The sequence below is a fragment of the Lutra lutra genome, chromosome 7 (assembly GCF_902655055.1).
Source record: "Lutra lutra chromosome 7, mLutLut1.2, whole genome shotgun sequence".
NCBI lineage: Eukaryota > Metazoa > Chordata > Mammalia > Carnivora > Mustelidae > Lutra > Lutra lutra.
The window spans coordinates 60,627,838-60,904,096 of NC_062284.1; the positions used below are offsets into that span (position 1 = coordinate 60,627,838).

A 276,259-nucleotide genomic window follows, 5' to 3' on the forward strand; every position below is an offset into this window, starting at 1 on the left:
TGTAGGGTTAGGCCTACCCCGTGGCATTTGCACAAATGCAGAAAGGGAAGATGCTGGCTAGACAGCCAAAGAATGTCCTCTGCAGTCTGGCTACTCAGATTGGGGGGGTCTATGAACCAGCAGCCTCCACATCGTCTGGAACTAATTGGAAATGTGGAAATCTAGGGACCTTCCCATACTTACTGAATCACAGTCTGCATTTTAATAAGAGCCCCACTCAGGAGATTGTTTGCACATTCAAACTGAGAAGACCTACTCTACAGCAAACTTGATTATCCCCTGAAAATACATCCTTAAAAAGTAGAGTGGTGGGGTCAAAGAGTGTGGCTATTTCTAAAATTCATGACAAATCTGGTCAAATTGTCCTACGTAAATAAGGCTCTATCACTTTACATTCCCTACACTGGGATCTGGGTGTGTAAGGCTTAAAGTTTAACCAATTTGGGAAAACCCTAATCTTTAAGAAAAAAGAATACAGGGGCATCTGGGTGGCTCAGTTGGTTGAGCCCAACTCTTGATTTCTGCTGGGGTATGATCTCAGGGTCGTGGGAATCAGCTTCCTTCCCCCGCCCCAAGAGGCTTGTGTTCAGAAGGTATCTGCTTAAGGATTCTCTCTCCCCCTCTGTCCCTCCTCCAACCCGCTTGCACATGTGTGCGCACTCTCTCTCTCAAATAATTTTTTTAAGACTATTTATTTATTTGATAGATAGAGATCACAAGTAGGCAGAGAGGAAGGTAGAGAGAGAGGAGGAAGCAGGCTCCCCGCTGAGCAGAAAGCCCGATGCGGGGCTGGATCCCAAGACCCTGAGATCATGACCTGAGCTGAAGGCAGAGGCTAAACCCACTGAGCCACCCAGGTGCCCCTTTTTACAAGATTTTATTTATTTATTTGAGAGAAAGCACGAGCTGGGGTGAGAGGCAGAGGGAGAGGGAGAAGCAGGCTCCCCCTTGAGCAAAGAGCCCAATGCAGGGCTCCATCCTAGGACCCTGCAGTTGTGACCTGAGCTGAAGGCAGATGCTTAACCGACTGAGCCACCCAGGCACCCCTGGGTTGTTTCTACTTTTTGACTATTATGAACAATGCTGCAGTGAACCTTTGTGTACAGGTTTTGTGTGAATGTGTTTCATTTCTCTTGGGTTTATATGGAGGAATGGAATTCCCAGGTCACATTATTAGTCACTAGGGCTCTCCAGAGATACAGAACTTATATGTTTATCTACCTACCTATCTAATTAATTAACATACATACAGACAAGCTAGATCTAGCATAATTGGCTCATGTGATTATGAAAGCCGACAAGCCCCAAGATCTGCAGGATGAGCCAGCAAGCTGGGGACCCAGGAGAGCCAATGGTGTCGTTAGGTCCCAGAGCTGGCAGGAGGAGTTAACGTTTCAGTTCCAGTCTGAAGGCAGGAGAAAGCCAACATTCCAGTTCAAAGGCAGTCAGTTAGGACTAATTCTCTCTTACTGGAGAGAGGATGAGATCTGTCGATCTATTCAGGCCCGCAATTGATTGAATGAGGTCCACCTACTGAATGAGGGCAGTCTGCTTTCCTCAGTCTATTGACTTAAATGTTCAACTCATCCAAAAACACCCTCATAGAAACACCCAGAACAATCTTTGACCAAATGTCTGGGTACCCTGTGGGCCAAACTGATACATAAAACTAACCATCACAGTAACTCTGTGATGAACTCTTTTAAGAACTGTGAACTGTTTTGCAAGGCACGTGTGGCATTTTATGTTACCTCTTGCAGTGAATGATTCTGGTTTCTCCACATCCTCATCAATACTTGTTATTGTCAGTCTTTTTAATTATAGTCACTGTAGTGGGTATGGAGGTCTGCATATTCTTTGATGGACTTTTCAAGCAATAATGATATTGCAGTTGCACTTTCTATAGAAAAAAAACAGGAAAAAATGTCTTCTTATAACTTCTCGAATTTCTACAGCAGCATCGGGCTTGAACTCAGGACCCTGAGATCCACTAAAGGCACTGGCCTCCTCTGACTGAGCCAGCCAGGCACCCTGAAAATGTTTAATATTCTTTTTTTATGGATCGTTTTGGAAAGTGTCCTGTTGTTACCTCTGTGACTTCCTCAGAGATGCCTGTTTGGGCGAGGCATTTCTCACTGATCTCAGTAAACATGGCTTCCCAAGGTTCAGCCAGCCAGGGTCTTACTGTTCTGGTGCCACCCACTGTGCCAGTTTTTGGAGGGCTTGTTAGCTGTGAAGCCCAGGTCAAGGTAGAACAGTGTCTTGTTCAGATCATTCTCCTTGCAGTTAACAGTTGGATCTGAACACTGGATGAAGGCCAAGGCAGTTTCACCGGAGGCTGAAGAACAGCCCCATGACTGCCTCTTCCAAGGCCAAGGGGTTCCCCCAGGCTGAAGCAGTGTTCCATGCCATCTACGCAAAGAAGACCCCTCCAAAGTGAGGTGTCCTGAAGCTTAAACTACAATAGCTCATGGCAAATAAGCCTCTGAATCTACGAGGAGTTTGTGGCCCATTTCCTTGTATCTTCCTTCCCCAACTGCTGCTATTGTCATTTAAAAACAAGTCTTGGGCACGTGGGTGGCTCAGTGGGTTAGGGCCTCTGCCTTTGGCTCAGGTCATGATCCCAGGGTCCTGGGATCGAGCCCCACATCGGGCTCTCTGCCAAAAACAAATCTCAGGGGCGCCTGGGTGGCTTAGCCGTTAAGGTTGGATTCTTGGTTTTGGCTCAGGTCATGATCTCAGGGTCAGGAGATAGCACTGAATGGGGCTCCATGCTCATTTGGGAAAACTGCTTCTCTCCCTCTCACTCTCCCTCTGCCCTTCCCCCGCTCTCACATGCGTATTCTCTCTTCAAGTCTTAAAATATATATATATATATATATATATATATATATATATATATACCTACCTACCTAGGGGAACCTTGGTGGCTTAGTTGTTCGTTAAGCGTCTGCCTTCAGCCCAGGTCATGATCCCGGGGTCCTGGGATCGAGCCCCACATCAGGCTCCCTGCTCAGAGGAAAACCTGCTTCTCTCTCTCCCACTCCCCCTGCTTGTGTTAACCTCTCTCACTGTGTCTCTGTCAAGTAAATAAATAAAATCTTAAAAAAAAAAAAAATCTCAGGGGCGCCTGGATGGCTCAGTCCGTTAAACATCTGCCGTCAGTCCAGGTCATAATCTTAGGGTCCTGGGATGGAGCCCTGGGTCGGGCTACCTGCTCAGCAGGGAATCTGCTTCTCCATCTCCCTCTTCCTCTGCCCCCACCCCTGCTTGTGCTCTCTCACGTGCTCTCTTTCTCTCTTAGATAAATTAATAAAATCTTAAAAATAAATCTTTCAAAGAGGGGCGCCTGGGTGGCTCAGTGGGTTAAAGCCTCTGTCTTCTGCTCAGGTCATGATCCCGGGGTCCTAGGATCGAGCCCCACATCGGGCTCTCTGCTCAGCAGGGAGCCTGCTTCCTCCTCTCTCTGTCTCTGCCTGCCTCTCTGCCTACTTGTGATCTCTGTCAAATAAATAAATAAAATCTTTAAAAGAAAATAAATCTTTCAAAGAAAAAACAACAAATCTCAGTCATTCTGATAGGAAAAACATTGACCCTCATTGTTTTATTTTGCATTTCTTTGACTATTGAGGTTGAACATTTCCCTGTATGATTATTAACATTTGCAAGTGTGTGGGCATTTTCCTTTTTTTTTTTTTTTTTTAAGATTTATTTATTTGGCAGAGATCACAAGTAGGCAGAGAGGCAGGCAGAGAGAGAGAGAGGAGGAAGCAGGTTTCCTGCCAAGCAGAGAGCCCGATGCGGGGCTCGATCCCAGGACTCTGGGATCACGCACGACCTGAGCCGAAGGCAGCGGCTTAACCCACTGAGCCACCCAGGTGCCCCCCAAAGGTCTAATTCTTAAGATAGCAGGTGAACCCCCTCCCCAGCCTTTCCCCCTCCTATGTTTTTGCAAACCAGCATTGACCATGCGGATGACACCACCACCACATGGAGGTGGCAAGAAACAGGATGAAAGGAACCTGGGACCTTAAATGACTATGTTGAGCAGATGTGAATTCCAATTCCTATGTGAGAGAAAGATATAGCTTATTTGAACCACTGCATTTTTGGGATCTCAGTTACAGCAGTGTGTGCTATCCTAACCAATGTAAGCAAGAGGATTTATGGGCCAACCAATGGACATCTGCAATTAGTCCTTAGGGATGACCAGCCTGTTTCCATCAAGATGAACAGGGGAGTGGAGGAGATCAGGAGATCAGGTTCAATGACACTGGCCTTTGAGATCACCCATTTCATCTTCTTAGCTCTCCCGAAGCTCGGATGGATGATGGACTACGTTTGCTTATATACTGCCTTCAGACTGCCTTCTGAGAATGAGCATGCACCAATTTACGGCCTAGACCCCTAGGCAGAGCTGTTCCTAGTTATTTAAGTTAATCAATACATTTTCTGTTTTTTAAGAATAATAAAAAAAAGGGGGGGGGGAGAGAGAAAAAGAGAAAAATACAGACAATTAAGTTTTAGTGAACTGGTTAAAAACCAGAACACACTCATCTAGACACTTGGCTTATTCAAAACTAAGGTACTAGAGGCCAGCGGGGGGCCAGAAGGCAGGCCAAACTGGGGGCATGTACTGAAGCTCAATTACTTTATTCCTAGGAGTCCCCATGATTCCTCCCCACAGAGTACTTTTCATTGGTTCAGAAGTTCCAAATTAGGTAAAATGGTTTCCAAGCCTCACCCAAATTTGGAAAAAGTAAGTTAGGAGAGAGGACTACCTCATATCAGCACAAAGACAGTGAGGCTCGCAGGTCCTATTCACAGACTTAAGAACTGTGTAGCTGTTGGCGTCAGTTAGCGTTGGGCACACGGTAGTGACACCGCAGTGAGCCTGAGCACCAGATCCTCACATGACCCAGGTCCTCAGGAAATGTTAAGATATGTTTACTATGGTGTGTCTAAGCAGAGGCATTCCTAAAATCTCATTAGAGTTCCGACCAAGATAAATTCTGGTGCTTCAAAGAGTTAAGTGTCAACTCTCTGAAAGACCTAGCTATTCAGAAAGATTCTGGGTAACAGTTACTGCTGCCCTTTTGAAACCCATTGGGCTGAGGGCAAACTGAGACCACCAAAGCCACACAGCCCCAACAACCCACTGGATTTGAGCCCTCCATCCCCCATCTTCCTCAGACAGTCCCAGGCAAATGGCACCAGGACATCAAGAGGAAGAGGTGTAGAGCCACCCAGGGTCTTCCAGGACCCCTTACGTGGGAATGGAGAAGGGAGCCCTTCTCTCCTCCTCGGGTGGAAGAAACAGCGGCAGGTGTGCCTGATCCAGGGTGGGGTCTGTGGTGGAGGAGGTTAAGAAGTTCAGAATGTTCCTGGGTTTTCTTCCGTAGAGCTGCTCTCTGGGGGTCACCAGCTGGGGATGAGGAATCTGAGGAAACTTCCGTGTCTCCTGTGACTTTGACCATCTGTGCCCCTGCTTCTTTTTGTCCTTGGGAGGCTGCTACAGCCTAATCCCCAGTCCAGGGTGGACCCAGAAAAGCCACTCAGGATACAGGGCCAGGCTTTCATTCTTGCGCTTCGGTTCCCAAGACACAGAAGCCCCACAGGGAGGAGAGCAGAGGTATAGGCCCTTCAGGACTACTCACAGGAGCACAGTCCCCAGCCTTTTGGGAAAGAACTCTTACCTCGCTAAGAGGAAGGAAAGACTGGGGGAGTCTCTCTCCCTGGAATCCTTGCTTCTCTCACCCATGGTGCCAGGAACTAGGAACCAAAGACTCCGTGAGAACTGTGATATACATCTTGAGCTTTGTAACTTCCTATGTCCAGTTCTGCTTTTTCCTGGTGTTTGTATTGATGAGCAAAAAACCCCGTAACATAGAAAAAAGCAAGACGTTCATTTTTGACAGTAGCTAGGAGAAAACCAGGGGTGCACCCTCCAGTAGCTTGCCATAATGGGGTGGGAGGAAGGGGTGGAATGAGAGAGTGGGTGGTGGCAGTTTCAAGTTTTAAATCTTTATTTATTTTTTTTAAAGATTTTATTTATTTATTTGACAGAGAGAGATCACAAGTAGATGGAGAGGCAGGCAGAGAGAGAGAGAAAGGGAAGCAAGCTCCCTGCTGAGCAGAGAGCCCGATGTGGGACTCGATCCCAGGACCCTGAGATCATGACCTGAGCCGAAGGCAGCGGCTTAACCCACTGAGCCACCCAGGCGCCCTTAAATCTTTATTTTTAAAGTGATCTCCACACTCAGCGTGGGTCTTGAACTTACAACCCTGAGATCAAGTCTTATGCTCTACCAACTGAGCCAGCCAGGCGCCCTGTGGTGGCAGTTTCAGAGAGGAAAGGGGAGCCAGCAAGTCTGAGGACCCGAAGCAAGGAAGAAATGCGAACTCTGGAAGAGGCCAGAGGTGTGGGGAGGGAAGGCCTGGTTGAGGAGGGAGATACCCAGCCCTCAGCACTGAGGAAGTGGGCCTCAGGCATGTCCTCCCTCCTCCTCCCCCTTCCACCTTTTAAACCCAGCCCTGGTAACTGTCACCTGGGATTGGTATCTCCACAGCCCAGGCCTGGCACTGTTTGCCCCAGACACTTCCAGGGTGACAAATGGGTGGGTTGTTTCTGTGAGGACTGAAATAGCCCAAAGTCCTGCCCCCAGTCCTCAGGAGCTTCCACACAGGGGCCTTTCCCAGCACCATTTGCTGCCACAGAGCAGCATTCCTCATTATGAAATGTTAGCTGTGTTTCTTCAGGGACTGGATTAAAAATGGGTGAAAAGGGAGTATATACTGTAGCATGTTTGGGGACCGAGGAGAGGAGGTCTCTAATCCAAAACTTAACATGCTTTTCAGGCAGAGGCATTAGCCTATTCACATCTGGACGAAGCTGTGACAGGATCCAAGTTGTCAGGTCCCCAGAGAGGTGGCCACTGTCAACCTTGGCAAGGGTCCAGCAGGAATGTCACTGGGGGCCTTGCTGAGTAATGAGAACTGGAGAGGACCCATCCTAGTGGGCTTGTTGTAACCACAAGCCACAGTGGTGATGACAAGAGAGCATGCATGGTTAGTTGGGAAACGGATAGTGGTCTGTTCTATGTGAGGCCTGGGTCATGTTTACCAGCAGCAGGGAAAACAACATACCCAGCGTGTATGATAGTGGTACTGGAGATCAACAAAATGAAGCAAGGGCTGACCCTGTGACTTCGTGAGCAGCCGCTACTCAGGAGCCAGCTCACTCCGGCCGAAGGTGTGCAGGGTGAGCCAAGGCCCGGGAGGCCACACGGCCAGCATACTTGGGAACAGCATGAGCCCTGCTTGAAGGTGACGCAAGAGCATATCAGTGTTTCGCTCAATCAGAGACACACCAATTGCCAGCCTCGGCTGGGAACTTGCTCTTTTACCAACTGATCGGAAAGCTGTTTTCAAAGTGTGGATGTCTTTGGAATCATTGCAACATATTTCACTATTTTCATTCATGATTCTTACAAGCACTGCTAACTACGAGAACACCGAATTCCATTCACAGTTTGTTAGTATTTCCACTGCTGTAACTGACCCACAGTGCATTGGAATGGCCAAATAATCACACATTTGTGTGCACACACACCATTTTAAGAAATTGGGACCATAAAGGTTTTCCTATTAATTGGGGATATGACACATCACACACTGCCAGGATCACTCTCATGTGTGGTTTTTGGAGAAAGAACCTGTCAGTGTTCCGATTATCACTATGAAGCTACCTGATGGTGGACCAGACCAAGCCATACACACCTGAGTCTTAGAGTCTAGGTCCTAAGTCATAAGGAGCTCACACCCTGTGGGCCTTGGCCTCGGCATGCCAGTGACTGGTCAGACCTCCTTTCTGATGGCTGCAGGCAAATTCCTAAGCCTGATTAAAAATGCCACTGAGGGGGCGCCTGGGTGGCTCAGTGGATTAAAGCCTCTGCCTTCGGCTCAGGTCATATCCCAGGGTCCTGGGATCGAGCCCCACATCGGGCTCTGCTCAGCGGGGAGCCTGCTTCCTCCTCTCTCTCTGCCTGCCTCTCTGCCTCCTTGTGATTTCTGTCTGTCAAATAAATAAATAAATCTTAAAAAAAAAAAAAAAAAAAAAAGCCACTGAGGAAATGCCCACACAGCACTCCTTGTCCCAATGACGACCTGTCCTCTCTGACCACAGCAATAATGTTGGGGCTCTGTTCCCCTTTACCCTGCCACATTCCTCCAAGAACCCTAATGTGCCCCTAAAAGAGGCAGCTACAAAGACCACAGACATCCTGATTTACATAAAATTATCTCACTCCATTTTATTTAAGATTTTTTTTTCTCCAGTTAGTAAAAGAAAGATGTGTCTCTCTTTATACATATGTACAAGTTCAGTTATAAAAATAGACAGCACATTCAAAGAGAAAAAAAGGCTTGGCATTTTTCTGATTCCCTCTAAATAGTATCTGTACACAAGAGTCTGGGTTTGGGCAGGAGAATCTTAATGATTTAAATTAAATGATTCCCCTACCACCCCTACTCCAAAAAAAAGTTTTAAAAATCAATCTGTCTAAACTCAATTCCGCGATTTTCAGGTGTGCAAATTAGAGGCTGGCCCGCCCGGAAGCACCCGCTCCACCAGGGACATCAGGCTGGGGGCAGGCAGAAACACCTCCCATGCAAACACCACCCCTTTGCCCCTCTTGGGGGGAAGCAAGCTCAGGCGGGTGGAGTTGGGGCCAGGAGGGTTGGTGCTCAGCTTTGCCCTTTCTCCATCCTCTCCGCCTCACTCCTGCTGTCCCTTCCTTTCTCAGTGCAATACAGACAGTGCATACAGCCAAGCAGGGGGCTGAAGGGCAGGGGTGGGGAGACTGTGCATTCAGGAAGGGCAAGGGGAGTCTGCAAGAGGGGCAGTGAGGATGTCCTGCTGATTAAGGTGGCTCCTGGTCTCTTTACTGGCTTCTGGGAGTCCTTGGGTGGAACCTGCTGCTACAGTTGCTGGTGGGACCTGAAGGTTCTCTGGTGTGAACCATGCAGGACAAGGGAGGAAATGCTGGGAAAACAGGTGCCTCCGGGCATGCCTCCTCTAGCCTGTGCCACCCTCACGAGCCACTAACCTTCTCACGCACTCGCTGTTCTCTTTGGTGCGGACACTCTGGCAAATGGGATCTGGAGACATGGGAAGTTGCCCAAGGACTGAGGATGCCAGACACATGATTTCCTCCTTTCCTAGCCCTACAGGAAATCACAGCCCTAAGAGATGTCTCCACCATGGAAGGTTCTTCATAGCACTTGCAGAGCCTCTGCAAGGGAGATGGCCAGAGCCCAAGTGGAATGGGGAGGGAGACTGTGTGCCTGAGCATTTAAAAGGGGTTTATGTCAGGCCCTTCCTTAGTGCGAGGTTTAAAATGTGGCTGTCAAGTTCACTTGAGATGCTGCAAGGCCTATCTCTGTCCTTGGGCCTTCTTCCTAACAGGCCCCCCAGAGCACTCCTCTTGAGACGCAGGTGAGAAAAGGGCTCACACCAACCACCTGCCTGTCCTTCCCCTGCTGCAACTGGTCATCTCTGCCCTCTGACCTGGGATGTAAGACGCTGCACCGGGCAAGCCATCCAAAGACCATATTCGGGCCATGACTCTGGCCCCTGGTTTGGTTGAAGGAAGCTAGAGGGTCCAGGTGGTTACCGTCCTCCGGAGGGGTTGGTGCCTTTGCCCTGTTTCCGGACCAGGGAGTCTGGGGCTAGGCTGCTGGTCAAGTGGAGGCTCTTGGGAGTCCCAGGAACATTATTTCCTTTGCTCAAAGGGGAACTCAAGGGAGAAGAGGCGCTTGAAGGTCCAAAGTCAGCAAGGCCAGCAGGCCGAACAAGAGACGTCTGCAGAGGACTGCTGGCAGAGATTCCTGTGGGGATGAAGAAAGAGACAAGTAGAGTATAGACCTGTCCGAGCTGCCCCAGGGATCGACCTTGGTTACTGGCGCTTGCTGGAGGTGAGTTTGTGGGCAGCCCCTCCCATTCCTTACCAACGTCTTCCTAGCACATTTGCTTGCTCTTCTGTCAACTGTCTCTTCTGTAAGAGGGATGTGTTTTTCAGGGAAAAACGACACCTCCTCAGGCTTCTCCATGTCACCTCATCCACAAGGAGTAAGATGTCACCTTGATGCTCACGGGCAGAGCACACGTCACACAATGTGGGGAAGCCAAGGAAGCAGGGTGGTGTGGAACTTCTTAGGCACTAATGTATTTTCTTACATATTCTTTCTTCCTTCTTGGGACACCACTTGTGATTAGCTGCTCCTATTCACTCCTTTACTTCACAAGATGTCCCCCATTCCCCAAGCTCTGCCACTTCAGGGACCCAGTTCAAATTGCTCATCCTCAGTGATGGCTCCCAGGGTGACAACTCTTTCCTCCTTGTAGGAGCCAAATCCACTTACACCTCCTAACATACTGTCTGATCTGCTTTAGTTGTTTCCTGCGGACTGGTCTATCCTGAAAGAGTACTGAGTGCCTGGTGGGCACACAACTGTCTCTTCCCATCCACCGTGGAGCTGCTTGGGGAATCTCTGCACCAGTCCCCTCCCTGGTTTTTCCATTCCCAGTCACCAAGCATTGTCGATTTTCCTCGTGACATTCTGCCTCCTTCACCTCCTGCCCCTTCTTAGACCAGATCTCCAGAAGAAAGCCAGATGAGTGTTGTGCTCTGCCTGTCTGGGTGAGACCCTGCCACGGCAGCCTTGACTGCTGATACAGACTGCTGTTTTCCAAGGATGTGATGAGCTGACAAAAGTTTAAGAAATGCTGGACTAAGCTAGTATATATCATACTCATCGAACGAACAAACCCATAAAAGCCAAGATTCCTGCCGCAGGAGGATGGGGAGGGGGACTCACACTTACTAAGCACCTTCCATCCAGTCATGGGCAACACCTGCTACAACACTCTCAGCTAAACACCAAAACCAGGCTGTGAATGTGAACAAGGCGGTAAATGGCGGTCCCCTTCGCAGCCTTCGCAGCTGTCCTACAGGCTGCGCTTATCAACATCCACATGCCAAGCTCACCACAGCCACGTCCCTTCTCTGGCCTTCCAGAGCTCCTCATCCCACACCTGAGAAGCTCTTGTCCATCAGGTCCTGCCATGTGTTTCCACTCTTGACTCTGACTGCCCCTCTTGAGCACGGCCTGACTGACCTGCTCGGTGGCCCTGAATATGCCCCTTCCTTCGTCATCCTTCTCCTCCTTTCTGAATTACAGCCTGGCAACTCTGTCTTCAGGTCCATGGTTTCCTCCTTCTTCTGAGCTACAGCTACAATTAAGGCCTCCCCCTTTCTGTCGCACACTGTCGTGCACTGCTGTTAAACATGGTCCGCAGATGGCTCCCTCTTCTCACTTCCACTACTCACTCCAGAGTGGGGCCATGTGTTACACTCTCACGCACACGGCGTGGGTGGTGGCGAACGCAGACGATGCTAGCCCAGATTACTGAACTATAATTACTGAAACATGCATCTTGGAAAAAACTTCAGTTCTCAAAGCAGGAAGAACTATGATTATTTAACACAGTATAGTCCAGCAATTCAGCTCTCTTTGTAGTTACTTCCACTTCGAAGGTGAAACTGTACTAAGTCACAAGGGCAAGGGCAGAGTCAGGAGTGCTCAGCACAGAAGCAAAACCCAATGCGGCCTCCGGGAAGGAGCCTCCTGGCCCTGGGGGGTGCCCTACCTGCTCTCTGGGCAGACCACTCCACAGACCCTCTAGATGGTCCCTCTCCAGAATGGAGCCTACAGCTCACCCCTGCCCCAGGGGTCTCCGCACCTTTAGACACATTGTACCCGTATGCAGCATAGGCTGCTGCTGAGGCCGCCGCGGCCCCTGCTTTGGCTCCTGCCATTGCAGCAGCACTGCCCGCGGTGGACTTCCTGCTCCGGCCTTTCCCTGCTCCTTTGGCTGTGCTTCCTGAACCTTTGGGGCGGCCTCGGCTTCGAGCTGAGTGACCACGTCCTGCAGCTGGCATTTCCTGAATGGAAATTCCTGTGGGAACAAATGGGCCAAGAGGGAAAAAGAGTCAATCTCTTCACATGTTAACAGAATCTTCCGAGGACAGGTAGGGCTGGCTCTCGGGGTTTTTAGGATTCCCATGGAGGGATCCGTCCCCATTTAATGGCTGGGCCAAGGAGTCACAGAGTTAGTAAGAATTCTGAACGGCTAACACAGCCGGATTCCTTAAGGTGCTTTTCATTCAAAAAGAGTGGTTGCATTACAACTGAATTTCTTCCTTAAACTACATCATTACTAAAGGAACCCCAGGCGTGTACCGCCTGTGGTTCACCTGTGTGCTTCAATGTGCTCCTGCCTTGTTGAGTCAGCTTTTACTCCCAAGTTTTAAAGCTAGAGCTCCTCAAGAAATAGCACCACTGGGCCCCACAGACCGAAGTGAAGAAAGGCCCAGAGAAGCAAACTTTAATTAAAAACTAGCAAAAATGAAGGTGGAATATGAAAGACAGGGCTGACTAGAAAACAAAGAAGTTTGAAATCTTTATAAAGTTCTTTTTCCTTTCACTTGACAGGGCTAGTGAAAGAATAAGCCTATCAATTCTCCTTTTTCCTTCACTCCACTCTTCAGATAGTAGAAAATGCCATGATCGTAGGAGTTGGGACTTTATCCAGCACAAAACCAACACCTCTCCTGAGGCACTGGACCAGGCCCAAGCTGTACGAGACATTAGTACCACTCACCGTTTACAGTATCTGAAACGGAGCCTGTTACGGAGGCAGGAGAGTTGGTGGCCCGAGACTGGGGCGCTGAGGAGGCTGGGTCATCCACGATGACTAGCATATCACTGCTGCTCTCGTCAGGGGGGATGGAGCCGGTGTGTAGCTCACTGCTGATGGAGATCTGGAGGAGGAAGGGTCGAGATCACCACCATTCTTGGTGCCCACAGCCCATGGCCCTCAGACCCATGTGAGGATGTGTTTCTCAGCCCTTGTCACTATTTCCCTCTCCTGCCTGGCTTCATTCCTGAGGGTGAAATTCCCTGCTCTGGCTCCAGAGAAGCCAGCCTGTCCTCATTTCCTTTTTTCCTTATGGATTCCATGTGCAGCCCCCTTCCCCAATGCAGGAGAACTCCAGGAGAAGCAAAGGCTACCAGGTCAGGACATAGTCCCCACTGCTGGGATGAAGGCATCTAAAAGGAGCCTCACCTCACTGAAAGGGCTGGGCATGGCCGAGTCCACGCTAATGAAGGAGTCGTCCCCGTCAGCAGAGAGGTTGGAGTTATCAGCCGAGGGAACAAATGGGATCACTAGGTTCACACCCTCCTTTCTCCTTTTCCCATCCAATTCATCTTCCTTTTTCTTCTGGGAACACACAAATCAAGAAATTTGGAAAAAGCATGAAGACAGGCACCAAAAGAAAAGGGGTTGGAAAAGAAAGTGATGACAGAAATCTGACTCTCTGTAAACTTGCAGGTTCCCCCCCTCAATTAGCATACTTTTAAGGAAGGAAAAAACTCCTAGGGAAGGAGGAAAGGAAAAGCTTAAGAAGAATTTATGTATATTCTACCCCAGTAATACAGAGCTGCAAGGCGGGCCAGTCATACTGCATCAGGGCTGCACAAAGCCTGACCCTTAAGGGGCATGTCCAAGCCACAGCACTCACAGGGATGGAACTGATTCGGTCCTCCAAGAGGGAGGCCCAGTGCCTTTAGTGTATTTTTTGCACATCTGTTTTCATTCTGCCTTCTTTTTAAGTATGCATAAGGAGGACAAAGGTTCTTATCATACCCAAGAAATAATGGGTTGCTTTTGTCATTACTTTCTCAGTTTACATGTAAATGCTTATGGGTTGAGCTACATTAAGCAGGTCTAGAACTATCTAGGGCTCTGTTACAGATTAGGAACCTGAAATCGCAGAATGTGCTTAGAAAATTCTGGGAATCACATCCACTCACTGCATCTAACGGCATTTGTACTCACCCCTACATCAGGGTTAATGTCTTTGTGTGGTTTATACTACCACTGGATGTTTATCTGAAATTTCTTTACTCAGAGCAGGGATGGCTTCTGATGCAAACTCAGTAAACCCTATAACACTCTGTATTAGAAAACCACCTTCTGTGGTTCAAGGACTTCATTGTTGTAGTCTGGATTAACTCCCCTCCTGCCAACCTCCATTCCAAACTGCATTTATAATTTCGTAACTGAGGGTCATTTGTTAATGTACTGTGCCTTTAACTTTAGACAGCTTTTTATTTTGATGTCCTGTTGGCTCAATAATGCTCATGATATCAACTGTAATGCAAAGTAAATTTACTGAACTTGGGCTAAAAAAACAAATGAACAAATAAAAAACAAACCCCATCTTTTCTTCTTTGATGTTGTTTCTGAATATTAAAGCTATTTTAATTCTAAATAGTAGTAAGTAATGGGTTAGATATTTGAGGGTGGAGTCACAGTTCCTGGATTTTCAACTTTGATAGAGTGAGTACCAGGGCATCCTTCAGGTTAGAGACAGTTCTGCTTAGCAGAAAGTACAGATGACGTTTGGATTTTACAAAAGGAAGAGTTGGTATATCTACTGGAAGATGGTCAAGTCATACAGACAAGCTCCTAGGCTGCTGACCATCAGTCAAGGTCATATGGCCAAAGGGACAAGGGACATGAGGTCCGACACAAGCTGGGATAAGAGGAAGAACTCAACCTCCACTTATTACAGAATCAGTGTTAACATGTGGCCAGACAATAGGCTTCAGACAAATCGAAGTCCATGGAAATGAAGCCTGGACAACTGGTTGGCCTGAGGACCCAGAGGGATCCATATGCCTGAAGCCCATGGTAGCTATCTTTTCCAAGACCAGGGCTGATCGAAGTGGGAAGGGCAGCACGACTCAAAGGTAAACCAAATCCACTAGAAAATATTAGGAAGTACTTTCTGGAAGGTAGTAAAGTGGTTCTGAACTAACAATACTTCAGTGTTAAGTCTGGGAACCTGGTCGGAACCAATGGGCTGACTCCTGAAACAAGAATAAATCCTGAAAGCCTCACTTGGATTCACTTCTCAGTAAAGACCAGGAATAAGGATCACTGAAATAAAACTCTGGCAGAAACAGCAAGACAGGGAGAAATGTAAGGGGAACTACATTCCACTTTGCAGTTGGCCTGGTGGGGTTAAGTGGGAAATGTCAGAAGGGAGACAAAAACCAGCTCTAATCTTTGGTATAAATTAGAGGAAAAAAGATGAACAGACTGGCCAGTGATTTCTTTTGCTGATAGCAGATGACACTGAATGGAACACTAGCAGAATTAAGGTAGGACTGGATATAATGACCTCTTAGGCCCTTTCTAAGATTCTGTGGAATCTGATAATGTAAGTTAAGATCCATCTCATCCACATTTAGCCCGATGCTTTGCAACAGCTCCAACAAATAGTTTCCAGAATTCCATGTGACCAAACAAGGTAGGTCTGTGTGGGGACTACTGGTCTACCAAGGCCACATTTCTCCTGGTCAAATGTCAATCAGCACAGAACTACTACTCACCACATACAGAGCTGAAGCTGGATACCAACCAGTAACCAAGATGATAAGCCAAAGGCTTTTGGACCCAAAGCCTTTTTTAAAGCACTGCCCTGTCCCCTACCAGTCCCTGATGGCCACCCAAACCCTGAGATACCTTCTCTGCATACTTTTCCCGCTTGCGCTTGCGTTCTTTGACTCGGTTGGTTTCCTCCTGCTGCCGTTTCTCTTCTTGCCGCAGTCTCACTAACAAGAAAATTAAAAAGATGTGAAGATCTGATAAAGTGCCTGTGGTAATCAGAATCCTCATTCTCTGAAATTAAGTTGGCCACATCCTCTGGTATTTATGTTCTAGGATAGGATTTCTGTCTAGGGCAGATTAACTGGTTTTTTAACATGGAGAGGGAACAGAGTTCTTGGATTTTTAATAGTTTGGGGGTTCAAACCATCATTCAGTTAAACTGTCATGGTCCATTTCTTGACTTTATTCTTTCTTCTTTTCTTTTCAACCTTTTAATACGGTTGCAGAGTCCTGAAAGGGTTTTAGAAGGTGGTGGCAAATGTGAGCACTGTAAGACATACTTCCTTGATGTGATGCTGACATCCCCAGAGGCTCACAAGGTAATTCTGAAACCAACTGTTCTCAAAGTCAGCCATACATGGGAGAAGTGCTATAGCAGTGTGTTTCTCCCAACTTCTCCATAAAAACATTTCTTTAGACAGAACAGAGTAAATTCATTACTGCTGAGGAGTCTAGGGATATAGCCTCCCTGATGCAAATTTATTCAAAGTCATAGTACTTTTAAAACAAATTGAGTTTTGCCTTCTACTCCATAACACATTCTTGTTTGGGTTTTAATATAACTTATTAACATGAAAAACATGTCTCCCCAAATACAGTCTTTGGCTTTGCTTACCCTTAGCAAACAGCCAAGGAGCCCTATCATTTTTGGATGGGAGGGGACAGAGAAAAATCTTCTGTAGGGAAGAGAGAGCTTTAGTAAGAGGTACAGAGTACGTACATTTCTTCTCCAGCTCTTCATCATCCAGAAGAAGACTAACCACCTCTTTGGGTTTCAAAGTATCTGGTTTGAAGTTCCCACCAGAAATCACCATCCGCTGAATCTATACCAAAGCAGATCAAAACATCACCAGCAGGTACCCATTCCCTTATGGCTAATATCCAGAAAGAAGGCGACATCTTTCTCAATCTGCTCCTCTGGCACTTGGATTCTCATTTATCTCACCAGCTCATCCAGATTATATATCCAACAGAAAGAACAATGAAAACTACTTTTGCTTGGGACTGCTAATTGATAGCTAGAAGATCCAATAATATTGAAATCAATATGAAGGGGCACCTGGGTGGCTCAGTGGGTTAAAGCCTCTGCCTTTGGCTCAGGTCGTGATCCCTGGGTCCTGGGATCGAGCGTCTGCTCAGCAGGGAGCCTGCTTCCCTTCCTCTCTCTCTGCCTACCTGTGATTTCTGTCTGTCAAATAAATAAATAAAATCTTAAAAAAAAAAAAAAGAAATCAAGGAAACTAGCAAATCTGGCATACAACTTAGAGATTGTCAAATTGAGAGTACTAGGAAGAGAGCTCAAATGTCATTTTTTCTTCCCCTGAATGGGAAAGTATGTGAAACAGAAGAGCCATGAATAGTGTCACCCTCCCATGAACCACAGCCCTATCTAGCCTGTAGACACCATTCGGACAGAAAAGGGGTGAGGAATGAACAGCCAGGGCAGTATAGGACTTGATTTTATTTCCTATTCAGAAGAACTTTTCATCCCCTCCTGACCCATGGAAGGCAAGAGTCTTAACCCAGTACACGCGGCTGACTTTCCAGCTTCTCCACCACTGTACTACTTCCTAAGCCTGCTGCTTACCTCACTCTTCTCCTTGGCTCGCTGTAGAATGCGCTCTTCAATGGTGCCTTTACAGATGAGCCGGTACACGGTAACCTGTTTTGTCTGCCCCAAGCGGTGGGCCCTGTCCATGGCCTGTTGGTCCACAGTGGGGTTCCAGTCACTATCATAAAAAATCACCTGCACGGGCAGAACAAGAATACATCAAAGACCGAGGCACTCTTATGGCAAGACCAGGAATTCCGAGGGCAAGCCAGCCACTTGCAGCCCCTGCATTAAGGGCATTAAGATGAATGCACATCTACTCATAAAAACCAAGCCAGTCTTTCACTTGCCTTGGGCAAAAGAGACATACTCTAGCTCCCCGACCTCCCCGTCCCGGATTTTCATTTAAAAAGAGGGAACAGCAATAATATTAATAGTTACCTAATACTTAGTGCTCACTATGTGCCAGTCACTGTTCTAGTTGCTTTATGTGTATTAATTCACTTAAATCCCATAATCACTATGATTTAGGTACTATTAAGACTCCCATTTTATAGATGAGGAAACTGAGACACACGGAAATTACAGAATTTATCTAAGATCACAGATCCTAAGTACCTGGTAGGCCTATGAGGTGGGGGAATATGAAAACCTTCTCTCTCTCTTCCTCTCTTTTTTAAAGTTTTCATGTATTTATTTAAGCAATTTCTACCCTCAATGTAGACTTTGAACTCACGACCCCAAGTTCAAGAGCTGCATGTTCTTCCAACTGAGCCAGCCCGGCATCTCTGAAAGCCTTCTCTTTAACACTTAGTCTACTATGGTAAGGGATAGGCATAGCTTTCCTGGGATTCTCCCGGCTCCTATTTCCTATCCCTTGAATTCAGCAAAGAAACATTTAAAGGTTTCCTAGAAGCTACTTCTGGTTTGCTGAACAACAAACATAAAGAACAGCAGAATGTACTCTCCTCTCCCCCACAAGTGATCCTACAGCCAAAAGACTCCTGGGTCCTCAGCCCTGAGGCTACTATTCAATATAGGAGACTTCCTAAAAGAAAGCCAGTTCCAAATAGTCCTCATGTGTCCTCATCCATATTCAAGCAAGTCACCAAATCCAGCCACTGCTTCTTCAGAACGAACCTCTCATTTTTACAGTCCCACTGTCCCTATCCTGGACTGGGACCTTATCACCTATACCTGGCTCGCTGCCACTGTCAGACCAGCAGGCTTTCAAGAGTTCAGTCTCTCTTTTTTTTAGTCTACTTTGGGTACCACTCTAGCCCACTCTATTTCCCTGCCAGTTACGCGGTAACACATCAAGCCCAAACTCCCCTCAACAATCAGGTCCTGCTATACTAAGCCAACTTCATTTCTATTCTTTTCTAAAATAAACATGTCCCTTCCTTTCTGTTAGAGAGGTCTCTTTAGTGCTCCTCACTTTTGACTGTCTGCCACTTTTTGCTTAAGCTTTTTCTCTGACCTGTAGACCCTCAATTCTTCTCTATTGGTCCTTAAGATCTGAGTCAATCTTCCCACGTTCAAGAAGGCCTCCCTGATTTCTCCTGCCTGTAACAATGTCCCTTTTCCCTATTCCTCATGGATTCCTACTAGAAATAATAATGGTGAAAATCTGTTCAGCACTTACAATGTATCTGGCACTAGTGTGCATACATAGGTCACTAAATTTTCACACAAACCTTGTGTGTTTCCTTTATCAATCAGGAAGAGACTGGCCTGAGTCCTAACAGGCTCCTTCCACAACCTGCACTATTAACAATACCTTGCATTGCCTATCCTGGCCCAAGTTCTCACTTAATCACTATCTTCTATGGGTGTCCAATTATTTCATGTGTATTATTTTAAAAATCTATCTAATCATATTGTAGGACAGAGAGCATCCATCAGTGCAAAGGAGAATGCCACAAATACTAGTCGATTAATACTAGAATCTCTAAGGGGACTGATCAACACTAGACCAAGCCTAAAAATGTAAACTGAGTGGTTCACTCTGAAGTAATTTATTTGTTCTCTCATTTAAAATTGGACACAATTCTGCCATTCTCTGCAGAATTCAGACTTTGAGTGAAGATGGACAAAAGGCATCAGCATTTTCAACACTATTGCCTACAATAGGAAAACCCCCACTGGCTCTTTCTGATGCTGCATCTTTTGTCTTGCTTTTACATGAGGTATAATCCCACAATTTTTAGCATCAATCAGAATCCTCGGGGAGAAAATTACTAACTGCCTGCCAAAGAAAAGAAAATCATTGTGAAAACTTACTGCTAATCCACAGTGTCCATAGACCTAGGATTTTGAAGCACACAATGCTTACATTTGTAAAGGAGCAGAGCAAACCTGATGACAGGATATTTTGGAGATTCAACAGGATATGCAAAATTGTAGAAAATCTACTTTAAACTTTCAGAGAGAACAAGGACGAGAAGACGGAGTTAATGTAACGGAGGCCTCTGATTGGATAGGGGAGAAACACTACTTGCTCAACACATCTAAAATGACTATTATTGGAAAATGACAGTTGATGTCTCATCCAAAAGATAGTACCCTTAGTTAGTTACCTGAGCCTGAGGCAATGGTACAGCAGGAATTTATAATGGGAAGTTCTATATTATGAATCATTTCATAGGTGCTTTCTTAAAATTCACATTTTTTCCTGGAAGTGTCAGTGGAAACCAGATCCAATTCAACTTAGGTTTTCTGAGCTCATAAAAGGTAAAAAAAATTAAAGCTAAGGGGACAGGTTGGCAATTTAACTTCAAAACAACTCCCACATTTAGTGACTAATTATCATTTAAATGGGTTAAAAGAGGTGGGGAATTTGGGAGGACTTGAATAAAATAAGATTTTGTTAAGAAAAATACTTATCAGGAAAAAGTATGAAGTATCCACAAAAAAACGAACGGGAGAACTAAAAACCAAGCCAGATAGAAGGTTATCATCTAACCTGACAACGAAGTAAACACTACTAAATCAATCAGGACTTGAACCGGGGGCGGAGAAGAGGGGGGCTGGGGGAGACAATGCCCACCACAGTGGGAAAGTGAGGATACCTAGATTCGGTATTCAGGTTTATGGAGCTCAGTGAGACATTCTAGAGAAAAACAAGTAACAATTAAAGGATAAGAACAACTACCTTAGCCAGTAAAGATGAAAGCAAATCAAAGGATGGCCACAAAGCATGGCCCAGCAATGACTAAGGGGAAATGTATTAAGAGTCAGCACCTTTGTGAAGCTGTCTATGCCAAGCTGGACGGCATGAGGGGAGAGGGAGGTGACAGCTGAGGAGGGGTGGAGGCACTGGCTTTATAGGTCAATGAGAGGGAGTTGCAGGGAATGAGGGAGTGAAATAGAAAACAGGAATATTTCTAGAGGAACTGGGAAAAGTTGGACCAATGCTTGGAGGGTGAAACTCTCACCCAAGAGAATCGTGGGAGCTCAGCCTTGGGAGGGCTGAAAGCTGTCTGTCCCATGTTCTCTCATGGGACATAGAAGAATTCTCACATTGCCACGAAGAGAGAAAAGCTCCTCCTTCTTTCTCTACATGTGAGCATTTAAAACAGGACTGATACAAGAACAAAACAAACAGCGCAGTTTATAACAACCCCTCACTAAAGACAGACAAATGCAAAGAGATCCCTACTTTAGGAAAAATATACAAAGAACAAAACAATAAGGGGCCATTAATCACATGCTGAAATCTTGTTTTTAACTAACAGAGTGGGCCAGAGTCCCACTGTTTACAAAATACACGTTTATATATGCATTTTCAATCATACGACATTAAGTTTTTCCTGACATCTTAGGCTGACTAACCTCTTCCTTGTCCATAAATGGTTCTGGGGAATCTTCCAAAGCTAAATAAATCTTAGGACAAAGGAAGAATGCCAAGCAAGCAGTTAAGCCTATTGTTTCTCTAATCTCTCTCTCTCTCTCTCTCTCTCTCTCTCTCTCACACACACACACACACACACACACACTGACTTCACACAAAGCATAACCTAGAAATTCATTTCAATCTTGAGGAACATTTTACTGAGAAGTATTCCAGGAGGTTCTGATTTACAAGTAGGTCCCCAAAGCCTTCCCCTCAAAATTAAATGTAAATTACTTTGGAACTAGGAACTCAGAACATTCAGAGTCCTTTCTCTCTAGTTCCTAGGATGAAAAGGGAATTCCTACCTCTACTCCTCCAGGGATGGGTTCAGCCTACTTTGTTTCTCTGTGGCTGGCAGGAGCTCCTAACCTCCACAGGGCAAATTATGTGAATACTGGAAGCATAAAGCAGGATTTCCTTGCTCAAATCTGTTTTTTTTCTTGACTATGCAAATAAATGACTAGAAGAACTATCCCGCCCCTTTTTAAAAATTTATTTATTTGCAAAAGAGAAAGAGCGTGCAAATGAGCTGGGGCGGAGGTGGGGCAGAGGGAGAGGGAGACAAGCAGACCGCACTGTCCACCAGTGAGCAGACCCTGAGATCATGACCTGAGCCAAAATCAAGTTTAACTGACTGAGCCACCCAGACACTCCAATAACTACTTAAGAAACCACAGACTAAACCTGAGACAGGCAGGCTGAGATGCATTTTAATTACATGAACTTATGCTTTCTACTGAACTCCAGACCCTGCTGCCTGGGTGACCTTGCCCTTCAATGTTTGCTAAGAATCTTGAACTGAATACACCCCAAACCAAACTCTCAATTTCTCCTCTCAAACCCGTTCCTCCCAGCATCTTCCCTTTAATTGGTAATTGATGTCTCCATTATTCCAGGTGCCTAAGTCAAACATCTTGGAGTTTTCTTTGACACCTCCTACATATTCCACATCCAACGTAGCAGCAAACTCTACAGCCTGTGCCTCCAAAACACATGGCAATTCCTATTATTTCTGCCCGCCTCCACTGCTTCAACCCCTGTCCAAGTCACCATCACGTAGTATCTAACTCCTACCTGAACTTCCTGCTTCTACCTTTCTCCTTGTAGATCTTCCCACACTACTCCCCCAAAACCAGAGGGATACATTTAAAACTCAAGCCAAATCAAGTTACTGCTCTGTTCAAATGCTTCCAGGGGCCCTCCCATCTCAAAAGTCTTATGGCCCGTGAAGCCTTCCATGATCTGCTTCACAACACTTATCTGGCAGCCTCTCCTGCTCATCCGTTCTGTTTCACCTACAAACGGCTGCTCGCTGTGGTCTGATCACGCCAAGCATGTTCTCGCCGCAGGGCTTTGCACTTATCTCTTCTGCCCGGAATGTTCTTCTTTCTGCCAGATACATGCTTGGCTTGCTTTCTTACTTTCTTTAGATCTTGGCTCAAGTGTCACCTTATCAGAGAAGCTACAACAGCGCACATAAAACAACCACCCCCAATCATGAATGGTGTCTTGAAGAAAAAACAGAAGTTTACCAGGTGGAAAAGGTGCTGAGCAAAGAGTTCGTGCAGCAGTGTAATACAGCATGGTACGTCCAGGCACAAAAAGTCAATCATTACTTCTGGAACATAAATTTTGGGAAGGGGTCTGGCAGTTAGACTGAAAAGGATAAAAGCCACAAAATAAAGGGCACTGTGTGCCATGTAAAGGAGCTTATCCTTTGTCTTGAAAGATGATGAAGACTCCCTGAGAGTTTGAGGCAAACGGAGTGGCATGGTTAACAAAGAAGGGTGTAAGTAAACCAAGAGAATTAATATGGGGCTGGGGGCTGAGACTGGACTCCAAAAGATTCACTAGGAGAAAGTAGTGACTCCTGTACTCACATTGAGAGTATGACTAAGTTAGGACAGAATGGAATGCTTAAAAAATAGAGCTGAGAACCAAGGAGTAAAGAGAAAGCCAAATTTCTGTTCTCTGATGTGACATCAAGTGAGCCACCACGACAGAGAAACCACAACATAGCAACCACCACTGACAGCCTTCCCTTAAGATGACCGAAGCTGATGATGGGTATGTTAGATCTAGCATCTACCCAGCGACGCTTCCAACAGTCCTTAGGCCCTGGAGCCTTGTCCAAACCTGGTTAACTGGCTGATGAGCTTTACATGCCAAGGAAGGTACAGCTGAGTTCTGTATTAATATTCTACTTAGTGATGTTATAGAATCTGCTTCTCTTTCTTGAGGTCGGGTAGCCCTACAGCATAGTAGTTAATAAGGAGAGAGAGTGGACATAGCCTAGGGGTGCAGACTAGGGAACATGGGCTCTAGTTCTAGCTCTGTAGCTTGTGAGTCTATTCACGCCTCTTCTCCCCCTTCTATCATATTTCTCCATGACTCTACAGGGTTTGCATCCTCTTCCCGTTTCTGGGAATTTTCATGCTCTATATTTCACAAAGAAGCACCACAGTAGCCACATAAAATGACATTCTTAGAGCCATTACATGCTACAAAACAATTTCATATGCATTTTTATGTCTCAAGGTTACTGAAATTGTTATTAAATATATTTGAACACTGGGAAAAATTCTGAGATTCAAAAGGAATGTTCTTTTCCACTTCAGTCAACTGAAGTATTCTTCCAAGGAGGCTGGGTATGAAAAGATAAATAATTTTGATACAATGTCTTCATTTTTAAAATTAACAATTTCATTGGTAATCACCTTTCGAAGTTTGAGATAAAAAAACATGAGTTTTTCCCATGGTGGAATAATGCATAAAAGCAATAAAACAATCATTTCTGATTTGTTTAGTTATAGCTCCTAAAAACAAATTGTTAACCCAGCCAGATTATTTAAATCTGTTTATTCACTGAGGTACTCCAAGTGTTTAGAACAATATTGGACACATAATTGGCATTCACTAAATATTTGTTAAATGAATGTGTAAGAAACCTATTCACACAGAATGGACAGCAAAGTCCAGAAGGAAAGCTAAAATGTCCTAGTTCCAGCCTAAATGCAACTATTATCTTTTAAACATAATGAGGCAAAGAAATAAAAAGTGTGACCCAAAGCAAAGGGTAATACCAACTGAACAACATATTTAAAACCTGCATATCTGGTATGTTGTGCTCTCATTACTCACTGTATCTGCAGCAGTGAGATTGATACCAAGTCCTCCAGCTCGTGTGCTTAGCAGGAACACAAAGATGTCATTCCTGTAGAAAAGGGAATAAGATATGTTAAGAGGGACTACTACAAGAGAAAGAAAGCATGTGGCAATAGACACGGATTTCTGAAAACAGAGTGGTGTCCAGAACTAGAAAGGGTTGCCCAGGCCTGATCCACATTTCTTGACATACTGTACCAAGATGCTCTGATGTTAAAATGAAATCATGGTTGTCATCTTCTAATGTGCAGATATACTTCTGCTGCCTACTAACACTAATGGACTGATAGGCAGTATAATTATAAATATGTAGCAAACGTTAACAGAAAAACATGTGATCATGGAAGTAGCTATATAATAGTCATAGTTCAAACAAGTCAAACCATTCGAAGTTCACACAGAGGGTACAAAAACCAGTATTCCTTGGCGCTTCCCCCAGGAATCATGACTACCAATAATGTGGAAACTAACGATTATAATTCCCAAAGCACGCATTTTCAGAAGAATAAAATCAGTCCCAGAAAAATGACCCTGAGGTCAGGACTAAGAACCAGGTCATGAGTTCAACATATTAAGCTGAACTTAGGATCAATCTATGAAGACTTAAAGTACTTTTTAAAAGGGGTGCCTGGGTAGCTCAGTGGGTTAAGCTTCTGCCTTTGGCTCAGGTTATGGTCTCAGGGTCCTGGGACTGAGCCCCGCACTAGGCTCTCTGCTCGACTGGGAGCCTGCTTCCCCCTCTCTCTCTGTCTGCCTCTCTGCCTACTTGTGATCTTTCTCTCTCTCTCTGTCAAATAAACAAATAAAATCTTAAAAAAAAAAAAAAAAAAGAAAGTACTTTTTAATGAATGGCAACATAGGCCCCATGATTGGATACAGATGCCTCAAGTTTCTCTTAACATCCTTTGTCCTTTTAAAGAAACCCAGAATTACAAGGAAACCAGTAGGTGCCACTGTCACTCATTCAGACAACAAATATTTACTGAATACCTTCTAGGAATAGGGCCCAGGCCAGATCACAGTGAGGAGCCTTGGACCACTAGATTTATCTATGTACACACATACAACTAGGGGCTCAGTTTGAACCCAATTCTTGCATATTTTTTTAAGATTCTCTTGCATTTTTATGTTCCTGCCACCCAAGGTTATTTTCCAGAACATTTCAGAGAGAAAGGAACTGCAGTATACCAGTGAGCAAACTTCAGTCCTTTAAATCAAGCTGCTAATCCCTTTTCTCATGATTAAAATGAGGAATACAACAAGAAATTCATTTAGACCAGTGTTATCCAAATTGCAGGTCACACCTATTACTGGCCATGAACTCAGTTCGGTAGATCTGGACAACATTAAAGAAATAAATTAAAGAAAGGAATAGAACAGATTAGAAAATACAGGGGAACCTGGCTGACTCAGTCGGAAGAGCATTATGACTCAAGTTTTAGATATGGCATAGAGGTACTAAGAGGTACTAAATTCCAGTGTAAAATGAATTTTATTTATCCCTTGATGCTGTTCTTCCTTGGTAAAGTCATTTGACTGAAGGTCTGTTTCCTGGACTATAAAATGAGGATGCTCTGAATACAGCTGAAGTGACTAAGCAATGACACATCAACAGTACACAAGAGTATCAGGGAAGGAACTATTTTGAAATTAGCCTCCTGGTTAATCACGAAGCTGTGCTGGTCCTAGAGAAATCAGTCCATTATTTGCATTTAGTTACACACAAGGTTCCTAGAGGCAGAAATGATAAGAAAGTATGTCTGCATGCCTGTTATAAGGCCAGATTCCAAAATTTCTATACTCTACTCTCACTGAAGTTCTACTAGTTTTTTTTTTTAAGATTTAATTTATTTATTTGAGAGAGAGAGAATGAGAGAGAGAGCATGAGAGGGCAGAAGGGTCAGAGGGAGAAGCAGACTCCCCTGCAGAGCAGGGAGCCCGATGCGGAACTTGATCCTGGCACTCCAGGATCATGACCCGAGGTGAAGGCAGCTGCTTAAGCAAACCGGGCCACCCATATGCCACTGAAGTTCTACTAGTTTATCCTTGAATTTTATCAACAAGTTTAATATTTCATAACTTTACTTATTTAGTTTATAAAATGTCCCCGTTTATAGTTAATACATAGAGGCAAAACCAAAAAATTAAAAGGCACATGCTAGTTTGCAAACACATTTTCCTATAGATACAAGATGATGTAAATGGAAGCTTGATACCTTATAGCCCAGAGAAGCATACCTAACCACAGTGAGGCTGCAAATAAAAACTGACTGAGCTTTCCATGGCTACACTAATCTCCACAGAAAAATTCTTCCCTCTTTGACCCTGAGAAGACTGCCCTTCCCCATACTTCTCTCTCCTGCTTTGGTGGATACAGAAGCAGCAGTCAGAGGCTTCTCTCCCATACCTGTGTGAGAGCTGATGGAACCACCCAAAGGCTGGAACTCTTGGGAACTCCTAAAGAAGTCCAGAGCCTGAGCAAGAGGTAGGGGCGGGGTAAAGAGATGAGACAGGGAGGGAGGTAGAAAGCAGTTGGGAACTACAATAATAAGGAAGGGTAAAGGCAGGGGTGTCTGGATGGCTCAGTAGGTTAAGCGTCTGACTGTTGATCTCAGCTCAGGTCTTGATCTCAGGGTCTCGAGTTCAAGCCCCATGTTGGGCTCCACACTGGATGTGGAACCTACTTAAAAAAAGAAGGGTAGGAACACCTGGGTGGCTCAGTCACTTAAGCATCTGCCTTCAGCTCAGGTCATGATCCCAGAGTCCTGGGATTGAGTCCTAAATCAGGCTTCTTGCTCAGTGGGGAACCTGCTTCTCTCTTTCCCTCTGCCTGCTGCTCCCCCTGCTTGTGCTCTCTAGCTCTGTCAAGTAAATAAATAAAATTAAAAAAAAAAAAAAAAGGGTAGAGGCAGAAAGATGGGTCATTTCCATAGTCTGGACAGCCAGAGATAAATCCCCAGATATGGAAAAATAAGGATTATGGAAACCTTACATTGTTAAAATAAATTACTATCCATCCTAAACACACCGCTGGATCATTTATAAACAAAAACATCTAAATCAAACTGCTGAGAAGTTCCTTTCAACTTAATTAATCTAGTACTGATAATGTGAATTACTGTTTGGGGGGCTCTGCCTAAAAGGAAGAAAACAGGGTCCCTGAAGGCAACATGATGGTTTGGGTGCCCTCTAGGGGGCTGAAAACGAATTTCAACTCAGGGTTTCTGTTGAACAGGCCTCCGAGAGCAGGCTTCTGGGTGGTCTGTGAAGGAGCCTATGAAATCATGTAGAAAAGACATGCTTAGGTCTTCTCACTCTTATTCTTGTTTAATGACTCACTGAGGCCACTATGCACCAAAATATCCAAATAGTCCTGGGCATGTAGCCTAACCGACTGCAGTGAAGACTTGCTCAATGACTGAAAGAGAGCCAGAATGAACGAAGAGGCTGGAACTCTACAACACTCTTTAAGAAAAAATCAATGCTACACTCACTTCTTCTTACGTCTTCCAAAGGGTCACCCTGAGGGATCAGATGGTGTGTGTGTGTGTGTGTGTGTGTGTGTGTGTGTGAGTGATCCATTTGGTAAATGTCATTAGAAGGAAAGTGAAGGCTGAGGCACTCCAGAGCAAAGACCTTGTGAATGGCTTCTAGGATCATGCACTGATCACATGTTCTGAATGTTGCCCAGTCAGGACATCCTGGCCAAACAGTCTTTGGTCTCAGTCGGACTTTTTCCTGGAAGGATCCCTCATAAATAAATCTTGTATGAAGGGAATGTAAATTGCTTTTTATAGGAGTTCTTGTTTACTCTGGCTGACCTTTGAGCCACAGGGCTCTCCAGTTGAAACCACCTTTTTTTCCTTTTTGATGTCTTTTCATTATAATAATGAAAATATTTGGCAAGCCATGCTTTTTGTTTTCAAAAACACCTGTCTTTTCTCTATATTGGGCTACATCAGTCATTCAAATTTAGAAGTTGAGAACTTCCCATTTGGAGGGGTCTGCCAGGGAAGCATCTTATCAGCACAGGCACAGTTCAGACCCTATATATGAGAAGAGATTATGTCCTACTCCTAATTCCAACTCTAGTCAACTACCTCATCATGTAGGCAGGGAAGGAGACATTAGTCTCTTTTTCTCATTTTGCCTAATATTATTATTATTATTTTTAAAGATTTTATTTATTTATTTGACAGACAGAAATCACAAGTAGGCAGAGAGGCAGGCAGAGAGAGAGAGGAGGAAGCAGGCTCCCTGCCGAGCAGAGAGCCCGATGCTGCGGGGCTTGATCCCAGGACTCTGGGATCATGACCTGAGCCGAAGGCAGAGGCTTTAACCCACTGAGCCACCCAGGCGCCCTCATTTTGCCTAATATTAGACACATGTGTTAAAATGATGGCTACTCAAATATTGAATCTCAATAAGTATCACTTGCTCCCTCAATAACTCTCAGCTGTAGGGTCTGGAAGCTTAAGTAAGGCTTCCCAAGAAAGCTGTGTAAAAACAAGTATTTATGAAGCAGATCTAGTATAATTTAATGGTGAAAATACCCTTCTTTTAGAGCTAAGCTTTTTTTTTTTATTTTATTTATTTATTTGAAAGACGGAGATCACAGGTAAGCAGAGAGGCAGACAGAGAGAGAGAGAGGAGGAAGCAGGCTCCCCGCTGAGCAGAGAGCCCGACTCGGGGCTCGATTCCAGGACCCTGGGATCACGACCCGAGCCGAAAGCAGAGTCTTAACCCACTGAGCCACCCAGGCGCCCCAGAGCTAAGCTTTTCAAAACTATCGTGCGACATTGGGATTGCCCAAACAAATGTTCCACAAATTACATGGACAGTTTCAGAAGTAATAAATTAGATACATCTACTAGTCGTTTCCACTAAAAGATCACTATAAAATATACTGAGCCTGGGATCTCATGTCCACTGGGTCAGCTAGAAGAAGAGCTGTACCTCTATGATTCAGAAGATCGAATCATAACAAATCAACATACTATAGCTCTGGTCAGACTCTAAATTGGCAGAATTTTCTACAGGGCAATGCGACAATTTGAAAAGTCTTAAATATTCAAATCCCTTCACTCAGTAATTTTCTTTGCCTGAATCTATTAAGGAAACTAAAATGCTGACAAAGCTTTGTAAACAAAGATAGTCACTCAACATTTTAACAACAGAAATATGGTATAAATATCCAGTGTAATGGAATATTAATCATTAAAAATGATTACAAAGACTTTTTAAGTGATATGTGAAGGTGTTTAATATATAATGTTAAGTGGAAGAAATCAGGACAAGCAATCATATCCACAATATGGTATCAACATGTAAATACAATCACATACATATTAAAGACCAGAGGGATATACCTAAGAGTTGAAGCTCTTAGGTTGGAGTAGGCAAGGAAAAAGTAAAATATGTTTCACTTGATTTCAGAATCAAGAAAAGACTAAGATCAGCTGGTTAAAAAATTTTTCTTGGGAGAACATAACAATATGATGGGGTTATAGGAGGCACTACCATTGCAACCTCCTGGCATAGTAAAAAATCTGGACATAACTTCTGACTCTCCAAAAACTTAACTACTAACAGCCTACTGCTGACTAGAAGCCTTACTAATAATACAAGCAGTTGATTAACACATACTTTGTATGTTATGTGTATTTTATATTATAATCTTATAATAAAATGAACTAGAGAAAAGTTATTAAGAAACGCATAAGGAATGGGCGCCTAGGTGGATCAGTGTTAAGCCTCTGCCTTCAGCTCGGGTCATGATCCCAGGGTCCTGGGATTGAGCTCTGCATCGGGCTCTCTGCTCAGCAGGGAGCCTACTTCCTCCTCTCTCTCTGCCTACTTGTGATCTCTGTCTGTCAAATAAAAAATCTTACAAAAAAAGAGAAAAGCATAAGGAAGAGAAAATACATTTATAGTACTGTTTTATATTTATCAGAAAAAAATCCATGTATAAGTGGACGACCTGTGCAGTTCAAAACCATGTTGTTTGAGGGTCAACTGTATTATGCTTATACATGTCTCAATCAATTTAAGAATCTGCCAATAGCTTCTGTTAGGTGAGAAGCTAGGTTAGGCCATCAGCGCAGTTGCTCCTAGGTAACCAAGTGGAATAGGCTCAAAGCAGATCTTCCCTGTCCATTGTCGGTCAAATAACCACTTGAAATCAGATGTATAGCTTCAACTTAGAAGTTATGGGCTATAGGAGTATAAGACTGTAAACCGAAACACGGGTTATCTCCTTACTTGTGCTTCATTATAAAGCATCATGCAATAGCAAAAAATATCAATCAGAGGGCACTCTATGTGGAGCCATGAATTTATTTTAGGCTAAATTGTTTTATATCTGAAGTAAACCCTGCTTTAAAACTGAAATGAAAGAAATGAAAAACTGTGGCCTAAATACAAATGACTAAGTGCTTAATTTTCTTCCCAAGAATTCAAAACTTAAATACTAACCAACTACACAAAGTCCAAAAATCCAGAACTGTTGAGATTTACAGAACATTAAGATCTGATCTATTCTTCAGTTATCCAGGTCTAAGTTCAGGAGCCCTGTTACCAGCTAGTGGAGCTTGGCTTTCCCCTTGGAGGGAGCAGTAACCAGACTCTGCTTATTACAATGAGAACCTGCACTTAGGATAATTATGACTTCATAAGCCACCAGCATCCAGCAGGCGGTACTTGAAATTTCATAGGCTCATTATCAGGTGGGAGAAGTACTGTAACTGAGAGCAGCCAGCTGAACAGATTGGGCATCACGGCAATTTGTCATACTGTACTGTATTACTATTACAATGCTGACGGAAAACAGGAAAAAGGAAGGTATTTTCTTTAAACTTATACAAAAGAGGTAAGGAAAACAAACTAAAAATCAACTATAAGTCAATATCCAGAGACAGCCACTGTTAACATTTAGAAATACAGCCTTGTGGATTTCTTTCTACACATATATTATCCACATAAAGGAGGATCTTGATTCATACAGAGAAATCATTTCTTTTGTTGCCCAAATAAAAGGGTAGCTAATTTGGTAAGAAGACATGTATTTTTTTAAAAAGATTTTATTTATTTATTTGACAGAAAGAGATCACAAGTAGGCAGAGAGGCAGGCAGAGAGGAAGGGGGAGGCTCGATCCCAGGAAGTGGGGCTCGATCCCAGGACCCTGAGATCATGACCTGAGCCAAAGGCAGAGGCTTAACCTACTGAGCCACCCAGGTGCCCCAGAAGTCATATTTTGAATACAAAAATTATTAAGTATTCATTCTCTCTCTCTCTCTCTCTCTCCCCCACACACACATTGACCTGAATCAATACAAGCCGATTTAGCTACCTCTTAAAATGACTATATCGTGACTGCTTAAAAGTATGAGGTATGCTGAGATCTCTTTTTTTTTAAATTTTTTAATTTTTTTAAAAGATTTTATTTATTTATCAGACAGATCACAAATAGTCAGAGAGGCAGGCAGGGGGGGGGGGAAGCAGGCTCCCCGCCAAGCAGAGGGCCCGATGTGGGGCTCGATCCCAGGACTCTGGGATCATGACCTGAGCCGAAGGCAGAGGCTTTAACCCACTGAGCCACCCAGGCACCCCTGAGATCTCTTTTAAACTCATCATCTTAAGCACTAAAGGAAAATTAAATGAGAATTTTTATAATTTCTATTAATGTTACCTGTTCTGAAAATCAGCAACCATGTCCCGCCTCTCTGAGATCTTGGATGAGCCATCGAGCCTCATGTAGGTATGCTTCCTGTAAACCATGTATTCCTGCCAATCAGAGTAAACAAAAATCAGATGTAAACTGCTGTGTTCTAATTCCCACAACATCTGCCCACCTTCGACTTCATCCTTACTGGGGCAAGTCATTATATCCAGAACAAGAAGAAAGTAATCTCAAAAGTACGAGAACTTAACTTGCAAATGAATTCACTGCCAGTATGTGAAAACTGAAGGTATCATGAAGACTACAGCCACCCTCAATTTCAACTTGGAAACTAATCATATTCCTGCAGATTTCAGTAGGTTTCATGAAAATAAACCAACAAAATAAAATGAAATTTTGTAACAAAAATGGCCTTTCAGTCAGTGACCAGATGTTTCTCACAGCTATGGAATATCTAGTTCTCTTTCCATAAGGAACTTGCCCTAGTGTTTTGCTCCCCAACATGTCCTTGCTGACCAATATCCTTGAATTCACAACCCAAGTTTTCTTCTCCCAGCAAAGCATGCATCATTGTTAAGGGAAGCCTAAGCATCAGAGTGAACAGAAGATGAGGTAACTTTCCATGGCAGAGCATGTTCTAGACCTCACCTGTAAGGGGAATTATAACTTTTAATAATGGAGAAGAAACTTCAAGAGATGCAAGGGAGAGAACATAATGCCATCTTTAGAAGCTGCAATTCCTCTTACAAATGATGTCCAAATGAGCACTGATTTCCTCTTTCTTATCCCCGACTATATGGATTACACTTCAAAAAGTCCATTTGTAGAGGAACCATTATCAAAAACTCAACATAGCTGCCTATTTATAAGAAACACCATGAAACAATGATTTCAGTTCTAAAATAACCTTTTCCTATTGAAAAAGACTAGTTATTTCTACATTTGGGAGATGTCTGTGTTAATTCTCTATGGTCAGATGTTCATTTGTTGCAATATTCTCTTATTATACCTGGTTGGGTATTTCAGCACATGAGGCTGCTACAGCTGGGTATGGCTGGCACGGTGCGTGTGGCAACCTACTCTCAGAGCAAGTTAGTACCCAAACTCCTTTAATGGCTTGGCAGAGGTCTCTGGCTAGGGTACCTATGAGGAGAGGCTGGTCGACAAAGTAGACAAGCTCACTGAGGAACACATCTTCATTGTGGTTTGTATGTATTTTTACTATTTCTTTCTTTCTCCAGTGGCTCTTTAAGGGCTTTGATAATCAAAGAGAAGTAGAACATATTCAAAGAAGAGTTTCAAGTTCATATTTAGTGGAACAGCCCTATAATGGCACTGGATTAATGGCAGAAGAGTAGGGGGTATTTTACATAAGGAAGGATTCAGGGAAAAAGGTGAAAAATGAGAGCACGACGATAGTCTTGAAAGGCTCACTATAGGTTGGCAGCTAATCCAATCAGGAGATGCTGCCATCCAGAACAACCAATTAACTAGATTATACACAGAGATAGCTACTGGTTGGACTTCTACCACAAGGTGGGCTTTCTGCAACAAGCACTCTTGCCTTCTGAACCAGAACTTCTAACCGCAGTGAGAGCATTGATGAAGGAATCTTCTTGTAGATCTTTCTGTTGATATCACTTATATGTCAAGGTCAGCATGACACCAGAGGTATTAATCCTAGACCATAGTCAAAGCAATGCTGATTACAGAGAGCCTGTTACTGAGGCAACAGAAGTGAATCTTTTCTGTTTACTGCTTTAAGCCTTTGCTCTCCCACCCAGGGGAGCAGTGGGATTTCAGAAGGCTTAGATGAGTTTAGATCCGATTTCAGTAAATAGCTTCAAAACAACAAGTAAATAGACATGGAAAAAGCAGCTAAAAGCAGAATAGAGGAATGTCTACACCCTCACACCACAGAAAAACAGCTAAAAGATGAAGGCAGAGATTAAAAAAAAAAAAAAAGCAATCCAGTATTCATTCAGAAATTCTGGCTATGGGGCGCGTGCGTGGCTCAGTGGGTTAAGCCTCTGCTTTCGGCTCAGGTCATGGTCTCAGGGTCCTGGAATCGAGCCCCGCTTCAGGCTCTCTGCTCAGTGGGGAGCCTGCTTCCCCTTCTCTCTCTGCCTGCCTCTATCCCTACTTGTGATCTCTGTCAAAAAAATAAATAAAATCTTAAAAAAAAATTCTGGCTATACCAAAGCTATTCTAGATGTGTCTCTAAAATTCTGGGTGGTTTATGGGGCACCTGGGTGCCTCAGTGAGTTAAGCCCTCTGCCTTTGGCTCGGGTAGTGATCTCAGGGTCCTGGGATCAACCTGCATCGGACTCTCTGCTCAGTGGGGAGCCTGCTTCCCCTCTATCTCTGCCTACTGTTCTACCTACTTGTGATCTCTCTCTGTGTCAAATGAATGAATAAAATCTTAAAATAAATAAATAAAAATTCTGGGTGGTTTAGAAAAGATAATTTAATCTGGAAAGAAATGCCTCATTTCTTTCAAATGCTAATTTCAAGATATGTGCCCACTTCTTAGTTCAGCTTCCCTATTTAAAAAAATCTAAAGATTTAGAATAAAGTCAAATTCTATTTTGTTAAAATCAAAACACAAATTCTAACAATAAATGGTTAAGTCATAGAACTGTGAATATTTATTTATTTATTTATATTTAAGTAATCTCTATACCCAACATGAGGCTTGAACTCATGATCCTGAAATAAGAGTCACATGTTCTTCTGACAGCCAGCCAGGTGCCCCTCAAAAATTTATTTTAAAAATCTATCTCATATATACATATATATATATGTATGTACGTATGTATATATGTACATATCTCTCTCCATTTAACAATCTCTACATCATAACTTTTTCTTTTCTTTTTTTTTAAGGATTTTATTTATTTATTTGACAGAGAGAGACACAGAGAGAGAGGGAACACAAGCAGAGAGAGTGGGAGAAGTAGGCTTCCCGCTGAGCAGAGCCTGATGCAGGGCTCTATCAGGATCCTGGGATCATGACCTGAGCCCAAGGCAGAAGGCTTAATGACTGAGCCACCCAGGTGCCCCTACATCGTAACTTTTTCTAAGATCTATTTTAAACATTCCCAGTCATGCCCAACTCCTTGTAGTTCATTTCCACATCTGAGAACCACTATTGGCTGATTACCACTTGCTGGATGACTTTACTATGGTCTGCAGGAACTTTGTCATGCTTAGCACTCCTCATTAAAGAAGGCTTATGGAAGAGAAAGACGAACCATTATCCAGTCCTTCCTTACACAAGGTACTCTCTAGACATCTGGGATATCTCTCACCCAAGTCCCTTCTGGTATTTAGCAAAGACTTAGAAAATGATATGCCAGTATGATTAAATTTCCTGGAGACTTGTAAAGCAATCCTTTTTACTCCACTTAAAGCAGCAAAGAGAGAAGAGAAACCAAAGAGAGACCTTCTTCCTCTTCCAGCTGTCTCATAATTTAGTATCCTCCGTTAATTAAATAAATACAAACATCAGTACTCTCAAGTGAATTCTTGTGGGATCAATAACTACTAACCAAAGTAAATTCTAATACTGCTTGAACTAATAAAATAAAAATTATGGCTTTTAACATTTAGGAAGTCTTGAGAGCTATACAGTCCTACTAGATACTATTATTAAAAATTACTGAAGAAGCCAAAGGGCTTATGGACAAGATGTACTCTTGGTATTTGAGTAGTGATCCTCAACCAGGATAAATAATACATGTGCCTGCACCCACCCCAGGGACTCAGACTCTGTAGGTCTGGGATAGGGCCCGGACTGGTTTATTTTTAAAAAACTCCAAAGATGAGTGCAAGAGATACCCTGTATCTGCAGCTGAGAACCACCACTACAAAGAGAAGGCAGGACGGGGTCCGTCATAATCTTGCTACTGCAGCATGGCCTTCAGATAAGCGGCACTGGCAACACCCGCAATTTGTTAAAAATGCAGAATTGAGGGGCACTTGGGTAGGTCAGTCGGTTAAGCATCCGACTCTTGACCTCAAGGGTTGTTGAGGTTGTGCTGGGTTCCATGCTGGGCGGGAAACCTACTTTAATAAAAAAACAAAAACCAAAAAACAAAAACAAAAACAAATGTAGAACTGAGGGATACACCCCATAACTAATGAATCAGAATTTGTTTTAACATGTATTACTTGTAAGTACATTTAAGTTTGAGAAACATTGTTGGAGAACAACATTATTATACTATTTCAAAAGCACTGGAACTTTTTCTTTTCCCAAGGGAAATCTTATATGAAACCCCTCTAAGGAATCCTGGGTGGCTCAGTCAGTTAAGCATCTGACTTTGGCTTAGGTCGTGATCTGAGAGTCCTGGGATCAAGCCCTGCATCGGACTCCCTGTTCAGTGGAGTCTACTTCTCCCTCTTTCTCTGCCCCTGCTTGCATGCGCTCTCTCAAATGAATAAATAAAATCTTTAAAAAAAAAAAGAAAAGAAAAGAAAAGAAACCCCTCTAATATAAAATAAATAAAAAGCATTACTATTCTGGGGGCTCCTGGGTGGCTCAGTGGGTTAAAGCCTCTGCCTTTGGCTCAGATCATGATCCCAGGGTCCTGGGATTGAGCCCCGCATCAGGTTCTCTGCTTGGCGGGGAGCCTGCTTCCCCCTCTCTCTGCCTACTTGTAATTTCTGTCAAATAAATAAATAAAATCTTACAAAAAAAGGCATTACTATTCTGGTTGATGAAGAAGGGTAGCCCAGGGCCCCACCTGTTTAATCTCTACCTAATTTTCTTGTCCTCTACCCCACACCACTAGTTTGAAAACCACTCTTGAAATACACTTTGAGAAGTGGATCCTACCTGTAAGTTACTTGTAAAGCAGTAGCTGCAGAGGTTATCAGTATAACTCAAAATACTTTCCACAAGTACCTCTCACTCCTATAAAGTACACTAAATAAAAGCAAACATTCACACAACTCAGTGGTGAATTAAAAGGTACTAGGTTCATCTGGCAGTAGTGGTGATGATGGTGGCTAGCATTTACTGGGCATTTACTAAGTGACAAACACTATTCTGTATGTATTTTGCTTATCTAATCCTCACTATAGTCATCTTTAAGACAGGTGTTATCCGCCCTCCCACGGTACAGATGTTAAGTAAGGTCTCTAAGGTCACATAGGTAGTGGGTAATGGAGCTAGGACTGGAACTCAAGTTAATTGGTGCCAAGAGCCCCCAGCTTAACCCCTTTACTGCTTTCCACATGGAAGAGCAGCTCACCACCACTAGGGTTAAAAAAGGTGGTTGTGGTGTGTCAGGGAGAAGCCATATAAGGTTCTTTTTTTTTTTTTTTTTAAGATTTTATTTATTTATTTGACAGAGATCACAAGTAGGCAGAGAGGCAGGCAGAGAGAGAGGAGGAAGCAGGCTCCCCACCGAGCAGAGAGCCCGATGCGGGGCTCGATCCCAGGACCCTGGGATCATGACCTGAGCTGAAGGCAGAGGCTTTAACCCACTGAGCCACTCAGGCGCCCCACCCCACATAAGGTTCTTAATACATGTCCATAATCTCCATCCATTATCAACACAGAAAAAAGGGTAATTGGGCATTTGAAAAAATAAAGGCAAATGTTTGTATATCTCTAACAAGAGCCTTCCGTTCTGAGTCTTCTTTTCTATTTTAAAGCTGCCTCTGCTATTCACTTCAACCCAATTTCACTTTCCCCAAACAATTTGGGGGAAGACTCATTATGATCCACAAACCTCCTCCTGGTGTAACTATTTCCTGGACATGCCATTTGCCATCTTTGGGGTATATCAGTAGCAAAGAATAAGGCTCCCCTCAGTCTCTATTATAACCTCTCCGTTGCCCAAGCAAATTATACCAAATGAGTGAAATATGGCAGCCATCCTTCTCTTATCTAATACAAAGAGTCTTTTGGAGCAAGACCTACTCACAAGGCATATATAGGCCAATCATAATCTGCCCTCACCCTACGTGTGTTATTCCCTTTTCTCCTATACCATATGCTTCAGTCACACTGAGCTAGTCTGCCCCAAATGTCTTGTACCTTCCCATCTCTGTGCCTTTTTACATCTGGCTTCCTTAGTCTGCAATACCTTTCTCCCTGATGGTTAAAATTCTATTTAAGGGGCACCTGGGTGGCTCAGTGGGTTAAGCCTCTGCCTTCGGCTCGGGTCATGATCTCAGGGTCCTGGGATCGAGCCCCGCATCGGGCTCTCTGCTCAGCGGTGAGCCCGCTTCCTCCTCTCTCTGCCTGCCTCTCTGCCTACTTGTGATCTCTCTCTCTCTCTCTGTCAAATAAATAAATAAAATTTAAAAAAAAAATTCTATTTAAGTTCAGGTCAGAAGTCACTATCAATGGGAACCCTTCCTCAAGTGATCCAGTTAGAAATAAATGTATCCATCTTGCTATCTTCAGCTCTGTTTATGGTTCATTTTGGGCTCCAGTATCAGAGTTCACTTGACGGCTGTGTGTGATATAACCTCCATTAGATACATTTCTTGAAATTAATGACCACATTTAACCTATATTCACATCTGCCGAGCACAATGCCCTCCTCATGCTTGGCCTGAAAAGAAACGAATGAAACAGAATAAATGTGGTTGTAATCTGACACATTTCCTTCCATCATTCCTAAAGCCTAATCAAAATGCTAGTTAACAGTGACCCCAATTTGCTTTTCATTCCATGGGGCAGTTTTAGCAAACCCAGCTTCCCAGTAGGTTCAGAATCACAGCTCCTGAAGGTAACTAGGAGTTCTAAGAGAAAGCAGCTTATGAATGACAAAAGGTCTATTCTGGATGAATCCTATCCAAGTGAGGTACTTGCTGAACAGGTAAGTTATACAACCGAGTGTCTCAAATGCCATCATTAGCTATAAATTATCTGTATTTAATTCTGACCCGTACTATTGTCATACACTGTGCAGTACAAAATTTGTCTGGGTTTCAGTACTTAACAATCACACCACATACAGTACCAGCTGGTTGACCCTTTCCAAGTACTTTAGTATTCAGAGAAAATACACTTACTTCAACTAGAGTCTCAGCTGCTTGATCCAACAGGATTGAGCCTCAAATGAGACAACCCAGATGATGTAAGTCATCTGTAGTGAGTTAAAAGCTTTCTGCAACTGTCAAAATATGGTGGTAGGGGGTGAAAAGTTCCAAACTCGGGTAAAAATGGTGATGGTAGGAAAAGCTTTGTCTGACATCCAGCTGGACACCATCATCTCAACTGCAGAGAGGTCCTGTCTGCTTCCAGAGCACCCCCACCAGCAAAGACCCTACAGATGACTCAGTAAATATAAGATAAATCTGTAATTTAACATTTAGGGATCTAGCATATCCTCCTCTATCTATGGCTTTGACTTCTGCCTGTGGCACACTAAAAATTCCTGGCCCCGGAAGTTTAGCAGTCTGCTTTCTTATCTCCTATCTAGAAACAGTACTTGGATACCACGGGAAAGAATAAGACATTTCTGAATACAGAATTCTATTTGGAATAAGATCTGATATATTCACAAGAAACTTAAAGTCAGATTTTTGCCCAAGAGAAAGAGGCTATCAATCACTTCATAAAAAAAATACTGAGCAAATACTAAGTGCCCAGAACTAGTATTTCTCCCCAAATGGAAAACTGGTCATACAGAAGTATGTGGATTTTTACCATATTTTGGTTCTTCTGAGTCCTAGAAATAAACAGAGAGCCAAGGTGAAGGCAGACAATCCCAGGACCCTGAGACTATGACCCGAGCCGAAGGCAGAGGCTTAACCCACTGAGCCACACAGGCATCACCAAAAAAAATTTTTTTTAATCTAAAACTAACCAAACAAAACCCCCAACACATTGAGAATGAAGAGGCAAGGCAAGAGTCAAGGTTTTTTTTTTTTAAAGCAAGGTCAAGCGTACTCAAGGGAAAGCATCTATACAGAAGGGCCTTTCTATAATATGATTCTTATGTTCCCATGCCAGGTCATGTTTTATTATTATTTTTTTTTTTTATTTTTTTTTTAAATGACAAGGCAGGCCTTTTCTTTTCTTTTCTTTTAAAGATTTTATTTCTTTATTTGACAGAGAGAGATCACAAGTAGGCAGAGAGGCAAGCAGAGAGAGAGGAGGAAGCAGGCTTCCTGCCGAGCAGAGAGCCTGATGTGGGACTTGATCCCAGGACCCTGGGATCATGACCTGAGCCGAAGGCTGAGGCTTTAATCCACTGAGCCACCCAGGCGCCCCGCCAGGTCATGTTTTAAAGCTGAAACACGACTCTAATGAATATTTACACTGAAAGCTTCTATTATGACAATGAGTAAAAAACCCAGGGGCACCTGGGTGGCTCAATCGGTTCAGTGTCTCCCTTTGACTCAGGTCATGATCCCAGGGTCCTGGGATGGAGCCCCGTATCAGGCTCCCTGCTCTGCGGGAAGCCTTCTTTCCCTGTCTCGCTCCCTCTGCTTGTGTTCCCTCTCTCGCTATCTCTCTCTCTGTCAAATAAATAAGTAAAATCTGAAAACAAAGCAAACCCCAGAATAACTCTTTGAAAAGGTAAAGAAATATAGACCTAATCCTGCACTGCCATAAGATCCACAATACCTTTACACTTCAATAAATGATTAGACATATATTAAACATTGTGGGCATTTTAACCCCATGCCCACAAAATAAATTTTGAGGACCAGCCTCTTGAAATACAGACTCTGGGTCATTTGAGTAAACAGTATTAAAATAAACAGAACCCCCCCGCCAAAAAAAAGGACAAATGAACTTTTAGGAAATGTAATGTTGAAGGAAAAAGAATAGTATAGTGTTAAAAAGAAACTAGACACAGTTTCACTTAAGTTTTTCAGTAAAACATGTAAACAGTAGCAATGTTTTCTGGCTTCAGCATCCTAGATGCATGTTATTCATATGGCTAAGGAATGTCAGCAGCTGTGAAATTCAGTTTTCCCTAATTTCGAATTCCCCATGGAGAGATGCAACTGTATTTAGAGAAGGCTCTCAGGCTGCCATGTTTGTAAAACCTACCCACATTGTCCACATTCCCACAAACCTCTCCAAAGAACCTGCTGGATTAGAGAGATAGGAAGTGCCCCTGGTGGGAAGGGTTTACAGCACTCATCCTGAACAAAGCTCATTATCATACTCTGAATCACTTATTTTGGTACCATTTAGGAGTACCTAGAAGGGTGTCATACATAGAAAGAGGAACTAAAATGTAGGATTCATCAAATTTAAACCATCTACACTCCCCTTCAGCTCTCAGAGCCAGTTATTTTTTGGTAGCTTACCCCACTTACTTTTGAACTTTCCTTTAATATGAAGCAACTTTAGGACTCCAAAATACACTGACATAGTCTTGGGAAAAAAAAAAAGAGATTTCTCTTACAAAATCTTTAGTATACTGCTTTTTCTATAATTTACAGCAGTGCAAGTTCACTACTTCATCTGTACTTCCCTGACTCTTCAGGACAAGGCAAGTGCACTTTATGTAAGAGAAGCCCCACTGAAGGAAAGTTACTCATATTTTTGAGCTGTTGACATCATTTGGTTTGAACAGAACATTAAAGATGCAGGCAGTCCTTCTATTTTGGATTACTGCTGTTAGGACCTTTAACACAAGGTAAGATCTGCAGCAAACACAGTGGCTTAATTACTTCTCTTACAGTGATTTATAGCCACCAATAAGCATTTTTCCATCATTTAGAAATAGGTGACCTATTCCATAGGACAAAACAGAAAGTTCAGCCTGTTGACAGCATTCGAGGGACTAAACACTATATTAAATGCCAAACTTAGTGATTAAAGTGACCTCAAATATGCTAAAAGAAGTTGCCAGATTATTAAAAAGAGCCTGCTAATGCATTACCAAACTACTGACTGAGAAATTCAGTAAGCCAGGCTTGGCTTCCAGAAACCTAAAACTTCTTCTCTATGCTAGCCTTCATTCCTTCTGTGCTGATATGATCCCTACTCCCTTATTTCTAGATAGGGATAATCATGCTCCAATTTCCACATATTTACTACCAGCTACTCCCTGGAGTAGCAGGGTTAGAATATGAAGCCTTAACTATAAAAAACCCATGGAAAAACATGCAAATATTTATATGCTACTTACATCTAGGTGCTTTAGCCCCCTGACCAGCAGCTTTTCAAGTTTCTAGCTCTAAACGCTAACTCTGGCGGCTTGTGATTATTTGTCCTCAGTTTCACTCTCCTATTTCCATGTCCATGACTTCCTCACCATCAAGTAATTAGCCTCCACTCAGACAACAAGAAAGCAGAGAGAAGGTCAACACAGCTAACTGAAGAAACAGAAGTTGCCCTGCACAGTCAAACAAGTTGTATCTTTCAACATAACCCAGTGGTTCTCAACTCTGACTGCCTGTGAGAATCACCTCAGGAGCTTTTTAAAGTATCCTGATACCTAGGCCTCATTCCAAAGGTATTAAATAACCATCTCTGAGGATGGGACAAGACATTAGTATTTGCTAAAGTTCTTCCAGCAGAACGCAATATGGAGTCAAGCTGAGACCACTACATTAAGTCAGACTGAACAGCTGCTCTCTGGTTTTCTATACAGAGAACTAATCTTAAGTCTTGTTTTCCATACAGAATTTCAGAGGACTTCTTAAGTAATTCCTAACTCTGCTCTCCTTTAAAATTAGGGAATTTCTTCCCTAGTAAAGGAAGGAGTAGGGGACGTTCTATTTCACAGGTGTAGGGAAGGAGGTAACAGTCCTTTGCATTTTCTCAGGTCTGCCAGGAGCTGCTTCTCCTCACTTTATACACTGTAAAATCACAAAGACAAGTTTTGGGTTCCCATTAAGCAGGACGGACATTAGTCATAGACATGTGATTCCTGCAAGTTAAATGTCAAGGTGTCCTAGGTCCCAAGGTTCCTTTTCCTACCTCCAGCAGGTCTATCATCCTGGTCATCTGGGAGTAGATAAGGACCCTATGTCCTTGAGACTTGAGCCGAGTCAGGAGGACATCAAGGGCATACAGCTTTCCACTGTCAGTGATGAGGCTCTCCTTGCCTGGGGAGAAGAAAAGGGGGGGGGAGGAGGGGGAAACTGTATTTAATTGAAGCAGCAAAATCACTCACTGCAAAGCTGTATGCAGCCAAAATTACTATAACCAGGGTGCTTGTCATCACAAGAGCAGGAAAGTAACTCTAGAGAAGAATGCACAGCACTGTTAAATCATGATCCAGTAGTGCTCTGGGAAGAAGAACCCTGAAAGAGGGAGGTGTAGGTTCCCTTCCAAAGGACAGTTCCCAATCAGATATCTGCTGCTAAGAAAACTCAAAGTTTCCCTGCTCCATGTCCTTACTCAGGGGACAGCAGGTACACATGGACATCTAAGAGTGAGGTCCATGTCATATCTGCTCTAGGTGACCTGAGAAACTTGCTTTTCCTTCTTCATCCTATCTTTCGATATTTGTTTCTGCTAGTTCTGTGGCTAAATGGTTTACACCTCCTGAAAGCATGAGAATGTAGAGAAACAAAGGCTATTCTGCCTGTCTTTGGAGACACTTAAATATCGAGAAATCCAAATACACATATCCATTCCTGCCCCTCTGTGTAAATACAAACTCCTTCTCCTGGATGATTTCGAATAGGCTGGCTGGTAAATATCATTATCCTAAACTGTAATTCAATAAAGACACTAAAGTTTGTTCAGCTTCTCAGAAGGACTGACTTTGGGTTCTGTGAAATGGAAGCTGCTTTTACTCACTAACTCGTGCTTTCTCTTTCCTCATCCCATTAAAAGAAAAAAAAAAAAAAAGCATTTTAGCCAGAGATCTTTACAGAGCACTTAGCTCTCAAATTTTCATCTTATCCATTCAGTATCATTCAACTCCCATCACATTTCAGGAAGTAGAGCTTCCTGTTTGCAGACGGGTCCATAAACATGCCCTGAACAATTGCTGCTACTAAGAGAGGGAAGAAACGAGGCTGAAGGGGCCGGGAGATTTAAGTGTATATTTGGAAGTGGCCATGGGATGCAAAAAAGGAGAGACAAAGGATAGAGAGACAACACAGACAACTAACCACTAAAAGTAAAAAAGGGAACTGTTAAAAAATGTACGGTCTATCCCTAGTTTCTGGGTTCAAACCCATGTTTTTTTCCCCCTCAGAACTGCAAAGGCTGACTGTTGAGAGCAATCCAAGAGTTCTCAATGGGTATTTCTCTGTTCTCGCCACCATTTGCCAAGTCGTAATCATTGTATAAACCGAACGAGAACGGATGTGCTGACAGCACCATAACAAATCATCAGCCACTCATGTTTTTGCTACAAAGCCACAGACCCTGGATGTTTACTCCTCTGCACTGCTGCCTGCCTTTTCCCACCTTCGGAACGCTGCCAGGCCACATCTCTCCCTCCACCACCCCCTCCCTGACACTGTGGCACACACACCTTTGTTCAGCCTCTTTGTTTGGTCCTGTTTAGATTACTGAAATGCTCTTCTTTTTGTTGATCTCCTTACCAACACAATCAAACGACTGCAGCTGGGACAGAACCAAATGCTAGGCCCTGTCCCTGGCACCAGACAAGGAGGCCTGTATGAATTCCAAGTCTGATCAGGCGGCAATGCTTTCCTAACAACTTCAACATTTTCTTGTCACAATTACCTTTCTCTCTTAATTGGGTTCCCTGGGATCCCTCAATTTTGATAGCTCCTAAACATTCCCCACAGAGCTACCAATCAGCTTTAGACAGTTTCTTTTTTCATTAAAAGCGCAGGATGGTGGAAAAAAAAAGAGAGAAGCCCATATATAGTTTTCATCACTGAGAAGAGTGGGCAAGCTAGGTTCATCGGATCTCGGCAGCCTGCTTATCTTCCCTCTCCATTCACATCTACTCCCTCCACACAAATATTTTAGCGTATATAAATCAGTCTAGTGTCTGCATTTTGAGAAGCTTCATCTCAAAGTCGTGATTCAATAGTTTTCACACATCCCTGCTTCCCACATCTCCTTTCCTTTGCTAACTAGAACGAACTGATGCTAAGAGGAGGAGGCTCAGAGACGAAGATGCACACAGAACTCCTGAGAGAAGCAAGAGCGGCACTCGTTAGCTATTACTGTGTATGTGGGAAGTGAAAGTGGATGGACTGGATTTCTCTGGACTGCCCTGAAAGAAAAGGACTAAGCAGAAAGAGACTGCAGCCACAGCCTTCGAATACTGAAGCAACGAACAGTGTTTCTGCTTCTCCGTTAAGCATGTTAACTCATCACCCAGTACTTGTCCTTACAAAGACAGGCGGAAAAAAAGTGTTTCTTTCCCTCTACACACTGGGGTCTTTCAGGCCTAGCATCCATTACTCAATTTCTCAGGAGCTACCGAAGTTGCACTGGACAACAGCACCACCTGTTGCTAAGTAGGGCACAGAGCCAAGAAGAGCACAATCCCCTAGAAATTAGGCTGATTGTGCCAAGTCCAACCTCACTTTAAAACAGGATCTCAGGACGCCTGGGTGGCTCAGTGGATTAGGCCTCTGCCTTCGGCTCAGGACATGATCCCAGGGTCCTGGGATCGAGCCCCGCATCGGGCTCTCTGCTCCGCAGGGAGCCTGCTTCCTCCTCCCTCTCTGCCTGCCTCTCTGCCTACCTGTGATCTCTGTCAAATAAATAAATAAAATCTTTTTTTTTTTTAAAGATTTTATTTATTTATCTGACAGAGAGAAATCACAAGTAGGCAGAGAGGCAGGCAGAGAGAGAGGAGGAAGCAGGCTCCCCGCGGAGCAGAGAGCCCGATGCGGGGCTCGAACCCAGGACCTGGGATCATGACCTGAGCCGAAGGCAGCGGCCTAACCCACTGAGCCACCCAGGCGCCCCTAAATAAATAAAATCTTAAAAAAAACAAAACAAAAAAAAAAACAAACAGGATCTCAAAATGCTGTACAGACCTATCCTCTTTCTTGCAACATCTTCCACAATCCTACAGTACAAGCTTAAAGTATCTTAGACACAACTTCTTAACTGGTCACAGTGTAAGAGTCTATTTAGGGACAAAAATGAGTATATTCCATGGCAGTAAAACTAGGCTAATAGATGAAATACCTCCTTTTTCCAAGGAGAGAAGACTTCTGAAAGGAATAAATATCCTTCTCCCGGGGAAACAGGGAGATGCATTCAAGGCGTGAAATCCAGGAGATTTTGGTCTTTCGGGGACTATAATGGAACCAATCCTTCCCAAGGAAACAGAAAATGTAAAAGTATAGAGCAAAAAGAGATAAAATACGGGTTCCAGTGACCCCTCATCCCCCCACCGCTCGCTGCCCTGCCCCAGCTAGTCTACAGAGCACAATGGGGTCAGTGAGGAGCTGGTTGGTTCTCACAGTAAACAGCCAGTGAGGCTGGTGCTTTTTATCGATGTGAAAAGAACTCAGACACTTCCTGCTATTTAAACAAGGTCCATTTTTCTTTCAAAGAACAGGAAAAGCCACAAGAGATTCCCACAGCGCCAGCAATAAGCCCTCTACTCCTGTACTGGGAACTTAGGAGCCCGAGTAAAGAAGGGAGAAAGAAGAAATAAGGTGCTGTCTTTCTTCTTTCAACACCTGTGCTCATCTTCTGGCTGGGATTCAATGGTTTCCAGACCCGCTGGATTTCAGTCCTCTATTCCCACTACTAACCAGGCCTGCTTTACAACTGGGCTTTCCCCCTTGTTTTCCAACAGTACACCTTCACCCACTGCTTTCAGGTGTTCTAGGTCTGCTACGAGGCCACATATTATACTGCTCTCATAAACTCAGGATGGATTCTTCTAGTTCAAAGCACCCTCCAACCCCAGCTACGGATGAGGCTGACCCAAAGTCCCTTGACACTTGGCAGATTCTCTCTTTTGAATGCTCAGCTCTAATTTACTTTCATTATATCCAGTAAAAAGAATACAATCAAAGTATCAGAGAATCTGGACGACCAAAACTAACGTGGTAGGCCTCAACTAGCACTCTAGTCTGCCAGCAGGTGTTTGCAACATAAGCCTAGGAATCTTGTGTTCAGTTTCCTTAAAAGTAGTCTCACTAAAGCAAAGATGAAAACCTAGTTTCCTTTCAGCCCTCGACCTTGACTCTAGGAGGTCTGGGAATCTGCTAGCGTTTTGGCATAAAACACACTGTTTTTCTTCTGGTTATCATTCAGATCTCTAGTGCTCCGTGCAGGACACTGTTTATGCTACTTCAACTAGGCTTTCTGAAGTGACGACATTCTCATTCACCCTACTGGCAATGGCACAAGACAACTGTACTCATTCGACCTGGAGCCTTTCCTACCAACTTTATTCTCCCAACGGCTCCTTTTTTTTTTTTCTTTTTTTAAAGAGTGGCATTCCTTTCTCAGCTGTAGGCTTGTCAAAGGAGAGTACGTAAGCACAAATCTAAAGAACATTTCTCTCTTAAGTCATAAATTACTCAAGTATTTTTACCTATGAAGTTAGTAAGGGGAAAACAGGAAACAAACCCCAAGCACTTCGAATTCTAAGTATCTAAAGCCACCACACGGAGTATCTCCTCGGTTCCTCTTCCCTTGCCAGAGCTGGGAACACATTCCACGAGAACAGAGAACTTACCTGGAATCCTGATGAAAGACCAGCCGTTCTGAGGCCTGATGCTCCACAGTCCTCCAGCTGGCTCTGGGAAGAACTGGGATCGTCGATTTAGCCAGTCTGCCGCCAGTTCAGGGGCCCCATTTAACAAACACTGCTTGGCTGTCAGACTCCCTCCTTCCTTCAGCACTCGCCGCTCATATTCTGCACTGCGGTCATTGCAGTAAGAATCCAATGGCACTGCGGTAACCTGCGGTGAGACAGTCATGTGAGACAGCTCTTGCACATTTCCTACACCCCAACTTTGTAGATAAATGTGGACAATTCTCAGGCTAGTTTGTCCTGACAAATAAGCTGCCCCTAATAACTGACTTAGTGAGCTGGTCCAGGTAAAAGGCCAACCACTTACAACATGAATCTGCAGCAAGCTAAAGATCCAGAGAGTGCTTGAGTTTTCAGAAAAACTGGGATACCAGGTCAGGAATGATTCTATCATGGTTCTATAGATCCCTGACCCAACTCTGCCACTTCCCCTCATTGCTGGGTAGTGTTTTTGGTGAAGTTCTAGTAGCCATACACAGAATGGGAAGATCAGGAAGGGAGCTGGAACTACACAGTCATTACTAAAGAACAAAAAGGGTTATTGGCCTGGTGCATTTAAAGTGATCTTTAATGGTTCTGTGGCAAAGCTCCCAAGTTTATCAAGACTTTTTTCTCCTCTTCCCTGACCAGGTTGCTGACTGAAAAGCCTAATGAAAGATAAGAGAACCTTTCTTTTAGGCCATAAGATGGGATATGCTGGAAGGGGGTGGAGAAAGATACTGCCAGAGAGTGGTGGATTCATTTCTTGGCTAGGACAGAGCCTATGCACAAACTCTCATCTCCCCACAAGGTGCAACAACACTGAAATGCTGCCTGCCCCCCACCCTCGCCCCCATGGAATAGAAGGCTCTCGCCAATTAAGAAACAGGCTTTTTAATCCTTTAAGTGATTTGGGTCTATTCCTACTCTAATAAGCATCTGTGTATTCAGATAGCTGTGATTCAGATTCAGAAATCACCTGATTAGAAGCCTGAGTTACCTTCTGTTGAAATTTGGAGGTTGTGATTATCTGCATGCTCAGGCTGATAAAAATGCGAAAGTCCCATTATATGCATCAAACTGCTCAGAAAAACCGTGGAGCAACCCCAAGAATGCGGAGAAACTGGGTATAAGGAGCAAGTGCAGAGGAACGAGAGAGATCAGAACACAGAAACTGGCCCTACCTAGTTAGCTAGTTTTATTGTTGCTATTATTTCCCAGAAGAGAGACATTTAGGAAAATGTATCTTACTATTAGCTTTTCTATCTTCATGCCCATCAATCATTAGGGCAATAGCATGGTTGTCAAGTTTTGGTATGTAGAAGAACCTTCTTGGGAGCTTATCTAAAGTGTAGATTTTGATCCAGAAGGTCTAAAGGAAAAGCCAATAGCTCTAGGTTTTTAATGTATACCACGGCCCCTCAGGCCAAGCCTTAATGCTGCCCTGGGGTACACTAACAGTCAGCTAGCTGAATACAGGGCTGCAGGTGCCTCTGCTGGAGACTAGAGGATACCAAAACAAGAGAAAGAGCATGATTTACTAATACCATAGCGTCCTCTACTCCGGCTCAGAGATGAAGCTGAACGGAGTTTGCTAGAAAACAGTGCCATCTACAGTCCAGACACAAAGCTACAGGGAGGGGTCACAGCAAGCGGGTGCCCCCTGCAGCTCCAAAACCCAGTCAGCTCACACAACCGTTTCACACACAATACGAGATGCAGTTGTTGGTAATCTCCTATCATCTTTACACATTCCAAAAGGAGTTTGTTCTCTTGCTTCCAGTTTATTCCTTTTTCCCACAGAAAGCTGAACATAGACAAATGAAGACAGAAATAAAAAAATGGTGGATAAAACCTGGATTTTCCTGCTGTAGCCTGTCCTGGCAGTAACTCAGCAGCTATCTACCATCTACGGTATGAGTCCCAGAACCACACGGTCAATAGTGGATAGTGGCTGTACTTTCCTAACACTCATATAAGCAGCAGTGGTTAGACTACAGAAGTACGACTGGTTCTATACAGTATATATACTTTTGGAGGAGTAAATCATATTTACACTTTTCTAACAAGATACTCACACTGATCAATTTTATACTCAGAGATAACAGCTTTGTTTTTGTTGTTTATTTTGTAGAAAAGCAGTATTTGTAATGGAATTATATAGATTTGGGGGGCACCTGTTTGTTCTCATGCATGTGCTCTAAAATAATAATAGTTAAATAAGAACAATAATATGTACATATAGACTTTGGGCCCAGGTTCTCCAGATGAAAAATCAAAAGCTAAAAACTCAGCACAAAGGAAGAGGGGAACAATGACACAGGGAAAATGTTTTTCCTGCCTAAAACTCACTCCTAGGCACTGTTACACAGTTTAAAAACAAAACAACTTTCTCCAGTTATAAACTTTCACCTATTTTCCAAATTCATTTTGCTGACATCCTTACAAGTCTAGGACTGAAGACTAGGAGGTATGTGAGGCCCAGTTCTTAGTGAAATATTTTTTAATGTTTTGATAAGCTTCTTTGGCAAGGGCCCTGGATCAAGATATATGCAAAAATCACAGAATGTCATGTCATAAGTACGCAAGCAGTGAACTCATGAGGTCTAAGAGGAGGCAAACAAGTCCAGTTCTAATTAAACTGTGCTTCCCAAGTCAGCTCTCTCATAAATGGCCTCCACCCATTCTTCTAACCCCACGTGGCCTTCCGATTTCTCAGAAGTAGGGAGAAATGAAGCATGTCACACCATTCTTCCCTCCCCACAAATGGAAATGCATACTCCCTTTAGTCTCACATAAGCTAACCTCTGCTTCTTGCTTCATTAACTTCCTAAACTATAGTATCTTCAAGGGCTGTCTCCTCAAGCATTTAGCGCGTCCTTCCTGAGGACGTGTATGCTTCTGCTCTAGCTCTAGCAAGCGTGACCACTCCAAGCGCTTCAGTTTTTTGGTAAAATGAACTTCCAGGGTCTTAGTTTATTAACCCAGCAGAATTATTTCTTCAGCTAACAAGAAAATAGCTCCTATAATTCCTTCCTTAGTGGCAGGCAAAGTTCTTCTAGAACTGACCCTGAAAGTTTCCACAGCACAAGACAGGGACATTAATTTGTTTCAGCTCAAGGCTAAGGTTCAGACTTCAAAGAAAGTCAGTTTTTCCCCACCACAGATGGGTTAGAAATCAATATAAGACAAGCAAGGATCTCAGGATTATTCACACCCCAGGCCTGATCTGAAAGGTAAAAGCTTATGGATGAGTGTATAAAATATTCAGACATATTTAAAACTCCTCTTCCTGGGGCGCCTGGGTGGCTCAGGTTAAAGCCTCTGCCTTCAGCTCGGGTCATGATCCCAGGGTCCTGGGATGGAGCCCCGCATCGGGCTCTCTGCTCAGCAGGAAGCCTGCTTCCTCCTCTCTCTGACTGCCTCTCTGCCTACTTGTAATCTCTGTCAAATAAATAAATAAAATCTTTAAAAAAAAATAAATAAAACTCCTCTTCCTGTCCATATAACCATGGTGTAACTACTCCTATTTCAGGTTTGACACCCTGCTATGTGAAAACATTCTGTAACAATTATGGAGAGAGGGGCTGAGTAGGAAAGGAAGGTGCTAGGGCAGAGTGCTTCAGCCAAATAATAAAGTTTTCTCCTGTTCCTTGCCTGTCACCCCACCTTTATGCTATTTTATCCTTCTTCAAACTAGTCACTATTTACTATTCTTTAGGGAAATAGCAGCACCAGGCTGACAGTTTCAACTCTGGGCTCCTCAGAAAACAAGCCTTCAGTTGTACAGTTGGAGTATCCCATGTGTGAGTCTGTTGGGAGAGTGGGGTTCTTCTTCAGAGTGGTTGGCCAGAGAGCTCTGAGTAGAATAAATAAAGAAACTTCATGCCTGTCAACGCAATGACAGCCCAAGGCAGCTCACTTTTTAATTGGCTCTATAAATCACTAGGGATATGAGAAGTAAAAATACCTAGACATCCCTCTCTGAAATCTAGACTTCCTCTTATTAGGCCTCGCAGTATACACATCAGATTGGAAGGGTGAGAAGGAAATGAACCACACAACTATGTAGCCTAAAGACCACTTTCTATAGAAGCACCTGACTTTAGATGTGTTCTAGAAAGGGTGTATTTCCCTGCATTGACTAAAGCTTCCAAGACCAAAAATGCTTTGGCAGAACAGGATATATAGAAAATCTAAATACTTTCTATTTAGATAGCTAATATATATCACAGTTGACAGTGGCCTGCAAATCAAGTTAATGTAGTACAGGGTCAGCAGAAAGAAGGGAAGGCAGGCAGGAGTCAATGGGACTCAGTCCCATCATCATCTCATTTCCATTCATCAACTTTCTTGGGACCCCTGCCAGACTCTGACCTTTGATATCTTAATAAAGAATGCAAGCTGATGTCAATAATGACAGCAAAATATCACTAAGGAAGATTCAGAAGGCTCCACCTTCTTTAAACAGAACTGTGAACACAGCAGACCTTCTAGAATGAGTGGAGAAAAGAAGGTAAGAAGAGTAAGTAATGTCGGCCTCTTTAAGAGTTTTCCTGGCTAACTGAAAGATGCTCCTTAGAGAAAAAGGGCAATGAGCCAGGAAGACTAAAACTTGTTCTCTGCTCTAACCACAGAGTCTGATGCATCTCTACTCTGCCCCCTCCCTTCACATACTTGTTCAGAGTTGTAAGAGAGCTTCTGTCTAGCTCTGATCAATGACAGGAAAGAATGGAAGAGGTAAGCAGAGTAAAACACAGCACTGTGCAAAGGGGAGCCTTTGCAGCGATGCTGTTGGCAATCCACAGAGAGCCCTGTTTTGATAAATGGAGGGTTAGGAAGGATCTAACAGGTGCTCAAAGTTGAAACCATAAGAGAAACTGCTCCCAACCTGCAAATAAAACTAAGACTGCTGAATGGTGAATAGAGCACAACAGTCACTTTTCAGAGGGAACATACCTGTGAACCACAGTCCAGGCAGGGCTGCTGAGAAGAGTGAGAGAACACCAGGCTAAGAAGTTTCTTGATGTTGAAGTGTTATGTTTCCTTTTATTATTTGGAGACTGCACTGAGGCGATAAGGCCAGATCAAATCTCCCTCCCAATCTGACCCCCTCCTCTAAAAAACCCTCAAAAACCTCAATGCAGGTAACAAATGGCTCCCTCTCCTTTTCAAATATTCCCTTGTCCCTGACCCTGCTGTTCAGTGATAATCTACCTGACAGATGGCTTGCTCCCATGGTAGTTTAGAGCTCCTGACTAAACGAGAGGAATGACACAGGAGAGACACGGTCAGGGAAAGAAGCCATTCCGATCTACCATACAATTCTCAAACCAATGTAATTTAAAGGGAGGAGCACTGTCTTGGGAAAGCCAGGACCATGTGTGTCTTCTAAATACTGATGATTTACATTTCTCAAGGTCCAAAGAGCTTAAAGTAATTGTTTAAGAAATGGATCTCTTAGAAGTTGGTTTATTTCTTCAAGTATCATCTATTTTGTCTCTTCCCTCCTGTGGCACTTACTCGTGGACTGGCCACACACAAAAAAGATGGCAGTTCAGTGAGCAGGCAGCAACGAAGCGAGGAGGTAGCTGATCTCCGCTGATGGATGACCTGGTCTGAGTAGCCACTCACTGCTTTGCAGTGGCTGCTGAAAACCAGAGACTACAAGACAAGAATGCAAATTAGTGCCATTGGCAAGTATGTTTAATGCAAGCAAAATGGAAAAAATGTCACATATTAAATACCTGACTTAAACATTCTTATTTATGAATATTAATTCTAATAAACAATAAACCAGTATTTAGAACCAAATGTATAATATAGTCAAGGTTCATGCTAATTTTAAAAACATGGGTTTTATTGATATACTGTAAGCAAGTGGCATTTCCAATTCTACCTTTTTCTGGAAGAGATACTGTTAATTATAAATAGTTAGAGCATAACTTTCATTAGATAAAACAGTGTATGTGTGGGGGGGAAGTTTGGTTCATTTGTTATACCATGGATGCAAACTCACATCTTGTATTAAAAACATGATGCCTAACAATATCTCCTTCTAAATTTTTCTTCGATGCATTTTAAAGATTTTTTTTTAAAGATTTTTCTTAAAGATTTTATTTATTTATTAGAAAAAGAGCATAGCAGGGGGAGCAGCAGGCAGAGAGAGAGGGAGAGGAGGCTCACAGAGCAGGGAGCCCGATGTGGGGCTTAATCCCAGGCTTCTGGGATCATGACCTGAGCTGAAGGCAGATGCTTAATGACTGAGCCACCTAGGCATCCCCAAGGCACATTGCTTTTTAACAATTTTAAGTAATTGCTACACCAAACGTGGAGTTCAAACTTAAAACTCCGTGATCAAGAGTCATATACTCTACTTACTGACTGAGCCAGCCAGGCATAAGGCACATCTGTTTAGTACCACATGTGTATATTAACAGTGCAGTGTACAGCTGACCCTTGAAGAACATGGGTTTGAAATGTGTGGATCCAGGGTGCCTGGGTGGCTCAGTGGGTTAAGCCTCTGCCTTCAGCTCAGGTCATGATCCCAGGGTCCTGGGATCAAGCCCTGAATCGGGCTCTCTGCTCAGCAGGGAGCCTGCTCCGCACCCCCCACCCCCCGCCTGTCTCTCGGCCTACTTGTGATCTCTGTTGAATAAATAATAAATAAAATCTTTAAAAAAAAAAGTGTGGATCCACTTATACACTTTTTTTTTTTCAAAAAGAACTCAACAATACTATAAATGTATTTTCCTTATGATTTTAATAACATCTTTTCTCTAGCTTACCTTAAGAATACAGTATGTAACATATAAAATATGTGTTAATTGGCTGTTTATGTCATTGGTAAGGCTTCCTGTTAACAGTATACTGTTAGTGGCTAAGTTTTTGGGGAGTCAAAAGTTATACGTGGATTTCTGACTGCAGAGAGGGTCAGCATCCCTAACCCCTACGTTGTTCAAGAGTCAACTGTAGTTCTAGCAAGGTTAGCTGTTTCATTTATTCAGTGACATCAATACAAATGGTCAGGAAAAGGTAACAATATTGCTTTAGCTCCTTTATCTGACCATTTTTTTAAAAACCAGAAATTCTCCCTTTATATTACCTTATCAATACATTTTAACGGACTAAAAGCTCACAGTAAAGCTTCAGTTTATAAGCTTTCATGTGGAAGATTTTTTAAAAGTGTGGGATGCTGGGGCGCCTGGGTGGCTCAGTCAAGTGCCTGCCTTTGGCTCAGGTCATGATCCCAGGCCCTGGGATCGAGCTCCTCAATAGGCTTCCTGCTCGGAGGGGAGCCTGCTCCTCCCTCTCTTCCCCACTAGTGCCCTCTCTAACTATCTGTCTCTCTCTCTCTCAAAATAAATAAATTTTTTAAAAAAGGATGGATGTTCACATAAAAGAATCTGTCAGTGCGGTTACAGTGTTCTTTATTGCAGATGCAATTCTTTCTTCAGTGCAATGTTAGACATTTTTTTTTTAAAGATTTTGTTTATTTATTTGTCAGAGAGAGAGAGAGAGCAAGCACAGGCAGACAGAGTGGCAGGCAGAGGCAGAGGGAGAAGCAGGCTCCCTGCCGAGCAAGGAGCCCGATGCCGAACTTGATCCCAGGACGCTGGGATCATGACCTGAGCCGAAGGCAGCTGCTTAACCAACTGAGCCACCCAGGCGTCCCAATGTTAGACATTTTATTTTGGATCTTCATTCTTGATTATTTCACTTTTTTTCTTTATTGTTTTCTCAGAAAAGGCAGGTTGGAACCTAAATAATCATACATAAGGTAGGCAAATTTTATATGGTATAAGGTCAAGAAAACAAACTGCAAGATGAACAGTAACCAGGGCTGTACAAAGGAATCATAGTTAGAGTTCCTGTACCAAAAGTTTCCAGGATCAAATCTCTTCAAGGCTTCATTGTTCAGTAGATATCTTTTCCCAAAGTCAATGGGCTCTTCAGGTTCACACTTTGAGAGAAGCCATCTTAAGTTGTCTAGCAGGATATGGGTATCATAATCTGTTTTCCAAAACCAATCAGCATTTTCTGAATAATGGTCATTAACAAACTGAAAGGCCTGAACTGTTTCTAGGAGAGATGGCCATCTCCAGTGGTTTCTAACCACACTGTATGGAAGTCTTTACAATGCTTTATTACAACACTGGGCCCCCGTAGCTTGGTCATGTTTAATACTTTCCTCTAGATGTTGACATCCCTGTCATTACCTAGAAAAGAATTTTATCCTTCTGACAGTTTTTCAACAATATCTGCATTCTCATCTCTATGTTGGCTAGCATCTGCATTGAAGTTCACCAGCCTCCCTACATATTTATCTCCACTACCTTCTCAAAGCCCAGGGTGAGGAGCAGATCGGGTATCATACTGTTCTTCCAATACTAGATATTGGATAGCTAAGAACATACACCTAAAAAAATCCTATTCCTATGCACAGATGAAGGCAGTCTTCTTGTTTTCCATAAGCACATTTCCTATTATTGGTGGTAAGGCCCCCTGCTCCTCCTCGGGGATGGGGAGAAGAGATAAAAGTCGAGGAAATACTGGTCGTGTCATCAAGTTATAGTAGTAGTAGTTCAGGACTGCTAGTTAGGGTGTCTACTGCCACCCAGGGGGCTGAGGCAGCAGCAGTAGCTGACCTAAAGACCTTGAATTGTTTACTGACTTCCAGAGAGCAGTAACTAAACAATGTCTCTGCCAGGGATCTCTTAAAGTCACGCTCATCTGAAGTATTTTCAAATGGCAAAATTCAACAAAGCCTGTTTACTTCATTCCCAGAACATAAAGGCAAAAGATGAAAGAATGAACATTTCTTTCAACTATTTTCTCTTCAACCTTATAGTTATTGGTAAGAAAGAGTTATAACATTCACTGCAGGGAGTTCTTTTAACACAATATGTTATTTGTAACACCCTTCTGGAAAAAGTCTAATGATAATTCTACTTCCAGGGGTGGTCATTCCCAAATTAAAACATGTTCACTTGTCTTACATGAGGTAGGTTAAGATGGTATTCTCACAGGAAGTCACTAACGGCAAGGTGATTTGTAGCTTTCTGATCTTAGATTTAAAAAAAAATTCACACGCTCAAAATGCTCATACACAGCCTTAGCTTAAGAGAAACCCTGACCACCCCCAGCATATTTTACTCAATCTATACTTTCTTGTGTTATTTTCTCTTAACACTGGCTTCATCCATTCTTCCTTTATAGGTAGTCCTTAATACCACATTACCCACATTCCCTTCACATAATGACATTAACTACTAGACATTGCTATACGCAAGAAAACTTAATACTTAACACAGAAGAACACAAAGAACACCTTAACCGCCACTGCATAAGCTGCTTGGATGAATAGGTGAAGGAGGTACAGAAAAGGTTCATTACTGCTTTAGTCTGTTTTGGCCAAGAACAAATTAGAACAAAAGAAACAGAAAGTCACACTACGAGAGACATGATTTGGTTATAACGTGGTGTCCCTTCCTCAGGCACTTGAGTGTCTTCACTACCCTGTATGCACTGGTAGCTGTGTGTGTCTTGCTACCACAATCACAATGTACACAAAGCAGAGAAGTTAGGCTTTGGTAGAGAGTCTTTTGGTACCATGTAAGTCTCAATCGAAAATAAGTAGGGCAGGGACGCCTGGGTGGCTCAGTTGGTTGGACGACTGCCTTCAGCTCAGGTCATGATCCTGGAGTCCCGGGATCGAGTCCCGCATCGGGCTCCCAGCTCCACGGGGAGTCTGCTTCTCTCTCTGACCTTCTCCTAGCTCATGCTCTCTCTCACTGTCTCTCTCTCAAATAAATAAATAAAATCTTTAAAAAAAAAAAAAAAAAGAAAAGAAAATAAGTAGGGCAGGATGATAGACCCCACAGCTGTAAATTTCCTGCCACAGTATAGCACAGAAAACACACAGATGTTTTCCCCTCAGATATAAATTTACCCATTTAACAAGGGGCATACTTTATTTTCCATGTCTTGCAAAAATTAAAAGGAACATTTCTAACCATTAGGTCTTCATTACTCAGAAATTAATTTTCTGCTTTTGTTCTTAAAGAATACATCAAACATAGGTATAGAGAAAAGGTCTCACTTTATTATTATTATTTTGCTTTTTAAGTTTTAATTTAATTTAATTTTATTTTATTTTTTTTTAAAGATTTTATTTATTTATTTGACAGAGAGAGATCACAAGCAGACGGAGAGGCAGGCAGAGAGAGAGACAGAAGCAGGCTCCCTGCTGAGCTGAGAGCCCGATGCGGGACTCGATCCCAGGACCCTGAGATCATGACCTGAGCCGAAGGCAGCGGCTTAACCCACTGAGCCACCCAGGCGCCCCTTAAGTTTTAATTTTAATTCCAGTTAGTTAACATACAGTGTTATATTAGATCCAGGTGTACAATATAGTGATTCAACATTTTCAACCATCAGCCAGTGCTCATCACAACAAGTGTGCTCCTTAATCCTCATCAACCTTCCCCCAACCCCCTTCCCTTCTGCTAACCATCAGTTTGTTCTCCAAAATTAAAAGTCTGTGAGGAAAGGTCTCACCTTAAATGAAAGGGCGTAGTGTTTATAGATCAACTGCTAGACTAAATGGCTTCTATTTTCAGATATTTTAAGTGACCAAACAAAAAGAGAGAAAATAAAGCACAGAAAACCCGAGTACAATGGCTTCTCAGAGCTTTCCACAAGGGGCGTTGGCAGCTTTCATGATCTCAGGAAATAATGTCATATATAGATACTACAGGTGCAAATTAACATCTAGCAGATGAGTTTTTGAAAACTTTCTGGTTGGGATTCTTCATCAATAGCCAGTCAAAGCTCTCTAAGCATTTAACAGAGAACAGTGTTTACAACTTAAACACACACCACTTTTTTCAAAAACAATTCTTCATGTTTAGATCCTTTTATATATTTTAAATTACAAAATCTGAACTGCCCCCAATTTTTATGAGCTAGTTCACAAAAGCTGTGGAGTATGGAAAGCTTTTGACACACATGATGACTAAGTGGCCCATTACCATGGCAACAGTTTCACTGAAACAGATATAGGAGATGGAATCAACACTGGTACAGGTTTCCCTTGTTCCCCCAAAGTAGAGAATTCCTTTGCAAACTTTTGGAAGCTGAAATAGCATAAAGTAAAGAAGCAATTACCATTAATCTATGTGGAAAATATTTTGAGCATTCCCAGACCCCAAAAAATAACCTCTTTCAGGCTTTTCTGATACCTCAGGACACACCTTGGTAACAGATGCACAAAATAAATTGAGATAAAGTACAGATGCTCCCAGACACAGTTCAAAGCCATGACAGGTCGATGCTGAGTATAGTTCCTGGGGAAGGGGCTCAGCGGTGCCATTCCCACTGCTCCAGTGCACATAGCTCTGTAGTGGCTCAGTGCCAAACAAATGCTGAATGCTATTTCCGCTTTTTGCCTTTTTTTTTTTGTAAAATGAAAGTCCTCTTCGGATTTCTTTTGATTAGTGAAACAGTTACGAATGTAGGTCTTTCTTAAAAGCCAAGTGTTATAACCTTGAACTTTTGAAAAGTGGGGGACACCTTGTACTCTGCTTCTCCCAATCATCATTTTTAACCCAATATAGCATAAAATCTGTTTTGCCTCCCCCAAAAGATGACTACATGGAATATATCCTATAGATTCTGGATTTTGTCTTTATTTTTCTAAGCAAAATAAGGATGAAAAAGAAAAAGATTCGTATGTGTGAAACACATTAGCCCCTACAAATCTGTACAAGAAAGGAGCTCTGGCCAGAGCTCACAGTAGCGAAGGAGGTGTGTGTGAATGAATTTATGAAAAATTTGAACTAACTACTATTTCTTTTTTTTTTTTAAGATTTTATTTATTTGACAGAGAGAGAGATCACAAGTAGACAGAGAGGCAGGCAGAGGGGGAAGGGGAAGCAGGCTCCCTGCCAAGCAGAAAGCCTGATGCGGGGCTCCATCCCAGGACCCTGAGACCATGACCTGAACCGAAGGCAGAGGCTTAATCCACTGAGCCACCCAGGCACCCCACTACTACTCCTTCTTAAAATTTTCACCAGTAAAGCAGGGTGGAGCACAATAAAATTAAGAGGAACATAGTGAACCATGCTGGCTTTTATTTCACAAGCATCACAAAAGAAAGAAATATTAGACAAGAATTCACGTCAAGTTAGAGAGTTTAAAAGGCCTTAAACTTTGTTTAAAACACCCCAAAAGTGTCATCTGATCTGTGTCCTTAGCCTAGTTCCTTAGTTCCTTCATGTTTATATATCATCCTAAAGCCAGTATTATGAGAACAGGACTTCCTTGAACTCTCTAACACAAAATTCAAATCTAACATTCACTGCAGAGAGAATACTAAGGTTTTACAGGCACCTCTGGGAAGAGTGCTTCTCACTGTCCAGATTCATTCATACCCACAGTGGGAAAGAATGCGGTGAGGACTGGGTTAGACTACCAAATGACTCAGTAGTATGGGGTCTGAGGTAGCTTACCAGGAACAAGATGACAACATGTAGCTTAGTCAATTCTCATTACCTGTCCTCTCAGAGGAATAAGAACAAAGCTTTTACCTGGATTTGATGATAGGAAGCTGTATTTAGGAGACAACCTACTGGAACAATAACTACTATTCATTATAAAACAAATGAAGGCACAGAAGAGAATGAAGAATTTTTTTCTGCAATAAAAGGACAAAGCTGCATGTGGAGAAATTAATTCAAAGCTAATTTGGTAGCTCCAAAGGAATTTTACTTGAAATTATTACTTGAATAGTACAAGAGAAAGAATTCTACACTTGCTTCCAATTTTAGCATTTCCCCTTGTCTTTGCTCTCAGGTCTATCCACTCAAGAATAATTCCTAGGGTGTCTGGCTGGCTCAGTCAATAGAGCATGCCACTCTTGATCTAAGGATAGTGAGTCTGAGTCCCATGTTGGGCACAGAGATTACTTAAAAAAAGGGTGGGGGGGTGCCTGGGTGGCTCAGTCGGTTGAGCATCTGCCTTCGGCTCGGGTCATGATCCCAGGGTCCTGGGATCAAAACCCACATCAGGCTCCTTGCTCCGTGGGAAGCCTACTTCTCCCTCTCCAGCTCTCCCTGCTTGTTCCCTCTCTCTCTCTGTGCCTCTGTCAAATAAATAAATAAAATCTTTAAAAAGGGTGGGGGATGCCTGGGTGGCTTAGTTGCTTAAGCATCTGCCTTTAGCTGAGGTTGTCCTGGGATCAAGGCCTGAGTTGGGATCCCTGCTCCATGGGGAGCCTGCTTCTCCCTCTCTCTCTGCCTGCTGCACTTGACTGTCACACTTCATTGCACACTTCATGTGCTCTCCATACTTTCTTTCTCTGTGAAATAAATAAATCTTAAAAAAAAAAAAAAAAAGAATACCCCAAATTTCACCTTTAAAAACTGATCTTGAACACGGAATCACTCTTGTGTTCTTCCATCAAAACTTTGTTTTTGTTTTGAAGATATTTTAAAAAATTTATTGGACAGAGAGAGATAGATCACAAGTAGGCAGAGCACCAGGCAGAGAGAAGGGGGAAGCAGGCGCTCCACTGAACAGGGAGCCCGATGTGGGGCTCTATCCCAGGACCCTGAGATCATGACCTGAGTTGAAGGCAGAGGCTCAACCCACTGAGCCACCCAGGTGCTCCGAAGATTTTATTTTTTTAAGTAATCTGTATACTCAGTGCGGACTCAAACTTACACAATCAAGGTCAAGAGTTGCATGCTCCTCTGGCTGTGCCAGCCAGGTGCCCCACTTTCATCAAAACTTTGAAACATAATTTGTATTTACTTTGCATAGTAAAACAAGGCTATTCCACTCTTTAGGACCACAAAAGAAAGCAAGGAGTTGGAGAAATAGCATTTCTTCACTAATAATCAAGGTTACATAGTAAGAATTAAGTTGGCAAATCAAATGAAAATCCAACATACAGAATACAATAGAAATTACAATGAAAAAAATTTTGCTTTACAAGGACCTAGGGCTTATGAGCAATGAATTCCTGCTGAAGATAAAGCCAGATATCATCCTGTATTTAATATCCTCCCCTGCTGACATCTGCTGTGGCTAATAGAACTGTGAACAAGATGAGTGACAAAGAGAGCGGGGAGAGATACCAACATCCTTTAATCAATTTAAGAACTTTCATGATGTCACAGAACCCATCAACAGCCTAGGCTAAACTCTCAGAACTAGGAATACCAAAACAAACTTTATAATGAAATAACTAACATAAAGGCCTCAGCCCAACAGTAAAAGGCTCTGGTCATTTAAGATATATTCACAAATTCTTTGGTAACTTTCTCCTCAAAAGATAGAGCCTAGTTCCTTCCCCTCTCCTAGCATGACTCCCAAAACTAAATCATAAAAGGCACCGTGCCTCTTCCTCTCTCTCTCATCACTTACCCTGTGGGAAGCCAGCTGCCATGTCATCTGGATACTCAAGCAGCCCCAAGGAAAAGTCCAAACAGCAAGGAACTGAGGCCTCCAGCCAATAGCCAGTACCAACTTCCTAGCCACGTGAGTCAGCTACTTTGGAAGTAGATCCTATGGCTCTAGTCAATCTTTCAAAATAACTGTAACCTTAGCTGACATCTTGACTGGAACTCTTTAAGATTTTCTGAGCTAGAACCACCTACCTAAGCTGCTCTTTTCAAAGTTCCTGATCAACAGAAACTGCAGGGCGAAAATAACTGATGTACAATAAAATTAATGAGCGATCGGGACGCCTGGGTGGCTCAGTGGGTTAAGCCTCTGCCTTCGGCTCAGGTCATGATCTTGGGGTCCTGGGATTGAGTCCCGCATCGGGCTCTCTGCTCGGCAGGGAGCCTGCTTCCTCCTCTCTCTCTGCCTGCCTCTCTGCCTACTTGTGATCTCTCTCTGTCAAATAAATAAATAAAAATCTTAAAAAAAAATTAATGAGTGATCAAACAAGTTACCAATCCCACACTTCTTAACCTCCAAGGGAATGTTAGAACTCTTCACAAAATTCTATTTTAAATACTGATGTTATAATTTTAGGCTGGAGGACATTCCCTAGGTGAGACTATACATCAAGTTCCAAAGGGAAAACCAATACAAACACGAAGCACGACTATTAAGTCATTCAGGAAACATTTACTTAACTTTGCTCGTGCAAGACCGCAAAGACGAGAGGGACTATATAAAATGTTCAAACACTTGAACTGCGTTCTCACTTGGGGAAGAAAAACAAAAGATTTAAAAAAAAAAGAAAAAATGAAACGACAGAACTAAGTAACGCTTTCTTTTTTCATGTTAAGCTTAGTTTCAGAGCTTCTACAAATAGTAAAACTTTCTTTGTTATAGAGAGTACCTTTCCGTTAATTATAGAATTCCCACCAGGATTCACTGGAGTTTTCCACCATATAAAAGGGTAGTTAACCACTGTGCAATCCCACCAACCGTCTCTCTTACATTTTCAATATCCTTCTTCTTCTTTTTTTTTAAATAAACTAATAATTCTTTTTTTTTTTTTAAAGATTTTATCTTTATTTATTTGACAAACAGAGATCACAAGTAGGCAGAGAGGCAGGCAGAGAGAGGGGGAGAAGCAGGCTCCCCGCTGAGCAGAGAGCCCAATGTGGGGCTCGATCCCAGGACTCTGGGATCATGACGCGAGGCGGAGGCAGAGGCCTTAACCCACTGAGCCACCCAGGCGCCCCTCAATATTCTTCTTTAAGGGCTTTTTCCTTTTAGCCTTCTAATCGGAGTCTCCCCTCCCCTACAAACTCAACTTTGACTTAAACCCAGTGTCTCTCCTGAAATATCTCCCTATTCTTCTTTCTGACTGTCACACTTCATGTGCTCTCAATACTTTCTAACCAGAATATCTCTCCCTGTAAATCCCTGCACCAGGCTTTCTGTGATCTTTCTACACTCCCAACGACAAAAGGTACTAATCTCATCCCTGTGTATTTGCTTTAAACTTAATATAGAATTTATCATTCTCTTGAACTCTGAGTTTTGGAAGTGATTCCTTCACTGGCAATACTCATCCATATCCAAATCAATCAGAGTCCCCTGACCCTTTAAGATTTATTTATTTTTTGGGGGTGGGCAGGCAGAGGAAAAGGAAGAGAGTCTTAAGTAGACTCTGTACAGGGCTCTATCTCCTGACCCTGATATCATGACCAGAGCAGAAATCAAGAGTCGGGGCTTAACCACCTGTGCCACCCAAGCGCCTCACTGACCCTTTCTCTGTAATCATTCAGTTACTACCGTTTCTGCTGGGTCCTTAGTACTTGATAATTGCAACCTCTGTTTATCATCCTCCTTAACACGTCCCATCTTTTTTGACAGCATACACTGAGATTAATCTTTATCAAATACTAATGACTGAAATCCCACTGCTGTGCTTAGTGATCTGAGTGATTAAGTGGCCTTCCTTAAACTGGCTACCAGATTACTCCTTCCAGTGGCTTGACAGTAGTCACCAGACTGCAACTATAGCATCTATGTAATAACATAAGCTAATAAAAGGCTAAAACTCCTGGTTTAATATCTAAACCTCAACAGACTGGCACTTAAAGACTCCTACAGGGGCGCCTGGGTGGCTCAGTGGGTTAAGCCGCTGCCTTCGGCTCGGGTCATGATCTCGGGGTCCTGGGATCGAGTCCCACATCGGGCTCTCTGCTCAGCAGGAAGCCTGCTTCCCTCTCTCTTTCTCTCTCTGCCTTCCTCTCCGTCTACTTGTGATCTCTCTCTGTCAAATAAATAAATAAAATCTTTAAAAAAATAAATAAATAAAGACTCCTACAACTTACCTTTCTGGCCCTTTCTTTTGTTTAGCTCCCGTCTTAAACTTGGAATATCATTCCTCCTACTCAGATCCCTACCACTCAAAGTCCAACTAAAACACCACCATTTTGGGCACCGGGGTGGCTCAGTCGGTTAAGCATATGCCTTTGCCTCATGATCTCAGGGTCCTGGGATTGAGCCCCATGTTAGGATCCCTGCTCAGTGGAGAGCCTGCTTCTCCCTCTCCCCCACCCCTTTCCCCACTCATACTCACTCTCCCTCTCTCTCAAATAAATAAAATCTTAAAAAAAGAAAAAAACACCATTTCTATAAAGACTTTTGTCCATTTCAATCTAAGATGATTTCCCATTCTGAACTTTACCACTGATCACCCACCATCAATCTGGCAGTTAATTATGTCTACTCTCAACTCTTGAGTTATTTTTGTTTTTAAAGTCTTTCTAAGAGGTGCCTAGGTGGCTCCCCTTAGGGTCGGTTAAGCATCCAACTCTTGGTATTGGCTCAGGTCACGATCTCAGGGTCGTGAGATTGAGCCCTGTGTCCGGCTCCACACAGCTGGGAATCTGCTCAAGATTCTCTTTCTCTGCATACCCCCCCTAATACCCTCTCCCCCTATGTGCTCTTTCTCTCAAATAAATAAATGATCTTTAAAGAAATAAAGTCTTTTTAAATTTGTGTGTTTTTACTACACACATGAATGATTTATCAATCCAGAAAACAGGGACCATGACTATTAACATACCATACCCACAGCAGACACTGCTGACTAACAGGTTGGTAAACACTAACTACATATGCTCCCTGTGCGAGCAGACTGACCTTGAGAAGAGGCAATTCTAAAATTGTCTGACCAGCAGAAAAAAGGAGCATCAGACAACCACAATCACTAAGCCAAAATCACATTCTACCACCAGAGATTCATTCAGTCAATAAGTTCTTCTGACATATAGATTGATGTACCCATTCACTCCAATTGGCCTTGGTACTCAATAATTACAAACAGCAGGAAGAGAGAAGAAGAGAAGGGTGTATCAAGAAAAGGAGTACTTCCCCCAGTAAATATTGGGTCCTCCCCTCTATCATCATTCTTTACTCGCTTAGGCTTCTTTTACTATCCAGACAGTGGTCTACAAAGGAAGCTTCATACGCAAGATTCACAAGGTAAATAATTAATTAACACATTAGTCTATGTGTATCATTTTAAAGAAAATAATACACAGGTATAGTAAAAATGGACTAAATATATTTAATAATAGGGGTACGTAATGAAAAAACACTTGGGGACCAGTGGCCTATATATCTACAATGTGGAAGAGTTTAAAATAAGATTTATAAGTTGATTCTAAAATTTACGTAAGAATGCAAAGAGCTAAGAACAACCAAGGCAATACTGAAGAAAGACGAAGCTTAGAAGATCTGTGCTACCAGTGATCAAAACGTATTATGAAGCTATATTTCAGACAGAGTGGTACTGGTTCAAGGATAGACAAACGGACCACTGGAACAGAAAAGAGCCCAGACACAGACCCATCCATATACAGCCACCTAGCTGTCAAAAGTGATGCTAAGCGCAGTAAGGACGGTCTTTTCAATAAACGGAGCTGCGTCAAATGGATATGGATATCTATATGCAAAAAAAAGGGGGGGCAATCCTTACTACAGACTAAAAAACCATCACAATTCCCTATAGATCAGAATATGAAAGGTAAATAAATAAAACTTATGGAGAAAAACATACAGAATTACCTTCATGACCTTTGTATATAGGCAAATATTTCTTCAAAGGGACACAAAAATGCTAACTGTTTAACAAAAGACACCAGTGAGAGTGCAAAAGTAAGTTGCAGAGTAGGAGATAATCTGCAATATGTAAGGACTACAAATCACTATGAAAACACAGACAGCCTCATAGAAAAATAAGCAAGATCTTGATTAAGAATTCATACAGGAGGTTATCCAAATGGCTAATAAGCATTAGGAGAGGTATTTAATATCATTATTCATAAGGGAAATGTAATTTAAAGCCACGACAAGATACTACCACAGAGAAAGACTGCTAAAATCAACAAATAATATAACATTCTGGTAAGGATGTGTAACAACTAGATCCTCTCATACGTTGCTAATGAGAGAGAAAACACTGATGCAATTGTTTGAGAAAACTGTTTGGTATTATCTATTAAAGATGACCATAAGCATACTCTATGATCCAGCAATTTGACCACTAGATCTACACCCTACACAGTATACAACAGTAATATTTGTAACAACAAAAACTAGAAATCACTCAAATATCTGCCCACAGTAACTACTGGGAAGGTAAGGCGGAGTGGAAAAGTGAATGGAAGTGGGTACAAGGGACTTCTGAAGTAGAGTTCCAATAGAGTTTGTGAAGTAACTCAGCCGTACGTCTACTTATGATTTGTGCACTTTCCCACATGCATGAGTAACTCTAGAAGGACAGCCAAGGCAACAAAAGAGAAGATATAAAAAGTTTAATATGATGGGGCACCTGGGTGGCTCAGTGGGTTAAAGCCTCTGCCTTCAGCTCAGGTCATGATCCCAGGGTCCTGGGATCGAGCCCCACATTGGGCTCTCTGCTCAGTGGGAAGCCTGCTTCCCTTCCACTCTCTCTGCCTGCCTTTCTGCCTACTTGTGATCTCTGTCTGTCAAATAAATAAATAAAACCTTAAAAAAAAGGTTAATATGCTATACTTATTACTTCTGTCTCTCTAATCTACTTGGCTTATTATCTCCTAAAGCAAAGGAAATGCTCAACTTTTCAGAATCAAGTTAGCTGCTTCTTAGAATCAAATAGAGTTCAAACAGCTGCTAATTAATTTTGTTAGAAACAAAAATTTTTGTAACTTCCCTAATAACTTTGTTAGGGTACTGGCTATCATTCCTGAATTTTCTTCCTATCCCCACAAACTTTAAAGATGGACTCCACATTTATGTCAGTGCTCTTCTAATCTTTTAAGACTTTTCTCATCCTTCGTAAGTTTGTAATTCATCATTTGCATTACAGTAAATATCTCAAATTATACTGTCAGGACATTTACTAAAAATAGTTAAGTATAGTTAGTTATAAGTTTATTTCCTGTGAAAATAAAAAAACTGATTCCACAGTAGTAGGATCTATATTTAAACAAAGTGGTCTTCCAAAGGATTAGTAAATTACATCAACAATGCCAGAAGTATATTTTTAGACCTCAAAACAGCAAATAAGTCATATCAGGAATGACAGGCACAGAGCACACATGATGAATTTACCCCACACCTACGAGCCCAAGACCTTATATTTAAAACCAGCTGAAAAACTTAAAACAACAGTACAACAGATAATTATTACATTTAAGTCTTAGCACTGTTAACTAATATTTAATGTTATCTTTTTAAAAAAGACTAATTTTTGTCAACCCCCTTTTTTTTAAATGAAAAACTGGCAGGATCCGAGTAGACCATAAAGTTTCAAAGTGTGGTTTTGATGTGTGTATGTTTGTGAAAGTATCGTTCATCTTAAGTTTTAACTTTTATACTCCTAACTAATGAATTGTGGAAATCTGTTCTAAAGGATTAGGTGTCCAAAATTTCATTCTCTACTCTTCTTTGTATAACAGACAAAACTGATGTTCTCTGGATAAATTAGGTAAATCCTTCTTGAATAGGAAAAACTCAGTTCAGAGAAACCAGTGTGAGAACCAGGACAGTAGTGGTGACAGGCACATTCTAAGAAAGCCATTCTCCGGGGGACAGTTCCCAAAATAAACTACTTTGCTCATGTTTGGATCAGCTGGGTTCTTTCAAAATTAATTATCTTTATTTATACAATCTTTGAAAACCAAGGATATAACAGGTAGATATCAGACTACACTAAGATAGAGATGGACCTTGACTACTAACTGCAAGTCAGGGTAAGTACACAGTGAAACGTGCATTCAGCTCTCTGAACAACTGAAAGTGAGACTCTTCAGTTCCAAACGTTTTGTTCTTTTCTTACTATTAAGAACAATGATCCAGAATCTTCTACATGGTGACTCTCTCTATCTAGTTCTCTAGCTACTCTAATATTATGAGGCCGTATAATGCTGCATTTTTAAAATTGTGATTAGTCAGGGTCATGAAATCATTTTTTTTTTAAAGATTTTATTTATTTATTTGACAGAGAGATCACAAGCAGGCAGAGAGGCAGGCAGAGAGAGAGGAGGAGGCAGGCTCCCCACTGAGCAGAGAGCCCGACGCGGGGCTCGATCCCAGGACTCCGAGATCATGACCTGAGCCGAAGGCAGCGGCTTAACCCACTGAGCCACCCAGGCGCCCCATGAAATCATTTTTTAGTAGGTTCCATCTAACATTAAGAAAAAAAGGAAAAGAAAAAAACCAGAGTGCACTGTACATGAAGCTTAAGTATTGTTTTGTGAGTATTGCTATAAAAAATTATGTATATGTATGTAGTATTCTGTGTATCTACACACATTAGTCGGTGATAGAAATATTCTTAATATTCTTGAGTTATGGTCATACCTCAAAAGCCAGAGCTATAGTGGTCTTTATTATATTTTTATTAAATGTTACACATGGAGTCTCAAAAAATTATTCTTTATTCAGAAGTTAGGTGAATCTTTAAGACTAGATACCATGCAAAGACCACTCCGCTTAGCTGAAAGCAACAATTTCTTGTAACAGATCAACAAACTCTGGCAAAATACACTGCCTGGTTGATATTTTAATATATACATGTTGGAAATAAGGATGATGAGACCAAAAGCAGAGCAGTGTTTCTACACATAGAGAGCTAGCTTTCAGCTGCCTGCGACCTACTGGTTGTATACATGGTAAACCCCTACAACAGCAAATGTCCATTCACAACATGAAATAAAATTAAAGAGGAAATGAAAGTGAATCTAACTTCAATTAGAATAACTTCCCATAAGGCATAAAAGCCCACATCTGAATTTCTCAGGAAATTTGTTAGTCGATATAAGGACCTCACTGAACAGATACAATGAATACATTACTGTATTTTCAGAAAGCAAAAGAATATAAACATGGGAAGGTGGATCTTTGAGAGTTAAGTAAGATGTAGTGTCTACATAAGAAGGCAATAAATGCTTAGAAAATGTTGCTTCCTGTACCAAAAATAAAACTAGCAACAATTTATAACTATAGAAATATAAATTATCAAATGCAGGTGAACCAGTCTGTAGGAATTTAAACAACCCTTGACCAGCTACAGCAATATTTCACCAGTAGGAAGTCACCCTGCCACCACCGACCATATTATTACAACAGACTGAATTCTACTCTCCTTTCTGCATTACCAATCTTCTCTCCAGAGTCCAAAACGCACATGGAGCAATGCTTGAGAAACCAATTGGGAAAACAGAAGGAAGTCATACGGATTCTTCAGCAAACACGGGCAAATACCAGATCCAAACAAAGAACAGCTAGCATTCAACAGAAATTAACTCTAAGACTAATGACCCCATCAAATTTTCTAGAGGACATAAGGAAAATGCCCTGCCTTCTTAACTTTGAATTTAGGACTGTAATATATAAATACACAAATCTCTTTTCAAAACTCTCCAATGTTACCCATTTCATTCAGAATAAAATCCAAATCCTTGCAACTGATGATGTCCCTTATGATCTGGACCTACATCTATAACCTTACCTTCTGTCACTTTCTCACTCACCTACTCTACAATGGCCCGAACAATTACATGAAAAAGTGTTCAGCATCATTGTTTTTCATGGAAATGCAATTTAAAATCACAATGAGATAACATTACAAATGCAACAACATGGACTGACAATATCAGGTACAGGCAAGGATGATGAACAGCAGCAAACTTCTCACATTGCCAGTAGGAGGGTAAATTTCTAAAACCACTTTGGAAAAAGGCGTGGCAGTGGCCACTAAATCTAAACACACACACACCTGATGACACAGCAATCTCATTCCTAGATCTGAATCCCAGAGAAAGTAGTGTACATTTATCAAAAGACATGTACAAGAATATGCACTGTACTTTTATTTACAATAGCCCCCAATTGGAAGGAACCTAAATATCCACCAACAGCAGTATGGGTCACTAAATTGTGGTGTGTTTGGACAATGGACTATTTCATAGTATCACAAAAGAAATGTGCAATGTGGATGAATCTCACAGGCATAATACTGAGGGAAAGGAAGTGGACACAAAAGTGCACGTACGGGATAATTCCATTTACAAGAAGGTCAAAAACCGGCAAAAATAATCTATGGTGATAGAACAGTGGTTTTTGTTAGTTTATTCTGAAATGGAGGTATTAAATTGGAAGATGCATGAGGGAGACTTCTGGGTACTGGAAATGTTCTACACCTTAATCTAGGTATAATCTAGTAGTTAGGTGAGTGTACCTACATGGATAAATTCAAAGAGTTGTACATTTAAATTCTATGTACTTTACAGTAAAGTTATATATAAAACACATATTAAATATACACACATGCACAAACATGTACCACACACACACACACAACATCTATGAAATGACAAGTTATTAACTCAGCACACCACTCCCACTCCTCTAGGAACTTGTGGCTCCATGAATCCATCACTGACTTTATTACCCCTTTTACTGATGCAAAGAGAAGGGAAGTGAGAACTACCACAGAGCGCTGATGGTGAAGTAAGTGCTTACCTTTAACAAAGGGCAGCTGCAAAGGTTGGGAAAGGAGAGTGGAAAATTAACCCCAAGAAGGAAATCCTTGTTTCTCAGATATCTCTGCTGGCTCTCCCCTTCTGGCTCTCCCCAGGAGCGCAGCTGATGGAGCCTGTAGGAGGCTTTCAGAGACAGGAAAAGAGCTAACCATCTGAAACAGACCACAGCAGACATGCTTATTCAGTGCTCCATGGAGGTTTGAGGGTAGTTCAGAGCAGCAAGGAACCTTGTCTTTCATTCATGTGTTTCTTTTGTACATCTTGAGCATTTTAGAAACAGTTCCTCTCTACTTTCAGATGATGCCATTTCACACATTTCTTCTAAAAATTCCATCTTTGGCATGACTTGGTTTGTTACTATGAAAACTAAAATCCTCTGTAAAGCTCCACTCAATATTAAAGAATATTTAACTTTATCACAAAAATTCTATTATAAACATGTCCTCGTATTAGGGAGATAGCCTTTTCTAACAAGGTCACTATTTATTATTACATAAATACAAAATAACAACATAAGTGAAAATCATTATTCCCAGGGGAAAAAGAAAACAGAACTAAGTTTCCCAGAATACTTAAGGCAGGTTATGCTGCAATCGCTATCAAGTAAAGGACTCACTGGCCATTATCTGCCCTGCAGAAGCAACTATAACATAGAAGACTAACTAGAAATTAAGAAGACTTAAAGACCTTCTGGCAGCATTTGGGGGTTGAGTTGAAATAATTTTTATTTCAGGTACATAATGAAGCATCATGCAATTATTAAATGATTGAAAGAAAATTATCATCCCCTTATAAAAATTTTTACTCTTAACAAGAAAAAAATAAGAGGCTTGCTAAGATGATACAATATTAAGTATTTAATTTCACAGCTTAAACTGTTTATTCCCAACTGCTCTCTCATCAAATTAAGGAAACTTCTCACCTGGCCAAAAGTCCCTGAAGCATGAGGTTTGCCATTTCTGCTGGAGATACATCAATAAAGCGAAGGAAGGAGAAACAGCTTTCTTCATTAACACCTGGAATATCAAAGGACAAAGTTAAACCCAATAGCAAGTGAAGAGATAACAGTCAACTAAAGCTACTGAACTGCTGTCTTTTCATTTAAGAGTGAAAAGATATCTAAAGGTTTTGACCCAGCAATTATGGTGGAAGTCAGGGTGTCACATTTTTGTACTACAACCTCAAGTGGGAGAGGCAGACCTATGAGATACGGCATACATGGGCCAGAGTGCAGCTGGCTCATTAACTACCTTTGGGCTTTTTGGATCCTTGGCTAATCGCATTTCTCTTTTTATCATGACAGGAAAAAGAAAAGTGTAGAGTTAAAAGATTCTGAAACTTTGCCTTAATACCATGGACAATGCTCAAAGGTGAGCTGCTTCTTTCCCTTAGACTAAGGAGAAGGAACTAAGTCACATTAATGAAGGTCCTGCATTGTCTCTGTCAAGTTTCAAGGGTATAAGACACTCTTAAGAGGCAGGTATAAAATAAAATGGAAAGTCAATGTAATAATTTTTTATTGCTTCCTGTTATGGCCACAAATCATAGCACCTACAGACAAAGACAACTAATTTACTTAAAGATTATCAAGACTTTATAAATAAAGATCCAGCATGCAGGCAAAATCATTGCGAGTTGAAAATCATTCAGCAAAATGAAGAGCATTCTGATAAATCCCTGGCATACTTTCCTTCTCCAAAATCAAAACACCTACCTTTTCTGTGAAAGAGAGACTGCTGGATATAATCTGGTGCAAATGGAGAAAGAAGAACCCTTAACCACCTGTAAAATCAGTAAATAAAATAAAATAAATGCAAATATAAATATTGGGAAGTTAACTAGATTAGGGGTCCAAAACTAAATAGAATCTTTTAGATTTTAAATACTTTTAAGAGATCTGTTGCCATATTACCAGGCAGAAATCATGGCATAAATGTCAGACAGCACTAAGTAATTAATATAGATGTAAGAAAGTAATACAAGTTCAAAGTGGTCTCATTTCATTTCAGAGAATCACAATTCAAAGCTGTACGTTACCATGTACCATATGAAACAAACAGCACAACAGCTGTGGTCTGTTTCCCTCTGCCCATCTAGTTGAGTAATAGTCTGGAGCTATCACAGACAAAGAATCTTTTAAAAAAAATTTTATTTATTTACTTTATGAGACTGATGCGCTACCTACTGCACTAACAAGGCACCTTTATTTACTTTAGAGAAAGGGTGGGAACAGGGGTAGGGGGAGGGGGGAGGGAGAGAATCTCCAGCAGACTCCTAGCTGAGTGTAGAGCCTGAAGCGAGGTTCAATCCCATAACCCTGAGGATCATGACCTGAGATCACTTAATCGACTGAACCACCCAGGTGCCCCACATACAAATAATTCTCCTCCCTCAAAGACTTTATTTATTTATTTGACAGAGAGAGAGACAGCAAGAGAGGGAACAGAAGCAGGAGGAGTGGGGGAGGGAGAAGCAAGTCTCCCGCTGAGCAGGGAACCGGATGTGGGGCTTGATCCCAGGAATCAGAACCTGAGCCAATGGCAGATGCTCAACTAACTGAGTGACCTAGGCGCCCCCAAGACCAAGAATTCATTCATTCATCCATTCTTTTTCTTTCTTTCTTTCTCTCTTTTTCTTTCTTTCTTTGCCCCTCTCTCTTTCTTTCTCTTTCTCTCTCTCTCTTTCTTTATCCCTTTTCCTTTCTTTCTCTTTCTTTCTCTTTCTCTCTCTCTCTTATTTATTTATTCATTCATTCATTCATTCATTTATTGGACAGACAAGAGATCACAAGCAGGCAGAGAGGCAGGCGGTGGGCCGGGAAGGAGGGTCCCCCAGGAGCAGAGAGCCTGATGCAGGGCTCGATCCCAGAACCACAGAATCATGACCTGAGGTGAAGGCAGATGCTTAACCAACTGAGCCATCCAGATGCCCTTCAACTTCAGTTTCATTAGGCTAAATGTTGTTGATTATTTTGGTAATGCTGCTTATATTGTTTCTCTACAGAAGAACTTTCTAAATCCATGATTCTCAAATCTTGATGCGCACAAGAATTCTTTGGGAGCTCGTTAAAAAATTCAAAAGCCAGGGATATAGTCACTCCCAGGTGTAGAATGGACCTACACACATTTTCTGAATGGAATTGATCTCTAGCATATTACATTACAACCATTTCACCTTTAACCAAATCTGTCACTGCTGATTCCGGGAGGAGGTAAATTTGATTAATCTGAAATCCAATCAGCTCTCCCACAAGCGCTATTCCAAGTATAAAATAAGCTATTGCAAAACAATTTCAGTACTGGAGTAGAGACATATGGTGATCTCTCTTGATACAAGTACATATTTGCACTTATGAGCACATTCCTCAATCAGAAAAGCAACCAGAAGCGGCTAGAGCTATTAAGAGCCAATTAAACCCTTGATACCATACAGATTTCTATCACAACATCCCTCAATAAATAGGTGTCCACCCTATGCTTAAATACCTCATTGTTGGGGAACTCAAAGACTCTCCACTAAAACCCCAAAAGCATTAAGCCACAAAACCCCAAATTAGAAAAACACCCTTAGAGTAAACAGGTTATTAGTATGTGCTCACCTGTCTCGTGAATGGTTGAAGACCCTGATCTGTCCATGACGGTAGATAAACTTTGAAATCTGGTATGGCTTTAGGGAAATATGAAATGGAGACCAAGTTTCTTGTCGTTCAAATAACTCTGGGTGATTACAAACCTAAGAGGAAGGAAAATAAAAAGACACCACTGTCATGAGCAGACATCATTCTCAGAAAAATCACGGGAATCCCAAACCCTGAATGTTTACTTTTGTGAACATATACTTTCTCATTTCATCTTTTATTTTTAACAGCTTTTGTTTATCTGACCAAGGTTAGAGCCTTTTTCTTGAAATGGGTTAATGAGGCAACTCCAAGGCAGCTGACCTAAAATCTTACCTTCCTAAACTGCATGACCAGATTCATGAGGCTGCTGGTGGTGGTCTGTGCTTGCTGGGTAGAGCCCATAGAAGACTGTAATAAATCCTCAATGGAAATTTTGTTCTTTAGTGCCTGATATAGAAGCTTTTGTCGGCTGGTCAGTTGGCAATACATCAGAATCTCAATCTAAAAATCAGTAAGGACATTTATACTTTAAAAACAAGTTTCTAAGAGGATTCGGTATCAGCTTAAGAAACACATGCAAGCCAGATTATAACTGAACAGACAACAGACAGATCTTTAGAAACTCAGTATCTCTATAAACCTGGGATGTGGCTAATTATCCAGAAAAATATTCTTTTCTTGACACTCTTCTCTGTCACTTACTCTACATGCTGTCTCCATGAAATCTCTTCCATTTTCAATAGCACCAACTGCTATCCATTGCAGTGACTTTCAAAAATATTTTCCCTAATATTCCCAGCCCCATATTTTCAACTATCCACTATAATCGTACCACTCAAAGTCAGTGGGGGAAAAAAAATCTTTTCCATAATTTACTCAACTGATTAATAGCATTACCATTCATTCAGTTACCCAAAAAGAAATTTCAACCAGCTCTGATTTTTTTCTTTCTCATGCCCATGTTTTATCATTTCCCAAGTCCCTCAAATCCACCTGGAATTTAACCTCTAATAATCATCCTTTCTGACCACTCCCAGAATCTCACCATTCCTAATCTAGACTGCTATCTTGTGTGTGTGTGTACACAGGAGAGGGGGAGGTCTTCCTGCCTATAGTCTTTATTGGTTCTAAGAAACATTCCATAACAAATCTTATAAGGTGATTCCAACTGCTGAAGAACCTTCAATGTACATCACTGCCTACAGTAACACATTAAAAATTCTCCGGTAGGCAGAGAAGGGTTTCCATATTCTAATCAACCTTACTATCCCAGTCTCATCACCAGGACCTCCTATATACCCTAGCAACAATGCTCTGAGTAATGTTTGCTAATAAACACGTTGCATAGATGCTGCTCTACCTTTTTGTTCATTGCTCTTGTTGCCTAACACCTGCTTTCCTTACCATAGTTTCCTAGTAAATGCCAATTCATTATTCCAGCCCTAGCTCACATGTCATCTCTGCTTTGATGCCTTCTCTAACCTTCCCTAACAGAATTATTCCCTTATCTGTGTTCCCATTATACTTCACACAAACAATGTATCTCTTATGATACAATATTAGTTATATATTCAACTCCCTTTGAAATCAGAACGGAACCTGGACACTACATCTTTATATACCAGTGGCTAACAGGCAAAAAGAGTTTAATAAAGAAATATATTATTTAAAAATAGATTGGATGGGGCTCCTGGGTGGCTCAGTGGGTGAAAGCCTCTGCCTTTGACTCAGGTCATGATCCCAGGGTCCTGGGATCGAGCCCTGCATTGGGCTCTCTGCTCGGCAGGGAGCCTATTTCCTCCTCTCTCTCTCTGCCTGTCTCTCTGCCTACTTGTGATCTCTGTCTGCCAAATAAATAAATAAAATCTTTAAAAAAAATAGATTGGAAACAATACTGATGTTTAAGAAATCGTAAGGAAAATACTATGCACAGTGATTAAGAACCATACTACATCCTCTGATAACCTCCCTACTCATCACCAAATAACAGAAATTTTGACACTGCTATCATTTTTTAAGCCCTTTCTGATATTAAAGGATTCGTTGTTTTATAAAGTATTTTCCTTCTATCAGGTGTATCTGTGCAATACTGCTGTTTAGTTAAAATCAGCCAGTTTCACAAAATAGTAATCACGATTTCTTAAAAATAAATAAAACAAAGGTATAAAGGTACGCTTCACTTTAAAGGTATCTACCTCCACCACAATCTTTCAAAGAGAGTTACTAATTTCAAAATAATCTAACCTTTTGGCAGTGACAGAGGAGAACCACCTAATATTATCAAGAACCTTGGAAGATGCCTTTTAGGTAGAAGGAGAATTGTGAAAAACAGGTAGAATCTATGGAAGATGGGGGAAAAATTCTGAAGGACTTGGAACTGGCAGAGAAAGCAGAAGAAAGGAGAATATGGGGAGGAGTCACAGGAATAAGAAAAAAAAAAACAGAAGTCTGGTAAGGATTCAAAAAAAGATATCTATAAACCAAAAAAAATTGTTTTAATTTAAGATTTTATTTTTTTATTTTTATTTTTTAAAAAGATTTTATTTATTCATTTGACAGACAGAGATCATAAGCAGGCAGAGAGGCAGGCAGAGAGAGGAAGGGAAGCAGGTTCCCTGCTGAGCAGAGAGCCAGATTCGGGGCTCGATCCCAGGACCCTGAATCATGACCTGAGCCGAAGGCAGAGGCTTTAACCCACTGAGCCACCCAGGCACCCCTGGTTACGTATTTTTAAAAAAGACTAAATCCTTTAAAAAAAGACTAAATATTTTAGAGATACAGATGAAAATACTTGTAAATGAAATAAAAGACATCTGAGACTTCCTTCAGAATAATTTAGAGGGATGGGATGGAAATGACTCAACCACTACTGAAGCTGTACGGTGGTTTACAAGAGGGTTCATTATACTTTTTTCCCTACTTTTGTAATGCCTCAAATTAATGAAAAGTATAAGACAAAAAGAAGAAAAAACAGTACCTGCCTTGGTTGTTTGAGTCATTTTAAGTCTTCTTTGATCCATTCAAGTTAAATGGTTTTCTCTCAAACTAATCACCCTTCAAACTAAACCTTTAGCAGGGAATTTTTTTTGTCCTGGAATCCCAAGGTGGTGCCCATGAAGGCTTAAACTAATCAATTACTATTTCCTTACCTTGTCAGACAATTCATTTTCTACATCTTTCTTGATTCTCCTCAGCATAAATGGCTTCAAGATCATATGTAATCGAGAGAGTTGATCTGAAACGCCAGGAGCGCCCCCCCCCACAAATAATACATTATATTGACTTAACACAAACAAAATAAATATCATTATCATCTATCACTAAATTGTTCTTATACCTTTTGGCTTGATGAACCTCTGAAAGAAGACTAAAACTTAATCTTTTCCTCTAGTAGAAAACCAAGGAGTCTGAATTTTCACAGCACCCACCTAGTCTACGGGGCAAAAGCATTTTTCTGTCACTTACTCAGACCAACAAGGACCACTTAATTTTTATTAGAATTTACAAGAGTGTTTTAGGATCATTTTATCAATAACAGAGTTCTCATATAGGTAAATGGACGCTATCTGGGCCTCCCAGTGTTCCTCCAAAATCATTTTTTCTAAGTATGTCACCAAATTAACAAACTGTAGTATAAGAAATTAAGAATTTTCTAACAGTTGGTAGATGTAAGTTTGTATCAATGTAATAAACACCTCATAACACTCTTAAAAGAGATTATTCAACAAGGTCAAAAGTATTGGTAAATAAGGTTTAAAATATTCACAGTGGAACCAAATCCTAATATAGAAAGATAATAACAAAAATGATCCCTCTAATATTTCTGTTTTCATCACAGGATAAGGATAAAATTCTTAACTCATTCCATTAGGAATGAATGAAATAGGAATAAAATCCTCATATGAGTTTTTCAGAATCTACATGGAAAATGAGGATTCTATAAGCCAAAATGTGGTACTTTTTGAACTCTGCCCATTCTGCCTTGGTTAAATAGTAAACAGCAGTATCACCTGTATTAATCCTTTCGGCTTTTAAAAAAACAAAGCAAATAATTACTTTATAAGAGAACCCCTTCCCCCCGACAGCTTCAATCCTTCTATGAACACTGGGAGAAAAATTCTTTATATAGAAAAAAATATTCAATTACGTGTTGCCTACACTGATAGGTAGAAAGAAATAGAGTTCATAAAATCACTCACTCTCATCAATGGCGGATTTGTTTTCAGCGTGGCTCTCAATGTCCTTGGAAAACCATTCATTAAATTCCTCATGTGAATCAAATAATGTTGGCATAATGAAATGGAGCAGAGCCCAGAGCTAGAAATAGAAGATATGTGAAATAACTGTAGGATAACAAAATGACAGTGTGTGAGGATATGGTGAGGGTCTGGAGAGAATGAAAGTTGCAGGTGTGTACGTGTGTGTATCTAGGAACAGGTATAAGTTTTGGCAAATGGGCGAAAAAGAATGAGTGTATAAGCCCATGCCTCATCAACCAACTCTTATTTTCTAAGATGCTATAGCAAAATGAGATTATTTTTCAATTGATTTCCAACTAAAAGTCTAAAAGTACAAGTCTTGCTCATATTTTGCAATGTGATAGTTTTAAAGATCTTACATACTGAAAAAATCCATTTCACAACAGAATACAATCTGAAGTAGCATAACTTGCTAATTAATAATGACTCTTAATCGGAGGTTAATAAATTACGGCGTCTGGTACAAAGGCTGCTTTTGTACAAACTACTTTTATAAAGAAAGTTTTAGTGGGACATAGCTCCATCTGTTCCTTCATGTACTGTCTATGGCTGCTTTCACATTACACTGGCAAGGCTGAGCAGCTGCAATGGCAACTATACGGCCTGTAAAGTCTAAATTATTTACTATCTGGGAAAAAAAATTACTATCTGGCTCTTTACAGAAACTTTTCTGACCCTTGTTCTAGATGATCAATTATCTTTCTAAATAAGGAATTTAGCTCCTCTCAGTGCCAAAGAACATTCATTACCTTTTCGTTTTGTTATAAAAATATCTCTGCATTAGATGGGTAGCATTCCTAATGTGGCCACCAGTTATTCCATAAATACAAAGGAATACATTAATTATTTGCTTATGCCAGAGAATAAGAAAATAGGAATGATGCCCAAAAAACCCACTTAGGTCAATCTATGGTCAAATTCTTCCTTTTATGTGTGGATTATAATTTGTACAGAGAAGTAACGTTCCAGGTGAGCATGGGAAAGAATTCTATTCTGTGCTAGAACCATTCTATTTAATGCAGACATAAAACTGAAGGCTTTACTAATGCCTACCTCTGCCATGGTGTTCTGAATTGGGGTCCCAGTTAGCAAAAGCCGATTCCGACACTGGAACTGCAAGAGAATCTTCCAACGAACACTGTTCAGTAAAATGAATTACAAATTCCAAGTTAGCAGTAAATCTTTCTTCACCCTACTAAGACCCTGTATTTCTAAAAACGCTTTCCAAAAAAATTCCAAACACTCAGAATCAAGTACTCCACCGTGTACACATTGAAAAATATTACTCAACAAAGCCAAGGACAGAAAATGACCCCTGTATACTGAAAACATGGTATTAGGGTTTAGAAAAAATAGCCCTCAAATGGGCAGAGTACGATCTTTTCTGGCTTAACAAAGTGCTCTACTATCTTTGGTCAGTTTTGTTGACACCAGACTTTTAATTATAAGGTATTTATCAGCAGTAGAAAGCTTTACAATTATTAATCTCTGTGCTTCCAGTGTGAGTATAGAGAGATCAACGGAGAAAGAGAAAGGGTGTGAGAAGAAAATGCAAAATGAGTATGTTGCTCCCAGTAATAAATATGTCCTACTTCAAAAGAGTATAATATGAAGTAATATCTGTCGGAGGATAGAAAGTACCAACTTGTCAGTTAAAATGGATCTCTAGGAATGTCACATAGGCTCACCAAGAGTTAATAAAAATGCACCAACTGCGACATTTAATATCACTGAGCAACACTTTAAAGTCAGGAAATGACTTACTATTTCAGTTTGTTACTTTGAAGGTAATAGAGTATTTTAAACATGTAACTTCCAATGAAAAGATCTTGGGGCTCTAATAATCAATCAGGGACTAGCACAACCTGCACAGAACAGACAGAACCTACAATATATATAATCTAATATTCTACTTCCTACTAAGACCTCCTGTTCAAAATAATCCCTGAATCAACAGACAGACAAAATGTCTGTCTTCTCCCACAAAAATGTTCCTGGAAGAACAAAATCTACTAAGATGCAATAAATATTGAGTAGAGAAATAGAAGTTAAGAAGAACCCTTGTATTCTGAACATTAATATTTGTATTCCGTGTAAAATGCAAAAGGGAATTCTTGCCTTCTGGTCACAGACGTGGCCTATGCAAAAACTGTATCATGCCAAGTTCTGATCCTTCACGGACCCTTACTCCCCTCTTTTTCTATCATTAAGTATATCGTAAGTCTGTATCCTCTCTCTGTACATCTATACTGTCTCAGTCTAGTTTGGTTTCTACTAATCATGTTACCTGGAGCTACTCTTGAGCGCCTGGGCCTCGTCCAATACCATGTACTGCCACTTGACACGCTGGAAATACTTCACATCTTGCACCACCAGCTGGTAGCTGGTGATGACCACGTGGAAGGGGGCGTCCTGAGTGTAGAGCGTCTTCTGTAAATATAAGAAGGGAAGAATGAAAATAGATACCTAATTAACTCACAAGATAATGAGGAATGGATTTTATTTTCTAAGGCTAAGTTGTTTAACAAAGTCCTACTAAAGATGTGCTGCTTCTGCATGGTAGATGTGCACTGAATTAAACTGTAACTTTTTAAAGTACTCACCTTAATTACAGATCATGTTAAACACTGGTCTTCAACTTATTTAAGAGTTCTTACTCAATTCTGGACTTAAGTCCAGGTGATTGTCTATAAGTGAAAAGTGTCTATAAGGGAAAAGTGTTATAGAAGAAAAAAGTGCACTTGCCTAGTATCTAGAAACATATATAAGATTTTATGCACAAGAAGTTAGTCAAATGAAATGGAGAAATGATTACATATGTACGTGTATGTACATGGGTGCATGTGTATATGCAGTAAGCTGAAAGTTACCTGACTCCAGAATCTCCTGATAACTTTTCTATCATGAGGATTTCCCCAATATGGTAGCACCTGGAAAAAGGACCATTATGCAGATTATTTCCTACTTATAATCTTAAAAGTATCACCATAAATGTTATTCAGAATGATTTTATAAGAACCTAAAGAATGAATATACTGCCACTAGTACTCTTCTTGAGGACTGAATTAAAACACACATACAAAATATTCGTGAGAGGGCATCGGAAAACTACTGTTGCAGAAGAGAATTACAGAATCAAGATCCAGAAAGGAAAGTCCATCTAGAAAGTAAAGTCTGACACCTGGTACGTATCTTTCCTAATGATGCTGATCTTTTCCAAAAGTTCTAGTTGAGAAACTAAGAAATTTAAGAGGTGTTTTTTTAAAAGAGATGCAGGGCCTAGGAACAAAAACTGGAATTCAAGGAGAAAAGATTATCAGGTCCACCCACCTTCCTGGCCTTAAGATGGGAATCACAGGATACATACCCATGGGCAGTAAAGGTCAATTACACATAGATGTGCCTTAACAAGTACTGAATCCCAGCTTTGAATCATCTCAATTCCTGACAAGATTAAGGTGGGGACTTTGGATTATTAGTGCCCTCACCCCCAACCCGGCCCCACCAAATTACTAGAGGCCAAAACCAAAACAACAAAACAAATACCACCAACCCAGAACACATATAAATCCTCTCTGGAAGAAGAAAACAGACGCCCAAAATTATCTCTAGAATTTTTCCTATATAATGTCTGGTATACAATAAAAACACAAACAAAACCAACAAAAAAGTCCCCAGACATATGGAAAAACTAGACCCCATAACTGAAAACACAAAAAACAGATACAGGAAATAAACCCAGAGGAGACCCAGGCGATGAAAATATCAGAAACAGACTTTTTAAAAAGATGCTAATTGGTTCCTGGAATTAAAAGATAAGCTTGGGAAATTCAGTGGTGTTCTAGAAACTATAGAGTACCAAAGGGAGTTTTTTTAGATCTGAAAAATACAAAAACTAAAACTGAGAATTCAATCATGGGTGTAATGACAGATTAGATGCAGCATAGAGAAAATTAACAAAACAGATGATAGGTCAGAGGGAAATATTTAGGCTAAAGCATGGTGAAACAAAAGAAAGCAAAATTTGAAACTTTTTCTGTGACGTCTCTAGGTGTGGTTTTCTTTCAAGGTGCTTCTTAAGTCTACAGCTTGATGTTTTTTGTTGCTCTGAAAAATCTCAGTCACAGTGAAGTATAAATACACAGGAAGAAATGAAGATCAATGAAAATAGTGAATAGGTAATATGAATAAATTTAAATAAATTTAAAATGTATAGATAATAATAAAATGCTTTGTGGGGTTTAAAAGAGAAAATACATACAAAAACAACAGCATGTCTCTCTCAAATAAATCAAATCTCTAAAACAACAACAACAGCATGTGAGTCTACAGAAGAGGAATGTCGTTAAAATACATACAAAAGCCCCAGGCATGCGGGTAGCTCAGTTGGTTAAGAGTCCAACTCTGATTTCAGCACAAGTCATGATCTCAGGGTTGTGGAGCCTGCTTAGGATTCTCTGTCTCTCCCTCCACCCCATCCCACTCAAGGCTCTCTCACATTCTCTTTAAGAAAAAAAAAAGTATACTAAAGCCCTTGTACTGTCTGGAAAGCAGTAACAGTATTAATTTATGTTACTTTTTAAAAAGTCAAGGATGCATGTTTCCTTGACTCTTGGATATTCTCCTGGGTATCTACTAAAGAATAAAATGAATGTATAAGTAGCAAGCTAAGAAGGAATGAAAGAGTAGTAAAATCTAACCAATTCAAAGGACACCAGAAAGGAGAAAAGGAAAGTTATAGAAGTAGAAGGAAAGAAGTAGAAAGCAAACAGCAAGGCAGATTTAAATTCCATGTATCAACAACTACATTAAAAGTCAGCATAAATATAAACAAAAGGCAAGAAAAAACCTTAACTATAAACAGAATGGTTAAACATAAAAGAAAGAAAAAGATACCACATAAAAACCAAAGAAAGGGGGCGCCTGGGTGGCTCAGTGGGTTGGGCTGCTGCCTTCGGCTCAGGTCATGATCTCGGAGTCCTGGGATAGAGTCCCGCATCGGGCTCTCTGCTCAGCAGGGAGCCTGCTTCCTCCTGTCTCTCTGCCTGCCTCTCTGCCTGCCTCTCTGCCTGCTTGTGATCTCTCTCTGTCAAATAAATAAATAAAATCTTTAAAAAAAAAAAACAAAAAAACAAAAAAACAGAGAAAGCTCATCTATTTAATGCCAGAGATAACAGGCATGAGGCAAAAAGTCTTAACAAGAAGAATTTCATAATAATAAAAGGTTTGATTTATCAGGAAGATAAAAATAATTGTAAATTTGTATACAACTCACAGCCTGAAAATGTAAAGCAAATGGACAGAAGAAAACAGAAATGGGTCAGTCCTTAATTGCAGTAATTAAAAAAAATTTTTTACTTATTTATTTGAAAGAGAGACAAAGAGTACATTAGCAGGGAGAGGGACCAGCAAACTGAGATCATGAACCCAGCTGAAGTCAGATGTGTAACAGACTGAGCCATCCAGACATTCCTGCAGTAAATTTTAAAATACTTCTTTCAATTAGTATTCCGATAGGCAGACAAAAATACCAGTAAAGATACAGAAGAGCTGAAATACACCTGACCTAACCAACACATATACAACGCTACCCTCAACAACTGCATAATACCTACTCTCTGCAGATACAAGACATTTAGAAACACTGACCATATATATGGTGGACCATAAAAGAAAAGTTCAAAAAATTTCAAAGGATTAAAACCATAAAAAGCCTATTTTCCTATCACAGCAGATTTAAGCCATAACTTAGTAACAAGATACCTAGAAAATCTTCCTTTGTTTCAAAATTAAGAACCACATTTACTTACTTACTTATTTTAAATAGGCCCTACACCCAATATGGGGCTTGAACTCACAGCCTTGAGATCAAGAGTCATACAGTCTACTCACTGAGCCAGATAAGTACCTCAAGAACCACTTTTGTGTGTGTGTGAAGATTTTATTTATTTACCTGACAGAGTGTGCACTCACACTAGCAAGGGGAGCGGCAGGCAGAGGGAAAAGCAGGGAGCTGAGCAGGGAGCCTGATGTGGGGCTCGATCCCAGGATCCCAGGACCATGATCTGAGCCAACGGCAGATGTTTAACCGACTGAGCCACCCAGGCACCCCAAGAATCACTCATAAATAAGCCATGAATCAAACAGGAACTTGAAATAGAACCCAGAAATTATTTTGAATTAAAGAATAATGCAGGGCGCCTGGGTGGCTCAGTGGGTTAAAACCTCTGCCTTCAGCTCAGGTCATGATCCCAGGGTCCTGGGATCAAGCCCTGTGTCAGGCTCTCTGCACAGTGGGGAGCCTGCTTCCTCCTCTCTGCCTGCCTCTCTGCCTACTTGTGATCTGTCTGTCAAATAATGCAAGTGTGGCCCATCAAACCTTTGGATGGCTATAGTCATGCATAGAAAGCAATTAATACCCTTAAAAACACTTACTAGAAAAAGCTGAAAATCAATAATCTAAGCTCCATCCTGAGATGTTAGAGAAAGAAAAAGTGCACAAGAAAGTAGACAATAATAATAAAAGAACAGAAATGAATAAAATAGAAAACACACAAAATAGCCAATTTCAGGAATGAAAACGGAACATTAACTACAGAAAAAATAAAAACCAAATATATTACTCTTAGGGAAAAAGAGGAAGTCAGAGACATTGGTCATACTAGAATTATAAAACAAATGTTACTCAGATATCTGCCAAATAAAATGAACTTTCAGATGTTATCACAGACCTAAATATCTTTTGAATGCAAACTAAACTTACTATATAAATCTGAGCAGAGTCTACATTTAACCATGCTCTGCAGAGAAGCAAACACATTTCTGACAATCTAAAGGAGTAATGGCAATAGAAACAATGAATCAATAGAGCAGAAGTCATCAAACCTTTTCAGTAAACAGGCAAATGATAACCATTTTCAGCTTTACAGGCAATATGATCTCTGTCACAACTACTCAACTCTGCTGTTGTAGCAAGAACGCAAGCACAAATAACAAACAGGAGAGCGTGGTTGTGTTTCAATATATAGGTATTTAAATTTCATATACCATTTGTTATGAAATATTATTCTTTTTATTTTTATTTATTTATTTATTTATTTTTTTAAGATTTTATTTATTTATTTGACAGAGATCACAAGTAGGCAGAGAGGCAGGCAGAGAGAGAGGAAGGGAAGCAGGCCCCCTGCTGAGCAGAGAGCCCGATGCAGAACTCGATCCCAGGACCCTGAGATCATGACCTGAGCCGAAGGCAGCGGCTTAACCCACTGAGCCACCCAGGCACCCTATTATTCTTTTTAAATCAACAGTTTAAAAACACGAAAACTATATTTAGCTTGCAAGCTAGACAAAAAAACAGGTGGCAGATTCCTCAATAAGTTAAATACAGAATGACTTAGCAATTCCACTGTAAAGTATACATGAAACATGAAAACAGGACACAGGACAGGTGTTCAAATGATAACCTGTACATGAATGTTCGTAACAGTACTATTAACAAGAGCCAAAAGGTGGAAACAACCCAAATACCCCTGAGAGATAAATGGATAAACAAAATATAGAATGTCTAGTTAATGAAAATATTGTCATAAAAAGAAATAATATGTTGATACACATGCTGCAACATGAAAATATTATACTATATGAAAAGAAGCCAGATTTAAAAGGCAACCTATTATACAATTCCAGTTAGATGAAATACCCAGAATAAGCAAATCCAGAGAAGCAGACTTGTGGTAGCCAGGGGCTAGAGGGAAAGGGGGATGGGGAGTGACTGCTTAATGGGGAAGAGGTTTCTGTTTAGGATGATGAAAAATTCTACAACCAGAAAGTATTGATCATTGCACCACACTGTAAATGTTGTTAATACTAGTAAACTTTAAACATTCCATGTATGTCTATGGGTTGTTTTGTTTCTTTTAGTTTTTTGTTTTCAAGTAATCTCTGCACCCAAAGTGGGACTCAAACTCATGACCCTGAAAACTAGTTGGATGCTCTACTGACTGAGCCGTCCAGGTGCCCTCCCTCTGTATGTGTATTTTATCACAATAAAAAAACAAAACAAAACAACTAGGACAAATGAAAGTGGCAACTGGAATAGGACCACATCCTATTCCATGGCCATATTTTACTGACCCCTAGAATATCCAAAGGAAGATCAACATGCAAATGAGCACTCAGTTCCAGGCACAGGTACAAAATCAAAGGAGAGGTATCAACGACTCAAGCAGTAATGCACTGCCATCTAATGGTCAGTGCAGTTAATACTGAAAACACAACTTGTTTGCGGGAAATTTTTAAGACTTAATTTTTCAACTTCCTGATTGTTTAACATATGCTGGAAAAGAAAACAATGAATGAATGAATGAATGAAATGAATAAATGCAGAAAAAATATGGCAGCTCCATATACCAAATGGCAAACTCTAGAGAAAATACTCAACAAATTGCCTTAGAATCTCATCTTAAAAATTTAAAAATAAGTCAGCACAGTTAAAAGCTATATACCTAATGTGCCTTGTAAACAGTTTTTAAATCTACAATTCAGCCACAAAGATGGGGCCATAGCCACAAAGGTATCCCAAAGTGGAATATCTCAGATGTGTCCTTATTCCTTAAAAAACATAAGTGAGAAAACATCTGACTCCCCACCTCCACCCTATCCTGTGCCCTTTAAACTCCATGGAACCCATATATTAAGGAGACCCCAAATCAGGGAGACCCTAATAGTAACTCTTGATAAAGAATCTCCATAAAATCTTCCTCACCGCGCAGCTTCATCATCACTTTAGGGACAGAACTCATATGTAACTGATTTTACCATTTTTACTTGCAAGCAACATAATAAATCATACCCATTCTTTCTTATATCTCAATAACTTTCCACAATTAAACCCTGTTTAATAAATCTTTTCCACATCTTAACCAACTTAGTGCAACATACTTCCCTTCTGACCTCAATCTCACTTCTTTTCCTCTGAATTAGTTAAAATTAACTTTATTATCTTCCTTAGACATTATAATCTCGACTAGGACTAAAGATCTGACTTTAGAGTATCAAGAAAACGAATTATTTATGAATATATGGGGGGGAAGGCAATGCCGTAATTTACAGGATATGTGCCCTGATGATATGATTTGCCAAAATATCTGTTAAACCAATAAGGTGGATAATATTTTCTACTATGGCAGTTTGACCAAGAGTATCAATCCATGGGGCTAATGCAGCAAATCATTCAAACTGGACTTTGGCTTTCTCACTTATGAAACAAAAGGATGTAATATGCTTATTGTTACTGTCAGTAACTTTTTTTTTTTAAGATTTTATTTATTTATTTGACAGACGAGAGATCACAAGCAGGCAGAGAGGCAGGCAGAGAGAGAGGAGGAAGCAGGCTCCCTGCTGAGCAGACAGCCCAATGTGGGGCTCGGTCCCAGGACCCTGGAATCATGACCTGAGCTGAAGGCAGAGGCTTTAGCCCACTGAGCCACCCAGGCACCCCAACGTGTTTTTGTTTTTTTTTTTTAAGATTTTATTTATTTATTTGACAGAGATCGCAAGTAGGCAGAGAGACAGGTAGAGAGAGAGGGAGGGAAAGCAGACTCCCTGTTAAGCAGAGAGCCTGATGCAGGGCTCGATCCCAGGATCCTGAGATCATGACCTGAGCCAAAGGCAAAGGCTTATTAACCCACTGAGCCACCCAGGTGCCCCAGTAAAGTTTTTTTTTTAAAGATTCTATGTATTTATTTGAGAGAGAGAGAGAGAACACAAACAGGGGGAGCAGCAGAGGGAGACGGAAAAGGCTCCCCATTAAGTGGGGAGCCTGACGCGGGGCTCAATCCCAGGACCCCAGGATCATGACCTGAGGTGAAGGCAGATACTTAGCCAACTAAGCCAGCCAGGCACCCCAGTAACTTTTTTTTTTTAAGGTATTATTTATTTTAGAGAGAGAGCACGCATATGCACGAGAGAGACAGAGAGAGTGTGAGTGTGTGGAGGGGAGAGGTAAAGGGAGAGGGAGAATCTCAAGCACACTTGTTGCTTAGCATGAAGCCCAGGATCCCATGATTATGACCTGAGCCGAAATCAAGAGCTGGACACCTAACTAACTGACCCATCCCACTCATCAGAAAGTTTTAAAGAGAATGTATCTAAAGTATTTTAGAAAAAATGCAACAAATTAAAAACTCTTAGAGTAATTAAATAAGGCAGCAAAAAAAAAAAAGTCAGAAAGTTTATTTTAAAGAGCAATAGAAATTTTTGTTGGATTGATTTTTACCTTAAATTTAGGAACAAATCTAGTAAACTCCTGGTGCCAATTGTTAAGTGTAGAAGCAGGTGAAATTATTAAGAAAGGTCCCCAGATGTTCTCTCTCTGAAAGACAAAAATTGAGTCAGCTAACTGCAGGAAAACTGGAGATATTTAGTTCAAAATTATAATCAGTGACAAGAGCAGTTTAAGAATGATACACTGTAACAAGAGAAATGGTGCCTAGCTCCCACATCTGCATTCTCAGCAATAATATCCTATGTTAATAATAACACAGGCAAGGAACTGGCTCAGAAAAACTTTGAGAAAAAATACCAAGCAATTACTCCCACCCCCACCACTTATAGGTCCTAATTTCTATCATTCACAATGCACTTATCATACCCTGACTTGTTTGTATTGCTTCCCTTATACGAGACACTCCTACCAATTTTACTATTACTGGAACTTTGCTTTTTTCAAAATGCTTCTACATACATTTTCTCATTTAATTCTCAGAGAATTCCTATAAAGTAGGTATTATCCCAACTCTGCAGAAGTAGAAACTAAACTTCAGAGAATTAAAGCGAAGTCAGAGCAAAACAGACCAGATAAAGTGCCCAAGTTTACATTGTTTATAGTCAATACAGAGTTCAAATGTGAACCTGGGTCTTCTGGTCCAAATAACTACAATTGTCTTTGTCACTATATGAATGGCTCCAGGCAGGGGACAGGGGGCAATATGTCAAACCATACATTCTCAGTAACTATTTTAGTCTTGAAAACCAAAATGCTTCATCACACTGTGTCACCCTATAATGACTTTGAAGGCAAGGAGTTAGGTCCTACTGTCCTCATATGCTACAAAGTGTAGCACAGTGCTTGATAATGGCTGATTCTCACCCCAAAATCTAGAGTGGGGAAGAGAGATTGCATCTACCCACCTCAGCTAGATGGGCCAGGAGGGCAATACTCTGCACTGTTTTACCAAGGCCCATTTCATCTGCAAGAATGCCATTAATGCCCTGGGGGGGAAAAAAACCACAGTCAATATCCTCTCATATTCCATCACACAGAATTCAACCTACTGTCCCAGAGAACTAATCAAATTATCAGACTTAACTTAGACAAAAGTGACTAAAAATACCATTTCAGCACTACTACCCACAGCTGTAATGATTCCTTTTGCCAACTCCATAGCTACAACTAAGAATCATGGTATCTGAGGTGAAGATGCCAAAGCCAGTTATTCAGCTAATTTAATCCAGGCCAAAAAACAATCAGGTTTACCAAGACCTAAGACAAACATGATACAAATATCCTCCCAATAAAATTTCAGGTTAAACATTTAAAGACATCTTTCTGACTCTTGTCAGAGGATAAAACTTTTCAAAGGGATGAAATTTAAAACTTTGTCTTGTGCTCATCTCACAATACACAAAACCAATGACTTTAGGAAAACATGTGAAGAAAGAGAGTGGGTATGTCATAGTTCTAAAATTCACCTGTTCATAGAGATTTGCCAACCAATTCATGCCTTTCAGCTGATAGCCTTTTAATTTGCCATTAAAAATTGTAGGCTGTGGAATATCTTCCCCAGCCCGGATAGATGGGTTTGCCAGGCTGTAACTCTCCCCAAACCCAGTACCAGACTTGTTTGCTGCCCGAAGGGCAGCTGCTCGACTTTCTTTCGCATCTTCATCAAATGACCTTGTCTGGAAAGTAAGAACACATTTGAAGAAACATATGAGGGAAAAAATGAAATTCAAATAAAGTTCATAATGATAATATATCTACTTTGTGATATTTCTGATATTATTTAATATATTATGTATAAAGCACAATATGAGAGGGGCACCTAGATTATTAATTCTTTTTTAAAATTCTTTTAATAGTTATTTATTTATTTATTTATTTGAGAGAGCGAGAGAGAGTGAGTGCGCGCGCGAAGGCCCGCATGAGAGGGGAGAAGGTCAGAGGGAGAAGCAGACTCCCTGTGGAGCTGGGAGCCCGACTCGGGATTCGATCCCGGGACTCCAGGATCACGACCTCAGCTGAAGGCAGTGGCTTTACCAACTGAGCCACCCAGGTGCCCTCTTTTTTAATTCTTAAATAATTCTATAAAAAGTGAAGCGGCTGCCTTCAGCTCAGGTCATGATCTTGGAGTCCTGGGATAGAACCCTACCCTGGGCTCCCTGCTCAGCCAGGAGTCGGCTCCTCCCTCTTCCCCTCCCCTGGCCATGTTTTTTCTCGCTCTCTCTCAAAACAACAACAACAAAACAAAGAAAACCCCACAATATATTAAATATTACTAATATTTTTACTAATTTACTAATATAAATTAATTTAACAATTACATTAAGAATATGCTTTGGATGAGCAGACATATTACATGACCATAAACCATATTATAGGACTACTTGCTCCATCAAGGCATGTGTTAAAATTTGTTTAGCTGGGTTTGGTGCAAAGAAAGTCAAGTTTAAAACTGAGGGTTGATGGGGGGAGGGGAGTTGGGAGAGGCGGGGTGGGGTTATGGATATTGGGGAGGGTATGTGCTATGGTGAGTGCTGTGAAGTGTGTAAACCTGGCGATTCGCAGACCTGTACCCCTGGGGATAAAAATATATGTTTATAAAAAATAAAATTTAAAAGAAATTAAAAAAAAAAAAAAAAAAAGAAAGTCAAGTTTATCCTGACTTGGAAGCTGTTACACGGGGATCCTATGCAGTATATTCTTTACTTTCTTTACTTACTTTAATTTAATCTAACTGCAGTTTCCTTCTGATTTCATGAAATATCACTACTTCAAGAATTAGCCACTTATTACTAAGGTGAAAGAAAGTCCTAACTTAGCAGTATTCTTAGATCAATGATATAGCTCTCTTAATAAGCACCAATGTCATTTATACCACTAAATAACCATGATGTGCTTCACACTACATTACCCATGATTACTCAAGATGACAAAAAAAAAATAGGTAAACTGTCCAAGCTTCAATCAACACACTCCTAAAGCTTAGACAAGTGAATGCTCATTCTCCACCCTTCCTCAATTATTCCTACTGCTCTAAATAGAGACACAGCCTCCACCCAACAACACACTCACATATATACACAACTGCCAATGCTTTTAATTGAAACTATGAATAAGTCTAAAGGAAGACCACCCAAGTGAAAGGTTGTAGGTTATTTCCAGAGCCCCTTACAGTTTCTTTTCATTTTTAAGACTTACCCGAGCTTGATGAATATGATAAGCATTTTCAGCATTCTTCAGGGCCTGGGCTTTGAAATGGTTACTATCTGAAAAGGAAAACTTAGAGATTATCACACGTCATTAACTGATCTCCTTCAAAGATGCAACTCATACCAACATTTTCAATCCCTAACTCCCCCAATTTACTCATCCCTAAGAGTGAGAGAGTAGAAAGGTTCAAATTACATGAAAGAGGTAAGGACTTAGGAGTGATTATGAAGGCAGAGGGCTGCCATGGTCTCCAGTTGCCAAAGCCAGCTCACAGAAACCAACAGGAGACTGAGCTCATCTCCCAATCCTGAGTTTCTTGCACAAAACAAAGAAAAGCAAAACAACAGGGACTCAAAATTGTGACAGATTTTTGCTGGGTGAAACTATTCCCAAAGAAGAAATCCAGACATGTATGAACCCCAAGGTCCTTGCAAGCACACTTATTCTTTTTATTCTGAGCTCAATGTCATCTTGATCACTATTCTCTATGAAATTCCCCTCAAATTTCACCCCAATCCATCCCTCCCCTCCTTGTGGTCACCAAAAGACCACAACTGAGGGGTGACTGGGTGGCTCAGGCAGTTAAGCATCTGTCTTTGGCTCAGGTCATGATCTCAGGGTCCTGGGATTGAGGCCCACATTGGGTTCCCTATTCGTAGGAAGCCTGCTTTTCCCTCTCCTCCCCACTTGTGCTTTCTCTCATTCTCTCTCTCAATAAATAAAATCTTAAAAATACCACAACTGCACAGTCTTTTTCTTATGCTGGACTTGTATCACCAAGAATCTTATTATGTGACAGATAATTTGCTCTGCTGAGACATGTTCACTGAATTCTTCTGGTAAAATACCCTCCATTTCTACTAACAAATCAAAACATATAAAATATTCCCAAACTTATAAGATCATATAAACATACACTTTCCTTTTCAAATTCTTTGATAAAAGTTATTTTGTATGTTTGTTTTATTCATACTTTCCCTACTCCACGCAATAAATTCTCCTTTACTAATCATTACCTACCAATCAGTATAAAACGTACAAGAACTAATCATGTGTATAACCTTAGGTATAAAAAAATGGACGGTACCCACTTCCTCTACTTCCTAATTCAGGACTCACCATAATCCTCCTGTGTGATATTAACTACCACCCCTCCACCAATGTCAATTTGTCTTTGGGTAGAACTGTCTTCCAGTTTCCTTAGGATTTCTTCCTGAATTCCATCATGACCCATGTCTCGTTTGCGACTCATGAAATGGGCATACAACTCTGTCTGGGTGATTAGGAAGTTCAGTTTTCGCTGTTGCCTCTTGGCCTAAAGGAGAAGAAAGTTATTTTCACTAAATAGACTAAAATCATCAATCATATACAAAGGTGATCAACAGAATTCACCAAATCTATATATAGTTTACATATAATTCTTTTACAAATTCTTTACCTTTAGAAAGGTAGTTAACTGCTAGTGCACAATTTTATTGAAATCAAATTAATGATACTAAAAGCAAAGGACAACCTTTAGTTATATCTAACAATAACATGGGCTTTGCTCTCATTTACAATATGAAGTCTTTTCTTCATTAGGCTTCTGTCTAAAATGCTTATTTCTTTACTGTATTACTTTCCTAGAGTGGCACTGAGACACCAACTAAACTCAACCAATGCATTTTTACCCCACAACCTGGATGTAGATACATGTGTACAGTTTTAATATCTTAAAAAATGTAAACATGTGAAAAAATCTTCATCACTCAAAGTCAAAATAAGTGACTAGGAGCTATGAATTTTTCGGGAAGTCAATGCAGGAGAAGTCAATCAAAGGAAGAAAACGCTCTGAAAACAGCATACAGTTTTTCTGTGATAATATGAATATAGATCAAACACACACACACACACACACACAGTCACTGCTTTACATTAACTATTTTTAATAAAATTCATACGAGGTATAGCGGATTTATCCTTGATCCAATACCTCCCCCAAAATGAAAAACAAAAACATAACAAGGGAAGTTCACCAAGAAAGGAGACCAGTCCTAAAGTATGCTACATAAAACTATGCTCTCTCTTTAAGATTTTACAGTACTTGAGCCAGATTCAAACGAGTAGGAAATCTGAAAGACAGTTTAACAGAAAACGGAGTTATTTTCATAGTGGATACAGGTGTTTATGTTTAGTGTGTTAGCAAAGCTAACATTCTATCAAGGAAACCTCTCTAAATTAAAACAAGCATTATCTCCTTTAACCTTAAAAAAATCAACTACTACGCATTCAAATCAACACGGTGAACTAAAAGAAAAATTGGGGCGCCTGGGTGGCTCAGTGGGTTAAGCCGCTGCCTTCGGCTCAGGTCATGATCTCGGGGTCCTGGGATCGAGTCCCGCATCGGGCTCTCTGCTCAGCAGGGAGCCTGCTTCCCTCTCTCTCTCTCTCTCTCTCTCTGCCTGCCTTTCTGTCTACTTGTGATCTCTCTCTGTCAAATAAATAAATAAAATCTTAAAAAAATAATAAAAAATAAAAAAAAATAAAAAAAATAAAAGAAAAATAAAGTTTTATCACAAAGAGCTTTATTTCAACACGCTGGAGAAAGACATGAAGGAAACTCATCGGTTAACTATCAACAAAACTGAAAGAATGTCTCACAAACCTAGACTAGAAGTCTGGCTGCTTGTAAAACTTCAGGATCTGTGACTAACTCTCAAATGCCTCTAAATTCAGTAAGTATTCCGGATAGCATCAAATGTTTCCTAACACACTGTTTGTCTTGCATGCGAAGATAAATGTTACCCGGGGGAAATAAGTGAACTGAGCAAAATCCATATTGGTCCTCAAAGGCATGATAAAGGACAGAAGATGAAGAGCTCAGCAATGGCCACACCTCTGCTCTGACAGGAGTACTACGCATACCTGAAAGAAAACATTAACCAATCCCCTGATTCCCTTCCTCTAGACCTCAACTTTCCTTCTACACATCCCAACTGGTTTGCCCACGGAAACACAATGATTTTTGTTTTCCTACTCTCTCCTCTTGCCTCCCTGAACGATCTAACCACCTATATCAGCTGACATCAAGCTTAGAGGAGTACTGGCTGAAAGTTAAACCAGTGAAACAGGTGGGGGATGGGTCTCAAAACTGGACTAGTTGTCTACTGTTCCTATCTGGCCCTAAATTTGGTAGCCAGCCCTGCTCTTCCAACAAGGAAGAAACTGCAGCCAGTACCTGGAATCAAGCCAAGATAAGCTATAAGCGGTTTTCTTTTTCTTTTGTTTGTCCCTTCTTTTCCTTTTTTTGGTCCTCCAGAAATATACAGAGGAATAAGGCTACAAAGAACAGAAAAACATGGCATAGAAAAAGAGAGGTGAAGGCCAGAAAGAGGGCCTTACCGAAAGGATAAAAACAGAATCGGTTTATCAAACTAAAGTTACTATCCTCAAAATTATGTCTTAAAATGTTTTTTTCAATGATCTCATTGATTAACTTTTAATTTATGTGGTACATACCAACCTCTCAATATGGCTGCAGCAATCAGGGTTTCAAAATTTTATACTACTATCATACCTCCCGCATTTCCTCATCCAACTTCCGCTGCTCCAGGGCCTCCTTCTCTGCACGCTTGCGGTGTTCCTTCTCTACCTTCTCATACTTCTTCCAGTACAGAAGCATCTCCTTGGTGAGGCGGCGGGCACGAGGCAAGGTCTCCTTACAGTTCTTCTGGGCCTGCAAGGCAGCTCGACGTACCTCCTTCATACACTGGTGGGCAAGCTGCAGATGACAACAACATTCTCACAAAGGAGAAGACCCAAAACTAGGAGCAGCTCTCCCTGAGCTCTAATTCCTCAGTCTTGTCAGTGCACACAATCTTCCAATGGCCACATCTCTTTCTCCCCCAGAATGATTAATGTTCCCATATGGTACTGTGACCCAAACCCTGGGGTAATACATGGTATGAGAAATCTATACACACAGTGCCTTAGAAGATGGGGAAAAAAACAATGATCTGAGATGTGCTGGGGAAATTATAAAGTATTACCACACATATTAAGAGTAATAGCTACTAACGCCTATTATATGCTAGGCTCCACTCTAAGCCTAACATATATTAAACTAATTTATTCTTCACAAAAACTCTATGAAGTTGGTAGTAACGATATACGCATTTTACAGGTAAGTAAACCGATGATGAGTGACCAGCACAGGAAACAGAATAACATTACCTCATCTGATCTCACAGCTTTCAAAGGAGTTGTGCTACTTCCCTCTAAAGGAAGGTATTGATATTAACATCATCATTTCTTTTTTTTTAAAGTTATTTTATTTTATTTTTTAAAAGATTTTATTTTATTTTATTTTTTATAAACATATATTTTTATCCCCAGGGGTACAGGTCTGTGAATCGCCAGGTTTACACACTTCACAGCACTCACCATAGCACATACCCTCCCCAACATCATCATTTCTTAAAGAGACTGAGCACAGGAAGCTTCCATGATCTCCCTAAGGAATCAGAGCAGGCTATGGTCTCATCCAAAAAGGTTTAAATACCGGAAATGTGAGGAAGAGCAATTGTATTTTTAAAATAAATTAAGAACATTTAGAAATTCTCTTAGGTACTCCCAGATTCATTATCAATAGGTCACAAGACACAAGAGCAGCAAACATAAATATGTTCCAGCATAACATAAAATGGGAAACACAAAACTATAATTTACCTTTCGGCTATTGGTGAGAAACAGGTTACGAGCTGAAGCTTTCTGCTTGTTGGCCTAAAATATTTAAAGACAATTATTTCATTTAGGAGTCCTTTTGAAATAAGATTATGTAGACTGACACTGTCTTTTATTCAACTACTCAAGGGTTAAAAAAAATAAAGTCATCCTAATGCAGTAACTCAGAACCACACACAAAACTACTAATGCAGTATTAAGAATACTGCCTGGGGCTGCCTTAAATAGAGTCTTCTGCATCCTCTGAAAGAATTTAAGTTATACTTAAGGCTTGAAGTGGACTAGGAAAATATAACAACATACCCAACATACACCATCCTGACTAAAACACACTGCTTTCCAGAGCCAATCTGCAAAGAAGCTGAGACAGTAGCCATTCACACACAGAAACTGCTAGGAGAGAGGTAAACTAGCTTCCCAGTTTGTGATTCTATCCTCCAATCAAGACAAACCTACTGCTACCACTAATTTCTCCCAACACTTAAGCTTCATCTTCTCAAAAAAAAAAAAAAATTCCAAGGCAGACCTAACACAAGATGACTCAGAAGCCAATAAGCCAGTCACCAACTGCTTATTTTGTCTTCCAATTCAGTTAAAACAAAAACCTCAGTAAAGAAACCTGATTTCCTAAGATGATCCACTTGACATGGGAGAAGACACAGCATAGGCACAGCTGGGTGACTCTCTGTTAAAGCACTCTGCCCCTAATTCTGAACAAACAGTGGGTTTGAAGTTACAGACAGCCCAAATGCCATTTCTATAAAATTCCCACTTCAGACTGTCTGCTTAGGAGAATTTTTAGTACTTTTATCAAAAACTTTCTTTTACTGATGCTTAAGCAGCTACTGCCATGTTAAAGACAAAAATCTCAAATATTTCTGTTCAATTCCTGATCAGAACTGCATCATTTAAAAAAATATGTTTTTATTTATTTTTTAAAGTAATCTCTATACCCAATGTGAGGCTTAAACTCACGATCCTGAGATTGAGAGTCATGTGCTCTATGCACTGAGCCAGCCAGGAGACCCAGAAAATCATCATTTTGAAGCCTCTTCACCAGATAAAAGAGGGTTTTCCCATAACTCCTCCCATCAAGAATGTTCCTGTCTATAGTTTCTCTCCAAAAATACTAACTGGTTTGGGAAGAAAGGCAGTCATTGTACAGTAGGGAAGCACCAACACTCAAAGGGATCAAAACTAATATCATACTGGAAACGATGTGTCATGTGCCTCCTAGTGCAGCATACCCAAGACACACCACTCCGTTGGTAATCCTGCCCAAAACGCATAACGCAAATCTAATAATGAGGAATCTCATGAACCCAAATCCCAAAACACTATACATAGTAACAGGGGTATGCTACTCAAAAATAAATGTCATGAAAGAACACTGTGTCAGATTTAAAAGAGATTAAAGAGATGTGACAAATAAATGAAACACGGAGTCCTAGATTGGATCCTGGATTGAATCAAGAAAAAAATGTCCTATAAAGGACATTACAGAGACAACTGATGAGATATCTGAATATGGTCTGTGGACCTGATAACAATTTTTGTAACTGCACTGTTGTTCTGTATGAAAGAATGTCCTTTTTCTTAAGAAATACATATTGAACTATTACAAAGAAGTTCAGTACAAAGTGTCAAACTGACCCTCAAAATGGGGGAGAAAAAAAGTATTCATTTATATAACAAAAATTTGAAAAACCAAAGGAGGGGTGCCTGGGTGGCTCAGTGGGTTAAAGCCTCTGCCTTCGGCTCAGGACATGATCTCAGGGTCCTGGGATTGAGCCCCGTGTTGGGCTCTCTGCTCAGCAGGGAGCCTGCTTCCCCCCCCCCTCTGCCTGCCTCTCTGCCTACTTATGATCTCAATCTCTCTGTCAAATAAATAAATAAAATCTTAAAAAAAAAAAAAGGAAACAAAGCAAACAATTGCTAAATATGAGTGAAAGTTAAATGGCAGTTCCTTGCATTATTCTTGCCATATAATCTTAAAACTGTTTTGAACTAATTTTAGACTTACAGAAAAGTTGCAAAAAATAATAGTTTCCTTACATCCCTCCTGCTGCTTTCCCTAGTTTTAGCATCTTATGTAACTAGAAAACAATTACTAAGAAAGGAAAATAAAACTGGTAAAATATTAATTAAATTACACGTCTTATTTGAACGTCAACAATTTTCCACTAAAATCCTCTTCCTGTTTCAGCATCCTGTAACAGGATCCCATGTATTTAGTTGCTTTTCTCCTTAGTCTCTTCCTGTATGTTACATTTCTTAAATCTTTCTCTTACCTCCTCAATACTTTTGAAAGGCACCCATCAGTTACTCTATAGAATGTGCCAAAATTTGTGGTTTTCTCGTATTTTCTCATGATTGGAATGATATTATGCATTCTGGCAAGAATACCACCGAAATGATGTGTCCTCATGCATCACATCAAATTCACAAGGTCAAAATTTATACTACTAGTGACTACTTATTTTTTTTTTTTTTTTTTTTTTTAAAGATTTTATTTATTTATTTGACAGAGAGAGATCACAAGCAGGCAGAGAGGCAGGCAGAGAGAGAGGAAGGGAAGCAGGCTCCCTGCTGAGCAGAGAGCCCGACGCGGGACTCGATCCCAGGACCCTGAGATCATGACCTGAGCCGAAGGCAGCGGCTTAACCCACTGAGCCACCCAGGCGCCCTACTAGTGACTACTTAGATCATTTGGGCAAGGTAGATTCTGCCAATTTTCACAATAGCTACTATCTTTCTTTTTGTGCTTATATGTATGCTGAGTAGATGCTTTTGGTCTGTGCAAATTGTGTCTCCTTTAACCTTCATCCTCTAATTTCAGTCTTCATCAATGGATCCAGTCTGCAACAATTGTCACTGTGGTATTTGTGTAATGAGGGTTCTCTACTTCCTTCTGCGCTCATTAACTGGAATTCTACTGCAAGGAAGAGCTATTCCTTCTACATTACTTATTTGCTTATTTATTTAAAAGAATATGGACTCAAAGGTATTTCTTTTAATCTATATGTTAAAATTCAGTATTATCTTTTCTTTTCCTTTTTTAAAGTAAGCTCCATGCCCAGCATGGAGCCCAATCCAGGACTTGAACTCAAAACCCCAGAATGAGACCTTATCTGAAATCAAGAGTGGATGCTTAACCAACTAAGCCACCCAGGCACCCCGGTATTATTATTACCAAGTTTGGTGTTCAGTTATTCTAACTTTGACCATGAGGAACTCCTTTAGGTTGCTCTTGCGTTCTTTTGACAATCCCCCACACTCATCTTTCTTCAAGCACTTCCTTACTTTCTGACACTCCAAGAAGTTTAAGGCTCATCTTACATTTTCCCTGCAAAGTTCTGGAATAAAATACTTCTCCAAGGAGCTCTGGTTCCTTTTTATTAGAGAATAAAGGTGTTTGGAAATCAAGACCTGGGCACAAGATACCCTTTGTTACCAGGGTGTCACAGTTTCTAGGCACTCCCAGCAAACAGAGAGAAAATAAATACATATGCATACTAACCTATGCATACACATACAACTACATTTCTGTACATATCTATCTGTATACATATCACAACCCATGAATTTCAAAGGCTTCACGTTAGCGTTTCCAACAGTATGACAAACTGGCTGCCAACTACGACATATTTGTTCAATTCTAGTATGCATTTAAAGTAGTTCCAAAATTACTCATCCACTCCTCTCCTAAGAAACACTTACTATATCAATTGTAGTATTCATGTATAGTTCTTTTGGTCTTCAGCCTTACATATCCAACCAAAATACTGACTTCCTCAGTTACTTCTATGAGCCCTTTTCTTTCCCCACTCCCTGAAACTTGATTCTATTATTCATTTCTTTTTTTTTTTTTAAGATTTTATTTATTTATTTGACAGAGAGAGATCACAAGTAGATGGAGAGGCAGGCAGAGAGAGAGAGAGAGGGAAGCAGGATCTCTGCCGAGCAGAGAACCCGATGCGGGACTCGATCCCAGGACCCTGAGATCACGACCCGAGCCGAAGGCAGCGGCCTAACCCACTGAGCCACGCAGGCGCCCCCTATTATTCATTTCTAATGCAGGTAAGCATTTGTTTCTGTCTTTATTATACTTTGTCCACATAGCCCTTCAATCTCATTCTTCACCCACATCCTGGTTGGTTTTAACGATTTTATTATAGGGGCATGTAAGGGACATACGAAACATCCACTAGGATCCTGAAAATCCTACATATAAAAACATGTACTTGAAGACCCCCCCCTTTATCCCTGCTAACCTGTCCATTCCCCTCTTTCGTTCTACATTTTCCCCACCTGCTCCCTATAAGAAATCAACTTTGGTTTCTGGTTTATCCTTCTTGAATTTCTTTTGCATGAATGAGGATTTGTGTATTTTCTTATATTCTTATTTTGCTTATGTGAAAGGTAAATACTATAGATACCTGTTTTTGTTTGCTTTTCTCACTTAACAGCACATCCTAGAAATTACTCCGTATCATCTCAGAAACATCCTCATTATTTCTTTTTTAACTATAATAACCCACTATGTAGATCTATCACTTTTGAGCCTTTTTTCTTTCATGGAGCATGTTTTTGAAATGCATCCATGTCATGTAGATCTTGTACCTGTCTTGTATGGGAACATTGCAAATCATTATAACATGGGACCTTGTGTCTGGCTTATTTCTCTAAGTTCTTTGCGGAGATGAAGAACCAAGAGAATTACCAGTGAAGCTTGTGGAAAGAAGTTAAGGATCCATAATGGGACAAAGGGAGTAGATGTTAGGATCTTGGCAGCAGCCAAAATGGGACTATTTTGTGGCCAACGGAATGGTGTGGGAGAGCCTTAAAACTGAAGCATAGCTGAGTTGGAAGGAATGTATCCGATGACCTGTATGAAGCAGGGAAGCAGGGTAGGCACCATCAAGGGATGCTGGAGGGGTATCCATGTTTCTTAGAAGAGCTGGTCTTGACTTCTACCCCAGCTAATTGCTGTTTTGTTTTCTTGAGTTTTGCTCTATGGTTCTTGAACCAATCCTACAGTCCTGTGGGATGTATCTCCAGTTTTGAGGCCATTTCTTTCTAAAGGCTGGGAGCAGGGTACAGGTTCTTATTGAACAAGAACTCTAAATCTGCCAACTGTTTCTCAGTGAAAATTATTTGTTTCCTTTGTGAATGCTTCTGGTGATTTCCTTTAAACCTGCATTTGCTGCTGTAGGCTCAGAAGTTCCAAGTGCGGCTGGTGATAACTAAAATCCCTCTCTCACAAAGTTACTTTAGGAAGGTCTCCAGCACCTGACATCCTGAGATCTAGCTGGGTTCCCATGCTCTGGTCCTGTGTCAAAAGTGTCCCTTAATTTCTTAAGAGTTTATTAATTAGGGGCGCCTGGGTGGCTCAGTGGGTTAAAGCCTCTGCCTTCGGCTCAGGTCATGATCCCAGGGTCCTGGGATCGAGGAGAAAAAAAAAAAAAAAAAAAAAGAGTTTATTAATTAGAGATAACAGCCCTTTGACTGTGATGTATAATGTAAATAATTTTTCCCACTTTGTCAGTTGTCTTTTGTCATGAAAAAATTTATTTGTATTTAGTCTAATTTACCAATTTTTTTTCATTGCCTCTGAGTTACACATAGAAACTTTTCCTATGCCGAGGTTAAACAGCAATGTAATAGCTTTCTTCTAGTCTTTGTATGGTTTCATTTTTTACATTTAAGCCCAAATACATTTGGAATATATGTGTGAGAAACATCTAATGTTATCTTTTCCCAAATGGCTATCTAGTTGTTCCAACGTGATTTATTAAAAAGTGCATTAGTCTACTCTACTGTTCTATTTGCCTATTCATGTGGCAGTACTATGTTGTTTTAATTATAGAGGTTTATAGTATATATTTGATGGTGCTTTTTCAGTGTTTCTCCAGCAATTCTTTTTTTATGGTTTTTTCTTTCTTCATCTTCTTTTTTTAAAGATTTTATTTATTTATTTATTTGACACAGAGAGATCACAAGTAGACAGAGAGAGAGGAGGAAGCAGGCTCCCTGCTGAGCAGAGAGCCCGATGCAGGGCTGGATCCTAGGACCCTGAGATCATGACCTGAGCCCAAGGCAGAGGCTTAACCCACTGAGCCACCCAGATGCCCCCATCTTTTTATTAACATATAATGTATTATTTGCTTCAGGGGTACAGGTCTGTGAATCATCAGTCTTACACAACTCGCAGTCCTCACCACAGCACATACCCTCCCCAATGTCCATCAAGGCATCCCATCCCACCCAACCTCCTCCACTCCAGCAACCCTCAGTTTGTTTCCTGAGATTAAGAGTCTCTTATTGTCTCCCTCTCTTCTCCAGCAATTCTTACACACAGACTTTTCTGAGGTTAGTATCAACTTTTCTAAATTCAGAAAATATCCTCTTCATTTTTCTATTAGGATTGCACACAATTTATAAGGCAATTAAGTAAAATGCAAACAACTGGTGAGTAACTGAGTAAAGTTACTTGCACATTTCCTGAAACTTTCAAATTTGAAATTGTATCAAAATAAAATGTTATCAAACCCAAACAAATTAAAAGAGCAAAAAGAATGCTTATACATCTTTCTCTTGCATCATTTACATTTTTTTCCAATGCCTGTGGTTATTCAGTAATATCCAAATATTTACAGATTCTCTAAGAAACATAAGTCTACCATTTCATTTTAATTTCCTCTATTACTACCTATCAATTTGCTGTCAAATCTCTACTACTCTAAGTAAAAAAACTGCTTCCCTTTCTCAAAGAGATTTCCCTCCATTTTTTGGTAACGAACATCATACAATAACTGTCTCGTGAATTCTGACCAAAATCTAGAATAATGGTTGATTGCCAAGGGTACTCTTCAACACGATCTTAATTCAAAAGATCAGTTTCTTTTCTGAACACTGTGAAGGTATCTAGCTCTCACAGCTCCTCTTTAGAGGGCAGGGAGACAAAATATTCTTCCATCTCCTATGCTGGAGGCACCCACGTACCTTTGGTAGTTCCTTTTTCACAATGCTGAGCCATACTTTCCTGCGACGAGCATTAAGCTGCTCAATGGATAAGTGCTTCTTCTTGGTGCCAGGAGGTGGTGCATCATGAGAGAACTTGGCAAAGACTTTGGTCTGGTGGTGGTGGCAACGAGGAGATTCTTCAGAGGAAAGTTCTTCATCCCTTCGCCTTTTTTTCTTTACTTTTTTCAACTTAGCTGCAAAGGAAACAGACACCGAGAAACAGGCACTGCATTTCTGCCCTTCCACAGAGGACAGCCACAAACAACCTCATCACTTTAAGACAGTTCAAGGTTCTTTCCTCATTCCACTTGAGGCTGGCAATGTTTATCTATCAATTCAGGCCCATGAATATTCCAAGAGGAAGATCTCGCTACCTTGGGAAAACACTGGATACTCCCTATGTTGACATGAAAGAAAAACACAGAATAAAATCTAAAAACTGAATTTCTGTTGAACGCAACAACAGGAAAGGAGATTTCAAAGTACCATGAGCTCAAGTAATGGCCAAGAGGAAGGAAACATTTCTACTTGGCGGCAATGTAAGGTGATTAAAGAGAAATAACAAAGAAAGAAAACAATGTGCTGATAGGACATTACAACCTGTGAAGAGAAAATCATACACGGAATAAAAAACTAATTTGGGGGTGAGAGTGTGGAGGATAAGAAAATAGAGATAAACTAGCGGATGTGGGAGAAATGGAAGAAGGCTGAAAAGAATTTCTGAGTAGAGTTCATACCTTCAGGGGCAAAAATCTGCCTTATACAGATAGTTTAAAACTTTCCCTTCCTACCTCCTTCCTGATTTACAGATGCTTAAAGCTCAGTAAGGGAGGAAAACACACTTCCTGGCAAAAATGCAAACAAACACTGCACAAGATTATCAAGAGGTGATCTATTTAAAAGTTCCACATATGGTAACAATTATGACTTATTCCTAACACTTCAGGTTGCTCTTCATACTTCCCTGTGTGTAATCAACTTCTTCCCCTCCCAGAACAGTTTCAATGTTTGGAAGAGTATGTAGAAGAAAAAAGGGATAAACTAACTGGCTTAAACCTCTGGCTAGGAATCCACAGTCCTTATATCTTTTTAATTCTAGAAAAGATTATAAACCAAATATGAAATAAGGTTAACAATGCTTATTACTTAGGGGAAGACTAGGGTTTTCCAGATAAAGCAAGTTTCTACTACATGGATCACATTCAAAGTCCAAATGTACTACCAGGCTACACATAACCCTGATACTAAGAATGAGTTAATATGGAAGGCAGGGCAGTATGCTCACCTTTAAGTTTCTTTTCCTCCTTGAATTTCTTTTTTTTGGGTCCAAGTAGGTGCCGTTGTTGCTCATAGAAAGGGTCATATGTGGACAGCAGGCCTGCACTGTAGTATTGGTATTGCTGCAACTGAAGCAAAGACAGGGAGGCTTATGGGGTGGGTCTGAGTTCTAAGCCAGCCTTCACATCATCTTCACTACAAAAACTTGAGCTGGAGAAAAACCAGAGCTCCTAAATATGATGTTCTTCTCACAAAATACCCATAAAGATTTAGTACCTCAAAGTGAACTATTTCCTTACTTCAAAACAAAATGGGTTCATCAGGTACATACATGGCAAGTTGCTGAAAATAACTTAAGAAAGGAAAACACTTTATGCTTCTGAATTTCCACCAGAATATTTGCTTGGAAGTGACACATATTTGAGAGATGCAATTAACTGCAGAAGGGGCTCCGCATGGAATTCATCAACAAGAAATAAACCATATTTCTATTACCAATAAGTCCTCCAATTTAGTAAGGTTTTGATACCTGTTATTTTGGCTTTTGGTCTGTCTGGATCAAAGAGTCACTAGCTACCCCGATTCTCCTATCTTTCAAGCTTTTTCACTCTTTATATATCCCACTAATAGAGGCTGACAATATTATGGATAATGCCTACACTGCCAGAATTCTAACATATGAATAATCGATTGTTTTTTTCTGTCCAGGGAGAGATTCTTTCAAACACTGCTTTTAAGTTGACCCCCCAAGGCGCACATTAATTTTGTCTCACTTATTACCAATGGATAAACATGAATGTAAGTGTAAATAGTCCATTCCTCAATCTCTTTCCTAGATTCCAGCCAGTCTAAGAACTGAAACTAGGACAGAAGAGTGACATGGAGAACTATCACAAGGTCCCCTGTCAACGGTCAAAATTAAATGAGCATTCTTTGAACTACAATAGTTAAAATCTATGAACTTTCCCATATATATGTTTTACTTCTATTTAAAAAAGACCAGGTATTGCAATCCCTACCAAAATACCAATGCATTTTTTCAAAGAACTAAAAGAAATAGTACTAAGATTTGTACACAACCACAAAAGACCCCAAGTAGCCAAAGCAATCTTGAGAAAGAAAAACAAAGTTGGAAGTATCATAATTCCAGATTTCAAGATACACTACAAAGCTGTAGTGATCAAACCAGTAGAGTGCACGCACAGAAAGGGACACAGTGATCAGTGGAACAGAACAGAGAACCCAGAGATAAGAGGCACCTGGCTAGCTCAGTTGGTAGACCATGTGACCTGTGATCTCAGAGTTATGAGTTCAAGCCCCATGTTGGACATAGAGCATACTTAAAAAAAAAAAAATCCCCCCCCCAACAACACAGAATAGAGAACTCAGAAATAAATCCATGCTTATATAGCCAACTAATCTGTATCAGAGGAGGCAAATATAAAATGGGGGAAAGACAGTCTGTTCAATAAATGGTGCTGGGAAAACTGGACAGCCCCATGCACAGGAATGAAACTGGACCACTTCCTACCACTACAAACAAAAATAAACTCAAAATGGATTAAAAACTTAAATTTGAGACCTAAAACCATAAAAATCTTAGAAAAGAACAGAGCCAGTAATATGTCTGACATCAGCCATAGCAACATCTCTAGATATGTCTCATAAGGCAAAGGAAACAAAAGCAAAAATAAACGATCAGACTACTTCAAAATAAAAAGCTTTTGCACGGTGAAAGAAACCATCAACAAAACAAAAAGGCAAGTCACTGAATGGGAGAAGATATTTGCAAATTATATATCCAATAAGGGGTTAATATCTAAAATATGTGAAGAACTTATACAACTCAATACCAAAAAACAAACAATATGATTAAAAAAACAGGCAAAGGACCTAAATAGACATTTTCCTGAAAAAGACATACAGATGGCCAACAGACATATGGAAAGATGCTCAACACGACTAATCAGGAAACTGCAAATCAGCTACAAGATATCATCTTATACCTGTCAGAATGGCTAGTATCAAAAACACAAGAACTGTTTCTTGTTGGTGAGGATGTAGAGAAAAAGGAATCCTCATGCACTGCTGGTGGGAATGCAAATTAGTACAGACAATCTCAAAAATAGTATGGGGGTTCCTCAAAAAACTAAAAGTGGAAATATCATATCCAATAACTCCACTACCGGGTATTTACCCAAAGAAAATAAAAAAACTAATTCAAAGAGATACGTGTGGGGTGCCTGGGTGGCTCAGTCAGTTAGGTGGCTGCCTTCGGCTCAGGTCATGATCCCAGGGTTCTGGGATGGAGCCCCATGGTGGGCTCCTTGCTCAGCGGGGGAGCCTGCTTCTCTCTCTGCCTCCCGTTCCCCTTGCTTGTGCTCTGACAAATAAATAAATAAAATGTTTAAAAAAAAAAAAAGAAGAGAGAGAGAGACATGCACTCATGTTTACTGCAGCAGTATTTACAAGAGCCAAGACACAGAAGCAACCTAAGTGTCCACTGTTTGGTGAATGGATAAAAATGTGGCACGCGTGCATGCACATACACACACACACATATGCACGTATATGAGCTCCTGCTATTTGTGACAACCTGGACAGACCTATAGGGTGATATAAGTCAGAATGAAAAACACAAATATCGCATAATTTCACTCATATGCAGAATCTAAAAAACAAACAGCAGAATCAGACCTGAAGAGAGAACAAACTTGGTTGTCAAGAGGGAAGGAGGGTGACAGGGGTTGGGCAAAACGGGAGAAAAGGAGTGGGAAATACAGACTTCCAGTTATGGAATGAGTAAATTGTGGGAATAAAAGGCCCAGTGCAAGGAATATAGTCAATGATATAATAATAGTGTTGTATGGTGACAAATGGTAGCTATACTTTTGAGTATAATATAATGTATAGAGATGTTAAATCAGTTTTGTTGTATAAGTGAAACTAATATTTTATGTCCACTACGCTAAAAAAAATAAGACCAAATATTTCAAGCACCAAATGCCTAGCACCGTACTTGAAGAAGGAACTCTGTCAAAGCAGTCAGATACCTTACTACTTATTATTTCTGCAGGTTTATAAGCTTTACCACATATACAAATCTATATAACTATATAGATAATATATATACAGATATGTTTTTTCCCCCTAAAGAGAGAGAGCTCCAGGTGTGGAGGCGGGGTGTGAGGGGGAAACAGAGGGAGAGGAAGAGACAGAATCTTAAACAGGCTCCATGCCCAGTGTAGAGCCTGACCCAGGGCTCAATCTCATAACCCTGAGATCATGACCTGAGCCAAAAATCAAGAGTCAGATGCTTAACAGACTGAGCCAGCCAGGTGCCCCTAACCTTTAGCATATTATTCAAAGCTTTCTGCACTAGCTTTGGATGTTAACCAATTGTTACAAAGTTTTTAGGTCTTCAAATATTCTATTGCTCATCATGTTCAAAGCACTACACTTCCAACGAAAATCAGAAGGCTTTGGTAACAGTATTCAAGTAGGTGTCACTAAAAACCATTATCAATCTAATGTTAGTAAGAAGAGTTTTTTTTCAAGATAGGGACACTTCCAAAGAGCAAGTGTATTAAAAAAGGAACCCCTAGAATTTAAAATTGTGCAGCCACTTTGGAAAACAGCATGGCAGTTCCTCAAAAATGATAAGCACAGAGTTATGATATGACCCAGTGATTCCTCTTCTAGGTATACACAAAAGAAAAATGAAAACAAATGTGCACACCAAAAACTTGTACACCAATCAACATGGCAGCATTATCTGTAACAGCCAAAAAATGAAAACAACTCACTGTTCATAGCTATCATTTCTAAAAGCCCAAAAATAGAAACAATCCAATTAATTCATTAAGTGATACATGGATAGTAAAATGCAGTATGCCCGCACAATGGCATATTATTTTGCAATAAGAAGGAATGAAGTACTGATACAAGCTACAATATGAATGAACCTTGAAAACATGTTAAGTGAGAAGATGGACATAAAGTACCACATGTTGTTCCATTTGCATGAAATGTCTAGAACAGTCACATTTATAGCACTGCGTGGCTTCCTAGGGCTGAGAGAAATGGGAGAAAATGAAAGACAAGAGCTAAGGGAAGTGGGGTTTCTTTTTGGAGAAAACATTTCAGAATCATGCAGTGGTGACAGTTATACATCTCTATGACTATACTAAAAACTACCAAAATGTACACTTGATTTCAAAGGCTATTTTGGTATGTGAACTATATTTCAATAAAGCTTGTATCAGAATCACCACCACCACCATCTAAAGGTAAAATGATGTGTCTTCAATGAATGTTAAAAACAGGCTAAATTAAGTACACAGCACGAAGGTCTGAGATTTCCACTGAAACTCTCTCTTACCTCCTTGTCTTTGCTATACTTATTCTGGTGAAGTTTCTTATACTTGTGCAGCCGCAACATGTTATGAAGTTCTTCTCTGCTGAGGTGGAGTTCTTCCTCTTCTTCTTCTTCTTCATTGTCTTCACTCTGAGAATCTGCCTCACTGGACTCATCACTTAGCAGAATGCTCTGCAAATGGAAGGAAATGGGAATGGAATCTGTCACTATGGGGCAAATCCTTCTAAAACCCAAGCATCTTTTCCCAACACAAGAATAAAAACAGCTGGAAGACAGTAACTTCAGTTTCCCAACTGATGCAGAAAAGAAAAGGATACCAACTGAACCTAGTGGGCATGAATTAAAGAGCACTAACATATGGAAATGCTATAAACAGCAACAAAGCTGGATTTCACTAAGTACTTACAACTCTGTAGGATATTTTAGTTGTCAAATACCAAGGAAAAAACTAAGAAGACAAAAAAATAAAAACCCACAAAAAACCCACAACCTTTGAGTTTAAAGCAAGCCAGCCATGATAGCTAATACAGAAACAACCCAAAAAATCATGAACTGACTTTGTTATTATCCAGATAATGAAATATTACTTAGCCATAAAAAGGAATGGAGTACTGATATATGCCACAACATGAATGAACCTTGAAAACTATGTTAAGTGAAAGAAGCCAGGCACAAAAGGTCACATATTATATAATTCCATTTATATGAAATATCCAGAACAGGCAAATCCGTAGGGAAAGAAAACAGATTAGTGGCTGCCAGGGGTGATAGGAAGTAACTGCTAATAACCACAGAGTTTCTTTCTGGAGGGATGAAAATGTTCTGGAATTAGTGGTGGTGGCTGTACAGAACTTTGCTATAATACACACTTTAAAAGGGTTTTATGGCATGTGAATGGTATCTCAATTTTTTTTTTAAAGATTTTATATGGTATCTCAATTTTTAAGAATGTGATGGCTAAACAAAGATTTTTGCATTGCCAACAGCTTAAAGGCTCACTGATATGAACCAAATTAGGCCTTTATCCATAAACCTTTTAAAGGATCTCATGATTATAATGAAAGAGCACCTTTAAATTACTTTGAGCATGGCCTTTTACAATAAGCCTTTTAAAGGACCTCATGATTATAATGAAAAAATGCCTTTAAATTACTTTGAGCTCCTTCACAAGAAAACAATAAAGAAATAATTCATTTCAACAGAAAAAATGCTACCCTTACTTCAGCCAGGCCAATGACAGTAATCTTGAAAGAGTGTAAACAAGAGTCTACCATTTCCTTGCTTATAAACACTCACAGAAAATATAGAAACACTCTATATTGCCTATAAATACACACAGAAATTTACCAGGATAAAATACAAATTCTTTAACATGGTGTACAGGGCCCTACACAATCAGGCTCTCTAACCTCATCTTCTACCATTCCCTCTTTCATTGTGCTCCGGCTATACTAGCCTTCTTTCTCCCCCAAACATACTGAGTTGCTTCCTTTCTCAGAAATTTTACAGTTATGTTCCTTTTGGTTGAAATGCTCTTTTCTTTTCTTTTTTTTTAAAGATTTTATTTATTTATTTGACAGAGATCACAAGTAGGCAAAGAGAAAGAGGGGGAAGCACCTCCCCGTCAAGCAGAGAGCCTGATGGCAGGGCCTGATCCCAACACCCTGAGATCATGACCTGAGCCGAAGGCAGAGGCTTAACCCTCTGAGCCACCCACGTGCCCCGAAATGCTCTTTTCTTAAACATTCACATAGCTTTGACCATTCAGAAATCAGATGAAATGTTACCTCTTTAAAGAAGCCATTTTATTTATTTGTTTACAGACTTACTCACTGTCTCCCCCCATTTCAATGTAAGCTCTACAGTGCAAGAACACTATCTGTGTATAATAGTATCCGGCAGGTAGGATGTACTCAACATCCCAACAACTAATGAAAAAGACATTAATAATCCTGATTACAGTGTGAGCCAGGGAGGGCAAGGATCTCAATTTTTTTTACTCCTTGCTCTGCACAGTGCTTTATAATAAAAAATGTTTGCTAAAATGAACTTCATTGAGGCCTCTAGATTTTCCTCTATAATCTCTTCAAAAAATCACACCCACAGAAGACTCATGTCTAGAGAAATCTCTGCTAATGTGTCAGAATGAGTCAATAACTTTCCCTTCTATTTGTAATTTTAGTAGGTTATCTGAATTATAAACATTTGCCTTATCTCTTACCTTTAGCCACTTTCTGCTTTTCTTCAACTTAGAGAAGTTATATAAATTCCCTTTGTCAGATTTTGATTCTGTGTAAAGAAACATAAAGAACAACAAAAATGAAAGGAAGACTGCCCCAAGAGAACTGATAGTCCAAACAGGGATCTCACACCACACTGACCTGACTGCAGAACTCCATTCAGCGAGTATGTGTTTAACATTCCAGAATTGCCTGCTCCAGAAGTTTCTCCAAGCAATGAATTTGGAGGTTCTTCCTTAACTTGAATTAAGGGATCCCCAGACTGGGGCAATAAAGGATTACTGTCATCCAGTCCATCTTCACTCTCATCACTATAAATTGAAGAATAAATCTACAATCACAGCTGACCCAGCAAAATACTGTAATTTATGGTTAGCAGATAGAAGAACTTGATCCTTTAAAAAAGATGATTGTGTTCTATTTGAAAGAAGGAAGAAAAAATATCAAACATACCAAAAATCATAAAATACTTTAACCCTAAACCAGAAATAATGGGAATCAGAAGGTGGTCAAACATTATATTGGGAATATGTAATTACATACCTAGAAATATTCCTGTTGAAGATGGCTGATGTTTGTCGCAAGAAATGGTCCAACCGGAGGGCCCTCTCCAAGTACTGAAGATAGAGGGGCTTTGCCAGCTCAGTGCAGCCGCCATCGTCCCCGGCACCCAACTCCGAGGCCATAGAACAAATCTGTCTTCATGCACAAGGCTCTCCGACTTCTCGGCTGCAGAATGAGATTAAGCAGTGAAAGACAGAATACTACTTATTCTCCCTTTATTTGGCCTGCTTGCTATCAATGTGAAGAGAAATCAGACTTTCTAGAACACAAGACAAGAAGACAGCAGTCTGTAGAAAGATCATAATAAAGTTCTTATTAGGCACTTTTTCCTAATGCAAGGGCAAAAGTTAGAAGAATGAGGAAAACCAGCAAAATATAGAAATACTGTCATATGTCACAACAAAAAATCATATTATACTTTTTTGAAAGAGTACCTTAAAATTTACACCCACTTACCTTTTGTCCTACAATGAACAATTACTCACAATTACCTAAATCTACACCACGAGCTCTCCTGTACACCTCCTAGAGGAACACTTGTTCTCAGTTCTCAGCATTACCTTCCAAAGAGCGGCTTCCTTTTTCTTTTTGCATTTACAATTTGTATATATGAATGAGATATTCCATTTACAAGGGAACAGAGATATTGTCAGAGTATTTTACACACTTGCAAACATTCTGTAAAGTGTAAAATACAGAAATGATTTTGAAAACTGAAGCAAATAGAGTACAAGTAAGAGTGAGAAACAAAGCTACAGAGCTTCAGTATTTTCTTTGCTACCTTATGGTATTAAAGGAAATCATTAACACCTTTGAGTTGTCTTCTCTTTTTTACCATAGTTTTTAAAAGTTTCCTATATAATATGATCTTTCTTCTGAAGGATATGTTAAAAATTCTCCTCCAGTTATCTACAGAGTGAACATAATCTCCCCAGGAGGCTTCCTTTCCCTTTTCAGAAATTAACAAGCTAATTCTTAAATTTATATGAAAATGCAACGAAATCAAAACAGCCAAAATAATTTTAAAAAAGAAGAGAGTTTAGGATGCCTGGGTGGCTCAGCTGATTAAGTGTCTGCCTTCAGCTCAGGTCATGATCTCAGGGTCTGGGATCAAGCCTGGAGTCAGGCTTCCTGCTCAGCAGGGAGCCTGTTTCTCTCTCTTCCTTTGACCCCCACATGCTCTCTCTCTCTCTCAAATAAATTAATAAAATCTTAAAAAAAAAAAGAGAGAGAGTTGAAAAACTTACACTTTCTGATTTCATTTATTTTTTGAAGATTTAAGAGAGTCAGAGTGAGGGAGGGAGAGAGAGAGAACACAAACAGGGGGAGAGGCAGAGGCAGAGGGAGAAGCAGGCTCCCCGCTGAGCAGGGAGCCTGATGTGGGGCTCCTTCCAAGGACTTCAGAATCATGACCTGAGCTAATAGCAGACATTTAATCAACTGAGCCATCCAGGTGCCCTCACTTTTTTATTTTAAATCATATTATAAAGCCACAGTAATCAGGTCAGTGTGATAGTGCCATAAGGATAACCACAAAGACCAATAAAACAGACTTGAGAATTCAGAAATAAAACCTTACAGGGGCACCTGGCTGGCTCAGGTGGAAGAGCATATGACCCTTGATCTCATAGTCTTGAATTCAAGTCCCACAGTGGACATACAGCTAACTTCAAAAAAAGAAAAAGAAAAAGAATAGCTGGGGTTTAAAAAACAACAACAACAAAAAACAACCATGCCTGGCAGATTAGTTAAACACCTGACATCTGGATTTCAGCTCAGGTCATGATTTCAAGTCATCATATCAAGCACCATGTCAGACTCTGTGTTCAGGGCAGTCTGCTTGAGATTCTCTCTGCCCCCCCAACCCCCACCCCTGCTTGTGCTTGCATGCGCTCACTCAAAAATAAATAAATAAATCTTTAAAAATAAACAAACAAAAAACGCTTACACTTATGGTCAATTTTCAATAAAGGTGCCAAGGCAATTCAAAGGAAGAAAAGACAATCTGTTCAACAAATTGTGTTGGACAACTTGATATCCACATACAAAAAGATTAATTTATACTTAAAGAAAAAACCCTTACCTCACACTATGGATAAAAGTTAACTCAAAATGGACACAGGGACTTAAGTGTAAAACCCCAAACTGTAAAACTTCTATACGAAACCACAGGGGAAAAATCTTCGTGATCTTGGTTAAGCAGAAAGTCTTTGGGTATGTTATTGAAAGCATAATCCATTAAAAAAAAAAAAAAACTGAGAAATTAGGCCATGAAAATTTTAAACTTTTGTACTTTAAGCAATATCATGAAAAAGATGAAAACAAGCCACAGACTAGAAGAAAATATCTGCAAGTTGTATAACTGTATATCTGATTGTATATCTGATAAAGGACTCGTATACAAATATCTAATTATAAAATAAAAAAAGTCATGGAGATGAGAAGTATAACATAGAGAATATAGTCAATAATAACGTAACAGTAACAGAAGGTGACTATGCTGAGTGGGGAGCACTGAGTAATGCACAGAAGTGTCAAATCATTATGTTATATACTGGAAACTAATAAAACATTATATATCAACTATACTTCAATTAATATTAAAAAAAATAACAGGGGCGCCTGGGTGGCTCAGTCAGTTAAGCATCTGCCTTCAGTTCAATCACGATCTCAGGGTCCTGGGATCAAGCCCCATATCGGGCTCCCAGCTCAACAATGAGTCTGCTTCTCCCTCTCTCTCTGTGCCTCCTCCCCACCCCAGCTTGCACTCTCTCTCAAATAAATACATACAATCTTTTAAAAAAAAATATATTCAACTTTTCTATCTATCCTCTAAAAATGACTTGCCTTCTCTACTTCAGAGAATCTTTTAGGGATAAAATTAAGTATATGTGAAAGGGCTTTGTAAGAAATCCCAGTTATTTTCAAACAGTGTATGCTCACATATTCAGAGTTGGGAGGGGTCAAGAGATCATCTAGTCCAACTAGGTCATATTACAGATGAACAAACTAAAAACCAGTGCGCCTGGGTGGTGGGCGGCTCAGTTGGTTAAGCGACTACTTTCAGCTCAGGTCATGATCCTGGAGTCCCAGGACTGAGTGCGGCATAGGGCTCCCTGCTCAGCACGAGTCTGTTTCTCCCTCCTCCCCTCTCTCGTGCTCAGTCTCTCTCATTCCCTCTCAAATAAATAAATAAAATGTTTGGGGCGCCTGGGTGGCTCAGTGGGTTAAAGCCTCTGCCTTCGGCTCAGGTCATGATCTCAGGGTCTTGGGATCGAGCCCCACATCGGGCTCTCTGCTCAGTGGGGAGCCTGCTTTCTCCTCTCTCTCTCTCTGCCTGCCTCTCTGCCTACTTGTGATCTGTCTGTCAAATAAATAAATAAAATCTTTTAAATAAATAAATAAATAAAATGTTTAAACATTTTTTAAAAACCCTAAAAACCAGAAAAATTAGATAACTTGTTCATATTCTCTGAGCTCTTTTACAGAGCCATGTTTCTTAGTTTCTAAACTGGTGCTTTTTCAATCTCAGCAAACTGTCTCCCTAGACAGGTTCTACCTCTTAAGTTGCTTGAGATTATGCTCTGATGTTGTGAAGAACACAATCCCAAGAGCCAAATATTTTTATTTTTATTTTATTTTATTTTTTAAATAAGCAGGCTCCCCACCAAGCAGAGAGCCTGATGTGGGGCTCGATCTCAGGACCCTGAGATCATGACCTGAGCCGAAGGCAGAGGCTTAAACCAGTGAGCCACCCAGGCGCCCCGAGCCATTATTTTTAAAGCACCAATTCTGCAGAGTAAAGATCACTTAGAATTTTATTTGCATTTTTTGAAATATCTGTCTAGAAACCATTTTTGCTCACTGAGGTGAAGGGTTTTATAAAAGCATCAACTAAGATCTATGTTAAACTGAACAGATTAGTCCTTAGTTCAAGGTCAAAAAATGGCTAATATAAGCTGTCAATAATCATTGTTTAACTGATTTCCTTACAAAGACACTAAAACAGAATAACATGTTAATAGTGGAACAGTCCTCCCTAAAGTTCAATTCAATACTGATGTAAAAATTTAGTCCTGGAATTACTGAAGAGGATACTGGCATAATTTTTAGGTTAAATAGGCAACACATTAATTTGTTTATAGTGTTATGTGCTAGAAGAAAACTCTTTTTGTGAAGGTGTCCCAAGGTGGTGGGTGGCTCAGTTGATTAAGTAGCTAATCTGTTTTGTTGTTGCTTTTTTGGCAGAAAGAGACACAGAGAGAGGGAACACAAGCAGGGGGATCAAGAGAGGGAGAAGTAGGGTTCCCACTGAGCAGGGAGCCCAATGTGGGCCTTGATCCCAAGACCCTGGGATGAAGCCCCTCATCGGGTTCCCTGATCAGCAGGGAGCCTGGGTCTCCCTCTTCCATTCTCCCTGCTTGTGTTCCCACTCTTGCTGTCTCTCTCTGTCAAAAAAATAAATAAAATCTTAAAAAAAAAAAAAAAAAAGGCAAAATAATCCAAACATTTATCAACTGGTGAATGGATAAACAAGACATATACCCACAAAAAATATTATCAGCAATAAAAAGTAATAAACAGTTGATACATGCAACAACATGGTTGGGTCTGAAAAACATTATGCTAAGTTAAAAAAGCTAGGTACAAAAGACCACATATTATATGATTCCAATTATATGAAATATCCAGAAAAAGAAAGCTATAGTCAAGAAGTAGATTAGTGGGGCGCCTGGGTGGCTCAGTGGGTTAAGCCTCAGCCTTTGGCTCAGGTCATGATCCTAGGCTCCTGGTATAGACCCATATCAGGCTCTCTGCTCAGCAGGGAGCCTGCTTCTCCCTCTCTCTCTGCCTGCCTCTCTGCCTACTTCTGTCTACTTGTGATTTCTCTCTCTCTCTCTTTCTCTCTGTCAAATAAATAAATAAATAAATAGTCTTTAAAAAAAAAAAAAAAAGAAAGAAAGAAAGAAGTAGATTAGTGGTTGGCTGGATGTATAAAGGGGACCTGACTGTAAAAGGATATGAGACATCTCTTTTAGGAAAGCTGGAAAAGTTCTAAATACACTCTGTATTGATGCTTGTATGATTCTGTAAGTTTGTTTAAAAATCACTGAATTATACATACAAATGAGGTAAATTTCATGAATTTAAAATAGCAGTCTTTAGTAACAGTTAAAGAGAAAAGAATGTAAAAGATTTTTTTAAGCCTTCAACAGGTTCTACTTTCCAGTGTAAGACCTAACATGCACCCATTCCAAAAGATTTCAAAGAAACACAGTTTTGAAAATACAGCAAAATTCTCTGAGAGTACATAGAATTCATCTGGATACACATGCATATAAATTAAAGCATATAAAATTGCTGCTTGGCTCCCTCCTAAATGTTTCACTAAAAAATAACTGATCTTGGGTACCTGGGCAGCTCAGTCAGTTGGGCGTCTGCCTTCAGCTCAGGTCAGGATCCCAAAGGCCTGATCTAGCCCTGCACCAAGACCCTGGGATGGAGCCCCTCATCAGGCTCCCTGCTCAGCAGGAAGCCTACTTCTCCTTTTCCCACTCCCCCTGCTGTGTTCCCTCTCACACTATCTCAGTCAAATAAATAAAATCTTAAAAAAATAAAATAAAATAATTGATCTCATGTACTTATTTTGGCTGATAATGAAAATGGTCCTAATTAAGAAGGTATGAAGACATGACTACAAAGTAATACTGAGTGATTAAATAAAAAACTAGTTTCAAAAAATAATTCCTCAATAACTAAGCTGTATATGAACATGAACCCAGAACCAATTTGTCCAGGAAAGATCACAGTTACTTCTACAGTCTTAACAATGCTTAATAATCACTTTGTAGCATATCACCACTGATGGCTGAAATGGCAAGCATGATGTACTCCCTTATTTCTATAAGGCTAAAGAGAGGAGGTACTTCAAGTATGAAGTTTCTGACATAGCTCCACAAGTAGTCTTATGATGATACCTGAAGAATAAAGGAATATGTATTTTTTTAAGATTTTTTTAAAAAGATTTTATTTATTTATTTGACAGAGATCACAAGTAGGCAGAGAGGCAGGCAGAGAGAGCCGGGGGGAGGGGGGTAGCAGGCTCCCCACTGAGCAGAGAGCCAACACGGGGCTTGATCCCAGGACCCCGAGATCATGACCTGAGATGAAAGCAGAGGCTTAACCCACTGAGCCACCCAGGCGCCCCATAAAGGAATATTTTAATGAAGTGTTCAATTAGATTTCTTTCACTGTGGTAAAATATACATAAAATTTACCATTTCAATCATTTCAAGTGTACAGTTCAGTGGCATTAAGCACATTCACATAGTGGTGCCAACCATCCATCACCACCACCCTCAATTACTTTTTTAATCACCTTTAAAACTGGTGGCTTCTCGGGCGCCTGGGTGGCTCAGTGGGTTAAGCCGCTGCCTTCGGCTCAGGTCATAATCTCAGGGTCCTGGGATCGAGGCCCGCATCGGGCTCTCTGCTCAGCAGGGAGCCTGCTTCCCTCTCTCTCTCTCTCTCTCTGCCTGCCTCTCCGTCTACTTGTGATCTCTCTCTGTCAAATAAATAAATAAAATCTTTAAAACTGGTGGCTTCTCTATCTAACCCAGTTGCCTCGGCCAGTCTGTTAAAAGCTGCTTCTCTGGGGGCGCTAACTGGCTCCATGAGTAGAGCACAAGACTCTTGATCTCAGAGTTGTTGGGTGTAGAGTTTACTTAAAATCTCTACTCGTTAGGTGTAGAAATTACTTAAAACTAAGATCTTAACAACAACAACAACAAAAAGCTGAAAAACTGGTTTCTCTAATAACCTATACTTTCATCTCCTACATTTGTCTTTCTCTCATTCTCCAAAGGAAATGACAGGGCTGTGCTAATCTGACCCACCAGCTGTTATCCAACTTCAACAGAGCACATGACTTTCTCAAAAACTCTTTTACCCACCTCTTATTAATTGTTTCTCATTCTCTACAAAGATTATTTCAAACAATTCTCCCTCATCCTCAAAAACCTGAACTCATTCCCCCCCCCCCATCTTGAAGGGCTTGAGGAGGAGCAAATCTCCCCATTCTTTTCTATTCTACTATAGTTCCCTCTTTTTCCTCTTATTCTTTATGGTATTTGAGTCACAAATACAAGTAGATTTTTATCACTCTACAATTTCAACTCTTCCATCAAGGTGATTCTACATCCTGGTGCAAAGACAGAACTACTTCGTTATGTCATCCACTGTGGATCAGCCCCACATAGTCACATTTTAAAATACATAAGTTATATCTGAATTATTTTATTTTTTCCCCAATATATTACAATTGGGGCACATACTGTTTTTTGTTTTTTTTTTTAAAGATTTTATTTATTTATTTGACAGACAGAGATCACAAGTAGGCAGAGAGGCAGAGAGAGAGGAGGAAGGAGGCTCCCCGCTGAGCAGAGAGCCCGATGCGGGGCTCGATCCCAGGACCCCGGGATCATGACCCGAGTCGAAGGCAGAGACTTTAACCCACTGAGCCACCCAGGCGCCCCACATACTGCTTTTTAAATTTATATATACGTATAAGCGCCCCACATACTGCTTTTTAAATTTATATATACGTATAAGTGTATACATATTTATGTATAAAATATTACCTATAGATTTCATTTCGGGATAGAAAACACTATAAAATATCTTTTTTAAAAAGGGAGAATTGGGGGCACCTGGGTGGCTCAGATGGTTAAGTGTCTTCCTTCAGTGTGGGTTGTGATCTCCAGGTCTTGGGATCAAGGCCCCCATTGGGGCTTCCTGCTCAGGGGAAAGTCTGCTTCTCCCTTTCCTTCTGCTCCTCCCCTGTTCATGCTCTCTTTCTCTCTCTCTCCAATGAATAAACAAAGTCTTAAAAATTAATAATAATAATAATAATAATAATAATAAAGGGAGAGTTGGGTCTGAAAAGGCTGAGAGAACCACTTTGTCTGATAAAGCACTATTTACCAAAATGTACGAACAGAAGTCAAAACTGTTGACTGACACTTGCTTCTGGATACTCTCCATGCCTTTGACAACTTCTTGGACTATTTCTTCTTAACCTCCTTCATGGAACTTTCTTTATTCTAAATGTGGAGTCCACCAAAGTTCTGTTAAAGCAGAGGCTTTAACCCACTGAGCCACCCAGGCGCCCTACAAATGACCATATTAATTTGCTTTTTTATGCATAGTGTCAAAGGTCATGGCTACAGAACTCTAATTCTAATGTTACATCCTACATAAAGACAATCTATGGTCCAGGACCATAAATAGGGCTCTACTTCTATCCTGGATACATGATTTCGGGGTGAAAGAAAAAATGAAAAGATACAAAACTCAGTTAACACAAAGTCAAGCAGAATGGGTTCAATTATTCATTATCCATACTTACTGAACAGGAGAATGCATGTACTGAAAATCTTTTGGGCAATCCTACATAAAAACTGTCTATCAGACAAGCTTTAGATAAATACTGAGAGGTAAGAGGAGATCCGAGTGTTACTTCTAGATAAGAATTTGAAGATACCTGCACCAACTGCCAATTCTTACCCAAGGATAGGATTTTCATCTTACTCCAAATGAAAAGCCTAATAAAAATAATTAAAATTACTTTGAGAGAAAGCCACCCTATCTCTGGATGGAGATAAGCTAAAAAGCACTGTTCAAATGGTAGCCTAATCTAGAAGTTTTTGGCTTGGTTTAAATTTTTTTTTTTTTAATTTTTAAATAGAGAGGAATGACCTTTAATATTTTTTCCTGTAACAGCAATGGTAAGAAGGTATAATGACCACCTCATAATGTACTAGAATTACAATGATGGCCATTAACAAGTATTTGTCCTAAAACCTACACATTTAAACTTTCTATACTTAACTCTATTTTCATCTCTGATTTCTCTTTATAGACACTGCCCAAAACTGTTTTCATACCAATCATTTATAGAAGCATTTCCCAAAGTTTACCTCTCTGAATATTAGATCAAGATATTAGCAAATGTTCATTAATATTAAAAAATATTAAAGGCCATTAACATTAGGCCTAAGAATTTTTAGTCTTCAATATGCTAATGTACTTAGAGTCTCTCTCCAAGAGGAATCCAGACTTATCTGACCATTTTTTGGGCAAAGTACCTATCAAAATAGCTCAGAGAAGACCAGATTATATATGCCCTTAAGAAGTAATTCTTAAACTTACCGAGACTAATACAGAAAACTAATACAGAAAAGGCCGAATGAAGGTATAGCTCTTACAAAACAAACTAAATAGCTTTTTTTTTTAAATGCACTTAAAAAAAAAAAAGATTTTATTTATTTATTTGGGCGGGGAGAGTGAGCATAAACAGGGGGAGGGGACGGGGTAGAGGGAAAAGCAGGCTCCCTGCTGAGCAGGGAGCCAATGCGGGGCTAGATCCCAGCACCCTGAGACCTGAGCCCAAGGCTTAACTGACCGAGCCACCCAGGTGCCCCCCAGCTACATAGCTTGAAAGCATTTGCAGGACTAAAGATAGCCTGCAGGAGGTTATGGGCTGTAGGCTTATACAAAAGGCTATAAACATTAAAGGAACAAAATAACTGAATTTCTCACCTCTGCTCTCCTGTAACTCACTCTGTAGCCCAAACCCGTTATGACTGAATGTGATCTACTGAATCAGATCAACAGGTTACACTGATAATTTGCAGGACTGTAGCACAAATAGCAGGACTAGGTCAAATGAATGCACTTCATATTCTAATACTTGGAAATAAGACCAGAGAAGTGAGCTGTAAATTTTCACATGAATACCAAAGTAACATTTCATTCACTCAGCCCTTCAATTGCTGAACTCTTAAGCACAGTGTAGACAGGTATTTCCTTCAGAGGATTCAGCTTAATAGAGGAGGTAAGACTCACATTAACAATAAAAAGCATACTTGGGAAGTCACTTAAAAGACGGACAGATAAAGTGCCATGGGAATTCAGGAAAAAAATGAATATTTATGAATTTATGTTAAATGTCATATAACAAATCAGTCAATCCTACTATCTACATTAGTTATAAATATCTACATCTTTGATGAGGAAACAGCAGGTGGAAGATCCTTCTATGTATTTATGACCCAAAGAATAGAAAACATATAGTCTGATGACCATATAAAATTTAATGTTTCCAACTTCCCACCAAAAAAAAAAAAAAAAAAGGAAAAGGAAAAAACCCAAGCCAAATGGCTCCACTGGTGAATTTTATCAAACATTTGAAGTAGAATTAATATCAATCCTTCACAAACTTCCTGATCACAGAAGAAAGAACAACTGCCACATCATTCTTTGTGGCTGGCATTACCCTGATTCCAAAGCCACCCAAAGACATCACAAGAAAACTACAGACTAATATCCCTTACGGAAACAAAAATCCTCAATAAAATATTAACAACTAAATCCAGCAACATATAAAAATAATTATACACCATTAACAAGTAAAATTTATCCTAGGAATGGAAGGTTTATAGAACATCTGCAAATCAATCAATGTTCTATAGCACATTAACAGAACAAAGGATGAAAACTACTTGAGCACATTTCAATTAATACAGAAAAAACGACCGGCCAGAAGGCAGTACCATTTCAAAATAAAAGCGCTCAACAAACTAGAAGTAGAAGGGAACTCCCTCAATCTGATAAAGAGTGATTACAAAACACTCAAAACATCCTTCCAATGGTGAAAGATAGAATGCTACCACCCTTAAAATCAGGAATAAAACAAGGTTGTCTATTTTTATAATTCATATTCAAAACTGTACTTAAAGTTCTAGCCACAGCAATTAGGAAAACAAAACAAAACAAATTAAAATAAACATCACCCAAATTGGAAAGAAGTAAAACTATTATTTATAGATTCTTATAGATAGATAATCCTAAAGAATGCACTAAAAAATTATTGTAACTAACAAACAAGCTCAGTAATCTTGCAGACTGTAGGACCAATATTCAAAAATAAATAATATTTCTATATACCACCAATGAACAATCTGAAAATAATTCCATTTACCTCAGCATCAAAAAGAATAAAATATGAAAGAGGAAGGAAGGAAGGAAAAGAAAGGGAGGGAGGAAGGGATACGAACTCTGGAATAAATTTAACCAAAGAACTGCAAGACCTGTATATATATACTGAAAACAAGACATTATCGAAAAAAATTAAAGAACTACACAAATGAGAAAACATTCTATGGTTCTTGGATCAAATGATTTAATATTCTGAAGATGGTAATGATATATAGAATAAATGTAACACCTATCATAACTCAAACTGGCTTTTTTGCAGTAATGGACAAGCTAATCCTAAAAATTCGTATAGAAGGGCAAGGGCCATAAGAGAGCTAAAACAATCCTGACAATGAAGAATAAAGCTGGAGGACTCAAACTCCCACTTTCAAAACTTATTACATAGCTGCAGCAGTTAAGATGTGTGCTAGGACATAAGGCTAGACATATAGATCAATGGAACAGAATTTAGAGTCCAAACAATAAACCCTTACCTTTAGAGTCAACCGATTACCAACAAGCCTGTCAAGATAATTCAATGGCGAATGAACAGCCTTCCCAGTAACTGGTACTGTGACAATTAGATAGTCACATGCAAAAAAATGAACTTGGATCTCTTCTTTATGCACAAAAATTAACCCTAAAGAGATCATAGACATAAATTTAAGAGCTAAAACTATAAAACCTGTATTTGAAAACAGAGGTAAGTCTTCACGACCTCAAATAAGGTAATGGTTTCTCAGATATCATACCAATAACAAAACAACAAAAGGTAAAATAGATATATTGGACTTCATCAAAATTAACTTTAGTGCTATAAGCAAAGCTATCAAGAAACTGAAAATCAACAATTGGGGGAAAGATTTCCAAATCATATATCAGATAAGGGACTGATATCCCAAATGTATTTTTTAAAAACTCTTGAAACTCAATAATAAAATGGGAAATAACCTTATTTTTAAATGGCAAAGAATGTGAATAAACATTTCTCCAGAGGAAATATACCAATGGCTAATAAGCACACGAAAAGAAGTTTTAACATCGTCAGTCACAGGGAAATGTAAATCAAAAACACAGTGAGATAATGCTTAGCACCTACTAGTATAGATTTTAAGAAAGACCAAAACAGCTGACAAGGATGTGGAGAAACTGGAACCCTCCTATACTGCTGGTGGAAATGTAAAATGGTGTAGCTATTTTGGAAAAAAAGTCCAGCAGCTCCTCAAAAGGTTAAACATAAAGTTACCATATGTAACTTCTGGGTATACCCAACACAAATGGAAACATAAGTCCACAATAAAACTTAGACATAAATCTTCATAGCAACATTCACAACAGCCAAAAGGTGGAAACAACCTAAATGTCCATCAAGTGACAAATGGATAAAATGATATATCCACCTAATGAAATATTTCTTGGCAACTGAATGGGAGCGAAATACTGATTGATGCTACAACATGGATGAACCCCGAAAACATTATGCTATGTAAATAAGCTACTCAACCAAGGCCTCATATTGTAAGATACCATTTATAAGAAATAACCAGAAAGGGGCGCCTGGATGGCTCAGCATGTTAAGCCTCTGCCTTCGGCTCAAGTCATTATCCCGGGGTTCTGGAATCGAGCCCCGTATCAGGCTCTGTGCTCTTCCCCCCACCCCACCTGCCTCTCTGCCTACTTGTGATCTCTCTCTCTCTGTCAAATAAATAAATAAAATCTTTTAAAAATAAATAAATAAATTACCAGAAAAAGGCAACTCTGGAGATCAGTGGTTGTATGGGGGAGAGGGGTTGCAGACTGTGGCACTACAGGATGGGAAGTAACCGCTAATGGGTAGGGGTTCCTTTTGGGCTGGTGTAAATGTTTTAAACTTAGACTCTGGTGGTTGGCGTAACTCTGTGACTATAACTAAAGACAATGAATATATTAAAACCATATATACTTTATTTATATTTTATTTTTTTATTTGAGAGAGAGCGAGCGAGCACAAGCGGGGGGTGGGGGGTTGGCGGTGAGGGGGGGTGGCGGTCAGTGGGATAGGGAGGAGCAGGCCTCCGGGGCCCGGGTAGGCGGGCCTAGATCCCTAGACCCTGGGACCATGACCTGAGCCAAGGACAGACACTTAAGGGACTGAGCCACCAGGCGCCCCACCCATATATAATTTATGTGGGTGAATTTTACAGACTGGGAATTATACCTCAATAAACATGTTAAAAATGTATTACTTCTGCACAGGACAAAATAATACAGATAAACACTAAATGATAAATTGTGAAAAAAATTTACAACAGTTTACCAATTTAAATGTCATACAGAGGGTTCTTATAAAATTTGAGTAGTGTAAGACCTCTAAGAACACAGAACCCATCCAAAAATTTTGTTTAAAGAGACCGTTACTATTATGCTAAATAACTGATTTAAATAAAAAAGTGAAAAGTGATGGTTATGCTAATTAACAGAATTAAAAATTTTTTTAATTTAAAAAATTTTGTTACTATTATCCCATTTATGGATGAGGAACCATATTATTTACACATTTTAAGTAACTTTTATTTAACAGGGATTATAGATTTGAATATAGATAATCTGAACCCCAAACCCTCATCATTTTTTTTTTAAGATTTTATTTTAGAGAAAGCAAGAGATCACAAACGGAGAGGCAGAGGGAGAAGCTGACTTGCCACTCAGTGGAGAGCCCGATGCAGGGCTCAATCCCAGGATCATGTACTGCATGTAATTTTTTCAAATGAAAAATTATGAAGGCTGGGGCACCTAGGTGGCTCAGTCATTAAGCATCTGCCCTCAGTTCATGGGGATCAAGCCCAGCATCGGTATCCCTGCTCAGTGGGAAGTCGACTTCTCCTGTTCCCACTCCCTCTGTTTGAGCTCCCTCTCTAGCTGGCTGTCTCTCTGTTAAATAGATAAAAATCTCAAAAAAAAAAAAAAAAAAAAAAAAGAAGAAGAAGAAAGAAAGAAAGAAAGAAAGAAAGAAAAATTATGAAGATTTTTAAATTGAGGGGCGCCTCAGTGGCTCAGTGGGTTATTCCTCTGCCTTTGGCTCAGGTCGTAATCCTAGGGTCCTGCGATCGAGCCCCACATCAGGCTCTCTGTTTGGCAGGGAACCTGCTTCCCCCCCTCTCTCTGCCTACTTGTGACCTCTGTCAAATAAATAAATAAAATATTAAAAAGAAAAAAAGATTTTTAACTTATATGTTGAAACAAATATTAATACATAGTTTGATGAGTTGTTTTTTTTTAAAGATTTTATTTATTTATTTGACAGAGAGAAATCACAAGTAAGCAGAGAGGCAGGCAGAGAGAGAGGAGGAAGCAGGCTCCCTGCTGAGCAGAAAGCCCGATGTGGGGCTCGAACCCAGGACCTGGGATCATGACCTGAGCCGAAGGCAGCGGCTTAACCCACTGAGCCACCCAGGCGCCCCTAGTTTGATGAGTTTTGACATACGCATATATAAACCTAATTAATATCCCTATCAAGATACATAAGAATAGCAAATTACCCCAGAAAGTTCTCTCAGGCTTCCATTTCCACCCAGTCAACTGCTCCAACCCTCGAGGCAATCACTATTCTGATTTCCAGCACCACAAATGAACTAATTTCTAGTACGCTCTAGAAATTTGGAAAAAGGGAATCATATTGCACATATGCTTTTGTGTCTGGATTCTTTTTTTTTTTTAAGATTTTATTTTTTTATTTGACAGAGAGAGAGAGACAGAGACAGTAAGAGAGGAACACAAGCAGGAGTAGGAGGAGGAGAAAACAGGCTTCCCGCAGAGCAGGGAGCCGGATGCGGGGCTCTATCCCAGGACCCTGGAATCACAACCTGAGCCAAAGGCAGGCGCTTAATGACTGAGCCACCCAGACACCCCCTGGATTCTTTTCGGAGATTCATCCATGTTACTGCATACATCAGGAATTCACTACTTTTTGTTGCTGAATCAGATTCCATCATAGGAATGAATATAACCACAGTTTATTTGTTCACCTATTGATGGATATTTGGGTTTTCAATTCACTTTGGGTAAATTCCTGGGAATGGAACTGCCTAGGCCACAGAGAGATATATGTTTAACCTTATAACAAACCACCAAACAATTTTCCAAAAAACGGTTCTAATATTTTACATTCCCACCAACAATGAAAAGCAGTTCTAGTTACTTCTCAACTTTGCCAACACCTGGTGTTATAACGGTGTCTCATTGTGATTTTAATTTGTACAACCCTGACAACTGATGACCTTTTCACATGCTTATTGGCCATTTATATAAATTCCCTTATGATATATCTGTTAAAGTTTTTTTTTTTTTACCACATTTGAAAAAGCTGTAGTCTTGTTACAATTGAGCTACAGAAGTCCTTTTTATATTATAGATATAATTCCTTTGTCAGACATATGTGTTACAATTATTACATGTTTATGGACTGGAATATTATTAAAATGTTAACTCTCTCCTATATATCCTCTCTTATCTATAGATTTCAAATCCAGTCCCAGAAGGGTTCTTTGAAGAAACTGACACGCTCAGCCTAAAATTTATATGGAAGAGCAAAATAGTTCAAACAAGTCTGAAAAGATGAGCAAAACTGGGAGTTCACACTATCTGATTACAAGACGTGATAAAAGGTACAGTAATTAAGATGGTATACTGCACTGGCCTAAGGACAGACATACCAATGGTACAAAACAGAGTCCAGAAAAAAGACCCACACTTAACATGGTCACATTGATTCTTTTTTTTTTTTAAGGTTTTATTTATTTCACAGAGAGAGACACAGCAAGAGAGGGAATATAAGCAGGAGGAGTGGGAGAGGGAAAAGCAGGCTTCCTGCTGAGCAGGGAGCCTGATGTTGGGCTTGATCCCAGGACCCTGGGATCACAACCAGAGCGAAAGGCAGATGCTTAACAACTGAGCCACCAGGCGCCCCCAGTCACACTGATTCTTGAGAAACAATCTAACAGGGAAAGAAAAGTTTTTCCAAGAAATGGTGCTGAAGCAACTGGAAACCCATATTTGGGGAATTGGGGGAGTGAACCTCAAACTCCTACCATATACAAAAATGAATGTATACCATATACAAAAATGAAGTGAAAGATTAACCACAGACTTAAATGTAAAGCTAAAATGATAGTGCTTCTAAAAGAAAACATTTAGAACATATCTTTGTCAGCTGAAGTAGGTAAAAATTTCTTAGGACACAGGGGCTCAGGTGGCTCAGATGGTTTAGCGTCTCACTCTTGGTTTCAGCTCAGGTCACAATCTCAAGTTCATGAGATGAAGCCCTGCACTGGAATCTACCCTCAACCTGAGAGTCTGCTGGGAATTTTCTCTCTGCCTCTCCCTCTGTTCTTGTTCTCTCTCTCCAAAAAAATAAATAACTAAAATCTTTAAAAAGAATTTTCTTAGGGCACAGAAGGGCTAACCATAAGAGAAAATACTGATAAACTGCCTTAATGAAAACTATATGTCTATATAATGTCTATATAAAATGTCTACATAAAAAATTGTTAATCACTCTTTGCTTGGTTTTATTCTTTATCAGTTTGCAAGGATATTAAAAAAAAATCAGTCTGGGGGCGCCTGGGTGGCTCAGTGGGTTAAGCCTCTGCTTTCAGCTCAGGTCATGGTCTCAGGGTCCTGAGATTGAGCCCTGCATCTGGCTCTGCTCAGCAGGGAGCCTGCTTCCCCTTCTCCCTCTCCACCTGCATCTCTGCCTACTTGTGATCTATTACCACATGAATCATTCTAGCTTCTCCCCTTGCTTATCTGTAAATCCAGACCCTAACAGTGAGAAGCCTATCTCTTAACCATTTACTAATTGTTCACTTGCACTACACACACATAACAGTATCAAAATTAACCTGCACCCTCATGGGATACAACTTTATCAATTAGATTACAGTGCTTATATGAAATTCCTTGTCTTAGATTCCACTCATTTCCAAGGTTACTTAGGTCAACACACCCCTTCTTCCCTTTTCAGTAAGGTTATTTCATACATTTCTAATACAATTAGATTCACTTGTCACAGCCTGCATTCTTTCCCGGGACCTCTTTACCTCCTAAATGATGTTTAATTTGCACAAAGTTAAAGTTTACTTTGTGCTGTAAAAACCTATGGGTTTTGAAAAATTCATAATGTTATATCCACCATTAAGGTATCCAGTAGAATAGTTTTATCAAGCAGTATTTTAACTAAATTACATGGTACTAGGAGCACCTAGTAAAAGACCTATGGGTTTTGAAAAATTCATAATGTCATATCCACCATTAAGGTATCCAGTAGAATAGTTTTATCAAGCAGTATTTTAACTAAATTACATGGTACTAGGAGCACCTGGTGGGCTCGGCCTGTAGAAATGCAACTCCTGATCTCAGTGTCGTGGGTTGGAGCGTACTTAAAAAAATAGTAATAAATTACAAGGTACTACAATCCTCTATGGAAGCAACGCGGTTGGGTAGAGAAGCTGAAGTCAAGAGCTGTGACTTTAATGCTATTGACAAGCCACAGATAGACTCTAGGACTATCGGCTATTCTATCACGGTCCCAAGAGCCTCACTGTAAAATGAATGGGTTCAATTAGACAATTATATATATACAGCATTCATTAAACAGTGTCTCAGGGATGGTGCTAACCATTTAACACAGATTATCTTACTCCTAACAACTATATGAAGTAGATATTATTATCTCCATTTAAAAGATGACACTAAGGGGGTGCCTGAGTGGCTCAGTTGGTTAAGTGTCTGCCTTCAACCAGGGTCATGATCTCTGGGTCCTGGGATTGAGCCCTCCATCAGGTTTCCTGATCAATAGGGGTCTGCTTCCTTCTCTCTCTCTCCCCCTCTGCCCTCCCCACCACTTGTTCTCTCTCTCAAATAAATAAATAAAATCTCAAGGGAAAAAAAATGACACTGTCTTCATACTAACTTGCAGAAGATTACCTAGCCAGGGAGTTATAAAGACTCTAGAGCAGGAGTCAAGACAATATGGCCTGCATGTCAAATCCAGCCCACCACCGATTGTTGTATTCTTGATAGGTAAGAATGGTTTTTACTTTTTTTTTTTTTTAAAGATTTTATTTATTTATTTATTTAACAGACAGAGATCACAAGTAGGCAGAGAGGCAGGCAGTTGGGGTTTGCGGGGGGAGGGCAGGGAAGAGCAGGGAGCCTAATGTGGGATTCGATCCCAGGACTCCAGGATCATGACCTGAGCCGAAGGCAGAGGCTCAACCCACTGAGCCACCCAGGTACCCCTGGTTTTTACATTTTTAAATAAAGGGGGGGAATCATATTTCATGACACATGAAAATTACATGAAATTTAAAAAAAAATTATTTTTAGATTTTATTTATTTGACAGACAGAGATCACAAGTAGGCAGAGAAGCAGGCAGAGAGAGAGGAGGCAGGCACCCTGCTGAGCAGAAAGCCCGATGCAGGGCTCGATCCCAAGACCCAGGGATCATGACCCAAGCTGAAGGCAGAGGCTTTAACCCACCAAGCCATCCAGGTGCCTCTGAAATTAAAATTTTAGTGCCCATAAATAAAGTTTTGTTGGAACACAGCCCCACTCATTCACTTATATATTCACCATGGCTGCTTTCCCATGTAGAAGGGCAGAGTTGAGAGGCTGCCACAGGAAAGGTATGACCAGCAAAACATAGATTTATTATTTGACCACTTACAGGAAAACATTTTCTAGCCCTGCTCTAGAGCCTGGGTCTACTACTACATTCTAAGAATGACCCTAAAAAGAGAAAACTATTACTAATATTAGAATAACAGCCAAGACAGAAACATTTTAGACACTGAACTAAAACGCTTAAAGTTGCGATACTACCTCTTTAAGTTATGATCTCAACTAAAAAGATATTTCTATTGACATTTAATAGTATTCATTACATCAACACAAAGGTTAATGCATTGCAACTATTTTCTTTATTGATATATTTTCCCCGCCTTATTTAAGAAAAAGATCTGAGATATGTTCTATTCAAAAAGGTCCTGATTTCGGGACGCCTGGGTGGCTCAGTTGGTTGGGCAGCTGCCTTCGGCTCAGGTCATGATCCCAGCGTCCTGGGATCGAGTCCCACATGGGGCTCCTTGCTCGTCGGGGAGCCTGCTTCTCCCTCTGCCTCTGCCTGCCATTCTGTCTGCCTGTGCTTGCTCTCTCTCCCTCTCTCTCTCTGACAAATAAATAAATAAAATCTTAAAAAAAAAAAGTCCTGATTTCAATACTTTATAAACTAAAACTTTAGATTAAACTAATTAAACTGCCAAAATAAAATGGTACTCTTAATTATAGCTAACACCTGTTGAGAGCACTATGTGCCAGAGACCATTCTAAGCAATTACTCATTTATGCCCTCATTTCTCACAATTATCCTCTATAAAGTAGGCACAATTATTCTCCTAATTTAATAAATGAAGAAACTGGGGCTGCCTGGGTGGCTCAGTGGGTTAAACCTCTGCCTTCAGCTCAGGTCCTGATCTCAGGGTTCTGGGATCGAGTCCCACATCAGGCTCTCTGCTAGGCAGGGAGCCTGCTTCCTCCTCTCTCTCTCTCTCTGCTTGTGATCTCTCTCTCTGTCAAATAAATAAAATCTTTAAAAAAATAAATAAATAAATGAAGAAACTGAAGCTTAAATAGCTTTCCAAAGGTTTGAAAGTTAGTAAGAGGGACAGTTAAAATTTGAACCCAGATAACCTGGCTCTAAGATCTAAAAAAGGCTCAGCTTTAATACACTGCCACTGGATTACAATGCTTCTGTTTAAAAAAGGCAGATTAGGGCCTTTAAACAAATGAAAACAATGTCTTAATAAATTTTTTTAAGAAGACTAGAAGTATGGTCACTAACATTACACACACACACACACACAAGAGACTAAAAACGAAGTGCCTTTGGATGCCCAGTCCAGTAAGTGTCTCAGTCCATTAAGTGTCTGCCTTCGGTTCAGGTCATGATCCCAGAGTCCTTAGATTGAGCTCCACATCCCCACAATGGGCTCCTTGCTCAGTGGGGAGCCTGCTGCTCCCCTGCTTGTGCTCTCTCACACATGTCCTCTGACAAATAAATAAATAACCCCCCCCAAAACAAACAAAAAAAACCAGGGGTGCTTGGGTAGCTCAGTAGGTTAAGCCTCTGCATTCGGCTCAGGTCATGATCTCAGAGTTCTGGGATCAAGCACCACATCGGGCTCTCTGCTTAGCAGGGAGCCTGCTTCCCCCTCTCTCTCTGCCTGCCTATCTGCCTTCTTGTGATCTCTCTCTCTGTCAAATAAATAAATAAAAATTTTAAAAACAAACAAGCAAACAAAAAACAAAAACAAAACTAAGTACCACTAATTTATATCAGCAACTCAAAAGAATCTTTAGGTTCATACTTCTCTATGGCACCTAGAGTTTTCATAACCATGGGTTTATCTTTGCAAGAGCCCCTCTGTACTTTCCATACATACACCTGGATTAATTCACTTGTCTACCCCACAGTCCCCTGAGTGTGGCAGATGCTCAACAAACTGTTGTTGGAAGGGTCAAAAAGGACTCATTAGTTGTTCAATAAGTATTTATTGAATGAACAAAATAAGGAGTTTCATAAACCATTAGGTACAAGCATCATTAAATAGTTTGTTGACCTGAAATGAACTAGAACTGGATCGCAAAAGTTCTGGCTTTGTAACCCTTACATTGTGCGTGGTTTGTTCTTGAGCCTTAACTACCTTCTGTGCTAGTAAGTTTCATAAACAAACCACTCATTATACACCTGTCAAACAATATTCATCTTTCAAGCTAGTTCTAATTTTCCAGGATTATAATTCATGTTTTTCCTAATCCCATTTATCAGTCCATCCCAGTCTTCATCATTCCATCATTGAGCCAAATTTCTTTATCTTCACATTGAAAGCCTTACCACTGCCTTCATCATTTATACTGCCATTTTCTGGAAACTTCCCTCCTGCTTAATTTATTCTTCCTTGAGGTGCAATAATTGGAATCCATTCTATAGTCTAAGAGTGGATGCATTGTGGTTTTGTACCAAGATAATGTAGTCCATTTTTGTATTTTCTTTTTCATACCTCTCCAGGGAATGAATAACATTTTGTGGACTTTCGGGCAACACTTAGGCCTCATTCTCAGGAATAAAGTGACCCGAACATTCTTTTTACCATACTGATGTTCATTAGCCATTTTTCTGTTCATGCACAAAAATATGAAAGAGTCACCCACAGTTTATTCTACTGGGGTACTAACTTCTTACACAGAAGAGCTAGCTGTCACATAAAAACCTGAAGGTATTTTATTTGTTCTTTTACAAGAAGTAAGATAGTTTTAGTACCATTACCAAAAAACAAATTCTATACTTGAATATCCTGAGTAGATCCTATATGCCATATAGGTTGTTCCTTCCTACCACGTAACAAATAGTTTCCCTTCTCCCAAATCAAAACTAAATGTATGTCATGGCCTTGGATGTGTTTATTTCCTCAAAGACAAAAATAAACCAACATTCATTAATATGCTGTTTTATAGTTATACTTAATATGTCATTTTATTTCAGAAGTGAAAATCATTATCTCTATTTTACATGTAAGAGAACTGAAACTCAAAAAAGTTGAATAGCTTGGGGAACCTGGGTGGCTTAGTCAGTTAAACATCCGACTCCACGCTCAGCAAGGAGTCTGCTTGAAGATTCCTTTTCCTTCTACCCTTCCCCTCACTCACATTCCCAAGTGCATGCTCTCTAAAATAAATAAATCTTAAAAAGAAGAAAAAAAAAAAAAAGGTTTAGTTGCTTACCCAGTGGGTAAGTGGGACTCAAACCCAAATCTTTTCTAGCCTAAAAACAATGTCTTTCCATTACACTACCAGGTTTCCCCTTAGCTAAACTACCCCTTGCTCTTTCAGTAAGTCAACTTCATGTTACTGTGAACATGAATTTAAGAGTCAATAATTCTACTTCTTGTTAGAAAAACCACTAGTTCGGGGTGCCTGGGTGGCTCAGTGGATTGAGCCTCTGCCTTCAGCTAAGGTCATGATCTCAGGGTCCTGGGATCAAGCCCCATATCTGGCTCTCTGCTCATCAGGGAGCCTGCTTCCCCCCCTTCTCTGCCTGCTGCTCTGCCTACTTGGGATCTCTCTCTGTCAAATAGATAAATAAAATCTTAAAAAAAAGAAAACAAAACAAAACACTGGTTAGCCCCATATGAAATCACTTAGCTATGTGTCCATAAACTTGGATGGAAAAAAATTTTCATCCTTATTTTCACTAACCCATAACTGAAATTAGCATTTCCTTCAATTCTGAATGTAGGCAGCACAGCACGATATTAGACTTTTACTGGTTATTTAATTCAGTAATAAAAAGGAAATTTCTTACATCATAAATTGTTTTCTAAATATGTGAACTATATTTTATACATTTAAATGTCATATTCTGAAAAGGCATTCATAGGTTTCTTTAGACTGCAAAGGAGTCCAGGGCACATAAAAAACATTAGGAACCCTGCTCTATAGGGTTGCCCAGCTGGCTCAAGTTGGTAGAGCATGTGACCCTTGATCTCAGGGGCTGGGAGTTCAAGCCCCACACTGGGTGTGGAGCCTATTTTTAAAAAAAGAAAAAGAAAAAAGAATCCTGCTTTATAGACCATCGCACAGGCTATCAATCCTTGGTGGTGAAGGTTTATAAAGGCATGTCACAGTTGATTTACTGTCTTAGGCCATTAAAAATATGGATAGCATTTAGCCCCAAATATTTTTTTTTTTTTTAATCTAACTTGTCAACTATTTACTATTACTGATCTCCTGGTGAAATCCTAACTCCAAAGATGATGGTATTAGGTGGGACTAAAGCCCTCATGATTAGGATTAGTGTCCATAATAAGTGTTTAGTAAGTATTAGCAACCATGTTCTTCTCATCCTCTGCATGCTACAGCCTATCATATCAAAATGCTTAGGCTTTTTTTTTTTTTTTTTAGATTTTATTTATTTATTTAATGGGGGGGGGGGAACACAAGCAAAGGGAGTGGGAGAGGGAGAAGCAGGCTCCCTGCTGAGAAGGGAGCTGATGCAGGACTTGATCCCAGGACACTGAGATCAAGACCCAGGCTGAACGCAGATGCTTAATGACTGAGCCACCCAGGTGCCCCCAAAATGCTTATGCTTAAGATTCAACTTTAACATTTGTCATCAACTTCACTTATTTTCCCACACAAATTCAAAGTATCGTAATAACTATCCTGTTCCAACCTCTTGAAAATTCACTGTATCCCAGCATTTATATTTTGTGTGAACTTGTATGTTGACATGTTAAATCCCCAAACCAGTTTTAATCTTCTGGAAGGCAGAGAGGTGTCTATTATTCCCTCCCCAGCGCTACGTCTACACAAGTAATAGCACTCAAAAGCTGTTATGATACCATTCCTTGGTAGTACTATGACAAATTCTTATTAAATAAAGTTATAACACCACAGTTTATGGTCTGTTGTTTATACTTAATCACATTTCCACCCTGATGTACTCAAAACGTTTTTATTAGTCATAAAATTTTCTAATGACATTTGTGCTCTTTACAGTTATTTCCTATTTAAAACACATAGATCTTTAAAAATTAGTTTGGATTCTTCTGAAACAAAATAAAGAGGAAAAGAACACAGTAAACTAAAATAACAGAATTTAACCCTAAAAATACAAATTCATTTTATTATCTAGTAAGCATGTGAATTCTACCGCATATAATAATCTCACATTGCTGACTTAAAGGAAGAGTTTGAGAATTTCAAGCATAAAACGCAAAGGTAATGGAATATTATTTGGCAACAAAAGGGAACGAAGTCCTGACACATACTACTACAAAGATGAACCTTGAGAGCATGTTAAGTGAAAGAAGCCAGTCACAAAAAGACACATTATTTTAGGATTCCCTTTGTACGCAATACCTGGAATAGGTAAATCTACAAAGACAGAAAATAGATTAGTGGTTGCTAGGAGCCAGGAGAAGGGCTGATGGGAGAGTGACTGCTAAGGGTGCTTCTTTTTGGAGTGATGAATTACATAGTGGTGAAAGCTGTACAACTCTGAGTGTATGAAAAATCACAGAACTGTACACTTCAAAAGGGTGAGTCTTTTGGAATGTGAATTATATTGCAATAAAGTTGTTACTTATAAATAAATAAATAAAATGCAGCCACTAGCAAACCACAATCAAAGTCTCCCTGGAAAAGGAAATCATGAAAGTCACTGATTGGAAAAGTAAGCTGGTTACCTGTGATTTCAGAGAACTCAACCTACTAATTTCATCTCCAAATCCTAGCAACAAGTACTCCAACATGAAACTAGACAGTGTATGAATCAAACGATTTGGCCACAGCTGGCTGTAAACTAAAATAGTGAGTGCCTTCTTGGGCTCTATCACTCCTAAACTGTAGGGGGCTTCCACCCTAGCTGATTACGGAAGTAGTAGTTTTCATCAGCAAGCTCAAGAAGGAATGTCAAAATAGGATGACACTTGCCTGGACGTTCTACAAAAGCCTGAAAGACCACAGTGGGTGTCCCCTACACACTCCTAAGTATGTGCACGTGTTAGGCTGTCCCCACATAACACCAACAAGCAGCAAGGACCATTTACCCATATCCCAACTTGCTTCACATAAACTGACATACTATCAAGCTCTTAGATCTCATTTGCTTAAGAGGACAAATAAAGCCCTCAAACGGCTCCCACTCGAGCTCAACCAGCCCCCGCCCTGACCCACCCCACCCCCAAACCCACACACGTGTTAGCCCGACACCGCCCCACCGGGTCCCACGTGCACCTGGTCTAACACACTCCCCACGTGTGGGCGCCCCACGGGCTTCCTCGGCTATCTGAGGTCACCGCGTGACCCCGGGTCTCTAGAGGTATGAGAGGGGAAAGGACGAGGCCCAAGTCCCTTAAGTCCCAACCCTACGGGGAGTGTCCACACCCATCCTCCCCACTAACCCCAACAAATCCAAGGGCCGGGGGCGACGGCCCCTTTAAGACGCGGCCCAGTCGTCGCCTGCAGAGAGGGGCGCAACGGGGCCTACACACCCCCCCCCCTCCGTTCGCCCGCCCACGTCTAGTCGCCTCACCTCGGGCCGCCGGGCCCCGCCGCCGCGGCGGCGGCGGAGGGGGGGCGGGGTGCGGGCGGGGTCCGAAGGGGGGGGTCGCCCCGCCGACGGTGGAGCCGCGGTTCGCTCTCTGAGGCCGGAGGACGGTGACTGCGTTGGGCGTGGACGCTCCTAGCTCGCTCCCTCGGCGGCTCCTGGGACCCCAAGATGGCGGCGGCGCTGAGGCGGCTGCGGGCGCTGGGCCGGCGGCGGCGGCGGCCACTTTCACTCACTGAGAGGAGCGGAGCAGGGACACGGGGAGCCATGGCGGGGGGGAGGAGAGGCGCCATAGCCAGGCCAGAACAATCGAGCCGCTACTCAGCTAGCTTATCCCCGCCCCGCCCACGCTCACAGATTGTCGCCAGCCCGTGGCTTCCCGCAGTGCCGCTGCCGTCGGCCTCGTGCAGCTCGCACCCCGCAGCTGCCGCCTGACGCCCAGTGCGGACTGGGGTTCGGGGGGAGACCCTGATCCATGCCATCTGAGTGCAGATTGGTCGGGGCTGGGACTGGCGAGGATTGCCGAAAGGCGGCGGGGAGGAGGAGGAGGATGTCATCGCTAGAGTGAGCAAGCAGATCTCGCGGGAGCAAATGTCGCGAGACCTCTCCAGTCCTGCAACCGCCAGAGAAAGGTTACTTTCCCCGGAAGTAACGTCAATCGAAACGGCCCGGGATCCTGGGAATGTTCGTTTCCGCAGGCAGGAGATGGGAGGGTGCTAGTCGTTTGTTTATTAGGGGGTCACTGAACACTGAGATCACTTGAGGGAAAGGTTAGGCTCGGGTATATTTTATCCTGTTTGTGGCCACTTTGGGCGGGGTTGTAGATCGTTGGGAAAGTGCCTGCCATGTAGAGCCGCTCATTCAGTACAGTAAGTTTTGGGCTCCCCTTTACAGTTTAGGGGTCAAGACCACGATGCTGTGGCATAGTTAGGCAAATGCCTAAGTGAAAGCTTCAGGATTCAAGGACCTGGGAACACACAGACCTGTCTACGGAAATGTCTTCCTGTTCCCTGTTCTCATACCCATCCATCCCATTCAGCCTGATTTGTCTGTGCCAACTCCACAGTTCAAGCCCCTCCCCCGCCCGCTACCCACATTTACTAAAGTTAGTGAGATTCAGTTACCAGGATTTGTGATTAGAATTACCTAGTGTAAATCCTAACTGAAGATAAGGATTAGAATTTAAGTTAACTATGCTACAGTGTTTCAGTTCCCTCACATTTAATGCTTTAATTCATTTCCATCTGGCCCTTAGCATATAAGCAGAACGGCGTTTCCAATAAGGTCATTCACACTCTTCTTGTGCTAAATTTACTGCACTTCCGAAAGTTAATTTTGCTTAAAGGTGAAAACACAGATAGTACCCTTTGTGGAAAAACGAAGAGGCTATAAGAAAACACACAAGTATTTGTTCGTTCTGGGCGGTAGAGGAGAATAAACTAGAAATTAAAGTTATTGGTGTATTATATGGGAAGGGTGGGAATAAGGGAGGAATGAGAACAAGGTTAATGGGATTGAGGACAGTGTGGCACATATTGTCCTATAGGACTTTTTGAACCATAGTTACGTTTCATATACCCCCAAAAAATAAACACCTAAAACCAACTAGGATAGTATTTGAGTAACAACGAGCTGACTGTAGCATAGACAACAAGGAAAAGAAGAAAGGGAATAAAGTCAGTAAGCCCTTAGAGGGACCAAGATGTAGAATCTTTTAAAGTTCAGGTGTAGGGGCGCCTGGGTGTCTCGCTCGGTTGAGCATCTGCCTTCAGCTCAGGTCATGATGCCAGAGTGTGCTCCGCAGGGAGGCTGCTCTCCCTCTCCCTTTGCTGCTCTCCCAGCTTATTCTCTCTTGCTCTCTCTGTCAAATAAATAAAATCTTTTAAAAAATAAAGTTCATATGTAGGTTGACTCTTGTAATTTCTTTTCTATTGCTGTGCTAACAAATTACCACAAATACAGTGGCTTAAAATTACACAAACTTACTATCTTAAGTTCTATAGATTAGAAGACTGAAATAGGTCCCAAACTGGGCTAAAATCAAGGTGTTGGCAGGGGTGCCTTACTTCCAACACACTGTGGAAGAATTTTTTTCCTTTTCCAGCTTCCAGAGGCTGCTCACATTCTTTGGCTTCCAGTTCCAGACCCTCCCATCTGCAAAGCTAGGAACGAGAGGTTGGATCCTTCTCACATCATATCCAGCCAACTCTAACCTTTTCAGGATACTTGTGATTATATCAGGCACACCCATATAATCCAGAATAATCTCCCTATTTTAAAGTCAACTGATTAGTAATTTACATTCACCTGCAACCTTAATTCCCCTTTGCAATATAACCTAACATTCAAAGGTTCTACTGGACATCCTTGGGAAGAGGACATTATTCTCCCTGCGTATGTCCTAAAACTTCTGAAGTATAACTCCTATGTGTTTATCTGTGATTTTCATACTACAGTCTAGCTTTTTCCAATGTCCAATACAGTCTTACATTTTTTTAATTATTTTTTCCTTAGGAATAACTACACCCAACATGAGGCTCAAACTCATGGCCCCAAGATCAAGAGTCACATGCTCTTCTAACTGAGCCAGTCTGGCACTCCTATAGTCTTAGATTCTTGATTGAAAGTGTGTACATTCTTTGTCTCAGAGATTTAGTATATCATATAAAATTTAATCCATGATTTCTTAGTAATTTGGATTTTTTTAAACTTTCTTATTTAAATTCAGTTAACAATTATTGGTTTCAGAGGTACAAGTCAGTGATTCATCAGTCTTATATAATACCCAGTGCTCATTATTAAATCACATGCCCTCCCTAATGTTCATCACCCAGTTACCCTCATCCCTCTACCCCTCCCCCGTCCAGCAACCCTCAGTTTGTTTCTGATGATCAAGAGGCTCTTATGGTTTGTTTCCCTCTTTGGTTTCCTCTTGTTTTATTTTTCCTCTCTTCCCCTATGTTCCTCTGCTTTGTTTTTTAAATTCCATGTACGGGGGCACCTGGGTGGCTCGGTGGGTTAAAGCCTCTGCCTTCAGCTCTGGTCATGATCCCAGGGTCCTGGGATCGGGCCCCACATTGGGCTCTCTGCTCAGCAGGGAGTCTGCTTCTCCCTCTCTCTCTCTGCCTGCTGCTCTGCCTACTTGTAATCTCGATCAAATAAATAAAATCTTTAAAAAAATTCCACAAATGAGTGAGATCATATGATAATTGTTTTTCTCCATTGACTTATTTCGCTTAGCGGAATACCCTCTAGTTCCATCCATATCTTGCAGATGGCAAGATTTCAATTTTTTGATGGCTTTGTAATATCCATTCATACATATATATATCACATCTTCTTTATCCATTCATTTGTCGATTACATCTGGGCTTTTCCAGAAATATCTTGTTTTATATTACAGTTCATTTTAACATTTTGTTTCTATCCAAATGGAAGAGTCTCTTTGGTTTTTTTTTCTTTCAAGATTTTATTTATTTATTTGACAGAGATCACAAGTAGGCAGAGAGGCAGGCAGAGAGAGGGGAAGCGGGCTCCCTGCTGAGCAGAGAGCCCGACGCGGGACTCAACCCCAGAACCCTGAGATCATGACCCGAGCCAAAGGCAGAGGCTTAACCCACTGAGCACCCAGGCGCCCAGAGTCTCTTTGGTTTTAATGTTGTTCACAATCATTCAATATGCAGTATTTAATTTTATTAGGGTAATGTTTAAAATGCATTAGAAAATAAAACCAACAGAATATTTTTAAAATTTTTAAAAATTTTTTATTTATTTGACAGAGAGAGAGAGAGAGAGATCACAAGTAGGCAGAGAGGGAGGCAGAGAGAGGGGGCAAGAAGCAGGTTCCCTGCCGAGCAGAGAGCCCAATTCGAGGCTCGATCCCAGGCCTCCAGGATCATGACCTGAGCCCAAGGCAGAGGCTTTAACCCACTGAGCAACCTAGGTGCCCTTAAATTTGTTTTTAATTAAGTAGTCTCCATGCCCAATGTGGGGCTTGAACTCAATGACTCTGAGATCAAGAGTTGCCTGCTGCTCTACTGACTTACCCAGCCAGGTACTCCAAAACAGAGAAAATATTTCTTAATGATCGTTTTCAGGAAACTTTGTGCAGTTGACTTAGGATATATATTTTATTTCCAATAATAAAGCAATAAACAGGGGCGCCTGGGTGGCTCAGTGGGTTAAAGCCTCTGCCTTCAGCTCAGGTCATGATTCCAGCGTCCTGGGATCGAGCCCCACATCCGACTCTCTGCTCAGCGGGGAGCCTGCTTCCTCCTCTCTCTCTGCTGACTCTCTGCCTACTTGTGATCTCTATCAATAAATAAAATCCTTTTAAAAAATTAAGCAATAAACAAAAATAAAAACCACAATGTGTGGGTTTGGGGGAGAGACACAAACTGAAAATACTAAGGAATCAGCTGTATTACAAATGAGTAACCTAGCCACTCTGCAGAGGAGAGGGAAGAAAAGAACTCACCTAAATAATCAAGGTAGATAGTATATTGACTGGATACCTACGAATAAGACCAAATGTACTGTACAGAAATGCTGTCGTCGGCCTACTAAGTATTTTTCACAGGGGTGTGGGAGATAGATTAGCAATTTGAAACAAATGTGTATGCTAGAATTAAACAAATATATTGTAGATCATGAGCTGAGTTTGTCAGTGTTGAAGAAAAATGTTATTAACTAAGGAAAAAGGGGGAAGCTAAAACGAAGCCTGTGGTGTTCGATTACAATCTGAGGTACCAGTATAAGCTTATGGTCTTTAATATATGTACAGGTACAGAAGTATAGATTGCTGTGTATGTGTGGATTAATATAAATATATTGCAAACAAATCTATGTATTTCCTAGTTCTGTCTGCTGAGAGTATCTATAAGCAATGAGGATATACGGTACACAGATACTGATTTCTTACCAACATTCTCCAATAAAAAGCATAAGGAAAACCTTGAAGAAATGATTCCTTCAAGCTGAGCCTGGATTATCTTGTGATGTTAGAAAACAATACTCAACAAAGAACACCCCAAAACACAGGAGCCAACCTGAAAGAACTAACAGCCAAAAGAGAAAATACATAATAATTGTGTTGCTTTATGACCCATAGATATTTTTTTTTACTAATCCCATGTCTATCCTGATATAATAATTGGTTATTTAAATGAATGAGGGAGGAGAGACAGCTATTTATTTATTTATTTATTTATTTACTTATTCATTCATTCAGTAATTAATCTCTACCCAAACTGGGGCCAGAGCTCCCGACCCTAAGATCAAGAGTCGCGTGCTCTTCCAATTGAGCTGGCCAGGTGCCCCAAGATAGCTCTTTCTTAGAGTAGAATCCCATTTATTACTGTGGTGTTTACCAATTATTACTGTGGTGTTTGCTTAAACATGATTTTTGTTATGCCTCTTACCTTCTACATTGACTACTTGTGATCTCTGTTGAATAAATAAATAAAATCTCTTAAAAAAAAGTCAATTTCTTTACTATACAAGGAGCACTTATATATCAGATTTTTAAAAGTAACAGCCTAATAGGAAAAGAGGCAAAGAAGAATATACACAATTCATTCATTTGTTCAGTGTTTGCTGAATGCTTAAAGTATGCAAGACCTGCTTCTAGACATTGGAGATGTGGCTTTGCAAAAAAACAGCAAAGAGGGGTACCTGCCTGGTTCAGTCCATAGAGTATGCAACTCTTGATCTCAGAGTCATGAATTCAAGCCCATCTTGGATGTAGAACCTACTTAAAAACCCACACACACAATTTAAAAGGCACTAATTTTAAAAAATAGTAAAGAAAAGGAAAAAACAAATATCAGTTGATAAGTATATGAAAAGATTCTCAATTTCACTTATAATTACTTTTTTAAAAAATGGAAATACTACTTTTTTTTAAAAGATTTTATTTATTTATTTGACAGAGGGAGAGAGGGATCAGAAGTAGGCAGAGAGGCAGACAGAGAGAGAGGGGGAAGCAGGCTTCCTGCTGAGCAGAGAGCCTGATGCGGGGCTCGATCCCAGGACCCTGAGATCATGACCTGAGCTGAAGGCAGAGGCTTAACCCACTGAGCCACCCAGGCGCCCCGGAAATACTACTTTTTAAAGATTTTATTTATTCATCTGAGAGAGAGAGGGAGTGAGAGTGCACAAGCCGGGAGGGACAGAGAGAGAGAATCTGAAGCAGATTCCACACTGAGCACCAAGCCCGACATGGGACTTGATCTCATGACGTAGAGATCCTGACCTGAGCAGAAAACCAAGAGTTGAATGCTTAACTGACTGAGCCACCCAGGCACCCTCTTATGAGCCTTTAAAGCTTTCTGGTTTCTACATGTATGAAGTTACAGGAAGACATTTTGGTTTTTTTATAGAGACACCTTCTTCTTGGCTTAAGTGATCAAAACTAATTCTAGCTTTGTATTTTTATTCTTCACTCAGCAAACATCTACTGAGCTAACTGCTTTATGTCACACAATGTGCTCGATAAGGGGAGCATTAGATTAAATTATCACAGCAGAACATGACCCGTGCAATAGAAGAAGTTTACACAAAGTACTTGGGAAGAAGAGGAGACATGAGTAACTGCCAACAGACTTCTCAGAAGACTTTTCAGAGGAGATAATTGAGCTAGTTCATGACAGGGGAAGAGTATTTTTTTGGGTTTGCCACCTAGTAAACAAAAGGGAAATGAAAAGAACCACATCAACATCAAAGTCATCAGAGAGGTACATTTACATAGGGGCACCACCTCTTGAATTATAAATTACAAATGGAGGAAGGGAACCACTGAAAGTTGGAAAAGAGGCTGCTAATATGAAGCCACTGGGTGTAGAAATTGAAGACTGAGCATGAACATGACACCATCCTCAATATCTCCCTCGTGAAATTTGAGAACTTCTACTCCCGATCACAAGATCCTCACAGAGAACATCATTGCAGCAACATAGCAGGCTGACATTGCTGTTCTGATTATTGTTGCTGGTAAAATACCAAGCTGGGATCTCAAGGGATAGGCAGACTGGTGAGCTTGGAATACTGGTCTGTATTTTTCTCTGCTTTTAATGTCCCTTTCACATTTTCATACCAGGATAATGTTGGCCTCACAAAATGATTTGGAAGTATCTTCTTTATTCTATGAAAAATTTATGTGATTATTTTTAAGGCCTTATTTGTTAGAGATATACTGAAATATTTACAGGAGAAATTATATGATATCTAGGATTTGTGTTTTTTTTTTTAAAGATGTTAGTTATTAGAGAGCACAAGCAGGGGGAGCAGCAGAGGGAGAGGGAGAAGCAGACTCCTTGCTGAGCAGGGAGCCCCATGTGGGGCTTGATCCCAAGACCCTGGGATCATGACCTGAGCCAAAAGCAGATGCTTAACCGATTGAGCCACCCAGGCACCCCTAGGATTTGTTTTAAAATGCTTCAGAAAAAGGGGCTCCTGGGTGGCTCAGTGGGTTAAGCATCTGACTTTTGATTTTGGCTCAAGTCAAGATCTCAGTGTCGAGGTAGGGAGCCCCAAGTTGGACTCCTTTTCCTCAGCATGGAGTCTGCTTGGGATTCTCTTTCTTCCTCTCCCTCTGCTCCTTCATACCGTGCTCACTCTCCCCACCATCTCTAAAATAAATAAGTAAAAAAATATCTTTAAAAAAAATGCTTCAGGGTGCCTGGGTGGCTCAGTGGGTTAAGCCTCTGGCTTCAGCTCTGGTCATGATCTCAGGGTCCTGGGATCAAGTCCCACATCGGCTCTCTGCTCAGCAGGGAGCCTGCTCCCCCACCTGCCTGCGTCTCTGCCTACTTGTGATCTCTATCTGTCAAATAAATAAATAAAATCTTTAAAAAAATAAAAATAAAATAAATTTTAAAATGCTTCAGAAAAAAAAGAATAGATGAAAGAAGAATGTAGAATGTTAATAATTCTGCAAGTATAATTATGGGTACCTGGGGGTTTATTCTACTATTTTACATACCTTTAAATATGTTAGACATTTTCTGTAAGAAAATGTTTTTTAAAAAGGGAAAAAATTCTGTCTAGTATATTGCAGCACACTCTAATTATAATACTAACTGATCTGGGGCACCTGGGTGACTTGGTGGGTTAAGCCTCTGCTTTCGGCTCAGGTCATGATCTCAGGGTCCTGGGATCGAGCCCCATATCGGGCTCTCTGCTCAGCGGGGAGCCTGCTTCCCCCTCTGTCTCTGCCTGCCTCTCTGCCTACTTGTGATCTCTCTCTGTCAAATAAATAAATAAAATCTTAAAAAAAAATAATACTAACTGATCTTAGAAACTCAGTCTCCACTCAACCACAGTGATAAAAATGAATCCACCCATCCCCCAAAGAAAAAGACATAAGGATTGTCAACTTGACTAGCTGGATGTAGAGGCAGTTCGAGGCTTTAAACCGTGTTTGTTTCCGTGGCAAGTCCTTACAGGTGACGTACTATACCTTGATCCAGGGGATGTTAGAGTTTGACTCTGGCACCTTATCCCCATCACAACCAGAACTAGGTTTCTTTAGCCAGTTTTCTTCCTATGGTTATTGGGCTCAATAATTTTATATCTTCTCTTCTGGCTGTAGGGTGGCTCAACAGAATTCATTTTGTTAATACCATCAATCAGGTGTTTCACACCTAATATGTAAGCCAGAAAAAAGTTCGAGCATTAGAGTTTTCCCCAAATATACACACAGAGCCTTTTGGAAAAGTCAGGGAGGATTGGGGTGCATGCGTGGCTCAGTGGGTTAAGCCTCTGCCTTCAGCTCCGCTCATGATCTCAGTGTCCTGGGATTGAGCCCCACTTCAGGCTCTCTGCTCAGCGGGAAGCCTGCTTCCCCTTCTCTCTCTGTGCCTACTTGTGATCTCTCTCTCTCTCTCTCTCTCTGTCAAATAAATTAATAAAATCTTAAAAAAAAAAGTCAGGTAGGATTATAAACTCAAGGGATTTAAGGTTTTCTGCATCTAATCATGATCTGACTACTAAACTAGGAGAGAAAAAATATCAGAGAGATTGTTCCCATATCTTGGCTATGGTGAATAAGCTGCCGTGAGCATGGGACTGCAGGTATCTGTTCAAGATCTATTTCATTTCTTTTGAATATACACCCAGAATTGGGATTGCGGGATCATATGGTAGTTCTGCTTTTAATTTTTTGAAGATCCCCCATAGTGGCTCTGCCACCAGTACACAAGGGTTCACGTTTCTGCACATCCTTGCCAGCACTTGTTATCTTTTTGATAACAGCCATTTTAATATGTGTGCGGTGATATCTCACTGTGGTTTTGAGTTGCGTTTTCCTGATGATTAATGACACTGAGTGCTGTTTCATGTTCCTATTGGCCATTTATATGTCTCCTTTGGAAAGCTGTCTATTCAGCAACTCTGCCCATTTTTTAATGGAATTTTTCGGGGCTTTTTGTTATTGAGCTGTATTTTTGTGTCCTCTTTATGATATCTTTTCTTAACTCAATATCACAAAGATTTTTCTCCTGTACTTTACTCTAGAAGTTCTATTTTAGGTTTTAGGGATTTAGGTCTGTGATCCATTTTAAGTTACTTTTTTTAATCTGTTGCTAGGCAAGTGTCAAGGCTCATTTTTTATATGTCAGTGTCCAGTTGTTCCCACAATCATTTTTTTAAAGATTATCCTATCTCTATTGAGTCATCTTGGAACCTTTGTTGACAATGGATTGACTATCCGTACTCAATTTTTTCTACTTATATATTTGTCTATATTTATACCAATACCAGATAGTCTTGATTACTGTAGAAAGAGTGAGCTAACACAAGCAGGGGGAGCAGTAGGCAGAGGGAGCAGCAGGCTCCCCACTGAGCAGGGAGCCTGATGTGGGACTCAATCCCAGGACCTTGGGATCATGACCTGAGCCTAAGGCAGCCACTTAACCAACTGAGCCACCCAGGCATCCCGATTACTTTAGCTTTAGAATAAGTCTTATAATTAGATAGTATGAGTCCTCCAACTATGTTCTTGTTCAGAATTGTTTTGGCTATTTTAGACCCTTTGTTTTTTCATATAAATGAATTTCATATAAATTCATATAAATGCTTACCAATTTCTACCCCCAAATTTGGGAAGAATTAACAGTTTAATAATTATGACTCTTCAATACATAAACAAGGTAGGTCTCTCCATTATTTAAGTCTTCCTTAGTTTATCTCATCAATTGTAGTTTCAAAATACAAATCTGAAAAAGAAAACAAGATACAAATGTGGTACATATTTTGTTAGATTTATCCCTAAATATTTTATGTTATTTTTGTTCTTATAAATAGAATTTTTAACACTTTAATTTTTGGTTACTTGTTGCAATTATGTAGAATTATGATTGATTTTAGTATATTAATCTGTGTCCTCAAACATTGTTATTCTCACGGTTCTAGTAGCTTTCTTGTAGATTCTCTAGGATTTTCTATGTAGACGGTCATGTTGTCTTTTTTTTTAATTATTTAATTTTTTAAAGTAATCTCTACACCCAACATGGGGCTCAAACTCATGATCCCAAGATCAAGAGTCACATGCTCTACCAACTGAGCCAGGCAGGCACCCCTGATCTTGTTGTCTTCGAATAAAGACATGTCACAGGGACATAAGAGATAACTAATTACAGGGCTAGGGAACCTGGGTGGCTCAGTGGGCTAAAGCCTTTGCCTTCAGCTCAGGTCATGATCTCAGGGTCCTGGGATCGAGTCCTGCATCGGGGGTCTCTGCTCAGCAGGGAGCCTGCTTCCCTCTCTCTCTCTGACTGCCTCTGTGCGTACTTGTGATTTCTGTCTGTCAAAGAAATAAATAAAATCTTAAAAAAAAAAAGATAACTAAAGGGGGATCCACTGGCCAAATATGGGAAAATTTGAGCATCAAAATAAATACTGATAGTACAGAATTTTTATTTATAATGAGACTCCATAAGCTGATATGAATAGATATATGAATAAATGAATGAATGGGTGAATGAATAGTGGAGAAGGGCAAGCTCTTCTTTCAGTTAAATGTAAATTAATAAATGAGGAAGGAATGATAAGACTGGAAAATCATCATTTGAAAACCATAATAATTGCTTCGGGCAAGTATTATCAATGCATGATGCTAAAACTAACAGGTAAAAGTTCGAGGAGTAAAACAGTATTTACACAGTCTCAAAGTTTCTCTGTACAAAATTTATTAACCATAAAAGGTAAAAAAGTAATCTCATAGTGGAGAAGCCTGGAAAACATCACCTTAACCAAGTGAACAAAATCAAGGGAAATTAACACCACTGGCAATGGTATTAATTGATAGCGTGGGCCTTCTGCTACGATGCACTGAAAAGAATTCAGCATCCCTTCTATGGAACTACAGCTGAACGAACAACCTAAATCTAACATCAGAGAGAGCCAGATTGAGAGACATTAGCTTGAAAAATAACTAGGTTTACGGAAAGGTGAGGAAACAAACTTCTCTATTCCTCCTACTAATTACAACTAAAACTCCTAAACACCATATAGAAAACAAAGTTAACACTCTGAATGGTGGAGAGAAGACAAACCAGCAAGGAACCTCAGGACATCAGGAATGACGTGGTGGTGAGATCCCTGGGTTTTCTATTTGTCTTGTGTACCAGGTTTGGATCTGAAGAAGTTGTCAAACTTGAAACCAACGGGTACAGACAAAAAAGCTCCAATGAAAGTCCACTTTTTAAGGCAAAGAACCAGGAAAAGGGTATCCTGGCCAGACAGAAAATTTTTACACAATACCATACTCCAGCCAAATAACATGGGAAAGAAACTATGGCCCAGACCACATCCATGCCAGCAAAGGCTGACTTGGGGAGCCTAGACTTTCACCCTTGCAGTCTATCACAAGGTGTCCTAACACTTCTATGAGATAACATCAAAGAAAGCAAATTAGAGAGCCAGGATATTCATCCAATCTTGGGATAGTGAGGACCCCCTACCCCAAGGCACCAGTGGAGACCATGTGGAGATACAGAACTGAAACCTCCCATCAGCCTAACAGGGAGCCCCCACATTCAGATATCAGTGGAAACCAAGTGAAGAAACTGAATTTCTTTTCTTTCTTTTTTTTTTTTTTTTTAAGATTTTATTTATTTATTTACAGAGACACACAGAGAGAAAGGGAACACAGGCAGGGGGAGTGGGAGAGGGAAAAGCAGGCTTTCCGCTGAGCAGAGAGTCGGATGTGGGTCTCAATCCCATGACCCTGGGATCATGACCTGAGCTGAAGGCAGACGCTTAACAACTGAGCCACCCAGGTGCCCCAGAACCTGAATTTCTACCTCCACCTGACAGCAACATGATGGCACATCCCCCTTCCCTTGCTAGAGTGCTGTCAGAGAAGACAAACTAAAACAGGCTTGGGGTGCCTGGGTGGCTCAGTAGGTTGGGGCCTCTGCCTTCGGCTCAGGTCATGGTTCCGGGGTTCTGGGATCAAGCCCCGCATCGGGCTCTCTGCTCGGCGGGGAGCCTGCTTCCTCCTCTCTCTCTGCTTGCCTTTCTGCCTACTTGTGATCTCTGTCTGTCAAATAAATAAATAAAATCTTTAAAAAAAAAATAAAACAGGCTTAAATAAGACCCCGAATCATATTTGAAGACACAGATGAAGATGTCCAACTTTCAACAAGAATCATAAAGAATCAAAATCTCTAAATGAATTAAAAAAAGGGACAATTAATAGAGCCAACACCAAAATGACAGGGATGGATGACACATTTCCTATTTGGGAAAAATAATTCAGATGACAATGAATTTCTTTTTTAAAAATTTTACTTATTTATTTTAAGTAATCCCTACACCCAACATGGGGCTCAAACTCACAACCCTGAGAGCAAGAGTAACATTCTCTACTGACTGAGCCAGCCAGGTGCCCTTAAATGACAGTAACTTTCTTATCAGAAACCATGGAGATAGGAAGAGAGTGGCACAATATTTTTCCATTGATGAAAGAACTGGCAACTCAGAATCCTATAGTCAGTGAAAATATCTTTCAGGGTTGAGGGGAAATCAAGGTATTATCAGATGAAGAGAAATTAAGAGACCATGTAGTCATAAGACCTATCCTACGGGCACTTGGGTGGCTCAGTCATTAAGCATCTGCCTTAGGCTCAGGTCATGATCTCAGAGTCCTGGGATCAAGCCCCACATCAGGTTCCCTGCTCAGCAGGAAGCCTGCTTCTCCCTCTCCCTCTGCTGCTCCCCCTGCTGGTATTCCCTCTCTCACTGTCTCTGTCAAATAAATAAATAAAATCCTAAAAAAAAAAAAAAAAAAGACCTATCCTAAAAAAGTAACTAAAGAAAGTTCTCTAAACAGAAAAGAAATTATAAAAGAAGGAAACTTCAAACATCAGGAAAGAAAAAAGAACATGATAAGTAAAAATATATGTAAGGTAGGGGCACCTGGGTGGCTCAGGTGGTTAAGTGTCTGCATTCAGCTCATGTCATGATCTCAGGGTCCTGGGATCGAGTCCCACATCAGTCTCCCTACTCAGTGGGGAGCCTGCTTCTCCCTCTGCCCCTCCAGCTCCCCCTGCTTGTGCTCTCTCTGTTTCTGTCAAATAAATAAATAAAATCTTAAACATATATATATGCATGTATGTATGTATGTATATGTATATGCATATATATATATACATACATGTAAAAAAATATATATATATGTATATGGTTTTCTCCTCCTGATTTTGTTTGACTTCGTGTTTGTGGTATGTTTGTCAAACATATTCCTCCTGATTCCTCCTGATTATCTTTGACAGTTGAAACAAAAATTATACCACTACCATGGGCTGAATGTTGTGTCCCTCCAAAATTCATATGGTGAAACCTAATGCACGGGGTAATGGTATTGGGTGATGGGGCCTTCGAAAGGTGATTAGGTCATGAGGCCATAGTTCTTATGAATGGAAGTACTAGCTTCATAAAAAAGACCCTCTAGAGCCACCTAGCCCTACCTAGCCCCTCAACCGTGTGAGGACACAGTGAGAATTAGTAATCTGCAATCTTCACCAGTAATCTTCACCAGAACATGATCATGATGGCACCCTGATCTTGGACTTCCTCCAGAACTATAAGAAATAAATTTCTGTTGTTTAGAAGCCACCCAGTCTGGGGCACCTGGGTGGCTCAGTCAGTTAAGTGACTGCCCTCGGCTCAGGTCATGATCCCAGGGTCCTGGGTTTGAGCCCATATCAGTCTCCCCACTCAGTGGGGAGCCGGATTCTCCCTCTCCCTCTGCTCCTCCCCACCCTGCTTATACTCCCTCTCTGCTTCTCAAAAATAAATAAATAAATAAATAAATAAATAAATAAAATCTTAAAAAAAAAAAAAAAAACACCCAGCCTATGGTACTTTGTTATAGGAGTCCAAACAGACTAAGAAAATCACTGTCCGATGTTCTAAATATAGGTAGAGGAAATATTAAAGACAGCAGAAAAATAAAAGCAGAATCCTGGCAGTTCTAGAAGTACTTTATGGCAAGTAAGGGAAATAAAAGGCATTTTGAATTGGAAAGGAAGAAATAAAACCATCCCGTTTGCAGATGACATGATTGTCTACATAGAAAAAAACAAGGAAAAGAAATCTACCAAAAAAATTTAAGAACCAATATGTGAGATCAGCAAGATCTTAGGATATAAGGTAACCATATAAAAATAAACTGGATTTTCATATACTAGCAATGAACATGTGGAACGGAGATTAAAATATAATACCATCTAGATCACTCAGGAAAAAAGGAAATATTTTTGTATAAATCTAGCTTGTGATCTATGATGCACAAAGTTATAATTTTTTTAAAAGATTTTATTTATTTATTTGGCAGACAGAGATCACAAGTAGGCAGAGAGGCAGGCAGAGGGAGAGAGAGAGAGAGAGAGGAGGAAGCAGGCTCCCCGCTGAGCAGAGAGCCCGATGGGGGGCTTGATCCCAGAACCCTGAGATCATGACCTGAGCCGAAGGCAGAGGCTTTAACCCACTGAGCCACCCAGGCGCCCCCAAAGTTATAATTTTGATAAAGTCCAATTCATACATATTTTTCTTTTTTAAAAAAGATTTTATTTTTAAGTAATCGCTACTCCCAACATGGGACTCGAACTCACAACTCCGAGATCAAGAGCTCCACCAACTGAGCCAGCCAGACAACCCCATATATGTTTTTTCTCTTGTGGCTTGCGCTTTTGATATGATATCTAGGCAACTGTTGCTTAATCCAAGGTCACAAAGACCAGCTGAATTACAAAAGAAAATCATTATAAGAAAGATAACCTTTCCAACAAATGGTTCTGGAGTAACTGCACAGCCATAAGAAGAAAAATGAAACTTGACCTAAGTCTCGCACCACATCATAAATTAACTCAAAGTAGATCATGGACTTACATATAAATTGTAAAACTACAAAACTCTCAGGAAAAAAATATAGCAGAAAATCTTTGGGATATAGGACTAGGCAAAGAGTTTTTAGACTTGAAACCAAAAGTTTTATCTATGAAAATAAACTGATGAGTTTTACTTCATCAAAAACTCTCGGAAAGTCTTTGTTAAGAGGATGAAAAAACAGTCTACAGACTGAAAGAAAGTATTTGCAAACCACAAATCTGTCCAAGGACAAATATTTTCAAATACATTAACAACTCTAAAAACTCAACAGGAGCCTTTCATTATTTGAAAGAGAGAGAGAGAGAATGAGAGGGGAGAGGTCAGAGGGAGAAGCATGCTTCCTGCTGAAGAGGGAACCCGATGTGGGACTCAACCCTGGGACCCCAGTATCATAATCTGAGCAGAAGGCAGTTGCTTAACCAACTGAGTCACCCAGGCACCCCACCAGCAGATCTACTGAAGCACTCCTGGGAATTCAGCCAAGGTGCCATATTCTTTGCCACCTTTACTCAAATCTGCACAATCTGGTCTGGAAATAAGGGCTCAGTTAAGTGACAGCAACGTTTGCATGAGTGCGCAGAGGGATAGGCTGCATTCAGTTGGACTAAGTGATACTCCTTGAATGGTTCATCCAAGACACCTAGAGACAAAACAAACAAATGAAACAATACCAACTCAATGAGAACAACAAACTTAACAGTAAATAGGAAACAATCTAAATAGCAAACAGCCCAAAAGCAAAAAATCCATAGACAAAAGACATGAAAAGATGTTTTAACAAGGAAGATATACAGATGGCAAATAAATCCAGGAAAAGATGCTCAACATTGTTAGCCATTAAGGAAATGCAAAATAAAAGCATGATGAGCTACCATCTCACCCTACTCACACTGCTAAAATAAAAAATACAGACAGGATGCCTGGGTGGCTCATTCAGTTGAGCATCTGCCTTCGGCTCAGGTCATGATCCCAGGGTCCTAGGATCCAGCCCCGCATTGGGCTCCTTGTTCATCAGGGACCCTGCTTCTCCCTCTGCCTGCCTCTCCCCCTGCTTGTGCTCCCTCATTCTCTTTCTCTGACAAGTAAATAAATAAATAAAACAATAAAAGAATTATAACATTTAAAAAAAATACAGACAATACCGAATGTTACTGAAAATTTGAAGAAACTGCATTGCTCATGCATTGCTGCTGGGAATGCAAAATGGTATAGCCACTTTGGAAAATCTGATGGTTTCTTTAAAAACTAAACATGTAACTATCATACAACCCAGCAGTTGCACTCCTGGGCAGTTCTCCCAGAGAAATAAAAGAATAGGATCACAGAAAAACCTATATATAACTGTTAAGAGTATCTTTATGCATCACAGTAAAAAATTGGAAACAACCCAGATGTCTTTCAACATATCCATACCATGAAATACTACTTAGCAAGAAAGAAAGATTGCTGCATGCAACATCCTACATGAAACTCCAGAAAACTAGGCTGGGTGAAAAAGCCAGTCCAAAAGGTTACGTATCATATGGTTCTATCTAGCTAACTTTCTTGAAATGACAAAATTATAGAAATGGAGAATAGAGAACTGATTTCCAGGATTATGAAGGAGATAGGGTGGGAAGGAAATGAAGGTGACTACAAAGGGACAACGTGAAGGATCTTTCTGGTGATGGAAATGTTCCTTACCTTGACTGTATCAAAGTCAATATCCTGGTTTTGATTTTAGGCCACAGTTTTGCAAGATGTTACCAATAGGGCAAACTGGGGAAAGGGTACATGAAACTCTCTCTGTAATATTCCTTAGGACTGCATGCAACTCTATAATTATCTCATTAAAAACTTAGTTAAGGGATGCCTGAGTGGCTCAGTTGGTTAAGTGTTTGCCTTTGGCTCGGGTCATGATCCCAGGGTCCTGGTTTCAAGTCCCACATTGGGTTCGTTGCTCAGCGAGGAGCCTGCTTCTGCCTCTACCATTTTCCCCTCTTATACTCTCTTTCTCTCTCTCTCTGACAAATAAATAAAACCTTTAAAAAAAAAAACTTAGTTAAAAAATAACTTGCCTAGGGGCACCTGGCTGCTTCAGTCAATAGAGTATGTGACTCTTGATCTCAGGGTTGCAAGTTCAAGCTCCATGTTGGGCATAGAGCCAACTTAAAAAATTTAAAAAAGTAACTTGCCTATATTCTTTAAAACAAAGACAATGTCATGAAATATTAAAAAAAAGATTTAGGAACTGATCTAGAATAAAGAAGACTAAAGAGACATGACAACTCATAATCTTGGATTTTCTTTTGTTATCAAGGATATTATTGAGGAAACTGGCAACATTTGAACAAAGTCTATAGATTATAAAATCATATTGTGTCCCTCTCATCTCCCAACTTTGTTAAATATATGCTAGTAGCATAAGAGAATTTCTTGTTTGGTTTAAGTGATATACACTAAAGTATTAGGGAGGAAAAGGGCATCATGTATGCAACTTGACATAATTCAGAAAAAAAGTAGAGAGGACAAGACATAAAGCAAGTATAGGTAAATGTTAATAATTGGAGAATCTGCATGAAGGATATCCAGGAATTCTTTGTGCTATTCTTCTTCATTTTTTTTTAAAAGATTTTATTTATTTATCTGACAGAGAGAGATCACAAGCAGGCAGAGAGGCAGACAGAGAGAGAGGAGGAAGCAGGCTCCCCGCTGAGCAGAGAGCCCGATGCGGGGCTCGATCCCAGGATCCTGAGATCATGACCTGAGCCGAAGGCAGCGGCCCAACCCACTGAGCCACCCAGGCGCCCCGATTCTTCTTCATTTTTTAAAAAGATTTTATTTATTTATTTGACAGACAGAGATCACAAGTAGGCAGAGAGGCAGGCAGAGAGAGAGAGAGAGAGGGAAGCAGGCTCCCCGCTGAGCAGAGAGCCTGATTCAGGGCTCAATCCCAAGACCCTGAGATCATGACCTGAGCCGAAGGCAGAGTCTTAACCCACTGAGCCACCCAGGTGCCCCTCATTGTGCTATTCCTATAACTTTTCTATAATCTGAAATTATGTCAATATAAAAAACATTCGAATCAAAAAACACAGGGGCCCCTGGGTGGCTCAGTTGTTAAGCGTCTGCCTTTGGCTCAGGTCATGATCCCAGGGTCCTGGGATCAAGCTCCCCATCAGGCTCCCTGCTCTGCAAGAAGCTTGCTTCTCCCTCTCTCACTCCCCCTGCTTGTGTTCCCTCTCTCGCTGTCTTTCTCTCTCTGTCAAATAAATAAATAAAATCTTTTTAAAACATTAAAAGACAGGGGCGCCTGGGTGGTTCAGTGGGTTAAAGCTTCTGCCTTCTGCTCGGGTCATGATCCCAGGGTCCTGGGATCAAGCCCCACATCGGGATCTCTGCTCGGCAGGGAGCTTGCTTCCCCTTCTCTCTCTGCCTGCCTCTCTGCCTACTTGTCATCTCTGTCTGTCAAATAAATAAATGAAATCTTTTTTAAAAATTAAAAAACATAAACTGGGCATATTCTTCAACAAAAAAGAGCAAACTATGTGTAACAACATGAATAAATCTCAAAAACTACACTGAATGAAAGAAGTCTTACTCAAAAGGGTATATGTTGTTACAAATGACCAATAGACACGTGAAAAAATGCTCAACATCACTTGGCATCAGGGAAATACAAATCAAAACCACCGTGAGATACCACCTCACACCAGTCAGAATGGCTAAAATTAACAACTCAGGAAAAAACAGATGTTGGTGAGGATGTGGAGAAAGGGGGAAACCCCTTACATTGTTGCTGAGAATGCAAACTGGTACAGCCACTCTGGAAAACAGTATGGAGGTTCCTCAAAAAGTTAAAAATGGAACTACCCTATGACCCAGCAATTGCACTACTGGGTATTTATCCAAAGGAAACAAACATAGTGATTCAAAGGGACACATGCACCCCAATGTTTATAGCAGCAATGTCCACAATAGCCAAACTATGGAGTGAAATCTTGCCATTTGCAATGATGTGGATGAAACTAGAAGGGATTATGCTAAGTGAAATAAGTCAATCAGAGAAAGACAAATACCATATTATTTCACTCTTATGTGAAATTTAAGAACTGAAACAGATGAACAGGAAGGAAGGGAAGGAAAAGTAAAAGAAGATGAAAATTGAGAGGAAGGCAAACCATAAGAGACACTGAACTCTAGGAAACAAATAGGGTTGCTGGAGCAGAGGGGATGATGGGGTAAATGGGGGATGAGCATTAAGGGGGGCACCTGATATAATGAGCCCTGAGTATTATATGCAACTGATAAATGATTAAATTCTACCTCTGAAACTAATAATTTAAAAAGAGTACATTTTATATGATATGTCTATATGAAGTTCTAGGATAGGCAAAATTAATTTATAATGGAAAAAACAGAAGAGAGGCTCCCTCTGGAGGGTGGGGGCAGTGTTTCTGAGAAAGAGCATGAAAGAACTTTCTGGATTGCTCAGGATCTTCTGAATCTTCAGAGAGGTTTGGGGTTACATAGTTGTGTACATTTACCATAACTCATCGAATGGTACATTTATGATTATACCTTTCATGGTAAGTAAATTATATCTAAAAAATAACCAAAGACGGACTACTACTTAATATTACATATACTCGAGTGTTTGGGCAAAATGGTCTGTTTTCTCTAACTTACTCTGAAAAGCATCAAATGATGAAATGGCAATTGTAGAATCTAGGTAGTGGATGTAATATTCGCTGTAAAGTAATTTGTGTCTGTTTGACATTTTTATAATAAGATACTGGGGAAGAAGTCACTGGGATCAAAGGCATACATTCCAGATTTCTAAAAACTCTAGGATTCGACTGCATACAAAGAGGGAAAAAATTTAGCTTTGTTAATATTTTGAGCCAAGATTCTGATGAATTGCTTCACAATTCCTAATCCTGAGAAGGGCTCCAGAAGTGACCTTGTAAACTCTGAGTAGTAAGTTCCATTTTCCTTACTTAGCGCTGATTTCTCAAGCTCTTTTCAAATTCTGACTCCTCCATGAAACTTCCCAATTCCTCCTTCTCTCTGTTAATTCTAGTCAAATTGGATCCAATCACATTTTTATTAACTGCTTCCTGCTTATTCCAGCCCTGGACCCAGAACTTGGTAGGCACTGAGAGCCTGCTACCTACAGATTCTGTCCCATTACCTCCAAACTAATGAAGACCTTGCTGGCACAATTCCTGTTCCTTTTCCTCTACTGAGGTTGTATAGTCTGCTGCCCTTGGCCTAGTGTGGACAGTTTTGAATGTCTGCAGGAACACTGAATTAAGTCTTCCTGTTTATCCCTCCAGTGTGTATGGTCAGTCTAGACAAAGACCTCCGGCCTGGGTCCTTGATTCGCACTCCAGTTTCCTTCCAGGGTTGCCTCCTGCCCCCAGAGCCTGTTTTTCAGTCAATGCTCTGACGCCTTACAAAGTTTCTAGCCATCCCTTTCTGCAGCATTACTTACACTGACTCATAAGATTCTTTCTCTTCTACTTGTTGACCAGTATCTGCTGATGAGAAATCCTGTAACCATATCCTGAACCCCTCACTTCGGAACTTTCAGAGACTGACCCCCAAATGATTTGATTTGGATTCAATGTTGGGGCTCCATCCCAGCCCCCTCATGCTTCATACTGGTCTCAATTCTAAGGTCCTTACTAGAAGGTCCCAGCATGTGAATCTGAGAGCCATGTCATTACAACAATTACTTCCACACATCTTATTTTTCCATTTGTATGAGACTTGAACATAGGGGTGGTCTGGCTGGCTCAGTCAGTGGAGCATGTGACCTGATCTCAGAGTTGTGAGTTTGAGCCCCAACTCAGATGTAGCTATTACTTAAAATAAAAAAATAAAAAATCAAATCCTTAAACATAAAAGCTGTATCTAATTTATCTCCCCACTTCTCACAATACTTAGCACATTGTTTGCATAAAGTACATAAATAATAGATTGATGGAATATATAATAAATGGGAGGGTTTCGTGACTATTTTCATAAACTGCTAGGGAAAAAAATTCTCATTGCCAGTCAGACTGGACAAGTTGGTATGTCCAGATATACTCTGTGCTTGCTGGACTTGTACCTGCTTTTTTTTTTTTTAAGATTTTATTTATTTATTTGACAGAGAGAGAGAGAGAGAGAGCACAAGCACGGGGAGTGGCAGAGGGAGAAGCAGGCTCCCCACTAAGCAGAAAGCTGGATATGGAGCTTGATCCCAGGACCCCGGGATCATGACCTAAGCTGAAGGTAGTTGCTTAATAACAAACTGAGCCACCCAGCTGCCCCTACACCTGCTTTTTAACTACATATATTCTCAGGCTTCACCCTAAATTTACTGAAACCCAGTCTCTGAGAACAGAGCCACAAGTCTGTTTCTTACAGAGGGTGGAAACTTCACAAGTAGCCAGTTTGATGAAGCAAACTGTTAGTGGGGGCTTACTTCAGGGTATCACCTGGGGAGATTTTCAGGGGAAGATTCCTTGAGTCCAGCTCCAGAAACTGATTCAGAAGGGCTTAAGAGGGGTCCGAGAACCTGCATTATAAATTGGCACACAGTGGTTGTGATGCTGTCAGCCCTGGATCCGACTTGGAAAGCACTGATTTGAGAAGTAATCTTTTCACCAGTAGAAATTTCTGTCACCCCTCCTGACTGGTATCATCAGAGACACAGCAATAGATAAATTGTGGTATATACCAAAAGTGAAAATTAATGAGATGTAGCCATATACAACATATAACAACAAAATAATATTGCATAAAAAGAGGCCAATACAGGGGCTCCTGGGTGGCTCAGCTGTTGGGGGTCTGCCTTTGGCTCAAGTCATGGTCCTAGAGTCCTGGGATCGAGCCCCGTATCAGGCTCCCCACTCAGCAGGAAGCCTGCTTCTCCCTCTCCTACTCCCCCTGCTTGTATTCCCTCTCTTGTTGTGTCCCTCTTATTTTTTAAATAAAATCTTTTTTTTTTTAAAAAGAGGCCAATACGAAAGAACGCATACTTTCTAATTCTATGTATATAAAGTTCAAAACCAGGCAAAGCTACTCGCCTGTTGCGGAATTCATAGGTGGATAGTGACCCTGTAGAGAAAAGCAAGGATATGACTGCCATAAAAGTCAGGATAATGATTATCTCTAGGGGCAGGGCTGTGGCCGGAATTGTAATAGAAAATGGATACAAGGTAAGATTCTATGGTAGTGGAAATGTTCTAAACTTGAACCCAGTGTTCAATACACTTTAGATTTTTCTTTAAACAATGAGTTTTCATTATATAAACTTCTATGTATATTTCACAATTTAAAAAGTTTTAAAAAATTCCCTGTCATTGCTCATTTGTTCCTCTAAGTCTTCCTTGAAATTTTCCAGTTACCACTCTCACCTGGAAATCACTATAAGTTAATTTCGTAATTGAGATTTCACAAGATGCTAAATCAAAATGTTTTACTGATAGCCCAATCTAGAATATCTAACACTTCTCATCTCTTATTCCTGGAATTCATAATCCAAAAACCCCCCAGAAAACCGTTCACACCAATCTGGCAAGGTCCACTATTTACAATTCATCACTGTTGTTGATTAGTCAGAATTCCTTCATCCTTTAGAGGCTACATATTTTTCTTTTAAAATATTTATTTCACTATTTCATGTAGTATTGAGATCATGTTTGCATGATGGTGATTTCCAAAAACATTTTTGAAATTCATGTATTTATTCCTCATTCTTCTTTAATCTCTATTATTCACTCAGCCCCTGCAGCATAGACAGAGATGAATGAAAATAACCATGATATATTATTAAGATTTTAAGAAAAATTACAACATAATACTTAACCGATGTCAGGGCGCCTGGGTGGCTCAGTCACTTGAGTGTCCAACTTTTGATTTTAGCTCAGGTCATGAGATCAAGTCCTGTGTAGGGCTCTGTACTTAGAGGGAAGTCAGCTTGAGATTCTCTCCCTCTGCTCCTCTCCCCATTTCTGGGCATGCACGCACTCTTTCTCTCTCTCAAATAAATTAATAAATCTTAAAAAAAAAAGAATATTTAGCCAAGGTCATATGATGAGAAGTGGTACTAATGCATGATGCTTTGATTTCCCTGTTGTCCCTAAACATGAGAAATGAGTCATACAGTTTTACTGCTTTTTGCCTACCATCATGACTGGGCCTTTTTTTTTCTTTTTTCTTCCTGAAGGGAAATTTTCTTTTCTTTTCTTTCTTTCTTTCTTTCTTTTTTTTTTTTTTAGATTTTAGTTATATATTTGAGAGCTTAAGCAGGGGAGGGGTTGGGGTGGGAGAACAGAGAGAAAGGGACAAGCAAACTCCCTGCTGAGCGGGGCTTGATCCCAGGACCGTGAGATCATGACCTGAGCTTAACCAGTCGACTGAGCCACCCAGGCACCCTTGAAGGGAGATTTTCTTTTCATTTTCTCTTTCTTTCTTTCTGTCTTTCTTTCTTTAAGATTTTATTATTTATTTGAGAGAGAGAGAAAGTGTGAGCAGAGGGAGGAGTTGGCACAGAGGGAGAAACAAACTCCCGGCTGAGCAGGGAGCTTGACCCAAGAACCCTGAGATCATGAACTGAGCCCAAGTCAGACACTTAACTGACTGAGCCACCCAGGTGCCCCTGAAGAGAGATTTTCAATGCACATTCAGCTTTCAGTCATCTGCTTGACTTTAACTTCTTAATTCTTCTTTGGTTTTCAGGTTTCTTCTAATCTCATTTATAGGCAATCACTCCAAAGACCACTTCCTTTCTACCAGTTTCAACTCATTAATATACCACTTTCTAAAATACCATCATTTTAAGTTTTCCTCTTCTAATTCCAACCGCATCTCTCAAAACAGGGTTTCCTTTAGACCCTCAGGCATGACATGGGTGGCAGGCCACAGATCCCACAACAGAAGTCCATGCAATATTGTTTCCTGTCTCTAGGAGAAATCACACATGCTTGTGGCAAACACTACAGGTACCCTCTTTTTTTTTTCTTTTTAAAGATTTTATTTATTTATTTGACAGAGATCACAAGTAGGCAGAGAAGCAGACAGAGAGAGAGGAGGAAGCAGGTGCCCCTACAGGTACCCTCTTATGATACATCTCAAAAAGTATGTGGTATACCCCTACATCAGTCAGGATCTAATCAGGAAAACAGAAACACTCTTAAGTATTTGAAACACAGGGAATCCAATGCAGGGAATTAATTACACTGCTGATGGAGGAGAGGAGAAGACAGCAGTGGATGGTGAGGTGGTCAAGAGATGACCAACACCAGGAATGCTCTACTTCACCTAAGCTAGAGGAACTTAGAGAAGAAGTGGTATTACTGGGGCCAGGATCATTCTATAGAAGCTGAAACCATGGCAGGCCTGGCAGGGTGGAAATGAAACCATGGGTCAACGTTGGAAACACCACCAAGAGTGCAAAGTGGGGAAGGGCTATGAATATCTGGGCTTCTCCCTCTCTTTATCTTCCATCAGTGCTTCCCCTTAGCCAGCACCAGCTGTAAAAAAGCACAAGCCGGACCGGGCGCCTGGGTGGCTCAGTGGGTTAAGCCGCTGCCTTCGGCTCAGGTCATGATCTCAGGGTCCTGGGATCGAGTCCCGCATCAGGCTCTCTGCTCCGTGGGGAGCCTGCTTCCCTTCCTCTCTCTCTGCCTGCCTCTCTGCCTACTTGTGATCTCTGTCTGTCAAATAAATAAAATCTTAAAAAAAAAAAAAAAGCACAAGCAGGAGTATAGGGAAGGGGGGAAGAAATGGAGGGACCTGGGGGAAAAAGGGGATTCAGAGAAGTGATAACACCTTCAAAAAGTCAAATGGCTGGGGCGCCTGGGTGGCTCAGTGGGTTGGGCCGCTGCCTTCGGCTCAGGTCATGATCCCAGGTCCTGGGTTCGAGCCCCACATCGGGCTTTCTGCTCAGCGGGGAGCCTGCTTCCTCCTCTCTCTCTGCCTGCCTCTCTGCCTACTTGTGATTTCTCTCTGTCAAATAAATAAATAAAATCTTTAAAAAAAAAAAAAAGTCAAATGGCTACCACTTGGGAGAAGGAAAGGATTTATTCTCCATGGCACATGGGAGGAGGATCAAGAAATCAAAAATTCAGGGGCAGCTGGGCGCCCCCACCTGCCTCTCTGCCTACTTGTGATCTGTCTGTCAAATAAATAAATAAATAAATAAATAATCTTTTTTAAAAAGAAAGAGAGATTGAAAATTCAGTAAAATGAAGTTCACCTCAAAATAAAGGTGAACATTTAAATAAACATAACTATCTAAAAGGGGAACAGTTTTCCTTAAAAAGTGGCAAACTTCGTATTTGTAATTCTGAAAATATTTTAAATTATTACAAATAGTATGTTTCCCTACAAGTCTATATGAAGTCTTTTAAAGCCATAGAAAAATGTTGATAGAATCTAGGCAGTAGGTCTATGGGAATTTACGATAAAATCTTTTGACTCTGCTGTGTGTTTGAAATTTTCTATAAGATGTTAGAAAAATATCCCTGAATTCAGCAAGACATCTAGGCCCACAAAGCGAGATCATCTGTTTATATTGGTTATCCTTCACTAGATCATAAGTTATCTCAAAACTTAGAAGCTTAAAGCAGCAGAGGTGCCTGGGTGGCTCAGTCATTAAGCTTCTGCCTTTGGCTCAGGTCATGATCCCAGGGTCCTGGGATCGAGCCTATGTCAGGCTCCCTGCTCTGCGGGAAGCCTGCTTCTCCTTCTTCCACTCCCCCTACTTGTGTTCCCTCTCTTGATATCTCTCTCTCTGTCAAATAAATAAAATATTTAATTTAAAAAGCAGTAAATATTTATTATTTCACAATTTCTGAGGATCAGTTTACCTGGGTAGTTATGGTTCAGAGTTTCTCATGAGATTTCAGTCAGGCTGTTGGCTGGATAACTTGCAGCTAGCTGAAGGCCTGAGTGGGGAGGATGCATTTCCAAGGTTACTCAGGTGGTGGTTGGCAAGATACAGTCCCTCACAGATTATTGGCGGGAGTTCTAAGTTTTTTGCCAGGTTGACCTCTCTATAGGGCTGCCTGAGTGTTCTGACATGACAGCTGACTTATCTCAGAGCAAGTGAACTGAGAGAGAGTGCACCCAAGAGGGAAGTCACAGTATTAGACTATACAGTGAAAATAAGTATATACCAAGATTCTGGGAAGATGGCAGCAGTGGCTGTCGTGTCATAGTATTTATATCTTCCCAGATTCCCACACAAAAGCAGAATAATTAAATAACCTTGAACCCTTGAAAATATTTGCAACAAAACTCAGTGATAAAGTATCCTGTAAACCTTACAAGCTGTTGAGGACAAACCACCAAGAGCTATTCGGATCAATGTAAGAAAAAGTATAAAAAAATGGGACATGTGACAGACCTAAAAAGAAACCCCTAAAATAGCCAATAGTTATTCATTAGAAAGTAAGGACCAATTTGAGAACAATGGCTGAAACTGAGAGGGTTTTGTCCATTCTAATAGCAAAAGAGTGTAAGGGACCCACAATGTGAAGGTTTATATTGGCTGGAACAGACTAGACCCTATATTCCAGAAAATAACCAACAACGGCTCCCTTCCCAGACAGGGTCCCACAATGAAGAGAAACTTCTAGAAATCAAGTCAAAACTGAGCAGGACATGGACAACAAAAAAGAAGGAAAGAGAAGCTCAAGATAGAAGTGTGGCAGAAAAATAGAGCCAGGAAACCTTAGAAAGAAAATCACAATCGTTTTAATGTGATACAGAAACAAGAAAAGAGGGAGCTCTGTAAAGTTAAGAAAACAATTGAATCAAGCCTCCTACCAAAATTTTAGGAAAACGACTTTCACATAAATACAGGTGACAAAAATCATGCCACTCAAATCCCATACCAGTTTATTATAAGGAAAAAGAGACTAAAAAGCAGAATAACATCCTAATGAAATTATGTCAAAGAGACATACTAAAAAACAGAACATCACTCAAATGTACCATTGAATAACAAGCTAAAAGTCATTAAAAATGTTTTGCAAGAGGGGCACCTGGAAGGCTCATTGGTTAAGTGACCAACTCTTGATTTTGGATCATGATCTCAGGGTCATGGGTTCGAGTCCTGTGTTAGGACTCGATCGCTGAGTCTACGTCAGATTCTCTCCCTCTGCCACTCCCCCTGCTCCCTTTCTCTCTCTCTCTCTCTCCCTCTCAAATTAATAAATTAAATCTTAAAAAAATATATTTTATAAGAGGGGTCCCTGACTGGCCCAGTTGATAGAGCATCTGACTTGATCTCAGGGTCTTGAGTTCAAGGCCCGCATTAGGCATGGAGCCTAATATATTATACAAGATACAAAAGAACATAAGAAGAATTAGAAATATTCAGAAATGAGGTGACAGAACCTGAAAGAGAATTGGAAATACAATTTAATAAACCATTTTAAAAGTAAAGACTAAACTGGAAGCAAGTCATAAACAAATAAACCCAAGTGATGTATCAAGAAAAAGAGGAGGGGCACCTGGGTGGCTCAGTAGTTAAGTGTCTACCTTCAGCTCAGGTCATGATCCCAGCGTCCTGGGATCGAGCCCCACATTGGGCTCCCTGCTCAGCTGGGAGCCTGCTTCTCCCTCTCCACTCCCCTTGATCATGTTCCCTCTCTCGCTGTGTCTCTCTCTATCAAATAAATAAATAAATAAATAAATCTTTAAAAAATAAAAAAATTAAAGAAAAAGAAAAAGAGGAGAAAAGGACATTCTTTAAATTGAAAAGGCATGTAAAAGGAAAGTAAAAGGATTTGAAAGAAAGTGACAAATACAAGGACAAGCAAAGACAATCCAACACAAGAAAAATAGAAGGATTTAAAGAATAAAAACATTATTAAAAAAAGAATAAAAACAAAGTAAGGAAAGAGAATATTAAAAATATGACTCAAGAAAGCATTCCTGAAATTAAAAAAAACAAATATACTTAATAATACAAATAACAAATAAGCTTAAAGCTACATATCAAGGCATGCTGTAGGGGTGCCTGGCTGGTTCAGACAGTGGGCTAAGTGACTCTTGATCTTGAGGTTGTGATTTTGAGCCCACATTGGGGGTAGAGACTACTTAAAATCTTTTTTTTTTAAGATTTTATTTAATTATTTGACAGAGACAGTAAGAGAGCACAAGCAGGGGGAGCAGCACAGGGAGAGGAAGAAGCAGGCTCCCTGCTTGCCAATGTGGGGCTGGATCCCAGGACCCTGGGAGCATGACCCAAGCTGAAGGCAGACGCCCGACCATCCAAGCCACCCAGGTGCCCCTACTTGAAATCTTCTCAAAAAATTATTTATCTTTAGGGCACCTGGGTGGCTCAGTTGGTAGGAAGAATCCATTCGGCTGGGGTCCTGATCCGGGGATCCTGTCCAGCCCCACATGGAGCTCCCTGCTTGAGGGGGTGGCCTGCTTCTCCCTCTGCCTGCCACTTCCCCAGCTTGTGCTCTCTGTATCTGACAAATAAATAAATAAATAATCTTCTAAAAAATTATTTATCTTTAAAAAAAATACTTTAGGTATCCAGGCAAGAAGGCTTTGTGACCAAAAATTAGAAATAATGTTAGGGACACTTAGGGACTCAGTCAGTTGAGTGTCTGACTCCTGATTTCAGCTCAGGTCATGATCTCAGGGTCGTGAGATGGACCCCACCTTGAGCTCCACACTGAGCATGGAGACTAGTTAAGATTCCCTCTCCCTCTGCCCCTCTCCACCCCATGCATGAGCATGTATGCATGTGCTCTCTTACTCTCTCTCTCTTTTTAAAGATTTTATTTATTTAAATGAGTGGGGTGGGAGCCATAAGCCAGGCAAAGGGAAGGAGGGAGAGGAAGAAGCAGATCTCCCACTGGCAGGGAACCCAACTCGGGGCTCTATCCCAGGACCCTGGCTTCATGACCGGAGCTGCAGGCAGAAGCTTAACTGACTGAGCCACCCAGGCATCCCTCCTTCTCTTTCCTAAGAAAGAAAGAAAGGAGGGAGGGAGGGAGGGAGGGAAGGAAGGAGGAAGGGAAGGAAGTAAGAAAGGAAGTTAGATTAGTATGCTTAGACTTTAATAGAAACATGTTGTTCTAGAAAAAATGGAGTAACATATTTAAGGTAGTAGAGGAAGAAAAATATAAACTAAGGATTTAATATCCAGGAAAACTGACCTGTAAATAGAAAGCACAGACAAAATTTTTATATCATGCAAGAAGCCAGAGAAGGTTGCTTCCATGAGCCCCTGCTAATGAATCTACTAGAAGAAGAGCTTCAGCCAATAAAAATGACTAGAAAGTCATTGACCTAAGAGCTGGTAATAAACATTAATTATACAGTTTCTTATAGAAATAAGACTAAATGAAGACAAAAGAGTTATAGTATGTAATAGCTACATGATCTGACAATGGAGATAAAATACAACTATGAAAAAGAATGGCAGATTGGGATATACATGCAGAAAAATAATCTTTGATTTTAGTAACCATCATTTGGTGATGGTAGTGGTATTAGGATCAATATTATAAAATTTGTGCATGTGTAAAGTTGATAAAGCAAATGAGTAGTTACACGATAGTCTAATTCTAATATCCCTCATGCCCTTAGGAAAATCCAGAATTCCTTATGTGGAAGAAATACAGATATAATACAATTATCAGGATGGTGCTTACTTTGGGAGAGAAGTTAGGGACTGTGACTGAGTTAGGGCATGTGGGGGATTTTCTGAAATGTCTGCCAAGTTCTTTCGAATGACCTGGTTGGTTGCTACAAGAGTGTTTACCTTATTTTAGTATGCTATAAAAATGCATCCCTTCTAGGGGCTCTTGGCTCCTTTGGAAGAGCATACAACTATTGACCTTGGGGTTGTAAGTTTGAGCCCCATGTTGGGTGTAGAAATTATTTAAAAATAAAATCTTTCTTTTAAAGATTTACTAGAAAAAAAAAAAAAGATTTACTAGAGGTGCCTGGGTGGCTTAGTCTGTTGAGCACCTGCCTTCCGATCAGGTCATGATCCCAGAATCCTGGGATCAAGCCCTGAGTCAGGCTCCCTGCTCAGAGGGGAGTCTGCTTCCTCTTCTCCTTCTGCCCCTCCCCCCACTCATGTTTATTCTCTTTCTCAAGTAAAAGAAGTAAAATCATTTTAAAAATCATATCTCCTGGGGTGCCTGGGTGGCTCAGTGGGTTAAAGCCTCTGTCTTTGGCTCAGGTCATGATCTTGGGGGTCCTGGGATAGAGCCCCACGTCGGGCTCTCTGCTCAGCAGGGAGCCTGCTTCCCCCTCTCTCTGCCTGCCTCTCTGCCTGCTTGTGATCATTCTCTCTCTGTCAAATAAATAAATAAAATCTTTTAAAAATATTAATTAAAAAATGCATATCTCCTAAAGCAATTACACATCTCAAATATTGGTTAAAGAGGGGCACTTCGGTGGTTAAATCAGTTGAGTGTCTGGTTCTCGATCTCAGCTTAGGTCTTGATCTCAGAGTCGTTAAGTTTAAGCCCCAGGTGTGCTCCATTCTGGGTGTGGAGCTTACTTAAAAACAAACAAACAGGGGTGCCTGGGTGGCTCAGTGGGTTGGGCCTCTGCTTTCGGCTCAGGTCATGATCCCAGGGTCCTGGGATCGAGCCCCGCATCGGGCTCTCTGCTTAGCAGGGAGCCTGCCTCCACCTCTCTCTCTGCCTGCCTCTTGCCTGCTTGTGATCTCTGTCTGTCAAATAAATAAATAAAATCTTTAAAAAAACAAACAAACAAAATATTGGTTAAAGAAAGGTTTAGAAAAATTTGTGGTTAATGTGTGCTTTGAAAAACACTCTGGCAGTTCCTCAAAAAGTTAAACATATAGTTACAGTACGATGCGGCAATTCCACTCTAGGTATATATACAAGAGAGACAAAAACTGTCCTCATAAAAACTTGTACACAAGTGCTCATAGTAGCATTATTCATAATAAACAAAATGGGAAAACAACCCAAACGTCCATCTACTGATAAATGGATAAATAAAATGTGGTACAGTGTGCCTGGCTGGCTCAGTCGGTGGAGCATATGACTCTTGATCTTGGGATGGTAAGTTCGAGTCCCACACTGGGCCTAGAACTTACTTTAATAAATAAATACATTAATTAATTAATTAATTAAAAACATGGTACTTCTTTATGTTCAAATATATATGACCCTTGGAAATATTATGCTAAATGAAAGAAGCCAGTCACCAAATACCACAATGTGTATGATTACATTTATATGAAATATTCAGACTGGTGATTGCTTATGTCAGAGGAGAGGTACAAGAGAGAAATGAGGAGTGACAATTGATGTGTATGGTGTTTCCTTTAAGGGAGAATACAATTAGATTGTGTTAATGGTTGCACAGTCCTGAGAATATGCTCCTTAGCGAATTGCATACTTTCAGTGAGTGGATTGTATGGTAGATCAATTATATCTCAGTAAAGCTCTTAGAGTTTGTAGTGGATATATTCACAGTAAGTGTGCCTCAGACCATAAGTGACTTATCTTCTGGTTTCACGATACTGTTCTAATTTCCTTCCTCTTTGTCTGCTCACTCTTGGTGTCTGTGTGTTCCTTTCTCTCTACCCTTCTTTTCAAACGTGATTCCCTTCCCTTTCTCTTATACTCTCTACTAAACCCTAGAAAATATGGTACATGTGTATGATTTCTAAGGCCATTTACCTGGTGATATCTTCCAAATCTCTGTAGCTCAGATTTTTTTCTTGCTCCTTATCTCCATGTATCCAACTGCCCATTAAACATATCCATTTTGAAATTCCAAATGCGGGACGCCTGGGTGGCTCAGTTGGTTAAGCAGCTGCCTTCGGCTCAGGTTATGATCCCAGCATCCTGGGATCGAGTCCCACATTGGGGTCCTTGCTCTGTGGGGAGCCTGCTTCTCCCTCTGCCTCTGCCTGCCACTCTGTCTGCCTGTGCTCACTCTCTCTCTCTCTCTCTGACAAATAAATAAATAAAATCTTAAAAAAAAAAAAGAAATTCCAAATGCATCCTAAATGGCAAACATAAAAATCCCACTTACCATCGAGTCATCATTCCCTAATCTGCGCTCTCAATGCATTGTCTGTAATGGCCAACTTCCAAACAGATGTCCAAGAAACAAACCTGGGAATCAACCAAGAATTCTCCCTCTCCTTTACCACCTGTATTCAATTGGTCATTTGGCTCATTCTATTATTCATTCTTAAATATCTGTGTCCCTATAAAAATTCAAGCATACACCATCTTCCACCTGAAACAATGTAAGAGTTTTTATATTATTTCTCCCTTATACTATTTTTGGCCCTTTCCAATCCATCTTCCAATTTAAACCAGGATGATCTAAAATCTACTTTTCTGATCATCTTGGTTTCTTGTTCATAATTCTTCAATGGTTTTCTATGGTCTACAGGATAAAACCTAAATTCAACAAGACAGGGGCACTTGGGTGGCTCAGTGGGTTAAAACCTCTGCCTTCAGCTCGGGTCATGATCCCAGGGTCCTGGGATTGAGCCCTGTCGGGTTCTCTGCTCAGCAAGGACCTGCTTCCCCCCTTTCTCTCTGCCTGCCTCTCTGCCTACTTGTGAGCTCTATCAAATAAATAAATAAAATCTTTTAAATTCAACAAGACATCTCCTCCATTCCCTTTTCCTTTGGCAGTGCACTGAAGATTTCTTTTGGGAATTACATTTTCTTAGTATTGACAATGTTAGTAGGACAATAACTCAAGGTGACTTAGACGGGTGGGTGCATGACATAAAGTCATTTATATTCCCTCTCAGGGTTTTGAATCCTGAGTAAAATTAAGCAGGGAAGGGGAAAAAAATGCATTGGCATTCATTCCCTCAGACAGCTGAGTGGTTTCTGCTGCCCCAAGTTCTGCAGCTGGCCTTGATCTTATTTCCAACCCTGGTTCTCCAGCTTTCCCGTCAATTCTGGAGCCACTAATCTTTCCAATAAATCCTCTTTTTGTTCGCAATAGCCAAGTCAGTTTTTTTGCTTTTGACCAAAAAACCTTAACAGACACATGGACCCTGTTTCTCAGCCTTACCTCTCCCCATCATACCCTATATGCTTTCTCATCTCACAGTAGTGAACTCCTTGTAGTTCTCTTATCCAAAAAGCACCCTTCCCTAACTTCTTAAGAAAACTTTTGACACACATCTCAGTCCCAGGCAACTGCTATCTCCTCTCCGAGACTATTCTGTCTCCCCAAATCCCACCCCCACCATCCGTGCACTGGTACACCTTGAACATAACTATAATTTCAATTATAATATTTTGTATATGTCTCCCACTAGACTGTTCCTTGAGACTAGGGACTTCTTTTTTTTTTTTTTTAAGATCGATTTATTTATTTGAGAGAGAGAGACTGAGGGAGAGAGAGTATGAGCAGGGGAGGACAGAGGAACAACCAGTCTCCCCACTGAGTGCAGGGCCCCAACATAGGTCTCTATCTCAGGACTCCAAGATCACAATCCGAAGTCAGATGCCTTTTTTTTTTAAGATTTTATTTATGTATTTATTTATTTGATAGAGAGATAGAGAGCACAAGTAGGCAAAGTGGCAGGCAGAGGGAGAGGGAAAAGCAGGCTCCCCACTGAACAGAGAGCCTGATGTGGAGCTCAATCCCAGGATCCTGGGATCATGACCTGAGCTGAACACAGATGCCTAACCGACTGAGCCACCCTGGTGCTCCCTGACGTCAGATGCTTAAGTGACTGAGCCACCCAGGCACCCCAGGAGTGTGTCTTTTGATCTCTGATTCCCCAAACCAGGCCAGTGCCTAGCTCCAAAAGACAGCCCAAAATGTGTGCTAATGAATGCAAAAACGAACCCTGCTCTGTTGAACACTGTGGAAAGGCAGCTTCACAGCCCAGGCTGATGTTCAATATCAAAGAGGCAAGTGGAACTACGGGAGTATGAGCTACTCACACATGCAATATTTTCATTTCTATTGTACCTCTTTTACGTACCTATACCTTCTCAAAAAGAAGGACTGAGGAAGTTTCCTTGCCTCTCAAAAGCTTCTTAAAAAGCAAAGTATGGACAGCATCCGGACAAGTTGCACAATAACGAAGAGAGCTTTTTCCCTGATCTCCCTCGTTCCTGGAACTGGCCAGTTTTGGCTCTTCCTGGGGAATGTTTTCATTAGAATTTGTTTCCATTACAAAGCTTTTATTTAAAACATTCAGGGTTTAGCCATCAGGTGGCTTGTAAATTATAAACAATAAGCACTCTGGGGAATTTGAGAACTCCAGAAAGTGGAAGTTATCTCCTCCAAATCAGAGAGGCTACTGTTGCAATGTGGAGAGATGAGCAGCATCGGCATGTTATTGGCCTGTCTGGCTTATATCCCAATTACGTGCATTTCATCAACTGTTCCATATCTACCAGTTTACTCTCTAGTTCACTGGGGAAAGTGGGGAGTGGAATTAAAATATTAAAAGTGGATGCCTCTGGGGAAAAGTGCTGAGGCTGGGAAAGAATAGAGCTGGGGGATATTCATTTTCACTATAAGCCCTTCTGTATGGCTTATTTTATAACTACGTGCATATATTACTATTTCTTCTTAAATTTTGTTTCAATTTTATCTGATGACATCAGCAACATAGATTTGCTTCTATTCATTGACATCATGTAACAGAATGTTGTAATCCTAATGATTATTTCCCCTCCCCCTACTAGACCAGTGGCTTCCAAATGTTTTTAAAATAAAATTTTCTAAGATTTTTTATTTATTTATTTGACAGAGAGAGATCACAAGTAGGCAGAGAGGCAGGCAGAGAGAGGGGGAAGCAGGCTCCCCACTGAGCAGAGAGCCCGACAGGGGGCTCGAGCCCAGGACCCTGAGATCATGACCTGAGCTGAAGTCAGAGGTTTAACCCGCTGATCCACTCAGGTACCCCTAAAATAAATTCTTGAGGCACAGTTTATGTAGGATAATATTAAAGCATGTACAGCTCAATGGGTTTCAAGAAATGTATGCGCTGGTGTGACCACCATCATCAAGAGATGTAACATTCATCCACCTGAAAAAATACCCTACCCTTCTTTGAAATCAATCCTCAACTCCACCCTCTAGTCCCAGGCAACCACTGACCTGCTTTCTGCTAGCTTGGGTTAATTTTATTTTTGCTAGAATCGTGTAGTATGTAAACTCCTTTGTGTCCGGCTTCTTTTTCTCAGCAAAATTTAGATTTTATATGGTATCCAGTTCATAGTGTTTTTTTCCCTTTATGGTTTGTGCATTTTGTATCCTAAGAAATTATTGTCTATCTTAGTGTCATGACGATTCTGTTTCCTCTGACATTTTGGATAATTTTAGCTTTTTTTTTTTTTAAGTTTATTCATTTTAAAATAATCTCTACACCCAACATGGGGGTTAAACTCATCTCTTAAACTGAGATCAAGGGCTCCAATTCCTGTACATCCTCAACAATACTTGCTACTTTTGTTATTTACTATGATTTTTATGAAAGTAAACTCCAACTCACGATCCTGAGATCCAGTTGCATAGTCTACCAACTGAGTCACTCAGGTGCCCCTATTTTCTGCTTTTTGAAAGCAGCCATTCTGATGGGAACAAGGTGGTACCTCATTATAGTTTTGATTTGCATTTCTCAATAATTAGCAAATTGATCTTTTCATTTATTAAAAGATAAATGGATAAATGTCCATTTATTTCATGGATATTTATGTATTTTCTTTTATATTTATGAAAAAGATAATGGATTTACATTTATGAAAAGATATTTTATATTTATGAAAAAGATAAATGGATTTACATTTATGAGAAGATAAATGGATAAATGTCCATTTATTTCATGGACATTTATGTATTTTCTTTGGAGAAGTGTCTATTCAAGCCTGTTGCCCATTTTTGAATCAGGTTGTGGTTTTTGTTTTGTTTTGTTTTGTTTTTTTGCTATTGAATTTAAGGAGTTATCTATTCTGAATATGAATCCCTTATCAGATATATGATTTATACATATATTCTCCCATTCTGTGGGTTGCCTTTTTATTCTCTTAATAGTGTCTTTTGATGCATAATTTTTTTAAATTATCACAAAGCCCAATTTGTCTATTGTATTCTTTCATTGCCTAGACCTTTTTTTGTTTAAGACCTTTGGTTTTTTAAAAGCACCTTATTAGGGGCTTTTAGGTGGCTCAGTAGCTTAAAGCCTGTACCTTTGGCCTAGGTCATGATCCCGGTGTCCTAAGATCGAACCCCACATCGGGCTCTCTGCTTGGTGGGGAGGCTGCTTCCCCCTCTCTCTCTCTGCCTGCCTCTCTGCCTACTTGTGATATCTGTCAAATAAATAAATAATCTTTTTAAAAATTTATTTATTTGACACACAGAGAAAGAGAGCACAAGCAGGGGGAATGAGAGAGGGAGAAGCAGGCTCCCCATGGAGCAGGGAGCCAGCCAGACACAGGGCTCAATCCCAGGACCCTGAGATGATGACTTGAGCTGAAGGCAGATGCTTAACCGACTGAACCACCCAGGTGCCCCTAGGTTTTCTATTTCTTCTTAAATCAGTTTTGGCGATTTGTTTTTCAGTGAATTTGTCCATTTCACCCAAGTTTTTCAATTTATGGGCACAGAATTTTTCATAATAGTCCCTTGTTATCTTTTTAATATATGCATTATATGTATTAATAATCTTATTCATTACTGATATTGGTAATTTATGTTTTCGTTTTGCTTTTTATCTTGCTCAGTATAAAGATTTAGCAATTTTTTTTAAAGATTTATTTATTTATTTGAGAGGAGGAGAGGGAGAGAATCTCAAGAAGACTCCCCCTGAGTGTGGAGCCAATGCAGGGCACAATCCCAACCCTGAGATCAGGATGTGAGTTGAAACCAAGAGTTGGGTGCTCAACCAACTGAGCCACCCAGGCACCCCCAAAGATTTAGCAATTTTTTAAAGGATTTTATTTATTTGAGAGAGAGATAAAGCATACAAGTGAGAGAAAGAGTGAGAGAGCACAAGTCGGGAAAGGGGGAAAGAGGAGAGGGAGAAGGAGAAGCAGGCTTCCCACTGAGCAGGGAGCCCCATGCAGGACTCAGTCCCAGGATCCTGGGATCCTGATCTGAGCCAAGGAAGATGTTTAGCCAACTGAGCCACCCAGGTGCCCCAGGTTTAGCAATTTTATGGATCTTTTCAGCCAGTCAGGTTTTGGTTTTATTGTTTTTCTCTGTCCATTTTTAATGTTATTGATTTCTACTCTTATTGTTATTCATTTTATCCTTTACTTACTCCAAGTTTACTATTCTTTTTCTAGCTTAAAATAGAAGCTGAGATCATTGACTTTAGATCTTTGTTTTATTGTGTAAGTATTTAAAAATATAAATTTCCTTCTCTACTTAACTTTTTTTTTTCCTACTGCAACCAACAGTAAAAGTACCCATACCCCAGGCACACAACAGAGAAAAAGGAAGTTTCACAAAACAATATTTTCCCTTACTATGCACAAGGCACTGATATTTTCTATTCCATCTTTGTTTAAGAAATGCTGCTCATGGGGCACCTGGGTGGCTCAGTGGGTTAAAGCCTCTGACTTCAGCTCGGGTCATGATCCCGGGGTCCTGGGATCAAGCCCCACATCGGGCTCTCTGCTCAGCGGGGAGCCTGCTTCCCTTCCTCTCTCTCTCTGCCTGCCTCTCTGCCTACTTGTGATCTCTGTCTGTCAAATAAATGAATAAAATCTTAAAAAAAAAAAAAGGAAATGCTGCTCATGACTGGTTAAATTGAAGGATAATCTAGACTTTCTTTTGTAATGACTTATGTTAAGATCAGATTGCTGATTATGCTTTGATTACAGTTTGACAGCTCTTCCTGTTTGAGTAGGTGTATTAAATTATAGAGTCACAGGCTCAAATCCCAAGAGTATGTGGAATAGAATGTATCAGATTGTCTTAGGGTGAACCTACCAATGTAACTAAGATTCTTATCTCATGTAACAGTAAACATCACTTTCTATGATATCCTTTAAAGAGAGCTCTGAATGTTTCAAAGGCACATTTTATCATTTTATCATGAATATATAGACTTTCATTTCATTTTAGAGTTCCTATGATTTAAATATTTTACCTATAATATTGTCTTTACTTAAAAATCAGGGACATTTATTGGGTTTCAAATGTCCCCAGTATTTACGTTCTCATTACTCTTCATAATATCCAATGCAGGTAAGTTATAAAATATCACAGAAAATCTTTCACATGTATAAATGAAGAGGTTAGAATTTTTGAAAGTTTAAAAGAATGCCAAGGCTCACAAGAAAAAAATCTAATGCTCTCAATGATACATCATTGCTATAAAAATTGGAGGTGGCAATATAATTGGTTAACTCTTTTGGAAAGTAACTTATCAAGAGCTTTAAAAATTTTTTGTAATAGCAAAAACAAGAAAACCTGTATGACCTGCTGTTTCTATTTCTGCAATTTCAGTCTAACATAATGATTCAAAAAATGGAAAAAGTTTGAGATAGCTTTGAAAAAGCATAAAATAAGGAAATGGAAACAAGTTGAATGTACCACACTATAATTAAATAAACCATCCATCATTCTCTTAGAAATATTACACAGTCATTGGGGTGCCTGGGTGGCTCAATCAGTTACATGTCCAGCTCTTGTTTTGCCTCAGGTCATGATCACAGGGATCGAGATCAAGCCCCACATCAGGCTCTGCACTCAGTGGGGAGTCTGCTAGGGATTCTCTCTCTCTCCTTCTGCTCCTCCCCCCACTCAGGCTCTCTCTCTAAAGTGAATAAATCTTTTTTTGAAAAAAAAATTATACAGTCATTAAAAATCATTAAAAAGGGGTAAAAAAAAGGGGGGGTACCTGGGTGTCTTAGGGGGTTAAACCTCTGCCTTCAGCTCAGGTCATGATCTCAGGGTCCTGGGATGGAGCCCTGCTCAGCAGGGAGCCTGCTCCCCACCCCCACCACTTGCCTCTCTGCCTGTGATCTCTGTCAAATAAATAAATAAAATATTTTTAAAAAATCATTAAAAAGGTTGTGCAACAGCATGGAAGAACATTCATAGGCTAGAATATATTCATGTATGTATGATTACAACAATATGGAGGGAACCTATGCATAAACACTGAAATTAATAAAAATGTTACCTGCTTTTTCTGTTGAATTAGAGAAATAAGAGTAAATTTTTTTCTTATTTCCCTGTATTTTCTAAATTCTATTTAATAGTATTAAGTTTTAAAATTAAACACCTACTAAAAATGTTAGGATAATGAAATGGAAAAATACATGATATAAAAAGCAAACTAAGTATATTTATGTTAGGATATGACTGTTTCAATTGTGGCAGGGGGAGGAGAGAGATTGGGACAGAAAGAGAGGGAGAGAGAGAAAAAAATGAAAGATTTAAAGAAAAATGCCGGGGCACCTGGGTGGCTCAGTGGGTTAAAGCCTCTGCTTTTTTTTTTTTTTTTAAGATTTTTATTTATTTATTTGACAGAGAGAGAGAGATCACAAGGAGGCAAAGAGGCAGGCAGAGAGAGAGGGGGAAGCAGGCTCCCTGCTGAGCAGAGAGCCCGATGTGGGGCTCGATGCGGGGCTCGATCCCAGGACCCTGAGATCATGATCTGAGCCAAAGGCAGAAGCTTAACCCACTGAGCCATCCAGGCGCCCCAAAGCCTCTGCTTTTGACTCAGGTCATGAACCCAGGGTCCTGGGATGGAGCATTGGACTCTGCTCAGCAGGGAGCCTGCTTCCTCCTCTCTCTGCCTGCCTCTCTGCCTACTTGTGATCTCTGTCAAATAAATAAATAAAATCTTAAAAAAGAGAGAGAGAGAGAGAGAGAGAGAGAAAGAAAAATGCCAAAATACTGGGAAGGGTTGTAGAATATGGGGTGAGAGTTATTTTTTTCTCTTTATTTTCTAAATGTCCTGTAAGGTATTTATTTGTGTTACTACTATAATAACTGCAATTATGATAAGTATACCTCACTAATCACCCGGAGGCCCCCTACTTTGCCCCAGGCCTCATCTCAGCTTGTTACCGGGACTTCCCTTGGGTCAAAAGAATGAAAGGTTTGTAAGGCATTAAAATTCTATTGTGTCCTATGAGGGTTTATTAAGCCCACAGCCAGATTGGAGGCAAAGCTGCTGCAATGACTCTTCATCATAAAGTTGAAAGAACACTGAATGGACCAACAACAACAGTGGTTCTATTCTCTGTATTTTTGTCCAGGGAAGTTATTTAACTCCATTTCCTAATTCCCAAAGTAAAAGGGCCAGATTGCTTGTCAGAAGCTCTAATTGTAGGTCATGTACATAAAGGTGATATCAGAAGTCAGACCTGAGTAGAAGAGATGCATGAAATTAGTGTAGACTAAAATAAGACCTCAAGAATTTGGGAAACCAAGTAGTGTGGTTTATTAACTCTCAACTAGAAAATACAAAGTAAAGAACTCAGTGGTGGAGTGGGATAAGAACCTAGGATTTTCCCAAATTCTGGGCAAAATTTAGACAAGAAGTCTGAGTAAAGGCACAGAGGACTAGCAACAAGGCTTAACAATGCAGGGATTTTTTTTACTTTAGCTCAAGCAGAACTTCATGGTAGGAGCTGGGTGCCCACATGGGGTTTAGGTTGGCACTCCAGACTAGAATGAGGATATGGAGAACAGTCCAGTCCCAGGTATGAGTGTTTCACCAAGAAAATACTGTGATGAAGCCCAAAAAGGTCATTTAGTTATGGGAGTCAAAGTACCTCTCAACTAGCACTGTCCAAAAGAACTTCTCAAACAATGGAAATGTTCTTCACCTGTGACATTCAATACACTATAGTCTCCGGGACTATTGAGTACTCGAAATATGGCAAGTGCAAATGAGGAACTGAACTTCTAAATTTAATTAATTTAATTTTAAATTTAAATAGCCACACATACGACTAGTGGCTACCAAATTGAGCAACACAGCAAAGGCCTAACAGAGTCCATTGGTTTTTATTTCTTTTTTTTATGCCTTTTTTTTTTTGTTTTAAAGTAGGCTCCATGCTCAGTGTGGAGCTCAACATGAGGCTTGAACTCATGACTGTGAGATGACAACCTGAGCTGAGATCAAGAGTCAGTTGCTTAACTGACTGAGCCATCCAGGCACCCCGGTTCTTCTCAAATATAGTCAAACATACCTAATGAAACAAGACTTCTTCTTTTGATATGAAGAGTGTTTTGTTTTTCTTTGTAGCCTTTATGTATATATGTTGCGTGTGGCAATTTAACGGTTCCATAGGAAGTTAAATCCGCTCTAGAAATTTTGCAAGAATTCATGCACTTTCCAGAGTAAACCTGGATTAACCACATTCTGGGCTCAACCTGAAGATGTATTCACCCAAGATTAACCAGAAACCACCTTGACCCAAAGTGACCTTCTCAACGAAGGACAAGTGAGACACGGGAACTGCAGGGACAAGCTGATGCTCTTGGACCTGCCTTCATCTTTAGTTTAGACTAGATCTGCATTCTGGAGTTTGGAAGGGCACAGCTATTTTTCTGGTGGCACTCAGAATCGGCAAGTGCAGACAAGGATGTTCCTCTTATAGGCTGTCTCTAAGTTTCCCATAAGCATAATAAATTAATCCTGTATGAGATTCAACAGGTTTTTACACTGGACTCCAGACCTAGAAATCCAGACATATTCTATCTTATTCCTACTGTGACCAAATGAAGAAAAAAATCCAATGGCACAACAGGTTTATTGGTTATTGTACACAAAAAAATGTGAGCAACTTGCAAGTATTCAATATAAAAAGGTTTCAGTACAAGCCACCTTCCTTTCACCCAAAGAAAGAGTACCAAACTGGGGCACCTGGCTGGCTCGGCTCAGTCAGTAGAGAAGGCAACTCAACCTCAGGTTTTTAAGTTCAAGCCCCACACTGGGTGTGGAACCTACAAAAAATTTTTTAAAAAATCTTTAAACAAAATAACAAAAGAAAGTATACAAAATCCAGGAAAATAGAGGGACTCAAACTTCAAGTTTACATAACAGATGTACTCAAAAGAAGTCCCTAGTTTGTTACGAAAATAGACAAAACTTTCTAAAAGTAAAGGAATCAAAAGAAATTAAAACTGGGATGTTGATTCCTTAGTAACATTAATTTGTGTTTATCTATGATATAAGACAGAAAAAAACATTAAAAATTCAAAACTAAAGTCAGTATTTTTTTTTTTAGCTTTTTTGAGGTATAATTGACAAGTTAGAGTTAGTATTTTAAAAAAGAAAAATGTACTGGTAAAGTTATCAGGTACCAATTTTTTAAAACTTATTGATACAACTTTTACCAACCCCTTTCAAACCAAAAAATACAACAGAAGTTTAAAAGTAGGAGCGTCTGGCTGGCTCAGTTGGTAGAGCATACAACTCTTAAACTTGGGATTGTGAGTTCAAGCCGCACTTTGGGCATAGGGCTTACGTTTAAAAAAAAAAAAAAAGTTTAAGAGTAAAGATTCTTCCAGGTACTAAGCCTAAGATTTTTCCCCTCTTCAAATTATGAGAAATCATTCACTCTGAAACACTGGGAACATTTCTGCACAGTGACATAATCAAAACATTTACTTCTTCCATTATTTAACTTATTCATTCCCTCCTAACCAAATTCTAGGCATGCAGGAGTAAGCAAGAGGATATAATTTTTGCTGAAGTCTTCCTTCCTCTGTGACTGAGGCAATCCTAAATTTACAACATGACCAACTTAAGCACTGAGGAAAGTCCTTCTGGCACAGGAAATGAGCCACCTTCACGGTCTCAAGAATAAACTGCACATCTCTAAGATAAATTTGGAGAGAGATTAATCCAAGAATCGGTTTTCTCCAAGGCTGGACAGGGAGGAAGTGTGGGAAGCACAGCTTTTCTAAAAGGATGAAAGGTGTCACTTGGAGACACTCCGGTTTCCTGAGGAAGGGAAGGAGACACTGAAACATCTTGTTTTGTGCATTTTAGGTCTTCCTTGTTTTCCAGCATCAGTAACTGTTCTATCTCCTCTTTCAAAGATAAACTTGTCTGAAATTCCTGTTTGGGTATCTTACCGTGTTCTTTTTGAATTATTCTCCCCTGGTCCTCTAGCCCCTCTGGCTCAGGGCAAATGAGTTTGTTGACACCATCCTCACTGGTTTCTTCCTTCATGGGAGGTTGATGCTGAGATTCTGTCACAGTTTGTTTATTTTTAGATTTTTCTATCAGCAAATTTCCATCCTGATGAGATGTAAAACCTGGAGTTTTATCTGGCGTAGAGTTCTTACAAAGCAACGAAACCCCCCCTTTCACCTCTTTCCCCACTGTCTCTGTCACTGATTTCTTTGGACATATCCCTGTCCTTATTAGGAGTCCCTGTGCATTCACCCTATATTCTCTTGCAGCTCTCTCTCTGCGCTGCTTCTGGAAGTCTTTGAGTTGAAGCAGTTCTTCTGGAAGCTCCATACATGTAGGCTAAGAAAAGAACAGGAAAATAAGTCCATTCTAACGAAACTTCTGAATATGGTCCTTAAAATCACTTCAGCTATACTTAACAGTATTTGGCAAGGGAGCATCAATTCAAATGTGTTCTTATGGCTCCCTCTAGTGTATTCAACTATGGTAGTACTATTTCTGATTAAGTTAAATATTTTGAATCCATTTCATGTGTGTGTTGTGTATGTGTATGTGCATGTGTAAAGATTAATGATGAAAAATAAGTGTCCTGCCCAACCTGTTCCCAGTCCCCTTAGCAAGTGCATCTTCTCATGTAGCCTCCCAAAGATACAGTCTAGGCATCTGTGATTATGTTTGTGTATATATATCTGTTACTAAATGCATTCATTTTCATTTCTTCATTGCACCACATTTTTCAATTTGTTTCCCCCCAACCTTTTATTTTGACAACTCTTCCTAAATATTATTTTATACAAATGGTATCATAGTATTATATATATTCTTCTGCATCTTGATTTTTTTTAAGAGAATTTTTTAAAGGTTTTATTTATTTATTTATTTATTTAGTCAGAGAGGGGTGCCTGGGTGCCTCAGTGGGTTAAAGCCTCTGCCTTTGGCTTGGGTCATGATCCCAGGGTCCTGGGATGGAGCCCCGAATCGGGCTCTCTGCTCAGCAGGGAGTCTGCTTCTTCCTCTCTCTCTGCCTGCCTCTCTGCCTACTTGAGATCTCTGTCAAATAAATAAATAAAATCTTTTTTTTAAGATTTTATTTGTTTATTTGTCAGAGAGAGAGAGAGAGAGTGAACACAGGCATACAGATTGGCAGGCAGAGGCAGAGGGAGAAGCAGGCTCCCTGACCAGCAAGGAACCTGATGTGGGACTCAATCCCAGGACGCTGGCATCATTACCTGAGCCGAAGGCAGCCGCTTAACCAACTGAGCCACCCAGGTGTCCCAATAAATAAAATCTTAAAAAAAAAAAAAAAGTTTAGTCAGAGAGAAAGAGAGAATGTGAGCATAAGCAGGCAAAGTGGCAGGCAGAGGCAGAGAGAGAAGCAGGCTCCCCGTTGAGCAAGGATCCCAATGCGGGACTTGATCCCAGCATCCTGGGATGGAGCCCCGCATCGGGCTCTCTGCTCAGTGGGGAGCCTGTTTCCCTTCCTCTCTCTCTGCCTGCCTCTCTGCCTACCTGTGATCTCTGTCTGTCAAATAAATAAATAAAATCTTTTTTAAAAATAATAAAATAAAATATTTGTCTTGGAGATTTTTCCCTATCAGCATTTTTAAGGGCTGTCTGGATATGTCATAATTTAACTAAAATCCATATGGATGGATATTTGGTTGTTTCCAGTATTCTGTCATTACATAAATGCTACCATAAAGAATATATTAAGAAAATGTGGGGCGCCTGGGTGGCTCAGTGAGTTAAGGCCTCTGCCTTCGGCTCAGGTTATGATCCCAGGGTCTTGGGATCGAGGGTCCTGGGATCGAGCCCTGCATCGGGCTCTCTGCTCAGCACAGAGCCTGCTTCCTCCTCTCTCTGCCTGCCTCTCCGCCTACTTGTGATCTCTGTCTGTCAAATAAATAAAATCTTAAAAAAATAAAAATAAAAATAGAACTACCATGCAGTCCAGCAATTTCATATCTGGGTATATGTACAAAAGGAAGTGAAATCACTATCTTTAAGAGATATCTGCACTCCCTTTACACTGTAGCATTACTCACAATAGCTAAGATATGGAAATTACCTATTTACATAAATGGATGAATGGATAAAAAAGATGTCACACACACACACACACACACACACACACACACACACACACACACACTGGAATATTATTTAGCCATTAAAAAGGAAGAAAATGCTGCCATTTGTGACATGGATGCACTTAAAGGGCATTATGGTAAGTAAAATAAACCAGACAGAGAAAGACAAATATTGTATGGTATCACTTATATGTGAAATCTTTAAAAAAAAAAAAAAAAAAGCTAATTTCATAGGAACAGTATAGAATGGAGGTTGCCAGCAGCTGGGGGAGAAGAAAAGGGGAGATGGAGGTTAAAGGGTACAAATTTTCAACTACAAGGGAAAAAACTGTAAAAACATAAATTCTGAGGATCTAATGCACTGCACGTTTACTATAATAACGTACTGTATACTTGAAAATTGCTAAGAGCAGATCTTTAGCATATTTATCACACAGAGTTAATTATATGAGTTGATGGATACATTACTTATCTTAGTCTTGATAATCATTTCACAATGTATATGTATATCAAATCATCACAATGTATGTTTATATACAATTAATTTTGTCAATTATTCTTCAATGAACTTGGGAGGCGGGAAGAAAAGCATTCCTCACTGTGAAATAATTTTCTTTTGTTTTTTCTAATAATTTTATAATCCTATTGTTTACATAAATACTTGATCCAAGGAATTTATTTTGGTAATCCAACTTTGACTCTCTTCCCATACAATGCTTAGTCAATTACCTAAAGCCTTTTATTGATTATCTTTTTCTCATTAATTGGAAATTCTACCTTTATCCCAATGATACTGGCAGAAATTTTAAAGATCTTACTCATTTATTTGAGAGAGAGAGAACTGGCAAGAGGTGGGCAGAGGAAGAGGGAGAAGCAGACTCCCTGCTGAGCAGCAAGCCCAAGGCTTGATATCAGGACCCTTGGATCATGACCTGAGCTGGAGGCACATGCTAAACTGACTGAGCCACCCAGGTGCCCCCATACTGGCAGATAGATACTGGATCTTTTGCTGGGTTCTCTACTATGTTCCATTGATCTGCCTACACATGTACCAGTCACAAAATGTTGTTGTTGTTTTTAACTAATCTCAGCACCCAACATGGGCCTCAAATTTACAACCCTGAGATCATGAGAGTCATGCTCTACCAACTGAGCCATCCAGGTGCCCCAAAATGATTTCTATTTAATGTAGACTTATATGACTTAATATCTGACAGGACAAGTCTTATTTATATGTATTTATCTTTATAAGCACTATACTCACAGTTTGCCAAAACAATGCTGGTAGTAGTATTTTTCTTGGAATAGAGGCAAATTCAGAGTTAATTCAAGAGTAATTAATAGCTAAAAATGCTTAGCATCCCCATTCGTTTAAGTCTGCTTTTATGCCATTCAGTGATATTTTAATGTTTCCTTTATATTTCACATTTCTTATAAGATTTATTTCTAGGTAATCTGTCTTTTTGTTACAATTATAAATGGGTATTTCTCCCATTATATATTTTTTGCTGTATATACAGATGCAAAAAAACTATCAATTGTCATTTTATATTTGCACCCATTTTATGAAACTGTTGTTTGTAGTAATCTTTTTCCACTGATTTTCTACATTTTCATTTGTATCATCGGCAAGTCATAATTTTGAATCCTCCTATTCATTTTTTATAGTTTGTCTTTTTTTTTCTTCGAATTTCATTTGCGGGATGCCTGGGTGGCTCAGTCAGTTAATTGGCTGACGTGGCCTCTGGTCATGATCCTAGGGTCCGGGGATGAGTCCTGCATCAGACTCCTTGCCCAGCAGGGAGCCTGCTTCTCCCCTGCCAGCAGATTGCTCTGCTTGTGCTCTTCCCTCTGACAAATAATTAAAATCTTTAAAAATTTTTTTTCATTGGCTAATAGCTTCAAAAAATGTTAAGGTGGTGGCGGTAGTCACAATTTTTGTATTTTTTTTAAATTTTATATATTTATTTGACAGAGATCACAAATAGGCAGAGAGGCACGCAGAGGGGGGTGGGGAGTAGGTTCCCTGGATCAGAGAGCCCAATGCGGGGTTTGATCCCAAGACCCTGAGATCATGACCTGAGCCGAAGGCAGAGGCTTTAACCCACTGAGCCACCCAGGCGCCCCAATTTTTGTATTTTCATGATACTAATGGGAATGCTTTCAGTGTTCCAAATCAAACATTATGTAGACTTCCTGTTTAAGATATGTTTTATCCTGTATTCCAACTTTAATCAGTAATGTATATAGAATATTATCACATCTTTTCAGCCTTAAAAAATGAAAACAGGGGCGCCTGGGTGGCTCAGTGGGTTAAGCCGCTGCCTTCGGCTCAGGTCATGATCTCAGAGTCCTGGGATCGAGCCCCGCATCGGGCTCTCTGCTCGGCAGGGAGCCTGCTTCCTCCTCTCTCTCTGCCTGCCTCTCTGCCTACTTGTGATCTCTCTGTCAAATAAATAAATAAAATCTTTAAAAAAAAAAAAAGAAAGAAAACAAATTACTAAAAGTTATAAAACTCCTTGGTTTTACAATGATAAATGAAAGATATTTAAATTCGCCAACTGAACAGAGTATATAAGGATTTTTATGTTGCTCTTTTTTTGCTAAACAGTGAGAACAAAATACAGAAAGGTTACATTCTTTTCAGCGTATATGAGATAATCATAAGACTTTCTTTGTTCTAGGAAAATGGAGAATTTCCTAACACTGTATGATGCTTGCAAGCAGAAATCTGCAACACATTAAAGAGAAGTATAATACATCAAAGCAGGGATCATATAAAAAATGTTATTATTTTATTTAGGATTTTGCTTCAGTATTCCTAAGTAAGAATGGCTATTAGCAGCAATAGCAGCAGATGCAACTTTTTTGTTGTTTTTTAAACGACTTTACCTTTAAGCAATCTCTACACCCAACAGGGGCTCAAACTCATGACCCTAAGACCAAGAGTCACATGCTCCACTGACTGAGTCAGCCAGGTGCCCCTAGACGGCAATCTTTTTTTTTTTTTTAAAGATTTTATTTATTTATTTGAGAGAGAGACAGTGAGAGAGAACATGAGTGAGGAGAAGGTCAGACGGAGAAGCAGACTCCCCATGGAGCCGGGAGCCCGATGTGGGACTCGATCCTGGAACCCCGGGATCGTGACCTGAGCCGAAGACAGTCGTCCAACCAACTGAGCCACCCAGGCGTCCCTAGACGGCAATCTTTTTATGTAAGGGGCCAAACGGCAACTATTTTAGCCACAAATGATCTCTGTTGCCTACCATAAAAAGCCTTCTTTCTGACCTTATGAGAGGCACAAAAGCAGGCTGTGGGCCAGATGTGGCCTTAGGGCAATAGTTTGCCAACTCCAAGTCTATAGTTCTGTTACATTGTGCTGGCTTCTTACACATTGGTAATGAAATCTTAAATTTGTCCATTCTTTGACAAAGTATAACTTACTACTGCAAAGATGTACTTAAGGAGATGAATGGAGCCCAAGCTATAGCTCCTTCAAAGGTTTATGACTGGGGTGCCTGGGTGGCTCAGTGGGTTAAGCCTCTGCCTTCAGCTCAGGTCATGGTCTCAGGGTCCTGGGATCAAGCCCCGTATCGGGATCTCTGCTCAGCAGGGAAACTGCTTCCCCCTTTCTGTCTGCCTCTCTGCCTACTTGTGATCTTTGTCAAATAAATAGGTAAATAAATCTTAAAAAAAAAATGTTTATGACCAAGTCAGCCTTGTGGTTTCCCAAAACTGGGAAGAGCGGGTATCACTGTGCCCTCTATGAGCAATGGGGCAAGAATGGAAGTGCTAGGGGCGCCTGGGTGGCTCAGTGGGTTGAGCCTCTGCCTTCGGCTCAGGTCATGATCCCAGGGTCCTGGGATCGAGCCCCGCATCGGGCTCTCTGCTCAGCGGGAAGCCTGCTTCCTCCTCTCTCTCTCTGCCTGCCTCTCTGCCTACTTATGATCTCGCTCTCTGTCAAGTAAATAAATAAAATCTTAAAAAAAAAAAAAAAAGAATGGAAGTGCTAAAAACACAGTCTCAGATTGCCACACCTACCTCTGTGCCCCCCAGGCGGTCTGCAGACCCTTCTCGGTAAGTGTTCAGGTACCCATCCACAAGGGTGGTTAGGTCAGACATCATCTCATCCAGGAGTACCAGACGAAGGGGTAGTAGATAGGTAGCTTCCAGGGCCAAAATTTTCAGTAAGGAGGGTGAAAGAGGTCGTGTGAACCACACTTCTGGATTTTCCTAGAGATACCCAGACAATTTTCCCTGAATAATAAGCAAAACTTTAAAGATAACTGTTGATCTAAGGGTCGCTTAACTTAAAACACTATTACCATTATTTTCTTCAATGACAGTGTATTTCTGAAAATACACACAAACACACCCCCTTATGTATGTATATATTAAGTGTGTTTATGTGGAGGGAAAAGATGGGGTGACAGGCAGGGACTGTGGGAGAGAGAGAGAAAGATCAATCCATTTATCAATCAATCAGGGCTTCTCATTCAAAACTGAAGAGAGTAGATTTAATTATAGGACCAAAACTACAAACAATATGGTCATGATCTAAGTGTGCAGATGAGGCTAGTAGGAGCTAAGGAAAATTTATTCTACTTTGAAAGAAATAATTGGGATGGTTTTGGTTCCATCACCTTAAACAACATTCCCAACAAAAACCTTCCCTGGAGGACTGTAAATTTATTTCAGAGTACTTTCTGATAACTAACAAATCTGAATCCTGGCTTTTATCAACTTGGAATCTCAAACTTCCCATTTGAAACAGCTAAAATTTTGGCAATGCTCATATGCTTACACAGCTGCTACCACTTGTCTATGTAATATGCTGATGATCCCACTCACAAAACCCTTGGAAAAATTAATGTCATATGGGACATGCTTCAATACTCACCTGAATCAATTTCTGTCTTTCTTCCAGAAAGGAGAGATATTTAGGGGCTACCTTAAGGTGTCTGATTAAACTCTCCTGTAAAGAACTGATGCAGTTTGGAAGAAAGCCACCTGTTTCCATGGAAAATTGAAGGACATCTGCTACCTGTGGCATAAAGATATAAAACAAAACAAAAACCTGTCTATAGATTACATAGACAGCTATCTCATGGCAGAAATATATTTAGAAAAATGTCTTTAAATACCAATCTCCCTAAGGACCCACATGACAGAAAATGTCTTCAGAAAAATTGTTCAGTCAACTAATTCTGAAAAATTAGGAAATAAAAAAAATGATCACCCAACTTTAAAGTATACTCATCCATCTTCTTTTCCATTCCTTTTGTTTGCCTGCCTTATGATTATCTATTACTCCTTAGTACCTTTAGGCAATGGGGAAAGGAAGATAAATTTGAGAATTGTTTGTATTACTTATCAGCAACTCTGGCAAAATTTTGGCAAGGAAAGCTAATACAATTAAGAATTGGGAGGGAAAAAAAAAGAATTGGAGAGGCACCAGGCTGGCTTAGTTGGTAGAGCATGCAACTCTTAATCTCAGTGTTGTGAGTCTGAGCCCCATGTTGGGTGAAGAGATGACTCAAAAATAATAAGATCTCGGGGCGCCTGGGTGGCTCAGTTGGTTAAGCATCTGCCTTCAGCTCAGGTCATGATCTCAAGTTCCTGGGATCAGCCCCACATGCAGCTCCCTGCTCTGTGGGGAGTCTGCTTCTCTTTCTCCCTCTGCCTCTCCCCAATGCTTGCATATGTGCTCGCTTGCTCTCTCTAATACATGAATCTTTAAAAAATTGTGTGGTACATCACTTGGCATCAGGGAAATACAAATCAAAACCACATTGAGATAACACCTCACACCAGTCAGAATGGCTAAAATTAACAAGTCAGGAAATGACAGATGCTGGTGAGGATGCGGAGAAAGGGGAACCCTCCTACACTGTTGGTGGGAACACAAGCTGGTGCAACCACTCTGGAAAACAGCATGGAGGTTCCTCAAAAAGTTGAAAATAGAGCTACCCAATGATCCAGCAATTGCGCTACTGGGTATTTACCCTAAAGATATGAATGTAGTGATCCGAAGGGGCACATGTATCCGAATGTTTATAGCAGCAATGTCCACAATAGCCAAACTATGGAAAGAACCTAGACGTCCATCAACAGATGAATGGATAAAGAAGATATGGTATATATATACCATGGAATACTATGCAGCCATCAAAAGAAATGAAATCTTGCCATTTGCAAAGACGTGGATGGAACTAGAGGGTATTATGCTTAGCAAAATAAATCAATCAGAGAAAGACAATTATCATATGATCTCCCTGATATGAGGAAATTGAGAAACAATGTGGGGGGTTTGGGGGGTAGGAAAAGAATAAATGAAACAAGATGGGATTGGGAGGGAGACAGACCATAAGAGACTCTTAATCTCACAAAACAAACTGAGGGTTGCCAGGGGGAGGGGGTAGGGAGAGGGTGGTGGGGTTATGGACATTGGGGAAGTTATGTGCTGTGAAGTATGTAAACCTGGCGACTCACAGACCTGTACCCCTGGGGCTAATAATACATTATATGTTAATTTAAAAAATTTGTTTTAAAAATTGTGTGGCAGGCTAAATAGTGGTCCACAGAGATATCCACACCCTAACCCCTGGAACCTATCAACGTTATTTTATATAGCAAACAGACTTTGCAGGAGTGATTAAGACTCTTGAGATAGAAAGATTATCTTAAATTATCTGGGTGGATCCTAAATGTCCCTAAACAAGAGGGAGGCACAGGAAGATTTGGCTACAAGTCACTGGAGGTGATGGGGCATTGGAAGCAGAGACTGTAGTGGTGCATTTTTGGTTTTTTTCTAACAAACAGAAGAACAAATTCTTTATTTGAAAACAAACAATTCAGAATCAACTGAATATCTTTTCTAAAACTAAGAGAGGTTTTTTTAAGGGGATTCTCTCCCAGAAAAAAAAAAGAAAATTATGTCATTCTCTAAATATGAATACAATTTTTCTCTTACTTGCTTTCTTGCATATCTATTCACACTTCTCTACGCTAATATCATAGTATTATTAAAAAACAAATGTGCTTGGGACGCCTGGGTGGCTCAGTTGGTTAAGCAGCTGCCTTCGGCTCAGGTCATGATCCCAGGGTCCTGGGATCGAGTCCCACATCGGGCTCCTTGCTCAGCAGGGAGCCTGCTTCTCCCTCTGCCTCTGCCTGCCTCTCTGTCTGCCTGTGCTCACTCTCTCTGACAAATAAATAAATAAAATCTTAAAAAAAAAAAATGTGCTGTCACAACACTTAGGCTTCAGGGCAATCAGTGGGCAATCCTCTCTTACTGGGATCAATTAAAAAGTTTCAGTAAGGGCGCCTGGGTGGCTCAGTGGGTTAAGCCGCTGCCTTCGACTCAGGTCATGATCTCAGGGTCCTGGGATCGAGGCCTGCATCGGGCTCTCTGCTCAGCAGGGAGCCTGCTTCCCTCTCTCTCTCTCTCTGCCTGCCTCTCCGTCTACTTGTGATCTCTCTCTGTCAAATAAATAAATAAAATCTTTAAAAAAAAAAAAGTTTCAGTAAAAAAGTCGGTACTCTAGAAAACGTTTGTGCCAGCTTTCCTCACTTCCATGCAAAGCTCGAAGTTCTCCCAACTTCTTGCTTCCTTTAGCCATCAATAACCGCTCCTTCTTAACCTGCCACCCCCACTCCACTGTCACTGAGCAACGACCAACAGGCTTGTAAGCACTCAGCAGAAATTTAAAATGCTTTTCTCATTTCTGTTTTGCCAAAACTCAACTAAAATAAAATAGAATTCTATATACTTATACAGCTATGTATCTCCCTCTAGTTGCTGGCCAGAGCCAAATGTCACTGGGTTTATGTGTGCTTTCTTGGTCCAGCCCACCAAGTGACTACGTTTGTGACTGCAAACAGTGGCACATTTTGAAGATGGCAGGAGCCACAAGCCAAAGAATACAGTGACAGCTGAAAAGGCAGAGAAACAGACTTCCCTGAGGGCCTCCATAAGAAAGGAGCCCTGCTGACACCTTTGTGTTAGCGCAGTGAGAATGACTGCAGAGTGTTGACCTCCAGAACTGTAAAAGAGTAAACTTATGTTGTCTTAAGCTACTAAATTTGTGGTGATTTGTTACAACAGCAATAGGAAGCAAATACACTGTGTAAAAGGGAAAAAACTGGAAAAATTCTCAATTCCGGCTTCTTGTACTATGGAAGTCTGAAAAATAAATACAGAAAGATGTGCTAACATGTTCATATGGGGTCTAATCAAGAAGCCTAATGGTCTCGGGAACAATAAGCAATTCTCTGACATTTTGGAGTAAGCTAGAAATAATCTCTATATAGAGAAAGATCCTGAAAGAAGGCCCAAGGAACATGTAAAAAGAGAAGTAGCATAAAGTTCATTATGGGAAGATATATAGGAGCAAATTTGAACCATATTTAAAAACAATGTTGAGCTTTTCAGAATTTTTGCTCAAAAATAATTGGCTAAGGGTATAGAGATTACTTAAAAATAATAAGAAATAATTAGCTAATTCATTATTTTAACCCCTCTCCAAAGTCTATTTATAGACTTACATATTCAACTTGTCCCCTTTGACTGGCATAAACCTAGAAGACTAGAAGAACATAAAGGAGATATAATGAAAGCTAGTGGTTTTACTATTCTCATAGCCATACCAGAAACTCAGATCAACTCTAAGAGCAAGTTAGTATACTCTAAGTACTTCTCATTTCTCTAGGATTCTTTAGGGCAGAGAAGAACCATATATAATCAGACTATTTTGCCCTAGAATAGGCTTTTGGGGCATATCTAAGACAACCTGCATCTCTGAGCTAGATGCTAACTAGCTATTAGTCTTAACTGGTACATATGAGCTAAAGGCACAGATGTGACTGTTACCTCACACTAAGTGTCTCATGTCAGACTTCTGAATGACCTGCCAAATTGTTCAAGTTTCTGAATGCTATACAGTACAGAGCTTGCTGCTGCTGCTGCTGCTGCTGCTGCTTTTTTAAAGACTTTACTTATTTATTTTTTAAGTAATCTTTACACCCAATATGGGGCTTGAACTCATGACCCCAAGATCAAGAGTTGCATGCTCTGCTGTTTAAGCTAGTCAGGTACCCTGGAGCTTGCTGCTTTTTTTTTTTTTTTTTTTTTTTTTTTAGATTTTATTTGACAGAGGGAGAGACAGTGAGAGAGGGAACACAAGCAGGGGGAACAGGAGAGGGAGAAGGTGGCTCCCCACTGAGCAGGGAGCCCAATGTGTGGCTTGATCCCAGGACCCTGGGATCATGACCCAGGCCGAAGGCAGACTTTTAAAGACTGAGCCACCCAGGCACCACCCAGAGCTTGCTTCTTATTTGACAAATTCTGGAGCAAAATGAGAGAAAAATTCTTCAATACTTGTTTTATTTATTTGAGAGAGAGAGAGCATGTAAGCAGGAGGAGGGGCAGAGGGAGAGAGATAAGCAGACTCCCCGGTGACACAGGCCTCCATCCCAGGACCCCAAGATCATGATTGGAGCTGACATCAAGAGCCACATGCTCAACCAGCTGAGCCAACCAGCCATGCCCAAAATACTTCTTTTTTTTTTTTTAAGATTTTATTTATCTGACACACAGAGAGAGATATATAGAGAGAGATCACAAGTAGGCAGAGAGGCAGGCAGAGAGAGAGGGGGAAGCAGGCTCCCCACTGAGCAGAGAACCCGAGTGAGGGTTGATCCCAGGACCCTGAGATCATGACCTGAGCCACCCAGGCGCCCCTTAAGTAACTTTTCTGTAGTGCTTTTATAGTTCACCAAATATTGTCACCTATTGCATAGACATCTTTCAGGGAGAAGAATGCAAGAATAAGGCACACACACACACACGCAAAAAGGTTTAATCACTCACCAAAGGGGGCCTTTTTTCTATAAGAGCTATATACCCTGGACTGAATCATGGTTTCCCTGCTTGTACCTGTGTGTCAAAGACATTATTCAGCAAAATTCCATACTGATGAGAGAGGCAATCAGAAAGCCAACGACAATCGTGGATAACCTAAGGAATCAGAAGACAGAGTAATTAGAACCTGGTTGCTAATCTTACTATCAGGGAAATCAGCTTACACACTCACCTTCAAAATTCTCTTGTCTTCTAATACCATCTGAAGTCCATTGTTGAAAGCACGACTTCCCAGAAGGAAAATATCAAATAAGTAAACTCGGCTATTTGTGGCCACCTGCAATAGACCATCCAGACACACGTATTATAGGGTAAAAAGGAACTAAGGAAGGGGATCTGCGGTCAAGAAAGATATGTGATAAAATATTTCACATCCTCACTTTTAAAGAAAACAACAGGCATTCAGTGATTCTCAGGGAAAACAAGTTCAAATTGACCTTAAGTAAAGCAAAGAAACTACCATTTGTGATCTTGAGAGAAAGAGAAAGAGCATGAGCAGGAAGAGGGGGAGAGGGAGAGAAAGAATATCAAGCAGACTCCATGCCAAGTACAGAGCCTGACACAGGGCTCAATCCCACAACCCCAAGATCATGACCTGAGCTGAAATCAAGAGTCAAACGTTTAATCAATTGAGCCACCCATATGCCCCTCACTGTGATTTTTCAAAAGGGCAGAAAGAGACAAGCTGGTAGACTTAGTCTTTTGCTTTTTACACTCCCCAATTTAATGTTTTATAGCTTACCCATGGCATCTTAATACTCCAAGGACTATAGGTTTAAGAGCAATGAAGAGCATTTTGTTGTTAGCAACACAACATGCTATTTCTCTAAGTCTCATAATATGCATGGTTGCTTTAGGTGTTACATAAAGTTATTCAGAAGAGAAGATCCTTGCTCTCTGGCAGTTTTTTTGTGTGTTTGTTTGTTTGTTTGTTTATCCAAAAGAGAAAAAGAGAGCATGAACACGGGGAGAGGGAGAAGCAGACTCCCCTGTGGAGCAGGGAGCCCAACTTGAGGCTCAATCCCAGGACCCTGGGATCATGACATGAGCCGAAGGCAGTCGCTAACCAACTGAGCCACCCAGGAGCCTCTCTCTAGCAGTTTTATATAGGCAACAAATAAACTGGCACAAATGGTAGGATGTGAGACACCATTTTTTAGTTCAATTTTATACAATCATAAGGATTTTAGACTGTTTCTGATCGTAAAATTCACCAAGGTAGTATTATAGCTGGATCATCTACTGAGTCAGGGAATGAAGGCAAAGGGAGATCCTAACAGGTCTAGAGAGCCAGCGACAGGGCAGCGTGATGTCATCTTTGTCATTTCAGGAGCAAGTGTTGATATAGCTGCAATTGCCAGACCTGACACCCGTTCTCAGAACTTTTGTGTTGTTTGCAAGAACAGGACACCTAAAACAGTCACTCCTTGCTCTTTTTAATAGACATATTAGAAAATTTTGAAATATAATTCTCTACTAGACTGCAAACTCTGTGAGAGGAGAGATTATGCCAGATTCACCACTGTACATGCATCACCTAGAGCAGAACCAAGCCCATGGATGGCTCAGACACTTCTTCAGTGAGCCAATGCATGCCATACAATGCTCCTTTCCATTTTTCATATGCAAACAATGTATAAGGCTCTGATAGTATGCATTCCAATCTATATCCTGCTTTCTTCCACTCATAACTTTGCAAAAAAACCTTTTTTCTATGTTGCACTAGTCATCAATTTTTTTTTTTAAGATTTTATTTATTTATTTGACAGAGAGAGAGAGAGAGATCACAAGCAGACAGAGAGGCAGGCAGAGAGAGAGGAAGGGAAGCAGGCTCCCTGCTGAGCAGAGAGCCCGATGCGGGACTCGATCCCAGGACCCTGAGATCATGACCTGAGCCGAAGGCAGCGGCTTAACCCACTGAGCCACCCAGGCGCCCTAGTCATCAATTTTTGACAGCTGCATAAGATCTATCAGATCTACAGTAATGTCTCCTACTGTTACCTACTTAAATTGTTTCTGATTTTTCACCAGAAAATGATGCTAAGATCACTAGGTTCTCACATATTCTTTTTCATATTTTGAATTATTTAAGGTAGACTCCTTGATGTACCCCTGAGAAGTGGGCAGACTGCCAATCCTAACAAAATACATTCTCTCAATAGGTGGAGATAAGTCCTGACTCAAAGAATAGAAGACATTGGTTGGGGATTCAGCCTGCCTTCTTTGGCCTTCTTTAAAAACTGATGCTGCTGTTGGGTGCCTGGGTGGCTCACTGATTGGGCAACTGCCTTCAGCTCAGGTCATGATCCTGGAGTCCTGGAATCAAGTTCTGCATCAGGCTCCCAGCTCCACAGGGAGTCTGCTTCTCCCTCTGACCTTCTCCCCTCTCATGCTCTCTCTTTCTCTCTCTCTCTCAAATAAATAAAATCTTTTTAAAAAATTCTTTTTAAAAACTAATGCTGCTGAGTTTGATCTGAAGGTGGCTGTCCAACCTACAGCTATTCAAGGCTCACTACAAACTTTTGACACAATGGGGACCTTCACGTGACATCTCCCAGGCCTAGGAAAATGAAAATGATGTGGAAGAATCCTGTTGTGGAACGCTACCAACCAGAAGGAAAGATAAATATTTTGCACATAGCGGGGCATGGGTGGCTCAATGGATTAAGCCTCTACCTTCAGCTCAGGTGATGATCCCAGGGTCCTGGGATCAAGCCCTGCATCAGGATCTCTGCTCAGCAGGAAGCCTGCTTCACCCTCTCACATCTCTGCCTACTTGTGATCTCTCTCTCTCTCTCTCTCTGTCAAGTAAATAAATAAAATCTTCTAAAAAAAATCTGCACATAAAAAAAAAATCTTTAGGGTGACTGGGAGGCTCAGTTGGTTAAGCATCTGCCTTAGGCTCAGGTCATGATCCCAGGGTCCTGGTATTCAGCTGCACATCGGGTTCTCTGCTCAGCAGGGAGGCTGTTTCTCCCTCTGCTTCTGCCTGCTGCTCCCCCTGCTTGTGCTTTCTCTCTCTCTCTCACTCACTCTGTCAAATGAATAACTAAAATCTTTTTTTAAAAAACTTCATATATTAAGATTTTAATTTGGGGATGCCGGGCAGTCAGTAGAGCATGCAACTCTTGATCTCGGGGTTGTGAGTTCAAGCCCCACACTGGGTATAGAGTTTACTTAGACAAATTAAATTAAAGATTTTATTTTTTTAAGTAAACTCTACATCCAACATGGGACTTGAACCACAACCCCGAGATCAAGAATGGCACACTCCACTGACTGAGCTAGCTGGCTGCCCCTGAAATTCTTCATATTTCTAAGGTGGGAGAAAAGAGCTAGTTAAGAAGACCTCAAGCAGAGCCTGTGACACAGCAGTTATAATTATAAAAGTGAACCCATGAAGAGGCAAAAGCTCTTTCCTTTTGAAAGGAATAAACTCAATACTAGAAAAGTGAAAAAAAAATCCAAACAGGTTATAGGATAGTGACATTGAGGTGACATAAAGAAGACAATTAAAATCAATTTGCCAGTGAATCTACAATTATTTCAAAATAAAAAGTTGAAAATATCTTTGACCTGAAGCCAACATAGTTTTCCATGACGACACACATTAGCACCTTCTGCTGCCACACTCAGGACACTCTGCTTCTTGATGTGGAGCATCTGGTGAGAAAAAGGAAGAAGATCTCCAGAAAATAAATGTTGTGATTATGACATCATGGATGGCACAAGTAAAAGGCTAGCAATTAACAAAGTGGATAGTATGCTTTAAACTTACAAAACTTGACTAATCCAAAACACAAGTCAGCTTCTCTTTTTCACACACACACACACACACACACACACACACAGAGCATGCCAAATATTTCTAATTTCTTTTTTGTTTGTTTGTTTATTAAAGATTTTATTTATTTGACAGAGATCACAAGTAGGCAGAGAGGCAGGCAGAGAGGGGGAAGCAGTCTCCCCGCTGAGCAGAGAGTCCAACGAAGGGCTCGATCCCAGGACCCTGAGATCATGACGTGAGCCGAAGGCAGAGGCTTAGGCCACTGAGCCACACAGGTACCCCTGAATATTTCTAATTTCTTTTCAGTTTTTGTAAAGTTATAACAAAACTAGAAAATAAATCATTCATATCCTAAATGCTGATAAGAGTTGAATACTCAGATACCTTGTGTTACCACTAATGCTACAACAAAAGATTTCTATCTTTATGACCAGATTCCTCATGCAAGCAACAGTGCCCTAACACAAAGCAATTTACTGTACCTGAAAGGAACTCATGTAGTGGCTGAGTCTCACAGTATATACTGTTTAGAATGAGAGAAATAAGAACTCAACAGGTCCCTTAAAGTCTTAGACTCATTAAGTTACTCAAAACTGATATAGTGCTATTCCAGGAACACATGCTGACCCTTTGATTATCTATAATCTTATCCTATTTCAAAACATTATACAATTCTAAAACCCTTAACCCATAATCTGTTAAAATATCTACATAATACAAGAGTCTCTCCATCTTACAGGTAGGTAAATAACTCAAGAAAGAAGGGCACGGTAACTTTCACTAGCACAATATCTTCCTTTAGTGAGCATAGAGGGTTTCTACATTGAGTATTTTCCATCGATGATGAAAAAACGGGACTGAATTTCAGTTCCACCCTCAACCAACAGCAAGAAGGCTGTGGATCTGGGAATAAAACCTGCATTTCTTTGTTGACAAGAATTTCCAACTACCTCTTCAAATTTCCAGTTTCTAACCGCTTTTTTATTGTTGTCATTGGACCCTTTCAAGAATCTGTTGATATATAAAGAATTCTTACAACACAATTAAAAAGTGGACAAAGGGAGCACCTGGGTGGCTCACCTGATCAAGTGTTTGACTCTTGATCTCACCTCAGGTCTTGATCTCAGGGTCATGAGTTCAAGCCTCATGTTGTTGCAGGGTGGGGTAGGCAAAGGAGGAGCACCTGCCTGGCTCAGTTGGTAAAGCATGTGACTCTTTATCTCACTGTTGTGAGTTTAAGGCCCACACTGGGAGTAAAGCCTACTCAAAAATGGGCAAAGGAATAGATATTTCTCCAAAGAAGATACATAAACATCCAAAAACACATGAAAATGTTCAATATTATTAGCCATCAGGGAAATGTAAATCAAAACCACAATGAGATACCACTGCACACTACGAAGATGGCTATAATTAAAATGACAGATGACAACAGTGTTAGAATATGGAGAAATTGGAATCCTTATATCTTGCTAGTGGGGATGTAAAATGGAGTAGTAGCTTTGGAAAACAATGGCCAATCCTTAAAATGTGAAACATAGAGTTATTATATGATCCAGCAATTCCACTTCTAAGCATCTATCCCAGAGAAATGAAAACACATGTGCTAACAAAAACTTGTACATGAATGTTCATAGCAGCCTTATTCATAAAAGCCAAAAAGTAGAAAGAACCCAAAAGGTGAAAGGATAAATGAATTATGGTATATCCAGGGGTGCCTGGGTGGCTCAGTGGGTTAAAGCCTCTGCCTTCGGCTCAGGTCATGATCCCAGGATCCTGGGATCAAGCCCCACATTGGGCTCTCTGCTCTGCGGGGAGCCTGCTTCCCCCTCTCTCTCTGCCTACTTGTGATCTCTGTCTATCAAATAAATTTTTAAAAATCTTTAAAAAAGGGGCGCCTGGTGGCTCAGTGGTTAAGGCCTCTGCCTTTGGCTCAGGTCATGATCCCAGGGTCCTGGGATTGAGCCCCGCATCGGGCTCTCTGCTCGGTGGGGAGCCTGCTTCCTCCTCTCTCTCTGCCTGCCTCTCCGCCTACTTGTGATTTCTGTCTGTCAAATAAATAAATAAAAATCTTAAAAAAAAAAATCTTTAAAAAAAAAAGGAAAGAAAAATTGATTGTGATGGATGTACAGTTCTGTGAATATGCTAAAATCCAGTGAACCCTACATTTTAAATTGGTGAATTTAACGTTATATGGACTACATCTCACTTAAGTGGTTAGAGAAAAAAGAATCTGTGGAAAGCTAACTCTCCCTTAAAGAAATTCACCTGTGCATACACAAGCATAAACTCGTATCTACAAAGCTTAATGACTCCCGTGAAATCCATCTGTGAACTGTATCCTAGGCTGAAGAGTTACTGTCACATCTGAAATTCATAAATGACTATAGAGAAATTGCCTAAACAGAGCATGTAGAATGGACTTCTAAAAATGTAAGTAAAAAAATTTCTGACTCTCCTCTAAAACTGCCAATGGCTTTCCAACCTACTCAGGTTAAACTCAAACTCCTTATAATGTCCAAAAAACCCTACCTGCTCTGCCTCCTGACCACTTCCATTTCCTATCATTCTTCACTGTAGTCCTGCCTCCCTGCTGTCCCTCCATACAAGTTAAGTGTGCTTCAGCCTCAGGGCCTTTGCACTTGCTATTCACACTTTTCAAAATTTCCTTAGCTGAATATCTATATGGTTAGCTCTATTACTTCTTTCAAATGGCTATTCCAATGTTACTTCTTCAAAGAGGTTTTCTCTGTCCACCCTACATAAAATAGGAGCTCCTTGTTACTTTACTTTTCAAACCACAATTTATTTTTCTTCGTAGCACTTATCATCAGTTGATAGACAACTGTTTGTTTATTTTCTTGCAATAAAATGTAAACCCCTTCAGGTGTCTGGCTGGCTCAGTCAGAAGAGCATGCAATTCTTGATCTTGGGGTTGTGAATTCATACCCCACAATGGGTGTAGTTAATACTTAAATCAATCAATCAATCAATCAATCTTGGTTTGGGGGAGTGTTTACATTGGTGGTTAGAACTTCCTGGGTGGCTCAGTGGGTTAAGCCTCTGCCTTCGGCTCAGGTCATGATCTCAGGGTCCTGGGACTGAGCCCCACATTGGGCTCTCTGCTCCGCAGGGAGCCTGCTTCCCCTTCTCTCTGCCTGCCTCTCTGCCTACTTGTGACTTCTCTCTCTGTCAAATAAGTAAACAAAATATTTAAAAAAAAAGAACTTTGCCTTTACTATTATTTTATCCTAGACTTCAGAACAATACCTAACATTTATCAGGTCCTCAGATATTTTATTGGGAATTTATTAGGGAAAGCATCAATGGTCTTACAATAAGAGAGAAATTTATGAGATATAAACATGATACCCATATGCAGACAATACTTGGAATGATCAAGGACAATACTTACTGCAGCACCAAACTTCTGCTGGAACTGATCAATGACTGTGTATGTTACCTCCTCTTCCTCTGCAGGAGAATGATGGTAATAGACATATTTGTCTTCTTTGGCAATAGAATAGCCCTCCCACTCATTTTAGCCATCCTCATAAATTTCTCCGCTATTGCAATTTTGTCTAATGTAATTTCACTATCACCTGTGTCAGCCCAACACACAGTGAACACTCCAGCATCCTGTTTCTCAAATGAGAATGAATAAAAGCCCTACCAATGATAATCTTATGAATTAAACTATTTAATCATTTCCTGTGAAAATCCAATAATGTTTCCCTCCTCATAGACTTATGTCTTAAATATTTCAAGACATTTACTTTTCAAAGGATGTTCATAATAAAAAATAATAGTTTAAAATAAATCAGTCCGGGGTGCTTGGGTGGCTCACTTGCTTAAACGTCTGCCTTCGGCTCAGGTCATGATCCTGGGGTCCTGGGATCGAGTTCCAAATCAACTCCCTCCTCAGCCAGGAGCCCTGCTTTTCCCTCTCCCCATGCCTGCTACTCCCCATGCTTATGCACTCTCTCTCTCTGTGTCAAATAAATAAATAAAATCTTAAAATAAATAAGTAAACAAATCAATCCCGGAGATGGGCCATAGTCCACATTTTTGGAATTCTCTGGGTCCTTAATTATGGTTTTAAATCATGTAATTTAAAAGATTAGAGGTATAGCATAACATATAGTTTCTCTTCATCTCCAACCTCTAAAACTTAGGCGTGGCATAGGCCACAGTCCACATACCTCTTTTTCTCTACCTATACTCACTCTCCTGGTAATCTCATCTAGTCTCAAGGCTGTAAAACTCTATCAGCTAACTCTTACATTTGTATCTCCATCTCAGACCTTTCTCCTCCTCTCTAGGCTGACATTCAAACTTCGGAGGACCTAAAGTCTTAATCATCTTCCCAAAACGTGTTCCACTCAGAACTGTTCCCATGCCAGCTGAATTGCACTCCATACTTCAGGCTACTCACACCCAAACCCCTGAAATCACCATGATTCTCCTCTTTCTTTTTTCCTTTTTTTTCTTTAAGATTTTGTTTATTTATTTGAGACAGAAATCACAAGTAGGAAGAGAGGCAGGAAGAGAGAGAGGAGGAAGCAGGCTCCACGCTGAGCAGAGAGCCTGATGCGGGTAATCGATCCCAAGATCTGGGATCATGACCTAAGCCGAAGGCAGAGGCTTTAACCCACTGAGCCACCCAGGTGCCCCGATTCTCCTCTTTCACATGCACATCTAATACACCAGTAGACTGGGCTGGCTACACCCCAACATACGTTCAGAAGTCCACCACTTTTTACCAACTGTACTGCTACCACTATGGTCCAAGCCACCATATCAGCTCACCTTAAAATTATTTCAATAGCCTAATAGGTATTCATGCTTTTACCTTTCTCCTTCTCTCAGTATCCATACAGTATCTAGACTAACTTTGTTAAAACAGAAGTCAGTTAATGTTACCCTTCTGCTCAAAACTATCCAATAGGAAGTAGAAGTATTCTTTAAAATACCATTGATAACAGTATAAAATATGAACTACTTAGGGATAAATATAGCAAAATATGTATAAGACTTATACACCAAGAACTGCAAAACACTGTTGAGAAATTAAAGATCTCGGGATGCCTGAGTGGCTCAGTTGGTTGGGCGGCTGCCTTCAGCTCGGGTCATGGTCCCAGGGTCCTGGGATCGAGTCCCACATCGGGCTCCTTGCTCAGCAGGGAGCCTGCTTCTCCCTCTGCCTCTGCCTGCCACTCTGTCTGCCTGTGCTCACTCTCTCTGACAAATAAATAAATAAAACCTTTAAAAAAAAAAAGAAAAGAAATTAAAGATCTCGGGGCGCCTGGGTGGCTCAGTGGGTTAGGCCGCTGCCTTCAGCTCAGGTCATGATCCCAGGTCCTGGGTTCAAGCCCCACATCGGGCTTTCTGCTCAGCAGGGAGCCTGCTTCCTCCTCTCTCTCTGCCTGCCTCTCTGCCTACTTGTGATTTCTCTCTGTCAAATAAATAAATAAAATCTTTAAAAAAAAAAAATTAAAGATCTCATAGTGGGATATACTGCATTAAAGATTGGAATACTCAATATTGTTAAGATGCCAACGTTCCCCAAACCGATCTATCGACTCTTGCAATCCCAGTAAAAATACAAGTGGATTTTTTTTTTCAGAAATTGGCAACCTGATTCTAAAATTCATAGGGAAATGCAAAGAACAAAGAGTAACCAAAACAACGCTGAAAAAGAACAAAGTTGGAGAACTAACACTACCAGATTTTAAAGTCTATCATAAATCAACAGTAAGCAAAAACAGTCTAAAAAAACCCAAAAGAAACAGTAAACAGTCTAGTATTGAACATCTACAATGACCTCCATGAAATGCCTATGTCATTTCTTCTCCAACTACCTCTTCTCTTTGCTCCATCTACACTGATCACACTGATCTAGCTATTCCTTCAAGACCCTGGCATGTTCCTATCTCAGGGCCTTTATATTAATTCTTTTATCTGCCTAAAGAACATTTCCCCCACATATCCACACAGCTCAAGCCCTCATCTCGTATAGGCTTTGGCTCAAATGTCACCATTTTTGTGAGGCCTGTCCTGAACACCCTAACATTGTAAAACCACCCTCTTCACACACTTCTCTTCCATTTTTTTCCCTTAGCATTTGGTGCTAGCATGCTGTATGTGATACTCCTTTATCTTATTTAGTGTCTGTTTCTTGCACTGGCGCTCAGTGAGGGCAGAGACTGCACATATAGAACCTTAACTCAGAGTTATGCCAACTCCAAAGAGTTGTGGGCCACAATAGAGACCCTAGACAAGTCAGAGCCCCAGTGCTCACCTGATAGGCTGAACTTGAGGTCACTCAGCAGAGAGGTGGTTGGCGGCTCAGAGGCAGGAGAAAGAGACTCACATATGTTCAGGTCTTCACCTTTATCCATCCTGGGTCTTTCTGTATTTAGACTATGCTTACAAAAAACAACACTAAGATGAAATTGTTCTTTGTTGCTGATGCTCACACAGATTTTGCCACACATCAATGGTAAAGAAGCTAGACCTCCATTTCATAGAGGACCCACTCATTCACTGCTTTTACACTGATTTGAAGAAATCATCTAAAGATGGAAGAAAATATCCATCTATTTCTTCTCCCTTCTATTACCTCAGACCATTTGAGAAATTGCATAGCTAATGAATTAGAGGTAAGCCTTTCTACCCTAATGTATGCATTTGAGTAAAATCATAATTAAGAAAATTATTCAAATTACTCCACCATACCTGACAGAAGATGCCTTTTCTTTCATCGCACCTTGTTCCACTTCATCCAGCAGTTCCACTGCAAAATAACCAAATGCCTTCCAACAAGAGTTTCCAATCTGAATGTAGTTAACCACTCTCCTCTCTCCCTCTACCACAGTCTGACTAAGTACTACACACACTAACTTGAAATGAAAATGTTAGTCCATAGAGGCCTTCACTGGCCAACAATAAATAGAGCAGAAGAGCCTATCCAAAGTACTGAAGATGCCTAATACTATGTTCCCACAGAGCTTTTCGGGTCTTTCAGCAGGATTAGAAAGATCTCTACATGTTCCAAAGCACCTTGCAGTCAAGCAGATTCATTCTAGAGAGAGATTTTCTTTCCTATTCATTCCCACCATACTGCATTTCCCTTACACCATGCACTGTTTGGGGGTTTCCTCTCAGATCCTTCCGAGATGGGTCTCTTTCACTCTCACAGGCTGGTGCGTTAACAGTTCTGTGACATGAGTTTTGCACAGTGGCAGCACGGTGGCCAATGACATTTATCTGAGGCGCCATTATTGCGAATTGAAACAGTTCAGCGACATGAAAGACAATAAAAGTTAGACTAGAAATCCCCCCCAAATATGAAACATTCCACAGATTCTGAAGCCTAACGGGGACGGGAATGGAGGGCAATATTGTCTATCATTAATTCTAAGATGTACATTTTAAACAGCTCTGTAATCAGACATGATTTACAATAAGTGCACATGACAGTTTACTTGCCAGTTACTTTTCCTTTCTTGCAATGTGAAAAGTAATAGTGTATTTTATAATTAATGGCATTTTAGACTGAATTAAGAATATTTAGGTAGTACTCAGAGAAGATCTACTTGGGGGCCATTATGTTTCAAAACATCTCTTTCCGCTGCACTATCAGGGTGTTGGGTCTGGGGCAGAGAAAGTAAAAGTCACTAAAAATATTCAATTTTTAGTCAATTATTATTTGTCAATTATTATTCTTCATTTTATTTTTTAATTTATTATTGTTTCAAGATTTTATTTAAATTCCAGTTAATATTATTCTTCATTTTAATAATTCTTATTCAAAGTGCTTTTCAGGGAGAGTGAAAAAATTCTCAATCCATGGCTAACTGAACCACAGGGCAAAGAAGGAGAAGGTTGTTCTTCGAACTAAAAATTATGAACAAAGGCCAAGTCTTGAGAATTTAGAAAGAGATGAAATCCATGTCTACAGTTCACCGAGCTAGTTAAACAGTTAGCCTTCTCTGAGGTTAGGGAGATGGTAGTAGTGATTCCTTTGCTTCTCTTTACAAACCCATCCACAGCCTAGCTCTGATCCAGTGCAAAGGCTAATTTTAAAAAGCAATAAGAATTCCACTATGGGAGTGCCAGGTTGGCTTAGTTGGTACAGCATGGGACTCTGGATCTTGGGGCTGTGAGTTCAAGTCCCAGGTCAGACATGGAGATTACTTACTTATTTTTTTTTTAAGGTTTTGTTTGCTTTATTATTTTTTTAAAAGATTTTATTTATTTATTTGACAGAGAGAGATCACAAGTAGATGGAGAGGCAGGCAGAGAGAGAGAGAGAGGGAAGCAGGCTCCCTGCTGAGCAGAGAGCCCAATGCGGGCCTCGATCCCAGGACCCTGAGATCATGACCTGAGCCGAAGGCAGCGGCTTAACCCACTGAGCCACCCAGGCGCCCTGCTTTATTATTTTTTTAAGATTTTATTTCTTTATTTGACAGAAAGAGACAGCCAGAGAGGGAACACAAGCAGGGGGAGTGGGAGGAAGAAGAAGGCTTCCCACCAAGCAGGGAGCCCAATGCAGGGCTAGATCCCAGGACCCCGGGATCATGACCAGAGCCGAAGGCAGATACTCAACAACTGAGCCACCCAGGTGCTTACAAATCTTAAAAAAAAAAAAAAAAAAAAAAAAAAGTAAGAGTCCTACTACTACCACCACCCTCACAGCTACTATGAAAAGGTATTCAAAGGGGTGCCTGGATGGCTCAGTTGGTTGAATGGCTGCCTTCAGCTCAGGTCATGATCCTGGAGTCCCACATCCGGCTCCAGCACTACCCACCCCATGAGGCTCCCTACTCAGCAAGGAGTCTGCACTTCTCCCTCTGACCTTCCCCCCTCATGCTTTCTCTCTCAAATAAATAAAATCTTAAAAAAAAAAAAGAAAAAGAAAAAGAAAAGGTGTTCAAGGGACAAAGAGTGTTTACAGTAGCATACTCTGTGAGAAAGAACCCTTAGATAGCTGTCTGGAACTGTCTGCCTTGAAATAAGTCTGGATTGGCAGTCATTAGTTTGGTGAGAGTTTCATCACTCTGTCAATTTTACTTCTCTCATAAAATAATCTTTCAAGTAGCAGTGGTTTCTGGTCTACAAGGGTCCTTTCCTTTCCTCATATCTGCCCTATTGGTTAAGAAATGAACAGCTGTATAAGGTCCCAGATCTCCCGCTCTCCCCACTCCTCCCGCCAACACTGACCTTTACTCCTCCTTGGAGGGCTTTCTGCCTTTGAGTTCTTGAAAGTAAGAACAGTTCTTGCTGCCCTTTTCATTTATCCTATTTGGCTTGTCTGAAGCACACTGACCAGAAGAGCTTCCATATCTACTCTTTCTGGCAAACAGTTGGACCTACTTCTGCTAAGTGGCTTTTGCTGGCCAAAATGAAGAACAGAGCTGCATCTTGCAATTCCAAAATCCAAAAATCTCTGAGAACTAAAAATCGTCTGGACCTCTTTTGGCAACAAAACCCAACTGACATCTATTTATAGTCTTATTTTATTTCATTTAGAGTTATTATCCTCACATTTCCCTGTAGAAATGTGTTTTATTACAGTGTTTCCCAGACCTGTTTAAGATGTTCTATAATATAAAGAGTAGATACTGTGTTACATTTCCTAAAAATCTGGATTTCTGAATTCTGACATTTGGCCCCCAGGGTTCAGATAAGGGACTGCGAATGTACTGTGACTCCATAGTGTTAAAATCAGTTGCTAAGCAAGACCACTCCTTGCTGTTCAGATTCCTAACTGCCCACTGGCTGACTCTTTAGTAGTGAGCACCAGCAGTCCTCACACAGTAAAACCAAGATGATTAAAATTCCCTACCACCATTCTGCTCATAGTACCCATCAAAAAAGTAAGATAAAGGTCAATTCTCAAATACCCAGTCTAAGAGTTCCTAAGAGCAATATTAAAGGCAATACAACATATTTTTGCAAATACTGGAATGAGGCAGAGGAGTGAGTTTACTACTACTACAAATCCCAATACGCACATTCAGGGAACATGCAGCTCTCACCGTTCAGAATCTCATGCCCAAAAAACATCTTCACTCCTGGAACACTTCGACCAGTCTCCACATTCTTCACTGTTATAGAAAATGATTCATTCAGTTAATAAAAAATAGTATTTCCCCCAAATTATAAGAAAATATGCATCTCAAAAGTGCCATATCTGGGGGTGTAGGGGGGGCTCAGTCGGTTAAGTGTCCGACTCTTGGTTTCTGCTCAGATCATGATCCTAGGGTCCTGGGATCAAGCCCTGTGTTGGGCTCTGCACTCAGTACAGAGTCTGCTTGATGATTCTTTCTCTTTCTCTCTCCTCTGGCTCTTGCTCCACTCACTGACTCTCTCTCTCTAAAATAAAGAAATCTTTTTTTAGGAAGTGCCATATCTGAGTTTTATAAAAATTCTCAAATTATTTTCCCCGAGAAATGAGGAGTTAATAATTATTACAAAGCTATAGCCTTGAAACAAGTAGGATAAAGAACAGAGGGAACCCGAGAATGGTCCAAGAGGAATTAAAAGGGCAGGAGTAGTATGGTGAACTTAAACTTCTCCCAAGACTATTCTAAGGCCCTGAGGCTCAGGACTGTTTATTTATTATATTTCTATTGATTTTTATCCCACCTAATTCCAGATAAAATTTTAAGGCAGCTGACTACTTCTAAATTCCACACCCTGTTTTATGCCATGCTACATGCTCAAAAATACTGTGAAGGACAATAATCCAAATCCTGGCCCCAATATAGGGCTCTTCTGTGAGTAGGTAAGAGAGTTAGGAGAAGTTTAGATGTCGTATCTACAATATAATGTCATTGCTCTAAGTATAAGTGCTCCCAGCGGCTGCATATTTCCATATTGCTCAGCGATCCAAAATAATTTTCACTCTAACTGTTCCACTGAATATATTCTTACTAAGGTCAAAACTCAGGGATACCTTGGTGACTCAGCTAGTTAAGCGGCTGCCTTCGGCTTAGGTCATGATCCCAGCATCCTGGGATCGAGTCCCACATCAGGCTCCTTGCTTGGCAGGGAGCCTGCTTCTCCCTCTGCCTCTGCCTGACATTCTTTCTGCCTGTGCTTGTTCTCTCTCTCTCTGACAAATAAATAAATAAATAAAATCTTTAATAAAAAATCACAACTGCCTATTTTTCTTTCTTTTTTTTCTTTTTAATGATTTTATTTATTTATTTGACAGAGGGAAAGCGAGAGAGTGTGCGTACAAGCAGGGGGAGCAGCAGGCAGAGGGAGAAATAGGCTCCACACTGAGGAGGGAACCCAATGTGGGATTCGATCCCAGAACCCTGGGATCATGACCTGAGCTGAAGGTAGATGCTTAACCAACTAAGCTACCCAGCAACCCCCCCCACAACTGCCTATTATAAGTTATAGTCTTATCACCCTTGGCTCCCATGTATCCTTTGACAGTACTGTTCTTTCTTTTCTTCTTTGGCTCATAGGATACTTCAAGTTTAGTTCTTTTCCTACTAATTTCCTAGAGCTACCAAACTGAGCACTGAGCACCTCAGAAAGGTTGAATAACTTGGTCAGGGTCACACTGCTAATTAAAGACAGAGTCAAGATTCAAACCCAGGCCTGGGGTATTTAATAGGCAACTCTGAACAATGTTATACTGTCTCCCTCATTTGCTCCTTCCCATCTCTCTCTTTTTTTTTTTTTTAAGAATTTATTTATTTATTTGACAGAGAGAAATCACAAGTAGGCAGAGAGGCAGGCAGAGAGAGGAGGGAAGCAGGCTCCCCGCTGAGCAGAGAGCCCGATGTGGGGCTCGATCCCAGGACCCTGAGATCATGACCTGAGCCGAAGGCAGAGGCTTTAACCCACTGAGCCACCCAGGCGCCCCTCCTTCCCATCTCTTCAACTGTCTCCACCAGCTCTGACATCCTGACCTCCCCTATTTCTTTTTTTTTTTAATATAAGTAATACCAACACCCAATATGGGGCTCAAACTCAAGACCCTGAGATCAAGAGTCACATGTTCTTTGGACTGAGCCAATCAGGACCCCCAACATCCGGATTATTTCTCTTAGCTCCACCCATATTTCCAAATGACTAATACCAGACTTACTGTAAGATCCTCAAACTGAAATCATTATCTTCTCCCAGTAACCAACGAACTTCCTCTTCCCATTTCTATCAATTAATAACAGTACTATATGCCTATCTTCTTCTGAGTCATAATCTTCTGAGTCATAAATGTAGTAATGATTTTTCATTGCTATGTATTTATTTAAGAGCATGTGTGTGGGGCTGGGGAGAGGCAGAGGGAGAGAAAAAGAATATTAAGCAGACTCCATGCTCAGTGTAGAACCCAACTCAGGGCTTAATCTTATGATTGACTGGAGCCAAAATTAAAAGTTGGATGCTTAACTGACTGGCCACCCAGGCACACTTCTGTTGCTCTTTAATTATCTAATTGATTACTAGGTTACTTATCTTACTTCTTATGTATTTCTAAAGTCTGTCTTCTCTTTTTCCATTCCTTGCTGAGCCTTAGTTCTGACCTGCTTCCCTGATTGTCAAAATAGTTCTATCTATGCTCTTTGCCTCTAGTTTCTCCCTACTTCAGTCCTTCCTTCACATTGCTGTCATAGTCAAAATCCTCCCTGCTTTGTTCAAATAGTACATAAAATTAGTAAACAAGTGTAAAGAAATATGTTCAACTTCTTTAGGAATATTTTTTAAGCACACCAAGATGAAATATCACTTTTTATCTATAAAACTAGCAAAATTTTAGGAAAGATACACATCAGCATTAAAAACAACAACAACAACAATGTTAGGGGCATCTGGATGGCTCAATTGGTTAAATGTCTGCCCTCAGCTCAGGTCATGATCTCAGGGTCCTGGGATAGAGCTCCACCTTAGCTCTGCAGTGAGCATGGAGCCTGCTTAAGATTCTCTTTCCCTCTGCTCCTCCCCCACCCTCTCACCCCACTCACATGCACTTTCTCTCCCTAAAAAAAAAGAAAAAAATTAAAAACATAAAAAGTTTAGACATTAAATGGCATTTCAAGTAACATGAGAAAACGCTTTTTATCATGTTAAGCAAAAAAAAAAAAAGATATACCTAACTTATTATGTCAACTATATAAAATCTATGTAATTAAAGATCAGAGAGAAATATACCAAAATATTGCATTTAGACTGAATGCCTTGTTGAACAAGCATGTGTCATATCTTGATTGTTTTCAACTCAGTGCCATTTATTCAGGCTAGCAACGTGGTGGTTTCTTGGACCGCCACGGCATCTCTTTAAGGGGATTGACTCAGCTGGGGGGAGTACCCTCCTACCCCTCTTTCCTCTTCCTCCTATCTGTAACTTCTACCAGCTGTCACATAATCTTGAAGTTTGAAGGCATGAAGATGGTAGAGCAGAAAGATGGATAATCCTGGATCTCTGCCCGCTCTGGGGCAATTAACAGCAACCCTGGGAGGCCTTCCTTCTTTTATATGAGAATAAACTCCTACTTTGTTTAAGCCATTGGCCATGAATCTGTTTCCAACAGCTAAGCATTGTTCCTAACTAACACAGCATTAAAAATTTCAGGCAACGAGTCTGAAAATTTAGATGCCTCTCATTTAAAAATCTTTCAAATTGTGGGGTGTCTTGGTGGCTCAGTCAGTAAACCAAGCAACTCTTGATCTCATGGTCAAGGTCTCTACTAGGCCTAGAGCCTACTTAAAAAAAAATATTTCAAATTCCTCCTCATTGTTCTCAGAAGTGTCCAAATGCTACAATATATTAAGGCCTTCTGATCAGTCCCATACCTACTTCTCCAGCCTTAAGTCTCACCACACCTCCATAAGGAAATTTACTTAGGTTTTCTGAATGAACCAAGTTTTCATGTCTCTACATTTTTTGTATATGGTGCTACTTCTACATAAAACTATGGTTCTCTCGAAGTGTCTTGGGGCGCCTGGGTGGCTCAGTCATTAAGCGTCTGTCTGCCTTCTGCTTGGGTCATGATCCCAGGGTCCTGGGATTGAGCCCCACCTCAGGCTCCCTGCTCAGCAGGAAGCCTGCTTCTCCCTCTCCCTCTGCTGCTCCCCTGCTTGTGTTCCCTCTATCACTGTGTCCCTCTCTGTCAAATAAATAAATAAAACCTTTAAACAAACAAACAAAAAAATGTAAATTCTTAGGCCCCACCCCAGACCTTTAGAATCAGAAACTCTTGGAAGGTGGCCCAGCAATCTGTGTTTTTTTACAAGTGCCCAGGTAATTCTGATACACAGATAAAGTTTGAGAACCACTGGCTTAAAACACTTTCCACTCTTTTCCCATCCAGTTAAATCTTACCTTTGGGATGCCATCCCCACTATCCTAACCCTACCACTCCCAGATCTAAATTAACTGATACTTTGTATTTTCATAGCATCTCATGCATCTCTCTATCAGAGAGGATATCACACTGCATTATACCTTTCCACTTGTTTATCTGTCTCTTTACCAGACTAAGGTTTTTTTTTTAAGGACAGGGACCATGTTATTCTTACCTGTATCCCTGGTACCTATCACAGTGCCTGTGATACAAAACTACCAACAAATGATTACTGAATGAATTACTATTTCAAAAGTCTGATATAGTCCCACCCTGGTCCACAAAGGTCTATTTTAACTTATAACATGGCTTAACAATAACACTAATCTCTTAAATGCCATTTATATGTTTCAATTATGAACCTGAAATTTATGCCAGGTAAACAACTACCCTAGCAAGTCAATATTCTAGCTGAATCCAATATATATTGGATCTCAAAGGTGAACACATGTAGGAACTAGGAAGGTGGTACACCCAAGGAAGCATGGAAATTCTGAGCTCCTTCCCACAGACCTTGACTTAGGGATCTCTTCCACATGGCTGTTCCTGAGTTGTGGCCCTTATAATGAACAGAACTGAAGCTGGGAGGTACAGAGTCTACCTTGAGACCGTGAGAATAATACATTATTCCTGAAGTGGCAAAAACCACAAGACACCTGGTCCCTCCTGGCATCTTTGAGCCACTACCCTAGCAACCTACCTCTGGACTTCCTTTTGCATGACAAAAATTAACACCTAGCTGTCTTTGTGAATTTGTCTGTTGAAGCCAAAAGTAATTCTATCCAGTAGAGCAGTTATTTTTAACTCCCCAATATGCATATAGTAAGAAATTTAAAAGAAGCACCCAATGAAAAACAATCTATACAATAAAAATTTCCACTATGTCAAAAGTATAAAAATGGGGACAAGGGGTGCCTGGGTGGCTCAGTCGTTAAGCATCTGCCTTTGGCTCTGGTCATGATCTGGGGGCCCTGGAATCAAGTCCTGCAGAGGGAAGCCTGCTTCTCTTTTCCCATTCCCCCTGCTTGCATTCCCTCTCTTGCTGTCTCTCTGTCAAATAAATAATCTTTAAAAAAAAAAAAAAGTGGGACAAGCCCGCAGATGCAGCTAGGTTTACCGTTAGAGAAAATAACATTCTAATCTTTCTCTTAACTCTTCCCTAGAATAGGAATGTCTCCCTCTCAGTTGCTAATGAAGCCCCTAGAGTCCTCACCCAAACTTAACTATTAATTTCTTAAGGGCAGAAAATAATGACAAATAAAATGAGACCTTTCTTCAGGACAACAATCTTGTTAGGATCCACATGCTGGAGAACTCCCTCAAATACGCCAGAAACCAAAGTGAGTTTCACCCTTCTCCACAAAATCTGATTGAGGAAATGGTAGTCACTGCTGGGATCCATGCTATTCGATTCCAAAAGCAGTCTTCAAATATCTTCTTTAAGTATCCAAACACTTGAAAATAAAAGAGATCTAGGATTTAAAAAATATTTTAGGGGAATGAGGTTCTTTTCCCTTTCCCCACACTTGGAAGGGACAAGAAAAAGAAAAATATGAGAGTAATTCAGTTTTGCACATCTTTTTAGATCAATTATGAGAAAAGGACTATTCCAAGCATCACTTCTATTTTGTACATGGGAAACAAAGCTGTAAAACTTCAGGCACTGTAGGTTTGACTTCTTTGTCTTTAGAATGGGGCAATACTACCATGCATACCTTAGTTAAATGGAACAAGCAAAACATTTTAGATGCTTTTAAATAGCACATACATGTATCTTTTTATCACCAACCAAAAGAAGAAGAAGAAGAAGAAGAAAGAAAGGAAGAAAGAAAAGAAAAGAAAAGAAAAGAAAAGAAAGAAACTGAAAGAACAAATGAAAGAAAACCGATGCTGGCAAAATGTCTGCCATAAGCTGCTCACCCAGAAATATCTAGGATTTAAATTATTCTGGCCTCTTCTACATTAGTAATACATCCAGAATTTGACACTGTTACCAACCAAAGCATAAGTGACCTAGAACTATCACAATTTATGCATGATCAATCAGGCTGCCATGTCAGTGAAGGGAAACAACACTGGATCAGACGAGGGCAGGTTGATCATGAAAAGGACTCAGTGAGACTAAACCTTGGCCTTATGCTAAATCGTCAAACCCTTAGGTAAAGCTTAAAAGTAGTTTAGGTACTAAATAACAGTGTTTAGAGTTTGGTTCTTCCCTATCTCAAACCAGTTATGCAACACTCAGAGAGTGGGGAGGCGGTGAAAAGGCGCTGAAGCCAGAGGAAAAGAACTGGTTCACGGAGATAGCTAAATTAGTTAACGGGTGGCTTAAACATTTTCAAGAAAACAAAAATATCATAAAAATAAAATGCAAGATTCCTAATTTTTAAGACAAAATAAGAAACTCCAAATAAACGGCGGGCCATACGCTAGGAATTCAATCTCGTCCACCGTTAGGTTATTTTTTCCCCGAAGGAAGTTTGGGAAATCCTGTCCCAATTTCAGCCAAATGAAGCTCGACTTCCTACAGCTTCAGCCTTGAACTAAAAAAGGAGGTACTGCTGCGAAGGAAGAACTCTCGGGGAGTTCCAAGCTGGCGTTGGCGGTTATCAAAGGACAGAGAGGAGAAAAACAGGAGAAAAGTACACGGGACTGAAAACCCACACCGAAGAGCGGACGCCAGCCAGGCGGACCAGAGGTCCCGGCTGTTTCCCAAGGAGCCAATCGGCGCGCTGCCCGGAGGCTGGCTGCCGAGCGCCCCCAGCGGCCGGGAGGAGGAAGAACCTCCAGAAAAAGGAGGAGGTGGAACTCCCAGCATGCAGTTCCCGAGAGACACACCCTAGCGTTGCCCCAGGAGACGTTTGGTCTATTTTTATAGTTTCTCTCTGCAATCCCTGCCACCTGTGGGTGGGATTTCCACTTTTAGAGTTCTGTAAAAAACAGATGGGCTATGCTGCCTGCCTCAGGCTAGCTCGCTGTAAAGCAGTGGGTCGATGGCGTTTCCCTTTTAATTGCGGTCGGTGGAGCCAGAGTGGCATTGCCCTTTTAAGGCCGGTGGCATCATGCTTCCGGGGGCGTGGTCCGTCCTTAGGAATACCCGGCCCTGCGCTGGGCTGATTCATTCGGGGGCTGGAGCTGCAAGCGCCGACGTCGGCTCCTGCGCCGGGAGCAGCCTCGCTCGTCATTGGCTGGTTCTCGGGGACCGCCCCCCCTTGCCACCCCTGGGTTTCCTCTCGGGTCCGCAGTAGAAACACTGCCCTCACGGTTCCTGACCCCTGGGTCTTTCTCCCTTCCCTCCCTCCCTCACTCCCTCCCGCCACCGCCGCCGTCGTTTCAGACGCCCCTGCTCCCGAAGGAGCTCCTGGTTCGGTGATGGGGTCTCGGGCTTCCACGTTACTGCGGGACGAAGAGCTCGAGGAGATCAAGAAGGAGACTGGCTGTGAGTTCGGGTAGGGGGTGGGAAAGCGGCCGGGCCCCTGTGAGTGGCCTCAGAACCGACGGCTGCTTGTCGTTGAGGTCCGTTGTTGGGGTGCTCGGAGGTTGCCCGGTACTGAGCAGCCTCCAGCGCTGGAGCTTCGTGGAGGAGGGCTGGAGAACCTGTTCGTAGAAGCTGGGCTCTGGCCCCTGTGGGGCTGTCCTTCCCCTCAAAGGCAGGAGTCGTGATCACCCTTAGAGCACAGGCATCGCTCTTTTTTCTTACCCCTGGTCATGAAAGGCCCCGAACTCCTTTCTTTTATCTTTTCTCTCGCCAACCTCGAATTCAGGAGCTCTGGATGGATCCTGTAGAAAACACAATCCGTTCCTATGACGTTTCTGGGCAAGCACTTAAAGTCACTGTCAACTGTGGGAAATCACAAATAAATTCTTTCCGCAACTGTAAAGATGAATCCAGAAAGCAAGATCCTATAGTAAGGCTTTGGAAGACGTGACCTGGTGACAGCAGACCTTTAAACAATGAGGGGTCTGAGAGTATGAGATTTCATTCTGAACCTATGGAGAAAAAAGCACGGATACTGTGACCACCAGTTTTTTACTTAGACTGAGGATGCTTACTGTCCTAATTTCAGATATATTGATTTCTACTATGCTGGTGTACTTTATGCAGTCGCTGTGGAAATTGGATGTGCTCCAAAATCTCAGTGCGAGTTTGTACTAGGCACTGATGTTTTTTGTAGTCCAGTCTCTTCCTCATTAAACCGAACATAGGGGAAACGGCTTGGGGAATTCAGAAGCTCTGTGTAACATAATCACACAATTTTGTACAGCCCTTGATAATGCATACACTATTTTTTCAGCAATCCATTATGACTCTTGTATTTTACGTAAGTTATGTAACTGTCTGAGCTCTGTCTCTTCATGATAACCTGTCTTTAATGATGAGATGACCAGTAATTCAGTGGTCCATATGCAGGTAATATTGAAAGGTGCTGAGGGAACTACATAATTTCACAGACAGTGGTGGCCTGAGAGAAACGGAATGCTGTCCTGTGCTTTTGACAGATTTAGCTTTTAAAATCTTCAGTGTGGAAGGGATGTTATCTAGCCCCCACCCTTGGCAGATTGGTTTACTGCTTTTAGCATTCCCTAACAGATGGCCCATAGCCTCTCCATAAATACTTTTAGGAGTGATAAGCACACCACCTACTGATTTTGGATGAAAGACAAAGTAGTTAGCTGGTTATAATGTATAGTACTTGTTTGGCTACTTGACCTTATGGTCATTTGATGACTCATTTTGACTCTTTAAGAGTAGAAATAAAGGCAGTTGGGAGTCAGCAATCATTTTATTAAATTTTGTGGTCATGACCTCTGACCACACTTGTAAATATAAGAACTGCTTTAGGTCTAAGGTGACACCAGAGTTAAAGCATTCATACTTAAAATAGAAAGTCAAATCATGAAGTGCAAGCCACAGTGAGGATGAGAAAAAGGTATTTTTGCCTCAAGATGAGGGAGCACTAATCCCATTTGGGCATATTTACATTTGACAAAATGGAAAGACCCTGGACTCTATAGGACTGGAGTTATTTTACTGCGTGGCTTGTGGAGGAACAGAAGTACATACTCCTGGAAGAGCCGTTTCCCTAGTTGCCAAAAAGTGAATCAAACCTTGAAGGAGATTCTCAACCACAACCAATACAAACGGATGTTAAGCCAGAAAGCCTAATGAACAAGTAGTTACAAGTAGAATTTTTGCATTATCTGTATGCTAGGCACTCAAAGCAGATGGTGACAAAAGATGCCCATAGGAGTTAGGATTAGCATTACGACATAAGGTAGCTGAAATTGTGTGCCATGCACCTTCAGACTCAGGGGAGACTAGGTCTGTGGGCTGGTCTTGGAGAGAGCCGGAGTTGGGCCCTGATCCAGGAATGAATGAATTAGATTTAGATAAATTAATTTAGGACATTTTGGGTGGCTTCCACGAGCATTCTACTCCAGTCTGCTACATAGCCATCCCTTTATCCTGTTAGTGTCCATCACCAGAGTTGATTTTTAAAGTAGTAATTTTTTTTTAAAGATTTTATTTATTTATTTGACAGAGAGAGATCACAAGTAGATGGAGAGGCAGGCAGAGAGAGAGAGAGAGAGAGAGAGAGAGAAGCAGGCTCCCTGCTGAGCAGAGAGCCCGATGCGGGACTCGATCCCAGGACCCCGAGATCATGACCTGAGCCGAAGGCAGCAGCTTAACCCACTGAGCCACTCAGGCGCCCCTAAAGTAGTAATTTTAACATGATATAAAAGGTTTAGAAGACTAAAAACAGATACCCGAGGGGGAGGTGGAGAAGTGGGATTTGTCCAGTTTTCATCTGCTTCTTGTTCCATTAAGAGTTTAGGGAACTATCAGGGGTGCCTGGGTGGCTCACATGGTTGGCCATATGCCTTGGGCTTAGGTCATGATCTCCAGATCCTGGGATGGAGCCCCATGTCGGGCTCCCGGCTCAGTGGGGAGTCTGCTTCTCCCTCTCCCTCTGCCTCTTCTCCAGCTCATGCTTTCCCTGTATCTCTCTGTATCAAATGAATAAATAAAATCTTAAAAAAAAAAGTTTAGGGAACTATCAATCAGAAACACTTCAAGTTAAGAACAAGTAATATGTCTTACTACTCCCTTTGGCCGTGAGAAAATGTAGCATAATTGAGGAAAACTGACTTTATATTCAATATGAAAGCTTTGCATTGGAATTGATTATGTTTAAACATATTTTCTGTAAGTCTAAATTGAGTAGAATTCCTGCATGACTGGCTTAGCCAGTATTTGAAATGTGATCTCTCAAGTGTTTGGCAAACTAATTCTAGGTAAGAATTACCTGTAAGCCTCAGTTTTGTCATCTGTAAATGGGAATAATAATATTACCTACTTCATAGGATTCTTAAGAGGATTAAATGAGATAAATTATATAATCTACTTAGAATAGTGCCTGATATGTAAGTATCAGGTAAGTATCAGCTATTATTTTGAACCATAGATAAGAGTCATCTAATTGGGAAAATATTTGTATGAACTAGTTATAAAACTATGTCTAGGGCTATATAAATGGAGAAGTGACAGCATTTTATGCTTTTCGTATTTTCAGGGAGCATTGGACTAGAAATCAAGTTGTTTCCCCAATTGTACAGAAATAAAACTTTTAAGGGAATCAACATCTTAATGTTTATAACAGTTTTAAAAAATTGTCTAAAGAAAATTAATACATTTTTCATTGAAAAAAAAATTTTTTGAGAGAGAGATTGGCAGTGTGGGCCAGGGAGGGGCAGATGGAGAGAGAGAGAGAATCTTGAGTCAGCTCCATGCGCAGCTCAGAGCCCAATGCAGGGCTCGATCTCACAACCCTGGGATCATGACCTGAGCTGAGGATCAAGAGTCCAGTGCTTTACCACCTGAGGCACCCAGGCATCCCTTAAAACATTTTGTGTTGGCAAAAAACATTTGCTATATTGTCTTTGTCCCATTACCTTCTTTCACACATCAGCTTTTCATATATTAAATCCCAGCTGAATAAAAGTTACCATTGGGGGAAATCACAACGGTCTTGGGAGTTTCTGTAATCTCCACTCTTAGTTCACTTAACTGTAGCAGTAAACTGGCTGTGAATTACTTAAAACCATTTTTTTAAAAATAGTCATTTAATCTGTGAGAAACAATTCAAACCAGTGGAGTAATAATAAATGCCCATTAATTTAATTTAATTATTATTTTTTACATCCATTTACTTTTAGTCTTTAGTTCCGGTATGTGTCATGTGGTATGGGGCTGGTATTAAACAGCTTTAGGAAGTAAGTTTTACAGGCTGGTGAGGTTTTGTTTGAGAAGGTATAGTGATGATAGAATAGTGGGGTTTTTTTCTGTGGTTTCAACAAAGAATACAAGCCTGGCAAAGGCAATTGCTTGAGAATAAAATATCTCAAAATGCAAAAACCCTAAATAAATAAAATCTTTAAAAAAAAAAATGCGGGGCGCCTGGGTGGCTCAGTGGGTTAAGCCGCTGCCTTCGGCTCAGGTCATGATCTCAGGGTCCTGGGATCGAGTCCCGCATCAGGCTCTCTGCTCAGCAGGGAGCCTGCTTCCCTCTTTCTCTCTCTCTCTCTCTGCCTGCCTCCGTCTACTTGTGATCTCTCTCTGTCAAATAAATAAATAAAATCTTAAAAAAAAAAATGCAAGAACTCCTTCACCTGCCAAGCCATGTTGCCATGTTGCTATCTTCTGGCATAGGAAATCACATATAACTAACACCTTTAGCTGTTTTGGGGTTAAGGGATTTTGTAAAGCTATGTACTTTTCCTCCCAACTTTCTATGAAAGATTTAAAATGCACAAAAAAGTTAAACTAGTGTAATATCCATATACTTTTCACCTCAATTCAGCAGTTAACATCTTGCTTTATCTACATATAGATAAATATATATAGCTTTAGCTGTGTATTTGCCTTATCTATTTATATGTATAAATCTATTTATCTTTTGGTGAACCATTTAAAAGGCAGGTGACAGAACACTTCGCCTCTAAGTATTTCTGCATGTATCTCCTGAGAATAGGGGTTTTGATTTCCCTACTTAACCTCAGTACTATATTACACCTAAGAAAATTGACAGTAATTTAAAAATATTATCTACCATTTAGTCCATATTCAAATCTCCCCAATTAGAACAAGGTGGTTTGTTGTTGTTACTTTTATATCTTTTAAGTCTCTTTTGATCTATAGGTTCCCTTAGAGAGTAGGCCAGCTCTTGAAGCCCTCTGTCAGGGGAAACAAAGTGTTGAAGTATGGAATGGTTGGGATTCAGGCTTCAACTTCTCAATCTTTTATCTGGAGTTACCTTTGGTTGTACTAGTATGCTTTACCTAGGTTATCAGTCTGTTCTGTGTTAAGATTTAAGATAACGGTAAGGGAAAAATAACTTTTCTCTTACTCCCTTTTCATTTTATTCTTCCCTTTGTCATTCCTACCTAGTCATTGGTACTTCTCTGAAATGCCTTTGTCCTCTGAGCATGAGGCCTCATGATAGAGAGTTCTGTAGTCAGATTGGCAGAGTCTTTCAAGTAATCTTCCAACAGTATAAAATAATTATTTGCCCATTAGTGGAGAAAAATATAGCTTCATTCAAGACTTGATTGACCATGTCCATACCCTTTTCGGAGAGGTCAACTCCAGAGACTTGCTTTCGGTTACCAAGAATTGGTGCAGGTTTGGGGCACCAGTCCTGTTAGCCTAGTGCCTTCTGGTGAGACTAGTTTACTGGAAACCTTCCAGCCTTCTCTTGTGGCAGTTCCAATATCTTTCTGCACCTTGAAGTTGCTGTGAGCTCTGCACCTTGGAGATTGCTTTATATTCTCTGTCATGGTGGATTTGGCACCTAAATTGAAGCTTGCTTTCCTCCTCCTCCTCCTCTTTCTCCTCTTTCTTCTTAATAAACATTAGTTCTGGGGATGCCTGGGTGGCTTAGTTGATTAAGTGGCTGCCCTCAGCTCAGGTCATTATCCCAGGGTCTTGGGATCAAGTTCCACCTTGGGCTCAGCAGGGAAGTCTGCGTCTCCCTCTCCATCTGCCTCTGCTCATCTTTTCTCTCATTCTCCCTCTCTCTCTCTCAAAATAAATAAATAAATAAAATCTAAAAAAAAAAAAAGAATAAATTCTGAAGTTTAGGACATAGATTGAGATTTAACCATATCGAGTTATATTAAAAGTTGACATTTGGTTGTACATTTCTCTATGATTTCCATATAGTCCCCTTCTGCCTGGAAGATAGCAGGTTTATGGTTCATGAAAATTTGTGAAGCATTCCATGTGTTTTTGTTTTTGTTTTTGTTTTTAAGATTTATTTATTTATTTATTTATTTGAGAGACAGAGAGGAAGTGTGCATGAGCATCGGGGCCGGGTGTGCAGAGGGAGAGAATCTTCAAGCAGATGCCCCGCCCCCCACTTTAGAGTCTGATGTTGGGCTCTGTCCCATAACCCATGAGTTGATGACCTGAGCTGAAACCAGAAGACTCTTAATGGAGGAGCCACCCAAGTGCCCCAAGCATTCCATATTTTTAAGGATATCAGGCATAAGCTGATCTTTTTTCTGAAATATGGGATGTAATACCATACCAGTACTTGGTAAGGGACTTTTTAGAATCATACTTTAAGATGTTCTTTGAGATAATCTAGATTAGAAAGATGTCGGATGGCTCATTTGTTAGTTGAAGGGGGTTGGACTAGACGACAACATTCCTGCCAGTTTCAAAATTGTATCAGTAGCTATACATACATACACATATATAGAATTTCTAGAAGGATTCACAAAAAAACTGGTAATAGTGTTTGCTTCTGGCAAGGGAAACTGGGGAACTTGGTTGTTAGGGAGACTTTTCATTGTATACGCTTTTGTACTATCTGTGTTTTTACAATGTGTGTGGATTCTTTTCTCAAATTGCAAAAAAGGGGCGCCTGGCTGTCTTAGTCCAGAGAGCATGCAACTCTTGCAGGGTTGTGAATTTGAGTCCCATGTTGGGTGTAGAGATTAGTTAAAAATAAAATATTTTAAAAAAACAACCTAGTATAAAAAGAAATATAATTTAATGTTTTCCTGTTAAAAGGAAAGTAATCTGAAGTATGTAATAGTCTAGGTACTAAAAACTGACCCAGTGGACTAAATATTCTGCAGTTATTAAGAAGGACTCCAAAGCAACACAGAAAAATTATGAGTGAATGAATGAGAAGGTATTCCAACTATGGAAAGTGTCCAAGTGGGTCGTATTGAATGGTTATATACATTTCTTTGTATAAGAGATGAAAAACAGTAGTGTTGAGATTGTGAACAAGATTTGTTCTTTCAGAAAATCTTTTGGAAAAGTTAGTCATTCTTTAACTGACTTATTTTTGTTAAACTAAAGGGACCTTCAATTCTAGAGCATCCTTTGAGGCCAGAGGCCAGAGCCAGGGTAAACAGGTCAGGTTCCTGAAGAAAATGGCTGTAGCTGCCAGAGAGGAGAAAGGTGGAGATTAATTAGTGCAACGGTGAAACTGTACCCAGGCTCACAATGTGAGGATGGTGATGCGAATGGTTAACCTGGAGTGTTTACCCTGTACCAGACACTCTGCCAAGTGCTTTCCTCTCCTGGCCTCACAGAGTTCACTCCGCAGCCCTTTTCGTTCACCCCTCACTGAGTAGGCAGGCAGTGGTGCCATGAATGGGATCGGTCGGACCTGACCCCCACCAGAGAGCACGGGTTGGCAGTGGGTCCCCAGCTACCTCCATGCCTGGCACCTGCGGGCTCTGGGCTGGCTCTGTGCTGGCTGGGACTGATTCTTCTCTGCGTTCTTTGGAGAGGTAGTACCCACAGCCCAGCTTGGGGTGAAATCTGATGCTGAAGAATTCACTGCTGCCTCTAGCGTGCCTTCTCATCCTAGCTCCAGGCCATTCACTTCCTGCTTCTCCCGCTGTGCCCCGGTTTACTTTGTCCCATTGTTCCTAAAAGTGCAAGTAGATTTTGTTGAGCTGAGGGAGGAGGGCTACTGTCAGCATGCCTCCAGCCATCCCTTTTAAACCCCTGAAGGTACAGCCTAAGACAGAGTCCACACTTACCACACCCTTTTTGGCTCCTGTCTTTTCCCCTTTGATAACTGTCCTTTTTCTCCCCTCCTACTTCCTATCAGCCAGGAAACTAAACTACTGCCCAGAAATTTCTTTATGCATTTTCAAATTCTTACTGTGTACCTGCCGTTATTACTTCATTTTAATTGCCAGCTTATGCTTGAGTTAAAAAAATTAGGAGGAGGGGCGCCTGGGTTGCTCAGTTGTTAAATGTCTACCTTCGGCCCAGGTCATGATTACAGGGTTCTGGGATCGGGGCCCTGCATCACTCCCTGCTCAGCGGGGAGCCTGCTTCTCCCTCTCCCACTCTGCTTGTGTTCCCTCTCTCACTCTCTCTGTCAAATAAATAAATAAATAATCTTTAAAATTTTAAAAAAAAATTAGGAGGAAAATAGCTTCCTTGTAGATACCATCTCTTGATAACCTGATCTTTTTACAGATTGCCTAATTTGCTTTCTGGGTTAGGGAACTCAGTGGAGCTCATGCAGTCACAGAAAAGAAGCTGACCTGACCCTGTGATCTTTTACCTAAATGTCAGTTCTGAGGGGAGAGAAAAGCCACTAAAGTTTGGTGCCGGAGCAAACCAGATTTCCACTGAATCACCTAGGTGCCCACAAACCAGATTTTATAAAAATAGAATCTGTCCCAGGGCACCTGGCTGGCTCAGTTGATGGAGCTTGGGACTCTCTAAGTTCAAGCCCCACGATGAGTATAGAGATTACTTAAAAATAAAATCTTTAAAAAATAAAATAAAAATTGAATCTGCCCCAGTCTTTAAGTACAAGTTAACCAATCTGGCATTGCCATCCTGAAACCTCAAACTGATTAACAGGTATGTGTTTTTAATCAGAGCATACAGTTAATAGCCTCTAAGTCATGTGAAAAGGTATAAAAAGAGTAAAAAGGTTAAAGTTTCACAATTTCCTTTTATACTAAATTTGGCTTTGTTTTGCTAAATCTTAACCACTTGACATTTAGTGTATAGTCCTGATGAAGCCCAGACTTCATTCCTGAGTGTTCATTTTGATTGCTCTTAATTTATTTATTTTCTAACTCCTTTCATTAGCTTTTAAAATTTATGTTTTGACACTCTAGAAATGAGTGAGAGTTGAGACAACTCCCTGTTTTACTCTCTTTGAAGTGTATGGTGGGCTGGGACCAGAAAGGCAGTTGACTTCTGAAGGGCCAGACTCAAGTTCATTTCAAGTAGAGGATGACTTCGCCAACTGGGACTAATTTTGTGTTCTTCAGTTTCCCACAGTCAGATCACCCGCCTCTACAGCCGATTCACCAGCCTGGACAAAGGAGAAAACGGGACTCTCAGGTAGGCAGTTGCCGTCTTTATTTTTGGGCAGTATCTGAATAGGCGCCTTTATCCCCAGGGCACAGGTGATAGGCATCTAGAGTGCAAAGGGCAGGGACCAGTTCTTCACTGTCTTTGAGCATCATGCATTCACCAGGGAGTTAAATAAGCAGAAGAATGGCATTACATTCATCACCAGGTGCTTTGTGCCTTAGTCTTAACTCCTCTTAGTTTGGGTGGCCATTGTTCTGGTCCTAGGAACGTCCTTTTAAGATTTTTCAGCTTTCTCTGCTTGAGTTTTCCCGTGGCCCTTTCCCAGACATGTTAGCCTTCAAGAAGTCAATCCAGGGCAGTCCAAGGTGGTCTAGATTGTTTTGCCCTCTCCTCTCAATTCCCAACCAGCCCCATAACCCTATGGTACACCACTTTGTATATGTTAATGTTAGATAAGATGTTCGGTGTTTTAGTCTAGAGCAGTGGTTCTCAATTGAGGCCTCTTTTGCTCCTAGGCAACAAAATATCTGGAGATGTTTTCAATTCTCAGGATTGAGGCGTAACGTTGATGTCTGGTGTGTGGTGGCCAGGAATGTAGCTAAATGTGCTAAAATAGACAGGATAGGCACCCCCACAACAAAGTTATTCTTCCCTAAATATCCAACATGCTAATGTTGAGAAACTCTGCTCTAGAGTTAATTATATGATTTCAGAATAATGGGATTTTGTACCACTTCGAATTTGTAATTGTCTTATCATTGTCCAATGAAATATCTCCTTACCGTTACCTCCCACCCTAACTCGCAGTGGCAAGCTCAGCTTTAACTAAGTAATAGAGAATGAAGCTGTCAACTTTTCTAGTGGCTGGCAGGAAGCAAGAAGTGGTCTAGGAATTCTTTGAAGGCTTCTAGCACAGTGGTGGGATATGGTCTAAAGGGGGAAGGAGTATAGTTGCTAAGCCTTTGTGCATGATCTTCAGGCAGAGTAGCTAGAGAATGCTGGTAAATCCATAGGGCCATGTTTGTGCAGGGCAAAATCTGCTGTCACTAGAAGCTGAGATGGACTCAAACCATGCTATGTAGTCATTAACGTCAACAACTGGAATACCTACCATGTGCAAAGACCACAATGGGTGCTTTCTCTTCTTTTTTATATTGAGACAAATACATATAATATAAAATTTACCATTTTAAAGTGTACAGTTCATTGACATAAAGTGCATTCATAATGTTGTATAACCATCACTGCTATCTAGTTACAGAACATCTTCATGTCCCCGGATGGAAACCTTGTACCCAGTAAGCAGTCATTCACTATTTTAGGGGCAGGGACAACCACTAATCTACTTTTTCCTCTCTCTGGGCATTTCATATAAATGGAATCATATAGTAGGTGGCCTTCTGTGACTGGCTTCTTTCATTTAACATGGTGTTTTCAAGGTTCTTCAACAATATAGCATATACCAGTACCTCATTCCTTTTTATGGCTGAATAATATTCCATTATATGCATATACCATGTTTTGTTTATCTGCTGATAAGTTGATGGGCACTTGGAACATTTTTGTGTGGACATATGTTTTAATTCTCGTTAAACTTTTACTTAGGAGTAGTATTGTGTGTCCTATGGTAATTTTATGGTTAATTTATTGAAGAACACCGAATTGTTTTCCACAGAGGCTGCACTGTTTTACATTCCTACCTGCGGTATATTGAGCGTTCACACTTCTCCACATTCTCACCAACACTGACTGTCTGTCTTTTGATACTAGCTATGCTGATGGGTGTGAATGATAATATCATTGTGGTTTTGATTTGCAGTTCCCTGCTGGCTCTTGATCCTGAGCATCTTTTCATGCTTGATCATTTGTATATCTTCTTCAGAGAAATGCCTGTTTGAGTCCTTTGCCTATTTTCTAATTGGTTTGTCTTTTTGTTGATCTGTAAGAGTTCTTCCTATATTCTCGATATTAGATCCTAATGAAATACACGATTTGCAAATGTTTTCTCCTGTGGATAGTCTTTTCACTCTCTTTGTGGTTTTCTTTGAAGCACAAAAGTTTTAAATTTTGATGAAGTCTAATTTATCTAATTTCTTTTTTGGGCTATATGCTTTTGGTGTCATATCTAAGAAACCATTGCCAAATCCAAGGTCATGAAGATTTACCCCCAATGTTTTCTCCTAAGAATTGTATAGTTTTAGCTCTTCTATTTAGGTCTTTGACTCATTTTGAGTTATTTTGTGTGTGTATACATGTACTATATATATGGTGTTAGATTAAAGTCAAATTTTATATATGTACTTTAATATGCATACTCTAAATGTACTATATATATGTATACACGTACATGTATACATGTACGTGTATATATATTATATATGTTTTGTATATGTATACAGTATGCAGTTAAAGTCAAATTTTATTTTTTTTGCACTTGGATATCTACCTGTCCCAGTGCCATTTGTTGAAGAGACTCTGTAGATTTGCACTTGAAAAAATAAATCAGGGGTGTAGGGTGACTCATTAGGTTTAACAACTGACTCTTAATTTTGGCTCAGGTCATGAGATCAAGCCCTGCCTCTGGCTCCTCGCTCAGCTTGGAGTCTGCTTGTCCCTCCCCCTCCGCTTCTCCCTCCACTTGCACCTGCTTTCTCTCTCAAATAAATAAAATATTTTTAAAAAGAAAAGAAAAAAATAAATCGTACTAGAAATCTTATTTTTTAAGGTTTTATTTTTAACTAATCTCTATACCTATTGTGGGGCTTAAACTCACAACCCTGACATCAAGAGTCACTTGCTCTCTAGCCTGCATGAGCCAGGTGCCCAGAAATCTTTTTTTTTCCCTTTCAGCTCTAATACTTGAATAATTTATTTGAGTTCGGGGTTATATCTTCCTCATAAATTCAGATTTAATCACTGAGTAAAGATACAGAATTCACGGGGCATCTGGGTGGCTCAGTGGGTTAAGCTTCTGCCTTCAGCTCAGGTCATGATCCCAGGGTCCTGGGATCGAGCCCCACGTCGGGCTCTCTGCTCGGCGGGGAGCCTGCTTCCCCCTCTCTCTCTGCCTGCCTCTCTGCCTCCTTGTGATCTCTGTCTGTAAAGTAAATAAAATCTTAAAAAAATTTTTTTTTAATAAAAAAAAGACACAGAATTCATTTTGAGTCCTTTTCTTTGTGGAAACAGTGCTATGTAAATTGTGTGTGGGGGGTATCACTTTCATTATTTGCTGAAAAACAGTGGAAAGACTCTTAAAAAAGGAGCTGTCTCTTAGAAAGGATGAAAACTTTGTAGGTGTCAGGTGGTATTTACCTGTTGATTAAAATGTAGCTAAGATTTGCTCAGTACCTAAAACACTGTTTCATACTTAATGGAAGGCCAGTGGGCTAATTGACTCATTTGATAGGTATTTATTGACTATCTGTGATGTGCTAGGCACCGTTCTTAGCACTTGTTTCTACACATTCTTGGGGAAGAGGTGGTGGAAAGTGATGAGATAATTTTTTATTTCATAGCTACCTGGATCTAACTGATATTTCGTACTCAGCTTTACAAAGCACTAGGTCCTAAATGTGTGCTTTGATCTCCAAGTGGTGTGGATTCAAACACAAGGGAAGCCCCAGGCCATCTTGAGAACAAGAAGAAATTACCCCATTGTACTACACAGTAAACAATGAGCATATTATATGTAAATCATTTTGTTGGATCACCCACTATCGGGATTTCAGCTCTGGTTTTGCTTCCTGACAGCAGCCATCTCTGCCTCTGGCCGTCTGTTAGATTGTCTTACCCTCTTCCTTAGCCAACAGTGTCTTCTCTCCTACTCCCTCCAGCCTTAGAGAACTGCTGGACTCTAAAATCTTCTATAGTACAGTATGATATAGCTCCTTCTAGTTTTTACTGCCAAACCCAGCTCAAGTCCTGTCGTGACCTTTCCAGAACCCATTAGGGTGCTTAGCCAAATGCAAGTGACCAATCTTTTGTTGACTGGAACAGGCCCCACTTTCTTAAGAAGGCTTTTAGCAGAAATCATTTCCTTTTTACATTTTCTTCACTTTACCCTTCTATGATGCCCCATGTCTGGGCCTGAAGCCAGATCTGCAGAGCAAGAGGCTACCAGGTACCCTCCTCTGCATTTGTATTGCTTTGTAGTGTCAGTCCTGGAGGGAACATACAGCAGAAACTATGGAAGGCTTTGGCTAGAAATGGAGCTGCTCCAAAGTGCTTTCAGAGATTTGCCCCAAAGTATGTTTAATAGGACACTAGTTTTTTGGTCTACCAATAGGTGTTTATAAAAAGAAGAAAAAAAATTACCAACTAAGCTTTATGCAAAGCTTTGTGGGCAGGGTTTAACAGGCTTCTTTTTAATGGCATTTCCTGGCATCTTTAATATGCTCAAATGAATTGGGCCTGTTCAAGAGGGGAATACTGTAAACAGTATTTGTGAAATTATTTGCAGTTCTCCTATAGACTTTCTTTTTATATGGGTCCTCTCCCACGTTGGTATTTCATGAACATAAAAATGTACTGTAACCTCACAAATCTTATTTTCTTCAGATGTTGTTATTTGGGTAAAATGTTTCTACCACTGCTGTTGAAATTGATCTTCCTGAAATGGGCATCTTTTTTTTTTTTTTTTTTTTAGGTATATTTATTTGAGAGAGAAAGAGAGCACACAGAGGGAGGGGGAGAAGCAGACTCCCCAGTGAGCAGGGAGCCCCATGTGGGACTGGATACCAGGACCCCTGGATCACGACCCAAGCCGAAAGCAGATGATTAACCAACTGAACCACCTAGGTGCCCTGGGCATCTGTCTTGTAAAGGGTCTTGCAGTGGTCCTTTTTAGGTCGGGTCAAGATGAGAATCTTATCAGCATCTGAATACAAAGATGATTTCTTTTGTTTAAGTATCTTCTGTACTGGGGCATCTGGGTGTCTCAGTCAGTTAAGTGTCTGCCTTTGGTGATCCCAGGTTCCTTGGGATTGAGACTTACATAGGGGGAGGGAGTCTGCTTCTCCCTCTGTCCCCTCTCCCCCTGCTCCTCTACTGCTGGCTCACGCGTTCTCTCACTCTCTCTCAAATAAATATATTTTTAAGAAAAACATCTTCAGGGGGTGCCTGGGTGCCTCAGTGGGTAAAAGCCTCTGCCTTCAGCTCAGGTCATGATCCCGGGGTCCTAGAATTGAGCCCCACATCGGGCTCTCGGCTCAGCAGGGAGCCTGCTTCCACCTCTCTCTCTCTCTCTCTCTCTCTCTCTCTCTCTGTCTGCCTCTCTGTCTACTTGGGATCTCTCTCTGTCTGTCAAATAAATAAATAAAATCTTAAAAAAAAAAAAAAACATCTTCTGTACTGATGTATGGTGTTAGAAGTCAGCATAATGATTACCCTTTGCGGAGGGGAGCAGGTAGAGACAAAAGGAGCAGGAAGGAGGTGTCTGGATATAGATCATAATCTGTTTCCTGATTTGGGGACTGGTTATAATCTTAACTGGGTTACAATTCATCATGCCAAATACTTGTGATTTGTGCTCTTTTCTGTGTATATATTATACTTCAGTAAAAGTTTACTTGAAAAATATCTTATTGAGGGGCGCCTGGGTGGCTCAGTGGGTTAAGCCGCTGCCTTCGGCTCAGGTCATGATCTCACGGTCCTGGGATCGAGTCCCGCATCAGGCTCTCTGCTCGGCAGGGAGCCTGCTTCCCTCTCTCTCTCTCTCTGCCTGCCTCTCTGTATACTTGTGATCTCTCTCTGTCAAATCAATAAATAAAATCTTAAAAAAATAAATAAATAAATAAATAAATAAATAAAAGGAAAAATATCTTATTGAGCAATTTTAACATCGAGTATTTGTCAGACAATATTTTTTCTCAAGTAATACCATGATGAAAAATATTTCTGGATATTAAATCATGCAGGTTAAGTTGACTACAGGGGATAGTGCAAAGCAACTAACATCTGCAAGTACTTATTACTGAGAAATGCTAGTTGGCTATGTTGTTACATATCGCTTAAAAAAAACATTACCTGTAAATTTCAGGAGCTTGAGTCCTGAATGGGAGCCATTTATCTGCTTAAACACTGAGTGCTTTTGAGGTTCACTTTCTTGTTTAACTTTACCCAGAGGACAGATGATTTCAGTGTGCCAAACAAGCGCTTGCTTTGTACGCACTGGTATCAGTCATTCCAGAATGAAGTTTCCCTGAGAGAACCGTGATCCCAGTCTAATTCTTACTCTTATAGTAGATAATCTTTTTTTTTTCCTTCTCTGAAACCTTCAGATCATCTTCTTTTGATGTTCTGAAACTTCACAAAGGCATACCTTTTTTTTTTTTTCATTATTCATCGCTCAGTATTAGATGAACATTCTTTTTTTTTTTTAAGATTTTATTTATTTATTTGACAGAGAGAGATCACAAGCAGGCAGAGAGAGAGGGAGAAGCAGGCTTCCTGCCAAGCAGAGAGCGTGATGTGGGCCTCGATCCCAGGACCCTGAGATCATGACCTGGGCTGAAGGCAGAGGCTTAACCCACTGAGCCATCCAGGCGCCCCTTCTTTTTTTTTTTTTTTTAAGATTTTATTTATTTATTTGACAGACAGAGATCACAAGTAGGCAGAGAGGCAGGCAGAAAGAGAGGGGGAAGCAGGCTCCCCGCTGAGCAGAGAGCCCAATGTGGGGCTCGATCCCAGGACCCCGGGATCATGACCTGAGCCGAAGGCAGAGGCTTTAACACACTGAAGCACCCAGGCGCCCCTAGATGAACATTCTTAATCTAAAAATATGTCCCTTAGCTGGGAAGTTTTCTTCTGTTATTTCTTTTATTATTACCCCACCCTCCTTTCTTTTTTGATCTTTTTTTTTTATTATTTTTTAAAAGATTTTATTTATTTATTTAAGAGACAGTGAGTAAGAGACAGACCATGTCAGGGAGTGGGGGGGGGGAGAAGCAGACACCCTACTGAGTGGAGAGTCCAATGTGGGGCTCGATCCTGGGACTCTGGATTCATGTCCAGAGCCAAAGGCAGCCACTTAGCCAACTAAGCCACCCAGGCATCCCAGATGCGCATGGGATATCTGTTGGCTGGTTATTGCAGCATCAAGACTCAGCTTTTCACTCATATTTCCTGTTTGACTTTTTCCTTTGCTTTCTGAAAGAAATCCTTGCATTTGTTTTTCAGTTCTTTTGATGGTACTTACTTACTAGTCCATAGTCTTATTTTTTAACTTCGGAGAACCCTTCTTGTTCTCTGACCTCTCTTCTCTCACAGTAGCTTATTTTTGCTTTACAGATGTAAAAATGTATCAAATGTGTTTTGGGCTCCTTATTAGAATCTTTCAGGGGCCCCGGGTGGCTGAGTTGGTTAAATGGCTGCCTTTGGCTCAGGTCATGATCCGAGGGTCCTTCGTGACCCTAGGGTCCTGGGATCGAGCCCCACATAGGGCTCCCTACTCAGTGGAAGAGCCTGCTTCTCTCTTTCCTTCTGCTTGCTGCTCTGCCTACTTGTGTTCTCTCTCTCTGTCAAATAAATAAAACCTTTAAAAAGAAAAAAAGAATCTTTCAAAACTTTCAGTGTTCCCTGAATTATCATTATCTCTATTCATCTTGATTCTTCTCTTTTATGCTATTAATTTTTCCATAGTATCTGGTGAGCTTTGGTTGTCCATTCGTATTCATGAAAACACCTGCATGGAGTACTGTAGAAAACTGGCATGGATTTATTTGTGATTGGTTTCTTCACAGGTCTTTCCTGGATGGAAAGGCTGACTTCAAGCCCTCTGTTCTCTGAGCAGGGCCAGTAAGTTGGTCGACTTCACTTTAGGGTATGTGGTCAAGGAGCAAGGGGACAGATTTGTGGCCCCCTTCCCCCAAATAAAAGGACTATGTTCCTCCTAAGCCTACTTCTCATATTTGGTTGCAGCCCTACCCAGGTAGGACTTGCCGTTTCTTTCCATAACCCTTCTCCATTTTTCTCCTGGGGACAAATGGTTTTATATTCTTAGGATGGGGACTAGCAGCAATGGGCAGCTGGCCTATTCTTTAAAAATTCCTTTAACTCATTATGAATGAGTTCATTCATTTACCTCTGAATATGGTGCCTTGCTGAGATTCTGCAGGGCGGAATGGCTCTCCGCTCCACTGCAGCCTTCTCATGGGCCCTCTACGCTGACTTACTTGTCACTACATTTGCATTGATTTTCTGACTTCCAGAATTTGGCACAATCCCTTGTTTACTAGTGCACTCCTCCCACCCTGGTTGTTTATGTCAGGGATATGTTCCGTGTGTATGTTTCTGCTGACTTTTCAGGCAGTTTTAGAGAATGAGAGGTCAGTGTGTATGTGCCCACCATGTTCAATCAAAAGTCACATGCAGCCTTGCAGCTCAACGGGTCTGGCCCTGGAATGCTAAAACAATTGGCAGAGACACGATTTGGCACCTGTTAACACTTCCATGATTCTATTATCAAGATAACAACAAAATTGTATTACTGATTTAATTTAGAATATTAATTAGAAGGGGGTGCCTGGCTGGCTGAGTTGGAAGAACATGTGACTTTTGATCTTGGGGTCGTGAGTTTGAGCCCCATGTTGGGTGTAGAGATTACAAAATATAAATAAACTATTAGTTAAATGCTTCAGATAATGGAAATTATTTCAGTGTTGAATCTAAATAATAAGTTATTTATTTCTATTTTATCACTTAAATATGGAACACTTTCCTTAGTTCAGTATGTCCCTCAAGTATGTCCTTTTAATAGATTTTAATGTCCTCATTATGTACATAAGTCATCTCACCATCCACCCTGGGGCTTGAAATACAAACAGTTAACTGAGGCTGATTTTCCAGTCAGAGAGGGAACCTGCATACTGAAGATCAGTGTAGAGGGCTGGCCCTTCTGGTTACTAAAAGTCTCTCAAACAGCCTTTTCCTTCTGAGGGTCTGGAAAACCACTCTTCACTGGGAATTTCTTAGCCACAAAGAATGCTGTTATATCGGGCGCCTGGGTGGCTCAATGGGTTAAGCCTCTGCCTTTGGCTCAGGTCATGGTCTCAGGGTCCTGGGGACACCCAAGCCCCCGAGCTCCTCCCCCCCCAATCAGGCTCTCTGCTCAGCAGGGAGGCTGCTTCCCCCTCTCCCTTTGTCTGCCTCTCTGCCTCCTTGTGATCTCTCTCTGCCAAATAAATAAATAAAACTCTTTAAAAAAAAAAAGAATGCTGTTATATATGATTCTATGCTCAGACTTGCCTACTTCCAGTTATAATATCTTTTCTTAAAATATCTTTGAGGGAAAAAAATATCTTTAAGGAAGATTTTCCCAGGTATACTGTAAGGGACAATATAATATTGGCATGCTTTTTTATGAGTACACACAGATTTTGAACAAATCTTCCGTGTGTGGGCTGCTTCAAGTATATATTTTTCTCTATTAGGTTTGCGTCAGTGGACAAATTTAAGTTATGTTTTAGAAAAAATTGCCCATGTGATCTCCATTCTGCTATAGAACAACTAATAATAAACTGTGTATTATTGAGTTTACAAACTATTGTTTTTTACTCTTTCATTTTAATCTTGATACTATCAACAGCATTCCTCTTGGTCTTATAAAACTGTATTGTATAAACAATCTAAATTCCAAGAGTAGAGTTAAAAAAAAAGTGTCAAAGGACAGGTTTTGGTCTTACTGACATTGGAATTCCAAGACTAGATCCCTTTTGAGACTGAAGTTCAGGCTGGATTGTGTACTCACTGCCTGATATTAGACATGGTATTTAAACTGTGCTGTTTCTCAGCCAAAATTACCCCAGCTTGTTAGACATTAAGCTGAGGTATGTGGCTATGCAATTCAAATGAGCCTTAATCTTCATTTAAAAGGGAGTAGTTATTGTTTCTTAACCTCTGTCAAGGAAGAGGAACCACTTTGGGTGATAACTTGGACTTTGTATTACAGAACAAGTTATGTAATAAGAACTTAGTACATCTTTGTGGAATCAAATAATCAGGACCTCTGTAACATCCTTTATCTTTTATCATCTTAAGCAGCGTCTTCTTCTGGTTCATTCATTGATGTAAAAATTATTACCCTAAGTGATCAAGGAGGATTAGAATTCAGAGTTACTGTTCCAGAGCCCTGCATTTAGTCCCCTAGGTCAATTTCAACCTGTGTCACCACCAGATGTGCTGGAGATGAGCTTCTTCAGTTAATTTAGCACCATCTAAATGTTAAACCGTTCTAAGAGAAACATGGTATTAAAGGCTTCTGGATAAAATAGGGGTATTTCATTAGCAGTTAGTACAAAGTGGGTAGAGGAATAAGTTTTATCTCTTCTGATAGTAAACATCTTGAAGGCAAGAGTGGGGCTTATTTGAGTTTTATATTTTTATTTTTATTTTACTTTTTTAAACTTTTTATCTGGAAATACTCATTTCAAACTTATAGAAAAGTTCCAAGAATAATACAAAAACTTCTACGTACCTGAAATCTAGATTTACCAATTGTTAATATTTTGCCACAGTCTTCATTGTGACATTCTTGTGTCAAAGTCAAGAAATTTAGCATTTTTTTTTTAAGATTTTATTTATTTATCAGACAGAGATCACAAGTAGGCAGAGAGGCAGGCAGAGCGAGAGAGGGGGAAGCAGACTCCCTGTAAGGCAGAGAGCCCAATGTGGGGCTCAATCCCAGGACCCTGGGATCATGACCTGAGCCGAAGGCAGAGGCTTTAACCCACTGAGCCACCCAGGCGCCCCAGAAATTTAGCATTTTGATATAGTTATATACTATTACATAATTCCATATTCTGTATGGAATTACGTAGCTCAGTAATGTCCTTTGTGGCAATGTTATTCCTAGTCTAGATCATGCATTGAGTTCAGTCGTGTGTCTCCTATGATCTGGAGCAATCTGCCTTTCTCTGTCCTTCATGACATCCATATTTTTGAGGAGTATGGGTATGTTATAGACAGTTTTATATTCTTGGCACTGAATATCAACTAAGAAATTTTTAGAAATTACTTATTGAACATTTTTTGGGCGAGCACCTTTCTTTCAGAGTGTTTGATATGCTAAAGGTGTGTGTGTGTGTGTGTGTGTGTTTATTTATTGGGGTCCCCCAGTGGCTCAGTCAGCTGAGTGTCTGCCTTCAGCTCAGGTTGTGATCCCAGGGTCCTGGAATCGAGCCCCAGGTTGAGCTCCTGGCTAAGTGGGGAGTCTGTTTTTCCCTCAGCTTGAACCCCTGCTGCTGTGTGCTCTCTCTCTCTCTCAAATAAGTGAACAACTTTTCAAGAAGATTTTATTTATTTATTTATTTATTTATATATTTGAAAGCATGAAAGAAGGCAAGGGGAGGGGGTCAAAGGGGAGGAATGGAACCTTGAGCAGACTCCGTGCTGAGTACAGAGTCTGGTACAGCTGAAACCTACAACCCTGGGATCATAACCTGACCTGAAGTTGGTTGCTTAACCAACTTGGCCATGCAGGCACCCCAAGAAATCTGTGGATTTTTTTTTAATGATTTTATTTATTTGAGAGAGGACCAAGTGGATTGGGGGACACAGGGAGAGTGAGAGCAAGAAGCAGACTCCCCACTGAGCAGAGAGCAGAAATGGGACTGAGATCATGACCTGAGTCAAAGGCAGATGCTTTACCCACTGAGCCACCCAGGCACCCTGTGTTTTTGTTATTATTCTATTCTATTTTATTTTATTTATCAAGATTTTATTTTTAAGTAATCTCTACACCTAACGTGGGACTCAAACTCAAGAGTCATGCTCTCTACTGACTGAGCCAGCCAGGCGCCCCAGAAATGTGGGGTTTTTGTTGTTGTTGTTGTTGTTTTAGAAAAAAGAACATGTATTTGACTTCAATTTAAATTTAGACTTAAATCATAGTTCTGCCACTTAACTAGCTCATAGCACTGGGCAAGTTACTTTAGCTCACTGCCTCTCAGTTTCCTCAACTTGAAAAGAATACAAATAAAACGTTGGCCTAAAGAAATGAGATAATGTGTATAAACAGAGCAGCATGTGGTATGTATACAGCGAATGGCAGCTAATAATACTCATCTCAGCATAACTTCCAAGTTGTGAGAGGATGACTGCTCTTTCAGGATCAAGGTTTAAATATTTCTGTGGTCTGGGTCTGTAGAAGGCAATGGAGAAAAGGCCAGAATCAGAGTAAGGAAGTAATGGAAATCACTTAGTTGTCGCACTTAATTCTTTCCTTGGACACTGCCTAAGAATTCCTTGCATTTCATAGATGTTGTAGATCCTAGCAAGGGTCCAGGATTTTTGCTACTATACACAAGCTCTGTGGTGTTGATAGTTGGCGCTGCTGTTCACTCCAAACTTAGTAACTAAGTACAAAATGGTAATGTTCAAAGAATGATTTACAGGGACAGCTCAGTATTTGCTTGTTAGTTGTTTTATTGACGTAACTTGTGTGCTGAATTCACTGGAATGTGGCATAGTCGAATCTGGCTTCTTCCACTCCTGAGTTGGTGCAAGAAACACTTGGCAGGTACTAAAGTGCTATTCTTTGCACTTATTTGGTATAATTTGCCACAGAAGTAAATTCCATGAGGTAATATTCTTGCTAGGTTGTACTCTTGCATGACTGAATGAATTCCTGCTAAGGGCCAATAGTCTCTAACTCAAGGTGATTCTCTTGGCAGCCGGGAAGATTTCCAGCGAATTCCGGAACTTGCCATCAATCCATTGGGGGACCGGATCATCAATGCCTTCTTTCCAGAGGGGTGAGTCCCTGCAGTTGTTGGCTTTCTTGCTGAGGCAAATCTGGAATAATGTTATTGGTTGGGCCCTTTTAGACCACGATCCTCCTGACTATATTGGACATCCTTAACTTGGTTGTTCTAGACTATCTCTTCTGATAGGTATATGAGCCTATTTTCAAAATTGTCTTTAATCTCTGTTTATAATTTCAAATTTAGAGAAAAGTTGCTAAAATTGAAAATACAAAGAACTCCTGTATGTCTTTCACCCAGATGCATCTGGTTACATCGTTAACCTTTTATTTCATTGGCATATGCTCTCTGTCTCCCTGTGTTCCAGCCAGTGAAAATATAATCAAGTCACATATGTGATTATAAATTTTCTAGTACCCACATTAAAAAAGGTAAAAAAAAGCAAGTTAATTATGTCAATATATATTTTATTATCTGATGTATTTAAAATAATTTAATAGTCAATATATTTAATATATTACATTCGTTTTAATATTAAGTCTTTGAAATCTTGTGTGTAATTTACACCTATAGCACCGATCAGCTGCTGTAATACTAATATAAAATATTATGTATTTTGTTTTTTTCCAGCTTTATTGAGAAATGTCATATTGTGTAAGTTTAAGGTATACAGCACAGTGTTTTTATATATGTACATATTGTGAAATGATTATCACAATAAGGTTAATGCATTTATCGCCTTACACAGTTACTGTTTTTGTATGATGAGAACTTTTACAATCCACTCTCTTAGCAACTTTGAAATAGACAGCACTAAAGATATTGTTACCTGTAGTCACCATGTTGTACGTGATGTTCCCAGAACTTACTCATAACTAGAAGTTTGTACCCTTTGACCACCTTCACCGGTTTCTCCCATTGTCTATTTTATTCTAATATATCAATCACATTCCTATTTTAATCTTCCTGATAGTACTTCCTGATAGTACTTCCCTGATAGTACTTCCCCGCCGTCCAGTACACGATCCATTCTGGGTCAGTTGTCATGGCTCTTCGGCCTCCTTTAATGTGGAACATTTCCACAGCCTTTATTTTTCTTTTAGAACATTGGCTAAGGGTACAGTCCCCTCCACCACACACAGTTTGTCAAACAGATTTGGGTTTGTCTAGGCTTTTGATACGCTTCACTACCCAATACACTGACTTCCAAGTCCTGAGTAAATATTTATAGATTTGATTAGGTACCTTTTTCTGAATAAAGCTTATTATGTTATTTTAAGTAATCTCTTTAACAATTTCTTCCTGGTTCCTTGTGACTTATCTGTATGACCCAAAGGACTTTAAAAAGTTCAGTGGTTGCCAATTTCTTAATAATGAGACTCAGTGTCAGCGAGGATATTATCGGATAAAATGGAGAGGAAATTTTAGAACTCTGCACTGAGAGCGGAAGAATCTGCAGTTGAGAATTTGGGCATTCAGTAAAGCTGAGTGATTGGACTGGGGCGGGGGGCAAAGGGAAGCCTAGCAGCTAATTTATGTGAAGACAGGAATCGAATGAAATGAAACTTGCTCTCTTCAGATTCATGTTGACCAGGAGGAATCTCCTGCCCTTCTTCATTTTTTCCTTTTTTTCTCCATGAACTGCCCTGTTGGTTTCTGGTAGTTTTTGTGCTGAAATCTTGAGTGTTTTTATTTTTATTTTTTTTCCTACTTCCTCCTTAGCCCATACAGAGCATTGATCCTGTCCAGCATTTGAACTTCCACAACTATGCTTTGTATCCAAACCTCTTGTAATGAAAAGTAAACCCAGTGGAGTCATTTTGCCAACATTTTTTTCAGAGTTCTGTAGTAAGCATTGGTTATTAGGAAAAGCAGTTTGTGGGAAGCAGTTTTCTATGACAGTATCACCTGCCGTCCTGTGCAACGTTCTGCTCAGGACGCTAGGCGGGTGTGCGTGAGGAAGCCAAGGCCTGTGCCAGGCCACACTACTAAACTCTCGGCAAGAGGCCCTTCTGCTAATCACTCTAATAAGATACAGATACCCAGCTTCTGGGTTTTTTGTTTCTTCTCTCCCTAGTCTTATGCAAGTGGAATTTTTTTTAAATGAGATTGAAAAGTGCAGCATTGGTATTCAGTATACCCTTTTACTCAGAGACCTATGGCAGTAATATTTATACTCATTAATCTGTTGTTCTGGCATTTGCCTCAAATCTTATTCCACATCTTGATTCCCCAGATCTACTGCTCCATTTGCAGTCTACCTGGCTTCAAAAACTAACGGTAATTCTTTTGAGTACAGCGGGCTCAAGAGCTAGCTTTTGAAATCCATCCTCAGAAAGACTGATCTCTGTGTCTGCCTGGCACTTAAGAGACATGACATACCACAGCGATTTGGTGGGGCAAAAAAAAAGACTGGGATTTACTTTTAGGTAGTCACAGGAACCACGCAACCTGTTCTTTCCATGACTGCCACAGATAAATAACTTTGTCACGTTGGATATTCTTCTTTGAAGTACATTGTTCACTGAAGTTTTAGAATGATTTCTCTCGGGGTTGCTGATTTGCCTGTGGCACGATAGAAAGATTTTTCTCTAGTCTCAAGTACCAGAAAAGCTTTATACAAGAGTCTTTGCAACATTATGATCATGAGCAATCTATCCATTTATGAGGGGATAATAAAATCATAACAATGATTTTGCAGACATTTGAAATCTTTCAAAGTGTTTATATTGGTTGAAGACGTGCTTAAAAGTCTAAGAAAGCACAATAGGAAATTGTATATGCAGTATGTTCACAATTACCAAAAAGGCATAGAAAAATGAATAGAAGAAAAGATAGTAATAATTGTAATTGCTACAGGAGTGGTATTTTTCTACTTTTTTCCCCCTCATATTCTAAAAATGTATTTATTGCTTTTATAGCAAAATATTTATTTTAGATGCTGCATTTCCATAGTATACTTGAACCTTAAAATATTACTAGGTGGATGTGACTGCAGGGGAAGCATGAGAAGTGGCTGGGGAGTCATTGGGTTGGCATAGCTAACTTACTGCTTGATTTAGAGTCTGAAGCAGTGAGTTCAGGTTCTGGCTTGCCTGATAATGTAGCCCTTGGTGCTGCTTGAAATCCTTTTTGGGAAAAGAGCTATAAGGAACTTGAGTAGGTGACTGCTGAGTTGTTAACTAAGTCTGGTTAATCATTTATAACATGGGAAAAATAATACCCACCTCACAAGGTTGAGGTGACACTTAATATGAGCCCTAAAGAATTGTGCATATGGGAAAAGACCTTGTTAAATGGACTTTCGGCCACTCTAGCTAAAACTGTTGTCGGCATATTGGATTCATAAGAAAGAATCACTCTGATTGAGATGGTGTTCTTTTAATTCTGTTTCCCAATCAGAGAGGACCAGGTAAACTTCCGCGGATTCATGAGAACTTTGGCTCATTTTCGACCCATTGAGGATAATGAAAAGAGCAAAGATGTGAATGGACCAGAACCACTCAATAGCCGAAGCAACAAACTGCACTGTAAGGAGATAAAGTTTTCTGGCTTAAAATATTTGCGTTTATTTGCATTTACAAATCATTTATTTTACTCATTCATTCATTGAGCGAGCATTTGCTAGAGCTTAGTGATTGAGAGCTCAGACTGGAATGACATGGACCGGGTTCGAATCCCAGCTCTGCTGCTTTTCGGCCATGTGTCTTTGGGCAAATTATTTAAAATCTTTGGGCCTTGGTTTCGTCTTGTGTAAAATGGGATGTTAAGGGGTTTTGCATAAGGATGTTGTGATGATTAAATGAGTTAAAATATGTCACGTACCTGGCAATAAGAACTTAGCCGCTAATATTATCCTTAAAATTCATAGAATGCCTCCCATGCACCAGGCAGTGTGGTGAGTGCTAGAGCAACAACAGTGAATGAGACCTAGCCCCACCTGTAAGGAAGAGTGGCAGTCTCAGCTGATCTTAGAATTTGATGGATACTGAATGTGACTCAAGTAGAAGTACACAGCTGGCTTAGTACAAGATTTAACTTTTCTCCCCTTGCCTCTTGCCTCCTTTCCTTGGCTATTTGTTAGATTTCCCTCTGCCCTTATTGATTCATGTATGGGATTGCCTAATCCCTTACAACACTTCTCCAGAAGTTGAAGTTGAACTTCTCTTTTCATTCAACACAAGTTAAAATTGAAGTGGAAATCGTATTGCATTGAGTGAGCCTAAGCTTCTCTTACAAGAGTGCACTGTGGTATACAGAGAGGTCTTCGAAGCCACAGAATATATGGGGCCCATCAAGTTTGTATTCAATGATTTAAAGAAAAATAAAAGGCTTTTTAATATTGAGAAATGTAGATAAATCATAGAATATAATGCCAGATTTACACATTGAAAGATGCAGGCTGCCTGTCTGGCTCAGTCAGTAGAGCATGTGACTCTTGATCTCCGAATTATGAGTTCCAGCCCCTTGTTAGGCAGAGAGATTACTTAAAAAGAAGAAGAAGAAGAAGAAGAAGAAAAAGAGGCAGAAGAAAGATGGGTACATGAGTCTTAAACTTTTAACTCGTAGCCTTTGGGCCACATCGTCTGATCTCCCTGGCTAGGGAACAATGATTTTACTCCTCTCTTGATATTTCGGGTAAAGAGTTTCAGAAGCACTGAAATAAGTTTTGTTATATAAGACAGGGAAGATTTTTGAGCCAAAATAGTAAAATACTGCTCTTCTTTACCACAGTATCATGTACCTTAATGAGCGGAAATCTTAAGTACAAACAAAGCAATGTAGAAGAAAATAGAACTCCAATGAATTGTTCTCAAATGTATTGAATACTTTGTTAGTGAATTTTGATTTCTTTTTTTTTTTTAAGGTTTTTATTTATTTATTTGACAGAGAGATCACAAGTGGGCAGAGAGAGAGAAGCAGGCTCCCTGCTGAGCAGAGAGCCCGATACGGGACTAGATCCCAGGACCCTGAGACCATGACCCAAACCAAAGGCAGAGGTTCAACCTACTGAGCTACCCAGGCGCCCCATGAATTCTGATTTCTTCTTTCAAGACTAAATACTACTTGAGACAAAACCTGTTTCTCAACATTTTAAGGGTTTCACCTTATGTTTAGTACATGTTTGCCTGATTCTGACATTAGCATAATAGAAATTTTCTTACTTGGTGTTGTCAGACCAGGACTAAAATAATAATTGAGGGCGCCTGGGTGGCTCAGTTATTCGAGCAACTGCTTTCGGCTCGGGTCATGATCCTGGAGTCCCAGGATGGAGTCCCGCATTGGGCTCCCAGCTCCACAGGGAGTCTGCTTTTCCCTCTGACCTTCTCCCTTCTCATGCTCTCTCTCACTCTCCCTCTCTCTCAAATAAATAAATAAAATCTTAAAAAAAAAAATAATTGAAAAACCCAGCTCTAGCATAGAATCACAGAAGAGGGTACATGGTTTAATATTTTATTTTACCTTGAAATATTTATTTATTTATTTAAATTCAATTAATTAACATATAATGTATTAACTGGTTTCAGAGGTAGAGATCAGTGATTCATTAGTCTTATATAACACCCCGTGCTCGTTACATCACATGCCCTCCTTAATGTCCAGTTACCCCATCCTTCCATCCCCCCACTCCCCTCCAGGAACCCTCAGTTTATTTCCTATGATTAAGTCTCTCTTAAGGTTTTTCTCCCTGTTTGATTTCATCTTGTTTTTTTTCTCTCTCTCTCTTCCCCATGTTTCTATTTTGTTTCTTAAATTCCACATATGAGTGAGATCATATGATAATTGTCTTTCTCTAATTGACTTATTTCACTCAGCATAATACCCTCTAGTTCCATCCACATCGTTGCAAACTGCAAGATTTCTTTTTTTTTTTATTTACCTTAAAATATTTAAAAAAACATTCATTGCCCGATCTTTTGGTGTGGGACTAAGAGTTTTGGGTTTTATTTGTTTTCGTAAAAGTCTGCTGATGGGAGTTGTGTAACGTTTTATATAGAGCACATCTATAATGTATGTAGTCTGAGGTTTCTGGTTGCAGTTTCTTTTAAATGGAGAAAGAGCTTAAAGGTACTGTAAAGCATTCCGAAAATAGAATCTTTCTATTGTTTACATTTTTCCTTAATCTCTTGTGCTTGTTCTGCCACACTTTACGTTAGTAGCAGGTGTTTGTTTTTTTATTTCCGGTAACTTAATTTTGAGTCTCTCAGAAGTAATTTTCTCAGAAACAATAATTTTGTTTTTATATACATGTTTCACTTTTTATTAATTAGATGTAGTTTTTATTAACAGTACAGATAGCCCAGTTGTAGGGCATGTATACACCGACTCTTGGAGAGCCTCCAGGGTAGCTGGTGGAGTGGACACTCAGGTGTTGCCCATTAGCTACAAGTACGCAGTGTGCCACCACGTCAGTTGGAACGATTTGCAGAGGGAGGGAGAGAATCCCTGAATCAAGTGAGTAGGTTAAGGAGACCATTAAGAGACATTCTGTGCTGCTATGAAAGCACAGAATGAAACTATGCTTGCTTTTCTAATCCAGGATTAGAGTAGACTTTAAAGGTCATCAGACCTAACACATACCGGTTACCTGAATGCCCTCTCTGCATGAGCTCTACTTTTAGGGGTAGGGAGGGACTCTATTTGTTTAAGTCATGAATTCCTTTGGCAGTCTAGTGAATCCTACTGACCCCATCTCAGAATACTTTTGAAACCATAAAAGCAAATACATAGGATTATAAAGGAAACCAATTATATTGAAATGCAGTTGCCAAAGTATTTCTTTTTTAAAGATTTTATTTATTTGAGAGTGAGAGAGAGTATGAGAGGGGAGGAAGTCAGAGGGAGAAGCAGACTCCCCACTGAGCAGGGAGCCTGATGTAGGACTCATTCCTGGGACCCTGGGATCATGACCTGAGCCAAAGGCAGCCCCTTAACTGGCTGAGCCACCCAGACTCCCCAATTGCCAAAGTATTAGGGCAACTTTGTGACAGAGTAACAGATGTGCTTCTTTGTTATTTATTTATTTCAAGATTTATTTATTTATCTGAGAGAGAGCGTGTGTCATCCATGAGCAGGGGGAGGGGCAGAGGGAAAGAATCCCCAAGCCCGTTCCCTGCTCAGCATGGAACCTGATGTGGGGTCCAATCTCAGGATCCAGAGATCATCACCTGAGCTGAAACCAAGAGTGGGACGCTTAACTGAACCACCCAGGCGTCCCTATTAAATAATAGATATAACATTGGAGGCTGTGGAACAGCTCTGTGTCTTTTTAAAATTATTATTATTGAAGTATAGTTGACATATAAAATAGTAGTTTCAGGTGTATCACATAGCGAAACAGGTTTTGTCTCAAGTAGTATTTAGTCTTGAGAGAAGAAATTAGAATTTACTAACAAACCAGTTTCTGGTTGACTGTAAACTTAGAGGTATAGTGAAGATAAGATACCACAGAATCAGAACCAAAAGAAATACTGATAGGCTGGAAAAAGCTGGACTCAATCTAATAAAATGAATGCTGTAAGGGATATACTAGAGTGCTACATTTGGGTCCGCAGCATGTTTAAATAAGACCTAAGGAATAAATCCAAGATGCAGCCACTGTACAGCGTGACTGCCTGACTTGCAGCACCTTGACCCTCACCTCAAGAGTCATGTAGTATCAGGCCATAAGAACAGAATGAGCGTAATGGTAATCCCACTGTATGCTAAAGAGGACATTTTAGGAACCATATTTCATTTTGGATCCCAGAAATATACTAAAGCACATTTATGACACAGTACCTAGAAGTTCGAGGGCACTGAGGAAGATTTTTTTTAATTATGGTAAAAAAAAATACATAACATAGAATTCATCATCTTTTTTTTTTTTTCTTTTTTTTTTTGGTGGGCAGCAAAGCAAACTTTATGGAGTGTTAGTAAAGTGATGGTACAAAACTCCTGAAGAGGGAGAAGACCTGAGAGGGTTGCCCTAAAATTTATCATCATAACCATTTTCTTTAAAGATTTTATCTGTTTATTTTAGAGGACCTGTACATGAGCTGGGGGAGGGGCAGAGGGAGAAGGAGAGAAGCTCACTACTTGCCAGAGCTCAGAGCTTACTCTCAGAGCTCAGCTCAGGGACTTAGTCTCAGGACCATCCTGATCTGAGCTGAAATCAAGAGTCAGGCACTTAATGGACTGAGCCCCCGGGTGTCCCAGAAGGAAAATTTTTTTTTCCAAAATCAAGAATCAGATGTTAACTGAGCCATCCAGGCACCCTGGGAAGAATTTTTAACAAGAGATATTTACATAAGAATAACGGGTAGTTAATTCCCTGTTAAAGAAGAAAAGGACATCTTGCAGAATGCTTTTTTTTTTTTAAAGATTTGTTTAATTATGTTTTTTAAAAGATTTTATTTATTTAATTTTTATAAAATAACATACTATGTATTATTTGTTTCAGGGGTACAGGTTTGTGATTCATCAGTGTTACACAGTTCACAGTGCTCACCATAGCACATACACTCCCCAGTGTCCATCATCTAGCCACCCCATCCCTCCCACTACCTTCCCCTCCAGCAACCCTCAGGTTGTTTCTTGAGATTAAGAGTCTCTTATGGTTTGTCTCCCTCTCTGGTTTCGTCTTGTTTCATTTTTCCCTCCCTTCCTGTATGACCCTGTCTTGTTTCTCAGATTCCTCATATCAGTGAGATCATATGATAATTGTCTTTCTCTGATTGACTTATTTCGCTTAGCATAATACCTTCTAGTTCCATCCACATAGTTGCAAAAGGCAAGATTTCATCTTTTGATGGCTCATAGTATTCCATTATGTGTATATATACCACATCTTCTTTATCTGTTCATCTGTTGATGGTCATCTAGGCTCTTTCCATGGGTTGGCTATTGTGGACATTGCTGCTATAAACATTGGGGTGCATGTGCCCCTTCGCATCACTACATTTGTATCTTCAGTGTAAATACCCACTAGTGAGATTGCTGGGTCGTAGGGTAGCTCTGCCTTCATAGAAGAACCTACTACTGTTTTCCAGAGTAGCTGCACCAGCTTGCATTCCCACCAGCAGTGTAAGAGGGTTCCCCTTTCTCCGCGTCCTCACGAACATCTGTTGTTTCCTGACTTGTTATTTTTAGCCATTCTGACTTGTGTCAGGTGGTATCTCATTGAGGTTTTGATTTGTATTTCTGTGATGCCAAGTGGTACTGAGCACATTTTCATGTGTCTGTTGGCCATCTGCATGTCTTCTTTGCAGAAATGTCTGTTCAGGTCTTCTCCCCTTTTCTTGATTGGATTATTTGTTCTTTGGGTATTGACCTTGAAAGGTTATTTATAGATTTTGGATACTAGCCTTTTATCTGATATGTCATTTGCAAATATCTTCTCCCATTCTGTCAGTTGTCTTTTCCTTTGCTGTGCAAAAGTTTTTTATCTTGATGAAGTCCCAGTAGTTCATTTTTGCCCTTGCTTCCCTTGCCTTTGGCTATGTTTCTAGGAAGAAGTTGCTGCAGCTAAGGTTCGAAGAGGTTGCAGCCTGTGTTCTCCTCAAGGATTTTGATGGATTCCTGTCTCACCTTAGGCCTTTCATTCCTTTTGAGTCTATTTTCGTGTGTGGTGTAAGGAAATGGTCCAGTTTCATTCTTCTGCTTGGGCAGAAGAATGCGGTGTCCAGTTTCCCAACACCATTTGTTGAAGAGACTGTCTTTTTTCCTTTGGACATTTCTTTTCTGCTTTGTCGAAGATTGGTTGACCATAGAGTTGAGGGTCCATTTCAGGGCTCTGTATTCTATTCCATTGATCTGTGTGTCAGGTTTTTTGCCAGTACCATACTGTCTTGATGATTGCAGCGTTGTAATAGAGCTTGAAGTCTCAAATTTTGATGCCACCAGCTTTGGTTTTCTTTTTCAACATTCCTCTTGCTGTTCGAGGTCTTTTCTTGTTCCACACAAATTTTAGGATCATTTGTTCCATTTCTTTGAAAAAAGTTAACAGTATTTTAAGATTTTATTTATTTATTTGACAGAAAGAGACACAGCGAGAGAGGAAACACAAGCAGGGGGAGTAGGAGAGGGAGAAACAGGCTTCCTGCTGATCAGAGAGCCCGATGCGGGGCTGGATCCCAGAACCCTGGGATCATGACCTGTGCCAAAGGCAAATGCCTAACAACTGAGCCACCCAGGCGCCCCACCTTGTCAATTGATTTTTGACAAGAGTGCCAAGACTATTCAGTAGAAAGAGAACAGACAGCCTTTTGAACAAATGGTGCTAAGAAAATTGGATATCCACAGGCAAGAGAATGAAGTCGTACCATTATGTCAAGGGCAACCACCAGGGCTGAGCTGTACCTATGTAGGCACATGCCCAAGCACACATAGTACTAATCTTCTTGTCTCTGGGGAATGGTTCCTGATTGCTTTCCTCTTCAAATTAGGGAGGTTATAATGTCTTGTGTGAAATGGACCACCCACCTTATGCGAAGGGAGAGGTCTATGAGCTTCCCTGTTGATGTTCTAATTATCTTCTTAAATTACTGAAGTTTTGTTTATTTAAGACTTTTTATTTATTTGAAAGAGAGCAAGACCATGAGCAGGAAGGGGGGCAGAGGGAGAAGCAGACTCCCTGCTGAGCAGGGAGCCCAACATGAGGCCCGATCCCAGGATCCCAGGACTGAGGGACCACGATCTGAGCCAAAGACAGATCCTTAACCAGCTGAGCCACCCAGGCGCCTCTGAAGTTTTTTTTATAACACATATTGAATGATGTGGGAAATGAGTCTGCGTGAAGCTCTTTTATTTGGCTGATGAGGAATATTGTAAAGTGGAGTTAGGGAGAGTAGCCAAGAAGAAACAATGAGCAGCATATTTACAACAGCTAAAAGGTAGAAGCAATCCAAATAAATGTCCATTGAAAGATGAAAAGATACACAAAATGCATTATATACATAGAATAGAACATTTGGCCTCAAAAGAAGGAGATTCTGCTACATGCTACGTGGATAATGCTTAAAAAAAAAAAGAAAAAGAAGAAGAAAAGAAAACCAATAAGCCAGACAAAAAGATAAATATTATTTGATTCTTCTTATATGAGGTTCCTAAAGTAGCCCAAATTCATAGAAGGTTGTCAGGGACTAGAGTCAGGGGGAGATGGGGAATTATTATTATTATTATTTTTTTTTTTTTTTCATTTATCTGACAGAGAGAGATCACAAGCAGGCAGAGAGGCAGGCAGAGAGAGGAGGAAGCAGGCTCCCTGCTGAGCAGAGAGCCCGATGCGGGGCTCGATCCCAGGATCCTGAGATCATGACCTGAGCCGAAGGCAGCGGCTTAACCCACTGAGCCACCCAGGTGCCCCGAGATGGGGAATTATTGTTTAATGGGTCAGAGTTCCATGGGGAAGATGAAGAAGTATTTCTTCATCTGGAGATGGTCAGTGGTGGTGGTTACACAACAGTGTGAAAGCGTTTTAACTGTACATTGTGGAAGAGTCAAAATGGTACATTTTATGTATATTTTAACTACTGTTTTGTTTTGTGTTTTTAAGAATCAGTGATTAAAAGGTAAAAATTTGAGATCATTCATTTGGTCTTTCATTAAGCAAATGTTTGAGCAACTACTATATACCAGGCACTAATTTAGTCCCATGATACAATGATGCATAAATCAGATAAGGTCTTTGCTTTCATAGAGCTTACGATTTTTTTTTTTTTTAAGATTTTATTTAGGGGCGCCTGGGTGGCTCAGTGGGTTAAACCGCTGCCTTCGGCTCAGGTCATGATCCCAGGTCCTGGGTTCGAGCCCCGCATCGGGCTTTCTGCTCAGCAGGGAGCCTGCTTCCTTCTCTCTCTCTCTCTGCCTGCCTCTCTGCTTACTTGTGATTTCTCTCTGTCAAATAAATAAATAAAATCTTTAAAAAAAAAAAAAGATTTTATTTATTTATTTGACAGACAGAGATCACAAGCAGGCAGAGAGGCAGGCAGAGAGAGAGGAAGGGAAGCAGGCTCCCTGCTGAGCAGAGAGCCCGATGCGGACCTCGATCCCAGGACCCTGAGATCATGACCTGAGCCGAAGGCAGCGGCCCAACCCACTGAGCCACCCAGGCGCCCCGAGCTTACGATTTAATAAGGGAGACAGACTATATGGAAAAAGACAGATGGGGGCGCCTGGGTGGTTCTGTCAGTTAAGTGTCCCACTCTCGCTCTTGGCTCAGGTTTAGGTCTCAGGGTCGTCGTGAGTTCACACCCCATGTTGTGTTCCATTCTGGGCATGGAGCCTACTTCTAAAAAAAGACAAAGTGACAGATGAAGAAACAAACTTTATGATTGTGGCAAGTCTTGTGAAGGAAATGGATAAGGTAAGGTGAGAAAGCGGTGAGGGGTGCCACTGCATGAGTGAAAGAAAGTCTCTCTGACCTAAGAATGAGCCAGCCATGCAAAGAACAGAAAATAGCTCCAGGCACAGGGAACAACCAGGATAAATGAGTACTTGGAATGTTGAGAAAACAAACCTTTACCAAGAAAGAACTGAGTGGTGTGAAAGGAGGGCACAGAGGTAATGGCAGGTAGGTGACATTTATTAAGCACCTACTAGGTGCCCTGCGCTGTTTAAAGTGCTTCTTCTTTTTTTTTTTTTTTAATTTTATTTATTTATTTGACAGACAGAGATCACAAGTAGGCAGAGAGACAGGCAGAGAGAGAGGGGGAAGCAGACTCCCCGCCGAGCAGAGAGCCTGATGTGGGGCTCGATCCCAGGACCCTGAGATCATGACCTAAGCTGAAGGCAGAGGTTCAACCCACTGAGCCACCCAGGCGCCCCTAAAATGCTTCTTGTATACTAACTCATTTAGTCCTTACAGCCTTGTGAGGTGAATTCTGTTATCCTCATTTTGCTTTTACCTTTTGGGCAACTAAGGCACCACGAGGTCAAGTAACTTGTTCAGGTTCACACAGCTCATAATCCTCAGAGCCAGAATTTAGCAGAGCCAGAGTCTTAACCAGTGTACCATATTGCTTTGACATCAGTGTCAGGAGCTCAAAGGAGAGGTCCATGCTGGAGTTGGACATTCGGGAATCACGAGCACTAGAAAGTGTTTAATTAAAACCATGGAAGCAGAGATGCAAGAAGATCGCTCTGGATTGGAGGAGTCCAAATCATAGGACCAAGAAGGGGGAGCTAAAAGAGAGATGAGAAGAGTAAAGAGACAAATGTTAAAATGGCTCAGTCATTTACGCACTTGACCATTTGTTATCTTGGGGAAAATGTTTTTGCTGGTTCAAGGCCAGAACTGCCTGATAGGAATCCACGTCAGTTAAGAAACCACTACTAATGCTGCGGTTTTTCTTCAAAGGTCCTATCAGGTAGTCGCTGCATTTATCTCTCTGCTGATACCTTCCTCTGCTCGGGCTGCTGTAACAAAACACCATAGACTGCGTGGTTTAAACAACAGACATTTCTCACATTTCTGGAGCCTGGAAGTCTGAGAACAGGGTGCCAGCCCACTCAGGTTCTTGGTGAGGGTCTTCCGGCTTCACCCAGAAGGGCCCCCTTTTTCTTCCTGTATCGTCGTATGGGGAGGGAGGTAGAGACAGAGGAGGAGAAATTTTCTGTCTCCTCTTTTTATAAGGGCATTAATTCCATCATGAGGGCCCTACTCTCAGGACCTGATCCAAACCTAATTGCCTCCCAAAGGCCTCACCTCCTAATAACATTGCACCGGGAATTGAGAGCCAACATGGGAATTGGTGTGGGGGGATACAAACATTCAGTCTTTGGAAGCTGAATTTTAAGAATTACCAGTTTCGGGGTGCCTGGGTAACTCAGTGGGTTAAAGCTTCTGCCTTAGGCTCAGGTCATGATTCCAGGGTCCTGGGATCGGGCCCCGCATCGGGCTCTCTGCTCTGCAGGGAGCCTGCCTCCCCCTCTCTCTGTGCCTGCCTCTCTGCCTACTTGTGATTTCTGTCTGTCAAATAAATAAAATCTTAAAAAAAAAAAAAAAAAAAAGAATTACCAGTTTCAGGGGCATCTGGGGGGCTCATTCGGTTAAGCATCTGACTTTTCAGCTCAGGTCATGATCACAAGGTCTTGGGATCAAGCCCTTTGTTAGGCTCCACGCTCAGCAGAGAGTCTGCTGAAGGATTTTCTCTCTCTCCCTCTGCCTCTCCCCCTACTCCCACTTGTTCTCTCTCTCCCACTCTCTCTAAAATAAATAAATAAACCTTTAAAAAAGAAAAGAAAAGAAAAGGAATTAGCAGTTCAGGCTTCTGTAAATACAGAACACAGGAGATGTGTTATAACAGTTACCTGATTAAAAATTCAGAAACAGGGGCTCCTGGCTCCTAGCTCAGTCATACAGCATGGCACTCTTGATCTGGGCATCACGAGTGTGAACCCCACATTGGGTGTGGAGGTTAATTTTAAAAAAAATGAAAATTGGGGTGCCTTTGTGGCTTAGTGGGTTAAGCCTCTGCCTTTGGCTCAGGTCATGATCTCAGGGTCCTGGGATCTAGCCCCGTGTCGGGTGCTCTGCTCAGTGGGGCACCTGCTTCCCCCTCCCCCTCTGCCTGCCTCTCTGCCTACTTGTGATCTCTCTCTCTCTCCCTCTCTCTCTCTCTCTCTCTGTCAAATAAATAAATAAATAAAATCTTTTAAAAATTTCATATAGGGGCGCCTGTGTGGCCCAGTGGGTTAAAGCCTCTGCTTTCGGCTCAGGTCATGATCTCAGTGTCCTGGGATCGAGCCCCGCATCAGGCTCTCTGCTCAGCAGAGAGCCTACTTACCCCTCTCTCTCTGCCTGCCTCTCTGCCTACTTGTGATCTCTGCCTGTCAAATAAATAAATAAAATCTTTAAAAATAAATAAAATAAAAATTTCATATAAAAATGAAAATAAATGGTTGTTTAAATAAAAAATTCTGAAACAGATGTTTATGGTTTATATAGCAAACGTATTTCCATTCCGAAATAATCCTTTAGAGTGCTTAGTAGATAACACATTTCATGTATTTTAAACTTGACAACATATACAGGTATGTGTGTGTCTGTGTGTTCACTGTCTGGGGAGTATATTAAACACATATTCCAGGGGCATGTAGGTGGCTTAGTCAGTTAAGTGTCTGCCTTCAGCTTAGGTCATGCTCTCTAGGTCCTGAGCTTTGCATTGGGCTCCCTGCTCAGCAGGGAGTCTGTTTCTCCATCTCCCTCTGCTAGTCTCCCCTGCTTGGGCTCTCGCTCTTTCAAATAAATAAATAAATAAATAAATAAAATGTTTTTTAAAAATACTCCTTTAGGAATAGTAATGATCCTTGCAACTCTTTCCTTTGTGATCTAAACCTCCTAAACATATAAATTCTCAAATTTGATATAAAGTTAATCAACTAACCAAATTAAAGAAAGCAAACATTAGAGAAAGTCTCCTAGTTATTTCCCCCTCTGGACTCTTTTTAAGTTTATTTATTTAAGTAATCTCTATACCCAATGTGGAACTTGAACTCACAACCCAGAGATCAAGAGTCACATGCTAAACCAACTGAGCCAGCCAGGTGCCCCTCCCCCTCTAGAATTCAAATATGTACCTTACAGCAAGTAAGTTAAAGTCTTCTAAAATTTTTTTTTAATCTTTTTTTTTTTTTAAGATTTTATTTATTTATTTGACAGAGAGAGATCACAAGCAGGCAGAGAGGCAGGCAGAGAGAGAGGAGGAAGCAGGCTCCCCGCTGAGCAGAGAGCCCGATGCGGGGCTCGATCCCAGGACCCTGAGATCATGACCTGAGCCGAAGGCAGCGGCTTAACCCACTGAGCCACCCAGGCGCCCCAGTCTTCTAAAATTTTTACTTGAAATTTTAGTAGACTCACTCCTTTTTGGCAGAGGAGGGCAGGGAGGAGAGGGGTAATGTTTCAACACTGAGATATTCATCCATGTTCTAATCCCTTTGTGTCTAGTATAAGCTCTGCTTAGAATCCCACCTGTTGTCAGATTTGTCTGTCTTTCAGGACCATGTTTAAATGTTACTCGAACCAGAAAGGCATAACTGCCATAGTTTTTGTTCCCCAGCATTTCATATGTATGATAACATTGCAAATGTATTAAAGTGAGAGGATCATGAGCTGCAGAGGACAAGATCTGTATCTCAGTAACTAAAACAATGTGTTTTGGCCTTCGCGTATTCATAGCATCATACCAAACCCCCAAAATCTTAGTAGCATACTGTGATTCCGAGCCTCAAAACCACACTTGATTCAGCTATAATTACAAGGCAGTCACTTAGTCAGTGTGACGATTTCTCACGGTTGCCAGGAAAATCATCCAATGGTAGGACACTCCTCACCTGGTAGCTCTTCAGCAACGTGGCACTGTCTGAATGATTTTTGCTCTTCTGAATTCTCTCATTCTAGTTTCCAGAAGACTGACGTGATATTAAAGAGAGAGAAACATGATAAGGCCAGAAGACCATCAAATTCTTGGCATTTTTATATGAAAGCAAAGTTCTTTACTTTCAGGGTTCCAACATGGAAGGCCGTTACTTGAAACGTGGCACAGATTTGCCAGAGTGGCTGTTTTCCCAGAGCAATACTTTGTGTGGTCAGCTCCTTCGCCCGCAGGGCTCCCGTTCCTGGCTCCCTCTGTGCGGTGCACAGTAGACTTGGCAGGTTTTGTGAGATGACCTCACGTATAGAACCACTTACAGATTTTTTTTTAAACATTCTAAAGTTAAAAAAAAAAATTCAGTTGTTTCTTTTTATTAAGTTTTCTGATTTGCCTGAAGAGGGGCCCTATTTTATCAGGGTTAAGAAGTCAGCAACTACGAGATGCATTTCAGTTTCTTTTTTTTTTTTTTTTTTTAAAGATTTATTTATCTGACAGAGAGAGATCACAAGTAGGCAGAGAGGCAGGCAGAGAGAGAGGAGGAAGCAGGCTTCCTGCCGAGCAGAGAGCCCGATGTGGGGCTCGATCCCAGGACCCTGGGATCATGACCTGAGCCGAAGGCAGAGGCTTTAACCCACTGAGCCACCCAGGCACGCTGCATTTCAGTTTCTTAAATGTTACAGTGTCTTTAAAAGCTCTGGAAGTCATGTCAAGTTACTCTTGAAACAGTATTTGCTGTCAGTTTTCTATCTAGTGTTCTTTATAAATTTACTTCCTTGAGAAGGGGCAAAACACTACTAATTTCCAGTTACTTCTTGTTTTCCCCTACCAGTTGCTTTTCGACTCTATGACTTGGATAAAGATGACAAGATTTCCCGTGATGAGCTGTTACAGGTATGTTGGAGAGCTGCTTATGGTTGTGGACAACTTGTTTGGGCTCTGCTTGCTTGTCCTTTCGGGTGGGAATTGTTCTTTCAGCAAGTGTTTCCTTATAACACCTGCTGGTGCAGAGTACCGTCTTAGATATAAGGCAGAGCCCGATGATCCCGGGGAAATGTGCAGTGGCTCATTGAGTTCTCAAAAATACATGTTTTTGTTGTTTAAAAGCCAATTTAACGTCTCTTACTTGCACTATTGGAGATGGTCTAAGTCAGATAGTTCCATTATTGTTATATCAGCTTATTGACATCCAGGTCATTCTGATGACACTTAGGTAAATGCTGCTGTCCCACCTGTCCTTGAGCTTGACATAGGAGTCAAGGAATTGTTGCCGGGCCGGTGTACAGAGCCAACTGCTGTCCTTTGTTGCTCCTGAGAACAATTCCCTGTCCTCCCACTAGCAGTGACTAGAATTTCGTCCTCCTAGCATTGCCTTCCTCTTGTCTTCCCCACTTCCTTAAATATAAGTTTAGAGGGGAGAAAGTTCTCCTTTTTTCTTTTATTTAATATTAATGATTCTGGATGATCCTAGGAAGCTAATACATTCAGGAATTTCCTAGGGAGATTTGTCTATTTCAATTTACTAAAAAGTAAAGTGGGTTCCACTCACCCCCAAATAAATCTGAACTCATTCAGTGTCTTAAGAAGTCTGATAAGCTGAAAATTACTCAGGCCAGATTAAGGACCAACATTTCTGTGTCTGAGCAAAATTCAAAACAGTCTGCAGGTCAGTGTTAGTGTTCTTTGCTTTCAGATTGGGGATATCTTCATTGAGAGGAATGTACTTTTTTTTTTTTTTTTTTTTAAGATTTTATTTATTTGTCATAGAGAGAGAAGCGAGAGTGAGCACAGGCAGACAGAGTGGCAGGCAGAGGCAGAGGGAGAAGCAGGCTCGCTGCCAAGCAAGGAGCCCGATGTGGGACTCGATCCCAGGACGCTGGGATCATGACCTGAGCCGAAGGCAGCTGCTTAACCAACTGAGCCACCCAGGCGTCCCGAGAGGAATGTACTTTTTGAAAATGGCTATGCATGGACTGCTCAGTTCTGAGGAGAAAAGACAGAGGCAGTCCTTTTGTAGTTGAATGTTTTCATCCTCTGACCCAGAAGATCTGGCTGCCAGAAACATTTTTGGGAGTGGTAGATTGATTTATTTTCTATTATTAGGATAAAAAAAAGCAGAGGAAAAAAAAACCAAAAAACCAGAGGCAGGGGTGAGGAGATCATATGCTGGAGTGCCAGTCAGTGCCACTGGAGTGTTCCTCAGGCCTGAAGTGACTTTAGGACAAACGTGTTCATGGACTGCTGTGATGACAGAGAACTAGTTTTATCCTAGCGGGAAGAGGATATGAATATCTTAGCAAAGTGAGAAGAAAACAAAGTTTGCCTTTCTAGACACTGCCGTATCTAAAATATTTTATGATGCATAGTTCTTAACTATTCAGTGGATACTTAAAAGTTTGTGATGAGTTTATCCTAAGGGAAGGCTAAGTGGCTATTTTCCTGGTGTGATTTTTATATAAAAAGTCCTGGTTGAACTTTTGGGGATGATGGATATGTTCATTATCTTGATTGTGGTGATAGTTTTACATGTGTCTACATATGTCAAAATGGAACAGACTGCATATTTTAAATATGTATAGTTTATTTGTTTATCAATTACACCATAATAGATAAGTTGCTCTACTCTATGAGGCTAGTGTAGCTTTGATGTGAAGACTGCATAAGTAACGAAAATTACAGCACAATCTCTTTTATGCACATAGATGTAAAAATTCTAAACAAAATACTGACACATTGAATCCAGCAGTGTATAAAAAGGAGGCTGGATTTTAGCCAAGGTGGGTTTAAATCAGAAATTCAAATTTAAAATTAGAAAATCAATCAATTTTGCCACCTTACCAGATTAAAGTAGAATTTCATGGTCTTTTCCGCAGAATAAAAGTATTTGATGGGGCGCCTGGGTGGCTCAGTGGGTTAAAGCTTCTGCCTTCAGCTCAGGTCATGATCCTAGGGTCCTGGGATCTAGCGCCGCATCCGGCTCTCTGCTCAGCGGGGAGCCTGCTTCCCCCTCTCTCTTTGCCTGCCTCTCTGCCTACTTGTGATCTCTGTCAAATAAATAAAATCTTTATTTAAAAAAATTTTTGATAAAATTCATCATCCATTCATGATTTTTTAAAAAAGTCTTAGCAAAAATAAAAGTCTTAGCAAGTGCTCATTTTGGCCTCATATATAGTGAAATTGGAACGATATAGAGATTGACATGGCCCTGTGCAAGGATGACACACAAATTTGTGAAGTGTTTCATATTTTAAAAAAAAAGTTCTTAGAAAAACAGAGATAGAAGGGAGCTTTCTTACACTGATATAAGGAATAAACAATAAACCTTACCAGACATTAGCAAGTAGTAATAATAGGGGTGCCTGCCTCAGTCAGTTGAGCGTCCTCCTCTTGATTTCACCTCAGGTCGTGATTGGGGTAATGGGCTTGAGATCCATGTCTGGCTCCATGCTCACCGGGGAACCTGCTTGAGATTCTCTTTCTCCCTCTGCACCTCCCCCTGCTTGTGTGCTCTCTCTCTTTTTCTCTCTCTAATAAATAAATAAATCTAAAGAAAGAAAGAAAAGAAAACAAGTAGTAGGAGTGCCTGGATGGCTTAGCCCTTAAGCATCTGTCTTCAGCTCAGGTCATGATCCCAGGGTACAGGGATCAAGCCCCCACATTGGGCTTCCTGCTTGGTGGGAAGCCTGGTTCTCCCTCTCCCACTCCTCCTGCTTGTGTTCCCTCTCTCGCTGTGTCTCTGTCAAATAAATAAGGAAAATCTTTATTTTACAAAAAAGAGTAATAATAAAAGTCCTGTTTGCTAATCAGATTCCCATCTGGAACCCTGAGTAACTCTGTTGAGAGCTAACTGGCCACAGAAGCCTGGCAGACAGTGAGGGCCACTGGTTGCTGGGACCTGGATCAAGCCACTTCTAGATGCTCTTGTCCTCGTTAATAGCCTGGATGAGTGATTGTTCAGACAACACCACTCCTCTCCTCACAGAGCACACATGCTCCGTACAGTTCTCTAATTCTAAAAATAAAATACTTCAGAGAAAAATTGGACTGAGATCTGAAGAAGCTGCTATTTGAGGATGAATTTGTCTAGTCAGCCACACACAATCAGGGAAAATGGTAAATGGCTTGGCCATTCTGTATTTTTGCCAGGATTGCATCTTTTAAAAAAAATTTTTGTTTGTTTTGAGAGAGAGAGAGAGAGAGAGTGTGTGTGTGTGTGTGCGCGCGCGTGTGTGCGCATGCGCACGCACATGGAGAGACGGAGAGAGAGAATGGGCCCCCCTCAGTGTGAGGCTCCATCTCGCAACCCTGAGATCATGGCCTGAGCCAAAACCCAGAGTCAGACGCTTAACAAACTGTGCCACCCAGGTGCCCCAAGAATGCCTCTTTTTATTAATCCTTCCAGTGTCTGTCTTTGTACTCCCAAATGTACAACTTCCAGTTTTCAAGAATCAGTTTGTAAAAAAAAAAAAATAACCAGTATTGATGCAAATTGGTATTTCAGCTCTGTTTTTCTTTTCAGAAAATCCTGTGATTTACTTTTTAAAAATCTATGTCATGAGATTGGAGAAGGATGGAAAGGAAGGCCCGTGAACTGCTGGGCCAGAAGGACTCTCCCTTGTGTAGAAAAGTTCAGCTCTTAGCTATGAAGACAGAGCAGTGATATGAGGCATCACAAAAGCACCCTTCCCCCATTTCATACCAAAAGTCATGTCACTACCATTGCTTATTTTGCTTAAAGTAACAATTTTCAAAGTACATTTACACTCTGAAGATGTTAGCAGAATTGGGGGAAAAGTTTTTTTGTTATGTGTGAAGCAAATTTGATGAAACGTGTTAAATTCTCTTGACTACAGTCCTTTAAATGTGCTTGTTGTTTTTCTAAAAAGAAGGGGTTAGTATTTACCCCTTCAAAGATCTTTATGTTTCTTGGCTATGCTATAGGAATAGCTGGATTAATGAGCTGCTTCGGAGAGGACTGCATTCCTGTGGGATTCCTAGAAAGCCCTCCCAAACTGACTTACACCAATAAGGAACTAGTTTGCCTCGTGCAGCAAGAAGTCTGGGGGTAGATTATCTAGGTTGATACTGAACCTATGTGATGTCCAGGAACTGGGCTTCTGTATTCTTGCTCTGGCATGCATAACACAGAGGACTTTCACCTCATGGTCCCAGGATAACTGCTATACCACCAGAGCCTCATATCTATCTGTATTCCTGACAAAAAGTAATGGAAGAGCAAAATGCAAAGGACTCTCCCCCCAGTGAAGCTTTGTTTTCATATCCAGTGACCTTGCCAGAGAGTTCTGCTCATCTCATTGTCTCGAATGGCCGAGATGAGAAGACAAGGGTTTCTGCTTTCTAGCTGTTATATTTGAGGACTTCAAAGGAAAAGAGGGTGGGAGTGGCTTTTTCTTTAATCTTTTTTTAAAAGAGTCCTCCTGGGGTGCCTGGGTGGCTCAATCAGTGAAGTGTCTGCCTTAGCTCAGGTCATGATCCCAGGGTCTTGGGATCCAGGCATTGGGCTCCCTGCTCAGCAGGGAGTCTGCTTCTCCCTCTGACCCTCCCCCCTCTCGTGCTCTCTCACACTCTGTTTCTCAAATAAATGAATAAAATGTTTTAAAACAAAATAAAAGAGCCCTCCTGACCCCCAGGTCTCCTGTAATTCGTGGCTTTTGGTCCTGTAGGTGCTTCGTATGATGGTTGGAGTAAACATCTCAGATGAGCAGCTGGGCAGCATCGCAGACCGGACCATCCAGGAAGCGGATCAGGATGGGGACAGCGCCATATCTTTCACAGAATTTGTTAAGGTCAGTCAGTCCCCTCTTGGTTTGAAAAAGTCTGAAGAAGTTGGGAAATTCTGTTGCATGGGAGGGAGGGAGAAAAACATTCAGATAAGAACTTGGGACAGTATCTCCTGTTTTGACCTTCATAACCATAATTGGATTTGGGGGTTTTCTCCCCCTGCAGGTTTTGGAGAAGGTGGATGTAGAACAGAAAATGAGCATCCGATTTCTTCACTGAAGGACTGAGACCAAACTGTTCCCCGCTTTCTAGTATTTAAGAACTGGAACTCAAGAGTCGTCCTGTCCACCAGCCCCACCTCCACCCCATCATTCCCCTTCTCCCAAAGTACTACTGCTGTTGCATGACAACCCCAGACATGTCCTGTCAACATAAACCTGCCTTCGGTGCATAAACAGGGCATTACAGAATGGTACCCCCGTCCATTTCTGTTCAGTATCATTCACCAGTTATCTCCATTTCTGAATATCATCTTCCCTGGTTTGCTGCTGAAGGCCATATGTTCATCCAGTCTGAAAAAGTGAGAGAGGGAATTCATGCCAAGAACCAACCAGCAAAGCTCTTTCACTGGATATAGATGACAGCCTTGCTGCCTTCCCTCCAGCCGGGCTTCAGCATGCTCCTCCAGCCTTTTTTGTATGTCCTTTGCTTCCTCCTCCTCTTTCACCCAACATACCATTCACTTAGTTCTTCAGTCTCCCTGCTCTTCACTAAGCTTCAGTCCCCCTGTTCTACTCGGCACCCCAAGCTGTGCCTGTGAAACGTATTTCTGACTTGGCAGGGTAGTGTGGCAATCTGGCGGGTTTTGTCTACCTTTATTCTTAAATGGGTCTCTGGGATGTTGCCTCTCCAGGAGCTTTTCCATAACCAACACTTCTCTGAAGAATGATCATCTTTTGGTCCCCTGCACTCTGCTCTATCATCAAAGGGCTGTTGGTTAGGTGTTCTTGTTGAAAGGTGGCGGCCTTGGTGCACGGTGTAGAGCCAAGGCTTCTAGATGGCTCACCTGGGTCGCTCTACCTCTGGCCTCTGGTTCTCAACATACATAACTACATGGCTACTCTTGTTAGTACAGTGTTGACTCCTCAGAAAAGGGCCGTATACCTGCAGGTTTGCTTAGTTTGGGGATACCATCACCACCGGAATGGCTGCCCTGACAATACGCTTGAGGAACTTTCTCGTGGCTTTTTGATCAAGGAGCCCGGGCACTCTAAAACCCTGGCGTACCCCACTTCTGCACCATGGTTAATGCCTCAGTGTTATGTGCCCTGGAATGTGTTTCACGTCCCATTTCCAAATAGGATGAGCAGTGTTAACAGAAGTGCCTACCTTATCCCAGTCCAAGAGATTCAAAGACTGTCCTCAGTGTCTTGAAGTTTTGCACAAAATTCTCAATGAATTTTACAGTTGGCAAATGTTAAGGCTGGAAGCCATAGTCTGCTCCTGAACGAGGTCCAAAGCATTGAATGTATTGTTATCAGAAGCTGCCTGGTTACATTGACTTCCTAGCTCCTCTTGTAAACCACTACTCATCTCTTAGAAGCAAGGAGTCTGGCATCAGTGGCACGATCTGAGGTGGTGTGACAGGCCTCTGCACGAGCCAGAGCAACTTCTGTGCCCCTCCAGCTTAGTACAGACCTCAGTGAATCAGGCTGTCATCATCCTGTCTTTAGCAGTCTCCTCGTCTATGTGTTTGCCCTTGGCTGATTGTCTCTGACACATTGCTTGCTCACTTGGTTGTTTCCTTGCTTTGGAAGGCTATCCAAGATGTGCACTCAGTACTTGAGGAAGGGAATTGCTTAAAAACAAAAACAAGATGCTGCAGAGGGATTGGTAAGAGTGGCAAACAGGAGTGGCCAGGCCGGATGACTCAAGTATGAATGACTGAGGAATTCTTGATGAAGTATCAGTCTGACTTTGTGATCAAGTGATGTAATATAGGAAATGTAGAAAGGGGAAGAATTTTCTGACACTGATCTTTTAGAGAGGTACTTCAGAGGCTCCTTGACTTCCATATTTAAACTTCTTAAGATGGGGCTTTTTCCTCCTTTTGGCTGTATAGCAAACTGTTTTAATCCACGGTTGTGCCTTATTGTTTCCATTAAAATTGTATTCTTTGATCCATCAATAAATACTTGTGGTTAAAACAAAAAACCTTTTGTCCATGTGTCTTTAAAGAATTTTATATAACCCAGTCCCCTCCTACAAGTTTTAAAATCCCAAACCGTGTTTCCCTTACTCAGGTTTGTCTGTGCCATCAAATACGCATGTCTGCTCTGCTGCTGCCCTGACACACGATGTGGGGGTGTTCATCTAGGGGTCAGCACTGTGTGCCTCTGGGCCCAGGTTTGCTGCCTTGGCCACTTCCCACTCACTCCAGGGAGGATTCCATTTCTGTTCTGGACTTCTTGGCTTTTTAAATGTAGAAAGGCCTAAAAAGGGGTTATGTGTTTATTGCTTGTTACTAAATCATCCACCCCCTCATGCATGTGCAGCCTCAATGACATATTATACCCAGCTGTTATTACATGGCTTTTCACATCTTCAAGATCCAGGGACTTGGGGTGCCTGGGTGGCTCAGTTGCTTAAGCACCTGACTCTTGATCTCAGCTCGGTCTTGATCTCAGGGTCATGAGTCTGGGACTACACTGGGCTCCGTGCTGGGTGTGGAGCCTACTTAAGGAGGAAAAAAAAAGACTCAGTGACTGCCTCGTCTGCAGGGTGCAAATAGCTTTCTTTAGGGTTAGTGGTATGCCACAGGACTCAGAGCAGTAATAACAGCTGGAATCAGGTCTACAAATTCTAACACGATACCCTCTTTTCCCATCCATCTGCCTCAAAAGTCTGTTACAAATGACTTGCATGGTGTTTAAGCTTTGTTTCACTTTAAGTCTAATGTTAGGATTCAGTGAAAGTGGAAACTAGATGAAGGACCAAGCAGTCCTTTTTGGGAAAAGCTGAATGTTACTGGCCATGGCCAAAGGAACAACAGTCTGGTGACTAAAGTAGAACATAATACTGTAAAATCATTGTAAAAACATTACAGCATTAAATACAGTTTGGGGAAAAAAATCTCCTTAACCAACTTGACTTCTCTTGTTCTTTCTGGTCTATCCATGCATTACATATTTGAACATAAATGGAACATAACACAAGATTATATCAGTTTTGTTTTTTTTAAAGGATGGGAACTTTTTTTTTTAAGATTTTTATATATTTGACAGAGCAAGAGAGCAAAGCAGAGGGAACAACAGGCAGAGGGAGAGGGAGAAGTGGGCTCCCTGCTTAGCAGGGAGCCTGATGTGGGGCTCAATTCCAGGACTCCAGGATCATGACCTGAGCCGAAGGCAGCCACTTAATTGAGCCACCCAGGCACCTGAGATTATATCAGCTTTAAAAAATTAATGTATTGTGGGGCGCCTGGGTGGCTCAGTGGGTTAAAGCCTCTGCCTTCGGCTCAGGTCATGATCCCAGGGTCCTGGGATTGAGCCCCGAATCGGGCTCTCTGCTCAGTGGGGAGCCTGCTTCCTCCTCTCTCTCTCTCTGCCTACTTGTGATCTCTGTCTGTCAAATAAATAAATAAAATCTTTAAAAAAAAAATTAATGTATTGTGGGGCGCCTGGGTGGCTCAGTGGGTTAAGCCTCTGCCTTCGGCTTAGGTCATGATCTCAGGGTACTGGGATTGAGCCCCACATTGGGCTCTCTGCTTGGCGGGAGCCTGCTTCCCCCACTCTCTCTGCCTGCCTCTCTGCCTACTTGTGATCTCTCTCTCTGTCAAATAAATAAATAAAATATTTAAAAAATAAATAAATAAATAATAAAAAATTAATGTATTGTAATATTTCCCTATGCTGCCTGTTCTTCCTAACTTGTAATAATGGTTAGTATTTTACAAACTTGATGCAGCATGTAATTATTGCCTTATTTATTGTTTCCAATTTTATGTTATAATGATACATATATAATATGTATATATTGCACATATATATATTTTATATTTTACAAACTTGATACAGCATGTAATTATTACCTATTGTTTCCAATTTTATGTTATAATAATACATATATAATATGTATATATTGCACATATATATATGCACATATAATGCACATAGCTCTTTTCTTTGAAAAGATTTTACAGGAGTGGGATTACTAGGTTAAGGTTTGGACATATACCTAAAGCTTTTGATATGTCTCCAAAGAAATGAATGCCAAGCTGCCACAAGTAATTGAATTACTTTATTTTACCTTCATTCTTCTTTTTGGAATATTCTTTACTGTCATCTTTTTTTTTTTAATTGCCTTTAGAATCATGTTATCAGGTTCTGTATTTAAAATACTTACTAGAATATGGGGCACCCAGGTGGCTGTTGGTTAAGCAACCCACTCTTGATTTCAGCTCAGGTCATGATCTCAGGATTGTGAGATCAAAGCCTGTGTCAGGCTCCACACTCAGTGGGGAGTCTTTGAGATTCTCTCCTAATCCCTCTGCCCCTCCCCCACTTCCTTGTGCTCTCTCTCTAAAATAAATAAATCTTGGGGCACCTGGGTGGTTCAGTGGGTTAACCCTCTGCCTTTGACTCAGGTTGTGATCTCAGGATCCTGGATGGAGCCCTGCATCGGCTCTCTGCTCAGCAGGGAGCCTGCTTCCTTCCCCCCACGCCTGCTGCTCTGCCTACTTGTGATCTCTCTCTGTCAAATAAATAAATAAAAATCTTCAATAAATAAATACATCTTTAAACATAAAATACTAGAATGGATTATGTGATTGATTGGGATTTAGAGCAAAAATTCATTGCATAGATGCCTCAGAGAGGACTGCCTTTACAAACTGGTCTTCTTAAATTACAAACCAGGTAGTTATCCTGTTTCCTAAACACTGAGAGCAGAACTGCTTGGAAGGAAGTCATTACTGGACCGAAATTCCCTAAATTCACATTATTTTGACTGAGCTTTGAGTCAATGAATGATTCAAACTGAAGATGGCTGGTATTTTCCAGTATAGATCTGTTTAACATCTAGCTTAGTAGAAACTTCAAATTGCAATTTAGAGATTCTTTTTTCCTTTCCTCTTTTTCTTTTCACACCAAAGAGTGACGGGAGATTTACCTATAGTTTTGTGAGGTACTGCAGGCAGGTTCTTCCCAGCTCTGGGATGGAGCGTACCACAATGAGGAGCCTCCTGTCTTTTAAGATGGAGTAAGTAACTAGCCTGATATCTTAACCTCAGGTAGAACCTGATCAAGGACTTCATCTTGAGATGCCAAGACTCAGTTTTCTTCTCTTACTCCTCAGTCTTCCAACCACTAGATCCTGACCTCTTGTCAAAATTAGGAAGACTTTGAAGGCATGGTCTTGACACTTCCCATCACCCTTTGCAGTCTTTTTAAGAACTGAACCAGGTTAAATGAATTGGTATATCCTATACCTGAATGTGGCTGCAGAAATAATAATCAGGTAAGTTCTCTTGGCTGGTATAATAGATATAAAGCACCATTAAACACATTTTTAAGTGTTTCATTTGCAAGAAAATCTCTTACTTCCAAAAACATATACACTACTACTTTAGAAACAATTTTTTTTAAAGATTGTATTTTTAAGTAGGGGCACCTGGGTGGCTCAGATTGTTTGGCGTCTGCCTTAAACTCAGGTTATGATCTCCAGGTCCTGGGATCAAGCCCCATATTGGGCTCCCTACTCAGTTGGGAGTCCACTTCTCCCTCTCTCTCCCTCTCCCTCTGCTTGTGCTCTCTCTGTCTCTCTCTCAAATGAATAAATAAAATCCTTAAAAAAAGAGAGAGAGATTTTAACTAATCTATACACCCAACATAGGGCTTGAACCCAAAACTCCCCGAGATCAAGAGTTATGTGCTTTACCAATGAGCCAGTCAGGACACCCTCTTCAGAAACAATTATTTTTGTTGTTGTTGTTGTTTTTTCTTTAAGAGGTGGGGGTAGGGACAGAGGGAGAGGGAGAGAATCTTAAAATGGTTTGTTTGTTTTTTTGTTTTGTTAGAGATTTTATTTATTTATTGGACAGAGAGAGATCACAAGCAGGCAGAGAGGCAGGCAGAGAGAGGGTGGGGGAAGCAGACTCCCTGTTGAGCAGAGATCCGGAGCCGGATGAGGGGCTCGATTCCAGGACCCTGAGATCATGACCTGAGTCAAAGGCAGAGGATTAACCCACTGAGCCACCTAAGCGTCCCGAGGGAGAGAATCAAGCCAGGCCCCACACCTAGTGTGGAGCCCAATGTGGGGTGCAGTCTTACAATCCCAAGATCATGACCTGAGTTGGCAAGAGTCAGACACTTAACCAACTGAACCACCCGAGAATTTTTTTAAACTGATTTAAAAAAAAAAATTTTAAGTAATCTCTACCCCCAACATGGGGCTTGAACTCACAACCTCAAGGTCAAGAATTTTATACTCCTATCAACGGAGCCAGACAGGCACTCCTAAGGAAGAATTTCTCAATAATTACAAAACTATTCAAATGAGGATTTGATATCGCCAGATATCAAGGATATCGCCAAAACTAGTGTATCCCCTAGCTCTTAGTTGCTAGAATTGCTTAAGCAAAATCTTGAAGGACCATTTTTGTCAGGACTCTTGCAGAATTCCTAAATTACAACAGAGGTTTACCTAAATGATCTAGAATTTCTGCCTATTGTTCATAACATAATTACTAGGTTCACCATGTATATATATAACAGTATTTTACAAAAATATTTTTTATTTTGGGGGGCACCTGGGTGGGTCAATTGGCTAAGCATCTGCCTTCAGCTCAGATCATGATCTCAGGGTCCTGGGGTTGAGCCTCACGTAGATAGAGCTTCACTTTCTGCTCAGTGAGAGCCTGCTTCTCCTCCTTCCTCTGCCTGTCCCTCCCCCTGCTTGGGCACACTCTCTCTCTGTCAAATAAATAAATAAAATCTTTTAAAAAGTATTTTTTATTATTTTATTTTTTGTTTCTGTGTGTGCTTGTGTTTTGTATTTGTTTTTGTTGTTAGGAACACAGGTACATCTGCTGAATTTTTAAACATGAAGGGCATGATTGTTAATGAAATTAATGAGAAACAGTCTGTATTATCCCAGCTTTATGGTTTGTTTTTGGTTCTTTCCTAGTTGCCTGTGCTCTAGGAAGACAAACATCTATAATGGGAAGTTATTTTTAGCTAGTGTTGCACTGATCTATCAGAATGTATGGCTGGAGTTTAGTCCGAAAGATAGATCTTCTTCAATGCTAGGCAGTAAACCCTTCAGCTGCTGGATAGAGGGTAAGTCTTAGGGGTTCTGAGTATAAGAGAAGGTAGAAGGGAAACTTGGGTTTAGGGAAATGGGAAGTGTGTAAGTATTTTAATATTTTAATAACTGAACTATGTATCAGTTGACCCTGCCAATATCCTGATTGAAGACACTATCCTTTCCCTATTGAAATATTTTGGCATCTTGGTCAAAAATTGATCATAAATGTAAGGGTTTGTTTCTGGACCCTCAATTCTGTTCCACTGATTCTATAGGCCTATCCTCATGAATACTACATTGTCTCATTTACTGTAGCTTTGTAGTCAGTTATAAGTTGGGTAGTATAATTCAGACAATTTTTTTTTTCAAGATTGGCTTAGCGTTCTGTGTCCTTGGTATTTCCTTATATATTTCAGGATCTTGTTAATTTCTAACTTGTTAATTTCTAACACACACACACAGCTTGTTAATTTCTAACACACACACACAAAAAAGTGCTATGATTTTGTCAGGTATTGCACTGAATCTAACCAATTTGAGAATTGCCATTTTAATACTGAGTCTGACAAACCATGAACATGGAAAGTTTCTGTACTTTAGATCTTCATTTCTCTCAGTATATTTTATATTTTTGGCGTATAAATCTTGGATTTGTTTTACTAAATTTTTTCCTAAGTATTTAATTCTTTTTGATGCTATTATGAATGCAGTTGTTAATTTCATTTTTGTTCTTAGTGTAGAGAAATAGTTGATTTTTGAATACTTAACCTTGTATCCTGCAACCTCATTAAACATAGAAATTCCAGTACTTTTTTTTTAAGATTTTATTTATTTATTTATTTGTCAGAGAGGAAGAAAGAGAGAGAGAGAGAGCTCACAAGCAGGCAGAGAGGCAGGCAGAGGCGGAGAGAGAAGCAGGCTCCCTGCTGAGCAAGGAGCCCGATGCGGGATTCGATCCCAGGACACTGGGATCATGACCAGAGCCGAAGGCAGAGGCTTAACCCACTGAGCCACCCAGGCGTCCCAAAATTCCAGTACTTTTTTTTTTTTTTTTTGCAGGCTCCCTGCTGAGCAGAAAGCCCGATGTGGGGCCCGAACCCAGGACCCGGGATCATGACCTGAGCCGAAGGCAGCAGCCCAACCCACTGAGCCACCCAGGCGCCCCAAATTCCAGTACTTTTGTTTTTGTTCTGTGCATGCTCCTTATGATTTTTAACAGAGGATCACATACATCACCTGGAAATAAAGGCAGTTTCGTTTCTTCCAATCTGGATGCCTTTTGTTTGCCTTTTTGCATTGACTACACCCTCCAGTACAAAGTTGAATAGAGGTGAATGGAGCCTGTGTCCTTGGCTAGTTTCTGATCTTTAAAGGGAAAGTATGAAGGCTCACCACTAAGTATGATATTTTTTTTTTTTTAAAGTAGGCTCCACGTCCAAAGCAGGGCTTGAATCACAACCCTGAGAGCAAGAGTAGCATGCCCTTCTGACTGAGCCAGGCAGGTGCCCCCATTTTAAGTGAAGGTTTTTCCCTTAGTTGCCCTTTATAATTAGCTTCTGTAAAAATAAGACTCCATAGCTTCATCCGAGGACTTTAGGAATTGGATCTCAGGGAGATGCAGCCTTAGGAATCCATACTTCTAGGAAGCAGCCCATCTGACAGCCTTAGTGGTGGGTGAGGACCAATGTCTCTTACCTGGGAGCCACCGTGGCACCGTGTAATAGCAAGTTCTAATTACCCTACGTGCCTCTCCTGGAACAATCCCTTTACAAAGGATCTCAAGAGCCCTACAGCTGAGTGTAGGAAGCAACAAAACTGTCAGTTATAACGGTTTGGCATTTGGCAGAAGGATCCTCAAGCAAAACTAATTTGCTCGCCTGTATTCACCAGAGCTGGAAACAGCGAGACAGCGGTCTGACGTTCGGGCCCTTTACGAATGGAAAACGAGTCAGACACAATCAGATACAAACTAGAGCTATTAAACTGTCTGCCTAGGTATGGTATTATGTCCGGGGTTAAAAGCTCCCAGTCCAAGGATGAAATTATTAGCAGTATAGTTGACTTAAGGTGGCTTAAAATTGTCATGCGGTCTAGCCAAACTACCTTTCCCCCAAGTGACACAGCTTCTACGCGGAAATAATTTTGCATTCCTAACAAGCGAATTACAAAAATGTTTTTCCCGTTACCTCAACCCTGGAATCAATCCCCCCCCCCAAAAAAACGATCTAAAAGAGTGGGGTCAGCACTATTGACAGACGTCCATCCCAACCAGCCTACAGCGGGAAGAGAGTGCGCTTGCGCAAGTCGTTATCCAGTCAGGACTCAGCGGCAGAAGTGGGGGCGGGGCTTGTGGAAACAGCTGCCGCAGGGTTGGCGGACTCGGGAAGGAGCGAAGATGGCGGAGTGAGGCGTGCAGTTGCGAGCCGGCCGTTGGGCCGGGGGGCGGCAAGGCCCCCGGAGTGTCCAGTGCTTCTGCTAGTCGGTGCGAGGTAAGCGAAGAAGGCAGGCGACGGGGAACTAGCAGGAGGTGGCGCGGCCCAGCCTGGGCGGGGGATGGGAGCGCGCGGAGCCTGCCTCTGCGGCGGGCGCGGGCCTCGGCCTGGCGCGGGTTCCCTTCCGAGCTGCCCAGGGCGGCGGTGCAAACGTTCCGGGGTGTGTCGCACCAACACTTCGTCCTCTACCCGCCTCCCTTCTTAGTGCCTTTTTGGCCGCCTTTGTGCTTTCGGTTTGTTCCCCGGTGAGTGCACCCACGCGGGTGTGTATCTGCCAACTGCTGCGTTGTCCAACGGTTTATTTTTTAAAGAATACCTATATTTTATTGATTTTATTTATATCCTTCACCTCACGGCTTCGTGTCCACTGTTTTGCCTGAGTCTCCGATATCAGTCGAGGCCTGTTGGGGCCCTGAGTAATTTGTGTCCTGGTCCGTTGACCTTGAGATTTGGTTTAACAGGTTCTCCCCCGGGATTTTCATTTGTGTTTATCATTCACGTTCTCTTGCTACCCATCCATTCATTCCCACTCGCACCCCTCAAACTTTTAAGATCCGAGTAAGCATCTTTGTCCTTGTATGACCTGGTAATTGCTTAATGGCGCATTAATCTCGACTGACTGTAGGTCCCGGTAGAATTCACAGTTGTTTTCCAGAATTAAAGGAGCCAGTGTAAATTTTTATTTATTATTTAGAGAGATAATGAGAAAGAGTTTGGGGAAATATTATTAGAATGTAATTTGTGTAATGTGGTGGGGTTGCCAGATATTATACTGTCAAGTCATTTGTATTCGGTTCTTGTCTATGGGATTTTTTTTATAATGTGGATTTTTATAACTCCTCATTCGGTCTTTCAGTTAAATTCTTGGAAAGTTTCCTGTTACCAGGTTTCTAAATTGACGAAGCCTATTTAGAATTGGCTTGTTAGTTGGGTTCAGTTCTACTGACATAACATAATAGGAATTAATATTTCTGGTGTGCTCTTTGCTGGTCCTTGATTTAGCAAAGCTGGAAATACCTGGTAAAGAAATAGCTTCCTTATAGAAGAAGAAAGAAAATACACAGGGCAGAGGAAAGGAACAGAACATTATTCCTTCCTACCTTACAACAGAGGGGTGTGGTCATCTATATTAAAGCAAAGGTCTGTTGAGAGAAGAGGGACCATAGCATCATCAGATTCTTAGTGGAAACAGTGTACCATAAAAACTTGAGAACCACAGATTCAAGAGTTTGTGGGGTTTTTTTTTTTTAAAGGTTTTATTTATTTATTTGACAGAGATCACAAGCAGGCAGAGAGGCAGGCAGAGAGACAGAGAGGAGGAAGTAGGCTCCCTACCAAGCAGAGAGCCCAGTGCTGGACTCGATCCCAGGACCCTTGAGATCATGACCTGAGTTGAAGGCAGAGGCTTAATCCACTGAGCCACCCAGGCGTCCCTCAAGAGTTTTAACATCTTTATAAAATTAGTGCCAGTGCAGGTAGAGAGTAACTTATGACTGTTCCTTTTGAATATATATTTTTTTAAGATTTTATTTATTTGACAGACAAAGATCACAAGTAGGCAGAGGCAGGCAGAGAGAGGGGAGGGGGAAAAGCAGGCTCCTTGCTTAGCAGAGAGCCTGATGAGGGGGCTCAATCCCAGGACCCTGGGACCATGACTTGAGCTGAAGGCAGAGACTTCAACCCACTGAGCCACCCAGGCGCCCCTGAATAGTTTTTGATAATTTTTTTTAAATTTTTTTAAAAAGATTGTTATTTATTTATTTATTTATTTATTTATTTATTTGAGAGAGAGAAAGCACAGAGGGAGAGAGGATGGGGGGAGAGGCAGACTCCCTGCTGAGCAGAGAGCCTGATGAGGGGCTTGATCCCAGGACCCCGGGATCATGACCTGAGCGGAAGGCAGACACTTAACCCACTGAGCCACCCAGGCACCCCGATAATGATTTTTTTTTAAAGATTTATTTATTTTAAAGAGAGAGCACAGGTGTGGAGAGGGGCAGAGGGAGAGAATCTTTCAGGCAGACGCTGAGACACACACACACACACACACACACACACACACACATATACTGGGTCGAGATCAGAGTCCTCCTGGGGCTGGATCACACACATACACATACCCCACCCACCCACACACACACACCCACACACACCGGGTTGAGATCAGAGTCCTACTGGGGCTAGATCCCAAGACCCATGAGATCATAATCTGAAGGGAAACCAAGAATTGGACACTTAAATGACTGAGCCACTCAGGCACCCCATAGTGATGTTTTTAAAAAATAACTTCATTTGGGGCTCCCAGGTGGCTCAGTGGGTTAAAGCCTCTGCCTTCAGCTCAGGTCATGATCCCAGGGTCCTGGGATCAAGCCCCGCATGGGGCTCTCTTCTCCGTGGGGAGCCTGCTTCCTCCTCTCTCTCTGCCTGCCTCTCTGCCTACTTGTGATCTCTCTCCGTCAAACAAATAAATAAAATCTTTAAAAATAATAATAATAACTTCATTCGTTTGAAATAGTTTTCCACAGAGAAGCATATAATACAAGTGAGGGGTGTATCCTTACTATAATGTTGTTTTTATTTTTCCTTATCACAGGAAGAACATTTTCTTTGGCTTCCAGGTGCTTTTATATTCATCTTAAGAAGAAAGCAAAAATCTGAACTCAGGATTTGGCAAGTGAGTAATAGGGGCCGATGCTTCCAGATACTGTTCAAGCAGCTTGAAAAATAACTAGATGGAAGTAGGACAGTAAGCTTCAACAGAAAATGAACATCAGAAATGACTAGAAATTTGTTTTTAAGGTTTTATTTATTTGAGAGAGAGAGAGCTGTAGAGGGCAGAGGGAAAGGGAGAAGCAGGCTCCCTGCTTACATGGGACTCTGTCCCAGGACCCTGGGATCATGACCTGAGCCGAAGGCAGCCACTTCACCAACTGAACCCTGCAGGTGTCCCATGACTAGAAATCATTTACATCTAAGCAAAATCTTACATTTTCAACAAAAAGAGTATATCAAGTATTTAAAAAGAACTTGATCATTTGCCCAAACCAGTAATTTTTATTGGATAAAGAAAAATGGTACAGATTTAATTAGATTAATGATCAAATGATAAAATATAAATGCTACTAGGCAAATTTTAAAATATATTCATTTGTTTTAATTATAGATAAATGTTGATATTTCAATCTTTAATAATTTCTAAAGCTTTCCAGTACACCTTTAATATTCCTAGGTTTTAGTGTATTCTATGCCAAGTGTTGCTATTTTCTGAATTTACCACAGATGTAAGTATGCTCCGTTGCTCAAAGAGCAAAAGATAATACATGCTTTAATAATTGACAGTAACCTTATTTGTAAAATAGGGTTCATACTTACTATATTAGTTTCCTAGAACTGCTGTAACAAACTGGGTGACTTAGAGCAACAGAAATATATTGTCTCATAGCTTTGGAGATCAAACATCCAAAATCAAGGTGTTTGCAGGGCCATATTCCCTTTGAAGGTACTAGGGAAGGTTGTGTTTCAGGCCATTCTTCTAACTTTTGGTAGTTCTTTGGCTTGTAGCAGCATGACTCCAGTCTTCACATGGCATTCTCCCAGTGTGTGTGTGTCTATGTCCTAAGTTCTCTTTTATGAGAACACCAGTCATGTTAGATTAGGGACCCACCCTACTCCAGTATGACTTCATTTTAACTAATTATATCTGTAATAACTCTATTAACTCCAATTCCAGATAAGGTCACATTTTGAGGTATAGGGATTAGGACTTCAGTTTATGATTTGGGGAGGACATAGTTCAACTCATAACATCTACTTAGTCATATACATTGATTATATTACATGGAAATCAGTATACAGCTGCTTTAAGGATTAAAATATTTTATACCACTTACAGAGGTACTTAAGAATAGTCAAAATCGGGGTGCCTGGGTGGCTCAGTGGGTTAAGGCTCTGCCTTCAGCTGAGGTCGTGATCTCAGGGTCCTGGGATCGAGCCCCACATCAGGCTCTCTGCTCAGCGGGGAGCATGCGTCCCCCTCTCTCTCTCTCTGCCTGCCTCTCTGCCTACTTGTGATCTCTCTCTGTGTGAAATAAATAAATAAAATCTTAAAAAAAAAAAAAAGAATAGTCAATATCATAGAGACAAAAAGTAGGATGGTGATTACTAGGGGCTTCAGGAGGGGGATATTGGGAGTTACTATTTAATGGGGGCAGAGTTTCAGTTCTGCAAATGAAAAAAGTTCTGGAGGTAGAAGGTGGTGATACTTGTACTACAGTATGAATGAACTTAATACCACTGAACTGAACACTTAAAAAGGGTGAAGATGATAAATTTTATATTATGTGTATTTTACCACAATAAAAACAAAATTTTTTTTTTAAATTAAAAATTTTTAAAAATTTTTTTAAAAATTAAAATTTAAAAAAGTAAAAAATTCCAACTATACAGACAGTCCCTGATTAATGATGGTTTGCCTTAACAATTTTATTTTTTTAAGATTTTATTTATTTATTTGACAGAGATCACAAGCAGGCAGAGATGCAAGCAGAGAGTCGGGGAGGGAAGCAGACTCCCTGCTGAGCAGAGAGCCCAATGCGGGGCTCAATCCCAGGACCATGAGCTGGGCCGAAGGCAGAGGCCTAACCCACTGAGCCACCCAGGCGCGCTTGCCTTAATGATTTTTTGCCTTTCCAATGCTGTGAAAGCAGTACACATTCAGTAGAAACCATATTTCAGTTCTTTTTTTTTTTTTTTTTTAAATTTTTAAAAAGATATATTTATTAATTTGACAGAGAGCGAGATCACAAGTAGGCAGAGAGGCAGGCAGAGAGAGAGAGAAGGAAACAGGCTCCCCGCTGAGCAGAGAGCCTGATGAGGGACTCCATCCCAGAACCCCGAGATCATGACCTGAGCCGAAGAAAGAGGCTTAACCCACTGAGCCACCCAGGCGCCCCATATTTCATCTTTTAAAGTTTCATCTTTTCCCTGGATAGCAGTATATGGTGTGATGCTTTTGTGGTGCTGGACACTGGCAGCAAGCCACAGCTGTAAGTCAGCCATGTGATCCACAAGGGTAAACAGTCAGTACACATACAGCTGTTTTTTTACTTTCAGTACAGTATTCAATAAACTATATGAGATATTCAATAATTTATTATAAAATAGGCTTTGGATTAGATTATTTTGCTCAACTGTAGGCTAATGTAGTATTCTAACACATTTAAGGTATAAGCTATGAGGTTTGTAAGTTAGGTGAATTTTTATTTTATTTTATTTACAGAGAGAGAGAACAAGCAGAGAGAGTGAGAACAAGCAGAGAGAGTGAGAACAAGCAGAGGGAGTGGCAGGCAGAAGAAGAAGCAGACTTCCCTGCTAAGTAGAAAGCCTGATGTGGGACTTGATCCCAGGACCCTGGGATCATGACCTGAGCTGAAGGCAGACACTTCACCAACTGAGCCACCCAGGTGCCCCTAAGTTAGTTGTATTAAATGCATTTTTGACTTAGGATATTTTCAACCTAGGATGGGTTTTTCAGATCATAAGGAAGATCTGTATTATGATATAGAAAAGGAAAGGAATAAAGAAAAAGAATAAAAGAAAAAAAATAAAAACTGCTGGGACAAATTCAGGTGCTAGAGTTTTTATCAGTATGCCTTTATAACAGAGGCTTTGTTACTTGAATTTAGAACCTTAATTAAATCCACGTAGATAGAGGGCCTCTAGGTGGTGCAGTTGGTTAAGTGTCCAACTCTTAGTTTCAGTTTTGGCTCAGGTCCTGATCTCAGGGTCCTGAGATTGAGCCCCACATTGGGCATTGTGACGACTGAGATCCTCTCTCTTCCTCCTCCTAGTGTGCGCCATGTGTACACACACACTCTCTCAAATAAATAAATCTTTTTAAAAATAAATAATCCAGGTAGATAGTAATAGAAACTTGACATTGGTATAGCACAGTATTGGTAACAATCTAAGTATCTATCTGCAGGGAACTGTTGTGAATAAATTTAGGTGCTTCTGTATTTAAAGGGTATCTTTGGGACACCTGGGTCACTGAGTCGGTTAAGCATCTGCTTTCAGCTCAGGTCATGATCCCAGGGTCCTGGGATTGAGCCCATGTTTGGCTCCCTACTCAGTGGGGAGTCTGCTTCTCTCTCCCCCTCTGCCTCTCCCCCTACTCACACTTTCTCGCTTGCTGTCTCTCAAATAAATAAATAAAATCTTTTTTTTTTTTTTAAGATTTTATTTATTTATTTGACAGAGATCACAAGTAGGCAGAGAGGCAGGGAGAGAGAGAGGAAGGGAAGCAGGCTCCCCGCTGAGCAGAGAGCCCAATGTGGGGCTCGATCCCAGGACCCTGGGATCATGACCTGAGCCGAAGGCAGAGGCTTTAACCCGCTGAGCCACCCAGGCGCCCGAAATCTTTTTTTTTTTTTTAAGGTAGCTTTAATTCTGATACAGAATGATCACTAATATAATAAAAAATAAAGGGAAAAGCAAGGTGTAGAACATAGCGTATAGTATACTTTCATTTGTAGGGAGAAGATAAATCTACTTACACAGCTGTTATATAGCCATAGAATATCTAAAAGGATATGGAATTGGGTGATAGGCAGTAAGGAGCGCATATAACACTGGGTGTTATGTGCAACTGATGAATTATTGGACTCTACGTCTTAAACTAATGATGTACTATATGTTGGCTAATTTAATTGAAATAAAAGTAAGTAAGTAAAAGATATGGAAGAAACATTGTTTATCATATTATACCTTTTCTTTTTATGTGCTTTATACCTGTTCAAGTAAATAATTTTAAGATTTTCAAAGAAAGGAAGCACTCAGCAAATGTTGAATGACTGAGAAGTTACATTTTTGCTCAGGCAGTGATTTTACATTAATAGAGCTATCCATATCTGGGGGCAGAAACTCCAGCAGGCCCAGCACTATTTATTTGAAACACTTAAAAACTTAACTGGAATGATAAGGATATCCATTGTGTTTTATAAAATGTGTTCTGAATTTACGTAGCAAAGTAAGAAAGGAGAATTTTTATTTTTTAAGAAAGGAGTAACTAACTTCCATGACTTACCATTCTTTCTGTTCTTAGAGGAAGCAAAGTGTATTAGTTATTTAATGATGCATAACAGATTACCCAAAAGTTAGTGGATTGAAGCAATAGTAAGCAACTGTTATCTGTTGAAGTTTATGTGGGTGGGAACTTACAGAGCAATTTAACACTGGGGCTTTCTGGCTTAGGTTCTCTTCTAAGGTTGCAGTCAAGATACTGACTGGCTGGGATGGCAGTTACCCAGTTCCATGGTGGCTCCTTCACATGGCTGATAAATTCATGCTAGTGGTGGAAAGCCTCTGTTCCTGCCAATGTCAGTCTCTTCCAAGGATGCTTGGATGTCCTCATAATACAGGAGCTGACGTCTCCCAGAATAAACAGTCCAAGAGAACAGTGAGAAGTCACAGCCCCATCTATGACCTTGTCTCAGAAGTCACTTATCATCACTTCCTCCTCATTCAATTGGTCACTCTTTTTTTTTTTTTTAAAGATTTTATTTATTTGACAGATAGAGATCACAAGTAGGCAGAGAGGCAGGCAGAGAGAGAGAGAGGAGGAAGCAGGCTC

General features: G+C 40.7%; 3 protein-coding genes and 1 non-coding gene across 13 annotated transcripts; 2 read left to right on the plus strand and 2 right to left on the minus strand.

Moving 5' to 3' along the window:
* Positions 1–8,286: 8,286 nt before the first annotated feature.
* On the minus strand, positions 8,287–138,120 carry INO80 (INO80 complex ATPase subunit). 3 transcript variants are annotated; one of them, XM_047736086.1, is made up of 36 exons: positions 137,990–138,120; positions 112,799–112,984; positions 112,397–112,566; positions 112,237–112,304; positions 110,019–110,186; positions 105,645–105,765; positions 104,339–104,553; positions 97,319–97,372; positions 96,168–96,371; positions 93,731–93,926; positions 92,600–92,667; positions 90,871–91,080; positions 90,310–90,390; positions 89,396–89,491; positions 81,990–82,049; positions 81,407–81,549; positions 80,173–80,257; positions 79,060–79,177; positions 78,010–78,095; positions 75,194–75,361; positions 74,840–74,973; positions 72,956–73,023; positions 72,164–72,257; positions 71,222–71,393; positions 53,255–53,395; positions 47,675–47,900; positions 43,006–43,133; positions 32,103–32,197; positions 24,391–24,463; positions 17,391–17,549; positions 16,524–16,626; positions 15,659–15,747; positions 13,190–13,342; positions 12,725–12,884; positions 11,804–12,019; positions 8,287–9,888 (listed from the first exon to the last, which is right to left on the minus strand). In XM_047736086.1, the coding sequence occupies exons 2-36, from the start codon at positions 112,939–112,941 to the stop codon at positions 9,671–9,673; spliced, it is 4,683 nt and encodes a 1,560-aa protein (XP_047592042.1). In that variant the 5' UTR covers positions 112,942–112,984; positions 137,990–138,120; the 3' UTR covers positions 8,287–9,670. The 3 variants fall into 3 exon arrangements, with proteins under 3 accessions (XP_047592042.1, XP_047592041.1, XP_047592043.1); XM_047736085.1 differs by having other exon boundaries at positions 13,190–13,345; XM_047736087.1 differs by lacking the exon at positions 13,190–13,342.
* Positions 138,121–180,095: 41,975 nt separating this feature from the next.
* On the minus strand, positions 180,096–214,435 carry EXD1 (exonuclease 3'-5' domain containing 1). Of its 8 annotated transcripts, XM_047737510.1 has the most exons (13): positions 214,196–214,435; positions 213,588–213,686; positions 212,937–213,121; positions 207,342–207,410; positions 204,037–204,094; positions 203,600–203,721; positions 200,714–200,772; positions 197,088–197,174; positions 193,684–193,788; positions 193,527–193,607; positions 188,490–188,633; positions 187,631–187,822; positions 180,096–181,838 (listed from the first exon to the last, which is right to left on the minus strand). In XM_047737510.1, exons 3-13 carry the CDS (start codon positions 213,067–213,069, stop codon positions 181,179–181,181), a joined length of 1,710 nt encoding a protein of 569 aa, XP_047593466.1. In that variant the 5' UTR covers positions 213,070–213,121; positions 213,588–213,686; positions 214,196–214,435; the 3' UTR covers positions 180,096–181,178. The 8 variants fall into 8 exon arrangements, with proteins under 8 accessions (XP_047593466.1, XP_047593464.1, XP_047593467.1 ...); XM_047737508.1 differs by lacking the exon at positions 213,588–213,686 and having other exon boundaries at positions 214,332–214,435; XM_047737511.1 differs by lacking the exon at positions 213,588–213,686.
* Positions 214,436–214,776: 341 nt separating this feature from the next.
* On the plus strand, positions 214,777–261,046 carry CHP1 (calcineurin like EF-hand protein 1). Its single transcript, XM_047737515.1, has 7 exons — positions 214,777–215,106; positions 223,995–224,067; positions 236,709–236,789; positions 240,141–240,268; positions 253,923–253,984; positions 258,775–258,897; positions 259,058–261,046. The coding sequence occupies exons 1-7, from the start codon at positions 215,040–215,042 to the stop codon at positions 259,109–259,111; spliced, it is 588 nt and encodes a 195-aa protein (XP_047593471.1). The 5' UTR covers positions 214,777–215,039; the 3' UTR covers positions 259,112–261,046.
* On the plus strand, positions 256,238–256,340 carry LOC125105793 (U6 spliceosomal RNA). Its single transcript, XR_007129055.1, has one exon. It is a non-coding gene; the product is annotated as a U6 spliceosomal RNA (small nuclear RNA).
* Positions 261,047–276,259: the final 15,213 nt, after the last annotated feature.

What these genes read in the sequence shown, in the direction of transcription:
- INO80 (XM_047736085.1), bottom strand. Translation starts at nt 112,941, where the DNA reads ATGGCCTCGGAGTTGGGTGCCGGGGACGATGGCGGCTGCACTGAGCTG. An exon ending in TGAAAAAGGAACTACCAAAG is followed by an intron (nt 97,373 to 104,338) that starts GTACGTGGGTGC and finishes TAAATATTTTAG; the next exon opens with GCCAACAAGCAGAAAGCTTC. An exon ending in GTTGCTGATTTTCAGAACAG is followed by an intron (nt 24,464 to 32,102) that starts GTAACATTAATA and finishes CCTTTTCTACAG; the next exon opens with GAATGACATCTTTGTGTTCC.
- CHP1 (XM_047737515.1), top strand. Translation starts at nt 215,040, where the DNA reads ATGGGGTCTCGGGCTTCCACGTTACTGCGGGACGAAGAGCTCGAGGAG. An exon ending in GGAGAAAACGGGACTCTCAG is followed by an intron (nt 224,068 to 236,708) that starts GTAGGCAGTTGC and finishes TTCTCTTGGCAG; the next exon opens with CCGGGAAGATTTCCAGCGAA. An exon ending in CCGAAGCAACAAACTGCACT is followed by an intron (nt 240,269 to 253,922) that starts GTAAGGAGATAA and finishes TTCCCCTACCAG; the next exon opens with TTGCTTTTCGACTCTATGAC.
- EXD1 (XM_047737508.1), bottom strand. Translation starts at nt 213,069, where the DNA reads ATGGATCCCAGCAGTGACTACCATTTCCTCAATCAGATTTTGTGGAGA. An exon ending in GAAAACTATGTTGGCTTCAG is followed by an intron (nt 193,789 to 197,087) that starts GTCAAAGATATT and finishes GGTCTATTGCAG; the next exon opens with GTGGCCACAAATAGCCGAGT. An exon ending in AAGACAAGAGAATTTTGAAG is followed by an intron (nt 193,608 to 193,683) that starts GTGAGTGTGTAA and finishes CTGATTCCTTAG; the next exon opens with GTTATCCACGATTGTCGTTG.